Raw genomic sequence first — 243793 nt, 5'->3', positions numbered from 1 at the left:
TTTTATTCCTGAACACGAAAATGTCTCTTTCTTGTCAAGCCTATGTGCAATGATAGTAATAAAGGAAAGTTCTGACCTTATTCTGAAGAGCAGGATACTGTGATCTGTAGGTTGCTGGGACAAATATCAGTCTTAAAGGAGACGTGTCTTTCTTGATCTGATGCTCTATTCTGACTTGCGATGCTTTGTGCTGACTTGCGATGCTTTGTGCTGACTTGCGATGCTTTGTGCTGACGTGTGATACTTTGTGCTGACTTGTGATGCTTTGTGCTGACTTGCGATGCTTTGTGCTGTAGGCTTTGGGCCTAGAGGTGGGAAACTAGCTGACTGCAGTACGTGACCTCTTCATGCGTAGCGGTGTAGGCGCTCTAGCTCTGGACTTTGGTCTCCCACCATGCGTCTCTTTCTCTCTCTAGGGATCGCAAGAGGGTTGGCACTCTTTCTGTAACTATCTGCCACTTTAAGAATCGGCTGCAGATTGACTAAAACACACATTCTATGGCCTCTATGGTAGCTCCGCTGCTCAAATGCGCTCTTTTCTGTGCAAGTTGAGGAGCACTATCACTTTGCCTTCAAAGGCAACTAATAGTTCCACTGTGGCAGGTGCAGCACTATGAAGTGCCTTATGCGCTGTGGCATTAGAAGAATTTTAATCTCTGACCTTTTAGTCCAAACAAGACTATCTCTTACTGTATAATTCCTCTAGCACCGTTCTTTGGAAGCAGTAGGTTTAAAGAGCACACCAAACCTCTATGATATCTTCTTTATTAACTTCAGCTTTTCTTCATATTTAACACTGACAATTTAGCAGCAGGCAGTGCATGTACAAACATGTGTTGAATAAAGTATAACAAAATGGCGGTTGAACTGTTCGATCTTGTCATTTTACATAAAATGGTAGATGTATTTCTCTCTTCAGTATTTGTACTTTCACTTTAAAATACCTTAGACACTTTATGATCTCTCTGAGAGGTATATCTGAGGCTTAAGAAATAGTTTTACTTGTTTGATATTGCAATTTGCAGTTTGCATGCTTGTTTGCTTGTAAGAAACGTTTGCTATGATGTTTGAACGTTTGTTTGCTTGTTTGAACGTTTGTTTGATGTTTGCTTGGTGGAACTACAATGCCCTGTACACACGATCGGACATTGATCGGACATTGATCGGACATTCCGACAACAAAATCCATCGGATTTTTTCCGACGGATTTTGGGCCAAACTTGTCTTGCATACACACGGTCGCACAAAGTTGTCGGAAAATCCGATCGTTCTGAACGCGGTGACATAAAACACGTACGTCGGGACTATAAACAGGGCAGTAGCCAATAGCTTTAGTCTCTTAATTTATTCTGAGCATGCGTGCAACTTTGTGCGTCGGATTTGTATACACACGATCGGAATTTAAACGATCGGATTTTGTTGTCGGAAAATTTTATATCCTGCTCTCAAACTTTGTGTGTTGGACATTGCGACGGAAAAAGTCAGATGGAGCCCACACACAATCGGAATTTCCGACAACACAATCCGATCGCACTTTTTCCATCGGAAAATCCCACCGTGTGTACAGGGCATAAGTGAACACATAACTAGTTCAGTATACAGTTCTAATCACATTATTTAATAGTAGCATATATAACTGTATTATATATCTATTTTGGCCACTTGCTTCCATAATACTGAACTCTGGCTGGATCTGCAATCTGTTCAGATCCACTCTCTCTGATGTAGTTGGATCTAGCAATGTGCTGGGTAATTTCCAGACAAAATAATAGGTGTAAGGCTGGCTGTGATTGGCCAAAACTCCTGAGAGTCACAAAGGCTTAACTTTGAGCTTACCTTTACTGTCATATAATAAATCTTAAAAGGCACATGTTTCTCGTTTGCTTCTGAGAACACAATATACAACTGTTATATGACATTCATATATAAAGTCACAGTAAATAACTCTGCTTTTATCTCTCACATGTGAGCATATAAACTGTATTAAGGTTATTCGCAGGTCTAGCTGTATATGCATGTAAGTCACATTAGCAACCTAGGACAGGTCTTAGCTGGCCAGCTACAGACATCTTGGCTAAGTTCGGGGGTGGTCCGCTGAGGAGAAGAGGATTAATTCCTGCCCTCAGTGCCTTGGACTGCACCAGAAAATTAAGGTCAGTGCATAACAGCTCCACGCCACAGTCAGACTGCCCTGCCATCTGCTGAAAATAATCTGCAGGAGATTACTGATGTAAGAGGGGAGTAGGAACCCTAAGATAAGGGTAATCCATCCATAGTCTCTGATTATCTCCTGTAATCCATCTGCAGTCTCTGGTTATCACCTGTAGTCCGTCCGCAGTCTCTGGTTATCTCCTGTAGTCCATCTGCCGTCTCTGGTTATCACCTGTAATCCATCCGCAGTCTCTGGTTATCTCCTGTAGTCCATCTACAGTCTCTGGGTGTCTTCTGCAGTCCATTCGCAGTCTCTGGTCATCTCCTGTAGTCGAGACAAAGGATCTTCCATTCTATTACTAGAGTAGGACCCACTAATTCGGGGTACTTTGTCGCAATAAGTGGGCTTAGCACTATATGACCTTATAGTGTGACCAAACCCCCGTATTTTTTTTAATATGTTCAGGTGTTTTTAACTAGCCTTGCAGGAAATGTTCTTCTTGAATGTGTGCACTGTAAAATATTTTTTGTACTGTTTGTAGGTCTTATAGCAGCACCATCTTGGATTTAAATGCATTGTAGGGTGTGCCCCCCAAAAATGTTTTTGTATATTGTAATAGAGGTTTTTTGGGCTGGAGCACCCCCCTCCTCCTTACCTCTTATTTAGTTGCCACCAGTGCTTAGGATGTATCTCCTTCAGTTCTCCCACATAGAGGAGTTCAGCTCCCATGGTTGAGACAAAAGATCTTCCATTCTATTAGTAGAGTAGGAACTACTAATTCGGGGTACTCTGTCGCAGTAAGTGGGCTTAGCACTATATGACCTTATAGTGTGACCAAACCCCCGTATTTTTTTGAATATGTTCAGGTGTTTTTAACTAGCCTTGCAGGAAATGTTATTCTTGAATGTGTGCGCTGTAAAATATTTTTTGTATCTCCTGTAGTCCATCTGCAGTCTCTGGTCATCTCCTGTAGTTCATCCGCAGTCTCTCCCCCATGGCCATTGGACCCCTCCCATTATTATGTTTGGCCACACCTACTTTTCGCAGCTCATTATCAACCTGGTATACCCCTCATTCTCAAGTTCAAAAGTTCAGAGGGATGTTCTGTATGTATGGACACTGCACAGTACCACTTCTTTTGTCTGGTATGCTGGGTTAACAAAAAATCAGTGAGTGTGTTGCCTTCTACAAGATGGTTTCACCTGTCCAGTAAGATTGGCTAAAACAGTGCACCTCCCTGTGGGTAAGAGTAGGGATGAGTCGAACACCCTGCTGTTCGCTTTGCAGCAGAACCTGCGAACGGACCGAAAATTTGCGCAAACTTTAGAACCTCATTGAAGACTATGGGACTCAAACATTCAAAATCAAAAGTGCTCATTTTAAAGGCTAATTTGCATGGTATTGTCCTAAAAAGGGTTTGTAGACCCGGGTCCTGCCTCAGGGGACATGTATCAATGCAAAAAAAAGTTTTAAAAACGTCCGTTTTTTCGGGAGCATTGATTTGAATGATGCTTAAAGTGAAAAAAAAAAAAGTGAAATATTCCTTTAAATATCGTACCTGGGGGGTGTCTATAGTATGCCTGTAAAGTGGCGCGTGTTCCCCGTGCTTAGAACAGTCCCTGCACAAAATGACATTTTTAAAGGAATAAAAGTCATTTAAAACTGCTTGCGGCTTTAATGTAATGTCGGGTCCCGGCAATATGGATGAAAATCAGTGAGACAAACGGCATGGGTACCCCCACCCCCCAGTCCATTACCAGGCCCTTTGGGTCTTGTATGGATATTAAGGGGAACCCTGCACCCGAATTAAAAAAAGGAAAGGCGTGGGGCCCCCAGGCCCTATATACTCTGAACAGCAGTATACAGGCGGTGCAAACAAGACAGGGACTGTAGGTTTGTTGTTAAGTAGAATCTGTTTGTAATTTTGAACTGGTACATTTTTAAAGTGTAGCTCCAGCCAAAAAATCTATTTTAAGCTTTTTGGAAAACATAGGGAAGGGTTATCACCCCTGTGACATTTGTTTTGCTGTCTGTGCACCTCTTCAGAAGATTTCACTTCACTTTCTGTCCCAATGACAAATGTTCTTTGACAATTTGGGGTTTTTAGTGAAATAAGGATTGTTAATAAAGCATCAGCAGAGAGGAGACACGTTTTTCCCATATTAACTCTTACAGGAGAGAATTTCCCTTCCTAGGGGTAGATTTCATCTCACTTCCTGTTGTCTCCTTCCATTTGCAAGTAGGAGTCGTTTGTAAGTTGGATGTTTGAATGTAGGGGCCTGCCCTATATACTCTGCAGAAATTGGGGCCTTAGGTGTTGGTGTTGCCACAACACTGTAAGCCCTCACAGTTACTCTTGGTGGGCGCAGGAATGGGCCCTGCTGTGAAATATTAGATCAAGAATTGTAATTACATGCCCCTGTTGAACAGGGTCAGAAAAATTGGTCCTTTGGTGGTGGTGGTGGTGCTGGTGCCATAACACTGTAAGTCCTCACAGTTACTCTTGCTGGGTGCAGAAACGGGCCCTGCTGTGAAATATTAGATCAAGAATTGTAATTACATGCACCTGTTGAACAGTGGCAGAAAAATTGGGCCTTTGGTGGTGGTGCTGGTGCCACAACACTGTAAGTCCTCACAGTTGCTCTTGGTGGGCGCAGAAACGGGCCCTGCTGTGAAATATTAGATCAAGAATTGTATTTACATGTCTCTGTTGAACAAGGGCAGAAAAATTGGGCCTTAGGCACTGGTGCCACAACACTGCAACCCCTCACAGATACTCTAGTTGGAGCGCAGGAATGAGCCCTCCTGCAAAATATTGCATCAAAAATTGTATTTACCCGCCCCTGTTAAACAGGGGCTGAAAAATTGGGCCTTAGGCACTGGTGCTGGTGCCACAACACTGCAACCCCACACAGATATGCCCCGTACACACGGTCGGATTTTCCGATGGAAAATGTCCGATCGGAGCGTGTTGTCGGACATTCCAACCGTGTGTGGGCTCCATCGGACATTTTCCATCGGATTTTCCAACACACAAAGTTTGAGAGCAGGCTATAAAATTTTCCGACAACAAAATCCAATCGCGTCAATTCCGACCGCGTGTGGCCTGTTTCGACGCACAAAGTGCCACACATGCTCAGAAGAAATTCCGACACGGAACAACTCGGTCTGGTAAACTTAGCGTTCGCAATGGATACAGCACTTTCGTCACGGTGCAATGTAAAAAATGGTTTAATACAGCGCACTCTCTTCTTCTTTATAATGTGAGAAGAATGAAGGGGTTTTGCTGCTCATATTCACACAGACTTCTCACAAACTTATTTCTTTACTATTTATTGGGATTCCCTCAATATATTTTGATTTGTCACATCTGACAACATTATTTTGGTGTTGTTTTTTTATTTATTTTTTTGGTTTTAAGGCAGATTAGTTATTTTTGGTTTGTATTTTTTTCAAGGCTGATTTTTGTTTTTTTGGATTTTTATTTGTACTCCAGAAAATGTTTGTGTGTGTTTTTTGTGTCAAGTTACCACAACACCATTGATATGTTGTTATATTTAATCTGTAGGAGATTGTTTGGTGTTGTTGTCCCTTGTTAATTTCACATTTTATGTTAGAAATGTACCTGGATCGTCACCAACAAACTGTCCTTTTTGGATGAAAACACACATAGGAGAGTATAATTTTCCCCAAAAAAAATGTATTAAGGGCTCACAACTAAACAGAGGGAGGCAACGCTGGAGAAACTGCAGAAATGGGTGAAGCCTTGGACCCCCAGGGCACACATCAACTATTTTCAAGCAAAATTGGTGGCCTGAGGAGTCCTTATCTAAGGGAGTGCAGTCTGGTCCATCAGTCCCAGAGATCCGGAAAGCAGCAGATGACATCTATGTCCCCAGGCTGTGGTTATACAAGAGACTGCATCTTTTGTCAGACCAGACTGAACCCAGGGCCATCACTCTCTTGTCTTCCTTCTACGCTTCCTTCCACGCGGTGGCTCTGGTGGTGGAGTTGTGGCAGCAGGAGGAGGAGGAGGATGGTCCAACTCAATCACGTCGGTCTTGGGTGTTAGTTCCCCACTCACCCCCTTACTTAGGACTTTATAAAGCAGGTCCTCACATAGCTTGCGTTGACCCTCCTGCATGCCCTGCAGTTTTGTGGCAGCCATGCAGGCAAAGGCCTCTTCAGGAGTGGGTAAGGCTCGGAGGGACGCAGAAGCCTCCTGAAGGAGCCTGAGCGCTGAATCCTGCATGGGAGTCGCCTCCCTCGCTCTTTTGTATGGAAGGCGGAGGGGAGGAACCTGCGATTCAGTCAGGCTGCGACTGGTCCCAGGCTTCTCCTGGCTGACACTTAGCCCCGCCTCCTCCAGGCTGCCACTAATCCCCGCCTCCTCCTGACTGCCACATTCCACAACCTCCTCCTGGCTAAGGTCTTCCTGTGTATGAAAAAGGAACATAGTTTTAGTTTTTTATTCATCAATCACACACAATTTTCACCTCCTGACTGTTGCAAATTGAATGTTAACAAATATAACAGACTATCCTTCTGAGCCCAGGATTTTTCATTCTTGTCCCAATTTTGGGTGCCCACTACTGTCTATTGATATGTAAAACACTTTTTTCAATCAGCAATTAGTGATCAATAATAACATCTAGTAAACATCATTTCTTTATTGACCAGAAATCTGTAGAAGAATGCTATACCTGACTCCAGCTGGGCTCCTCCACTTCTTCCTGGCTGGAAGGCCCAGGTTGGACATCGGAAGCCTCATCTGGGGTGGAAGGAAGAGTGGAAGGAAGAGTGGAGAGGGATTCCCTGACTTCAGTGTGGTCTGACAGAAATCGCAGTCTCTCATAGTACCACAGCCTGGGGACATAAACGTCATCTGCTGCAGCTCCGGATTTCTGGGAATCCGTGACCTTCTTGCGCTCCCTAAGATAAGTGCTCCTCAGACCACCAATTTTGGTTTTTAAATAGGGGATGGTTGCTGTGAGGACCACCGGCTTCACCAACTCCAGCAGTTTCTCCAGCGCTGCCTGCCTCTTTTGTTTATTATTGTAATGGGGGTGTCTCACCTGCCACAGACAGGGCAGCTCCCTGTATTTTTCTATGAACAGGGGAAGGAAGTTGTGGTCATTGAAGCCATCCATTTTCTCTCTAAGACACAACACAAGACAAACCCTAATGTCAGGCCAAACTCCCCTAATCTTGTTACAATATAGGCTTCCATTTCGAAGCAGTATAGGCCCAAGTTTAGATCTTACCTTCGTTATCATGATCGGCGCCTCCGATGCTCCTTCCTCCGCTCACAGATCGTACGTAATACGCACGCATGTTACGCTTTATACACACTGCGCATGCGTGTAACTCCGCCCGCCCCTGACGTTCTTTCTAGTCTATTCCCCGCCCCTTTTCGTTCGGCGCAGAAGAGCACATGGCGGATATACAGCAGGTGTGTGCTAATTATAGCAACGAGGAGGAGGGGGAGGAAAGCCCGGAGCCGGAAACGTCCCGATCCAGAAGGAGATTTAAGGCCTCAAATATGTCCTTTGGGGAGATGTTGGAGATGGTGGACATCCTGAAGAAGGCCGACTATGATGGAAAGTATGGACCTTACCCCAACCCCAATGTCAGAAAGGCCAAGATAATTGCGAAAGTGGTCAAGAGTCTGCACCGGAATTTCGGGGTACGACGATCGAAAGATCAGCTCAGGAAGCGGTGGTCGGACCTGAAATTACGAGAACATAAGCAGTACAGAAAGATCCGGAGAGTGCTGCAAAAAAGTAAGTAGTTGTCCTGTGTCCCTATTCTTTATGTTTATTACGTTTGTGCTGCTCCATGTGGTTTTCTTACAAGTGTACATTTTTAAATGGCAACTTTCATGTTCATGGGCACATTATTCGTTCGTATCAAATGTTTTTCTTTCGGCCTAAAAAACACCATTGTTTAGGCCATATGCATTTGGCCACAATTTTTACGCCCTACTTGTATGAAACGAATTTGGTTGTGTAGATGGCTTTGTTACTAGAATGAAATGCAAACTAGATCCTGTGTAAGGAGAGGACACTCAGCAGCTGTTTTCACATCTGGACAGTGGAGCACTAGTGTGGGACACCAGAACACCATTTTTATTAGGGGGCCCACACAGGTGCTCCAGTGTATACTATAGGGGGGTCTCCATCTGTGAAGCTTGTACAAAACAGGTAAAGTATTGAAGCTTGACACTGAAAATGCTCCATTTTGGAACTCGGCCAAAATAGACAATTGTACTCCACTTCCAAGCAATGTTTCAGATTTATAGTTCTGCCATCAAATATCTGTGTGCTAAGTATACCATTTTTGTTTTACATAGGGGAGAAAAGACTCGGAGGACACCCCTCATCCGAGGAGACCACAGACCCCCCACCTCTGGAAGAAGGGGAAATCCACCCAACACAAGAAGAGCAGGAGGAGGAGGAAGATGTGGTGGAAATTGTCACCACAACAGGTCTGCGACCACAGGCTCAGGTAAGAGATGGATGCTGGCATATTTTTGATACCTGTTTTTTTTGGTTTCTCTCTTTTTAGGTGATCGTGATGTTGTGGATCCAGATCCTTTCACATCAGAAAGTGCCCAGATCCTGATCAGGGAGATCATGGGGTGTAATTTACAATTGGAGAACCTCAAGAAAAACATCAATGATGTTATTCAAAAAAATAAAAACATCATTGATGTTTTGGGGCGAGTTTAAATCCCCTCTAAATCCCTTTGTTTTTTGGTGTGCTACAATGTTCTAAATGTTTTAGCGATTTTTCAAAAAGCCAAATTTGGAGGATGCACACAGTGTGCCAATATGTGCTATCTGCCATCACGGGAGATCAATGGACGCGTTTTGGGGGTGCGACCCCTTCCTCAATAATAAAGTAGCTGAGAGGAAGGGGTTGCTCCCCCAAAACACGTCCCTTGATCCCCCGTGATGGCAGGTCGCACATGTTGACATTGGTAAATTTGTGTGCATCTTTCCAAATGTGGCTTTTCCTGGGGTGACTTCACCCCATCTGAATGCAATATCAACACAGTTCCTAAATACTCATGTCTGATATTGCCTTCAAATTCTACCAAATGTGAACTTCGTAAGTTCAAGATTTGTTTAGTTCTTGTTGGTTTTACACATGCCTGTTTTAGCTTAAATGGACAATTCTATTTTTTATCATGCTACCCCAAAAATTGTTATACAACAAACAAGTGCAGTTTCTGTGCAGTTTCAAGTGCACTTGTAGTGCAAAGTGTCTTTGCCTTAAGTAAATAACACCCAACAGTGCTTTGTATAAGGTTACACAATCACGCCATTTTCTGGACTCACCACATTTCTGGAGTCATCTAAAACAAACACAAGCAGTAAATGTCAACAAAGATTTTCTTTTTTTTGGTTTTTTATTTGATAAAGGCTTCACAAATTTGCTGGCATATTGATGGCCCCCCTACCCGCAAAGAACTCCAGGTATCGTAACCGAACATCACGGGCACTCAGGGAGCGCAAGCCAGGACGGCCACTTTCAAGCGCCGTCAGTGTTGTTTCATGTATCATTCCAGCCTCAGGCCCAACTGAGCCAGCATAGTTGGCCGAATGTTGGCGTAAAAAGTTATGGAGAATACAGCACGCCAGGATTATATGATTACGTTTATACTCCGCCATATGGATGGGTGTCAGAAATAGGCGGAACCGGCTGGCCAGGATTCCAAATGTGTTCTCCACCACTCTTCTGGCTCTGGCCAGCTGGTAATTAAAAACCCTCTGTTCCGGGGTGAGGGTCCTCATCGGGAATGGCCGCATAAGATGGTCCCCCAGCGCAAATGCTTCATCTGCTACGAAGACGAATGGGAGTCCTTCCGCATTGTCTTCCGGAGGTGGCAAGTCCAAGCTGCCATTCTGGAGACGCCTGTAAAACTCCGTCTGGGCGATGACTCCACCATCGGACATCCGGCCATTCTTCCCCACGTCCACATACAAGAAGTCGTAATTAGCCGACACCACCGCCAACATCACTATACTATTAAACCCCTTGTAATTATAATAGTACGACCCCGAGTTGGGTGGTGGGACGATGTGGATGTGTTTCCCATCAATTGCCCCTCCGCAGTTAGGAAAGTCCCACCGCTGGGCAAAGTGGGAGGCCACAGTCTGCCATTCCTGTGGTGTGGAAGGAAACTGTTGAGGAAAACCAAAAAAATTTAGTATTTTTGCACATAAACATGGAAAGCAGATTAGAGACACAAACATTCTTGGCCAACATCCAGATAACATTTATTAAGGGGAACTTTATACAACACCAAAGTATAAGGTACACCTATCATATTCCCCCTCCCCCCCTCTCATGGGCCATTTCTAAAATTATGGGGGGGGGGGATCTTGGACAGGTAACCCTCTTCACTTCATTGAGGGATGAATGGCTAAATACAGGGTTTTACTTGGAACAGCCCCTCCTTAGTTACACTATTGGCAGACCACTGGACAGGTAAGTGTCATAATACAAAGATATAAATACACACTGTACACATTTGAGCACATTTGGACACTCTGCTATTACCTAGCAAGATAATAATAGGATAGAAAAACTTGAAACAGTACCATTTGAAAGTATACAGGCAGGCCCTTGCACTACATGCTTTGGGGAATTCATCCATAAATCTGAGGACAAAAGAGATGGGTATAGCGTGCATGGGTTTGGCAAAGTCAGCAGATAGATGATTGAGGATAGATAGAGAATTGGGATCAGCTGACTTAGCAGTTGGGGGAGGGAGGGTTAATAAAAATGATTTGGGGACACTACAAAAAAAAGCCTCTGGCCCTCTGCCTGAATTTAAAGCACAAATCACATTTCAAAACATTTTAGGGGGTGTTTGGGGTAAAGCACTACTATGGAGCTGACAAAATATATTGATAAGTGACTACATGAGGTGAATATAGGGCAGGATAGCATGCTGGGGAGGTTAGTGAAGGCAAATACGTATGAAGGACAAAAAAAATAATTACATAAAAATCCAGCATGCATGAGGACAAAGGGGACATTCACAGCATATTACAATCATGGTAATTAGGGAATGAGGAGAGAAATACAATATATTAGCAAACATTATATACAATAAAATGTGATATTAAAGGATAAAAATCTTACCTTCATATACTCCTTCTGCAGGACCTGGATGATGGCAGAACAGGTCTCTGGGATAATGATTCCCAGAGCCTGGGGGGAGATGCCTGTCGAGAACTTCAAGTCCTGCAGACTTCTCCCTTTCGCCAAGTACCGCAGGGTAGCGACGAGCCTCTGCTCCGCAGTGATGCCTTGCCTCATGCAGGTATCCTGCCTGCTGATATAGGGGGTCAGCAAAGCCAGCAGACGGTGAAATACGGGGTCTGTCATCCTGAGAAAGTTCCTGAAATCATCAGGATTATTCTCACGGATCTCACGGAGCAAAGGCATATGAGAGAACTGGTCACGCTGATGCAACCAATTCTTGGTCCATGAACTCCTCCCCACCCTGTTCATGGACTGGACTTGTGTCAAGGTCAGGACCCCAACACCAAGCCCCCGCACAGCACCAACTCTACGAGGAGTACGTATACGCAACATGGCTAGAAAACGGCCGGCTGCTCAGAACGAAGTAACAGAACGCACTGAAGAACAGCAAGGCCTGTGAAGAGCAACCTGAAAAACAGCAACGAGCGGGCAAGATCGCACAGAAAACTCTGATACGAACTTACTGCACGCACTGAAGAGCGGATACAAACCCACAAGCACAAACTGAACCACAGAAAACGATCTGAAAGCCACGAGTCTGAAAAAGCGCGAATCGTCTCTCACCAAACTTTTACTAACACGAGTTTAGCAAAAGGAGCCCAAAGGGTGCCGCTCTTGGTTCTGAACTGGCCTTTTGTAGTCTCGTCGTACGTGGTGTACGTGACCGCGTGGTTGGCGATCGGAAATTCCGTCAACTTTGTGCGACCGTGTGTACGCAAAACAAGTTTGAGCCAACATCCGTTGGAAAAAATCCATGGATTTTGTTGTCGGAATGTCCGATCAATGCCCAATCGTGTGTACGGGGCATTACTCTAGTTGGAGCGCAGGAACAAGCCCTGCTGCAAATTATTGCATCAAAAATTGTAATTACATGCCCCTATTAAACAGGGGCTCAAAAATTGGGCCTTAGGCACTGGTGCTGGTGCCACAACACTGCAACCCCTCACAGATACTCTAGTTGGAGCGCAGGAACAAACCCTCCTTGCAAAATATTGCATCAAAAATTGTAATTACACGCCCCTGTTAAACAGGGGCTGAAAAATTGGGCCTTAGCCACTGGTGGTGCCCAGAACCAAAAATATTCTTACAAACTATCAGCATGATCATTGAGGAGGAAGAGGATAGTCACTCAGCATAACAGGATAGTCACTCAGCATCAGCATAGGCAGTCTTGAAGGGATCTGACATTTAAAAAAAAATATTCGGTTACATCAGCATCAGGTGCTTGGTAGCTGGTGGTGATCCAAGACTGATTCATTTTTATGAAGGTCAGTCGATCGACCGAGTCGGTGGACAGGCGCACCCTGTGATCGGTTACAAAGCCTCCAGCAGCACTGAATGTGCGTTCCGAAAGAACGTTGGATGCAGGACAGGCCAGTAGCTCAATTGCATACTGTGAAAGCTCTGGCCAGTGATCCATCCTCAAGACCCAGTAACCCAGAGGATTTTCGGTGGGGAAGGTATCCAAGTCAGATCTTGCCCCTAGGTATTCCTGTACCATGTAAAACAGACGCTGGCGATGGTTGCTGGAACCGATCATACCTTGGAGCTACGGACTAAAAAATTGTCTGAACGCATCGGTCAGACGGCCACCTTCTCCACTGCTCCTTCTTTGACTGACCGAAGCCTAAGCAACACGTTGTCCAGGAACAGGAGTTTGTAACCTCCCAGTCTCTGGGAACGCGTTGCACAGACCTTTCTGCAAGGCCTCCCAGAAGAGGTTTCATCCTCTGTTCCCTCTGCAACGGCAAGATAAGGTCCGCAACCTTACCCTTGTAACGTGGATCAAGGAGGGTTGCCAGCCAGTAACGATCCCTCTCCTTGATACCACGAATACGAGGATCCTTCCGCAGGCTTTGCAGGATCAGGGAGGCCATGCAGCGTAAGTTTGCTGAGGCATTCGGTCCGGAGTCCTCTGGGTCACTAAGGATGACATGATCCGCAGCCAGCTCCTCCCAGTCACGTACAAGTCCATGGGTTTCTTGGGACTGTAAATGATCCCTTGAAGACTGCTACTGATGCTGAGTGCCAGGCTCCACCTCCATGCTGACACAATCCTCCTCCTCGTCCTCTTCCTGTGTGATTGGCGGGCACACAGGAACACTGTCTGGTTAAAGGGGGCCTTAAAGGGTAAGGAAGTCCTCCTCTTCCTGCCTCTGTTCTGCCTCAAGTGCCCTGTCTATTATTCCATGCAGCGTGTGCTCCAACAGGTGGACAAGGGGGACATTGTCACTGATGCATGCACCGTCACTGCTCACCATCCTTGTGGCCTCCTCAAATGGTGACAGGACAGTGCATGCATCCCTGATCATGGACCACTGGCGTGGGGAAAAAAAAACAAGGTCCCCTGACCCTGCTGGTGCCATAGTCGCACAGGTACTCATTGATGGCCCTCTGCTGCGTGTGCAGCCGCTGCAGCATGGCCAACGTTGAGTTCCACCTGGTGGGCATGTCACAGATTAGGCGGTTCTTGGGCAGGTTAAATTCCTTTTGGAGGTCAGCCAGCCGAGCACTTGCATTATATGACCGGCGGAAATGCACACAGACTTTCCTGGTCTGCCTCAGGACATCCTGTAAGCCCGGGTACCTGCCCAAGAACCGCTGCACCACCAAGTTAAGGATGTGAGCCAAACAGGGCACATGGGTCAGTTGTCCCTGTCGGAGGGCGGAGAGGAGGTTGGTGCCAATGTCGTAAACCACCATTCCTGGCTGAAGCTGGCGTGGGGTCAACCACCTCTGAGCCTGCCCCTGCAGAGCTGACAGAATCTCTGCCCCAGTGTGGCTCCTGTCCCCCAAGCACACCAGCTCGAGCACCGCATGGCATCTTTTTGCCTGCGTACTTGCGTAGCCCCTTGAACGCCTACAAGCACCGCTGGTTCCGAGGACAAAACACAGGAAGAGGCCATGGAGGAAGAAGAAGAGGAGGGTGGAGGAGAGAGGTGTGTCAGAATCACCAGTTGGAGGCGTGGTGGCGGAACAACCTCCAACACTACTGCACCTTGTCCTGCATCCTTCCCAACTGCCAGCAGAGTCACCCAATGCGCCGTGAAAGATAGGTAACGTCCCTGTCCATGCCTGCTGGACCATGAGTCAGCGGTAATATGCACCTTACCGCTGACCGCCCTGTCCAGCGAGGCCAAGACATTGCCTTCCACATGCCGGTAGAGAGCCAGAATTGCCTTCCGTGAGAAAAAGTGGCGTTTGGGAACCTGCCACTGAGGAACCACACATTCCACAAACTCACGAAAGGGGGCAGAGTCTACCAACTGAAAAGGCAGCAGTTGAAGTGCTAGCAATTTAGCCAAGCTAGCATTCAACCGCTGGGCATGTGGATGGCTGGGAGCGAACTTCTTTCGGCGGTGCAGCAGCTGGGGCAGGGAAATTTGCCTGGTACAATCTGACGTCGGTGTACCGATAGCAGATTGCCCGCAAGTAATTGCCTGTGACACACCTAATTCGACACCTTCATTCCTCTCAGTGCAGGTCTCAGAGAGGACTGAAGGTATAGTGGGGATGGAGATCCCAGCTGATGAGGAGCAAGGAGAGGTCCTCTTTATTTTTTGGTGTGGGTCTTTTAGGTACGCTTGCCAACAAACTTAATGGCAGGTCAACATATGGCAGGTCAACATATGTCTGGTCAAGCATGTGGTGCCCAAGCGGTGATGTTTTGGCCACGCGAGATACGCTTGAGACATATGTTGCAAATAGCAGTGTTGGGATCTGATGCACTCATCTCAAAAAAGGCCCACACCAAAGAACTTTTGGAATAACGCACAGAGACAGCAGTGCCCTGCACATGTGGAGCTCTGCGGTGTGATGCAGTCGGTGTGCTGCCCCTAAGCTGGCCCCTGGAGGGCATCCTGCCTCGTTGGTGATGTGCCTCCTCCTTCTCCTCCTCTCTCCTATCAGGCACCCACGTGGAGTCAGTGACCTCATCATCCCCTCCCTCCTCATCACTGGACCAAAGCTGCCGAAAAACATGGCCAGCTGCCGAAAAAAAGGACAAGCGTGTCCCATGGCCATGTGCTTATGAGGATGCACAGTGTCCACGACCAGCACTGTTGCCACTAGACACAGAGCCTGCTTGCCCTCTTTTATTGGCTTGTGACTGTCTACCTCTCCTTGTTGGCCTTCCAGACATACTAATGGCCTGCACTGCAGTGAGATGTAGCTGCACAAAACTGGGATGTATATATATACTGATTATACAGCAGCTAGCAGAATGCCTGCCTGTGGTATTAATAGGATCAGAAGAAGCACACCAGCACTTGTCTTCAGGTAGCTATAGGTGCAACTGTGCAGGGTACACAGGACACTAACTTTAAATACTTCAAGCTGCCTGCCTGTAGTATTAATAGGATCAGAAGAACACCAGTACTTGTCTTCAGGTAGCTATACTGTAAGTTCAACTGTGCAGGGTACACAGTACACTAACTGTAAATACTTCAAGAGCCTGCCTGTGCTATTAATAGGATCAGAAGAAGCACACAAACACTTGACTTCAGGTAGCTAAAGGTGCAACTGTGCAGGGTAAACAGGACACTAACTGTAAATACTTCAAGAGCCTGCCTGTGCTATTAATAGGATCAGAAGAAGAACACAAGCACTTGTCTTCAGGTAGCTATACTGTAGGTGCAACTGTGCAGGATACACAGTACACTAACTGTAAATACTCCAAGAGCCTGCCTGTGCTATTAATAGGATCAGAAGAAGCACACATGCACTTGTCTTCAGGTAGCTATAGGTGCAACTGTGCAGGGTACACAGTACACTAACTGTAATCACTTCAAGAGCCTGCCTGTGCTATTAATATGATCAGAAGAACACAAACACTTGTCTTCAGGTAGCTATACTGTAAGTTCAACTGTGCAGGGTACACAGTACACTAACTGTAAATACTTCAAGAGCCTGCCTGTGCTATTAATAGGATCAGAAGAAGCACACAAACACTTGACTTCAGGTAGCTAAAGGTGCAACTGTGCAGGGTAAACAGGACACTAACTGTAAATACTTCAAGAGCCTGCCTGTGCTATTAATAGGATCAGAAGAAGAACACAAGCACTTGTCTTCAGGTAGCTATACTGTAGGTGCAACTGTGCAGGATACACAGTACACTAACTGTAAATACTCCAAGAGCCTGCCTGTGCTATTAATAGGATCAGAAGAAGCACACATGCACTTGTCTTCAGGTAGCTATAGGTGCAACTGTGCAGGGTACACAGTACACTAACTGTAATCACTTCAAGAGCCTGCCTGTGCTATTAATATGATCAGAAGAACACAAACACTTGTCTTCAGGTAGCAATACTGTAGGTGCAACTGTGCAGGGTACACAGTACACTAACTGTAAATACTTCAAGAGCCTGCCTGTGCTATTAATAGGATCAGAAGAAGAACACAAGCACTTGTCTTCAGGTAGCAATACTGTAGGTGGAACTGTGCAGGGTACATAGTACACTAACTGTAAATACTTCAAGAGCCTGCCTGTTCTATTAATAGGATCAGAAGATGCACACAAGCACTTGTCTTCAGGTAGCTATACTGTAGGTGATGGAAAGGATAAGTACAGCGCTGTGCTGAAAAAAGGGGGGAGAGCACCGGAGCAGCAGCCAACACACCCGTAGACTCAGGGTAAGAAAACAACAAAAAATTAAAAGTGTAGCGCTATAAGCTCAATAAATGTGTACGATAAATAAATCTATCAAAATGAAAAATGAAAAACCTTATACAATTAATGCAACTACTAAATGAAACTGTAGTGCACTAGATACACAAATATAACAGTGACTGTTATAAAAAAGCAATAACACATATGTGTATATAACACCCCGCCCGCAGACCCCAACAACCATATGGCAAGGGTTGTGGGGATGAGGCCCTTGTCCCCATCAACATGGGGACAAGATGCTTTGGGGTCTATCCCAAAGCACCCTCCCCATGTTGAGGGCATGTGGCCTGGTACGGTTCAAACAATTATACAAGTAAAAAAGGCGCAGTACAAAGTACCTCAGTCAACTGTTCCTATAAGTACAAGGGCAGAATCCACATAAACATATATAAATCATATATATAAGTGGAAGGTCAGTCTATCAAGGCAGCCACCAAAAGGACCGGAAGCCAAGTCCAATGTACTGGAAGAAAACACAAAGAAAAAGGGTGCCACTGAGTATGTATCAAACACAATTTATTGATAAAAATCAATATCCACTCACATGCAGAGCTGAAATGTTGAGTTCAGGTACATCTCCAGCAGGAGAAAGAGGGGACTACAGGTAGCAGCAAATCCGTGTGTACTGACATCACATCTTGTCCACTGGTGGTGGGCTGCAGTAAGCTGACATGGTAGTCCAAAAACACACCAAAAAGAGAAGATCACAGGGGAGCCGTCAGAAATGGTGTGGGTTCCGGGAAAGGGGAGATCAAGGCGTCAGAACCGGTCTTCAGCTGTGTAGCAGTGTAGAGCAGAGCCTCGTCCAGCATCCGTGATAGGAAGATGACACGGCCGTGTGATCAGAGCTAAAGCGAGGCTTGAATGGCAAACACAGTGGCGCCGGGCTGTGACGTCACTACTGTGCGACGCGTTTCTGACTTAGCTCGCTATCGATGGAAGGAATAGCGGCACTCCTTTGTCAAGCATGGGGGAGCAATGCTGGGCAGTGACATTTTATAATCAATCAAGGGGCGGGGCCAAAAGGAGGAATAATAAACACACATAGGTAAAAATAATGGCACTCAGAAGGACGGAACACTACATAACATGTTATGGGGAATGTAACTGAACCAATCCAGATACGTTATTCTATAGGTGCATGGCTAAAACAGGCAATAACATATCATGAATGTGGAATGTATAAAAAAATAAAAAGGGAGATAAACAAGATTATACAATTAGATCAATAAAACATGCATTAGCCACAGATAAAATGTGCATTGGCCACAAATGAAACATGGATGGGCAAAAGAGGTCACATATAAGATATATATATGTGTGTAGGTGTAATAATTGTGGAGCATGATAATGTTATAATATAAATATCAATACATTGGGAATGAATAAGATTGTTAAAATGGTAGTTAAAAGTAATAAAAAGTGGATATATGGCATATTATCATCAAAAACAGTATGTCCAAACGCATGTGGGAGGATGCGAACCACATGTGCAAAGGCCGCCAAGACAAGCATAATACATGTGGGGAAGGAAAGGTGGGGGGGAAGAAAAAGAAAAAAAGAGAAGGGGGTAGGGGAAAGGGGGGGGGGTAGGGGGGAAAGAAGAAAAAGGAGGGGGGAACAAAGAAAAGGAGGGGGGAAGGAAAGGAAATGGGCAAAGGGGAAGGAATAGTAATACTTACAGGGTAGCGAACCCGCCGCCCCCACACATAAATGTAAAGGGACAATCTACATATATCCGCACATACACATATACACACATATGTGAGGAACCTGTGGTGAAGACAATAATTGAATAGTTAAAAAATGTAGTGGAAAATGTAGTAAATGATAAGGGATTAAGGGATGATATATATATATATATATATATATATATATATATAGATATCGAGAGTCAAGGAAACATCTGATCAGTGAGAACTTATAAAACAGTAGCTATCTCTATACTCTTGTTAAGGCCACCATGCGAAAGAACATCGAGAGTATAGATCCAAAACGTCTCCCTAGCGCAAAGTTTTTTAAAACGTTCCGCTGCAGTAAAAGATTTGGGGATTTGTTCAATAACCCAAACCCGGAGAACCGTGGTGGATTTTTTATGGAATTCCGCAAAATGTCACGGAACGCTGTGCATGTCCTTACCACCCTCTATTAATCTGCGGTGTTGGCCAAAACGCTGTCTAAGAGGGCAGATCGTTCAGCCAACATAAATGAGACCGCAGGAGCAAGTAAGGCCATACACCACAAAATCAGAAGAGCAATTGTAAAATTGGTCCAACTGATTGCCCTTAGATTAGAAGGACTTTTGTCCATGTATGATAAAGGAACAGGTTTTACACAATGTCTTTTTGCATTGATACATGCCAACTTGAGGTATAAGAGTGGTAGGATGGTCTGTAGTATGGATAGATGGTGTAGTTGATAATTTACTAGGGGCAATTTTGTTTTTTAAGTTCGGAGCTTTGCGGTAGGTAACTCTTAGTTTCGTAGGGAGAATAGTTTTGAGGAGAGGATCCTGTAGTTAAATACTCCAGTGCTTACTCATTATATTTTCCATCTTTCTGTTTTGGAAATGGAAGGTGGTGATAAATCGGGTAGAATGATCAATCTCATTTTTTTCTGTTCTAGCGGGTTTACCTTTGAAATATAGGGCACATGCTTCATCTACTAAAACTTTGGAAGCAACATATAAAATGTCCAGCGCTCAGGCTATTGTTGGAAAACAAAATACAACAAGTATAAAAGTTTATGGTTTTTAATGAACCAATAATGAGCCAGTGGTTAGCAATAGTCCAAAGTAACAATATTTACTGCAAAAAAACCAGGTTCAGAGGCTAGGCAGGTAAGAGGGCTCAGAGCTGCCTCATATGGTGAAGACCTTGGCGCCATGAGGAATAACCGGGCTGAAGTAGAAGTGAAGTGGCCGCCGTGTGGAGATGTGTAGCTCCGCCGTGCGGAGAACAGCCTGGCCGGAGCTGTGTGTCGATGGAGGATGACGTCAGCACAGGGGAGCCGCTGTAGCGTCTGAGAAGTAAAACGGAACCGCTGCTAGGCTGGGACGTGTCTCCACAGAGGTGAAGTCTCATCAGTGAGACCTGGTGACACTGCGCTGAGGTCGGAACTGACACTGAGAGGCCCTCTGACGGGGGAATTGGTGGCGGCAGGCTGATGGAGCTCACATCAGCCTGACCTGCCTGGGGAGATGGCCAACAGTCATATGAAAAAATGGATATTGCAATGGGTAAAAAAATATAATAAAAATAAAATAATTGAATCAATGGATGTAAAAGCGAAGCTGCCCCACCCAGATGGGGTAGTGAAGATGGTGAATTTGCAGGAAATGCTTGCTGGTGAAAAAAGCGGCTTCACAAAAAAAAAAAAAATGTGAATGGATGAAAAATCGCAGTGAAGAACTCAAGCTGGGGCCTCTGCCATGTAGGGGGGGGAGAGAGGTTGCCTTGACGACGCGTTTCGCGCATGAGCGCTTTGTCATAGTCCTATTCACATTTTTTTTTTTTTTGTGAAGCTGCTTTTTTCACCAGCAAGCATTTCCTGCAAATTCACCATCTTCACTACCCCATCTGGGTGGGGCAGCTTCGCTTTTACATCCATTGATTCAATTATTTTATTTTTATTATATTTTTTTACCCATTGCAATATCCATTTTTTCATATGACTGTTGGCCATCTCCCCAGGCAGGTCAGGCTGATGTGAGCTCCATCAGCCTGCCGCCACCAATTCCCCCGTCAGAGGGCCTCTCAGTGTCAGTTCCGACCTCAGCGCAGTGTCACCAGGTCTCACTGATGAGACTTCACCTCTGTGGAGACACGTCCCAGCCTAGCAGCGGTTCCGTTTTACTTCTCAGACGCTACAGCGGCTCCCCTGTGCTGACGTCATCCTCCATCGACACACAGCTCCGGCCAGGCTGTTCTCCGCACGGCGGAGCTACACATCTCCACACGGCGGCCACTTCACTTCTACTTCAGCCCGGTTATTCCTCATGGCGCCAAGGTCTTCACCATATGAGGCAGCTCTGAGCCCTCTTACTTGCCTAGCCTCTGAACCTGTTTTTTTTGCAGTAAATATTGTTACTTTGGACTATTGCTAACCACTGGCTCATTATTGGTTCATTAAAAACCATAAACTTTTATACTTGTTGTATTTTGTTTTCCAACAATAGCCTGAGCGCTGGACATTTTATATGTTGCTTCCTGGTATGATCTGTTTTCACCAATTACAGTTTGTCTAGCAGCACGGGATATTACTATTATGTTTATTGTAGTTTCTAGTTTCCTGTTTCATCCCTGTATATGCATTAATAATTTTTGAATGGATGGTACAGGCTATACATCTATTTTATATGTTTGTTACATTCTCTGGGTGACCTACCACTGGCGCTAGGTTACTCTTCTCTGTGTTTTACTAAAACTTTGGGATATTGTTTGTCTGCAAATTTCTTTTTAATTTTGGTTCGGGGTTCCCCTTAATATTCATACCAGACCCAAAGGGCCTGGTAAAGGACTGGGGGGGATCCCATGCTCTTTTTTTCAATGAATTTTATCTATAGCGCAGAGAACCGACAATTCATTACAGCCGCGATCAGTTTTAAATGCCAATTTTTCCTTTAGAAATGTCATTTTGCTGTGGTACTGTTCTAAACACGGGAAAAATGCGCCAGTTTACAGGCATACTATAGACAACCCCCAGGCAAAATATTTACAGGAATATTTAATTGTTATTGTTTCACTTTAAGCATTAAAAAAAATCACTGCTCCTGAAAAAACGTCAGTTTTAAAGAAAATTTTGCATTGATACATGTCCCCTGGGACAGGACCCGGGTCCACAAACACTTTTATGACAATAACTTGCATATAAGCCTTTAAAATGAGCACTTTTGATTTTTCATGTTTGTGTCCCATAGACTTTAACGGTGTTCCGGCAGCTTTCGAATTTGCCACGAACTCCACATATTGTTCGCTGTTCGGCGAACACCCGATGTTCGAGTCGAACTTACGTTCGACTTGAACATTGGGCTCATCCCTAGCTAAGAGCACTGACTGCTGTGTTCTGGTGGGGGGATCGATGTACTAACACTGCTTGTGTTAGTACAGTGATCTGTCAGGTTTTTTCATTCAGCCCAGCGGGCAGTGTGTACCAGGCCTTAGACTGGACAATAACCAACCTCACTAGTCAATATTCATAAAAACTGGAAGAAGGCAAAACTGAAATCAGGTTAAATTTTCAAGAGGATCTGAGAAAATAGAATTAAGGATGTCATTGCTTACTATGAGCAATGCATGGCTTTTCCTTTTTCCAATCTTTATGCATTTGATGCAATTTGTTTTATTTACAAAGACTTTTACTTAGTACCTGCTGCTGAACCCCCTCAGAACAACATTATCTACGGCCCTGGGTCAGTGGTAGGTGGAGTAAGTTCATTGGCCAGCAATGGTGGGGCTCTTGAAGTACAGTAATATCAACAGTCCCAATAGGAATGTTAGTCACCTTGACCAGTGAGGAGAGAGACTGTATAGCGGTTTCAAATAGTCTTTATTCACTAGTCATATTTTGCTAGATAGGAAATTACAGGTATTTAGCCAATTTTCGCTTTAGGCAAATCTATTGTTTTGCCTGTTGGTGCATTACCAATTGTTTTCTCTCAGGCTGTTTTTTTCCAAATAAATTCTTTGAAGTACCCCAAGGTTTGTTGGTAAGTCCTGGGCAAGCAAGGTGTGTCATTTCCAGGTATACGGAGACATTTTATGCAGTGGCTCCTTCTGGGTAGGGCTATAATATACTTTCCTATCTAGTTACTAAAGCTAGTAGCTTTGTAGTCTTTTTTGTGGTACACTGATTCTTGTTTATAGAGCTAGACAATTATTAACATTTGCCTCTGTTTGTTATCTAATCAGTACTTACAACAGCACCATGTTTTTGGGGGGTTTTACTCTATTCACAAAGTCACATTCATTTTTATTGAATTTGCATCAGATACTGACTATGGGAAAATTGTCCTTGATGATATTAATTAAATAATATTTACTTGTATCTTGAATACTTTCAACTGGCACACAAAGCCACAGCTGATAGACTGCTACTTTTGAACATTTATATATTTAAGCAATTAACCTAAAATTAACTTAAAATATTCCACCTAAATTAATGGGCACACATTTGCTGGGAAATAATAAAAAGTCTTATGCATGTGATAATGCTGTTTTTCTATAGCAGAGAGTCATACAAAAATATAGTGCAGTATAAATACATAAAAGAATGCATAAATTGCTTATATGTTATTTTTATTTATTTTTTTATTTTTATGTTTTTTTATCAGAAATACAATCAATTTACACTCTTAATAGTCTGATTAAAGTTTTTCTGCTGTAATAATTATTAAAAGTAACATTGTTTGATTCAGAATGCTTTGACAAATGTTGTCCAGTTTGGATTTAATTTTCAGTAGTCCTGTATGTCTCCAGCACAGATGGCAAGAAGGGCTTTTTCATAGTGTCCTGATGCATAATGCTAAAAAATAAAAACGTTTAAGAACAGTTATGATTATCACAGTATTTTTCATATTTTTATATTTGTATTTATTCCCCTATAAATAAAGATTGAGGGCATCCTTTGAGTTACTAACAGTGCCCTGAACACACATACAATGATGCAGAGAGCAGCACTGACATCTAAAGAGGACCCTGCATCTCTGAAGACATTTCAAAAGGTAAGTGTGTATGTGTGTATATATATATATATATATATATATATATATATATATATATATATATATATATATACACATATACACACACATACACACACACACACACATACATACACACTCACAGTATATCTTACAATATTTTTGTAAATATTTTATTATATATTTACATGGGACAAATGACACTTTGCTACAATGTAAAGTGGTGAGTGTACAGCATGTACAGTGTAACTTTGCTGTCCCCTCAAAATAACTCAACACACAGCCATTATTTGTCTAAACCGCCGTCAGACATCAAGAGTGGCTCCTGCTTTCCAATGCTCAGTGGATGTCAGCACTAGCTGCTGCAGACACTCTGGGGGTGGTTTGAATCCCCCTATCCTCCCCTTATCTACGCCCCTGTGGACTACAAGTGCCATGACATCATCACACTTGTGCTTAATTGAGAACTACAGTCCCTCTGCTACAATGGCAGCTGGGACATTTTTTCATTCATGAATGCCTGTGAATGAATATTGTAGCCGTGTGTCATATATGACTGGAGCCAGCAGGGAGAAGAGCCGCACAATCCTTTAAGTGTGCGAACCAGTTTGGGGGTGGGGGGGCTGTGCATGTTGACCATGTTTTATGTTACATTGTAAATACGGGTGTAATAGGAAACATGGTCTGAATGGTGGAGTTAGCGTTGAAGTTATTTACAGATGGTGTTTCCCTCTACTGTGTTTGTAATAAATTCTTAACTAACTGCATACTTTTTTTTTTTTTCAATTTCTGTTTATTAATGTTTTTCTCCATTACAAACACATCGTGAAACACACATAAAAAAAGAAATTCCAGAATACATACAATAACATATTACATTCTATACAAAAAAAAACTCCCTAATATATATAAAAACTGCGTACTTTGAATAGAAAAACTGTACCCTTGAAAAAACATGTACTGTACACAAAGTCTTGTATTCACTTATATCTTTTTATATGTCCTTCTTTCTCAGATATTACACTACCAAAATGCAGACATTGCTTGATGTGGCATGCACTTACACAATTAGATATCTCCAACCTGTATGGCAGTTTTGCTTCACTAAATCTGTAGGTAGTGTTTAAACAACTTTTTGGAGGGACAGAAATGGCCCTAAACACATGCTCACAATCAGTCCAGCCACATCTGGATTACTAATGACACTCTTCCTTTAATGTGTACGTAGAGATAAAACTTTTTTCCTGACAGACTCCATGGCAGCCTACGTGTGGGTTAACCCCGCCTCCTCTCCAATGCTATAGGACCCCATACCCTATAAGATTGAGCTCACCTGAATAGACTGTGTTCCTTTTTTGTCCTCCTCCAATGGACCTACACACACGATTGTTCCTGTTCACGTCCGGTTGGATATTTCTGGGATTTGGCATACCACTTCGCGGTGCAGCTCAGGACCCAGCCACGGGCGGGCGAGAAGCTTTTAAGGCACTAGATACCCCACTGGTGGAGGGGAGGTTGCCTCTGTATGCCTGAACATGGACGCATCAACGGCTGGCAAGGTCTGCGACTCTATTTTTCTTCCTATATTCATGGCAGTCGTTTCTATGTGTTTTTTGTTTGTAGTCCCTGTTTTCACTTTTACCAGTGCCTTTCCGTATCCCCAGCTACCCCTCATGGCGATTGGAACGCTTCTGTGTTCCAGCTCGCCGCAGCGCTTCCGAGTCATGGCCGCCACCGTCATTGCGCAGGCGCCGGAGCCTCAGCGCGAGGCTTGGCTCGCGCATGCGCAGATTGACGGGCACCCCGGCGGCCGTGCGGGCGCCATTCGGCTACCTCCCCACAGCGCAGGCGCGAGGTGGGGGGGCGGTGATGTCACAGGCGGGGGATTTGAAAACGGCTGCTAGCTCCTGTCAAATGGGATCTCCCCAGGCAGTGAGCAGTAGCAGCTCCAGCCCCTCCAGCCTTGGTCTTTCCTGATGAATGCCTCAGAGTGCCTAGTCCTTCTCCCTCAAGGGGAAACGTTTTTCTTAAAAAAAAAAAAAAATAAATAATAAATAAAAATAATGAAATAAAAATAAAAATAAAATAAGTGTATTTCAAAAAAAAAAAGAGAAAAAAGAGATGGAAGTAATGTATAAGTATATTTCTTTACTATTAAAAAAAAAAAAAAAGAAAAAAAAAAAGGGGGTAAGCAAGATTATATAATCTTTTGCTCTTTTTGGCTGGCTCTGGTACATTTTGGCATTTTCAGGTCTTTTGCAGACCGTCCGTCTCTTGACGTTTTGTCCAAAGGTTATGGACAAGTCTCCGCCTTCGTGTGGCCAGCCCTCACGCACATGGTACGTGCAGGTGAGGGGAGGGGTTGAGCTTACGGTTGCAAAGTATTGGCGTATTAAATTCATGTCTCGCCTTCCCCCTCCCCACATTTTATTTTTCAGCCTTCTCAGGTCGTGATCCAGAACGACAGAGACCTTGCCAGGCCACAACATTATAACAGCAGGGGAGATGTTCCCATTCCTCTTCCAACTAGAGGAGATGTTACCATTCCTCCTCCAACTAACTAGAGGAGATGTTCCCATTCCTCCTCCAACTAGAGGAGATGTTCCCATTCCTCCTCCAACTAGAGGAGATGTTCCCATTCCTCCTCCAACTAGAGGAGATGTTCCCATTCCTCCTCCAACTAGAGGAGATGTTCCCATTCCTCCTCCAACTAGAGGAGATGTTCCCATTCCTCCTTCAACTAGAGGAGACGTTCCCATTCCTCCTCCAGTCACTGCACCCACCGCCATGACAGCTGCTCGGATAACAGAGTCTGCTGGAGATATGGGACACGAGTTCCCGAGGGTAAGTCTTTATGTGACCGGTGTTATGCCTGGGCAGTTTTGGGAATAAGAGACAGATAACAATGGTGCGGAGTCTCTTGTGAAATGTGTGATGCAGCAGTCCCTAAGAAAATGGGATACATCTCACACATTGAGCCAGTTGTATATTCTACCTGGCTCCTTGGCTGACGTGGCCCAAAGGATCTGGGTCCTTCCCATCCTTACGCTGCTTCTCCAGATTCCTTGGTTGGCGATTTAGGGGGGGACGAATATGTCGGAAGCCTTGACGTCTCTCGGGTTCCTCCACGAGTCAAAGCGATTATGGAAGCCCTTAAGTAGGTAGATCCTTCCACCCCCAGCTAAGCAAACCAATTCTTTAAGCGCCTGGAGAAAGAACACTCTCTCTCTCTCTCTGTTTTCTTTACGGAGTTAAAGAATGGGTAGTGGGGCAAGATGGACAAGAGAACTTCTATGTCATTCAAAACCTCCAGATTGTATCCCTTCAAGGTAAAAGAGCGAAGTATCTGGAAAACACTCCCCTCATTGATGCAGCATTGTTGCGTCTGGAAAAACAGGTTACTCTACCTTAAAAGATGCTGTGTCCTTTTGGACAGGCTTGAGAGAAATGTATCAAGACCTCAAGAAGGACGTAGGAGTATGCCAATATGACTTGTAAACCTGCCCTGGCTCTAGCAGCTATGTCTAGGGCTACGGAAACCAGGACAGAGAACGTGGTTTTGTTCTCAAATGGAGTTTCAGAACACATAAGTGCAGCGGTTAGGGAGCTGGAGCTGGCGTCAATCCGATCCCCCTGTTGGCTTGGACTAAAGGGTCCTCAGTTGCGGTTCAACGGGCCTTATGGTTACGCCTTTCCCACGAGAGGCACCGTCTCGGTCTGAAGAGTCCCCAGTACAGAAGGTGCCGAACGCTTGAGAGAAGCTTGCTGTAAAGGCCTGCCGGGGCTTCTGTAAGAATTGGAGTAGAGGGCAAGTGCCCTTCCGAAAAACCCACCAACAACCAGGCGTCCGGTAGTGGTGAACCGGCTAATTCTTTTAGGTTACGCCCGCCCAGACAGTTCGGGCAGGGGGGCTTGTCTGCTCCTCTTCCGGCACGCCTGGGTGGCCTCAATCACGACGGGTCGTCAAAATGGTTGTTCAAGCAACGAATGGTCCTTCACTGTTACTCCTCCACCCAGATTTATTCCACTCTGCTAAGCTCGGTCGGAAGAGAAGAAGCAGACGTTACTGTCCTACGTGGACTCACTATGGTCTCAGGGAGCAGTGGTACATGTCCCAAGGGACGAAAAACTCCAGGAGGTATACCTTCCCCTCTTCGTTATACAGTGCTAAACGATTTATGGCATCTAGTGCTAGATCTAAGTAACATCTAAGTAACAAGTATATAAATTCAGAAGATCCAAATATAGGCTCTGTCGACCATCTGTACGGACAGGCGATTGGCTAATCTCATTTGACTTAAAGATGCTTTCCTCCGTGTTTCTCAATACCTCCGGCTCCAAGTTGTCAAGACCATCGACAGTTCTTCTACCTCCCTTTCGGGCTGATAACCTCACCTGAGTCTTCGCAAAATTCCTCTGGCCATAATGGCCCTCATCAGAAGGAGAGGGGTACGTCTTTATCACTATTCCTAGGTCCTCCTGTTGCTGTCCTAAGACAAAGTCCAGCTGCTGGTTCACAGGAAACAGTTAATCTCCACCTTGACCAGCTTCGGTTGGCTCCTAAATCTAGGAAAAAGACACCTATCCAGCGCCAGATGTTCTTTGGGGCCCAGTTTGCTACAGGCTCCATCTCTCTCCCAGTGGGGAAGATCACTGTCATCCAGGAGAGAATTTTGTGGTCTCTAATCCCTTCAGGGCTATAGTGCAAGAATCTATCGGCTCGTCGGTTTCCGCGACCTCTATGGTAAAGTGGTCCTTGCGGAGGTTATTCCCTTTCCAGTCAGGTTTTCTGCAGTAATAGAAATCAGGAGGCAACAGTCAACCTATTCATCAATGATGAGGAGCAGCCTCTTCTGGTGGCTTCAGCGCAAAACCTGCCCAATTGCCACTCTGTTGCCCCACCTTACGTGTCAAGGTCATGTCCGATGCCAGCGGTACCAGTTGGGGAGCCCTCTGCAGATCGGATCTTGCTCAAGGGTACGTGTTCTCTCAACCCGGGCCAGTATATTATGGAATTTCGGCAAGCCTAGTGTGCCCTTCAGTACTTCTCCCATCTCCAGAAGGGAGAATCAGTATTATTAAGAATGGACGACACCCCAGTGCTGTGGTAGATGTACTGGTGTTTATCTGTTTGTATGTCTTATACTCGACAAAAGAGATTTAAAAAAAAAAAAAGGATGAAGATGGAAAACACAATGGCAATCTCCTATGTGAGGAGTCATAGAGGCACTCAAAGCTCCACACTATTCTGGGAGGTCGAGCCCTTCAGGTTTTGGGCCTAGACAACATTTCATCGGCCTACTTCCCCAGGGTCCAGAGCGTCCGAGCGAATTTCTTATGGCGCATTCGGTTAAGACATTAACGAGTGGTCTCTTCGCAGGCAGGCATTCAAGTGGATTCTGTCCTTGGGAGTCAATCCTGAAGTGGATCTATTCTCTTCCCAGGTAACTTCAAGCTGGTGAAGTGTTACACTCGGGGTCGTGGCAGCTAGGCCTCCAGAATGGATGCCCTGACAGATCAATTGAGTTTCAAGAGGGCATACACCTTTCCACAGCTCCTAATAATCCTCAGGTCCTTTCGAGACCTCATGCGTAAGCAGTCAAAATGGTAGCAGTAGCCCCTTACTGGCGGAAGCAAACCTTGGTTTCCCCTCTTGTGCCAGCTCAGCTTTCGGGACCCGTTGCATCTCCCTCTCGGGCCGGACTTTCCTTCTCAAGTGGCAGTCCTGCACCCTTGTCCGATTCGGGTGCAGGTCAAGGATGATTTCCACTCTCATGAGCTCTACGGGGATGAGCACGAGTTAGGTCTATAGAAGAAGATGGGCCAAATCGGTCAAGTTATCATATTCTTCGGGCAGATCAGGAAGAAATCCAAGGCTCAGGATATCTCCGGCTTTCTTTATTTGTCTCTATCCATCAGCTCTCTAAGAGTCCGAGTCTCAGCTTTGTCGGCCTTCTCCGGTGCTTCGTGGACTGTTCACCCTTTTATCCAGCAGTGATTCCGTAGGGAGTTAAAACTCAGCCCTCAAACTAAACCAAGGCTCCCCAATTGGGATCTTCCTCTTGTCCACAACTCACTGACTGAACTCAGTAAATACGGGGCCTTCCCCGCTTTTCTATTTGGAGACCTTTTGGCTAAAATAACTTTCCTTGTAGCTGTTACCTTGGCCAAGAGGGTCTCGGAGGTCGCGCCACTAAATTACAAAGAACCTCTTCTGTCCTTCGTTCCGATCCGGATGGTCCTTATTCCTAGACTCAGCTCAAATACAAAAATTACCTCAAAGTTCCATAAGGACCAAGAGATCATCCTTACAACATTCAGGACCAGGAGTCCGCTGAAGTTCATCCTCTGGACATGGGCAAAATTCTGTCGGTATACCTGCAAGCTGCTTCTTCCCTTTTTAGACACTCAGCCGACCTGCACTTTGGCAGTAACAAACTGAATTGGGCTTCAGCTAGAACAACTGCGGCCTATATCATCTAGTTCATCCATCAGTCTTTTAGAACTAGGGGCCTGGATCTTCTGGAAGCAGTGATGGCACGTTCAACCAGGGGTATAGCGACTTCATGGGCAGCAGCCCGGCATGTGGCTCCAGACATGATCTACAAAGCGGCCTCATGGGCCTCTATTAAAACTTTATTGTCACATTACGATATTGAGCATGCTTTGCTATCTTCTGTGGACTTTGGTTATAATTCCTGTCGGTTGACGGGTCAAATTGAAATTTATTGCTGTTTAGCATGCCCACCCGTGTGGATTGGCTAGTTATTTCCCACACGTAGGCTGCCATGGAGTCTGTCAGGAAAAAGGAAAATTTATTATCAAATACTTACTGTAATTTTCCTTTCCTGATGGACTCCATGGCAGACGGAGTCCCCACCCATCGGTCAAAGAGTAGGCTAGTTAAGGAACACAGTCTATTCAGGTGAGCTCAATCTTATAGGGTATGGGGTCCTATAGCATTGGAGAGGAGGCGGGGTTAACCCACACGTAGGCTGCCATGGAGTCCATCAGGAAAGGAAAATTACGGTAAGTATTTGATAATAAATTTTTCTTTTTTCAGTTTTGTATCAAGTAGGGAAGAGTTAAGGCTAAAAACCTGGAAAAAGAAATATCCTCCTTTGCAGTGGGGCAATCCCTGCACTGCAAGGATTAAATGCTCCTTTATGTCTAGGGTACCAGTAAAAATCACTTTAACTTACCTAATTCCTCGCTCCTGCTAGCTGCCTCCACACTTTGCTACCAGTCCCTGCAACCTCTTTTCCAAGGCACTCCAGCAGTTGTAGGCACTCTGATGTTGTCATGTACATTGTAGGGCAAAAAACCCTGCATTGTATGTGCAGATGCTGGGGAATTGCGCAAAGCCTGACTATCAGAGAGAAGAACTGAGAGCTGGAAGCTGGAGAGTGGAGATTAGGTAAGCTAAAGTCCTTACTGATACCCTAGGCATAAATGAGCATTTAAACCTTGTAGTGTGGGGGGAGCCTCATTGCGAGGGAGGATTTTTCTTTTCCCCAGAGTTCAGCTTAAGGCCTCATGCACACTGGGCATTATAAAAAATTCCAGTAGTATTAGGTGTAGAAAGCTGTAGCTGTAGAATGAGTTTTGTAGCATTTTTTCAGAAGCTTTTTTTAGCATTTGCATTTTTTTAGCTTTTTTTTACCAAAACTATACTCCCACAAAAGCTCCTGTCTCAAAAACGCTGATAAACGCTGAATAGCCACATTTTTCTGTGTTTTTGCAGCTGAAAAAACTCCTCTCAAAACCCACTAGTTCTGGGGGTTTTTTCCAGCCAGAAAACGCCTCTGCCAAAAAACGCTGATAACAGCCTATGTGTGCATGGACACATAGGATAACATGCTGGGGAGTTTACTGGCTGCAGAAAAAAAACGCCTAAAGCCAAAATAGCAGCTGTAAAAACGTCCAGTGTGCATGAGGCCTTAGACCACTAATTTTTTTTCTGTCTTAGTAAACTTCCCTTGCCTTCCTGTCCCACAAAGTTAGAGGCAACTTCCCAAACTAAAACAATGGAAGGAATTCTCCTCTTTGACTGTAATCCTCTTACAGGTATCCCCATGTAAAGATTTCCCTTTACTTCGGTGAACAACGCAGCAATTTTGGATTTCTCCCTATTTGCTTTCTCATCGGCAATGGTCATCTGTACAGATAGAGGAGTGCGTTTCCCCAGTGAGGACATAAAATACATGTCAAAAAAATTGACAGAAGGTCTAACCCTTCCCCATTCTATCATACATTTTTTTAAAAGTTTTCCCTTAGATACACTTCAGGGCTTGATCATATGTAAACTGTTTAGATCAGTTGTGCACTGGATAGTTGCATCTGAGAACAGAACCATTCATTCAGAGATCCATAGCTCCCAACTGTCCCTGATTTTGAGGGACTGTCCCTGATTTGGAACAATGTCCCTCTGTCCCTCTTTCCTCCTCCTGCTTTTGGTCCTATCTATATAGTTGTATATAAAATGCACTTTTTATTATTCCAAAAGTGTTTCCCAGTGCTAAACCTTTTGTCCAATTTCTTAACTGATGCATTTGTAAATTTCAAAAGCCAGTATAAAGGAATCGTAGTGGTAAAAAAAAGTACTTGTGGGTTTAACTAACCATTTTTGTTGTTATAATTCTACTTTAAGGGCAGGGGGTGTGTCCTATGTCTACATACTTTTGCTAATAGGTGTCCCCTGTTCCCATTTCAGAAAGTTGGGAGGTATGGCTATCTGTAGTTGCATGTTGTGCATTCCCACACTCATGTCTGTAGGACTTTCAGTGTGGTGATAGGTATCCTTAGAGTGCACCTTATTACTGCACTCATAATAAACTATATGCACTCAGATATAAATGTCTGCAGAATTGTCAAGTCCGTTTCCTCTTTTAGTATTTGTGTCACAATGTTTGGCAAATCTACAATCGCTAATGCAGATTGTCATAAATGGCAGAGGCTTATATATTTCTTTATCTACCCCATTCGAGAAATAACAGATCAACCCAGAACAAAGTCATAAGAACAACAAAACAAATATGAATAAACCTATATAAGCCTCAGGGCTGGCACTCCCGCTAGGCGAACTAGGCAGCCACCTAGGGTGCATGCTGCCTAGGGGCGCAGCCCCGGCCGCTGACTTCCCTACTAGCCTGGCTGGGGAACAGGGCCTGGAGCGCTGACTGACTCTCTGTTGGCCAATCCAGAGAAAGCAGCAGCCATGGAGGACATCCGTCATGGCTGCTGTGGAGGAGGTCAGCTGCAGCTCAGCCCATGAGGAGGGCGACACCAAGCCGACTCCCTGGAGTCAGAGGACAGCTGGGGTGGTGAAGGAGGCGGGCACCATGACTCAGGATGGAGGAGAAGCTGCCCCGGGTGAGTGAGCAGCCCGTGTGCGTGTGTTATTTGTCCCCCCAGAGTTGTGCTCTGTGATCTCTGGGCTGTACAGGAGTTGTCTGTTTGTGTGATCACTCTGCCACAGTGAGAGTCTGCACCTGGCTGTAGGTACCTGCGCCCTGGGTGGTGGTAGTCTTGCCTGGGGCGTGCAATAGTGAAGCACCGCCCCTGATAAGTCTATATCCCAAAATAATAAATAAATGACAGATAAAATCACTAATGGGGGCAAACAGAGGGTCCCCTCTGTGTTTTCTTTCATTATGGATTTCATCAGTAAGTACAGTGATGTTTTTTGAAATAAAAACATTTTTTTCTGTAATTTATTTATTATTTTGGGATTTAGGCTTATATAGGTTTTCTCAAATTTGTTTTTGTGTTTTTAGAGTGTCAATACATCTGTTCCTCTTGTTTCCCCTTCTGCAGCCCACAATTTGTTTCCTCCCTGTGGAACTGGGTGGTGGGGGAGCCTGCTACTGTGGGGATATTATGGGTGTCTTTTAGCCTATCCTGGGAGGGCATCGCATGTAAGCCTGGCCTAGTACACATATAATACAATCATTTAAAATGTGTCATATTTTTTGGTGTCCTAATATGTCATTATTAGCTCTAATATATTTTCTACTATGATACAGTGAGGTAGATTTACTAAAACTGAAGATTGCAAAATCTGATGCAGTTCTTCATAGTAACCAATCAGCTTCCAGATTTTCTTGTCAAAGCTTTAAGTGATTGTAAAGGCAGAAGTTTTTTTATCTTAATGCATTTTATGCATTAAGATAAAAAAAACCTTCTGTGTGCAGCAGCCCCTCTCAGCCCCCCTAATTCTTACCTGAGCCAATCCAGAGATGTTGCACGAGAAACTCGGCTGCCCGGGACTCAGAGGGCAGGGCCGGGCTGCGGCTCCATGTCTGAATGGACACAGGGAGCTGCGGCTCAGCTTGGGTGCCCCCATAGCAAGCTGCTTGGGTAATTTTGTTGTTCCCCAGTGTCCCCCTATCAGCCCTCTATGGCCATGCCAAATTGACCCCCTTGGATCCGGTCTTTTGGGGCCTAGTCAGGGGCTCGGCCAGGTGGTTCATGGGTGCAAACAATGTATAGGGTAAGTGTCCAGTCCTTCTAGGCAACTAGGTTCATATTTAAATCAAATACTTTGCATGTATTATTTTATTGCATTGTTACAGACTGTTGTTACAACTTTGTTTCTTTTTATCCACTCAGTGGTCTCAGTAAAATAAATCTTTTGCACATCCCTGAGGAAGCTAAAGTAGCGAAACATGTCGGGCTAGTGTGCAATATCTCCTGCTGCGATTTATTACTCACCTGTATACGATTTTGACCACTAAATGTTTATAACTTCATACTGTCCTGTAACAGTATGTTCTTTTTAACTATGTTATGTGAATAAAAATTATGTTTTATATATAGTAAGTTAATTGTGTATCTTTATATTTGACACCGTAAAAATCCCCTATCCCCCCTCTTCTGATGTATCTGCCTTTATTGGGATGAGGTGTCTATAGCAAGGGTGTTGTTTTCACCAACCGGACCAAAACATTACAATATTTGTTAACCACTTGCCGACCAGCTCACGCACATATACTGCAGCAGGTTGGCAGCGCTGCGCAAATCGCCGTATCTGTACAGTGGCTCCTGCAGTTGCGGGCGGGCCCGCTGCACACTGCGGGAGTGTGCCCACGGGTCGGGTGGACTTGATGTCCGCCGGCGACCCGCAATCGCCTATTGCAGAGGCAGAAAAGGGAACTGCCTTTGTAAACAAGGCGAATCCCCGTTATGACAGGGGACATATCAGAGATCTACTGACACAGTGGTGTAGTGGGTAGCACTTTCACCTAGCACTAAGGGTTGCTGGTTCGAATCCCAACCACAACACTACCTGCCTGGATTTTGCATGTTCTCCCTGTGCCTGTGTGGGTTTCCTCTGGGTACTCCGGTTTCCTCCCACACTCCAAAGACATGCTGGTAGGTTAATTGGATCCTGTCTAAATTGTCCCTAGTATATGTATGAATGTGAATTAGGGACCTTAGAGCGTAAGCTCCTTGAGGGTAGGGACTGATGTGAATGTATAATGTATATGTAAAGCGCTGCGTAAATTGACGGCGCTATATAATGTACCTGAAATAAATAAAATTAAAAAATAAATACTGCTCCCAGTGATCGGGAACAGTGATCTCTGTCATGTCCCTGGCAGCCCATTCCCCCTACAGTTAGAACACACTGAGGGAACACAGTTAACCCCTTGATCGTCCCCTAGTGTTAACCCCTTCCCTGCCAGTGTCATTTTTTACATTGATCTGTGCATTTTTATAGTACTGATCAATGTAATAATGCCACTGGTCCCCAAAAATGTCATTTGGGTTCAAATTTGTCAGCTGCAATGTCGCAGTCCCGCTAAAAATCGCAGATTGCTGCCATTACTAGTAAAAACAATATGACTGAAAGAAAAGGTTGGGACTTTGTATGAAACATGCACCTGAAAGGTGATACTGGACAGTGGGTGTCTGACCAATTAATTGTATATTGTAACTGTAACATACTGGATCTCAATGTCCAGCACACAAGACAATATATGCATATATAAAACGTCAGGCACGTTAATCCAAATATCACATAACAGATACAGTATATAAGAAATCATGATTGTTCTAACATAATACAATGAAAACATGGTAAAAATTATGAAATGATCCCATATAGTGTGTATAATAGTAGCATCAGAATAGCGCAATGCGTTTCATGGAACTCGCCACTCATCAGGAGCAGATGCTGGTAAATATCTGAAATTGATAAGGTTTAACTATTGGTAAGGGAAACTCTGCTCAGGTGATGGCGCCTCCCCTCCTCCGTTCCTCCAGCGTGACGTTGGCGGTTACCCTAGATAACACTTGAGTATTTATACTCCCCTCAGCTTGACTGATGCCCCTTGTGGTTGTTGGCTCCCGTGGACCTGAGGCACCATCATGGACCATATGGGTTGGCTCAGAAGCCCAAGGTAGCCCATGTTAGATTTTGTCACAATTTTTTCACATGTTTGTCTTAATTTTTTCTAGATTTTATCCCTCACTTGTATTCATCAATCTCTATGATTGGGACACCACTTTCACTATCACCCCTTCACGTCCCACTCTGTTATGGGGTATTCCCATCCCATCACTTCCCCTTCCCACCCATCCTTTGGGGTCATCTTAGGCTCTCCCTTTCCTTTTTAATTCTAGCATAGACACCTTATATTGCATCTAACAATACACTCTATTTTACACTTATTTCAGATGACTTACGGTCATGCCACCCACTTCCATTTGACCATCCATGGGACACCTTACTCCCAGGGACATTTGTCCCCTGAGGGTCTATTTCAACACAATATCTTGGGATATACCGCCTCAGCTCCCGGGGCTGATGACTTGTCCAGCCAGCATGTGGCCCCCATCGCTTTCAACCATACCCATAGGTGATCTGTAAGTTTGGGTGGCTATTTTTCGCCCCATAATGTGTTATGTACCTTTCTTTTTCTTTATTTCCCCCTCACTCTCCTGTTATTCGAGACCCCTTACCAATAGTTAAACCTTATCAGTTTCAGATATTTACCAGCATCTGCTCCTGATGAGTGGAGAGTTCCATGAAATGCGTTGAGCTATTCTGATGCTACTATTATACACACTATATGGGATCATTTCATAATTTTTACTTTATTTTATTTGTTTTTATTGTATTATTGTCCCAGATTAGCTGCGGTGCTAATCTGTGTCTTACCTTTTACTGCTGTAGGTCGGCTGGTTCCTGTGGTTCCACAAGCCTGTGTTCAGCTCTTGCTGCATTCAGCAGTTATGGGTGTCGCCGGCTTCACCTGTTGCCTTTTATATACTTCCTTCCTGCTACTTCCTGTCCAGCCTCCCATGTGCTTCTCTATTTAAATTCCACTCAGACCAGTTTCTGGTTGCTTGAGCAACACTTGTTCCTGAGCGCCCTTCGTGTAACCTGCTTACCTGACTTCTCGTGAACCCTTCTCTTGTGTACCGACTCGGCTAGTTCTCCTGATTACGTTATCTGCTGCCCGCCCTGACCTTGGCTCGCTATCTTGCTCTCCTTTGCTTCATCCATCCATCCATGTCTGACTGTGTCTTCTGGTACTCTCCTTGCGAGCGGGGTGAACCTGGGAGTCGTGACCTGGGGTCAGCACGCAGCTAAACCCAATCCCTCGTGAGGGGGTCCCTGGCAGAATACCGGCTGGCCCTTAGATTCCACGCCCTGGGGGATCCCGTGTCACCTGCTCGCCTGTGGGCTCACATCAGTAGCACCGTGACAATTATGCTGTAACAATCATGATTTCTTATACAGCATATCTATTATGTGATATTTGGATTAATGTGCCTGACATTTTATAATGTTACTACCATTTAATGCTTTAAGTAATACATGTATTATATATGAAATAAATACTATTTCTATGCATATATTGTCTTGTGTGCTGGACATCAAGATACAGTATGTACAGTTACAATATACAATTCATTGGTCAGACACCCACTGTCCAGTATCACCTTTCAGTTACATATTTCATACAAAGTCCCAACCTTTTCTTTCAGTCATATTGACAAACAGAGATATATATATTCTTATGCCTCATACAGGTATAAAGTCCCAAATTTCTTACTTCTCCCCTCCCTCCCATTTCATAGTAAAAACAAAATAAAAGTCCCTAAATCTATCCCGTAGTTTGTAGACGCAATTACTTTTGCGCAAACCAATCAATACTTGCCTATTGCATTTTTTTTTTTACCAAAAATATTTAGTAGAATATATATTGGACTAAACTGATAGATAAATTAGTTTTTTATATATATTTTTTTGGACATGTATTATAGCAGAAAGTAAGAAAATCTTTTCTTTTTTTTTAATTGTTACTCTTTTTGTTTATAGAGCAAAAAATAAAAACTGTAGAGGTGATCAATTACTACCAATAGAAAGCTCTATTTGTGGGTAAAAAGGGACATCAATTTTGTTTGGGTAGAGCATCACAGGACCGCGCAATTGTTAAAGTGACACAGTGCGGTATCGCAAAAAAGGGCCTGGTCATCAAGGGGGCAAATCCTTCCGGTCCTTAAGTGGTTAATTTTAACAAAAAAAAAAAAACAAGACTTAAGACCCCATTCACACAGGGGCAACACGACTTGCAGGTCGCCTCAGCGAGGCGACCTGCAAACGACTGCCCGGGCGACTTGCAAAACGACTTCTGCATAGAAGTCTATGCAAGTCGCCCCAAGTTGCCCCCGAAGTCGTACAGGAACCTTTTTCTAAGTCGGAGCGACTTGCGTCGCTCCCCTTAGAACGGCTCCATAGTACAGAACGGGAGGCGACTTGTCAGGCGACTAGGTCGCCTGACAAGTCGTCCCTGTGTGAATGGGGTCTTAGTATCACTTTAATTGAGCAAGCTGAAGTTAGAAGCGGATTAGCTATCATGCACAGCTGCACCAGATTCTGAGTGCTCCAGTTTTAGTAAATCTCCCTCAGTAGTATATCTTCCAGCTAATTCATTAACCACTTGTCGCCCGCCCACCTTCAAATGACGGCTAGCCGGTGCGGCTCTTGTTCTGCGTGGATGTCATATGATGGCCATCCAGAACAACCGCTCTCACATGCCCGTAGGGACGCGCATCTTATCGATCGCGTTTGCGAAGTGTTGCTAGGACATGGTGCGACCCCAATCTCTGTAAAGAACCGCGGTCGCGGTTCTTTAACCATGTGATCGGCTGTGTCCGGTCACATGTAAACACGTAGTGCCCTGATTACAATTAAGTGCCCACCAGTTCCAGCAATCAGTGCCCACCACTGCCAGCAATCAGTGCCCACCAGTGCCCACCAGAAGTGCCAGCAATCAGTGGCCATTAGTGATGCCAGGCAGAGCTGGCTATCACTGCTGCCCATCAATGCCACCCATCAATGCACATCAGTGCCCATCAGTGCCGCCTATCCGTGCTGCCTATCTGTGCCCACAAGTGCCGCCTATCTGTGCTCATCAGTGCCACACATCAGTGCCACTAATCAGTGCCCATAGGTGCCGCTTCATCAGTGCCCATAAGTGCCACCACATCAGTGCCCATCAGTGAAGGAGAAAAATTATTTATTTACAAAATTTACTAACAGAAACTAAGAAAAACTTTTTTTCTTTCAAAATTTTTGGTCTTTTTTTTAGGAAAAAATAAAAAACCCAGAAGTGAAGAATATTATAAAAAACATAGTTACAGTGTAGCATGACCGCGCAATTGTCATTCAAAGTGTGAGAGCGCTGAAAGCTTAAAAATGGCTTGGGCAGGAAGGGGGTGTAAGTGCATGGTATTGCGGTACATAATTTTGTTGAATGTTGGTTTTTAATATGATCCATGTAATAAAATAATTCATTTTAATTGTTATCCTATTTGTATTTTGTGGCACCCAAAAAGTCCCACAACTTTACTCAACGTATTTGAATGTCTTTGATAAAATAAATGATTCACCATTTGAAAGAGGTCAACGCTTGAAAACAAGCTGTGATGTCAAATATTGCTAAGAACGGAATCTTCCATTGAAGAATTGGGGAATTGGTGAATGGGAATCTATTACGTAAACAAGTGGAGACATTGGCAAATTATTCCATGAATTGATTATTTTCTAAATTATAAGTAAGCTAACCCGTCTAAGAAAAATTAAGTTGGCCTGTGATTCATCTTGTTGTCTTTGGAGTAATGACCCTTTAAGCAATAACCTGCTGTCTTTTTTTCAGCCACTGTGGTTCTTTTTCATCCACATCTAAGGCTGGGTTCACACCTATGCGAATTGGATGCGGATCCAATTCGCATAGCAGGAGAATATGACCGGCTCTCTATGGAGCCGGTTCACGTCTCCGGGGCGGCTGCGGAGAGCACCGCACAGAAACGCTGTGCGTCTTTGCCTCCGAATGAGGGCCGAATTCAGGCAAAGATTCTGCCCTGATTTGTCCCTGAAAAGGAGAACAGGGACGGACATCGTTGCTGTGTGATCCACGGGCGGTTTAGGTGTGAACCGAGCCTAAATGTCTGTTGGAGGACTTTCAGAGGATAACAGATCTAGAGACAAATATGTGAACAGATATATTGCAAACACACATTAGAGGTGCCATAGTCATTCAGATTAAATTAGCAGCGCTCTGCCATATGCACTGTAGATTTTTATATCCTTTGTATTATATCTTTCTATATAAAAAGTCATGAAAGACATTTGGGTGCGATGTTTGCTGCAAAATCTCACTAAATCTGATAGAAATACAAAAGTGATATTTGATGTGATAAAAGCATTTGACATTTCACATTATCTAAAGAGTTGCAAATCATCAAAATGGTCATATAGTATTACCCCTTCTGGCTAAAATTTACCATAACTGAATAGTTTAAAGTAGGAAATGACACAAAAAGAAACCTATATTTTTTATGTGACTTCAATATCTGAAATGCACCATATGGTATCTAAAGCGCTGGTGGTAAACAATGCAGACACTCTTCGAAAGCAATGCATAAGAAAATCATGCCTTTCTATTGTCCTTCAAACTTAAATGTGAATTTTTTAACATGGGTCTATATAGGTAAAATAAGGTAAACGGAGGTAATGTAATGCTCTTTAAATACAAAGACCATAAATAGCTTTAAAGTGTTTGCAAACCTCAGACATAAAACACGGAACAAAGCATATCTCTCTACAGTGTGTATTTGTCTCAATTAGGAGCAGTAAGTGTCATTTCTGTCTGCTGCCCCGTACTTCTGCTATCAGCATGACTCACTTCTGACAAGTTTTCCTGACACCAAGAGAAAAAAGGTGACAGGGGAGGGAGCTGCAGCACACAGCATGTGATTGGCAGCCTCAGCTCCGTTGCTGTGAGAAGGGGGTGTATGTCCCTTCCCTTCAATCAGCTGTCAGAGCTCTCTTCACTGAGTTATGCAGAGTGTAATTTCAGCTCTCCGTCCCCTTATTTCTAATCGCTCAGACAAGCTTTATAAATTTCGGGCTTTGATCTGCTGTAGCGAAGAGAAGACAGCAGATAAACAGGTACAGCTTATGTAGGAGAATTGTTTCATCCATTTATCACCTGAGGCCAGTCACTTCACAAGGTGTATATATAAGGTTATGCAACCACTTTAAATAAACTCTGTTAGGCAATGTGCTGTGTAGTCTAATGTGGAAGGGGTATTAGACTCTAAGCAACTTCAGAGGCTAGGTTTAGTCTGCAAGGCACTGGGTAAATCAATAGAGAGAAATAAATGAAAGATGGTAGAAGAACACTCTGTGCAGCAGCTTTGTAATTCCCCTTGGAGGCCCAACATCATATATAGAACATTCTGTACTCCACATAATAAACATGACATCATATCTGGGAGTGTTGAATCCTCATTCCAGGGATGGCTTGCAATACAGCAGCAATTGGCAGCATGGGCAGCAGGAGAAAAAATGTATTAAATATATTTTTCTTATTTTTATTTGAGGAATACTGTTGCTTTAACAGTAGAGTCCACACTTGCTATGTCACAGAAGTTCTAGAGATTCTGCACAGCTTCCTGAAGGTACAACTAAAGGCAATTTTTAGGTTAAAGTCTAGGGGGAGTGGAACACCTGTCAGGTTTCTTTTATTGCTGTCTGTGCCCCATTTAATGCCGTATTAAACCCAAAACCAAAAATAGAATATATTGCAGCGTACCAATCCTTAGATGTGATGGCTGCATCTCTTTTGTAGGCTTTTATTTTCTTTTTTGTTTCCCTTTTGGGATAAAGGATTTACATAAATAAATAAAAGCTGATCATTGGAAGCACCACTGCTTTGTTAAATGGTTAGTCCCATCCTTGTAAACTGATACATCTGGAAGAGAGTGTTCTTTTGAAAAACAACAGACTTCCTGGCAGGATCACCAAGTGAAAATAGAGGAAAGACAGCCTAAAAAAAACAAATGCAGCCATCACATCTAAGAATTGGTAAGCTGCAATATAATACACATTTGCTTTTGGGTTTAATGCTTATTTAGGGATATTCACCCTATTTGTCCTGTTTACCATTATCACTGAAAGTGAAAGAAAATGCCAAATTTTGGGTTTTCCCCAGAACAAAAATAAAGGGGAAATCTTCTTATGGGGGCACTCGTTCTAGTGACCCTGGTGACAACCAGGGATTCCCCCACTTTTGAGGGACAGGAAGTCAAGGGAAATCTCCCCAATGGGACACAGATGGGGAAACAACCTGACAGGGGTTATAACTCTCCCTTATTCTAACCAACAAAAAAAGAGGGTTGCCTAATTTAAATGGAAAATGTTATAGTTCTGGGAGTTCAAAGACCAGGTGTTAAAAGAGGACTGAAGATATTGTGAGAATAAAGTGGGACTGAAGATTTGTTTTGCTATAGGGAACATCTGTTTAAGCACTACCCTGAAAATGTACCTTTTTGTCTTTGATTCCTCCAGAAAAATAGCAGGACATTTCCCTATATGTTATGGTGCCTATGCACTCCTGTACCTGAATCATTTTAAATGTATCTATGCAGTGTGAATCTTAGTCACTGCTGCCTCCATAAAGTTTAGCGTGAGATCTGATGATGCAATTAGTAGCTGCTGTAAATAAGGCTTGCTGCCGAAACGCGCTAGCCATTACTTTTAACATGGCCATGTTACATTAAAGACTTCAGATGGAATCTCCAGAGTTGCCGACCTTTCTGTTTGTGCATTTTAAGTAGCTGCTCACTATTCTCTTTGCTGAAGGCTCAGTCATGAGTAAGCAAAGCCCTTTGCTTCTACCATGGTGGCCTCCTCCACTCAGAGAGACAGTGCAGAACAAGATATGGCAAGCCAGTAGTTGTGAAATGATTAGCTGCAAGGAGGCCACAGGCAATAGTGATGACCAGTGCTTTGCTCCACCTGCCTTTTTTGGCCACAGTTCCTACTAGAGTTGCACCGATACAGGTATCGATATTAGTGCCTATGCTAAGCATTTGTACTTGTACTTGTACTTGTGCAAATGCTCCAATACCTGAAATGGATACCTTTGGTGTGCTATTTGAACCCATACAAAATGAATGGGCTCAAATCGTACTGCAAAGAATCACATGATTTGAACAGGAATGCGGTGCGATTGCTGTCTGAATCGCATATGGTTTCCCCCACCGCTCCGGTGTAAACCCAGGCTTGTCATAGTGACTTCAGCCTGGGTTCACACAGGAGCGGTGTGGGAAACCGCATGTGATTCAGACAGGAATCGCACCTCATTCCTGTTCAAATAGGATGTGGTTCTTTGCATTTGAGAACAATCCTTTTTGTATGGCCTCAAATTGCACTGCAAAGGTACATGGTATCGGCAAGTACTTCACTGAAAGTATCAGTACTCATCATTGTCGGTGCAACCCTAGTTTCTACAGTTCAATCCCAATTTAACACCTCCATCTAGAGATCTTGAGAAAAAAACATCTCATATGTTAATGGAATACATAACAATGAGTTTGTATGATTTTACCTTAATGTCGTGGTAGAGGGATTTTCCATATCTCTCCTTGTACTTTTGCCTGATAGTCATCAAATCTATTTCACTTCTAGCTATGAGAGTCCTTATAACTGTCTTGTTGTGAAAACCAAACTCCTAAAAAGAACAAGAATAAAACCACTGTTAGAGAATTTCATATCAAGTAAAATGTATAACCAAGGTATAATCGGTACACAAACCCTCAAAAATGTTTATCAATAATGTATACACATTATTATCCAGATTATAACAAATATACATAAATCAATAAATAAAGTAAGCGCAAAAGGTAGCGTTCAACCCTCAACCCTTTAGGGTTGAGCACTACCTTTTGCACTTACTTTATTTAGAGATGAGCTGAACCCCCCTGGTTCTGTTCGCACCAGAACATGCGAACAGACAAGAAATTTGTGGGAAAATGCGAACACCATTAAAGTCTATGGGACACGAATGTGAAAAATCAAGTGTGTTAATTTTAAAGGCTTATATGCAAGTTATTGCCATAAAAAGTGTTTGGGGACCCAGGTACTGCCCCAGGGGACATGTAACAATGCAAAAAAAAGTTTTTAAAATGGCCATTTTTTCAGGAGCAGTGATTATAATAATGCTTAAAGTGAAACAATAAAAATGAAATATTCGTTTAAATATCGTGCCTGGGGGTTCCCTTAGTCTGCCTGTAAAGTAGCGCATCTTTCCCATGTTTATAACAGTACCGCATAAAAATTACATTTCTAAAGGAAAAAATGTAATTTAAAATTGCTCGAGAATGTAATGTACATTGCGGATGTAATGTATTGCCGGAACAATATGCATTAAAAAAAAAAAAAGTTGTGGGTCCCACCCCTCCCCCCCCACAGTCCATTACCAGGCCCTTTGGGTCTGGTATGGATATTAAGGGGAACTTCACGCCAAAATTTTTTTTTAAATGGCGTAGGAGTCCCCCCCAAAATCCATACCAGGCCCTTCAGGTCTGGTATGGATTTTAAGGGGAACCTCGTGCCAAAATGAAAAAAAAAAAAATGATGTCCATACCAGACCCTTATCTGAGCATGCAACCGGGCAGGCCGCAGGAAAAGGGAGGGGGATGAGAGAGCGCCCCCCCCTCCTGAACCACATCAGGCCACATGCCCTAAACATGGGGAGGGTGCTTTGGCCTCATCCCCACAACCCTTGCCTGGTGGTTGTGGGAGTCTGCGGGCGGGGGGGCTAGGCACCCTGCCTTTGGCCAATTATGGCTCTCTCAGCAGAGCGTGCTGTGATTGGCCAAAGCATGCAGTCAGGTGCATGCTTTGGCCAATCATCATACAGCAATGCACTGCGGTCTCGCAGTGCATTATGGGGCATTTTGCAGCGCTCGAATTTCCCACTGTTGCCCCATATTTGTACAGTTTGTTTTATAACAAAGGAACACCCGATGTTTGAGCCGAACTTAGGTTTGACTCAAACTGCGGGCTCATCCCTACTTTATTTATTGATTTATGTATATTTGCTATAATATGGAAGATTATGTGTGTACATTATTGATAAGACATTTTTGAAGGTTTGCACACCATTTTCACCTTGGTTTTAATTCATTTTTTTTTCGGGACCATTTGTGTGCTACACTCTGTTGATATACACTATATTGCCAAAAGTATTGTGACGCCTGCCTTTACTAGCATCCTAGTCTTCATCTGTAGGGTTCAATATTAAGTTGGCCCACCCTTTGCAGCTATAACAGCTTCAACTCTTCTGGGAAGGCTGTCCACAAAGTTTAGGAGTGTGTTTATGGGAATATTTAACCATTCTTCCAGAAGCACATTTGCGAGAGTTGGACGAGAAGGCCTGGCTCGCATTCTCTGTTCTAGTTCATCCCAAAGGTGTTGTATCAGGATGGGGTCAGGACTCTGTGCGGGCCAGGAAAGTTCCTCCACCCCCAACTCGCTCATCCACACTATTTTGCCAAAAGAATCGGGCCACCCCTCAAAATCACTTGGTGGAGGGGGGATTATGGTGTGGGGCTGTTTTTCAGGGGTTGGGCTTGGCCCCTTAGTTTCCAGTGAAGGGAATTCTTAAGGCATCAGCATGCCAAGACATTTTGGACAATTTCATGAACCCAATTTGGGGATGGCCCCTTCCTGTTCCAACATGACTGCGCACCATTGCACAAGGTCCATAAAGACATGGATGAGCGAGTTTGGGGGGGAGGAACTTGACAGCCTGCACAGAGTCCTGACCTCACCCGGATAGAACACCTTCGGGATAAATTAGAGCGGATACTGTGAGCCAGGCCTTCACATCCTACATCAGTGCCTGACCCCACAAATGCGCTTTGTACAATGTAATTGTATGCAACTATATTATTGACCTTAACATTGGATATCTTGTTGTTACTTGTAGGGATAAACATGTATTTTTTTAATATTTTCCTCATATGCCGTCCAAGCTGTTCAGTAAAAGAAACAGTTGCCAGGGGTATTTGAGACGTTGCAGCTACATTTTTGCAGCCAAATGCAAAAACATCATCACAAGGGATATCATTTACAGTGAATAGGATATGTCCCTTGTGTTGATTCCTCTTCTTTTAGTAATACTCCTCCTCTGTTCTGAACTACCTACCCCACTCTCTCCGCCATAAACTTTAGGTGTGGCAGGGGTTAATACAACTAGGGGCTGTCACAAGTTCTCATCAAGTAGCACGACTATGCCTGCTTATTTCTCCTAGCTACTCCGTTCAAAGAATCTGTACTACAGCTGCATAATAGCCACAGGGGGCCACCTGCTTGGCACCATTCACAGAACACCTCTCCATAAAGGTGGGTGGGGTTTGATCTCCAACCCGTCCAATTATTCATTGAAAAAATTCCAAATAGTTCTGTGAATGACATCATGTAGAGTGAGCAACCCCCTGTCACTATGCAATAAGACACCAAAGACAGCTGCGACTACTACAGGGATTTCACGTTTCCAGAGGAATCCCACAGATAATGAAGCTGGAATAAATAAAATCCACAGCTGGAATTTAGCCTTAACTACTTGGCGACTGCCCTATAGCAGTTTTAATGCTACAGGGCGGCCGCTGTGCGCAGGATCACACACATATACATATATATATATATATATATATATATATATATATATATATATATATATATATATATATATATATATATATAATGTGATCCTGCACTTCCGGGTAGGGGTGTGAATGCACACTGCTGGCGGCTCGCTCCTGCTGTGATTATACACAGTGGGAGCCGCTCAGTGGGTACTAGAGCTGCACGATTCTCGCTAAAATGAGAATCACAATTTTTTTGCTTAGAATAAAGATCACGATTCTCTCATGATTCTCGCGGCATAACATCATCTTTCACATTATACAAAAAAATTGGGCTAACTTTATTGTTTAGTTTTTTTTTAATTCATTGAAGTGTATTTTTTCCCCAAAAATTGCGTTTGAAAGACCGCTGCGCATATACAGTGTGACATAAAATATTGCAACAATCGCCATTTTCGCCATGGGAGCGGAGGTCGCTGCCACTTTGGTGCACTTGGAGAGGAGAGCTGCAGCCTGGTGGTAGTGAGTGAATATCCTTACTTCCTACCATCATCCCTAAAGATTCCAGGTTGAGTTCTAAGTCATCTGCGTTTAAAGCTTGCGAGTTGGTAACACACTCTACAGCTACGGTGGTCGGGTCATCGCTTTTGTTTTATGTGCACATTAGGGTGTTTGCTGCAACTAAGTGTCCATATGTGATACCCAGATATACTACACTATGGCCAGTTCTCTTGTTCTTTCTATCTTTTTGGTATATATGTATTGAGGGAACGGTGATCGGAGCCGGGAAAGAGCGGAAGTATTCACTACACTCAAAAGGCCTGGGCTGGGTTGTAAGCCATCTGCTCATACTGCTTGCTGTTTGGTAAGCGCAATTTACAGCCACGGTGGTCGGGCACCTCATCATATATTGTTTTCACATTATGGTGTTTAGGAGATCCTTAGCGCCTCTGTTTGATGCCTACTGAAAAATCGTTTGGACACTTATTTTCTTTTAGCGCAGTTTTTTATTTTTAATCGCCATTTTATGCCCTAGGGCAGGGGTGTCCAAACTTTTTTCAAAGAGGGTCAGATTTGATGAAGTGAACATGCGCAAGGGCCGATCATTTTGCCTGACATTCTTTGAACCATTAAAATTTGGTCTAAGTGTGTTCGTTCGAGCACGTATACACTGCCCAACAAGAATTCTCTTGCCTTTGTCACGCTCGTTCCCGACACACAGATGAATGCTCTGCTCTTTAGGGGTATCGTTAATTCTTAATGGTACCCCACACATTGGAAAACGTGGGGTGCTTTTGGTGCAGTGCAATTTAAAAAAAGAAAAAGGTCAGGGACTTCTTTCCCTGCATTTTTGTGGGTAGGGAAGCCCATTGAAATGAATGGGCTGCCCTGCACACAGCACACAGCCACACAGATGTGAACCAAGGGCTTGTTCACATGTCAGGTTGGAGGGGCAGTAAAACCACATGGTTAAGCCGTTTTTACCACCCCCAACTTCTCCCCCTTTAGCTGCAGAGGGAGCAGCTGGGGGTGTACACATGCTGTGGCTGCAGCTGGAGGTATACCCAGGCTGAATGGAGCTGCACTGCAACTACCCGGCAACTGTGTGCATTGCACGGTTGTGGTATAGTGATGCTGCACAGGTGGTGAGGAGGCAACATAATGTCTCTTTACCGCCTGTCAAATGCCTCTGAAAAGTGATCTGTGCATGGATTGCTTTTCAGAGGAGCAGCAGTCCTGGTTGCTTTTACAAACAAGCCCTACAAAAGCAGTTCTGATGGTACAGGAATGGGGGGGGGGGTGTTAAAAGTAACATACCCACATACATACACACAGACACATGCACACACATACACACACATACAGACACATGCACACACATACAGACACATGTGTACACACACATGCACAGACACATGAATAAAGCCCTTTTAAAACGAATCTAGCTTCTAGCACAGTACAGTACCTTTCCAGTTTCCTTATTCAGCTGGGTACTGCACTGTAGGGGAAAGCAGAGAGCACAGCAGACTCCCCTTCACTTTACTTTCACTTTTGAGGCTGACGGAGCTTCTCACAGTGCCGATGTACAGTTCGGCAGGGGATCGGGCTCATCTGACAGCCCTGATCCTGCGGCACACTGGTTGAGAAAGGCTGGTTTAGATAACCAGGTGGGCCATTCAAAACCGGACCGCGGGCCGGACTTTGGACATGCCTGACCTAGGGTCTCTGCTAAAAATATGTATTTAATGTTTGGGGGTTCCAAGTAATTTTCTAGCAAAAAATACTGATTTTAACTTTGTAAGAAACAAGTGTCAGAAAAAAGGTTTAGTCTTTAAGTTGTTAAACTTCCCTCATTTACACATCAAAGTTCATTCCTTTGATCTAAGAACGAAAAGTTACAATGTTTATAGTTATCTACCAGTAGACAATGTTGTGAAAAACTTGTCAGACTGTTTTTTTTCTTTTGACAGCTGAGTGAGCAGAGAACTTTCTACACTTGTTACATGAATGAATTGGGAAATCAAATTGTAGCTCTAGCAGGTACCTCCCAATCATCCTGCAGAGAGGCATAATGGCAGTTTGCCTATGTAGACAAGGCAAATTGCCATTCTGACAGAAGGGAAGGCATGGATCCTGTGTCTCTGCAAAGTAGGGACAGTGATTCATGTCTTCTCCTAGTAAAAGCACCTACCACACTGTACAGAAACACAGGATAGGCACATATTTACCCCTTTGATCACTCCTGATGTTAAAGCGTTTGTTACCCTAAAAAATATATTTTTATGATCCTGTTCCCTTAACCGCTTCCGGACTGCCCCATGTACGTTTACTGCAGCAGGGCGGCTGCGCAAAATCACGTACCTGTGCGTGATTTAATGCACACAATATTGGGGGGGGGGTGGGGTGGTGACGACACGCCGATCTCTCAGAAGAGAACCGGAGCAGCGGTGTGCCGATGTAAACAAAGCACACAACTCACGATCTCTATTTTCCTCCAGTGAATCCACCCCCCCCCCCACAGTTAGAAAGCACCTCCCAGGGAACACACTTAAACCTTTGATCACCCCTGGTGTTAACCCCTTCCCTGCCAGTGTCATTTATACATTAATCAGTGCATTTTTTTTTAGCACTGATCACTGTATTGGTGTCACTGGTCCCAAAAAAAATGTCACTTAGGGTCAGTTTTGTCACAATGTCTCAGTCCTGCTAAAAATCGCAGATCGCCGCCATTACCAGTAAAAAAATTGAATAAATAAATAAAAGTTCATAAATCTATCCTGTAGTTTGTAGAGGCTATAACTTTTGCACAAACCAATCAATATACACTTATTGAGATTTTTTTTGTTACCAAAAATATGTAGCAGGATACATATTGGCCTAAATTGATGAAGAAATTCATTTTTTAAATTTTTTTTTTGGATATGCATTATAGCAGAAAGTAAAAAATATAGTTATTTTTTTGAAATTGTTGGTCTTTTTTTTGTTTATAGCGCAAAAAAATAAAAACCTCGGAGGTGATAATATGCCACCAAAAGAAAGCTCTATTTGTGGGAAAAAAAAGGACATACATTTTATTTGTGTACAACGTCGCAGGACCGCGCAATTTTCAGTTAAAGTGATGCAGTGCCGTATCGCAAAAAATGGTCTTGTCAGGAAGTGGGTAAAACCTTCCGGGGCTGAAGTGGTTAAAGTATGAATAACAGTACAGTGCTCGTGCTGTGTAATTTGTCCCCTTGTATAATATAAAATACCTGGCTGATCCTGCCTGGTTCTGTCCTCCCCCCTGTAAACTGGCCACCGTTCATCATGGCTGCTTAGCCCAGACACCGTGGTCAGTGTACGTGTCTCCGTCATCCACAGCTCTCCTCTGTCCTCCTCTTCCCCATCCTCAACCCCCCTCCTCTCCCTACCTGTCAGCTGTGTCAGTGCCAGCCCCCTCCCCCCACTTCCCTCCTGCAGAAATAACTGTGTAATTTTTTAGGCATTCACCTGTCTTCCTTAATGCTAAGTGCCCCGTGTATGTGTTTTATAAAAAAAAATGCCGTATATTTCAGAGCGCCGCTTGGTGCTCACGTGACCACCTGCTGCTCCCTCCCCCAACCTGACAGCTACAGCGGGCAGTCAGGTGAGCACCAAGCGGCGCTGTGATATAAGGTATACAATGGCATTTTTTTAATAAAACACATACACGGGGCACTTAGCATTAAGGAAGACAGGTGAGTGCCTGAAAATTGCCAAGTGGGGTTACAACCACTTTAACCCCATCCCTGCCAGTGTCATTAGTATAGTGGCAGTGCATATTTTTAGCACTGATTACTGTATTAATGTCACTGGTTCCCAAAAAAGTGTCAGTGTCCGATTTTCTGCCGCAGTATCACAGTCCTGCTATAAATCACTGATCGCCACCATTACTAGTAAAAATCAATATACACTTATTGGGATTTTTTTTTTTTACCAGAAATATATTGGTCTAAATTGATGAAGATTTTTAATATTTTTTATTGGATATGTTTTATAGCAGAAAGTAAAAAAATGTTGCTTTCTCAAAATTGTCGTGGTTTTTGTTTATAGCGCTAAAAAAAAACAAACACAGAGGTGATCAAATACCACCAAAAAGTGCTATTTGTGGGAAAAAAAGGACATCAATTTTATTTGGGTACGGCGTCACATGACTGCACAATTGTCAGTTAAAGAAACACAGCGCCATATAGCAAAAAATGGCCTCGTCAATGAGGGGAGGTAAATCTTCTGGAGCTGGTGGTTAAAGCATACCATATTTGATTTGTTTGAGAAGAGTATACATTGTAAGCACTCCAAACAATATTACAACTTGTCCTAAACCCTGACTGGATAGCTATCATGTAAATGTGGAAAAATGTAAATGAATGTTGGGGAAATTGCATATTTCCCTATTATTGGTTCATATTGTGGCTCACTAATGAATTCTAGGCCCCCACGTCCTGGTCAAGGAGCCATAAAAGGACATAAGCATAGCTTTACCATATACCAAAGGAATGTTATTGTTAACTGGTCAAGTCCTTAAGAGGTCATATTGCCAGGGGAGTTGGCTGAGGGAGGTCTTTTCAAGTTCTATATTACCACAGCCAAATCCTATACGAGGCTAGTTTCACCCAGAACGGCCATGAGGCAAGTGTCTGGTCCTGGTCACCTGTGCCATGTTGTGAAACAGCAAATGAGACTCCATGGTGGGAAAGAGCACCTTTAGTTAAGTATTCTTGATATTTTCTTTATCTGTATCTGTCATTATTTTTAATAAATGTTATACTTTTAAGTATTTGCGTGATCTCTCTTTGCACATATCGAATAAAAACCCTAAAAGAACTTAAAATAGCACATGACTGTGATTAAACAATGAATGCATATGAAACATAAGATTTCATACACTGAATGCTATCATTGCCTGTATTAGCCACATACAGTTGTCATAATACAATATTTTTTCCAATAGTTTTCCTTTAAGCTTGATTTCACGATAACAGTGCTGTTCCATTTTTCTGAGATTTATAAGTAAACTTACTCATGACCCTAGTACAGAATGACCTTAATGAAGACTGCAATTATTAAAGTAGAACTATGGATAGAGCAAAGGATGGTTATAGCCCCTGTCAGATTTTTTTTTGTCATATGTGACAGATTGTGGATATTTCCCTTAATTTCTTGTCCCATAGCCAAACAAGAAGAAGGAAGAAGAAATCACTGCAAATTAAAAGAATATCTTGGGGACCCTCCATTACCATTCTGGGGACAACCCAAAATTTGGGATTTTCTTTTACTTCCACTTTCCGTGATAATGTTAAACAGAACAAATAGAGAGGGTGATCTTCTTAATGGGAGTACAGACAGCAAAAAAAAAAAAAAAAAACTGACAGGAGTTCTAATCCCTCTCGACTCCATCCAAAACGAAAAAAAAAAAGTTTTGCTTCTTGTATTCGAATCTCTTTGATAACTGTTGAAACACTTTATATTATGTATTTTACCACTAGGTGTCAGCAAAGTACACGTAAAAATAGTCTACTGTACCATAGAAATAGTAGAGCTAAAGGTAAAGACAAAACTTTTTTTCATATTGGATAGAGTACAGGTGATACTCGAAAAATTAGAATATCGTGCAAAAGTTCATTTGAGAAAGACTCATTACATGCAAAGCAAGATAGTTTAAGCCGTGATTTGTCATAATTGTGATCAGGGGCATTGCTAAGTAGCAAAAAGACCAAAAGACCAGGGGCTTCAGCCCAAAGTCAGAGCGTCAGAGCCCAGCACCGGGGGGGGGGGTGATGGTGCGGCAGATGGTGGGGTTGTATGGAGGGGAGTGTTACCTACCTGACATTCACTGACATACCTGACATGCACTGACCTACCTGACATGCACTGACCTACCTATCTGACATACACTGACCTACCTACATGACATACACTGACCTACCTGACACACACTGACCTGCCTGGCTGACATACACTGACCTACATGACATACCTGACACGCACTAATCTACCTGATACGCACTGACCTACCTATCTGACACACACTGACCTACTTGATACACTGACCTACCTAACTGACCTACCTATCTGACATACACTGACACACACTGACCTACCTATCTGACATACACTGACCCACACTGACCTACCTGACATGCACTGACCTACCTGCCCTTGCCCCCTTAAAGCCTAAGTTTATTTATTTAAAATTAGCCAAGGGGCAGTCAAATCATCAATTGCAGCCACTGTGCCCCGTGAAATGAAGCCACTGTGCCCGTCAAAAGAGAGAAGAGAGAGAATAGACAGAGAAGAAGAGAGAGAGAAGGAAAGAAGGGAGAAAGAGAAAGCGAGAGAGAGAAGGAGAGCGAGAAACACAATGAGAGAGTGACACCTTTTTTTTTTTAAATCTTCTTTCTGTCCCACTCCCAGCCACCATGGCCGTTATTCAGCATGACTCTGGAGGTTGAGGGAGAAGGAGGCGTCGCGTTCTCCTGATCTCCTTCTGCTTTCCTCAGGCCAGGCGGCATATCACTCCGCCTGTCAGTCAGTGCAGTGGGTGGCGCTGCAACGGCCGAATCACACAGGTAAGTTGCGGCTGCCGCCGCTGTCTAACCTATTTTCTCTCCCTTTCTCTTCACTGCAGGATAGGGTTGCCCCCTTTTCTTTAAGCCAAACCTGAACACTTTAGAGGTGCATGGCAAAAAATTTTGGAAAAAAAACTGCATGGCAAATATTAGCACAACACATTTTGGAATGGATTTACACCTCTATTCATACATTATTATATGTGTATGGCGACTGCACAGTATGTTTAAATAAGATTGGAGTGTATTAATACTTTATCCTTTGCGGTTTCCACCATCATTCACAATTCTTTTTTCACATTTAAATTAATATACACTATAGGATTGTAAAGACCTGGGACACCTTTGGGTGCACTAAGGAGAGCAATAATGCAGGACGCTTTATTGGTGAGTGTTACCCCCATAATACAGGGGTCAGTGTTACCCCCATATAATTTAGGGGCCCCCCATAGAGGACCCCCATTAGATCTGAGTCCCCTTATATCAGTGCTCCTCTTAGAGACCTAAAAAAATTAAAATGGAAAAAATGCAGCACAACCTCCCCCTATAATTATATTAATATATGAAAAAATAGTTGTAAATGATGGTGGAAACCCCCATGGATAATCCAAGTACTAATACACTCCAATCTTATTTAAACATATACTGTGCAATCTCCACACACATATAATAATGTATGAATAGAGGTGTAAACCTCCAATTCATTCCAAAATGTGCTAATACCAAATTTGCTTTTTCGGATATTAGCAAAACACATTTTGGAATGGATTTACACCTCTATTCATACACTATTATGTGTGTGGCGATTGCACAGTATATGTTTAAATAAGATTGGAGTGTATTAATACTTGGATTACCCTTGGGGGTTTCCACCATCATTCACAATTATTTGTTCACATTTAAATTAATTATTTTAAATCAATTATAATTATAGGGGGAAGTTGCACTGCATTTTAATTTATTTTTGCATAGTTTTTTCGAGGAGTTTTAGTTTTATTCTAGGTGTTTTTTATTTGTTTTTTTAGATCAGAGTCCCCTATATCTGATCCTCTTTAGAGACAAACCATCAGTCTCTAAGGGGGGTGCTGATATAAGGGGACTGTAATATAATGGGTTTCTCTGAGCAGAGGGAGGGGGAGGTAATATAAGGACAAACTGATCTAATGTGGGTGTTGATATAAGGAGAGTTTCCGTTATTTAGTAGAGGTCTCTAGGGAGGGGGGGGTGGGGGTGCTGATCTAATGGCGGGTGCTGACTGTTGATCTAATAGGTCACCAGCAGTCCGCACCCCCTCTACATTAGCTCAGAGTCCCCTTATATCAGCACCCCCCTTAGATATCTCTAATAGATCGGTGACCCCCCCCCCCCACCATCAGTGTCCCCTGCCCCTAAAGACCCCCATTAGACTGCCTTACCGAGAGACGTTTAGAGTGAGGAAGTGTGGGAGCCGGAGTTTGGGGGCAGAGCGAAGCTGCTCTTCTGTAGTGCCATTTTCCTGCCTTCCATTTTGTGGGGGGGCTTGGAGAGAAGGCATAGTAGAGGCAGATGCTGCATCGCTGTGACCACTGTGTAGGCAGGACACATTTGAACTGGTACACTCACTCACAGGAATGCTGTTAGGAATCATTAGGGGGGAAAAGAGGTGGGGGGAGGGAGGTGAGAGAGGGGGTGCTGACACAGAGGAGGGTGGTGCTGACAGAGGGGGAGGGTTGACAGAGAGGGGGGGGCGATGACAGAGAGGGGGGGGCGCTGACAGAGAGGGGGGGGGCGCTGACAGAGAGGGGGGGGGCGCTGACAGAAAGGGGCGGGATGACAGACGGGGGTGGCTTACAGAGAGGGGCACGCTGACAGACTGGAGGAAGGGCAGATAACAGACCTCAGTAAAGAGGAGACACATCGCGCGCCAGGCAGGGAGGCAGGACTCCGGGCGGCCAAGATCACCCACAGTCCAGCCCAGCCTCCACATGTAACCATTTACCACCTCCACCGGGCCAATCACAGACATGTCCGCCGCCTGCACAGCCAATCACAGAGCGCCTGCTGCCCAGCCCTTGTATGTGACAGAGTGTAACACAGATGTCAGTGGACACGGGAATGGGGATGCGCCGCTCTCGATCTTGCGGCCAGGGCCACTGGTCACAGGATAGCGGAGACATGTCTGTATGCAGCCGCTGCATAACTAAGCAGGGAAAAGAGGTGAGGGAGGTGGCGGTCCGATGGCTCAGTGCCTGCTCGTCTCTCCTCCAACTCCAATGCCGCCCACCGCAGCCGCGACCCGCCCGCTAGTTTCTCCTCAACACCCGCCGCTGAGACTCGGGGCTATGGGCTCCACATTCGGGGCTCCAGCCTCGATAGCCACCCCCTGGCGACACCTCTGATTGTGATGATTATGGCTTACAGCTCATGAAAACCCCAAATCCACAATCTCAGAAAATTAGAATATTACATGCAAACAATAAAACAAGGATTGTACATAGAACAATATCAGACCTCTGAAAAGTATAAGCATGCATATGTACTCAGTACTTGGTTTGGGCCCCTTTTGCAGCAATTACTGCCTCAATGCTGCGTGGCATAGAAGCTATCAGCCTGTGGCACTGCTGAGGTGTTATGGAGGACCAGGATGCTTCAATAGCGGCCTTCAGCTCTTCTGCATTGTTCGGTCTCATGTCTCTAATCTTTCTCTTGGCAATGCCCCATAGATTCTCTATGGGGTTCAGGTCAGGCGAGTTTGCTGGCCAATCAAGCACAGTAATCCCACGGTCATTGAACCAGGTTTTGGTGCTTTTGGCAGTGTGGACAGGTGCCAAGTCCTGCTGGAAAATGAAGTCAGCATCCCCATAGAGCTAGTCTGTGGAAGGAAGCATGAAGTGCTCCAAAATCTCCTGGTAGATGGCTGCATTAACCCTGGACTTAATGAAGCACAGTGGACTAACACCAGCAGATGACATAGCTCCCCAAATCAACACAGACTGTGGAAACTTCACACTAGACTTCAAGCATCTTGCAGTGTGTGCCTCTCCATTCTTCCTCCATACTCTGGGTCCTTGATTTCCAAATGAGATGCAAAAGATGTCTATGGAACACTGAGCAACAGACCAGGTCTGTTTTTCTTTAGCCCAGGTAAGACGCTTCTGACGTTGTTTGTTGTTCAGGAGTAAGAGGAAGAGGAATACAACATTTGAAGCCCATGTCCAGGATCCATCTGTGTGTGGTGGCTCTTGATGCACTGACTCCAGCCTCAGTCCACTCCTTGTGAAAGTCCCCAACACTTTTGAATGGCCTTTTCCTGACAATCCTCTCCAGGCTGCAGTCCTCCCTGCTGCTTGTGCACCTTTTTCTTCCACACTTTTCCCTTCCACATAATTTTCTATTAATGTGCTTTGATACAGCACTTTGGGAACATCCAACTTCTTTTGCAATTACCTTTTGAGGCTTTCCCTCCTTATGGAGGGTGTCAATGATGGTTTTCTGCACAACTGTCAGGTCAGCAGTCTTTCCCATGATTGTGATTCCTACTGAACCAGACTGAGAGACCACTTAAAGGCTCAGGAACCCTTTGCAGGTGTTATGGCTTAATTAGCTGATTAGAGTGTGACACTCTGAGCCTAGAATATTGCATCTTTTCACAATATTCTAATTTTCTGAGCTTGTGGATTTGGGGTTTTCATGAGCTATAAGCCATAATCATCACAATTATGACAAATCACAGCTTGAACTATATTGCTTTGCATGTAATGAGTCTATCTCATATACAAGTTTCACCTTTTAAGTTGCATTAGTGAAATAAATGAACATTTGCACGATATTCTAATTTTTTGAGTATCACCTGTAAGAGCCCTTTCACACTGGGATGGTGGGGGTGATAGCGGTAAAGCTTTACCGCTGTTATAGCTGCGCTTTGGCGCCGATATTGAGGTAGGAGTGGGGCGCTTTTAACCCCTTAGAAGGGGTTAAAAGCTCCCATGAAGCTCCACTACTGAAGCGATTTGCAGGCGCTTCAGCAGCGCTGCCCATGCATTCCAATGAGCAGGGGCAGTTTGCGAGTGGTGTATACACCGCTCGCAAACTGCCCCAAAGAGGCTGCTTGCAGGACTTTTTCTAACGTCCTGCAAGCGCACCGCTCCAGTGTGAAAGCCTGCAGGCTTTCACACAGGGACTGCAGATGAGGGATTTTTCAGGCACTTTACAGGCGCTATTTTTAGCGCTAAAGCGCCTGAAAAACTTCCCAGAGAGAAAGGGGTCTTAGTCTAGGTTCAGCTTTTTATGCGGGTTTTTGTGCTGCATGGTACTGTGGCACCATGTGGTTTCCCACATTCAAAATATGCTCCATTTTCAAATGCATAGGGGTGCAATTAAGAATTAATGCCCCCCCCCCGCATCAGATGTGTAAACCTAGCTTAAGGGAGGGATTTTTTGCCCTATGTGTCACACTGGAGAGATTTCCCTTCACTTCCTGTCTCTTAGCCAAAGCGGGAAGTGCGAGGAAATCCCACAAAAGTGAGGGAATCCCTGGTTGTTACCAGGGTCACCAAAACTAGTGTCCCCAAAGGAAGATTTCCTCTCTGTTCTTGTTTGGGTGACAACTCAAAGTATGAGACTTTCTTTTAATTTGTGTTCATGGGCGTCCACAGAACTTTTTTCAGGGGGGTCAACATTTTAAAGGTGTTGTAAAGGCAGAAGGTTTTTTTTGTTGTTATCTTAATGCATTCTATGCAATAAGATAAAAAACCTTCTGTGTGTAACAGCCTCCCCAGCACCCCCTAATTACTTACCTGAGCCCCTTCTCTCTCCAGCGATGTCGACGAGTGTCTGGGACACTCCTCCTGATTGGCTGAGACACAACAGCCATGTCATTGGCTCCCACGGTTGTCAATCAAAGTCAGTCAGCCAATCAGGGGAGAAAGGGGGCAGGGACAGGTTGGGGCTCCGTGTCTGAATGGACACACGGAAATCTGACTCGACTCGGGTGCCCCCATAGAAAACTACTGGCTGAGGGGGCACTCGATAGGAGGGAGAAACCAGGAGCAGCAAAGAGGGACCCGAGAAGAAGAGGATCCGGGCTGCTCTGTGCAAAGCCAATTGCACAGAGGAGGTAAGTATAACATATTTGTTATTTTTGTTTTTTAAACGAGACTTTATGATCACTTTAAGGTCACCCATGCTCCTCCCCTTTTTGACATGAAGGGGAGGGGCTAAGTCATTATTACATAAAGCACAGGCATGCAAAGGTTTGAGAAACCATTGTCTGATTAGCAATTTCTAATCTGTTTTTATGTTTACAGAGGTTTCCACTACTGACTTTTCTTTTTGAAAATGCCAGCAATCTGTTGTTCCAATATTTAGCTTCATTAACCCGGAGGAGGTATGCAGATAAGAATTTTTAACTTTCCTTAAACTTTTCTGATGTGCATACAGGCTCTGACTTAGAAAGCATTCAGACCCATGGGTCAGCATTACAGCCAGATAAAGAGCATTTTTAGAAGGTTAGCAATGATATCTCCCTCATATCTATTATTAAATAATTAATTTAACACCTTGAGCGCAATTATACAAGTAGTGCTGTTAGATGATCTCCAGAACATGAACACAGGCTGCCTCACCTCGGGCAGGTGCTGGTGGGCACCTCACACTCAGCTCTTCAAGCGTGCTCCCTTCCTTCCCTCAGGCTCTGAGCCACGCTGCCAGAAGATGGAGGAGGTGGGTGGAGCCAAAATTGACCAGGCATGAAGAAGGAAGAAGTTCCTCCTCCGCTCTGAATGCTGGGGCCTCGTCTTGGCCTCATGACGTGACGTCACTGGTTACTGGTTACAGTGGGCAACAGAGAGGTCAGCGGACAGTGCAATAAGAGAGTCTAAGGAATTGGGGTGGCGCTGCTGCTGAATGTAACAATGAGTGACTGCCACAGCTTCTGCGCCCCCCCTTTGCCGCAGCTTGAAGTGCACCCTGGGCACCCGCCCAGGATTGGCCCTGAGTGTCCGTGTGCCCCCAAATGCGGACACCCATGTTTGTGTTACATAATGGTAAAGGAAATTTAGAGATGTACTTTGCTGACACCTAGTGGTAAACTACATAATATAAAATGTTTCAATAGTTATCAGAGAGGAATACAAGAAGGATGACTAATGGCAAAACTTTGTTTTTTAATGGGGGCAAAGCCAGCATTAAAAATGTCAAATGTGTTCTAATCTCTCCCAGCTCTATCCAAAAAAAAACCTTTAGTTAAACTTGAAAAAAAAAGCATTGGTTTACCAAACAGGGTACATTTGTAACAGAGAGTAGACATTACTACAGATAAAATGTATGAAAATAACGCTCCTGATGAAGTTGCTGGAGCCGCCATACATGTAGAGCTATCTGCCACCAGTACTCATGTTATTCAGCATTGATCTGGGATACACCACTTTTATATTTTTGCAATTTTAGTATTTTTCTATTTCTATTTTTACATTTCTATTTCTTTTTTGTTGGCTCTTTGATTTTAGATTTTTATGTGTTTTTGGATTTTTTCCACATTTTTATTTTCCCAATATGTTTGGGTGGTGTTGGCTATTGGTGTTACAAAATGTCCTATGATTGTACTTTGCAACATATACATTTATCCACATATTTTGTTTTGTATATGCTTATACTGTATGTACATTTTAAATTGCAACACATATGGTATGTATATAGTTTACTGAGCCGGGTCAGTGTCATTCAGAACTTTATTTAGTTTCCAGATGGATGATAAAACTATATAGGGAGAGGCTAAAGTACTGACAGTTTTTGATGGGGGCAAGATTTGCACATTTCTTGATGTTTTAAATCTGTGGGTTATATCTGTGAAGCATAGGGGGTTATTTACCAAAGGCAAATCCACTTTGCACTACAAGTGCACTTGGAAGTGCAGTTGCTTTAAATCTGAGGGGAAGATCTGAAATGAGGGGAAGCTCTGCTGATTTTATCATCCAATCATGTGCAAGCTAAAATGCTGTTTTTTATTTTCCTTGCATGTCCCCCTCAGAGCTACAGCGACTGAACTTCCAAGTGCACTTTCAGTGCAAAGTGGATTTGCCTTTAGTAAATAACCCCCATAGTGTTGCAATATTTATAATAACGTTTTTTTTCATACAATTTTTGTGGTGTGAACATTTGTTTCAGGGAGTACTTTTCATGTGGCTTTTGTGTTCTATTATGGTTCCCTTTTCTGCAAAGTTGGTTGGGCTGGTTTGTGTTTTAAAGTCAGAAAAGTGAGGCTGCAATGTATAGCTAGCAGAGCACCAGGGATTTAAATGTTTCTCAAAAGAAAGCTCAAGTTTGAAATGTTATTAAATCAGTAAAGCTGAATTCTGGTAAGAATAAAAATTGACCTTCGCTGTTGGTCTCCCACTTACTGGATGGATTAAATGCTAATTCTCCATAAGGGGAACAGAAAAAGCAGGCTTTTTTTTTTCTATATTCCTCACTCCCACAGACCTTGTCCCAGCTGCACTACTGATCTCCAAAAGTCTCTTCTCTTCACTACTTCATCAGTCGCAGGCACTCTGACATCATCAAGTATAATGCAGGACAAGGCAGTCCTGCATTGTGAGGACACTGTAGGCCCACCCAAAACCCTTAGCGTTGAAGAGCGCCTGAGAGATGAAGAGCGCCGGCTATTGGAGGAGTGAGGATTAACTACTTTTCCTGTTCCCTCAAGATAAACATGGGCATTTAACCTTTCTCATACACGAGGAAGCCCGCTGTGAAGGGTTCATTTTTATCTTACTTGAAATTTAGCTTTGATGAAATATAATAATGTCATCTACATTCTGCCTACTAGCGTATATACAGTGTGTACTGCGTTCAAGGTACGCCTCTGGTGAGAACTGTCACAGTTGCCAGTATGCATAGGTCAGCTCTCAAACAAACTTTCAAGCCCTAAATGGCTGGTGCCATAGCTGATCAGTAACATTGCAACTGCAGATCTAAACAGAGGTAAAGATGAAATTGTCCTTGGCAGACAGGAAGATTTATATCTGCTGTAATGAAGCAGAGAAAGCTCCAAGATTGTAGGCAAGACAGTCATGTTGCTTTGATTGGTGATGTGACATGCTGTCCGCTTAGCTTTTTTTTTTTATTTAACAAAACTTTCATTCAGTTCTGTCGTGCTGCTGCATCGCTGTGCTTGTGTGCAACGCTCCTTTTGTCCTTTTTTTTTGTGTATTTACCACGGCAGGATGACCACTTTTTTAATAAGCCCCTTAGGCTGATGGCACATTGGGGATTCCATCTCAGGTGACATAATAAAGTGATTGTAAATGATCAACTTTTAAAACATTTGTATAGATATAAAAAAACATTTTTTCCCTTTTTTATATGTGATCACATTCCCTCTGTTCTAAGCTGCATAAGGCTGGGTTCCCACTTATGCCGGATGTGGCTCGCAGAAGGGTTCCGGTGCATCCCTGTTTTCCGTTTCTGGAGGAATCAGGCCCAAATTTTTGCCTGAATTCTGACCTAAAACAGAGCCAAAGACACACAGGACCCCTGCGCAATATGCTCCGCAGCCGCTCCGGAGATGTGTGAACTAGCTTCATTGAGAGTCGGTCACAATCTCCTGTCATGCAGATTGGATGCGGGGAAAGCCGCATCCAATTTACATTAGTGTGAACCCAGCCTAAGAGTTGTTGGGAGGAGAAACAACTTTACACTGAGCTTCCCAGTGAAAGGCTGTGCAGGGGGGGTGTCAGGACAAGTTTGATCATTGGAAGAGAGTAGGCTGAGTGCCCAGCATAGCTAGAGAACTGACCACGGTGTGTTCTCCTGCTTAGTGTAGTCAGTTTTTAATAGGAAAGCAGAGGGACTGACCGGAACACCAGGGATTTCACACAAGGGAAGCAGTACAAAGAGAACAGGATACTTTTTCATATAAGTACATTGTACAGCAGGCACATATCAGGATTATGAAATGTTGGGGTAAAAAAACGCTTTAACTGCCACCCATCCCAGCTCTTGGTGTGACTTATGACCTTTCCTCCCAACTGACAGTGCTGATGCTTGGTGATTGGTGGTTAGGCACCCAGCATTGTCACATGGTGCAGGAAAAAGAGTCCCCATTTCTGTGTTAAGTCCAAGTTATGGGTCAAGCTTCCCATCTTCACTCCATTCAGCCAGTGGAGATGCGAGAGAGCAAAAAAAAGGGGAGCATGTGCACCTGGGGTAGGTGAAGCTGAGTGAACCTGTTACTTTGCCCTGCATGGCCAAAGTACAGGTTCACTTTAAGTACCACATCCAGTCCAGCCAATTTTCATATCTTTGGTATGTTAAATCTACAAAAATCTAGTATGCAGCATGCAGGAAATGATTAAAACATACAATTACTTACATGAATTGCTGAGTAAAGCCTGTATGCAAAATATAATGGTTTGTCTCGAACACAGGACACTGCAGAATAAATCAGTAGTTTTATCAAATCTTTTTATAAATAGGAGCAAGTTTCATTTATAATTACTATATTTCTGATATCCAGGAAATACAAATGTATAGAAAAGAAAAGATACAACCAACTAACCAATAGGTATTATACCTTACTAATTATTTTGAAAGCAAAAGACAAAACTTTACATTTTTTTTCAGTAGTATTCTATTAGTAATTAAAGGGGAACTTTATTTTACCCTGCTCATTTTTCTTTTTTAATCTCCTCTTACCTGTCATGCTGTGGTGTTCTCAGCATACTCACCTGCCCAGCGAGTCCAGCATGGTCTTGCTGTAGCCCACCACTCGCTGGTTCTATCTTCCCCCCTGATGTCATCAGGGAGCCAGCTTTCTCATTTGGGTTCTGCATCTGGCCCCCTGATGAAGTAGCAACCAGGAATGCCCTTCTGCTGCTGTTGAATGGATACTGCTTCCTCCTAGGTTGTCTGATGTAGATATCTCAGGAGGCTGCAGCAGTAGCTCACTTCTGGAGGTAGGGAGTGGGTAGAGGCTGATTTTTTAATTAAAAAAAAAAAAGCAAACAAACGAAAAAAAATTGTCGGCATAAGAAATTTACAAGTGCGTTAGCACAAACATAAGTTTTGGCGTGAAAGTCTACTTTGTAGTAATTTGAATCATTTCATAATATGACTTGAAAGCATAGCAATTGCTTGGGTGAAAACAAATAAACATGCAAATATGCCCTACTGGTTTATCTACTTCTGAATTGAGGCTTGAATATGGGGTCTACTTTTCATTTTAAGGAAAAAAAAGCATGTAAATAGAAAATGAATTTCATGTACATCAAAGGAGTCTATACTGCAATTAGCGGACCTCCAGCTGTTGCAGAACTACAAATCCTATGAGGCATAGCAAGTCTCTGACAGCCACAAGCATGACACCCAGAGGTAGAGGCATAATGGGACTTTTTTGCAACATCTGGAGGTCCGCTAATTGCATATCCCTGCTATACTGTAACATGTTCAAAAACTATATGCAATTCTATATTTTATATGCACAGAGAGGGAGAGTAAATGATAATAATATATACTAAAATTGTAAATTTGCCATTAGGAAAGTGAGCTTTGAATGTACCACCCGTCCAAGTCATGGGCCATTAGTTTGCATAATAAAGCAATTTTAAAAGCTGAAATTCAAACAAGCAGTGAAATACAACAGACACCCCTGCCCAAAAGCACTGCCAGATCCTTGGCTTCTATAGCAGCAGCAGTAGCAGTAGCTCAACTAGGTCAAGACAACTAATAATCACACTGCCTGGGATTACATGAAGAGACAGAAGCATTTGAGGTAGCCTACGTCCTTATAAGATCTGTGGTTAGCTCTCCAAGATGTTTTATTGAATCAGTTCTTGAATGGTGTGATGTTTTTACCAATATAATAGAGGGCGCACAGACATCAGAGCAGGTAAATGACAAAGTCATGAGGTACATGTTAGGCGATATTTAATTGCAATGCGTTTTCCAGAATGGGGGTGTAAGAACATTTGGCCAGTTGTCGTGATGACAGGTGCTTCATTCAGGGCATTGAAAACATCTAGCAGGTGAAGCCACAACCGCAGTAAAGGAACAGGGGCGATACTGGTCCAGACCAACATATCCCTAAAACTGCACCCCCTGTGGTAACTCATAGTAGGTATGAGAGCATTAGACATAGGAAAGCTAGAGTCACTTGAGATAAAGGGCCACAGAGAGGATGCCATCCTTCCCCATAGAAGAAAAAAAGAACTGATTCTGATGTAGCATTCTACCTGAGAAGTTAGTACTCTATGATAGAATGATGGCTCATCTCTGAGTGCAGAGAAAGTACTATAGAATATCCCCTATCAGAAAAGTGTGCAATCATTTCATTTGCTGCAGTTGGGTGGTCTGTGGGTTTGAGTGGCTCCTGAGTACCCTTGAAATGGCCATACATTATACAATTCTCTTGTTCAATTTCCTTTAGATTTAACTTCACCTATGTAGTACAAGGACTTATCTGGTTTTAGACAAATTAAAAGTGTCTAGGTTAGACCTCATATTATATGGTTTTGGTAAATCTAAAGGAAAATTGTGCAAGAAAATTGTATAATGTATGGGCAGCCTTAAGCCTTGTATGCACGGTACGATTGTTGGCAGGGGATTGTCTGTTGACAGACTGTTGTCCTAAAATCTTACCATTAGTACGCTCCTTTTACACAAATCCGTCGCACAAAAGTCGAAATTACAAACACGCATTCTCGGAATCAATGCTCACCAAACACGAAATTAGCAGAAGGGGCCCAAAGGGTTGCGCTCAAGAGCTGAAATTCCGTCACTACGTTTATGTTTGTGGCACGACAATTGTCTAACGTCAGTATGCAAGACAAGATCCTGGCACATGCCCTTAAGACAAAAATCAGACGCTTGTTTGGCCAACAATCGTACTGTGTGTACGAGGCTTAAGGCTGGCCATACATTATACAATTATCTTACAACTTTCTGTACAATTTTCTTTAGATTTACCTTCAACTATGTAGTGCAAGGGCCTGCCTAATTGAATATAATTGAAAGTGTTGTTTAGTTTTGACCTCATATTATATGGTTTTTTGTAAATCTAAAAGAAAGTTGAACATGTATGGCCAGCCTTAGCATCTGAGATTGATTTATAATAGAATTTCCCATCCTGTATTCAAGGGAGTAGAAAGGAGGCAGAGAAATTCCAATCTACAGGCTGGTTATCAGAGATTTTCTGTTCTAAACATCTTAGAACTGTTTTCCCATAGTAATGTAAAGTACATTTGTCTTATTATGGAAGGGAGTATATAACCCATGACTTATTATTAATTGCCATATTTTACAATGTTATTTATTACAGTATTATGGTATGTAAGTAGAACACATAACACCTATTTACCTATTGCCAAGAGGAGCTGTTGGAAGTAGCCATCATAACATTCTTCAATAGTTGCGGCTATGTCTTGTCCAGAGAGATTTTGGAATTCTTGGAAAACTTAAAAAGCAGAACAACAGAGAATATTTCTTCACTTATCTCAAGTACCTTTTATATTCCTAATGATTCCTATGTATGATGTTTTTCAAAGCTGTCACATAACCATCATACACTACATGCTGCATGGTCATTTTTTATCACTTACAGTATAATCCTGCAATGTAAAAGAATGTCCTCCTGTCTAATTATTCATTAATTGAAAGTTCTGTCTAAAGTATACATGTTTGCTAAATAATCGTACAGCACTGATATACAGTAGGTATCAAAACCTATGCATATTTGCTCTTCCTGTATTCAGTATGAATATTAGTAAGCTAGTAAGCTATTGCATGACCCCTTTTGAGATGTGTGTGTGTGTGTGTGTGTATGTATGTATATATATATATAACCTGTTTATAACCTGTTTCCCCGAAAATAAGACCTAGCCCGATTGTCGGTGATGGCTGCAATATAAGACCTAGTTAAAGTCCTTGTAGGTCTTATTTTCAGGGTAGGGCTTATTTTCAGGGAAACAGGGTAGGACTTATTTGGGGGGTAGGGCTTATATTGCAGCCATCACTGAAAATCATGCTAGGTCTTATTTTGGGGGAAACAGGGTATATACACTGTATATAGACATTCTTTTTGAAATTCAAGATAAATAGAAGAAAATAATTAAATAAAACATTGAGAATTAAATTCATTTTTGGCTATTCTTCTGCTTAATATAGAAACAACAATACATTACAAAATTAAGACCCCAAATTTAGTTAAAAAAAGGGTATAAAAATATTTTGGAATTCAAAACCTTTAAAATGTTTTTTTCTTTTCCATGAACTGATGAATACCAAAACTTTATTTAATATTTGATCTGTTCACAAAGGTTTTTAATAATTACTCCTGGACATGAATGGGGTACAATGGGCAAGAAGTTCCACTTTTGCAATAAATTCAGAGAGTGTAGTTATCTATGTTTTACACAGTGTTTATCACTGGTGTACTATCTATAGTACTATTTTGTAAGTTTAAACATCAAAGTATTGCAAATATGTACCCATCCATAATTGTTGGTGGCTTTTGTTACATAGAATCATTTGCATCAAATTCTTGTGTTCGCCTGTTCTCCTTTGGCAAGCCTCCCATAGAACCTAGAATATAGCAGAATACAAAATGTTTTTGCAGTTCCTTAAATTTTTCAGTATATTATACTAGCAGCATTAGGCACATAATAAGTATGCCTGTGTGGGCAGCATAGCCTCCATTATGTTGGTTATCGTGAAAACTCAAAATTAGTTGCATGCTATACATATCATTCAATAAATGTCTAATTATGTACATGGGCAGTGTCACAACATTAGTTTTGCTTAAATAGAACCAGACCAAGAATGAATCCTCTGTTGGTTGTTTACTGATGCCTGTGGTCCTAGTAGGAGCTCCTCATCCTATTTCTTTAGGTTAAAGAGGAGCTCCAGTAACTTTTGTGTTTAATAAAAGTCAGCAGCTACAAAAACTGTAGCTGCTGACTTTTAATATACAGACACTCACCTGTCCCAGGATCCAGCGATGTGCTCAGCTGAGTTGTCCCTTCACTTGGTCTTCTGTTCTCGGTGTCGCATGTCAACTGTGGGCACCAAGCTGTGACAGCTTGCAGCTTCACAGCCGGGTGCCCACTGTGCATGCGCAAGCCACGCTGCACATTGTGAATTGTCCTTCAGTCTTCTGGGACCTGTGATGTGTCCCAGATGACTGCAGGAAGGGAGGAGAAGAGAACTTCTGCTTGGATCATCTAGGTGACAGACAGATGCTGACAGGCTGACAGATGCTGTGGCTGTACATGTATAACCTTACATTCTGGACTCAAATTGGGCCACTCATACATCCCTATACTTATGCAATCACTCGAATGTGAATACACATGTGCATTACAAACATGACGGTAATGCACAGGTCTATTCACAGCGGCAGGCACACATTATAGAGTGCATAAACTGCGTGTGCTGGTGTGAGTTCTGCACAAGTGCTGCAAAGCATTGTTACAATTCACCACAGTGCTTGATTTTTTTCTTTTTTTTTTTTTTTTTTTTTTTTAATAGAATTTATTAGTTGACAAACATGGTATAAAGGTCAGAGTGAAATAACAAGGAAAGAATTTTCACAACATTAAATGTACTTTGCACAGTAAAAATATTCTGTAAACAGGGAATGGGATTAATGGATTACAATTTGTCATGCGTCACATTTTACATAGGGGGGAGCAAGAAACAAGGTAAGAACTGGATGGATCTAAACAGTGATTCGGAAAAAGATTTTTTTCTTTTTTAAAATTACATTAATTCAACTCTATGTGCAGCAGCATGTTGCGAAGCATTGTAACACACTGTATTACAAAAAAATGTATGGCTACATCATTTTACCGCAGCCCACACCAATGCAGCGCACACATGGCACTGCAGACTGGGCATTACTACAACACAGTGGTGGCCCGTCCATTAGGGGTGCACGGGTGTCGCCCCCCCATCCAGACCGACCCAGCAGCCGCCATGATGGATGGCTCACCCGCAGAGGCTCCACTCCCCAGCTCAGACAGGGGGGGGGGGTAGCATTGGTTTGCTGAATTATTGAGCACCACTGCTGCAACACATCCCTTTTAGCTTAATGACAGTTTTGAACACCTTTGATTTTCACCATTTCGCAAAAAAACAACAATTTATTAACTTTATCCATTTTCAGCTTTTAGTGGGATTTTAGTTAGAATGTATGGCTGTTATGGTAAATTACGTTGTGTTTGTGAGCACTAATAATGATTTTAGTGTATTTTTATCATTCACAGAAAATGTATATTTTGGGGGGTGGCTTTTACAAACTCTTAAAGCTTTAAGTAAAAAATGAAAAAAGTGAAAAATTGCAAAAGTGATCTAGCCACCTGGATTTAAAGTTGGAGCGCAAGGCTTGACAGTGAAAGGGTTAAACTCTTGAAGCCATGCTGCAGGTGTGGTTATTGGTTACAACCCTTAATTTTGCACCGTGTTGCTTAGTTTCCAAGGTTATTAAATGTTGTGTGTGTAGCTCTCTGGTTCTAAAATATGGGGCTATATTGTAAATTTAGTTTTTGGCTGAGCTGTAACCAGCTCAGATTTGATTGTACATAGTTTATTGGATCTGTTCTAATCTTGACTGTGTTGTGCATTTCCCACTGTTGCCAGTAGCTGTCACTGGTACCACAGGACAGTGTGAGAATAACAACAAGGTTAAGCTGTAATACATATTCTTTTTCCAGAAACAGCCCAGTAGGAGGTTCCTAGCCACTGTGCATTCTGGGAGGGGGTATTTATGGGAAATATGCCATGTGCTTTATTCAGTCCTGACCTCGTGGCCCTCCAGGCCTGGAGGCTACACTGCTGCAAACTGTGCAAGTAGGCCCAGAAGCCTGCCTGGGGCCTACTACTACTTCTGAGGTGGTCCTTAGGCTGCCTTGCCTGTTTGGAAGAAGCCGAGCCAAGCTGAGGAGTTCCAGGGGAGGACTCTTGCTAGAGAGAGCCAGGATGAAGGCTGGTCTCTCAGAAGGGCCTGGTGACTTACTTGGAGGATGCACCTACATCTAACCTACCCTCACAGTACTGCCGGGTCGGCTTAAAGGTTCTGTTACTGTGAAGAAGCTGTTCTACATCTAAACTATCCTTACAGTACTGCCGGGTCGGCTTAAAGGTTCTGGTACTGGAAGCTGTTCTACAATCCAATCAAGGTAACTAACTCCTGGCTGCTAAGTTTGTGAGAGAGACTTATCCAGGCATCTGCTGGCTGCTAAGTCTGTGAGAGAGGCTTATCCAGACATCGTACTGGTTGCTAGGTCTGTGGCAGAGATCTACCTAGCTATACAAGATCTGCTAAGAGAAAGCTGTGTTTTGTCCTTTATTCTGAAGAGTCTGTAAGTGATCTGCTACAAAAAGTTATCTGCAACTTCCCTTCAACCTCTTTACTACTACTTCTTTCAAGTTCTTCATTAAAGCATTGAAAACTACCTAAAGTGACTGGTACCTGTATTGTTCTAACATCCCATTATGGCCATGGACTCAGCCCTGGGGTGAATGTAAGTCCGCTCCCTGAATCCGGAGGTACCCTCTTTGCGCCCAGTATACCCAGGGGGGTGCTACATGTGCAACCTGGGTTATGCAATAAGTTACAAAACAAAAAGGGATGGTTTATCAAGAGATTATTTTGCTGCCAGCGACTTGCACCCACAACCCTTTTCTAATGCACTAGCACTTTTCCATGCTTCGTGGAGACTCTGGCTCTGTTCCCTCCCACTGCTTACCTTGATGAGATTCTCCACAACACAATACACAATACATTGAGATTTCAGGCCAAGGCTGGCCATACATTATACAATTTTCTCATACAAATTTCCTTAAGTTTACCAAAACCATACAATATGAGGTCAAACCTAAACACTTTCAATTTGTATGCAATCAGGCGGGCCCTTGGACTACATAGCTGAAGGTAAATTGTATAATGTATGGCCAGCCTTAGAGCTGTCATAATGTTTTTGGTCCAGCCTGGGAACTCAAATACAAAGGCCTGACAGTTTTCTTTCCTCTACTTTTTAAAACCCTGTGTTCTGTAAAAAAGCTATGTAACATATATAATGGGAGGTAAGTGTTCTTTTTATGTACCATTGCATCTTGAGCCGCTAATCCAGGGTCTGCATAGCCTTCCTCTCTTACAGCCTGTAATGAAAAGCATTATTCAGTCAAATTATTTATCCCATGAATAATCTAAATACTTAGGTAGCATTGCAATCTATATTAATCTATCAAGCCATCTGACTTTCAAGGATAGTGGGGAACAAAAAGAATGCCAAAATATTAGGGATGTAATCTATAATGTCTACAGTTTCATATAGATTATTTAACATGCCAAATGCTGGCCATGTGATGTGTGGACTATGGAGATCTAACAAGGCGCTTCCAAAAACACCAGGCCATATTTGCTTTCCATATATTTATTATTTTTTTATTGTATGTTTTTTAAATGTTTTCCAAAAAGAGAATACAAAGTTTGCATTTTTGGAAAAAAAAAGAAGAACGTTGCAAAAGAAACAATAGTGCACAAAGCAGAACATTAAATCCAATGAATGGAATAACACATATATGAACACTGAATAGAACAATCACATATATGGCGCATATAGATATCAATACTTAAAACTAGAAAACTAAAAATGAATTAGAAATATACACCAGGGGTTCCGGGTCAGTAAAAAGGAGATATGGAAAGGTGAGGGTTTATTATCAGGCAATGCCGACAAAGACCAGGCGCAATTAAGACGGGGGGTGGGGAGCGGGGGGTCCATACTCAGATTGGTCCTAAGGATCCCAGATCTTGTTGAACCAGGTCACAGCATCGCCCACCAGAGCAGTCACATATTCCATTCTCTGAATCTCTGAGATATTGTGTAGGAGTTGGGATTGAGTAGGGGGCTGTAGAGGATAACCAATGGATAGCTCTCTTAGCTGCTAATAAAATATATGAGGCCAGTCTATTTAGACATTTTACTATGTCAGGGAATCCATATATTTTAAGCTTCTAGATCAATAACTCTTGCTTTATTAAGTATGATACCTTAGCAACATTTTTTAAATTTTTTAAAAACAGTTCAAATTTTTGTATTGTTAAAAAAATCATAAAGCAGTGTATGGGAAAAAAAACATACAGTATATTGTTTCTTTGTGACTGATTTTAAAGAAGAAGTTTGGAGTTGTTAAAAAACCAAACATACATACTTACCTCCGTGCTGCACCATCGGTCTTCAGCAGCTGTACCCCTCTGGCTCTAAGCCCGAGAGCTGAGCAATTACATGATTGCTGATTGCTCAGTTCTAGGTCAGCTCTGAGCAGAGAACAGTGACTGTCAGTCACCGCTATTTGCTCTGCTCCTCCAACACTCACTGGAGTGGCGAGCTGGAGAAAGGGCAGGCACAGCTGAGTGCCGGAGCCAGCTGTCACAGGAGTCACAGAAGTAAGTGCACTCAGGTATGTGCACTCATGTGACCCACAAGATCTTTGGCCATACTTCTCTTTTAATGGAAGTGGAAACTTTCAAACAGCCTTTTCTGAATGTTTCCTTATCCCATTATGTCTCGCTGTGCTGATCTAACCCACTCTCCTCCTCCTACATTGGTGTTCTGTTGTTATATGTACATGCGGCTGACCTATTCTCTTCTTTATAAAGTCTGTGCGCGCAAAGTAGAACCACATAGGTGTTACAGTCTCATGGCCCATAGAAATGTATGGAGTTCTACTGCTAATGCACAGGCAGCAGGGCCCACACCCAGCATTTAGTGACAGTGCTGCTTATCTTGCAGTGACCCCTACACATACCAGTGTTCAGCTTCCCAGATAGCAAGCAATTGTGCTGCAAGTTTGTTGCACAATTGCAGCAAATCTGCATTGTATGACTCCAGATCAACTTTCTTTGCAAACATTCTGCAAGTCTGCTGCAAGTTCTGGTTCAGATATGTTGTGCAAAAGTCATCTCACCACAGGGGGCACTGTGATTGAGCTCTTGCTGTAGACTCACCACTGCAACTTTACTCTTGCCACGCAAATTTGCTACAAATTGGGAAAGTGTCAACTAGAACTTGTGCTTCAAGTGTTCTGCAAGTGAACAACTTGCCACTGAAAATGTGCAGCAAGTTAACAGACCTACAATTCAACACTGGCACAAATTTGTGGCAAGTTATACTTGCAATCTGGGTTCTGGCACAGAAGGCCTTCCATCGCTAATAAGTTATTGTTGGCTCTACAGTAGATAATGTGACCACAAATAAGTTATTAGTAATGGGAGACTTTCTGTGCTGGTAGCTGACTTCAGCATCTGTGGAAATCACTGCAGGATAGAGGAGATTAGCAGCACTGTCACTAAAAGTTGGGTCCGCCTTAGGGGTAATGGCTTACACAGGCCCTGTAATTTCTAGCTTTGCAGCTTAGGGCACTGCATGCAGGTGCGTTTTGCTATTGCACCTGCAGCTGCCCTGTTGTAGTGAATGCAGATGCAGTGGTTGCACAGACACAGCTGCATGTCAAAGGTTGACACATGGGCAGGAGCAGATGCACGTATCCAAACACAGTGTGCATTCAGGTCCGTGCACTCACCCCTGCTGACATGTCACATTTTGACATGCGATCGTGTCTGTGCAGCTGATACAATTGCATTCACCTCTCTCCTGCGTGCAGCCTTAGGTGCATGCAGGTGCAATAACAAGGGGAGCCTGCACGCAGCCATTATAACAAACCAGCTGCCAGCTTCTGGAGTTACAGCTGACAACTGAATAGTAGAGTCACCACTGTGTCTGCAAACCATCAATTGCGATTGCAATGTTTTGCATACACTTTAGCATTCTCAAATGCAAAATAAATTCACATTTTTTTCCAGTGGGTGCATTTATTTTTATTTTTTTTCAAAAGGTGGAAAATGCCTAAAAGTGATTTATTGCCAGCAACTAATAATGTGGCAGGAATTCGCTTACCTCCCTTATGCTAGCCAGTTAATTGGCTGCCATCATTGTTGGTGCCCTTGGGTCTAAAACCACGTGACCTGACCTGGCTTCGGCTAGGAAAGGAAAAACACATATAATGGTATCTGGGTCCGGAACTGTAGGTGTATTTCTGGCTTATTAATAAATGTGCAAGGCCCCAATTGGAAGTAAAGTTTTGCTTTGCCCATGCAGGGAAAAGTAAAGGAATCACTTAGCTGCAACCCTCCCATGCACCCTGCTCCTCACCACTTCATATAGCTTTTAGGACCGGGGGGAAGAAAACTCTGCATAACAGACTTAAACTGGCCACCTGGGTAGAATTTTGAATGAAAATTCATTGTAAAAGAATATTCATTTTTCTAATCATCAGTGGGTCAAATTGATGTTGATTTTAAACTGCAGCGATGAGAAAATTTGAAGGAAATGGATGGACAATTTGTCTCCAACGAGCAAATTTCTTACAGCATACAATATCTCACAAAAGTGAGTATACCCCTCACATTTTTGTAAATATTTTATTATATCTTTTCATATGACAACACTGAAGAAATGACACTTTGCTACAATGTAAAGTAGTGAGTGTACAGCTTGTATAACAGTGTACATTTTCTGTCCCCTCAAAATAACTCAACACACAGCCATTAATGTCTAAACGGCTGGCAACAAAGGTGAGTACACCCCTAAGTGAAAATGTCCAAATTGGGCCCAATTCGCAATTTTCCCTCCCCGGTGTCATGTGACTAGTTAGTGTAACAAGGTCTCAGGTGGGAATGGAGAGCAGGTGTGTTAGATTTAGTGTTATCGCTCTCGCGCTCTCATACTGGTCATTGGAAGTTCAACATGGCACCTCATGGCAAAGAACACTCTGAGGATCTAAAAAAAAAGAATTGTTGCTCTACAAAAAAATGGCCTAGGCTATAAGAAGATTGCCAAGACCCTGAAACTGAGCTGCAGCACGGTGGCCAAGACCATACAGTGGTTTAACAAGACAGGTTCCACTCAGAACAGGCCTCGCCATGGTCGACCAAAGAAGTTGAGTGCACGTGCTCAGCATCATATGCAGAGGTTGTCTTTGGGAAATAGACTGCCAGTGCTGCCAGCATTGCTGCAGAGGTTGAAGGGGTGGGGGGTCAGCCTGTCAGTGCTCAGACCATACGCTACACACTGCATTAAATTGGTCTGCATGGCTTTCATCCCAGAAGGAAGCTTCTTCTAAAGATGATGCACAAGAAAGCCTGCAAACAGTTTGCTGAAGACAAGCAGACTAAGGCCATGGATTACTAGAACCATGTCCTGTGGTCTGATGAGACCAAGATAAACTTATTTGGTTCAGATGATGTCAAGCGTGTGTGGCGACAACCAGGTGAGGAGTACAAAGACAAGTTTGTCTTGCCCGCAGTCAAGCATGGTGGTGGGAGTGTCATGATCTGGGGCTGCTTAAGTGCTGCCGGGACTGGGGTGCTACAGTTCATTGAGGGAACCATGAATGCCAACATGTACTGTGACATACTGAAGCAGAGCATGATCCCCTCTCTTCAGAGACTGGGCTGCAGGGCAGTATTCCAATATGATAACGACCCCAAACACACCTCCAAGACGACCAGTGCCTTGCTAATGAAGCAGGATGTAAAGGTGATGGACTGGCCAAGCATGTCTCCAGACCTAAACTCTATTGAGCATCTGTGGGGCATCCTCAAACGGAAGGTGGTGGAGTGCAAGGTCTCTAACATCCACCAGCTCCATGATGTCGCCATGCAGGAGTGGAAGAGGACTCCAGTGGCAACCTGTGAAGCTCTGGTGAACTACATGCCCAAGAGGGTTAAGAAAATGTACACTGTTATACAAGCTATACACTCACTACTTTACATTGTAGCAAAGTGTCATTTCTTCAGTGTTGTCACATGAATAGATATAATAAAATATTTACAAAAATGTGAGGGGTGTACTCACTTTTGTGAGATACTGTATGTGTTTTGCTCAGTAAAGTCCATTCATTCCAAAAACAAAGTTAAAAGCAAACAAAATTTTTTGTATGGCATTAGAATGTTCTGAGAATGATCAGCTTTATCCCAGAAGAAAAAAATGTTTACTGTAACTGCTTATAAAGTTTTAGCTGGAGGTCAGCTTCAGTTTGTTATTGTGTCTAAAACGGGCCATACATAGATCGAAGTTTGGTCAGTTCAGCAGGGACCGGCTGAATTTCAATCCATGTATGGGCACTGTGGTTGAACAGAAGTTGAAGTTGACACTTCTGTACAGCCACCCTGTCCAATTTTTGGCACTTGACCAGCAGCTCAAGTAGCATAGTGTATTCAGGCAGCGGGGAAGTCTCCCTAATGTTACAGTACAATAGCTCAGGGAGGAGGATTCCCCTATCCACCTTGAATGTGTGGATGGGGAAATCAGGTCATTGTTTTGTTCAACCCACTGGCTGAACAAAAAAAAAACTGACTATTGTATGGGCACCTTAAATCTGCTTGTACGTCTAACACTTCCCTCCCCCCAGATTAACAATGTTGCTGTCTAAAGGTGCTCCTGTGCTCCTTCATCTTGAGTGTAGGAACTCTAATACAGTAGGTGTGTTACTGGCCAGATTACCAGGTGGAAACAGAGGGAAAAAAGCCTAAAAAGGAGTGCAACATATTACATTTTGGGTTTAAAGTGTTACTAAAGGTAAATATTTTTATTAAAATAATACACATTATACTCACCTGCTCTCCTCTGGTCCCCCGCCGGCAATCATGGCTCCTCGTCTACTTTGTGTGCCTCTTTAGCAAGCTGCTTGCTATGGGAGAACACAGTGCATGCTCGCTCCCAAGCTGTGTGTAGCTATGAAGCCACACTCCACAGACAAACACCACGGGGCTTAGCCTGCCCCCACTTCCTCCTCACTGAATTTGATTTACAGTAGCAGGAGCCAATGGCTCCTGCTGCTGCTGAGTCCCTGTGTGAAGAGGAAGAGAGGGGAGAAGAGATGCAGCTGTGAACAGCACTGGTTCTCTTCTCCCCTCTATTCCCCTTCACACAGGGAAACCACTTTAATACGTCTTTAAAGTCCAGGAAAAACTGTAGGTTATTTAAAGTGTTGGGCCTTGTCTGTTATTAACAATGCTCACCCAGATAGCAATAATAACTTGCCAAACATTTGTGGCAGTCTTGAATTTTAAGTCTTGTTAACTTGCTGCACATTTTCACTGGGAAGTTGTACACTTGCAGAGCACTTGAAGCACAAGTTCTAGTTGACACTTTTCCAATTTGTAGCAAATTTGCATGGCAAGTCTCTAACAAGAGCAAAGTTGCAGTGGTGAGTCTACAGCAAGAGCTCAGCAAGTCACAGTGACCCCTGTGGTAGGATGACTATTGCACAACATAACTGAACCTGAACTTGCAGCAGACTTGCAGAATGTTTGCAAAGAAAGTTGATCTGGAGTCATGCAATGTGGACTTGCGGCAATTGTGCAACAGACATGTGAAGCCTGGCAAGTCTAGCAATAGCTTAGCAAGTCATTTTCAAACTTGCAGCTCAATTACTTGCTATCTGGGAAGATGTACTGGTTCTAATAGGCAGTACTGCCAAAGAAAACTTTTCAGTTTCTTCGCTTTGCTTGACTCTCCTGTGGAAGTTAATGAGCTCATGGTTCTGAATCACAGCTTCTGTCAGTGAACAAGTGAAAGAAGTAAAACTCGCTTTTTTTTTTTTTATTTGAGTCAAACAGTGCACACAGGTTGATTAGGAGCATTATGTCAGTTATATAGTCTGTTTTTTTTCTTATGAGATGACCTGTATTCTCAGATTTGGCTATGTCCATGCATTTTTGTGTGATCTATAAAGAATGATGTATTTCATAAGCACTCGAAATTTATACAGTTCAAAAATGTTATTCTCAATAGAGAGGAATAGAGAGGCAAGATAATAAAAGAATCAGAGTATTATGAGAGTAATGTAGCTTTGAATGTATTTATTATTCAAACCATCCAGAGTACAATACCTGGGCCAGATTTATTAAACAATCTCTAAAATGTCCTGAAGTTTCAGAGTAAAGGTCTTGGTCCAGACTGCATCCATATTCTGCAAGAGAAACAATTTTTTGCCCATTCTCTATACATCACACATGGGTTTCATTAAATGCATGCAAATACTTTAATGAAACATTGAAAGCAATTACATTTTCATCCCTCTAACTTAAAAACAGTTAATAACTTTCTAAATAAATATCTGGTGAAAATCATTTTAATATCGTATCACACAAAATACCTTACACATAGAACTATAGGCAAATTTTTTTATTTACATTTTGGATAGAGTAATGCCCCGTACACACGGTCGGATTTTCCGATGGAAAATGTCCGATCGGAGCGTGTTGTCGGAAATTCTGACCGTGTGTGGGCTCCATCGGACATTTTCCATCGGATTTTCCGACACACAAAGTTTGAGAGCAGGATATAAAATTTTCCGACAACAAAATCCGTTGTCGGAAATTCCGATCGTGTGTACACAAATCCGGCGCACAAAGTGCCACGCATGCTCAGAATAAATAAAGAGATGAAAGCTATTGGCCACTGCCCCGTTTATACTCCCGACGTACGTGTTTTACGTCACCGCGTTCAGGATGATCGGATTTTCCGACAACTTTGTGTGACCGTGTGTATGCAAGACAAGTTTGAGCCAACATCCGCCGGAAAAAATCCTAGGATTTTGTTGTCGGAATGTTCGAACAAAGTCCGACCGTGTGTACGGGGCATAAGGGAGTATTATAACCCATGTTAGTTTTTTTTTTTTTTTTTTGCCATCTGTGTCCCATTGGGGAGATTTACTTTAATTTTTTGTCCCATAGCCAAAGCAGAAAGTGAGAGGAAATCCCTGCAAATTAAGGAATCTCTTGGGGCCCCCAGGTCACCAGAATTAGTGTCCCCATTAAAAGATTTCCCCTCTATTACTTTTCTGGGGACGACTCAAAAAGCATGACTTTCTCATTCCCCCTAAAGAAGTCACATGTCCTGGTGACAAAAAGCATTGTGGTGGAGCCTTTGGATGAAAGCACGCAGTACGGAACCCAAAAGTGCGGTATCTTGTTAGGCATTTAGAATACCGGCAGTGTTGCTTTGTGGCTGTCATTTAGTAGTGCGCTTATGCACTTTTAAATGTGAGTGCATTGTTTGTAAAGTGGGTTATAATAAAAGTGTTTTTAGAAGGTAAAGCACAATGTAGCTTTTGTCTTTGTCTTAATATTATCTTGGAGAAACAGCAGAGATAAGCAGACTGCTGGATGATAGAGGGTTGCATTTAAAGGGACCTGACACCTCTTGCAGTGGTGAAGGAAATAAGTAGGGAGTAGACGTGTATCCCCGGCGATGCACTGTATTCTGGGAGGGCGGCGCACTGTATTCTGGGAGGGTGGCGCACTGTCTCCTAGGAGCTAAGTTTCATCATTCCCAGGAGTCAGGAGCCGCCCTTTGTGATGGCAACCTCAGTGTTAACAGCGATCCGCGCCGTTAACACTGAGCATGCGCGGGAACGAGTGGTGAATGCTGGTAGCTCAGAATTCACCACATCCAGGAAGTAAATGCTTGTGGGCTTCACATGCCCGCAAGCAAGATGGAACCAGCCGTGCACAATCTTTTTCATTCGAAAACGGACATCGGGGACATAGCTCACCGAACAAGTGAGTGTAACATTGTTAATATGGCTGTGTCTGCATGGTTAAAATTAAAAAAAAAAATGATTGGTCGGCGGACCTCCGCTTTAAACAACATAGAAATGGCAGAGCAACATCCTCATTAGAATGATAAAGTAATTTAATCCATAAAAACAAATAACAAACAAATACATTTTTATCGATTAAATTACTTAATCATTCTAACGAGGATCTCACGCATCCATTTCTTTATCAAAGGAGCTTCCATATTTTGATAAGCCCTCTGGGCATAGACCCGCACAGCCAATGACCCAGGATTATTGGAAGAGGCCCATGTCCTCATCAACATGGCGAAAAGGTGCTTTGGCGGGGGGCAGAAATGCCCCTGCCCCAAAAACACCCCCCCCATGTTGAGGGCATGTGGCCTGGTATGGTTTAGAAGCTCATACCCACCCTTTTGCTGGCCTGCCAGGCTGCATGCTTGGATAAGGGTCTGGTATGGATTTTGGCTGGGACCCCACACAATTTTTTTAAAAATATTGTCATGGGGTTCCCCCTTAAAATCAGTACGAGACCCAAAAGGGCCTCGTATGGATTGGGACGTGACCCTGAAGCTGATTATTTCTAAAAAAAATTTGCCGTCATAAGTTGTGTTTACATTTACCCCGGCATGCTGGCCTGCTCTTCCCCATAACCCTGGCCCGGTGGTTGTGGGGGGGTGAGAGGGTTACTTATCGGAATCTGGAAGCCCCCTTTAACAAGAGATTCTGCCCCCCATGTGAATGAGTACGTGGTACATTGTACATTAATCCCTGCTGACAGCTGATGAGTCATCCGTTGTTAAGGACGCAGCGGCCGGCTTCCCGGCTCTCTCATCAACAGCCATCTATTCACTGATAGTTAAGGATGTCGGCGGCCGCCCAATCCTTATCAAAAACACTAATGCCCCGTACACACGGTCGGATTTTCCGATGGAAAATGTCCGATCGGAGCGTGTTGTCAGAAATTCCGACCATGTGTAGGCTCCATCGGACATTTTCCATCGGATTTTCCGACACACAAAGTTTGAGAGCAGGCTATAAAATTTTCCGACAACAAAATCCGTTGTCGGAAATTCCGATCGTGTGTACACAAATCCAACGGACAAAGTGCCACACATGCTCAGAATAAATAAAGAGATGAAAGCTATTGGCCACTTCCCCGTTTATAGTCCCTACGTACGTGTTTTACGTCACCGCGTTTAGAACGATCGGATTTTCCGACAACTTTGTGTGACCGTGTGTATGCAAGACAAGTTTGAGCCAACATCTGTTGGAAAAAATCCTAGGATTTTGTTGTCGGAATGTCCGAACAAAGTCCGACCGTGTGTACGCCCTATAACACTCCTTAACTCTGTTGAAAACACTCCTAAACACTGCAAAAACACTGGCAAAAAAAATGCTAAATATTTGTATTCTTTGTCCAGATTTTTTTTTTTAGCGGTTTTTGAGTGTCCAGTGTGCATGGAGCCTAATCCTGTGAACAATAATTATGTTGCATAAATCACATTGAAAGAATACTCACGCATTAAATAAACTTCCTTTAACTGAAATATATCTGGTGTTGTTCTTGTTGCTAAAATATCAATGAGGCAGTTTTCATCTGTGCCAGCTCCCTGTAAACACGGGGATAATATCATAAAAAAAGCTACCAAAAACTTTTTACAAGACAGAGTGCAGCGTTTTGTTTAAAACATCTTAGTCTACCTTACATTATAAAATGCTTGTCTTTAAATGTACATTTTTAAGAGCACTGACCCACAGCAACCAATCAGTTTTACACTGCTTAATTCAGAGCCATACAAAAGGTATTCTGATTGGATGCTATTGCAGAAAAAAACAATGACTGCTTCTGGCTGAACAAAAAAACTGAACCGATTTCCTCATCCTAACATTGAAGGTGGATAGGGAAATCCTCTTTACTGTGTCTTTGTATTCAGACAGCGGGACTGATCAACGCTGAAACCCATGGTCCGCATGCACTGATCAAATGCTCATTTTTCAGCAGGACCATTTGACAGAAGCCAGTCATTAAACAGAGAGGATTACACATGGATCTAAATTTGGCGGTTCCTGCTAAACCTGCCAAATCTCAATCCATGCATGGCCAGCTTTAGGCCCCATTCACACCTGTGTATTGCGGAAATGCAGGGGTTTTTTGGCACAATTTTTATGCAACAGTATCGGGGCAGCCTGTTCACTTGCATGGGCTGCCCTACGTATGACCTTTTCGAATGGTGAGCGTTGTGCACTCTTTGATGCATGTGTCGTCATGTGACAAAACACACATTTCCTAGCTGGGTTTGTGGTGCCTTTAACAGTTACTGGTACTGCAAGCATGATGTGCTTTTTTCATCCATTTTTCGCATGTTCCCAGTACAGGTGTAAATATGGCCTTAGTTTTGACATAACAAGATAGAAAGGCGTTTTAGAAATCAGGAGAGCAGCAGAGTAGGAGTTGATTGTTAACTAGTAAATTAGATTACACAGCTGGGCACTTAGCAGTATTGATCTGGCAATACCAGAATTTAGCTCTGGTTGCTGGGTCATTAATGGAATGGCTACATCTTTGGAATTTCTATTCTAGAGATGTAAGGATAGCACAGTGTGCATTATGTAATTTTTCTGAGTTACGAATGCTTTAACTTGTATTTACCAGCTGCCTGGAGAGGAAGAGGAAGGGGATGAGGAAGAAAAGTTGTCTGGTGGACAAGGCGGGGTGAGCTGCTGCCCCTATTGGTTTTATGCACGCAGGAGTGGGGACATGGGGAAATAAAGAGGACACCAGAGAAGTGTTTGTGTATGTATGTTGTATGCATGTGTGTATGCATGTTGTATGCATCTGTACCGTATGCAGTGTGTATATATGTTGCATGTATGGATATGTAGCACCCTCTAGTGTGTGAGAGTAGGCAAACTATACTCTGACTCATGCTTAGCTTGTGAGTCTGTAATTGGGTCAAGGTTATTAGAGGTTAGGCTAGATGACTCCATATATATAATAGGTGCAGCGCTAATAGAAATGTCCATAAATCCTCTGGTCATCAGTGTGGATAATAATCACATAATCCAGGATAGCCACCACCGACACCCAGACACACTGCCTCTTACCCTCCTCTTTGGACCCTTATTACAGGGGTCAAATAGGCATAAAATAGGAAAGGAATCCTTCAATAAGCAACGATCGATCATGCACTAGCAGGTATAACAGGATGAAAGCAGGATGGATACCAATCTCCATGCTTGATACCCGTAATCACAATGTTAGATCCCCACACTAGGTAAGCCAATCATGAGCTGTGATGGCTGCATGAGTTATCTTTTTTTAGTGTTCTCACTTAGTGATGTGGTCAGTAACACACTTCAGGATGGAGATGTGATGGATAGTCCTCTGTGTGTAGTAGTAACGTCCCAATGAAAGACATGCCCGGCGCTGCTCCAAAGAGGCTCCAAAGATGTGTCACAAACCGCGGTGTCACAGGGAAGAAAGCCGGCAGAATCCGTGTGGTCCCGGGTAGGATCAATGGATGGCAGCGTAGAGCGCAGCATCGGAGACTCATACAGACAACCCTCTGGTGCCCCTCTGGATCCAGAAAGTTGGAGAACATTCTAGATACTAGTGGGCGGAGGTAAGGAGGGGCTGTTCCACATATTTGGGGCCCTTGGCTAATCCCTAGGAGTGGGCCTGGCAAGGAACTAAGGAGTCCTTAAATAGACATGGGCCATGCCAGCAGGGGAGTTGGGTGGAAGATGGAGAAGCAGTGCTCAGGGAGTCTGTTGGTGGCTCTCGAGGGACCCCTGCCAGGGGGTCCTGCTTTTCCTGCTTTACCTCAGGCTGGAGCTCGAGAGGCTGGCCTGGAAGAATCCTACCACAGAAGTTAGAGGAAAACTTTCCGGAGAGGCAGCGGAAGCAAAGAGAGACAGAGTGAGTAGATTAGCATGGTGCAGGGACAGACAAGGGGAGAGACTGCCAGCTGTAGCGGGTCTCTCTTGAAGACAGTGGTGTGCCAAGTCTTCATCTAACCTTGCCCTGGGAAGTCTATAGTGTGCTTTTCAGTCGGGTAGAGTAGGAATGAGAAGCAACCAGGTGGGCTGGCGAAATGGCAGCCAGGTGGGTTAGCATTTCTGTGGGAAGTAGAGCTGGGACCAGTGTTTACAGGAAAGCAGAAAGTGATGCAGGATGCAGTTCACTCCAGATGTGCTATTTTCCACAAGGGACAGAGAGTCCCTAGCCTGTAATGAGCTGTTGCTGAGCTAATGAGAGACTGTTAGTTCCCAAGGGATAAACCCAGCAAAGAAGCAAGATTTGTGCAGGTGGAACAAGTGGAAGCTGTAAATAGGGAGGAAGTTGTCCCTGGATTTTTCTGTTACTGTTAAGTTGGGCGTCCCATAATCCCTAACCCCATCCAAGTTATCATCCCCTATAACAAAACCAAAGCTCAAGGACTGTTTTTCTGTGTCTGGATGCAAGTTGAAAATGCTGATTGACTGGCTGTGCAGCAGTGGTGAACCCTGACATTTGCAGCTCCTACGGGGTAGTGCTACACATATGTAGTGTGTATGTATATTGGATGTATGCAGTGGCGAAGCTAGACACTCTTTCACCCAGGGCAAAGAATCAGTTCAGCGCACCCCCGTAACAGGAGAAGATTAGGCAGGAAAGTGAGAAACTCCCAGGCTATAGCTGTTGAGTCAGCTGTCCGTCCTCTCTCAGCCTGCTCCTCTGTTCCCTCCTGCTCCTCTGGTCCCCCCGTGCTCCTCTCCTCCCCCACATACTCCTCTGCCCCCCATGCTTATCTGTACCCCCATGCTCTTCTGGTCCCCCACATGCTCCTCTGGTCCCCCATGCTCCTCTCCTCTCCCACATGCTTCTCTGTTTTCCCCTGTTCCTCTATTCCCCCCATGCTTCTCTGGTCCCCCCTACTCCTCTGTACCCCCGTGCTCCTCTTGTACCCCCCTGCTCCTCTGGTACCACACATGCTCCTCTGGTCCCCCACATGCTTCACTGGTACCCCGTGCTCTTCTGTACCCCCGTGCTCCTCTGGTCCCTCCCTGCTCCTCTGGTACCATTCATGCTCCTCTTCCCCCCATGCTTCTCTGGTCCCCCACATGCTCCTCTGGTCTCCCCTACACCTCTGTACCCCAGTGTTCCTCTGGTACCCTCCTGCTCCTCTGGTACCACACATGCTCCTCTGGTGCCCCAGTGCACCTCTGGTCCCCCCATGCTCTTTTGTACCCCCGTGCTCCTCTGGTCCCCCATGCTCTTCTGTACCCCTGTGCTCCTCTAGTCCCTCCATGCTCCTCTGGTCCCCTGTGCTCCTCTGGTTCACCACATGCTCCTCTGGTCCCCCCTGTGCCCCTCTGGTCCCCTACATGCTCCTCTGGTCCCCCCATGCTCCTCTGGTCCCCCCTGCTCCTCTGGTCTCTACCATGCTCCTTTGGCCCCCCACATGCTTCTCTGATCCTCCACATACTAATCTATTCCCCCCATGCTCCTCTGGTCCCCCACATGCTCTTCTGGTCCCCCCCTGCGCTCCTCTGTTCCCCCACATGCTCCTTTGTTCCCCCCATGCTCCTCTGGTCCCCCTGCTCCTCTGTTCCCCCATGCTCCTCTGGTCCCCCACATGCTCCTTTGGTCCCCCGTTCTCCTCTGTTCCCCCACATGCTCCTCTGGTTCCCCACATGCTCCTCTAGTCCCCCCTGCTCCTCTGTTCCCTCCCATGCTCCTCTGGTCCCCCACATGCTCCTTTGGTCACCCACATGTTCCTTTAGTCCCCCACATGCTCCTCTGGTCCCCCCTGGTCACCCACATGCTCCTCTGTTCCCCCAAATGCTCCTCTATCCCTCGTGCTCCTCTGGTCCCCCACATGCTCTTCTGGTCCCCCCTGTGCTCCTTTGCTCTCCCACATGCTCCTCTGTCCCCCCCATGCGCCTCTGCTCCCTCACATGCTCCTCTGGTCCCAAACATCCTCCTCTGGTACACCCTGTGCTCCTCTATACCCCTGTGCTTCTCTGGTCTCTTACATGCTCCTCTGTTTCCCCCATGCTCCTCTGGTCCCCCATGCTTCTCTGTCCCCCCATGCTCCTCTGGTCCCCACATGCTCCTCTGGTCCCCCACATGCTCCTCTGTTCTCCCACATGCTCCTCTGGTCCCCCACATGTTTTTCTGGTCCCCCACATGCTCCTTGTGTTCATCTGTCCTACACATGCTCCCCTGGTCCCCCTGCTTCTCTGTTCCCCCTTCTACTTTGGTCCCCCATGCTCCTCTGGTCCTCCTTGAGCTTCTCTTGTCCCCTTGCTCCTCTGTACACCCATGCTCTTCTGTACCCCCATGCTCCTCTGGTCCCCCACATGCTCCTTTGGTCCTCTGTGCTACTCTGGTCCCCCACATGCTCCTCTGGTCCCCTGAATGCTCCTCTGGTCCCCCCTGTGCTCCTCTGGTCCCCTACATGCTCGTCTGGTCCCCTGCATGCTCCTCTGGTCCCCCCTGTGCTCCTATGGTCCCCCTGTGCTCCTCTGGTCCCCCACATGCTCGTCTGGTCCCCTGCATGCTCCTCTGGTCCCCCCTGTGTTCCTCTGGTCCCCCACATGCTCCTCTGGTCCCCCACATGCTCCTCTGGTCCCCCTGTGCTCCTCTGGTCCCCCTGTGCTCCTCTGGTACCCCACATGCTCCTCTGGTCCCCCACATGCTCCTCTGTTCCCCCTTCTCCTCTGGTCCCCCTGCTCCTCTGCCCCACCCCACTTCTCGGGTCCACGCAGCGCTCACCTCCTTTCCCTGGATAGCTGTGCAGTAAGCAGGCGGGCTGAATAAAGACATCATCATCATATCATATGATCATATGAGAAGCTCATAATATGATCCGGAAAGACAGGCAGCCACAGATCGTTATAACATAACCTTCCTCGGCACTTGTTCTCCTGCTCTTTCCTTCCCCCTCTCTCCATCCTGTCTGCTGCCGCAGAGAATCTAGATGGAGAGCGGGGGAAGTACAGAGCAGGAGAACATTAGTGGGAGGTAGAGGTGGGGAAGCAGATGCCGCAGGATTGGTACCAGCTGTGGCTCCCCCCTCAATGCCGTGCCCAGGGCATTTACCCCCCTGCCCCCTAGTTTTGGCCCTGGGTGTATGTGTATGCAGTGTGCATGCATGTGTATGTATGTTCTATGCAGGGTGTATGCTCTACATATTCTATGAATGTGTATGCAGTGTGTATATAAGCTCATTCAGAAGGACGATTAAGCCTGTGCTTTGTGCAGAGCCACTGGCAGTTAAGTATGCATCCGCCTTGGAGCTGTGTGCAGGCAGCCCATAGAAGTGAATGCACACAGCAGCTGCACAGACACAATTGCATGTCAGTCTGACATGCAAGAAGGAGCGGTTGCACCGATCCAAATGCTAAGCCTCTGAATTTGGATCTGTGCATCCACTCCTGTCCGTAAGTCCAACTTTGACATGTGTATATGACATATATATATAGTCCAACTTTGATTGTGTATATGCAGTCACTGCGTGTGCATCCACTTCTATGGGCTGCCTGCATGCTTAATCGCACCTCTGAATGAGCCCTCTATGTTGCATGCGCAGAATGTGTATGCAGTGTGTATGTACTGTATGTTGTATATGATTGTATGCATGGTGTATACTATATATGTTACATGTATGTGTATGCAGTGTGAATATACAGTATGTACATAGATGGTACTGCTGTGCTAAGTATAAGAGGGACATAGTGAAAAGAATCAAAGGGGGTGCTGCATACTGGGCTGTACATACTTCTGTTACATACACCTGACTTCTGCACTTTGACCCGACACTTTTTACATAACACAACTGATCCCACATTATGTATGTTACCCACCCCAGACCCCTGCAATATGTATTTTACCCAGCCTGGACCCCTGTACAATATACTTTACCCACCCCCGCGCTGCTTCACTTCATACGCCGCCAAAACTTGGCCCCTGCACTTTTTACTATAGCTAGTCAAGACCCCTGTATTATACATGTTGCATACTTCTGATTCCTTCACAATGTATGCTGACTCAGGTTTTAAGCCTCTGCCACCGTTAGCCACACCCTCCCCTCTGTTCCCATTCTCAGCAATTCTGATTTTCAAAAGATCCCATGTATGGAAGTATATGACTGTATATGATTATTTTGTATTGTAATATTAAGTCCATGGGTCATTTTCACATATTTCCCTTTATCTCCCTAACTGGTTTGTTGAAGAAAAGCAGAACCCAACAGGAAATTTTCACACACAGGAGAATAAATGAGAGCAATTATATATTAAATGGTTGAAAAAGGGCATATCAAGCCCTATAATAAAACTAAAACCCTTGGATCCTCAGAGTGCTAGAGCCACAGTTCCACAGGAAGCCAAAACAATATTATGATTCTGTTTGCTCCAGCAGGGAAAACAGATATTACCCACTGGATCAAAAATCATCAGTATTAATTAAAAAAAAAATAGCTAATAATATTTTGTGCATTATAAACACATAAGCCCTTTTTTTCTACTAAGTTGGCTATAACTACCCCTTTTGAAGAAAGTTTTACATTTTCACAGCTGATGCTGTAAAAACTTATGGGGAAAGTGTAGGTGCCAAGAGTGTCTTTGTCAAAAAGAGTAAAACAAAGATACTGTACTGTATATACACAATGTATATGCCAACATTTTCAGCTTACCAGATGCACACAATTTAAATATAAACCATTCCTGAATCATCCCAGTTACATCTAAATGATGTGATTTGAAGTGGAACTTTTCCTGAAGGAAGTTTATTTATTTGTGGAACTCCAATGTCATAGAGTATACTCAAGGGTACTGTCCATGATCAAGACTGCATGCTTCTGTATCCTCCAGCTGACTTTGAGAAGATTGTCTCCTAAGGGGACATGTGCCTGGCAGTACAGTTGGTTTTACCAATGCAGGTAGTATGTGAACAATGCAAAGATTGTGATTAGAATAACTAATCTCCCTAAGTTTAGAAAATGCCGCTGATATGTGTGTATATAATGTCTGTGGTCAATTTACTGTATGTAATTGTGCACACATTATGTCTATATCTGGTGCCCTCTGCCTTTTTGTGTGCCAGATACTTTCTGTTAAGTTCTCTGAGTATCATTTGACTAAAACGCAGAGGGCTGTAGAAGAGGATTGGTAGGGGTGGTGTGTTTTTTACATCTATAACAAGAGATCGGATGGGGGAGATCTGGACTCATCGTTGCATGTTTACCAAGCTATCATTGATGTCTGTGTTTAAAAAAACAAGTTGTTATTACAGGGAAGCTGTGTAGCTGAAGCTCACATTACACACACAGCTGAACAAGTCATATGTGTGACTGACATGTTAAAATTTCAATTTAGGTAAAATCCAGCAGCAGAACTGAAGGGGGAAATAGTGGATTGCAGGGCTCGTTAGATGACTCTCTGTAGTTCAGGGAGCCTGAAGGTACATTCCCTATATAGCGGGGCATGCAGTCAGGGGAGGCAGGTGAGGCAGAGCCATGAACATAAAAAAAAAAGTTAGGGGCTATGGTTCCGGAGATACAGGGCTCCTTGCGCAGCCTGTCAGAAACTACATACAGCACGGACAGTTTAAATACAAGCTGGCACACGCTGTTTGCAGCAGACTGAGAGGTTGAACTTACACTGCCTCTGACTTCTTGTCAGAGGCACTGAGCTCAATGGACAGCTTGGAGCCTTGGACCAATGGTAAAGCACCATTGGTCCAAGCTGTCCAATAAAAATGCTGTAATGGAGACTCTCCTCTCACTTCAGTGTCATAGAAGGGGGTATGTGTCCCTTCCAGCCCAGCCCTCTTAACTACAAGGAAAAAACGTGGGTTTATAGGTATAAGGTTTACACATAATCCTATGTTTTTCTCACACAGTTAAGAGGGAGAATCTGCTGCTGCTGCTGAAAAGGTATTTTAATCAAGCTAAATAATATATTAATATGCTAAATGTTATAACATAATCATTTATTATTTATCTATTTATTGTAAAATTACTGGTTGGAAGTTATAACTTCAAACTTCAGTAATTTGTCCGATGGCCACCTGCTTGAGTACAGTTGAAAATATAGTAAATTACCTTAAACACAATATATAATAATTATTTATATATTACTTATGTTAATTAACCCCTTGCCACCCAGGCCAATTCTGACACTTCTCTCCTACATGTAAAAATCATATTTTTTTTGCTAGAAAATTGCTCAGAACCCCCAAACATTACATCTTAAAGGGACAACGTTTGTAAATATTTTTGTTAGCTGTACGTCGGTCCTTTAAGCGGAGATAGCAGGCGCATGCGTGCCCGCTGCACTGTGGGGGTGCCGAATCGCGATTACCGCCGGCCACATGTGGTCGCGGGCACGAGAGCCAGAACAGGGACGTGTGTGTAAACACACAAATCCCTGTTGTGTGAGGAGAGGAGAGACAGATTGTGTGTTCCTACTAGCTAGGAACAACGATCTGTCAACTCCTCTAGTCAGTCCCATTCCCCTACAGTTAGAACACACACGAGGGAACACAGTTAACCCCTTGATCGCCCCCTAGTGTTAACCTTTTCCCTGCCAGTGACATTTACACAGTAATCAGTGCGTTTTTATAGCACTGTTCGCTGTTAAATTTGTCAATGGTACCAAAAATGTGTCAAAAGTGTCTGATCTGTCCGCCATAATTTCGCAGTCCCGATAATCGCTGATCACCGCCATTAATAGTAGAAAAAAAAATTATAATAAAAATGCCATAAATCTTTCCCCTATTTTGTAGACGCTATAACTTTTGTGCAAACCAATCAATATACGCTTATTGCGATTTTTATTACCAAAAATATGTAGAAGAATACATATCAGCCTAAACTGAGGAAAAAATAGCTTTTTTTAAAAAAAATTGGGGATATTTATTGTAGCAAAAAGTACAAAATATAGTTTTTTTCAAAATTGTCGCTCTTTTTTTGTTTATAGCGCAAAAAATAAAAACCGCAAATGCCACCAAAAGAAAGCTCTATTTGTGGGAAAAAAAGGATGTCAATTTTGTTTGGGTACAGCATCACACGACGTGCAATTGTCAGTTAAAGCGACGCAGTGCCGTATCGTAAAAAATGGCCTGGTCATTGAGCAGCCAAATCTTCTGGGGCTGAAGTGGTTAAAATATAAACCGTTTAATCATATAAATACAAAAGTTACCTTCATAGCATGCCAAAGTTCATGCGCGTCATAGGCTGGAGGAGAGTACATCAGTCCTACCATGACCTCCTTAAAGTGCCCATCAAGATTTTCTCTCAAGTCATTAGCTAGATCCTTAAAGAAATATACACAGAATGTCATAGATAAGTCATTTTTCTTTTTCACATCATTAGTTACTGTATATTCAAACATGCATTCCACATCAATACTGGCACATGTTTTGCAACACAGTTAAGGTCATTGCTTTTAACTTTATTGGTAATGTTAATGAGACACCAAAGCAGAATGTATGCCAACAGGATAGAAAGACACTGGCTAGGGATGAGCCAAAGGTTCAGTCCAAGCCTAGGTTCTGACCAAACTCTGGCTGTTTGGGAGTTCAGCACCCTGTTCAGCAGGAACCGAACATCATGTATGGAAGTGGTATTTCTACCACACATGATAGTTTTCAGCTGTCAAAGATTTCTTTGGAAAGGACGGGTGCTGGCAGATGTCACGTCCCTAACAACTGCTGAGATCACCAGCACCATTAACTAACATAGAGAGTAATTCCTGGCCATGTAAACAAAAAGGTGAGAATAGGGGTGACATCACTGCCCACATATGGCCACTGGCCATATGTGGGCAGTGATGTTACCATTATCCCCACCCTTATATAGCTGATGACAACTTCAGGGAGTGATGGGATCGGTCATGTGCTCTGGATCCATTGGGTTTTTCCTTTGGCGAGTCGATGTGCAGCAGGCATCATGATTGATAATAGATTTACAACAAGATACTTTTTGGAGGATTTTTTTAATCAATGGACTTGTGAAATGTTTGGATGTATTTATTTCTAGGTTCCATTTTTTTTTCTGTAAATGAGTATGGGTACCATATACTCCTTATTTATTCACATGGGAAGAGTGGCAGTTTCTGGGGGCCTCTTAGTTTTAAGACCCCTTCCTGCAGACACCCACAACCTTCAGGCCAGGGTTGTGGGGAAGAAGCCCTTGCCCTCATCAACATGGGGACAAAGTGATTTACCAGGGGGGCCCCTAGCAAGGCACCCCCCATGTTGAGGGAATGTGGCCTGATATGATTCAGAAGGGGGTGCACATTCTACCCCCCCCACACCCCCAGCTAGGCTGCATACTCTGATTAATTGAATGCTATGAATATTTAGGGGGACCCCCATGTTTTTTTTAATTTGTGTGATAACAAAATATTGTATGGATTTCCTATTTTTTTGCAAGAGATCACCCGCTAAAATACATACCAGACTCAAAGGGAGAGGTTTACTAAAACTGGTGCACAAAGAATCTGGTGCAGCTGTGTATAGTAACCAGCTTTTAAGTTTTATTGTCAAAGCTTAAGGCCCGTTTTAAGGATCCGTATTTCTCAGCAGGGGATATGTCCGCTGAACCCCTGCTGAGCTGAGCGGAACAGGCGGATGACAGGTCCATGTCCTATGCAGAGTGGATGCACACAGCCCACTTTGCTCTGGGGAGTCAGATGTAAATGGAACAGCTGTCCATTTACACCTGACTTTCCTCTGATCCGATCTGGTCTGTTTGTTTTTGCCGGATAGGATTGGAGGTAGGTTGGTGTAAAGGGACACAGGTCCCTTTACATCCACCACTCCATAGAGGAGAATAGAGGAACCGCTTGTTTGAAAGGGGCCTGATTGAACAAGCTGAAGTCAGAAGTTGATTGGTTACTGGGGGGGGGGGGGGGGGTGCTGCACAATTTATTCTTGTCGCTCTTTCATTCTTGCTGTATGATGTGCTACAGAAAAAGTGACACTTTATTGCCAGCTTCTTTATAAAAAATAACAAAAACACAGGCCTCTCCAAATTTCCTCCAAAGTACATAGAAGACCATGGGGATTATTTACAAAAGGCAAATCCACTTTGCACTACAAGTGCAAACTACAAGTGCAAAATGCACTTGAAATTGCACTGAAAGTGCACTTGGAAGTGCAGTCTCGAGGGGGACATGCAAGGAAAATTAGCTTGCACATGATTGGATAATAAAATCAGCAGAGCTTCCCCTCATTTCAGATCTACCCCTCAGATTTACAGCGACTGCACTTCCAAGTGCACTTTCAGTGCAATTTCAAGTGCACTTTGCACTTGTAGTTTGCACTTGTAGTGCAAAGTAGATTTGCCTTTCGTAAATAACCCCCATTATGTCTTCTATGTATTTTTGGGACCTTTGGAGGGGTCTGTGTGATTTTTTATTTTTTTTTAAAGAAGCGGAAATGTAATTTTCCAGCATTTTAAAACACTTTTTTCCTTGGTAAATATCAAAGGCAGATTAGGGCACCCCCTGGCATGTTATTTAAAGGAAAATAGCATTTTTGATTTTATTACATAAGCATTAAAAAAAATCACTGCTCCTGTCTAAATGGAATTTAAAAAATTTGCATTGGTACATTTTTCCCAGGGCAGTGCCCACCCCTCATGCTATTTTGTGAAAACCCCTTGCCTATTAACCTCCAAAATAGACATTTTGATTTGACAGATGCAGCTCCCATTAATTTCAGTGAGGTTCAGCATCTTCCTTAAAGTTCGTCGAACTCTGCTGGAACTGAACCCAGGGCACTTAAAGTGTTTGTGAAGTAAGGATAATAAAAAAAACTTGCATCCCCTCTGTTTTAGCATGCTTTAAAGTACTATGGGGGCTATTTACTAAAGGCAAATCCACTTTGCACTACAAGTGCAAACTACAAGTACAAAGTGCACTTAAATTTGCACTGAGATTTACAGAGACTGCACTTTCAAGTGCACTTTCAGTGCAATTTCAAGTGCACTTTGCACTTGTAGTTTGCACTTGTAGTGCAAAGTGGATTTGCCTTTCATAAATAGCCCCCATAGTACTTTAAATCAGCCTTTCATAAATAACCCCCTATGTGTCTTTTTAAAAAAAATTCTAATCCTAAATATCTTATCTCACAGCACTGATGTACAGTTACAGGACATTCCTCTGCTCTGCTTCCCCAATGTAAGGAATGCAGAGGGAGGGGCTGAGATTACATCAGCCAGCAGAGAAATATCACGTGACTGCTGTGAGATAAAGAATTTAGGATTAGAATTAAAAAAAAAATGGACACCTACTACTTTAGATCTTGATAAAAGAGGGGATGCAAGTTACTTTTTAATAATATTTGCAAGCCGCTGGGAAAAGCAGTAGGAGGGGAGGGGCTGGGAGGAGGCATCGGAACTGACAGGCAGGGAGGGAGGGGGAGAGGGAGAGACAGAGAGGAGAGATAGCGTGATGATGGAGGCACATAAACTGACCACGGTATCAGGGATCAGCAGCCATGATTACCGTGGTCAGCAGAGACAGGGGGACACAGGATCAGCCAGGTATATCACTTCATACAATGGGACAAATTACACAGAACAAGCACTGTGCAGTTTAGCATGCTTTAAAGGAGCAGGGTATCAATTTTTTTTTTTTTTAGGGTTACAAATGCTTTAAGATCATCATTAATACTAACAACAATAAAACTTGACAGATGACCTAATCTTTCCCTGTAGTACAGGGTTGGGAATATTTGGACTAAACACAACTAAGTGGCCCTTTCATATGAGGGAAAAATGTATATTCCAGCATCAACTTACTTTGCAGCTCTCAAACATTCAGTCACTTGGCATCCCAAAGCAACAAAGGTGGTTGGTGCAAAAAAGATTTCCTTCCACCAGGCACTGTGATGGCAAGTCTGAACATGGAGCAGATAACTATCCAATGTTTAGCTTCTGTAAAGGTTCTTCAGGTACATTCAGGGTAATGCTTACCTCCCTCTGAAAAGTATTCCATAGCTGACAAGCACTCAGGAGACTGTTTTTATACCTTTTTAAATTGCAGAATAGCAATTTTTCATTGCAAAACTGTTCCACAGATGCAAGCCAATCGTTTGGGTTGTGGTTGCAGGGCGACCCCATTGATCCAAGTGGACAAGTTTGACAGGCAGTGGCACCTGCCAAACTCTGCAGCTCAAGTTAAATTTTCCATGGTCGTGGCATTTATACAGCCTTGTCAGGCTGTAATGTTAAAATTCAAGCCCCCAAGTTAGTTCCTGCCCCCTCTACACCCCCTCCCCCAACCCGTACTTGTGACAATGTCACCTTATAGTGGCTGTATAGCTCAATGTCTCCTGCTGCTGCCAAGTGTGAGAATAGGGAAAGGGGAGAAGAGCTGCTGCAAATGTGCACAGTGCTGTATTGAGATTGAGCTCAGGTAAAGCAGCTTTTGAAAGGTGTTTATGTTTACCTTAATGCAGATAATGCATTAAGATAAAAAACCTTTTGCCTTTATAACCACTTTAAGACTAGTGTAGGTAGTGTGGGGCCTACTATCAAGCCTAGCATCAGTAAAGTGCAGACAAAAATGCTGATTTGCTAAAGGATTTAGTAATGTTGATGCAATCAATTCTGTGGAGATTGAGGTTATTTATACAATAGTGAAAAAACTCAGTTTGCTTATTTCATATGTGCATGACTGGGTAATTTAAGTGAATTATTCACACAGTTTTTTGCGTGAGCATTCTCAAATACTTTAGTAGATCCTGTAACTGTTTGGAATTGAACCCTGGAAACTGTCCTTAAAAAAGGCAAGTAAAGAATAAAGCTGGCCATACATGGATGGAAATTTGATCGGTTCAGCAGGAACTGTGTGTAACAATCAATTGATCGTCATGTTCCTATAGTTGCATAAAAAATTTTAAAAGAAATAAAAGAGGGTAGGGTTGCTGGCCCTTTTCTTTCCCCCCTTTTAACAATTTTAGAATTTCCCCTTTGGGTATTATACCCAAGAAAGAGCCAAATTCATTCAGGATGATACATCATCTTTCCTATCCTTTTGGATCTTCCCTGAATGATGACATAGATGCAGCACTTTGCAGTGTCTCTTATTCTTCTTTTGATGATGCATTACTAAAAAGCAGTAACTTGGGACATAGAGCATTATCGGCGAAAGCGGATATTAGGCTTTAACCCATTCATCCCTCAGCGTTTAACTCATTGGGGTTTTGCTTTAATAATGCCTATTATTTTGACAAATGCCTTCCTATGGGCTGCTCACTATCTTGCGCTATTTTGAAATGTTTTCATCGTTTTTAGAATGGGTTGTCTCTTATCAATCTGGTTCAGACAATTTATTACATTATTTAGACGATTTTATTTTTATGGGTTCTGCCGATTCTGATAAATGTATGTATCTTTTTACAGAATTTGTCGACTTTTTGGTGTCCCTCTTGCTCATGAAAAATCTTTCCTTCCTACTACTTGTTTGGATTTTTTGGGTGTAACTATAGATACAGACTTAATGCAATTTCGCTTGCCTTCACAGAAGATTGCAAAACTTCTTTTTCTAGTTGATTTTGTTATCTCTAGACAAAAAGTAGTTTTGCGAACGTTGCAGTTATTATTAGGTTTATTGGCCTTCGCTTCCAGAGTCATTCCTATGGGCAGGGTGTTTTCTAATCGATTATATCGGTCCATTTCGGGCATTAGGTCTTCTTATCATTTTGTTAGGGTTACTGCTTCTTTACATGCAGATTTGTTCGTTTGGAAATGATTCTTATCTTTTAATGGTTGTTCTTTTTGGCAAGAACCTTTTTGTTCTTCAGTGGCCCTTGATCTATTTACAGATGCTGCTGGCTCCATTGGCTATGGTGTCTATTGGCAAGGTCATTGGTCAGCTGGTGCATGGCCTCGTTCTTGGATTGACAATGGTTTAATGGCTAACATTACCCTTTTGGAAATATTTCCAGTATTGATTTCCCTTGAACTTTGGGGTTCTTATTTTGCGAATCGCTGTCGTCTATGCTGTTAATTGTTTATCGTCCAAATCTTTACCAGTTGTTATCAGTTCTTCGTCAATTAGTTTTGAAATGCTTAGAATTGAACATTTGGTTGACAGCTAAATATTTTCCCGGAATTGATAATTCTGCTGATTCCTTGTCCCGTCTACAGTTGGAACGTTTTGGAATGTTGGTTCCGGAGGCAGACATGTACGGACTGCAATGCCCTTCTTGGCTATGAGATCTGGTTTCTTGAGAGTTGGTTTGGCCATCAGTAAATCGTTAGCCCCTTCCACGTGGGTGGAGTATAAGGCCGTGTGGAATTCCTGGTGTACTTACCTGGATGCAAATGGTCAGGTTGGCACTATTATTTCTGAAAAATTAATATTGTCTTTTTTAGAAAATTTAATGATTAAAAATTATTCTTATTCGCATATATTGAAACAATTGGCTGGAATTTCCATTTTTGCCAAATTGCATGGGCTTCCCATCTTGTATGAGTTTCTTTTCAGTGAAACAAGTCTTGAAAGGTTATCGTAGATCATCTGTTAAGCATGATTTGCGTTTGCCTATTTCCGTTGCTCTTTTAGAAAAACTCTGTGCTTCCACTAAAATGGTCTGCTTTTCTATTTATTATTTCAATTAGCCTTTTGTTTATGTTTCTTTGGAGCTTTTCGAATTTCTGAACTTCTACCTCACAATGTTCAAGGTTATTCTGGGATTTCTTTTTCTGATTTGGTTTTAGGTGATAATTTTATCCAGCCTAAGATTAAAAGAAGTAAAATGGATTAGTTGGGTCATGGGCGATGGGTAGCTTTACATCGTCTCGAATCTTCTCCAATTTGTCCAATTTTATTGATTCGTCAATATTTGAACATCCACCCAATTGGTTCGGGTTGTCTTTTCATCCATTGTTCTGGCCTACCCCTCACGCGTTATCAATTGTATTCAGTTTTAAAGAAGTGTTTAGCTCATTTAGGTTTAAGTCACCTACCTATTACTTCCCATTCTTTCTGGATTGGTGCTGCTACCACTGCTGCCAACTTGGGTTTATCTGATGATATTGTTAAGAATATTGGTAGATGGAGATCGAGTTGCTACCATTCTTACATTTGCCCTAATTTTTCTGTTTAAATTTCAGGTAACCTGTGTAACGTCTGGATCGTCGGACATTCATACATATATTGGGCATTTCGTAGAGCTATGGTTAGGTCATATGGTGTTAATTTAGGTTTTCGATTTGAGTCTTTTCAATTGTGGTGGCATGCTTTGCGTGGTATGAGACTAATTGATTTGCGTCAGACTTTATCGTCACTGTATGCCTCTTGGCCTCCTCCTCGAATAGTTATACTTCATATTTCCGGAAATTATATAGGTAAACGTCATACTTTAGACATTATTTCACAATTAAAATTTACCTAATTCTATTCTTGTATTTTCAGAAATTGTTCCACGTTTGACTTAGTTAATTACCCCCGAGCTTCGGCATTGCGATAAAATTTGTAAATAAAACAATAGAGCCATGACAAAATTTATGCCTTACGTCAATGGCTTGTCTTACAGACATATTAATCTGGAAGGAGGTTTAGTTGTTTTTTATAGGCCTGATGCTGTTTATTTGTCGGTTATTGCTTTGGATGTGTTTAATGTAGGCATTTAGAACAGTATTGAATTGGCCGCGGGGCGGGTGGGGTGCCAGGCTCCTCTTTGATAAGCCTGGCGTATGGGTCAGTTATACAAGTATTGAACATGTCAGAGTATTAACTCGAGCTGTTATGGCTGTGTTAAAATGATAGTTTATGGTAAAAAGTTAATGAGTGCTGTGTTATATAAAATGGACATGTTTATTATTATAAGTTGGTAATTAAATATAAAAACAATAATAAAGGACCCCGGCCATTTAAATCCATTGTAATGTATTGTTCTATTATTTATTATTTATTTGTAAATGTAATTATTCTGCATACGGTCCCATGGGAAAAGGGAGGAGCAAAAGAATTTGCTCCGCCCACCTATGGGGCCGGAACAGACTATCTGTTAAAAGTGACAGTTATTTGTAAAAAGTTTTGAATAAAAATTTTTAAATATTATTGGCTAAAAGACATGTCACGTGGTAATTTGGCACGAGCTAGCTCATATATAAAGAAATAAACTGCGTAGGAGCGGCAGCCAGCGGTAGATCAGCGAAGAAGAAGGAGCATCCCACTTTTTATTTGTAAATGTAATTGTTCTGCATACGGTACCATTAGCACAGGTCCGCAATACTCTACAGCATGGAATGTAGTCCTCAATAGAATGCTAAATATATTTCTAATCATGTATCTTCTATGTAAATATGCAAAGTAAACTAATATGTGTATTTATATATATTGCCATGGAGTGTGTAATGAGCGAGGGGAAAGAAGGAAAAATGCTTCTCAGGGCGGAATATAGTTCACACAGGCATTTAATATAAGCAATTATAATTTCCACTCACATATTTCAAGTGCCCGCCTGGCACTAAGGATAACACGCTCAGCTCAGATGATCATTGTGTGCTCTGGTTATTCACTCCATGAAGATGTCAATCAGACTTAAAGTACATCGAGTGAGACAGGGACGCTGACGATATAGCATGGTGAATAGTCGGAGCCCGTGTTATGTGATATAACCGGAGCACACAACGATCACCTGAGCTGAGCATGTTATCTTTAATGCCAGACAGGCACTTGAAATATGTGAGTGGAAATTATAATTGCTTTTATTAAATGCCTGTGTGAACTATATTATGCTATGAGAAGCATTTTTCCTTCTTTCCCCTCGCTCATTACACACTCCATGGCAAGATGTGTCTATGATTGAGATAATACAAAATTACTGTATAAAAATAAACATAGACAAATTTTACCCTGCTGTACAAACTCCCATAGGCTTCTGCAATCATAATTCGTTGTGCACTAGATCTTTGGGTAAGAATATCAATCAAAACATCCTTGTCACAGCCTGGATATAAAGAAGACAAAGTATATTTATTAGTTAAAGAGGAACTGCAGTCTGCTCACATAATTTGTAATAAAAACATCTTTGCCATTCTGAAGCTTCACTCCAACCACTTTGCATATTGTTTTACATATACTGTCATTCTGTACCAATTATGCTGCAGAAATCTCTCTCCATGGAGTCTGGCTGCAATCATCTTAACTGGGGCAGCTGAAGCTGCCTGTTAACTTCCTGGATTTACACAGACACACAGAGGCACATCTCCAGCTCTGCAGCACTCATTGGCCCTCCCTTCCGGGCAAACTCTCGCGAGAGTGAGAGAGATGGAGCTGTGCATGATGTCATAGGCCTAGGCTTTTTTCCAGACAAGAAACAAGAAGTGGGTTGCATAAGGTATTTACTGGCAGAAAAAAAAATGGTTTACTATCCAAAGTTAAAACAACAAGGGCAGAAGATTTAATAGATGGAAAGATGAAAAAAATGACTGAAGTTCTGCTTTAATACCCTCTTGATACAATTTTAGTACTTAGAAAATATAAACTTTTTTTAACCACTTAACGACCGCTGTCATTATAGGGTGGCTGTTTAAAGGGGAATACCGTTGTTATGGCAGCAGCTAGCTGCCATAAACCCAGTATCCTCTTCAACAGCGGGCAGTCGGCTTTCAGATAAAAGTGGTCTCAGCGGCAGATTCGCCACAAGATCACTTTTATGGGGGGCGTCTCCATTCATCTCTGCTGCTTACCGGAGCCGTCGGTAGCAGCAGAGACGATCGTGTCCTCTTCCCTCACAGGCTGGATGCCGAATGAGGGAAAGATGGCCTCCACCCCATGGTCTTAAAATATAAACATTTTATTTATTTATTTATTTATTTATTTATTTATTTTATTGCATTTTAGTGTAAATGTGAGATCTGAGGCCTTCTTGATCTTACATTTAAAGCACCCGTCCCGCTGAGCTCGTGCGCAGAAGTGAATGCATATGTAAGCCCGCATATGAAAATTGTGTTCAAACCACACGTGAGGTATTGCCACGATCGTTAGAGCGAGAGCAATAATTCTAGCACTAGACCTCCTCTGTAACTCAAAACATGCAACCTGTAGATATTTTCACTGTCACTTATGTAGATTTTTAAGGGTCAAAGTTTGACGCCATTCCACGAGCGGGCACAATTTTGAAGCGTGACATGTTGGGTGTCAATTTACTCAGCGTAACATTATATTTCACAATATGAAAAAAATTGGGCTAACTTTACTGTTCTCTTATATTTTAATTAAAAAAAAATATTTTTTTAAAAAAAAGATTGCGCTTGTGAGACTACTGCGCAAATACGGTGTGACATGAAGTATTGCAACAACCACAATTTTATTCTCTATGGTGTTTGAAAAAAAAATATATTTAATGTTTGGGGGTTCTAGGTAATTTTCAAGCAAAAAAAAATGATTTTAACATGTAAACACCAAATCTCAAAAAGAGGCCTGGTCCTTAAGTGGTTAAATAACAGATATCATGCATGGTTGCAAACTACTCATAGCCCTAGTAAGTGTAAATAAGGGTTAGTAAGTTTTAAGCTGGCTTCCATCTATGTGTTGTGGTAATGCATAGCAGAATACACATTTTACCACTTTACCGCAACACATGATAGTGCATTGTATTTTTGTCAGCCTATAAAAAAACAGAGTAGGGTTTTTATTAAAACATTGTCCTTTAAATGTTCCAATAAAAAAAAAAAAAAAAGTTAAAAATGCCCAAGCATGCAAATTAGCTATATGGATATGGGCAAGTTATCGCTGACACTACTAATTTTGGCCTAGGTAGGCCTGAAGCCTGAGGCCCAACCATGTGCTCAAGGTTCTGCAGAAGCATGCCTACTCACTACTCAGAAGCATGAAGGAAAGGATGGAGACCTGAGATGAAGTACCAGAGGTGACTCGTGCATGGACCAGGGACCCATGGAGAGCCTGGGAAAGCGCCAAGATGGAATCATCCATAGAATTCCTACACCTTCCGTGAGTTAAGTTCAGTTGCCATAGGAGACAGCCTATTCTACAAAGTACAGATGTGCTGGTTCAGCTTAAAGGCTCTTTTTCTGTACTGCTGTCTACCTTATCTCATTATTTTTGTCTAAGAAGTCTGCCAATCTGCCTATTTGCTGATCATTACTATTTTTGACTAAGGGTGTCCTTTGCCCTATCCCCTCTCTCCCACATTTTTCCTGTTGTGAGAAATAAACTTCTCTTTGTTTAAGCATAAAAGTGACTGGCGTCCAAATTCTATCTTGTTCATTACCCACCATGCCTAGTAACCTGCACCTTGAGGAAATATGTCAGCCCTCCCTGCCTCTGAGGGTCACCAGCAGGCTCCCGGAAAATTGGGGTAGGCGCTACAATTATTTTCAGGCTGGTGGGATTGGAGACTCTCAAGAGATGGCCCTTTTATCGCTATCAAAAATAGCTATGCAGACCTGGTCAGCTTAGACAGAGTATTGCTCTAAAGAATGCAAACAAAGCCAAGGCCATTGGAAGGCTGGGACCATCACATTGTGGTATGTCTGAGAACTGCATAAGTTATAACTAGATTCAGTAAAGTGCGAGACAGTGGAATAAGGTATTTATTGTTAAGTGCACTTGTTCTTTAAATTCACTGCATATGAATAGTCTTTCTAAATTAACTTATGTGACCATTCCACACAACTTCTTCAAAGTGTGGTTGATTGAACTCTGCATCTCTGCTTAGTGGTAGTCAGTTTAAACTTTAAAAGATTATAAAAGGTAATATGTGTCTTCATGTCTCTTGATCATTTGATGCTCGCCTACATAAACAACAAATCAGGACTGGCTATCTGAAAAATAAATTGGTAGTGTAAACTGATTGATTGTTATGTTTTTGTTTTGTTTGTTTTTTTACACATTTTTTCACATAATCAGACATAAATACCTATAAATGTAACTTAGCAATCCAAACCATGTATACAGTAAGCACCATGCAAATTTAAATGTGAAGATGAATTAGATAAATACTAACCAAAGCCTTGGAGAGCTCCACCAATCATTTGTGCATCCATAATCGGATTGCAGTTCGCATTTGGGAATATTGTTCCCTGGACCTGCTGCATTTAATAGAGTTAAAAATAATCAGTAAACCATATTGATATAACGACTCACAGAACAACATGTACTGTATATTATTTTGAAAAACTGTTTCTTAAAAAATTATACAACTCCACAGTTTTCATTTTGATTAATTTGAGATCAAGCCAAATACATCAGTAAGCAAAATGATAAAAAGGACATTGAAACACATTGTAAGGATATTGGATAGCCCATGTGCATAATCATTATTATACTGTATGCATTAGGAAAAATTTGAAACATTTCCCAAACCCAGGATTTCCTCAACAAATCACATTTCTGTAAATAGAAATGGTCAAACTACCAACAGTAACAACAAAAAGAAGAAAGGCCTCCAGCAATGATTGGAAAACATAATGAATAACTATCCGATAATCCAAATCTCAAATATTCTGAATTTTACAGCTGTTCTTATAATGATGGTATGCATCTTCCCTGAGGTCACATTAAAGAACAGGTAATATAGTTTCACATTTAAAATTGTTATGAAGCAAAAGATTTGCCTGTCTTGTGTAGTGGCCACTTCTACCCTAGACTTGAGCTAAGCATTAAGAAAAAAACGAAAACGAAAAAAAAAAAAAGTAAGATGAAATTTGCTCATTTATCATGGTAAAATTGGAATGGCAGACAGTGATAGAGGTGTGCTGTCACAATGGGTCATGGAGTGGAAAGATTTTTAATACCATCGTATGACCAGAGTCTTTCTTTTTTTCACCGCTGATTATCTTGGACACCACTGAATAGGAACCATAGCTCAACAATATTTCTGACAGGGCCTTGTCAAGACCCTGCATGCAAGGTTCAAGCTGTAAGCAGGACCTACCAAAAGTCAGCACTAAGCCTCATAGTGCTAAGTTTAACCCCCTGTCAGTCAGCAGTCTACTGCCAGATCCCCAGTTGCAGTTACCAGTGGAGGCTCTGGCATTTGATTTATGAACACCAGACATGGGTTTTAACATGAGATAGAATGGTTGTGTGCAGACTTGGGCTATTGTTTAGGTGATATACACAGCTTGGATCTCTGATTAGGAGGTTGCAACAGGAGAAATATAGAAATATAAAGTCTAAAAACAAAAAGTCTAAAGCAACAGCAAAAGTTTTCTTAAATGCAGTTTGAGCACTGACACATTTCATTTAACTGTTTACAGTGGTTCTGTTGCTAAAATAAAACTTCCAGAAATGTTTCCCTGCAAAGGATGTAGTAAATGCTTACCTTTCCAACTCCCCATGTGACCGATCCTTGCTATATTATGCTTTTAGAGTCTAAACTGCTTTTAGACTCTGGGAGTGTTGATTTCCTGGTCCCCTGCCACATTCTCTGGTTCCCTTGATAGACCCTTAAATGACACAAAGGTGAATTGGTGGTATGAACCATTAGGCAGGGCAAGGGACCACAAATCTGCACTCCCAGAATTATTAGTTTTGGAAGAGCCTTTGGATTGCCATGCCTCCCAACTGTCCTTCATTTGGAGGTCTCTTTTTTGGAACCAAATCTCCCTGTCTCTCTTTCCTCCTCAGTTGTCCCTCTTTTTGGACAGATGTATAGACCTCTATATATATAATAAAAAGTGTTACATTACAATAAACCTTTTACACTGACCTTTTTATTATCACATTATTATTTTAAAAGTCCAGAACAAAGGAAACCTAGTGATGAAAAAAACTATTTGCCTATTAATTATTCTTGGTCCATGTAACTGGGGGCATGGCAGGGGATATGTCCTTTTTACACTGTCCCTGATTGCCTCCATACCAGTACAGTGTCACCAGACCAATGTAAGAGAACTGGAGTAGGAGGAAAAGTCATAAACTAAGGAGCTATAGCTAAAGTTGCAACACATGCTGACCTCAGATCATCAGTAGTGGGTATCCTCAATATAGTACGAGATTCACAAACAACCTTTCTGATAAAAATTGACTGGGCACATAGGATCAATGCCCCAGGTGGACTGCACAGATCGTTTCCCAGTGATGTACTCTGCCGAGTCCACTTCTTTATCTTCAAGGAAGAAAAAAAACATAGACAAAGGGCCCTGTCTCCTTTGATAGGAATGACCTCATTTTCATTTTATAGGACATTTCTCGCAGGACCCTGACTATGCAGAGACGGCTAACATGCCTAGTTGATGAAATGTGCCAAGCTGGGGAAACTTACACCTGGGGTTACCCCTTCTGTCTCCAAGTCCGTTTATGCAAAGAACAATATACCCTACAATGCCCAGACCAACTACTGGTCTGACTTCGACTACTTGATACTGACACACTCGAGTTGCCAGACTGAACTTTCATGGAATAATTTTTTGCTCCAAAACCCGCTGCCTCAATGTACCAGATGAACACCACAATATCACTCGAGAATCTGTTCAACTCCCTGGGATCTGGTCTACAATGAGATCTGATGATACATGAGAAACATAATGTAACCATGTGCACTGACCTCATACCTGTTTCTTCTTTTAATGCTACATCATTGACTTATGTATTGGGCACTGTTCCTGGAATCGCTTATGGGGCAGTGGAAGTTGAATGACTTGGCACTGCAGATCGACTAAGCCCTATGTATTGAACAACTCCTCGCTCAACAGGGTAAACCACAACACAGAGATAATACCTACTTATCTCTGTGCTTACATTGATTCAAAACAATTGTATTGCTTTTTTCCCTATTGATAAAACTGTTGTGTTTTATTAGTTAAGATGCTCATATTTCTAGACTGAATTTTTCTTTTGTAAGGGAGGGGGGACCTAGAGTCCGGAAACCCAATCAAGACAAACCTTTTTACCCATTGTTGACTGAATACAGGATAAGCAGAAGCCTAAACGACCAGCTGTGAGCTATCTAATGCAGTCTCTCCGGTCACCCAGTGAAGCTGAGCTCTCAAGGTGTGTTTCAACACTCATACTTGTTGGTTATAATATAAATCCCCAGATTTAGCCCCCCTCTCCATACCAACCTTCTGTGCATAGTATGCACATACAGTATATACCTTGAGTTGCTCTGGACAATGCAATCACTTTAACTGTTGATTGGTGTTGAATCACCCTAAAGTGGATGTAAACCCAATTCATGAAATGTGAGCTGGGCACATCTATCTGTAGTGTATTCTTATCTCTCTCCAAAGCACTAAGTCCCTTGGTTTTCTCCTGCTCCTTAGCTCTGTTATCAGCCTGATAACTTCTGACAAGTTCTCCAACACAGGAGATAAAAGCAGCCTAAATTTGTGTCATGGGAGGTTGCTATAAATAGATTAGCAGACAGCTTGACTTGTCAGAGGAAAGCTCTGCACATTCCTTTCTTAATTTGCCTCTGTGGAGTGAGGATGCGTGCCTTTCCTTCAATCAGCTGTATTGGCTGTATGCCCAGACTTCACACTCAGTGTTGAACAGTGTCGCCTTATCTGTGCCCATCAGTGCAGCCCATCAGTGTCCATCAGTGCAGCCCATCAGTGCAGCCTCATCAGTGAATATCAATGAAGGAGAAAAATTACCCGTTTGCAAAATTTTATAACAAACTATGAAACATGTTTTTTTTTTAAATGTCTGTCTTTTTTTGTTTGTTTAGCAAACAATAAAAGCTCCAGTGGTGAATGAATACCACCAAAAGAAAGCTCAATTTGTGTGAAAAAAAATGATAAAACTTTAATTTCGGTACAGTGTTGTATGACCATGCAATTGTCATTCAAAGTGTGAGAGCGCTGAAAGCTGAACATTGGTCTGGGCAAGAGGGGGGTTTAAGTGCCAAGTAAGCAAGAGGTTAATGGCTGTGTGTTGAGTTATTTTGAGGGGACAGCAAATTTACGCTGTTATACAAGCTGTACACTCACTACTTTACATTTTAGCGAAGTGTAATTTCTTCAGTATTGTCACATGAAAAGATATATAATAAAATATTTACAAAAATGTGAGGAGTGTACTCACTTTTGTGAGATACTGTACATGTAAAACTACTGTAGGGAGATTTGTTTCATCTCTGTGTGTCACCTGAGGCTTTTCACTTCACTGGGTATATGTGAGGGTTTACATCCACTTTAAGTTAAGTTGAGATTACAATATTGTTATATCTGTGCAGACTGCACATACTACACAGACTGCTATATATATGCTTAATGTAATTCTGTCTGTCTGGCCTGCACTGTACTCTTGTTGCCTCCCTGTGGCTATTGAATTTATTCGTCCACATGTCGAATGTGTAGTCTATAATCTGGAAGCTATGTTGTTTAAAAAAGTTTACTTTTTATTAAGTGTTAATATCCCATATTACAAGTTTATATATTAGGAGAACACCGCTTAAATTCTGTGAGATTCTGATAACCCTGTTATCTTGTACCCTATTACTCCCTGCTTACACACATGCAGCTCTTCTCAAGCAGATCATATCAGAATCCGGGTGCATCTTGGGTTTTTTTCTGCTGTAGCTAACCTTTCCCACAGTACCTGCTTGACCTCCAGTCTAATAAGGGGTGATTCGCTTTCTGTAGGCTATATTTAGCCAATACTCCATCAAGTACTTTGCCCTTATCTCTCCCCTTACCTCCTTTTTTACCTCCCTTTCCTCCCAAGCCAGTCTCCACTAATGCTTTTTAGCTGGCTATCCTTCGCTAATGCCTAGCAATGACAAAAATGTCATTTTGTTTCCCTGAACATGAAACATTCAACATTCTCGAGAAAAGGACACGTACGCTGGGGATCTACATTAACTAAGGCTAATGTTACATCCCCACAATATCTTATTGTATACTTTTTGTGTATGCTGCACTTCTTTTCTTGTACTTATATTTTCTCTACATATACCATAGCATATCCCTAGACTCAAAATCCATGGTAGTCACAATCCTTATAGATAGATCAGTAAACTGGCAATTTAAGGATATATGGTCATATGATGCAGGGTGATTTCATTTTCCTAAAAGGACAATAAATGGGCAGAAAGTCACCTTAGTTAATCTCTAATCCCTTGCATTTTCAATGCAAGGGATAGTTTAAGGATAGTGGGTGATGACCTAAATGTGGCTTTGGACCCTTTTCCAGAGGTACCACCACCTCTCGCTTATGTTCTTCAGCAGAATTAAGCATAGACTTGCCATGGACAGACTGCTTGATGTCTGGTGTATTTCACACCCTGACTGTGAAGATTATACATTTTATTCCTCTGCATGTTCTTCTTATTCATGAAGTGACTATATCTTTATGCAACACCACAAACTTCACAGGGTATCTGCCTCCTCTAGGTAACATCTATAGGTAAGATCACATGCCAATTTCTTTCTCCTTACACCTTGGGGAAACATACCCTAAAACAGGTGCAGGCAACCTTAACCTCCCTGGCGGTATGATTATTTCAGATTTTAGGTGCTGAAAGCGGTACCATTATTTTTGCATGGAAATGTGGCGTTTTATATTGTAGGCCTGTAATTCTTAGGAATAACTCACTGAAATCTGTCCAAACAAGAGTCTAGTAGACATCCTGGGTATGATAAAGTTTGAAACACAAAATCATAAATTATAATATAATAAATAACTATAAATAATAACAAATAATAATATAATAGTAATAATACTTTTTATTCAATAAATTTTAGTAAATAATATAAATCAAAAACACTGACATTTTTTTTGTCCAAACAAGAGTGCAATATTAGTAGTCATATTGCTTTTAGTAAACGTCTCGGGTATGGTAAATTTTAAAACAGGGTACAGCGCAAAGTCCGACGTCACAGTCAGGACAGTAGAACCGGGTTTCTTTTCTGGCTTTCCTTCCTGTGTCGTCACGTTTAGAGCAGCAAACCACACACATCCTTGTGGGTGCTGCCTTCTTTTCTGTTGGTGGAATGTGGTCCACAAAGTGTCGACCTGTCAGACGTTCCGGGTTCACAACGCCAGCAGCACGATGTCCAGATCGATTTACAGTGGTCGGTGTTTGGTGCTTCAGAAATATGAGTTCTGCAACTTTCCAAACGAAGTCTGCATGAATCACAGGCCTGTCACTCTTTTTTTTTAGAAGAATGAAAGCGTTCCACAGGCACTGTTCAAGAAGATGCCTGAAGATTTTTTTATAATATTTTTTTTGTTGCTTTCTCATAGCAGGGTAAAAAGTCATGGCCTGGTCAGCTCTGTCAACACCTCCCATTGTGTTGTTGTAGTCCATTACGACTTGAGGTTTCATAACATCTTTTCCAACTTTTGTACGTACCATGACAGTAGAGGTGTTGTGAATGGTACTCATTAGGCACACATCTTTTTTATCTCGCCATCTTAGTGCCATCATTTTGCCTTTTTGCCAGGCAACTATTTCTCCTGCAGTGAGCTTTTTTTTGGCAAAGGTTGGCGGCATGTCACGCCGGTTAGCTCTAACAGTCCCGTAAGCATCTGTCTTGTGTTGTATAAGGAACTCATAGAGTTCTGGAGAAGTATAAAAATTATCTGTGGTTACACAGTACCCCTGATTCAACAGTGGCTCAATCAAAGTGAGAACAGAAGCGGTTGCCATTCCATATTGACTGAATCTGTCGTTGAATTTCGTCCCTTTCCCGGTGTAAAGGACCGAATTCCATATATAACCAGTGCTGGCTTCACAGAGCATAAATGATTTTATGCCGAATCGCGCTCTCTTAGACGCGATGTACTGTATCCAGCTAAGTCTTCCTTTGTAGGCCATAAGACTTTCGTCAATACTGACGTCTCTGTCTGGTATATAGGTCTGCTGGAAATTTTTCTGAATAATTTGATATAAGTCCCAAATTTTTTTCAGTTTTGGAGCTGGATGAGAAGTCTCATCAAATTCGTCATTGTTTTGAAAATGCAGATATTTCATTATGAGTGAAAATTTGTATTCCGACATTATGGTGCCAAAAAAAGGAGTGGCTAATATTTTGTTGGTTGTCCAGTACCACTTTTGCAGGGGTTTGCCCACCACTCCCTGGAGAATAATTAGGCCCAGAAACTTCCAGATGTCCTCCTTGGTCACTGGTTCCCATTTTCTGCTCCTTGAAAACCTCTGCGGTATAGCAGCTTGTTGTTCCTGGTACCGATTGGTCTCTGTAACAATTATTTCTATGACCTCATCAGTCAAAAAGAGTTGGAGGTATCCCAAGGGGCTGTCATCTTCAACCTCCACTTTTATACCAGGCGCTCCGGTAAACGGGAATCTTGGGGGCGCTGCGTGCTCTGTACCGCAATCAATCGAGCACCAAGTCCGCACATCGCTGGGCAAAGTCGCAGGATCATCGCTGAAATCGCTTTCCGTGCCTGATGACGAACTTCCCCATGATTCGCTATCACTCACATCTGCAAGCGATTCTGTCTCGCTGTCGCTGTTTTCCAGCAGGTCATATGTCGCTTTTGATGTTGAAGCGCGCTTTTTGGATGCCATGGTCGCTTTGCAGTTTCCAGACACAAAGTACAGTAAAACTGCAGGCAGGGGCACTGGACAAAGCACTGGGGGGCAATCTGAGGTTAATTTTTTAATATGTATTATATTTTGTAATGTAATCCAATAGGATTACAATGTGTCAGTTTGTTTGTGCTTTATACATTTTGAATTTGCCGCCGGTTCCACCCCCTGCGTCGCTACGCTCGCAGGGAACGGAAGCCAGGGCACACAGTGGATCGGGCGGAAGATCCGGCCGCCGAACACAGCGGGAGAACATCGCGGGATCCCGGAGACAAGGTGAGTCGCGTCTTCCAGGATCCAGCGATGCGATCCCGAGTCTGGCTCGGGGTTACCGCTTTTGGTACTAAAATCTCACCCCGAGCCAGACTCGGGAATACCGCCAGGGGGGTTAAAGAGGTGGAGATCTACCTGAACAACATGGAAGAAGTCGAAGATGACCGAGAACAGTGTCACCTCCTCACGCCTGATTTAAACCTCCAATTGCTACCGTGTTACAATCGTGCAGGATATATTAGAAGTTCATGGCTAAGCACAGCAAACCCGAAGGAAAGCTGCAGGTACACTGCACTGCACCCGCGGTGTGGGTAAAACGGAGCACATCAGTGTGAAAGCAGACCTATACTATTATGCCCAGTGTATTGCTTCACACTGACCTGAAGATCTCCTCTTTCCTGCTCCTCACTTGCCAGGATAAAAGGGTGGAGTACAGTTGTTATCACTCGGCATGGGACAGGAGCCAGCACTACAGAGGAGGGATCGACTTATGTGGCTCCTGCTCCCTATTACAGCTCCAACTTTACAAGCAGTCCCTCTGCATTGCACTCTGATGCTCTGGAATGGCGGGTCAGCAAGCCAAACCATGATCTACCAGTCACCTGTCTGTGATCTACTGGTAGATCTTGATCTACAGGTTGCTGACCCCTACCGTAATATATAATGCAATGCATACTGCTATGGCATCCTAATGATTCGTTTCAATCGCAGCCCACTTATGTGACTTCTTTAACATAATTTCTACACCATATCCTTCCCCATGACAGTCTGGAAGTGTGATTCAAGGGGAATACAATACCATCCAAGGCAACATCTCTTGGAAAATACTCCTTCCACTGTTATTCAGTGATACTGAAAAAGCATTTCAAGGGGTGAGCTGAAGGGTTCATGAATTGTACTCTTAAATATACTGGTCTGGTCCCGAACATGCATCGCAGGGTCAAAGCCAGTGGCGGCCCATCCATAGGGGGTGAAAGGGCTCCGCCCTCCCTCCAGGCAGCCACAAAAAAATGTAAAAAAAAAAATAAAAAAATTTTTTTAATACCAGCCCTTTAAAAAAAAATGAAAAAAGGGTCCTTAAGTGCACTGTGTTAGGACGCCAGACACAGTGCGACGCCAGACACAGTGCACTTATGGGAAGCGCCACTTCTATGCAATCACGAGATTGCAGATGTGGCGCTGCATTTGTGGGCGCTTAGCCCGCCTTGTGGTGTTTTCTGAAGTGCCGAGTAGCTTCCGCCCGGCCATAGTAATATATACTACAGGCGCCGGGCGGAAGATACTCGGCGCTTCAGATTTGATTGACATCTGACCTGAGTTAGATGTCACTTCCTGTTTCTTTCTCCCATTGCGCCCTAGAGAGGAAACAGGAAGTATGCCACTCAATCGCCGCTGCCAGTGGAAGGAGACACTGCAGGAGAGGACAACAGCAAGGTAAGTACCGCTGTGCGGAGAACGGGACAGGGGGGTTTGAAGTGACAGAGGCTGCATTTAATGGGACACAGGCATGCTGAATTTAATGGGACACAGGCATGCTGCATTTGGGGGAACAGAGGCTGCATTGGGGGGGGGGGGCAGAGGCTGCATTAGGGGGGGACAGAGGCTGCATTTGGGGGGGCAGAGGCTGCATTTGTTGGAACAGAAGCTGCATTTGGGGGGGACAGAGGCTGCATTTGGGGGAACAGAGGCTGCATTTCGGGGGGGCAGAGGCTGCATTTGGGGGGGGGACAGAGGCTGCATTTGGGGAAACTGAGGCTGCATTTGGGGAGGGACAGAGGCTGCATTTGGGGGGACAGAGACTGCATTGGGGGGGACAGAGGCTGCATTTGGGGGAACAGAGGCTGCATTTGGACAGAGGCTGCATTTGGGGGACAGAGGCTGCATTTGGGGGGACAGAGATGGCATTTGGTAGGACAGAGGCTGCATTTGGGAGGACAGAGGCTGCATTTGGGGGGACAGAGGCTGCATTTTATGTGACAAAGGCTGCATTTGATGTAACACAGGCTGATTTGATGTGACACAGGTTGCATGAAAGGAGGGACTCCGCTGGGGGCACCTGATGTAGGATTGGACTCTGCTGGGGATGCCTGATGGCATCTGGTTGTAGGCGACATGGCTAGTGACACGCTCAGGGCTCCCACTGATTCTGCATTATGGTGAGTTGAATGATTTAATTTTATATTACAATGTAATAATAGAAGGGGGGACAGAGGCTGCATTTGGGGGGGACAGAGGCTGCATTTGGGGGAACAGAGGCTGCATTGGGGGGACAGAGGCTGCATTTGGGGGAACAGAGGCTGCATTTGGGGGGGACAGAGGCTGCATTTGGGGAAACAGAGGCTGCATTTGGGAGGACAGAGGCTGCATTTGGGGGGACAGAGGCTGCATTTTATGTGACAAAGGCTGCATTTGATGTGACACAGGCTGCATTTGATGTGACACAGGCTGCATTTGATGTGACACAGGTTACATGTAAGGAGGGACTCCGCTGGGGGCACCTGATGTAAGGACGGACTCTGCTGGGGACGCCTGATGGCATCTGGTTATAGGCGACGTGGCTAGTGACACGCTCAGGGCTCCCACTGATTCTGCATTATGCTGAGTTGAATGATTTAATTTTATATTACAATGTAATAATAGAAATAATGTGCTTCAATCATCCTGATACCATAACAACCATGGTGCCGGGATGATTGAAGTGCTAACACCAGGTGTTTGGAGTATCTTTATCTGCTGATTATTAAACTTTCTAGAATACACATATTTCTATTGTTGTGTAGGATCTGGGCCCACTGTCCTTCCATCCCTCTCTCCCTCTCCCTCCATCCCTCGTTCATCTCAGATGCTAACCACAGCACCTTAGAGCCACGCCCACTATTTTGCTGAAACCAAGCCCATTTTCACCAAGTGTGAGGGGTCAAAAATGAAGGGCGGTGTCTGGCGCCCCCCATCCTAAAACTTCACCAGCCGCCACTGGTCAAAGCCATCTTTTCTCATATAGCTGTGATAGTCTGAGCAAATGAAGCCCTATTAGACTTATTTTCCCTGCAAAACAGAACCTGACAGGTCTTTATGTTATCCCTCTTGATTTTCATTTTTACACTCGAACCCCTGTTACTACATATATGCAACAATCCCAATATGAAAGGATTTTCCTCCAGTCAGGGACAAGATAAACTAGTCACCTATGTGAAACATTTGTTCTTTTTTTCTACATCCCCGAAAACAGCCATACTGAATCTAATGTACAGTAGGAACTTTCAAGAATATATGATACCTTCACCAATTTCAAAATTAATATTAGGAAATCACAAGCCATGAACATTTTGTTGTCCACACAGCTCCTTACAATTCTACACCAATCTTTTAAATGGACAGCCAAAGCCAATACATGTTTGGGGACACGTTACACCTGTTACACCTCCTACAATAGTTGGGAATTCCTGCTTTACCCCGTGCTTTAAGGATCATTCCTTCGCTGCCCTGATCTCTAATGAATGGTTTAGACACTGCCACTTTACTAAAGGAAAAAGCTTTAAATGTATGCCTAAAATTCTGAACAAGAATGATGAGAAAAAAAGGGAGGAAGTCTCGGTGTCTGATTCCATTTCAAAATATGAACCTGTGGAAAACTGCCTGTGGAATGACCACCTCTGATTCAGAGGATGAAAAGATTCCTGCTAAAAGTCAAGTATGCTGGATCTCCCACTGAATGGCATCAAGCAAGCATCAGTACAGTACATCCTAGTAAAGTGACAAGCATCAGTAGTGCAGTTAATCCTGGTAAAGTGGCAAGCACTGGTAGTGCAGCATATCATGGTGAAATGGCAAGCAAAGCAAAAGGGTGGGGTGTTACATCATCAGCCACAAAAAAATAGGGCTAATTCTAGTAACCGAGAGATGCTTTCAAATCCTTTGTGGCTACCCTCTACTTCAGCAGTGCATATCATTTACGCATTTACATCCCAACCAGGCATTCAGGTAGAACATTTTACACCCATTATGTTTCTTTGTATTTTCTTTTCACTGAAGAATTAAAGATTCAATCAATAATTAATCAATTTAAATGTGGACCAATGTAATCTATATGGCCAACAGTACATTCAGTAGTCCTAACTCCTTTCATGCCATACCATTTGAGTGGAGGTCTATCACAGTGGACAAACTTAAAATCTTTCTTACCCTAAACATGAGAATCCCAAAAAAATGAACTGCATTCCTATTAGTTTGCACTCCCCATTCAACATATGCCACTGTATTCCTCAGTTGGAACCAGAATATGCTATAAAATGATTATGAGATTCGCACATTTTAATCACAATTTCCCATGCCCTCCCTGAAGTCACCACACATAAGATACGTTTTACGAACTTAGGCAACTTATCACTTATTTTTTCAAAAAATGTTCTGAAATTTATATTCCCAACAAAAAAATATATGCATTGATGAGTCCCTAATACATTTTACAAGCAGAGTGAGCATCACACACTATCTCCCTAGTAAATGTGCCAGATATGGGGTGAAGTCTTATAAACTTTGTGAGAGGACCACAGGGTACACATATGACTGCATTTACGAAGGTAGAGAAAGCCATCTGGAGCCCCCTGGAGGTTCAACTTATATCGGCAACAGTGGAAAAATAATGCCATCCTTATTTCATCAGGGATACCTTCTCTATGTGGACATTTTCTATATCAGTGTGCCTTTTTCTGCAGCAAACTGTAGATTGGTCACCACAAAGCTGAAAAGGGGGGATGCGCAACTTTGCATAATAAGGAACTTTTGACAATAAATTGAACGGATAAGCAAGATGTCTATGTCCTTTCTTTCACCCGCCAAGGCACCTGAGTAGGAATTCAGGGAAGGTCAAATCTCGGGCAAAAACCTTTTATTATTCATGAATATAATCTATACATGGGACAAGTAGATTTCATTGATCAAATGATGAAGCCCTACCTATTTACAACATCTCTGCCTGCTGCCTGAACTGACCCTGGCCTATTAATCGACTATGTTTCTGCCTACCGCCTGGATTTTTCTTTTGCATGCATACTGACCACATCTCTGCCTGCCGCCTAAACTGACCCTAGTCTGTTTATTGACCACTTTATGCCTGCCACCTGGACTGATCCTTTGCTTGCATACTGACTACCTGAACTGATCCTGGCCCATTAATTGACAATGTTTCTACCTGCAGCCTGGAGTGATCTTTTGCAAGCTACTAACAATGACTCTTTCTGCTGCCTGAACTGACCCTAGCCTGTTAATCAACTATGTTTCTGCCTGCCACCCAGACTGACCTTTTGCCTGAATACTGTACATGTCTCTGCCTGCTGCTTGAACTGACCCTGTCCTGTTTATCAACCACATTTCTGCCTGTCGCCTGGACTGATTCTGTGCTTGCCTATCGACCATGTCTCTGTTTGTTACCTGGACCTATCCTTTGCCTGTTTGCTAGCCACATCTCTGCCTGCCAACAGTACTGATCCATCTGCACGTCCCACCGACTAGGTTCCTACAAGACACCAGTCCCACCTATCCTTTGTGACAACTGCATTACTAGTAGCACAGGTGCTCTTTTGTTCACCCTTTATTCAGCTTCCTGTATTTCCAGGCGGGTGAACATTGAATTGTGCTATGGGGCAGCTACCTAGCAGTAGATTAGGCCTGCTTGGCTTTTAGGAGCAGGCACTGCTGTAGGTGAAGCTACACTAAACTGTATTCCTTGACCACTTGTACAGAGGCGACGATTACCGTACACTGTTTTCTATACAGTGTTGGTTGATTTTTGTGGTACACAAGCTGCAATATTGGTACATAAATAATTCAAACATTGTAAAGGTTCTACATATGTGGTATGCCCACACTTGAGTAACAGAATGAGTTTTGGGAGTGTAATTCGAAGTATGTCTGTGTTGTGGGATATAAATACCTTAATAATTGACAACCTTTTGTTAAAAAATGCATTTGCAAAGTTCACAATACTATAACAAGTATATTGCGCATTGGCAGCTGAAGTAGTTCTACTTCTTTGATGTTCTGATTGCATGTTTGATTGTTGCAATTAGTACTTCAGAATAATATATAAACCTACTTAGAACTCACTATGCCTGTTAGAAAGTACATTGGGGTGTTTGCTTTCCATATTGTGGTCATTTTGTGGGTGTTTCCACTGTCCTAGCACTCACCATGCCTCTTACTTAATACCATGGACTGTCTCCTTTTGAAAAATGGGTAATTTGAGGGATATTTGTACTGTTCTGGCATTTTAGGGCCTCAAGAAATGAGATAGGCAGTTAGAACATCAGGACTGATCAATTTTCAAACTCTATATATAGCATGGTTTGTAGACTCTATACCGTTCACACAGCCTAAATAATATACAGATATTTGTTTTGTTTTTTTCACCAAAGAAATACAGCAGAATACATTTTGCCTTACATTTATGAAGAAAGATTATTTATTTGCAAAGTTTTTTGGCAAAAAAACAACAACCCAGTGGTGATTAAATCCCACCAAACTACAGCTCAATCTGTTCTTTAAAGTAGAAGTCCATGCAAAAACTAAAATCCCTGTATCTAAAGCCACCAACATTCTAAAACTAACCTATCCAGCCCTATAAAGAAAAAATCTGTATACATACCTTTTCTGCAGGTGATCTGACCCAATCTCCAGCGGCGGAAGCTCTGATCCCATGCTTCGCTGTGAGCCTCGGCTTCGCTGTGTGGGCGGGTGTAGAGGACACATTCGTCAACAGAAGCCCCATAGTAACTCTATGGGTGACGTCAGTTCCCATTCATTTCACAGCCGTTGTCGGACATGTACTCAGCAGAGCTTCTGCCGCTAAAGATCGGGTCGGATCACCTGCTGAAAAGGAATGTATACTGAGTTTTTCTTTACAGGGCTAGAGAGGTTAGTGTTAGAATGTTGGTGGCTATAGATGCAGGGATTTTAGTTTTTGCGTGGACTTCCACTTTAAGTGTTTAAAAAGGGAGTTTTCTGTTTTTTGCATGCCTTTTCTTGGTTTCATTATAATAACTATGACCTTGCCTGATATTTTAATTGAAAATTGTAAAATTGATTGGTTTGGTTGTGACCCTCCACTCGACTGATGAATACAAATGTGGCCTTTGGGTCCTTTTAAGTTGGACACCACTGTGTTAGGGTTTAGATGTATTGTAATACTGTAAGTATTATAGAAGCTCACAAAGTCAGCTAAAAAAAATCTCTAAAAGTTTGCCTGCAGCTTCCTTCAGAAGCAGCTGTCTATATTAACATTTCTCAAAGCTAAAATATCTTGAAAAAATCTTGATTCCATATAGTTACACATACTGTACTTTCATTTGAAATAGGACATAGCTTATCACAAAGTCAACTTCTGGTTAGTGACCAATCCCTTATGTAAGTAATGAACTTATCTCACTTGTACTACAATGTGACTATTAGTCACTTAATGAAAAAGAATGAGTGGCATGAAAAAAACCTGAATAGAAATCCAAAGCTTTTAAAACATTTAAAATATTTCCTGTAACCTCTGGTGTGTTCTGACACAACTTTTGTGTAAGCGATCATACAACTTGTGTGCATGAAACTAGGCTTACACTGTATTACACTGTATTTTTTGTCTTTTTAAGCTTTTAAAGTGCAACTAAAGGCAAAACTTTTTTTTTTGATTGAGTAAGGGAGGGTTAAAACCCTTTTTTTGCCATCTGTGTCCCGTTGGGGAGATTTCCGTTCACTTCCTGTCCCATAGCCAAAACGGGAAGTGAAAGGAAATTCCTACAAATTGAGGTAATCCCCATGCGTCAACAGGGTCACCAGAACTAGTGTCCCCAGTGGAATATTTCCCCACTATTCTGATGCCAACCCAAGATTTGGGATTTCCTTTTTTTTCGAAAATAAAGGTACACAGGACAAATAGAGAGGGTGACTCTCCCTAATGGGGCAGGCATGGGTAGCAATATAAACTGACAGGTATACTAATCCCTTTCCACTCTATCTGATGCTGCGTACACTTGAGCGGACCGAATCCGGCAGGCAATCTGACCGTGTGTGGGCTTCATCGGACCTTTTGCGGACTTTTTCTGTTGAAAGTCTGATGGACTTTAGATTTGGAACATGCTTCTTTAAGTTGTAACTCCATTGGACCCAGTTCCTATCGAAAAATCCGCTCGTCTGTATGCTAGTCCAACGGACAAAAAACGACGCATGCTCAGAAGCAAATACGAGACGGAAGCGCTCGATCTGGTAAAACTAGTGTTCGTATTGTAGCTAGCACATTCCTCACGCTGCAAATTCTGTGATCGTTGAATGCAGCGCCTTAATTGTCTTCTTTATAATGCTAGAAGAAGGAAGTTGTTTTGCTGCTCACAAACTGATTTCTGCATTATTTCTCTTGATCTCATGAATGATATTGTATTATTTAAAAGCCCGATCTCCATACTATAATGTGTACACATTTGTTTTTTGTAGTCATCTTTTATTATTTTTTATTTCATCAAGATCATTTTTTAGGATTGTTACAAAAATATTTTCTAGTGATCTCCATTACCACAAGAACCTTTTTTTAATTTAATTTTTTATTTTTTTTTGGTGTAAAGTTACCACAAGAACATTAGATAATTTTATTTGTTTTGAACCTCAAGGAGGTTGTTGTCCCTTGTTAATTTGACATTGTCTTTTAAAAATGTATTTTAATAATAAAAACATAGGCACGTTTTTTCAGAAAATAAAATATCCATTTATTCTGGTTAACAAAACAAAATAAAGATGAAGTCAACACTGGAGAAACTTTAGGAATTTGTGAAGCCTTTTGGCACACATCAAGTCTGTGGAAAAAAAAAAATGTGATCTTGAGGAGTCCATATAATATAGGTTGCACAATCTGGTCCATGAATCCCAGAGATCAAGAGCAGCAGCAGATGACATATATGTCCCCAGGCTGTGGTACTACACCAGCCTGTGTCTTCTGTCAGACCAGACTGAACCCAGGCCATCACTTTCTTCTCTTCGTTGCAGCCTTCCCTCCACGCTGCCCTGCAGCCTTCCCTGCAGCCTTCCCTCCACGCTGCCCTGCAGCCTTCCTTGGAGGCTTTGGCTCTGGTGGTTGACTTGTGGCAGGAGGAGGAGGAGGAGGGGCTTGCTCATTTATTTGGGTGTTGACATTAGCTCGCCCTTCAGTCCCTTGTGAATGACATCTGAAAAAGATTTTCACTGAGGAGGCATTGGCCCTTCTCCATTTCGAGCAACCCTCTGACTAAATAACAGCCATAGGCCTCTACAAGTTTGGGGGGGGCTCTTGAGAAAATTTGTAGCTTCTCTCATTGTAGTTATCGGGTATATGTATTGGGTGGATAGTGGTATCGTGGGTATGATAATTAATTAGTAAGTACTCTTCCGCAGCAACCCAATTCTTCCAGAGAGATGCACTTTATTGACTTCCAACACAGAACAAAGTCCAAAGTCCACAGATGACAGAAAAATCCGACAGAGTAGATATAATTCAGAACCCCATGTTCCTAGGTCTGTGTGCATACACAGACAAGCCTCACTAAAACTATAGACTGAACACCATGTTATATTCACTAAATATTGAATGGCTGAGCAATTTGATTGGCCGTCTCCATTCAGGTCTTTTATATACTCTAGTCTTTCAGACAGACAACTCCCAGCCATGAACAGCTGTAGTCATAAACCGCCCCAATTTGCACTCCCGCATATCAACATCAACAAGTCCTTAGATATGTGTAATTAGATTAACAGATACCACCTGAACACCCTTTTGAAATGTTCAAATAGACTTGCATAAGATTAACACATCAAAGGGTCTTCAGCTGTCCCCTTGCTATGTTAAAATTCAGTTGGACAATTCAACTGAATTTCTGGTCAGCATGGCACTCCAATACAATATTATACATAAATTGGCCAACATATTACAACACTCATGAGGCGCAGTGATGCCTCCTCTGTCACCGTCCCCTTCCTAGGCCTTTTTGTATGTAGGTGGAGGGGAGGCACCTGTGATTGTGTGCTGCTCCTACTGGGCCCGGCCACCTCCTGGCTGACACTAACCCCTGCCTCCTCCTGGCTGACACCACTCCTGCCCACCTCCTTTCTGTCACTGGGCCAGGCCTCCTCCTGCCTGCCACTTTCCACACCTTCCTCCTGGCTGAGCTCATCCTGTGTATAAAAAAGGGACATAGTTTTAGTTTTTGGTTCATCAATCACACACAATTTTCAGGTCATGACTTGCAAATTCAATGTGGATTTTATCCAAAAAATGTTGTCTACATATCAATTGACATTAGTGGCCAAAAATTTTTGTCACTGGCTAGAAAAAATGCTGGTGTCAGAATGATACTCTTTTATATGTAATAGAACATCTAGTTAACATCATTAATATTAGGACACTAAATATGTCTAAAAATAATATACCTGGCTCCAGATGGTCACATCCGGTTCTTCCAGGATGGAAGTCCCAGGTTGGTCCTCATCAGCCTCTGCTGGGGTGGAGGGAAGGGTGGAGGGAAGGGTCGAAAGAGATTCCCTGGCTTCAGTCTGGTCATCAAGAAAACGTAGTTTATCTTAGTACCACAGCCTGGGTCTATATACATCATCTGCTGATGCTCTTGATCTCAGGGAAGTCTGGATCTTGTTATGCTCCCCCCTGTACATATTCCACAAGATCCAAATTTTCCTATCCACAATCTCCATGGTTGCTTCTGGGATGAAAGTCTGCACAAATGCCAGAAGTCTCTCCAGCGTTGACTTCCTTACTGTTTTAATGTAATATTGAGGGTGTTTGACCTCCCACAGATACCTCATCTCCCTGTAATTCTCAATAAATTGTGTGAGAAATTCAGGGTCCTTAAATTTATTATTCATTTTTTCTGTAAAAGACAATAAACACTAATGTTAGGCTAAACTCTCATAATCTTTTCCCAACATAGGCCTCAATCTTTAAGCAGTATAGGGCGCTACAAAGTTAATAAAATTTATCTTCGTCTTTGACGCTCGCAACTTCAGTTCTGCTCTCCTCCGCGCACCGAACGTACGTACGGCACATGCGTGATAGCTTTATACACACTGCGCATGCGTGAAACTCTGCCTGCGTCGCCAGCCCCTGATGTTCATTTTGAATGAATATTCTCCACCCCCTTCTCTACACACAGAACGTACATACGGCACATGCGTGTTAGCTTTATACACACTGCGTGAAACTCCACCTGCGTCGCCCCGCCCATGACATTCTTTTTTAACGAATATTCTCCACCCCCTTCTCTCTACGGTGCACAGTAGAAGCAACAATGGCGGAGACACAGCAGGTGTGTACTAATGCTTCAAGTAACGAGGAAAGCCCGGAGCTCGGAACGTCCCGATCTGGGAAGAGGAGATTTAAGGCCTCCAATATGGCCTTTGAAGAGATGGTGGAGATGGTAGCTATTTTGCTAAAAAAAGATTACGATGGGAAGCATGGACCGTACACCCTGTGAAAGTGGAAACTCCTGCGCTGTCGGGGGGGGGGGGGGGGCTACGCTAAAAGGACACCTAAGTACTGATCCAAGGCAGGACAAATAAGACAAAAGTGGGGGAAGATGGTAGTTGTGCTGTGATGAAGGGGGGGGAAGCTACAAAGATGACTACAGTGGCAAAGTGAACTAAAAAAGCAGAAACGGGCCAATGCATGAATGGATCCTACATGCTAAAAGAACATGGTGGGGATGCAGTGCAGTGCAACGTAGCTGATCAACATGACTATAATGTTGCGGGCAGACAAAGCCTAATATATAAAGGTAATTGTGAAACAGTGACTGCTTGAATATAGCAAAGCAAAAATGCATATACTAACACAAATAGGATGAATAATGACACAATGCAAAAAAAAAAATATATATATATATGTGGGCTAGTGCCCCATTAGCAAAAACGTGCCAAATCCTGGTGAACTACAAGTGATAAATCCCTAGGACAAACATGAATATTAGTTCTATCATCCAGTCCAAAAAACAAAAACTCGTGATGAGAGACGCAAAACAATTCCAATCGTGAAGGGAAGGGGGATCTTCAGTGAGGACACCTCCGTGTTTGCAAGCCGCTTACCTTACAGCTGTTGCAAATGACCCACAGGTGTAGACGTTCCGTGTATAAGGTAGTGACAATGATGAACGTGCCAAGCGAAATATAAAAAATAAAAAGTATACAGCATGTAAAATAACTCTGCGACGACCACAGTGGAGGGGGGGCAAGACACACACAGGGGGAGGTTGCACTCACTTTCATGAAGTGAGTGTGGGCATCAATCCACGAGCGCCGAGCTCGTATGCCTCCAGGGGTATCACCAATCTGGAATCTGTCCCCGTGCCTGGAAACTGGAATATGTCCCCGTGCCTCTCTCCTCAGTGTTCGTCAGGTAGAGTAGTGATGTACAGTGTGAGGGGGAAAGAGACGCACATAGCGTGATCCCATATAAAAGGTATATTTATTTAATAAAACAAGTCCAATCAACTTACATTTAAAACAATGCTGCAGTGTGTAGTAACTACGAGCGCCGAGCTCGTCTCCTGTTGTTTGTCTGGACCGTACACCCAGCCTAATTTAAGAAAGGCAAAAATAATGTTGAAAGTGGTGAAGACCCTACATAATCATTTTGGGGTACGGCGCTCTAAAGATCAGCTGAGGAAACGATGGTCCGACCTAAAACTTATGGAGCCGGATCAGTACAGATGGATCCAGAAGGTGCTGAAAAAAAGTAAGTACTTGTGTGTTCCTATTCTGATTATTACTTTGCATGCTGCTCCATGTGCTTTTCTGTACTATACAATTTGAAATCTTTAAACGTTCGTAGGAAACATTGTTCATAGTAAACATCGATTGAAAAATATATACGATGTATTTAGTTGATACAGGGTTTAAAATACATTTTGGTCTTGGTAATTTGTCTTATTAAGAGAAGTTTAGGACATTGTTGTCTAGATGTCTTTGAAACTAGAATGAATAGCAAACTTCATTCAGTGGAATGTAAGGAGAGGACACTCAGCAGCTGTTTTCATATCTGGACTTAGGAGCACTAGTGTGGAACACCAGGATACTTTTTTTGGGTAACCCACACAGGTGCTCCAGTGGATACTTGTTGGGGTGTCTCTATCTGTGAAACGTGGCCAAAAAAAGGTAAGTATTCCAGCTTGTTTCCAAGAGGATTTTAATCATGTCTTCAACTTGGAGCTCTGCCCAAACAGAGTACACCACTTCAATACACTGTTTCATATTCCTATTCCTGGACTCAAATATCTGTATTATAAGTATACCTTTTGTTTTATTCTCATAGGGGAGAAAAGACTCAGACAACCTGATCCCAGGGATCCCTGACCTCACCTCGGGAAATCAGCCCAAGCCCCACCGAGGAGATGGAGGTAGTGGGCGACTTGGGCACCCCACCAGGTGCGTGTCTGACACCCCAGCTTATGGTAATCTATGTATGCCTGCATATTTGTAAATACATCTTTTTTTCATCTAATTTAGGTGATCTGGTTGTGGAAGGGGAAGAAGCGGTGGAAGCATGTCCAAGTACCAGCGCCCCCCGAGGATGTGGAGGAAGAGGTGGAGGAAGTGGGCGACATGTGCACCCCACCAGGTGAGTGTCTGACACCCCAGCTTATGGTAATCTATGTATGTCTGCATATTTCTAAATACATCTTTTTTTATCAATTTAAGGTGATGTGGAAGGGGAACCATTTAGCACAGACAGTGCACAAAGATTAATTGGACAGATCATCGCCTGGAATGGGGATAATGATGCCATGCGCACTAGCCTGGACCTAATGCGTAATCGGCTGGACAATATGCAGCAGGAAATTAGGAACATGATCAATGTTTTGGGGAGAATCTAATCCCTTTTTCACAAAAAAAAACATTGATCATGTTCTTCATTTCCTTTTTTGCTGACCCCATTCTGGGCTTTGACTTTGAAGAATTGTATGCCTGTTTGTTAAAAAACAAACTACAAAATAATTTTTAAAAACAAAATAATTATATTGTTTTTATAAAAAAATATATATTTTAAAAACAAAAATTTTAAGAAACGCACATGTGAATGTGCACAGATTAAAAATTCTTCAACAGTATGTGTGACTTCTTCTTTCAATGCTCAATACCGGTTTTGTAAGTTAGTTGGTGTTTACAGTGGCAATGGGGCTTATTTACTAAAGGAAAATACACTTGGCACTACAAGTGCACTAGGATAACCTAGGAGACAGCCAAAAACAAAGGCAAGCAATAAATAGATTTCTAGATTTTTTCTAATCATTATTTTTTATTAAAACAAATTATAGATTGTCTGGCATTGCAACGCCCCCCCTACCCGTAAAAAAATAATTGTGTAAATAATTGTGCAGGATGCAGCATGCTAGGACAAGGTGTTTTAGTTCGCCATGTGGATAGCTGTCTGAAACAGGCGGAAGCGGGTGACCATTATCCCAAAAGCATTCTCCACAACTCTTCTCACTCTGGCCAGCCGGTAGTTAAAAACCCTCCTCTCCGGGGTGAGGGTCCTTTGGGGGAATGGCCTCATTATGTGCTCGCCCAGACCGAAGGCTTCATCTGCAATGAAGACAAATGGGAGTCCTTCCACGTTATCTGCATCAGGTGGCAATCCCAGACCACCACTCTGGAGACGTTGGTAGGACTCCGTCTGGGCAAAGACTCCTCCATCCGGCCATTCTTCCCCACGTCCACATACAGAAATTCATATTGTGCCGAAACCACCGCCATTAAGACAATACTATGAAACCCCTTATGATTAAAATAGTATTGTCCCCTAATGGGGTGGTGGCACGATGTGGACGTGTTTCCCATCTATAGCCCCTCCACAGTTGGGAAAGTCCCAACGGGTGACAAAATGTGATGCCACAGTCTGCCATTCCTGTGGCGTTGAAGGAAACTGGGGAGTCAAACAAGAAAAAAAATATAAGTACTTTTGCACATAACATTGCAAGCACATTACACAAAAACATTTTTGCCCAGCATCAGTATAACATTAATTGTAAGTATTATTTAAATAAAGACTAAAATATTAAGGCCCACAGATTCATCACCCCCTCTGATGGCCCATTGATAAATTTTAGGGGGGAGGGAGGGGATTCTAAATCAATTTAAGGACACACAGACCATTTAGAGACATTTTGGGGAGGGATTCTAAATCAATTTAAGGACACACAGACCATTTGGAGACATTTTAGGGGGAGGGGATTTTAAAGCAATTTAAGGACACACAGACCATTTGGAGACATTTGGGGGGGGGATTCTAAATCAATTTAAGGACACCCAGACCGTTTGGAGACATTTTTGGGGGGGGTTCTAAAGCAATTTAAGGACACACAGACCATTTGGACACATTTTGGGGGGGGGGGATTCTAAATCAATTTAAGGACACACAGACCATTTGGAGACATTTTAGGGGGGAGGGGATTCTAAAGCAATTTAAGGACACACAGACCATTTGGAGACATTTTAGGGTAAAGCACTACAATGGAGCTGACAAAATACATTGTTAAGTGACTAGATTAGGTGGATATGGGCCCAGCATAGCATGCTGGGGAGGTTAGTGAATGCAAATATGCATGCAGTACAAAAAAGAGCATTAAAAAATTACAGCATGCATGAGGACAAAGGGGACATTCACACTATATTGCAATCATGGTAATTAGTGCTTGAGTAAAAAAATACATTACATTAGCAAACATTAAATACAATAAAATGTGATGTTAAAGGATAAAATTCTTACCTTAATATAGTCCTTCTGCAGGACCTGGATGATGGCAGAACAGGTTTCTGGGATAATGATCCCCAGAGCCTGGGGGGAGATGCCTGTCGAGAACGTAAGGTCCAGCAGGCTTCTCCCCATTGCCAAGTACCGACGTGGCGACTAGCCTCTGCTCCGCAGTGATGGCTTGCCTCATGCAGGTATCCTGCCTGCTGATATAAGGGGTCAGCAAAGCCAACCAACGGTCAAAAACGGGGTCCGTCATCCGGAGAAAATTCCTGAAATCCTCAGGGTTATTCTCATGGATCTCACAGAGCAAAGGCATGTGAGAGAATTGGTCACGCTGGAGCAACCAATTCTTTGTCCATGAACTCCTCCTCGCCCTGTTCATGGACTGGGCTTGGGCTGAAGAATGAACTACAGCACCAAGCACATACAATGCACAAGCTCTACGGCGAGTACATACACGTAACATGGCTTCAAAATGGTCGGTTGGTCAGAACGCACTTAACAGAACACACTGAAGAACAGCAAGGCCTGTGAAGAACGAGCTGAAAATCAGCAATGAGCGGACAATAATACACTGATAAATCAATGCGAACTGACTACACGCACTGAAAAGCAGATACAAACCTCACAAGCACAAACTGAACAACAGTTAAACGTTCTGAGAAATACGAGTCTCACAAGCGCGAATCATCTCTCACTAAACTTCTACTAACACGAGATAAACACGAGATTAGCAGAAGGGGCCCAATGAGTGGCGCACGAGCTATTGAACTTCCCTTTTATAGTCTCGTCGGACCTGGTGTACGTCACCGCGTACTAGACAGTTGGACTTTGGTGTGAGCATGTGTGTGTAAGTCCGTTAGTTCGAAAGTCCGTCGGAAGTCTGTCAAAAATCCGATGAAAGTCCGCCGGAATGACCGCTTATGTGTACACGGCATGAGACTAAAAAAAAAGTTGCACATTCAGGAATCAAGAATACTTCCTCATACTTTGACAATTACTCATTCATGCAACACTGTACTCAAATTAATTTTAAATATATATATATATACAGTGAGGACGGAAAGTATTCAGACCCCCTTAAATTTTTCACTCTTTGTTATATTGCAGCCATTTGCTAAAATCATATAAGTTCATTTTTTTCCTCATTAATGTACACACAGCACCCCATATTGACAGAAAAACACAGAATTGTTGACATTTTTGCAGATTTATTAAAAAAGAAAGACTGAAATATCACATGGTCCTAAGTATTCAGACCCTTTGCTGTGACACTCATATATGTAACTCAGGTGCTGTCCATTTCTTCTGATCATCCTTGAGATGGTTCTACACTTTCATTTGAGTCCAGCTGTGTTTGATTATACTGATTGGACTTGATTAGGAAAGCCACACACCTGTCTATATAAGACCTCACAGCTCACAATGCACGTCAGAGCAAATGAGAATCATAAGGTCAAAGGAACTGCCTGAAGAGCTCAGAGACAGAATTGTGGCAAGGCACAGATCTGGCCAAGATTACAAAAAAAATTCTGCTGCACTTAAGGTTCCTAAGAGCACACTGGAGAAAACCAGGCACTGCTCATCCCCTGTCCAATACAGTCCCCACAGTGAAGCATGGTGGTGGCAGCATCATGCTGTGGGTGTGTTTTTCAGCTGCAGGGACAGGACGACTGGTTGTATTTGAGGGAAAGATGAATGCGGCCAAGTACAGGTATATCCTGGACAAAAACCTTCTCCAGAGTGCTCAGGACCTCAGACTGGGCCGAAGGTTTACCTTCCAACAAGACAATGACCCCAAGCACACAGCTAAAATAACGAAGGAGTGGCTTCACAACAACTCCGTGACTGTTCTTGAATGGCACAGCCAGAGCCCTGACTTAAACCCAATTGAGCATCTCTGGAGAGACCTAAAAATGGCTATCCACCAACGTTTACCATCCAACCTGACAGAACTGGAGAGGTTCTGCAAGGAGGAATGGCAGAGGATCCCCAAATCCAGGTGTGAAAAACTTGTTGCATCTTTCCCAAAAAGACTCATGGCTGTATTAGATCAAAAGGGTGCTTCTACTAAATACTGAGCAAAGGGTCTGAATACTTAGGACCATGTGATATTTCAGTTTTTCTTTTTTAATAAATCTGGAAAAATTTCAACAATTCTGTGTTCTTCTGTCAATATGGGGTGCTGTGTGTACATTAATGAGGAAAAAAAATGAACTTAAATGATTTTAGCAAATGGCTGCAATATAACAGAGTGAAAAATTTAAGGGATTCTGAATACTTTCCATCCCCACTGTATATATATATATATATATATATATATATATATATATATATATATATATTTATTTATTTATTTATTTTTTGCGGCAGATAGAGCTTTCTTTAAGGGGCATTTAATCACCACTGGGTTTTTACATTTTTATGTACAAGAAAAAAGACCGAACATTTTGAAAAAAAAAACAAACATTTTTTCTTAGTTTCTGATATAAAACTTTGCAAATAAATACTCTTTCATCATACGGTGCCTTGAAAAAGTATTCATACCCCATGAAATGTTCCACATTTTGTCATGTTACAGCCAAAAAAATTTAATTTATTTTATTGGGATTTTATGTGATAGACCAACACAAAGTGGCACATATATGTGAAGTGGAAGGAAATTATACATTTTCAAAGTTTTTCAAATTTTTTACAAATAAATATGTGAAATAACATGTGTGAGACTTTTTTGCTGTTTTGATGCATATAGGGGCATAAAATCCAAGGAGCACCGTCAGGCTTTTAAGCAGCATAAATTAAGCATCTTATTTTTGAATACCTATTACATTTGCGGAGGCCCTGAAATGTCAGAACAGTAAAAACATCCACAAAATGACCACATTTTGGAAAGCAGAACTTCTACCTTATTTATTAAGTGACATAGGGAGTCTTTTTAAGATCACATTTTTGCCACAAGTTTTTGGAAAATGAAAGAAAGAAAAGAAAATATAAATTTATTTTTCGCACAACAATGTAAACTAAGGAGCAATTTCAGACTTTCAAGGGACATCTAATTTCTTCACTACCTGTTACACTTTTGGAGGCCCTGTAGTGTTAGGACAGTAGAAACACCAACAGAATGGCCACATTTTGGAAAGCAGACACTCCACTGTATTTTGTAAGAAGCAGTGAGTGTCTTTTAAACATTTATTTTTTGCCACAAGTTTTTGTGACGTGAAAGAAAATGAAAAATGTATTTTCTTTACACATGGTTGTCTAGTAATAAGATATTTTTTAACACCCAGCATGGGTATACTTAGAATTACACCACAAAACACATTCTGACACTTCTTCCAAGTATGGGGATACAGCATACTGCATGTGAGGCCTTTTTGCTGCTTAGCAGCATAGAGTGAACCAAAATCCAAAGAGCAGTTTCAGGCAAGGGGCATACATTACACATCTAATTTGCTGACTACCTATTACCTGTTACTTCTATCCAAAATCTGCGAAAGAGACTCCAGACTATCTAAAAAGAAAATTGTTAATCTTGGCCTGTGCGTACTATAATTGGGCTTCTTCACACAAGGCTTGCTCACTGTGGTGCAAATATGTTATTTCCATCCAAAGTCTGACAAAGAGACACCAAAGAAGTGAGTTGGCTCAGTTATATGATGTATATAACCTACTACAGTAAAGCTGACATTTACAAAGAAAAAAGTGTGTTTAAATTGTGGGCAAAATGACAGCTCCTACCTGTTTTCTTCTGTTTGTAAACAAAGTAGCTAGGAATTCCATTCATCCCTACAAAAGTCTTATCCTAGATGAGGGTCTAATATATAGGTTTCCCCTTTAATTCATATCAGACCCTTCTGGTTTGGGGGGGGGGGGGGGGAGGAGTGTGTGGGCGAACCTTTGTTTGGACTGAATCAGGAGCTTGCAACTTTTCAGAAAGGAAATCCAAAATGTTGAATTGTTACCACTACAGACATAGAGGGGATGTTTTTTGTGTCAGTGTGTTTTTATTAAACATTTTTTTTAGAGGAACTCTAACCTGAAGTTAGAAAGGCTTGTTGCCAGTGCACATAACACTGGAAATAAAATACCGTCTGTAGCTTTACTTTTGGGAATGAAAGCAGAACCACATATTAAGCTTTACTTTTGGGAATGAAAGCAGAACCGCATATTAAGACAATTTAATCACTTAATAAGGTCTGTAGACAAGATAGTTGATGGCTTGGGTGTGATCTAATAAATTGACTTGTGGCTTACAACAGTTGTGATGTGCATGGTTATGTGGTTCCTTAAACCTTTAGTAGCATGGTCATAAGTTGGGAGAACATGTAGTTGTGGTAGGTTCAATGATGTCACCACTTTCCCCTTCCCTTCCCTTTCATAGCTGATGACAGCTTGGGGAGATTAAATTTGGTGAGGAGTAATGTCAGGATTGGCCATGAGAAATGGATGGGGACATGAGGATGAGCATGTGTCCCCACTCCTGAACCATACCATGCCACATGCCCTCAACATGGGGGCTGCCCTGTTGATGGAAAAAATGATACGGTTTAAATTGCCGACAAATGACAATTCATTGCCAGCTTCCTAAAAAAACACACACAGTATCCTCCAAAGGTCCCCCAATTTGCATAGCAGACCCTATGTCTACTATGAATTTTGGGGTACCTTTAGAAGGGTCTGTGTCACATTAAAAAAAAAGAAAAGAAACACAGAAAAATGTTATTTCTTGTCAAGTTAAAACACATTTTTTTGCGATGTAAATGTCAAAATATTAAAATTTTCTATAAACTACATAGATGCACCCCTTCACAGGCAGCATTAAGGCACCCCCCTCCTCATAGTTAACCACCTCAGCCCTGGAAGATTTTACCCACTTCCTAACCAGGCCATTTTTTGCAATACGGCACTGTGTTGCTTTAACTGACAATTGCGTGGTCGTGCTATCATGTCCTTTTTTTTCTCACAAATAGAGCTTTCCTTTGGTGGTATTTGATCACCTCTGCGGTTTTTATTTTTGCGCTATAAACAAAAAAAAAAAATGACAATTTTGAAAAAAAACTATATTTTTTACTTTCTGCTATAATACATATCCAAAATAAAAATATGTAAAATAACAAATTTCTTCATCAATTTAGGCCAATATGTATTCTGCTACATATTTTTGGTAAAAAAAAATCCCATACACGTATATTGATTGGTTTGCGCAAAACTTATAGCGTCTACAAACTACAGGATAGATTTAGGGACTTTTATTATTATAATTTTTAATGGCAGTGATCTACAATTTTAAGCAGGACTGCGACATTGCGGCAGACACATCTGACCCTAAGTGACACATTTTGGTGACCAGTGAAACACGATCTCTCACTTTTCCTCCCTGAAAATGTCCGCCTTTAATCGCTTGCTGACCAGCCTCTGCAGTTTTACTGTGGTAGAATGGCACGGCTGGGCGAAATGACATTACCTTGTGTCGCCTCGCCTTTTGGCCACTAGGGGCACGCTTGCGTGCCCACAGCATGTGCCCGGAGGGAGAGGAGACAAATCGTGTGTTCATACAATGTATGAACACCAATCTCTCTCTCCTCCTAGACAGTCCCATTCCCACTTAGAAACACACATAGGGAACACAGTTAACCCCTTGATTGCCCCCTAGTGTTAACCTCTTCCCTGCCAGTGACATTTACACAGTAATTAATGCATTTTATAGCACTGATCACTGTATAATTGTCAATGGTTTCAAAAATGTGTCAAAAGTGTCTGATGTGTCCACCATAATGTATCGCAGTCCCGATAAAAATCGCAGATCGCCGCCATATATCTATTCCCTATTTAGTAGACACTATTACTTTTGTGCAAACCAATCAATATACGCTTATTGCGATTTTTTTTTACCAAAAATATGTAGAATACATATCGGCCTAAACTGAGGAAAAAATGTGTTTTTTTGATAAAAAATGTGAGATATTTATTATAGCAAAAAGTAAGATATTGTGTTGTTTTCAAAATTGTCACTGTTCTTTTGTTTATAGCTCAAAAAATAAAAACCGCAGAGGCGATAAAATACCACCAAAAGAAAGCTCTATTTGTGGGGAAAAAAAGGACATCAATAATGTTTGGGTACAGTGTTGCACAACCGCGCTATTGTCACTTAAAGTGATGCAGTGCCGAATCGCAAAAAATGGTCTGGTCATTGAGCAGCCAAATCTTCCAGGGCTGTAGCGGTTAATATTTTAAATATAGCTCTGTTCAAAAAATAGTATGACTAAAAAAATCACTAAAATACTTTCTTAATCTATTCAAAACCAAATGATAAAATAATTTTATACCCAAGTGAAACAATGGACCCAGGAGATAGCTAATATAAAACACATTGCTTGGATCAGTCATCCCAGACAAACCTTACAACTTAAAAATCTAAATCTATTATGAACTGATACTACTAACTACTAGCTGGACCCTTGTGAATAAAATCATGTATTATAATTAAAAGACAGTTACAACAGAAAAGAAACAACACTATCCAAAACTAGAATTTTATTTTGTGAGGGTTATTCATAAAATTTGTGGAAGGTTATTTTGTTGTTCAGTAAGGACAGTTCTTAACCTCTGACACCTTTGCAATAAGCCACATAGACACTGTATACAGTTAGGAACAACCTGTGCTGCTCAATCCAGGCACTGACAGATTTAGAATAAAAATATTAAATTGAATGTGATTATATTAATCAGCCCTGTGACAAATTCCCTTTAATGGAGAATTCCAAGGCCATCTAGACATACATTTAGTTATGGATCTACTGACTCTTGTAAATGTCCTAAAATTTGCATATTTTTTAAAAGGAATGACTTACTTTCATCCTGTTTACATATGCTTTAAAATCTGACTCCTTTTTTAAAAAATATGCATGCAAAATATGCCCCAGGAAACATGATATTGATTATCTCTGTTGTTTAAAGTTTTCGTGTACACATTTCACACAGAATCACTTAAATATGTAAATATGTGCTTATATATCACAAATTATCTTTATCATTTATTAAGATTTTCAAACATGCTGTAAGATCTTTGTGTGATTTGTGCAAGGAGAAACATTTGAAAGATAATTTTAACTTGCAGCTTCTGCAGTTGTAAAAATTGGGGTGGATGTTAGATAGATCACTGAATTTTATGTATGGCTGTCCTATTATTTAAGGTTCACAAAATAATTAGGTAATGCTTCAAAAATATTAGAAAAAAAATAAACTTACATATTGTCCTCCGAACATTGTAGAGTAGGTTTTCTCACGCAGCACGGCAGCAAACTAGTAAAGAGGACTGCAAACCAAGCAGTAGTAGAGAATGCTCAACTCCACCCAATCTGATAATGAAAGGCACACACTAATCATATTCAGTTTGCTTAAAACAAAGAAAAGCACTTCTTGGTACCAGGTTTGTGTGCCAAACCATCAGTCATGTATCAAGTAACAAATTCATTTTGTAATACAAATAAACTTAATCTTTGCTTTACCTGTAACAGATATGGAGACAACCAATCAGCTCACAGAGTTCCTAAAAAGACTCTTGTTAATCATTAATACTGTGACACATTATATTGTCCATATGCATTAAGATATTTTTTTTTCAGTGTAACACACAGTGATAGTGATTGGTAAATATGATAATAATGTATAGTTCTAGAACAAAATAAAACATAACTTGCTGTTTCGGAAAATAAAATGTGTTTTTCATTTTTTGAGGCAGTCACAGATTGATGTACACAAATTAAATAACATTCAGTTTAATTTGTAATAAGATACCTCTCAGATTTAAAAAAAAATATATTAATTGGGAATATTAATATTTACAACCTACCATTGTTATTTGAGTTTCTATGATTGTAAGAATGTGATTGTAATAAATGTGTATTTAGCCCATAGCAGCCCAATTTTAAATAAAGCCCAAGCTCTTATCAGTAAGCTCTACTCCTCTCAACTTTGGTTCTAGAAGTTGGATCAAAGAAGAGATTTCTGTTAACTGTCCTGTAACTGTCCTGTAACCCAAATGTTCTGGTGCACAGTTGCTCAGCGGAATGAAGGAATGATTTGCACGTCTCTGCTCACTATCCTGAAATAAGATATAAACCCTTTATTTTTGAGATTTGTGATGGAAGTGAGATATGCATATACCTTCTGTTTTAGAGCCTAACTCTCAGATTAAATTTAACTTTAAATAGTTTGTTTGAACCAAGCTGGTCCAAATAAACTATTTCCTTCACTAAGGCCCCTTTCACACTGCAGCGGTTTTCAGGCGGTATTGCGCTAAAAATACCGCCTGAAACCCGCCCCTAAACAGCCTCCGCTGTTTGTTCAGTGTGAAAGCCCGAGGGCTTTCACACTGAAGCGGTGCGCTCGCAGGATGGTAAAAAAAGTCCTGCGAGCCGCTTCTTTGGAGCGGGGAAGGAGCGGTGTATTCAGCGCTCCTAAACCGCTCCTGCCCATTGAAATCAATGGGACAGCACGGCTATACTGCGGTAATACCGCGGCTATAGCCGCGCTGTACGAGCGGATTTAACCCTTTTTCGGCCGCCAGCGGGGGTTAAAACCGAACCGCTAGCGGCCGAATACCGCTGCAAGAACGACGGTACAGCAGCGCTAAAAATAGCGCTGTTGTACCGCCGACGCCCCCACCGCCCCAGTGTGAAAGGGGCCTAATACATTCACCTGCTGTCAAAACTTAAAGTGGTTGTAAACATCACAAAATATGAAAAAAGGGTATCCTATAATCTATAATGTATGCTTATCTGAATTAGGAGTACTAAGTGTCATTTCTATCTGCTTCTTCATTCCTCTGCTAAATAAATCACTTTTGACAAATATTTCTGACATCAAGAGAAAAATGGTGACAGGGGAGGGATCTTCCGCTGATTGACAACCTCAGCTCTGTTTCTGTGTGCTGTGCAAAGGGAGGGGGTGTCCTTCCCCTCAATCAGCTCTCAAACAAAATATCAAATAAATCTTACATGGTGCTGAGCAGTAATTCCAAGCAGTGATGGGAAGTTAGCAGGCAGAGAGCAGATGTAGTGTGACAATTTCCAGTCAAACATCCAACATGGACAGGAAGATAGATGGCTACCGTCCATGGCCGGGAAACTCCAAGGGACTCTAACCAGGAAGTGATGTCACCAGAAACTGGAAGTTCTTGGCCGCTGACCCAGAACAAACTGAAGGGGCACCAAGAAACAGTACAATGAGCCAGTTTGTGGGGAGTATATGAGAAAGTAGGGTATGCCCCAAAACATGTCATCCTGGTTAGTGGCTTAGTGTACTGTTCCTTGGTGTCCCTTCAGATACTGAAAGAAATATCTGAAGAAAAAAAGGAACCTCTCTAGGAGAAGAGACTCATCACCTAAGGCTTATCACAAAAAACTGGAGTCTCACATAGTTGGTGGGGTGACCCTAAGGGTGGCCCTAGCAAAGTTTTTGCCAGTGTTCTATCACCTGAATTAGCCTGCGTATATCCCATTGTCTCAAAAAACAAGCCATGCATTCTGTACTGTAAAATTAGGTTAATACATTTTCATTCTCTTTTTTCCAAAAAAAGGCTAAATACAACATCTTGAAAAGACTCACAAGGCCTTTTGAAAAATACCATTCAGTGTCTGCTTTCAAAATAGTCATTTTGTGGGTGTTTCTACTGTCCTGGTACTCCAGGGCCTCCAAAAATGTAATACTTAATCAAAATAACAGATGTATAATTTATGTCCTTTAGCCTGAAGATACTCTTTGGATTTTGGGCTCTTCTATGCAGTTAGACTACAAAAAAGTTTCACATATTTCACATTTTTGGTATCTTATTCATTCTCAAAAAACATGTGGCAAAAAATGTGATCTTTAAAAGACTAACCATTCCTCTTACTAAATACATAGGAGGGTCTGATTTGTAAAACTGGTAATTTTGTGGGAGTTTCCCCTGTTCTGGCACTTCAGGGTCTCAAGAAATGTGTCATGGGTGATTTGGTAATTTAAGCCCCTTGAAAGCCTTGAGGTACTCCTTGGATTTTTGGTCCTCTGTTTGTCTGGACAGGGAAAAAGTCTCCTACATGCTATCCCAATACTTGGAAAGAGTAGAAGAATATAGGTGGTAATTGTAAGTATGCCTATGCAGTGTGTGAGAAAAAAATCAAAGTGAATTCATTTCTTCAATTACCAAAAATTGCGACAAAAGTATTCAACTCCAAAAAATGTATTCTTTTCTCTAACTGTCTACTTTCCAAAAGAGGGCAATTTGTGGGTGTTTGCGCTATCCTGACAATTTAGGGCCTCAAGGAATGACATAGGCGTACGGAATATTAGGTTGATCAGTTTCAAATTTATTTACCATCGTTCATTGGCTGTATACATTTCACACAGTCTGAAAAATATACACTTTTTTTTGTAGCAGAATAAATTTTTGCCTAAATTTTTTCAAGAAAACAAATGTTTGTTTGCACAGCTTTATAACAGAAAATTGGGGGAACTGTTTTCTTCTCAAAATTTTCAGTGTTCCTTTGTAAAATGAAAAATAAAAAAATACATACAATCGTAAGTACAACCATACAACCATAAATACAACCATAAACAAAGCTCTTTGGGGTTTATTTACTAGCAATGGAGAGTGCAAAATCTGGTGCAGCTGTGCAAGGTAGCCAATCAGCCTGCATCAGACTTTGCACTCTGCAGTTTTAGTAAATCAACCTCTAAGGCCTCGTACACATGACGAAAATCAGAAGGGAAAATTCATAAGACGAGCTGTCTGCGGATTTTCGGATCAGTAGTACGATGCTTTCGACATCCGATTTGACTTTTTCGTCAGACAAAAGCTGGATGAGCGGACTAGTAAATTTTTGGCGAACAACAGTTCAACGTCTGATTTTTGGATGGTCAGTACATAAATCCGTCACATAAAAGTCGAAAATACAAACATGCATAATCGGAATCAAGGAACGAAGTGGAAGAGTTCGGTCTTGTAAACTACCATTCGTAATCGAGAATTAACATTTGTGATGCGGCAAATGATTTAATGTCAAAATGCAGCGCACATTCTCATCTTCTTTAATGGGATAATAATGAAGCTGCTTTGCTGGTGATACGTATGTAGTTATGGCAAACGTATTTTAAAAGGCATTTGTTTTGTAGTGATATAAATAATATTAATATTATGGTTGTTATGGTTTTTATTGTGCAGAAAAAAAACAACACAAATTAAATTAGAGATGCTATCTGCCATCCAAATAAAAATAACTTAACAAAAAAGTGCAAATCAACGCTCACCAAACTTCTACTAACATGAACTTAGCAGAAGGGGCCCAAACGGAGCTTGAGAAATTAACTTCCTCTTTATACTATATGTGGAACGACAATTCATGGATAGTTAGTATCCCTTTCATGCCTAAGCCTATTTCTGACATTTGTTGCTTACAAGTTAAAATCCGTATTTTTTGCTCGAAAATTACTTAGAACCCCCAAACATTATATATATTTTGTTTAGCAGAGAATCTAGAGAATAAAATGGCGATCATTGAAATATTTTATGTCACACTGTATTTGTGCAGCAGTCTTTCAAGCGCAATTTTTGGGAAAAAAGACAATTTCATGAATAAAAAAGAACTAAACAATAGCCCAATTTTTTTGTTTAATGTGAAAGATACGCCAAGTAAATAGATACCTAACATGTCATGCTTTGAAATTGTGCACAATTCCACTCGTGGAATGGCGACAAACTACGGTACCTAAAAATCTCCATAGGCAGCGCTTTAAAAAAAAATAATGGTTACCAGGTTAGAGTTACAAAGGAGGTCTAGTGCTAGAATTTATGCTCTCACTCTGACGATCACGGCAATACCTCACATGTGTGATTTGAACACCGTTTACAGGCGTTGCTTATGTGTGTGAGCTTGCAGGGACTGGGGCGCTTTCAAAAAAAAATAAAAAATTCTTATTTATTTATTTTTTAAAATTTTTTTACATTGTCACTTTAAAATCCAAATCCATCCTTTGCACTTCAAAGTATTCAGATCGCCAAAAACAACGATTCTGAATACTGTAATTTAAAAAAAAACTGCACCATTGGTAACCGAGTAAACAGGAATTGACGTCGTGCTTACACAAAGGAGACTGGATCAAAGCCATTTCTGGCTTCCTTCCAGTCACACTCTAGCCGGCGGAATTGCCGGATCCCGGATCGGGTCTCCCAGTGGGACGGGAGGCCCGGGAAGAGCGGCGGAAGGCAGCTGGAGGGGTGACGTCCCCTCTCACTCCTTCGGGATAACAGCCGAGCGGCTTTTAGCCGCTTTGGTTGTTATCCCCGAAGAGCCGACGGCCCGCTCTAAAAAAACGGTACTGGGATGATGCCTGCAGCTGCAGGCATCATCCCGGTATAACCCCTTAAAGCTGAGGTGTTAATGATACCCGCAGCGGTTTGCACAAGGCAGTGTGAACTGCCTGTGGGAGAGGAGCGATGTGGGAACCGGCGATGGAATTGCGCTGGTTCCCGCATTGAACTAGTGTGAACCTAGGGTCAAGCTGGAAGGATCCCTGTTGCCTATGACTTGATCCTGAAAAAAATAAACTGAAAAAAATATATAAATAACGTAGTGCTCCGTGGTATTATTACCACGTAATAATACTATTGATGTGATATGATACAAGCACTCTAAAATGTTATTATTAAATCAGTGCAAAATATGCATATAAACAAATGCTACTGTAACATCAATACAAAATATAAAAAACAAACAGATGTCAGTAGCATATATAACTAAATCAATAGATACAAAGTGCCATGTGCAGTGAATCTACAGCGGTAGATATAATGTGTGCCACAAATAAGTGCCAAGTGCCACACAATAGTGAAATATAACAATATTAAAAGTAATGATGAATGATCCGTGTTCAATAATATAGGTGTATAAAAAATGTCCATAAAAAATCCAGCATGCTCCAGGTAATTTGTGCTCAGTAAACCATGCTCCAGTGTACATCCAGTGACCCCCCAGGGAAAGCCGCTCACCTTAGAGCGTGTGACTCAGTTGTGACACTAAGTCAAAACACGCTTTGGAGCCATCCCACGGCTTAGTAATGGTATCCAGGTGTACAGCGTAGGTAATGGTTCCACAGTATAAGAGAATGAGAAGAAAAAAATGGATTATGTAATAACGTTTTTTAAAGGTTTATTTAAGTAAAAACATTCCCCACAATGGGGTACTCACAAGTTCAGGGTGCGTCAGTGCACCAGCCTAACAGTAGCCTCCAAGATAGGAGTGTCAAATAAGGTAAAGTGTGCATTGCATCACAACAGAGAAGACTCCGTGCTCCATCCTGGCCCCTCCCCTACGCGTGTTCGACACAGGGTCATGTGTCTTCATCCCCCCGATGAAGACACGTGACCCTGTGTCGAACACGCATAGGCCGAGCCTAGCCAAGTACACTTGGCTATGTACGTATATCGGTGGCCGGCACTCGCTCCGCTCACAATCAGCGGGGGGATCGGCGTATAACACGCACCCACGATTTCCCCCTGATTTTAAGGGAAAAAAAGTGCGTGTTATACGCCGATAAATACGGTATATATATATATATATATATATATATATATATATATAATGTAAATATTTTATTCTATCTTTTCATGTGACAACACTGAAGAAATAATGACATTTTGCTACAATGTAAAGTAGTGAGTGTACAGCTTGTATAACAGTGTAAATTTGCTGTCCCCTTAAAATAACTCAACACACAGCCATTAATGTCTAAACCACTGGCAAGAAAAGTGAGTACACCCCTAAGTGAAAACATCCAAATTGGGCCAAATTAGCCATTTTTCCTACCCGGTGTCCTGTGACTCGTTAGTGTTTCAAGGTCTCAGGTGTAAATGGGGAGCAGGTGTGGTAAATATGGTGTTATCGCTCTCACTCTCTCATACTGGTCACTGGAAGCTCAACATGGCACCTCTTGGCAGAGAACTCTCTGAGGATCTCAAAAAAAGAATTGTTGCTCTACATAAAGATGGCCTAGGCTATAAGAAGATTGCCAAGACCCTGAAACTGAGCTGCAGCATGGTGGCCAAGACCATACAGCGGTTTAACAGGACAGGTTGCACTCAGAACAGGCCTCTCCATGGTCGACCAAAGAAAATTAGTGAACGTGCTCAGCATCAAATCCAGAGGTTGTCTTTGGGAAATAAACATATGAGTGATGCCAGCATTGCTGCAGAGGTTGAAGGGGAGGGGGGTCAGCCTGTCAGTGCTCAGACCAAATGCCGCACACTGCATCAATTTGGTCTGCATGGCTGTTGTCCCAGAAGGAAGCCTCTTCTAAAAATGATGCACAAGAAAGCCCACAAACAGTTTGCTGAAGACAAGCAGACTAAGGACATGGATTACTGGAATCATGCCCTGTGGTCTGAGGAGACCAAGATAAACTTATTTGATTCAGATGGTGTCACCAGGTGAGGAGTACAAAGACAAGTGTGTCTTGCCTACAGTCAAGCATGGTGGTGGGAGTGTCATGGTCTGGGGCTGCATGACTGCTGCCGTCACTGGGGAGCTACAGTTCATTGAGGGAACCATGAATGCCAACATGTACTGTGACATACTGAAGCAGAGCATGATCCCCTCCCTTCAGAGACTGGGGCGCAGGGCAGTATTCCAACATGATAACGACCCCAAACACACCTCCAATACGTCCACTGCCTTGCTAAAGAAGCTGAGGGTAAAGGTAATGGATTGGCCAAGCATGTCTCTACACCTAATCCCTATTGCGCATCTGTGGGGCATCCTCAAATGGAAGGTGGAGGAGCACAAGGTCTCTAACATCCACCAGCTCCGTGATGTCGTCATGGAAGAGTGGAAGAGGACTCCAGTGGCAACCTGTGAAGCTCGGGTGAACTCCATGCCCAAGAGGGTTAAGGCAGTGCTGGAAAATAATGGTGGCTACACAAAATATTGACACTTTGGGCCCAATTTGGACATTTTCACTTAAGGGTGTACTCACTTTTGTTGCCAGCGGTTTATAGATTAATGGCTGCGTGTTGAGTTATTTTGAGGGGACAGCAAGTTTACACTGTTATACAAGCTGCACACTCACTACTTTACATTGTAGCAAAGTGTAATTTCTTCAGTGTTGTCACATGAAAAGATAGAATAAAATATTTACAAAAATGTGAGGGGTGTACTCACTTTTGTGATATACTGTATATGTATTTTTATATATATATATATATATATATATCAGGTAAAGTAAGTATTGAGCATGTTCCCGTTTATTTGTAGGTAAATATATTTCTAAAGGTGCTATTGACATGAAATTTTCACCACATGTCAGTAACAACCCACGCAATTCATACATACAAATAAACCAAAACAAATAAGTTCATAAATAAAGTTATGTGTAACAAAATGGAATGACAAAGTATTGAACGCGCTAACTGAAATTTATTTAATACTTCGTTCAAAATCTCTTTGTCGGTAATGACAGTTTTAAAATGCCTCCTGTATGGAGAAACTAGTCACATGCATTGCTCAGGTGTGATTTTGGCCCCTTCTTCCACACAGTCTTAAAATTTTGAAGGTTCCTGGGTCTCTTCTTTGAACTCTGATCTTTAGTTCTTTCCTTAGATTTTTTATTGGATTCAAGTCAGGTGATTGGGCCATTCTAGCAGCTTTATTTTCTTTCTTTGAAACCATCCGAGAGTTTCCTTGTCTTTGTGTTTGGAATCATTGTCTTGCTGAAATGTCCACCCTCATTTCATCTTCATCATCCTAGTAGATGACAGCAGATTTGTCCTGGCGGTATGATTATTTTGGATTTTAGGTGCTGAAAGCGGTACCATTATTTTGCATGGAAATTTGGCGTTTTATATTGTAGGTCTGTAAATCTTAACAATAACACACTTAAATCTGTCCAAACCAGAGTCTAGTAGATATCCCGGGTATGATAAAGTTTGAAACACAAAAACATAAATTATAATATAATAAATAAAAATAAATAATTAAAAAAAATTTAAAAAAATAGTAATAAAATAAATGTCCCCACAATTCACTATCGCTCAATTCTGCAAGTGTTCTAATTTACTATCGCTGTTTTCTAGCTGGTCTAAAGCCACTTTTGACGTAAAGGGACACTTTTTGGTTGCTATGGACAATCTCCAGTTTCCAGGCAGAAAGAACAGTGTATATCATGTAAAACTGCATGCAGGGCATGGGCCAGAGCACTGGGGACAAAAGGGATGTGAAATCATTTCATACAGTACTGTAATCTGTAAGATTACAGTACTGTATGTGTTATGATTTTGACAGTTTTTTGAATTTGCCGCCAGGCTCCGCCCCCGTGCGTCGCGCCGCTCGCAGGGAACGGAGCCTGGCACGGAGAGGCTTCGGAGGAGGACGGAGCCCTCGGACACTGCGGGGGACATCGCAGGATGCCGGGGACAAGGTAAGTAACGCCGCCCCAGGATCCTGCAATGCGATCCCGAGTGTGGCTCGGGGTTACCGCTAATGGTACTGAATTTTAATCCCGAGCCACACTCGGGAATACCGCCAGGGAGGCTACGAGTGTCTTGTTACCTGTCTGCATTCATCCTTCCTTCAATGATATGAAGTTTGTCAGTGCCATATGCTGAAAAACACCCCCAAACCATGATATTCCCACCTCCAAATTTAACTGTGGGTATGGTGTTTTTGGGGTGATGTGCAGTGCCATTTGACCTCCAAACATGGTGTGTATTATGGCATCCAAAGAGTTAAATTTTGGTCTCACCTGACTAGACTATATTCTCCCAGTATTCTCCTTCCTAACTAGACCAATTTTCAGCTTTTGGTGCTCTCACATTTTGAATGAAATTACTCGGTCATGCAACACTGTACCCATATTAAATTGTTGTCCTTTTTTTACCCACAAATAGAGCTTTCTTTTGGTGGTATTTAATCACCGCTGGGTTTTTTATTTTTTGCGCTATAAAAGAAAAAAACTGAAAATTCTGTAAAAAACGCATTTTTCTTTGTTTCTGTTATAAAATTTTGCAAATCAGTAATTTTTCTTCATAAATTTTGGCCAAAATTTATAATGCTACATATCTTTGGTAAAAATAACCCAAATTGGTGTATATTATTTGGTCTTTGTTAAGGATGGGCTCGGGCGTGTTCGCAGACTTCACGTGCCGAGTCAGCCAGGAAGTCGGCACGGCGCTGCGCTAATCACAGGCAGTGAGACATTTCCCGATCTCTGCAGCCACACATTGGGAAAATGTCTCACTGCCTGTGATTACCGCAGCGCCGTGCCGACTTCCTGGCGGGCTCTGCACGTGGGCTGTGCGAACACGCAGGAGCTCATCCTTAGTCTTTGTGAAAGATATAGAGTCCACAAGCTATGGTACCAATCTCTGAAAATTGATCACACCTGAAGTACTGACGGCCTCTCATTTCTTGAGACCCTACATGCCAGGAAAGTACAAATACCCCCAAACGACCCCTTTTTGGAAAGTAGACATTCCAAGGTATTTAAAACGGGGCATGGTGAGTTTTTTGAAGTTGTCATTTTTCTCACAATTCATTTCAAATTCAAGATTTTGTTTTCTTTTTTTTTTCATAGTAGCAGGTTATTTCTCACACACAGCATATGCATACCACAAGTTACACCCCAAAACACATTCTGCTATTCCTCCCGAGTATGGCGATACCACATGTGTGAGACTTTTACACAGTATGGCCACATATAGAGGACCCTACATGCAGGGAGCACCATCAGGTGTTCTGGAGCATAAACTACACATCTAATTTCCTGACTACCTCTTGTGCCCTGTACACACGGTCGGATTTTCCGACGGAAATAGGATGGGACTTTGTTGTCGGAAATTCCGACCGTGTGTGGGCTCCATCACACATTTTCCATCGGAATTTCCGACACACAAAGTTTGAGAGCTTGCTATAAAATTTTCCGACAACAAAATCCGTTGTCGGAAATTCCGATCGTGTGTACACAAATCCAACGCACAAAGTGCCACGCATGCTCAGAATAAATTAAGAGACGAAAGCTATTGGCTACTGCCCCGTTTATAGTCCCGACGTACGTGTTTTACGTCACCGCATTTAGAACGATCGGATTTTCCGACAACTTTGTGTGACCGTGTGTATGCAAGACAAGTTTGAGCCAACATCCGTCGGAAAAAATCCATGGATTTTGTTGTCGGAATGTCCGATCAATGTCCGACTGTGTGTACAGGGCATTACACTTTTGAAGGCCCTGGAGCACCAGGACAATGGAAACGCCCAAAACAAATGACCCCATTTTTGAAAGTAAACACCCCAACGTATAATCTATGAGGCATAATGAGTCTTTTGAACATGTCATTTTTTTCTACAAATTTTTGGAAAATGTGGAAAGAAAATCAAAACGCATTTTTTTAAACACAAAGTTGTCTATTTATACAATATTTCTAACACATAGCATGTACGGCCATACCACATGTGATAGACTTCCACAGCTTGGCCACATACAAAGGCCGAGTACAGCTGGGTATGGCTGAGCACGGGTGGGTATGGCTGAGCATGGCTGGGTACGGCTGGGTATGGCTGAGTATGGCTGGGTATGGCTGAGCCTGGCTGAGTATGGCTGGGTACAGTTCGGTACGGCTGAGTATGGTTGGTATGGCTGAGTATGGCTGGGTACGGTTGGGTATGGCTGAGTATGGCTGGATAACCCCGAGTATGGTTGAGCATGGCTGGGTACAGCTTGGTATGGCTGAGTATGGCTGGGTATGGCTGAGTAGAGCTGGGTATGGCTGGGTATGGCTGGGTATGACTGGGTACGGCTGAGTATGGCTGGGTATGGCTGGGTATGGCTGAGTATGGCTGAGGGTGGATGGGATGGCTGAGCATGGATGGATGGATGAGTATTGCTGAGTATGGATGACTGAGCATGGATGGGTGGATAAGTATGACAGAGGGATGGCTAAGCATGGATGGATAAGTATGAATGGCGGGATGGCTGAGCGTGGAAGGCGGGATGGCTGAGCGTGGATGCCAGGATGGCTGAGCATGGATGGCTGAGCGTGGATGGCGGGATGGCTGAGCGTGGATGGCGGGATGGCTGAACGTGGATGGTGGGATGGTTGAACGTGGATGGCGGGATTGGCTGAGCGTGGATGGCGGGAAGGATGAGCATAGATGGCGGGATGGCTGAGTGTGGATGGTGGGATGGCTGAGTGTGAATGGCGGGATGGATAAGCGTGGATGGCAGGATGGCTGAGCGTGGATGGCGGGATGGAGGAGTGTGGATGGCAGGATGGCTGAGCGTGGATGGCGGGATGGATGAGCGTGGATGGCGGGATGGATGAGCGTGGATGGCGGGATGGCTGAGCGTGGATGGCGGGATGGCTGAGCGTGGATGGCGGGATGGCTGACCGTGGATGGCTTATGCAGAGGGATGGATGAGTGCTGGATTTGTCACTGAGCAGCGCTGTGGGCACTACACAACATCCAGCCGACAGCGCTGCTGCATCCGATCTCTCCCCCCTCCGCTCACACTGTACGGAGAGGGGAGAGAGAAACCAGATATCACGCAGGTTTGTTTACATGTGATTGCTCCGTTATTTAATGGAGCAATCATAAGGTAAACGGCCGCTGTCAGCAGCCATTTACCGTGATCCGTGATGCGCTGGATCCTGTGGTCACGGATGCTCCCAGGTGCATGCCCCAGGGGGTGCGCGGGAGCACGATTCTGGGAGGACGTCATAGTAAGCCCTCCCAGAGTTATCGAGCCGCCCTGTAGCCATCATTCGGCTATGGGCCGGTTGTTAAGTGGTTAAACAAGCTTCAACATGTTTTTTCTTCAGCAATGGAATCTTGCGTGGTGAGCGTGCATACAGGCCATGGCAGTTGAGTGCATTACTTATTCTTTTCTTTGAAACACCTGCTAATTCTAGGTCTTTTTAGGAGGCTCTGTACAGGTGGTCCTTGGCTCTTGGAGAACTCTTCTGATAATTCTTTTCACTCCTTTGTCAGAATTCTTGTGAGGAGCACCTGGTTGTGGCCGGTTTATGGTGAAATTATGTTCTTTCCACATCCGGATTATGGCCTCAACAGTGTTCACTGGAACATTCAGAAGTTTAGAAATCCTTCTGTAACAAATGCCATCAGTTAATTTTGCAACAATAAGGTTGCGTAGGTCTTGAGAGAGCTCTTTGCTTTTACCCATCATGAGAGGTTTCTTGTGTGACACCTTGATAATGAGACACCTTTTTATAAGCCATCATTTGAGACTGAACCAGCTGATATTAATTTGAACTGACAAGGGGCAGGATTGCTTTCTAATTGCTGACAGATTTCAGCTGGTGTCTTGGCTTTCCATGCCTTTTTGCATCTCCCTTTTTCATGTGTTCAACGCTTTTTTTCCCTGTCTCCTGTCTCATTCCATTTTATTACACATAACTTAATTTATGAGCTTATTTGTTTTAGTCTCATTGTATGTATGGATTGTTTGGGTTGTTACAGACATGTGGTGAAAATTTCATGTCAATAGCACCTTTAAAAATAAATTTACATGAAGAAAAATGGTGACGTGTTCAATACTTATTTTACCCACTGTGTATATGTGTGTGTGTTTATGTATGTAGGTATGTATGTGTGTATATATATATATATATATATATATATATATATATATATATATATATATATATATATATATATATATATATATATATATATAGAGAGAGAGAGAGAGAGAGAGAGAGAGAGAGAGAGAGAGAGAGAGAGAGAGAGAGATATAGATAGAGAGATATATATTGTAAGGGGTTCACTGCAAGTTTAGAGCTTTAAGGATGTCACCACTCACTTTTCCTTCGTTTGGGGGCTGGTTTTGCTCATATTTATTCAAAAGAGAGTTCAACAAATTCAGTAGATTCCCTCAGCATTCCAGTTCTGCTACAGAAATAAACAACATTCAGCGTGCTTGACTAATAACCACAGCTCTCCCGCTCAGGCCTTACACTTTAGGCTTTGGTCTGTCTCCCGCAGACCGGACACTCAGCAATTCTGTGCTTGTCGCTTGCAGCCTTGTGCTACACTGGCCCCCACCTCTCATCTAGATAGACTTCCTATCAGCTGGGTTGGAGCTCAGAACCTTGGTCTGGTCATAGTTTTTGTTTTTGTGTTAATTTTATATGTATATCAGGCCTATCAGTTTTATCAGTATTTGGATTTTTACATTTTTTTTTTTTTAGGCACACAAGAACAAATAAGAATTTGATTATGTCCTTGTCTTTTTTCCAAAGTTCCTAAATGAAGAGCCCTGGGCATGACAAAGCCAGTTAAGACTCCACCATCTTATTTCCAACAACTGTAGTTGGACTTTCATATGTGAACAAATAACTGATTTTCTTTTTACCATGTATCATCTTGCCTCCCCAAATACTCATGGGGGTTGATTCACTACAACTGGAGAGAGAAAAATCTGGTGCAGCTGTGCATGGTAGCCAATCAGCTTCTAACTTCAGCTTGTTCAATTAGGCTTTGAAGAAAAATCCTGGAAGCTGATTGGTTTTAATGCAAAGCATTAGATTTTGCACTCTCCAGTTTTAGTAAATCAACCCCCTTAAATCGTTCTTTCTAACCTGAGTGGTCTACTTGCCTTTCCTTTGGTATTCTGTTCTGCTCTATATATCAAAAAGTAGGTTTGCAGGCAGTTCTATAAAGCTGAATATTAGCTTTGTGGTCATTGGGAAGAATTACCCCCTTACAGATAGCTAAGAAGATCAATGGTGTCAGTACCAGAGGCGGAAATAACTCATTGCTGAAGGCACTCCTAGCAACCCCTGGAGGAACGGCAGGGTTTCATGGATTCCTGGTTGAGAAACCCTGGTGTAGATCCCTCTTTACTTGAGGTATACATAGCATAGGGTAGGATTGCCTTTAAGGGTGCTCTGGAAAATAACAGTATGGCCTAACCACTGCTTTAAAAAATATATCTAGTGCAATTTTAACCTCTTCCTGCATTTGGTACGCACATATGCAGCCTTATGGCGAGTGGGCTTTAATGCCGAGAGGCCGAAAATATATGCAGCCCTATGCTAGCACTTTTCTGTACTGAGAGCACACGCCCTGCATGCTCCCAGCATTGTCACCGGCAGGGACCAGAAAGCTCCTGATGCATACTTGCGATCGGGAGCTTGCCGATCATGTGACCACTGTGACAGCCAATCACAGGTCAAATGACATGAATGGCCGCCTCCGGCTCCCGGTATTTAGATACTCTTAAAGGCCTGGGAGGCAGCAGGGAGAAGGGGTTAAAGCACACCTGTACATTTTACAAATGCGCTTGCTTTGGGACTCTGAAGCATGCAAACCTCATTCAATGTACTGAAAGGGGAAAAAGTGCTGCAAGAAGGATAGGTTATGCCATAAGGCCCTCCTCCTATCTTGGAGTGTTCTCTGCAGTAAACACTCCAAAACACACTTCAGACTCTGGACACTGTGCTCTGCATTTTATGAATAAAATTACTGCAAAGTCCCGAGGAGAGCAATATCTGCTTTCAGTTACTTGCCTCATCAGACTATTTTAGTAAAAAAAAAAGATGCCAAGTGTAGGAACCTATAGCTATCTAATCAGATTTTATCTAATTTTAGTCATTGACTTTAGTGTTGACTAATTGTTGTACTGTTGATATAAAATACAGGGCATGGGGAACCACTACAAAATTTTTGAACCAGATTCACACTGCGAACAAGAAAGAGGCTCTGCTGGGAGGTCAACAGAATAGTGCAATTTTAAACTCATTTACCTTTAACTGACTCAGAGTAATCTAAATAAATGAAAAGCATCCAAAGGTGTGGTAAAGGGAGTGAGTATGAATCATTAGGGCTTTAAAACAAATTACTTTTATAATCGAGAAAGCATTGCCAAGAAAGAGTAATATATTAACTAGTTAATTCAGAAGCTAAAATTGTATGTACCGCACATAAATAAGCCGACTCTAGGAAAAATATGAGCATGACAAAGTGAACTAAAAGGCTTATGTATTCCACTAAATTCTGAAATTGCAATTTGTGTGATCTATAATTAGGCATTTCATGTTAATGTGACTGTTTTGAAAACAGAAAAATCGCATTTACTTACCTGAAAATTAAATAAGGTAACTAGCCAGCAATGTCCTGTGGCATTCAGTCTGGCTTCGATTAGGACATACTGTACGTCAAAGAGTTATTTTCCGTTCTTACTTCAAATGTAGCTCAATCATGTAACTGAATTGGGTGCAGAGGAGCTCCTACAGCCCACATATACCATTAACCACAAATATATCGACTCACAGCAGTATCTGAAGAATATTAGCTTTATGTATGAAAAATGTCCACATATACCTGGGTATATACAGTTACTAATAGAGATACCTTGAGGATCATGATGTCGCATCTGTCTTTGTGTTGGAGACCTGAAGACAAGATCAGTGATGATGGGGAGATCTTCCAACTGTTGTCCAACCATTCTGCAACACAGCTTCTCACATGCTGAAACTGTGGTGTGCACTGGAACTCAAAGTCAGCCTATTTACTTTGTGCTTTAGTCCCTCTCTAGTAGTTTCTAATCTGACATGCAAACAGACCTCTAACTACCAAAATTGGCTGCTGGATGCCTAATCTGGCTCTAGCTTATGTGGGTTATTAATCCCTGAACTAAAATTAGTTATAGAATTCCGGACCAGAAAGGACAGGGTTAACTAAAAAAAACAGTAGCTGCATATTGTTCTATTGCAATAAACAGGTTCACTTGCTAATGTACTATAAGGTGACCACTACAGATCTTGTTTGATCAGCTACTCCCCTGGCTGTAATGGCCAGGGAATGACAGCCCTAAAAGCTAAAGTGATGAAATCCTTGTTCCTTCCAGCTTCATTTGCCAGAGAGGAGATGGGGTTCCTTGTCTTTCATCTCCCCTCTCCTTTTATCTGGACCTTCACCCTTCCCCCTTTCTTCTCCTGCTTACCCTTTTTTTTTTCTTCTACTTCTTTATCTTCCTGTATTTTCTTTGTATCTCACCCATGCTGAGTTGGAGTATTGATATTTTACTTTATATACATGGATATTGCTGATATGTGTCCGAAGCCCTTTGCAGATATTTTACATGTATTATTTCTTTTGTATGCTCTGCTGACATATAGACCTGTCTATACAGGATTGGGAGAATATATTAACATCTTTGACATACATTGCTACTCTACTTGCCTGTATGTCTACTGTGTACTTCTCAAAAAACCTTTTCACTAGTTAAAAAGTGGTCATGTCCGTCGTGGTTCAGCAGATAGTATTCCATAAAAATGAATCTCTTACCAAGACTGTTGTATTTGTTTAGAACTCTTCCGATAGCTATCAACAAACCCGACCTTAAGGTTCTTCAGAATAAGATGATGAAGTTTATCTGGGGGGATAAAAGACCTAGGGTGAATAAGCGAACCCTTTATACTCCCAAAACGAGAGGAGGTCTGGGGGTCCCGGACCTGGTCAAATATTTTGAGGCAGCTCAGCTTAATTCTCTCTCACTCCTTGCAAACTCAACCATCCTGGATGAAAATGGAATCATCCCCCTATCCCACAAAACCGATTAGTCACTTGTTGTGGAAAGGCAGATCAACTATAATGTGCCCTACACTATCTTTTTCATTGAGTTTATGGGAAAGATTGCAAAAGCATTTAGCTTTTCGTTCCAATCTTTCTCTCTTAGCCCTGTTAATGGGTAACCCAGATTTTACCCCAGGTCTTAATCCTTACATGTTTTCATGGTGGACCAACAAGGGTCTGATGCGTATAGCTGATATGTGTGACCATAGAGGTATCTTATCGAAACAAACCCTAATAGAGAAATATCAATTACCCAATACAGAATTTTATCATTACCTTCAAATAGTGCACTATTTGAAGACTTTATAGCGTAGGTTTGATATCACGACTTCCACCCCAATGGAATATCTGTGCAGGTCCTTCGATAAGCATACAGGCCACATATCAAAAATATATAGTATCTTGACCTCTAGGACTAAAAAATGATTTTATATGCAAAAGTGGGAACAGGATATAGAGGTAACGATGGAAATGGATTCATGGATTAAAATGGCACAATTTGCTTCAAAAGCTTATATAAATACCTCACTAATAGAGGCGAATTATAAAGTCCTATTACGGTGGTACATGGTTCCGGCGAGAATAGCGACATACGTGCCTGTTACCTCCCCACTATGTTTCAGGGGCTGTGGTAAGGAAGGCACAATATATCATACATGGTGGACATGCTCTAAAGTCAGACAATTTTGGATACGCATTTATAATTTTATCTACTCACTTACCCAAGTGAACCTAACCAAATCTCCACAACAGGCGCTATTGGGGGGCCAAGTGGAAAGAGTGCCTGGGCATACAAAAAAACTCATATCTTTTATTTTCACGGCATCTAGGATAGCAGTTGCTAGATCTTGGAGAAAGCCCTTGATCCCCTTTGACTTGACGAAAGCGAAGTAGACATTGATCATGAATAATGAACGCCTCTCAGCGATTTTATTGGATAAACAGCCAGCTTTTTATAAGATCTGGGAACCGTGGTTGTCGTATCTGTCTACAGGATTATGAATAGTTATTAGTCCCTAACGGAGATCTACAGGGGTGCACTCAATCCCTCCTCCGCCCTCTCTCTTCCCTCTCTCTTTTTTTTCTTCTCTCTTCTCCTTTCCTTCTCTTTGCAGGTTTTCCTGTTTATTGTTGTTATCCTAGTACTTTATGTGAAAGACCAAGGTGTGGCAAAAGGCTTAATGGTCATAAGGCGGGGAGGGGTGCGGTTGGGGCTCTCCCATCCACAGTGAGATCCCAAAGGGGGTGGCTGGTTAAGACCCTTGCCTATCAACTTCTCTCAAACAAGTACATAAGTGATGTGGAGATTATTCTAGGGACAACGAATATATACAGCTAAACAGCTATAACTCCAAATTTATGACATTCTATATGTTGCTTAAATCTGTATGCGAGTGAAAGTGGGCAGAATCGGAAGAGAGCAACCAGACAACAGAGTTCACTTCATGCAGAGATAGCGGAGATAATATTTTCTATTTGTATAATTTCCGCAGGCCATGCTGGCCGAGATATGTTTCTACTTCTCAATACTTATGGAATGTATATTGTATTTTTCTATCTTTTAAATTCAATAAACACCATTGGAAAAGAAAGAAAAAGTGGTCATGTATTTAATGTCTAATACAGCATGTGCCTGTCAAACATAGATTGATTAACATTGTCTATTAAGTAAAAGCAAAATAAATTAGTAATACAATATACCTTTGGCATATAATCATTAATTAGAAGAAACAGAACTTCTGCCTATGTTACAATGCCTAGGCACACTCTATATTTGTAGCCTTTCAAAAGTCAGACATTTGATAAGAATTCATTGGCAACTCCTGCCTTTGATTATTGGATTACATTGATAGTGTTATCAGGTGGTGAGTCTAGGAACAGGGCTCAGAAACACTGCCATAGAAATAAAAAATGGTTCTAGGCAATGAATCAGCATCAAAATGCCTACTGTAGTGCAACACACACCTCCTGCACAGAGGTTAGTCTTTCCCTTGTGTATCCTTTCTCAGGCACACACATTATTCTTTCCCCTGTATCCTTTCTCCAGCACACACATTGGTCTTTCCCCTGTATCCTTTCTCCAACACAGACATTATTCTTTCCCCTGTATCCCTTCTACAGCACACACATTATTCTTTCCCCTGTATCCCTTCTCCAACACACACACACTGGTCTTTCCCCTGTATCCCTTCTCCAGCACACACACACACACATTATTCTTTCCCCTGTATCCCTTCTCCAGCACACACACACATTATTCTTTCCCCTGTATCCCTTCTCCAGCACACACACATTATTCTTTCCCCTGTATCCCTTCTCCAGCACACACACATTTGTCTTTCCCTGTATCGCATCTCCAGCACACACATTGGTTTTTCTCCTGTATACAGGGGCGTACCTAGAGCATTTGGCACCCGGGGCGGATTCTATATCTGGCACCCCCCACACGTTAAAATGTAAAAACACCCCACTGTGCCCCCTGCATACCTCTGCATCCCCCAATATCTCTTTGTCACTGTGTATCCCCTCTCCACAACTGCATCTCTAGACCCCTTTACATTACACAGCACCCTGCACCTCTGGATCCCTTTACACAGCACCCTGCACCTCTGGACCCCTTTACACAGCACCCTGCACCTCTGGACCCCTTTACATGACACAGAATCCTGCACCTCTGGACCCCTCCGCACAGTACCCTGGACCTATTTACATTACACAGCACCTCTGGACCCCTTTACATTACACAACACCCTGCACCTCTGGACCCCTTTACCTAACACAGCACCCTGCACCTCTGGACCCCTTAACACAGCACCCTGTACCTCTGGACCCCTTTACATTACACAGGACCCTGCACCTCTGGACCCTCTTTACATTACACAGCACCCTGGACCTCTGGACCCCTTTACATTACACAGCACCCTGCACCTCTGGACCCCTTTACATTACACAGCACCCTGCACCTCTAGACCTCTTTACATAACACAGCACCCTGCATCTCTGGACCCCTTTACATTACACAGCACCCTGCACCTCTGGATCCCTTTACATTACACAGCACCCTGCAACTCTGGACCCCTTTACATTACACAGCACCCTGTACCTCTGGACCCTTTCACACAACACCCTGCACCTCTGGAACCCTTCACACAGCACCCTGCACCTCTGGACCCTTTTACACAGCACTCTACGCCTCTGGACCCCTTTACACAGCACCCTGCGCCTCTGGACCCCTTTACACTGCACCCTGCACCTCTGGTCCCCTTTACATTACACTGCACCCTGCACCTCTGGTCCCCTTTACATTACACTGCACCCTGCACCTCTGGACCCCTTTACATTACACAGCACCCTGCACCTCTGGACCCCTTTACATTACACAGCATACCGCACCTCTGGACACTTTTACATTACACAGCACCCTGCACCTCTGGACCCCTTCACACAGCACCCTGTACCTCTAGACCCCTTTACATTACACAGGACCCTACACCTCTGGACCCTCTGATTGGACTTGATTAGGAAAGCCACACACCTGTCTATATAAGACCCTACAGCTCACAGTGCATGTCAGAGCAAATGAGAATCATGAGGTCAAAGGAACTGCCTGAAGAGCTCAGAGACAGAATTGTGACAAGGCACAGATCTGGCCAAGGTTACAAAAAAATTTCTGCTGCACTTAAGGTTCCTAAGAGCACAGTGGCCTCCATAATCCTAAAATGGAAGACGTTTGGGATGACCAGAACCATTCTTAGAGCTGGCTGTCCAGCCAAATTGAGCTATCGGGGCAGAAGAGCCTTGGTGAGAGAGGTAAAGAAGAACCCAAAGATCACTGTGGCTGAGCTCTAGAGATGCAGTCGGGAGATGGGAGAAAGTTGTAGAAAGTCAACCATCACTGCAGCCCTCCACCAGTCGGGGCTTTATGACAGCATGGCCCGATGGAAGCCTTTCCTCAGTGCAAGACACATGAAAGCCCGCATGGAGTTTGCTAAAAAAACACCTGAAGGACTCCAAGGTGGTGAGAAATACGATTCTTTGGTCTTATGAGACCAAGATAGAACGTTTTGGCCTTAATTCTAAGCTGTATGTGTGGAGAAAACCAGGCACTGCTCATCACCTGTCCAATACAGTCCCAACAGTGAAGCATGGTGGTGGCAGCATCATGCTGTGGGGGTGTTTTTCAGCTGCAGGGACAGGATGACTGGTTGTATTTGAGGGAAAGATGAATGCGGCCAAGTACAGGTATATCCTGGACAAAAACCTTCTCCAAAGTGCTCAGGACCTCAGACTGGGCCGAAGGTTTACCTTCCAACAAGACAATGACCCTAAGCACACAGCTAAAATAACGAAGGAGTGGCTTCACAACAACTCCGTGACTGTTCTAGAATGGCCCAGCCAGAGCCCTGACTTAAACCCAATTGAGCATCTCTGAAGAGACCTAAAAATGGCTGTCCACCAATGTTTACCATCCAACCTGACAGAACTGGAGAGGATCTGCAAGGAGGAATGGCAGAGGATCCCCAAATCCAGGTATGAAAAACTTGTTGCATCTTTGCCAAAAAGACTCATGGTTGTATTAGATCAAAAGGGTGCTTCTACTAAATACTGAGCAAAGGGTCTGAATACTTAGGACCATGTGATATTTCAGTTTTTCTTTTTTAATAAATCTGGAAAAACAATTCTCAACAATTCTGTGTTTTTCTGTCAATATTGGGTGCTGTGTGTACATTAATGAGGAAAAAAAATGAACTTAAATGATTTTAGCAAATGGCTGCAATATAACAAAGAGTGAAAAATGTAAGGGGGTCTGAATACTTTCTGTCCCCACTGTATATATATATATATATATATATATATATATATATATATATATATATATATATATATGTGTGTGTATTTCTTACTCCCTCGTGTCTATCACCTTTTTCCCCCCTCTCTCCCTTCCCCATCCTTCCTCTATGGTACATTGCTCTAATTCATCTTATATACATAATAAATACATATACATATAGATGCCCTAATAATAACATATACAAAAGATACACTAGTTTATACCCATCAATTATCCATACACTAACTGACTTTAATTAATTTTTTCCTATCTTTATTCTTCCATTTCCCAGTGTTTATTTTAACCATCCTCCTTATTCTAATTTAATCTAATTCTTCTTTACTTATATTATATATATATTTTTCCACACTTCAATTAATCAATCAATAAACCTATCTATTTCCTGCCAATCTGTCGATCGTTTCCACTGATCGACCGATCTTCCAGAAATAATAATATATACTTCCTTCTTCCCTTCCCTACATAACTCCCCCTCTTCAAATCCCCCCCCCTTTTTCAGCCTGTTTTGATCGATGTATTCGATCGACATACCTTTTACATATCATATAGTCTTTTTTCTCTCCAGATAGGGTTGCCACCTATCTCATTATTCATCAGGGCACAATAGTGTTTATAAATGTGTTTATGATCATTATTGTTGCTCTGTCAATTTATTTGTCAATTTATTTGTAATCTTATCTCATTTTTATCATTGTTATTTTAAGTGGTTTCACATTTTGCATATTGCGTATTGTGTCTTTTAACACACCCCTATTTGTGTATTTTTAGCTGTCATGTCCCCATTAGTTTATTTCATCATTATATCCCCTTTTAGTGTTTAATTGGCCGCTGTGCATTCTGCACCATATATTCACTAATTAAAGTGCTGTTCCCTGCCCCGGCCACTCCCCCTTGTCCATGCTATATGCCTAGTCCTCAAACACCAACCACTAGCTTGATGAAGGAGCACGGCTGCCTCGACATCTCAGCCTGTATGCTCGTGAAACCAGTCGCTTATAAGTGACGTCATGACCCTCCGCCTGCATGACATTTGCGCCTCAGACCTCGCTCTGCATCCAGCTCCACTGCGGCCGGCCTTTTTCCATCCTAAACCAGTTCTCAGGACCCAGCAGCAACAGCGCTTCAACTAGCAGGAGGATGTGGCATATCTGATGACCATCCCCACGTTTGGAACTACCCTTTACTCAAGGCTTATCTATCACTTCCAAATGTGAGTTGCCTGTACACATTATTCTGTGATTAAATTCTTTTCACTTCTACACCCAGAGGCGCCTCTTTCCTTGTTTTTTCCTGCAGGATATCAGCAACAGCAGAGTAACTGTGAAGAGTTAGGAGAGTTAGACAGCTGAGCAGCCAGCTCAGAGAAGGAACGGCTGAGCCCAGCCCTGACAGTACCCCCTTCTCAACAACCCCTCCCCCTCGGAGGACCACCAGGCTTGAGGGAAAAACATCTATGGAAATCACGGAGGAGGACATGGGCATGTATGTCCGAGGATGAGACCCAAGACTGCACCCTTTCTAATGCACCAGGTACTGTATGTGCCCACGAAACCTACGGGAGTCAACAATAGACTGTACTTCATACTCCTCATTGTTCTCAACCTGTACAGGGTGAGGACGTGGCACGAGGTGGTAAAGCAGTTGCAGACCAAAGGTTTGGTCTAATGCGTAAGCCACTGGGTTAAACCTGCGAAGAATACAGAAAACCCCAATAAACCGAGGTGCGAACTGCAGTGAGGGAACACGAAATCGGAGGTTGCGAGATGTATATTTCAAGCATGTTTTCCTTCTACAAAATAAGGCATAATAGTTGTATATTAACTTTTTGAAAGCTTTAATTATTATGTGATTTATGAATATCCTTCTGCAATAATCAATCAATCAACAATCAATAGGAAAATTATTTTTAGAAACCTCTTCTTATTTTGGGGATGTAAAGGTTACAATTCATTTGAATAAGCATATTATTTTTTTTCAAAATTGCAGAGACTTAAAAGGTGATCTGGATTTACACAGTACAAATTGCATATATCTCCACTGGACAGTAATTGTGTTAGCAGCACACGAGCTAATATCCTGTTTGCTTGAAATATACATTATACTGCATTAAATATTGCTATTTCCATTCTTGAATAGACAATTTTAAACTTTGACATTTTGTATTCTTCCTTGAGGAACATAACTTCGTTTTCAGTAAAATAATAAAGAAGAGTGTAAACATATTTTGGATTGTACTCTAAACTCAATTTAAATATAATTTAAATAACTCTGGGGCTCTATTACATCTCTGAAATTTTCATTACATATCTTTGTTTTAGGCTTCCCTCAAATGCTTCATTTTGCCCAGCAGCGCCGTCTAATTTGATTTAGTTACCAAAACATATTTTTTTCTCCCATCAGTAAAAATTGAACAAGGTATGGTGACATCAGCTTGTTGTTTTCATGCTGAAGTAAACTGGGCAATACTAAACAGGGTGTGTGATGTGGTCTGTAGTGTGCATATGCATTATTTGATGATATTTCATTCTATATCCGCTCTTTTCCTAAGAGACCAGGTCATCTTTTAAAATTACTTTATGTGAAATGATCACAGAAAATCAGATATTTGACTTCCATGCAACTGTTACATAAATTAGACTGACTCACAGAATATACTTTTAGACAATCCTGTGGGCATGAAATACTTCCATCATTTACAGACAAAATATATTAGAGGAACTTTTCTCCAAATAGTCTGCAGGGTACCTCTTCTGTTTTATAACCACTGGCTCCATTTTTCCTTCCTTAGCCTTCCCTGGTCTGCCATGGAGCTAAAAGAAGAGAGGTCTGTGTTGACTTGGCATGCTTTATTATTTCCAATAGCCTTTGATTGTAAAAAGGCAGCATAGTGAAGGGAGAACCTGCCTGAGTTCGATCTGCTGAATCTGGATCGAAGTTCAGCAAGTCCAATTCAAATCTGGGGGAAGAGGTGGCCATTTTATAGGCTAAAAAGCAAACTATGGTAAAAAAATGTCATTAGAATCATTTGTCATGGAAGGCATTTCACAAGGAAAAAGCATTTTTTAAATACTGTAGAGCGGGGAGTGGTTCCCTTCAACCACTTCAGCCAATAAGTGTATATTGATTTGTGTAATACAGGGGGTCCCCTAGTTACAAACATCCGACTTACAAACGACTCCTACTTACAAACGGAGGGAGACAACAGGAAGTGAGAGGAAATCTACCCCTAGGAAGGGAAATTCACTCCTGTAAGAGCTATTATGAGGAAAAGGTACCTCCACTGATGCTTTATCACCAAGGGTTGTTTCCACAACAACCCAAAATTTTCAAAATTCAATTGTTATTGGGACAGAAAGTGAGGTGAAATCTTCTGAACAGAGGCACAGGCAGCAAAACAAACATTACAGGAGTGTTAACCCTTCCCTATGCTATCCAAAAAGCTTAAAAATAGTTTTTTTGGCTGGAGCTACACTTAAAAAATGTACCTGTTCCGACTTACAAACAGATTCAACTTAAGAACAAACCTACAGTCCCTAACTTGTTTGTAACCCGGGGACCCCCTGTACTGGGAAAAAAATGATATTAATGCAGATGGGACATGAGAACAATATGGCTTTTACGACATAGCTTTGAAAGGACTTTGATGTGAGGCAAATGACAGTGTCCACAGCCAGCCTGTAGTAAACAGGGCTAGAGCAATGCACAAGGTCATTTTCATCCAACCGGTGGGACTCCTGAGGATATCTAACTGCCCCCTCATACATGGGCAGCATGGTGCCTGAAGAGTGATGAATGTGGATGGACATCCTGTGTGATTATTTGCTCAAAGGAACTGAAAGTTGAACCTGGGAGAGGAACAAACTTTTAATGACTTTTGGTTCAATTATCTTCAATGACTGTGATTACCAACCCCCCAGCTGGGGTGTGGGGCTCAAGTCTGGTTAAAAAGGATCCTGACCTGAGAGCTTCAGTGAGGATGTGTGTATAATAGATGGAACCCCCCCTTCCTTTTCCCTGTACCATCTCCCTCTTCCCCATTAGGGATGGGCTATCTGTTCGAGTCAAACATGAGTTTGCCGAACAGCGAACAATTTTGGGTGTTCGAGGCAAATTCGAAAAGCCGCGGAACACCCTTTAAAAGTATATGGGAGAAATCTAAAGTGCTAATTTTAAAGGTTAATATGCAAGTTATTGTCATAAAAAGTGTTTGGGGACCTGGGTCTTGCCCCAGGGGACATGTATCAATGCAAAAAAAAGTTTTAAAAACTTTTTTTGGGAGCAGTGATTTTAATAATGCTTAAAGTGAAACAATAAAAGTGAAATATTCCTTTAAATTTCGTACCTGGGGGGTGTCTATAGTATGCCTGTAAAGAAACGCATGTTTCCCATGTTTATAACAGTCCAAGAGCAAAATGACATTTCTAAAGGAAAAAAAGTCATTTAAAAGTACTAGCGCTAGTGCCGGTTATTAATGAATTGTCGGTCCCGACAATACACATAAAAGTCATTGAAAAAAAAAAATGCGTGGGGGTCCCCCAAAATTCCATTACCAGGCCCTTCAGGTCTGGTATGGATATTAAGGGGAACTCCGCGCATGTCCGAGCATGCAACCTGGCAGGCCGCAGGAAAAGAGGGGGGACGAGAGAGCGCCCCCCCCCTGAACCATACCAGGCCACATGCCCTCAACATGGGGAGGATGTCCCCCAGAGGATGCCTTATTATGATGACGTTGGGACGGGCTCTGTTGGTGCCACTGCATTACTTTGATTTTATCCATATGCTTTTATTATCTTCTCAAATGTGAGTGACCATTTATCATTTTTCAATAAATGTTTTACATTTAAAATGGAATCACACTATGTGGCCCAATCTTTTCTCCTTTTACCATATGTCATATTGAGAGGAACCGCTCACGAATTCCGGTCACTATATCTTCGGTGGATACCCACTGATGTCAATATTGTCACGGATCCCTACCAGATCTGGTATCATATTGGAAGTCGTGGTTGCTGTACCTCCTCGGGTGTGTTACACCAAAAGCTTGGTTGACTCCAGTAGGCATACGCCTAATTGAGTTCAATCTGTCTAGTAAGCCTCTTTCCTCATGGTGGTGGATTATCTGCAGACAACCAGTTTACACAGATTCACTCACCTTAACCACTTCAGCCCCGGAAGATTTTACCCCCTTCCTGACCAGAGCACTTTTTACAATTTGGCACTGCGTCGCTTTAACTGCTAATTGCGCGGTCATGCAATGCTGTACCCAAACGAAATTTGCGTCCTTTTCTTCCCACAAATAGAGCTTTCTTTTGATGGTATTTGATCACCTCTGCCGTTTTTATTTTTTGCGCTATACACAGAAAAAGACCGAAAATTTTGAAAAAAATTGATATTTTCTACTTTTTGTTCTAAACAAAATCCAATAAACTCAATTTTAGTCATACATTTAGGCCAAAATGTATTCGGCCACATGTCTTTGGTAAAAAAATGTCAATAAGTGTATATTTATTGGTTTGCGCAAAAGTTATAGCGCCTACAAACTAGGGTACATTTTCTGGAATTTACACAGCCTTTAATTTATGACTGCCTATGTCGTTTCTTGAGGTGCTAAAATGGCAGGGCAGTACAAAACCCCCACAAATTACCCCATTTTGGAAAGTAGACACCCCAAGGAAATTGCTGAGAGGCATGTTGAGCCCATTGAATATTATTTTTTTTTGTCCCAAGTGATTGAATAATGACAAAAAAAAAAAAAAAAAATTACAAAAAGTTGTCACTAAATGATATATTGCTCACACAGGCCATGGGCATATGTGGAATTGCACCCCAAAATACATTTAGCTGCTTCTCCTGAGTATGGGGATACCACATGTGTGGGACTTTTTGGGAGCCTAGCCGCGTACGGGGCCCCGAAAACCAATCACTGCCTTCAGGATTTCTAAGGGCGTACATTTTTGATTTTACTCCTCACTACCTATCACAGTTTTGAATGCCATAAAATGCCCAGATGGCATAACCCCCCCCCAAATGACCACATTTTGGAAAGTAGACACCCCAAGCTATTTGCTTTGAGGCATGTTGAGTCCATAGAATGTTTTATATTTTGACACAAGTTGCGGGAAAGTGACAAATTTTTTTTTTTTTTTTTTTTGCACAAAGTTGTCACTAAATGATATATTGCTCACACAGGTCATGGGCATATGTGGAATTGCACCCCAAAATACATTTAGCTGCTTCTCCTGAGTATGGGGATACCACATGTGTGGGACTTTTTAGGAGCCTAGCCGCGTACGGGGCCCCGAAAACCAATCACCGCCTTCAGGATTTCTAGGGGCGTGAATTTTTGATTTCACTCTTCACTGCCTATCACAGTTTCGGAGGCCATGGAATGCCCAGGTGGCATTCCCCCAAATGACCCCATTTTGGAAAGTAGACACCCCAAGCTATTTGCTGATAGGCATGGTGAGTATTTTGCAGCTCTCATTTGTTTTTGAAAATAAAGAAAGACAAGAAAAAAAATTTTTTTTTCTTTTTTCAATTTTCAAAACTTTGTGACAAAAAGTGAGGTCTGCAAAATACTCACTATACCCCTCAGCAAATAGCTTGGGATGTCTACTTTCCAAAATGGGGTCATTTGGGGGGGGGGGTTGCCACCTGGGCATTCCATGGCCTCCGAAACTGTGATAGGCAGTGAAGAGTGAAATCAAAAATTCACGCCCTTAGAAAGCCTGAAGGCGGTGCTTGGTTTTCGGGGTCCCGTACGCGGCTAGGCTCCCAAAAAGTCCCACACATGTGGTATCCCCGTACTCAGGAGAAGCAACAGAATGTATTTTGGGATGTAATTTTACATATTCCCATGGCATGTTTGAGCAATATATCATTTAGTGACAACTTTGTGCAAAAAAAAAAAAAAAAAATTGTCTCTTTTCCGCAACTTGTGTCACAATATAAAATATTCCATGGACTCGACATGCCTCTCAGCAAATAGCTTGGGGTGTCTACTTTCCAAAATGGGGTCATTTGGGGGGGTTTTGAACTGTCCTGGCATTTTATGCACAACATTTAGAAGCTTATGTCACACATAACCCACTCTTCTAACCACTTGAATACAAAGCCCTTTCTGACACTTTTTGATTACATGAAAAAATTATTTTTTTTTGCAAGAAAATTACTTTGAACCCCCACACATTATATATTTTTTTAAAGCAAATGCCCTACAGATTAAAATGGTGGGTGTTTCTTTTTTTTTTTTCACACAGTATTTGCGCAGCGATTTTTCAAACCCATTTTTTGGGGAAAAAACACACTTTTTTAAATTTTAATGCACTAAAACACACTATATTGCCCAAATGTTTGATGAAATAAAAAAGATGATCTTAGGCCGAGTACATGGATACCAAACATGACATGCTTTAAAATTGCGCACAAACGTGCAGTGGCGACAAACTAAATACATTTTTAAAAGCCTTTAAAAGCCTTTACAGGTTACCACTTTAGATTTACAGAGGAGGTCTACTACTAAAATTACTGCCCTCGATCTGACCTTTGCGGTGATACCTCACATGCATGGTGCAATTGCTGTTTACATTTGACGCCAGACCGACGCTTGCGTTCGCCTTAGCGCGAGAGCAGGGGGGACAGGGGTGCTTTTTTTTTTTTTTTTTTTTTCTTTATTATTTTTTTGCTTTTTTATCTTATTTTTAAACTGTTCCTTTCATATATTTTTTTTTTAAATCATTTTTATTGTTATCTCAGGGAATGTAAATATCCCCTATCATAGCAATAGGTGGTGACAGGTACTCTTTTTTGAAAAAATTGGGGTCTATTAGACCCTAGATTTCTCCTCTGCCCTCAAAGCATCTGACCACACCAAGATCGGTGTGATAAAATGCTTTCCCAATTTCCCAATGGCGCTGTTTACATCCGGCAAAATCTAAGTCATAAAATGCTCGTAGCTTCCGGTTTCTTAGGCCATAGAGATGTTTGGAGCCACTCTGGTCTCTGATCAGCTCTATGGTCAGCTGGCTGAATCACCGGCTGCATTCTCAGGTTCCCTGTTGAGACAGGAGAGCCAGAGAAAAACACGGAAGACGGTGGGGGGGCATTCCCTCCCACTGCTTGTAAAAGCAGTCTAGAGGCTAATTAGCCGCTAGGATTGCTTTTACATGAAAGCCGACCGATGGCTGAAAAGAATGATACCAAGATGATACCTAAACCTGCAGGCATCATTCTGGTATAACCACTCAAAGTCATGAATGGCGTACCTGAAGACAAAAAAATGGTTAACAATAAAGCACAGTAAACGGTAAAGTATAAAAAATTGCAGACCTGAAAAACAAACATGATAAAACATAATAACAATAAAACATTGCAGAATAGAATACAGTAAAAAAGAGCAGAACAATAGAGAGAGAATAGAGAGAGAGAATAGAGAGAGAGAGAGAACAATAAAACGACAACTATTTTTTTTTATTTTATATTTTTGTATGTTTTTTTTTTTTTTACACTTTTTTTTGTAACTAACTTTTATAACTGTAACCGGTTCCAGGTTCGGGTCTCTCAAAATGTGATGGCATCTTGGGAGACCCTGTGAAAGTGTGCCTAGTCTGTGCAATGCTGTACCCTACGCTAATACTCAACTAGTGAATGGTAGCGTTCAAAACATTCACCAATGCAAAGACCAGGATTGTCAGGACAGGAGGGACAATAATAGTGGGTGTCACGCCTATATCCGCGCTTGCTGCAGACACAATATCTTTTTTGGGGGGGCTCGTTGGGTAGGGGTACTCGGGAGGACATAAAGAAAATGCCTCTCATGCAGCCGACTGCATTTGGTTGGGGATATGAATGGGGGAAGTATGGGCGCTGCAGAAGTGGTGGGTTCCCAATTAGGATTGGCGAATGCAGCAGGAAGGGCATTATGGGCACGACGGGCCTGTGTTTGTCTTCTTAATGGCAGTGGGACACTACTTGTGCTTGCCACCTCACCAGCTTGAACTGCACTTATGGGACTCGCCACGTCACCAAGTGTTACTGCAGTGCTGGTTTGACTATGACCGGGGTGTACTAGGCCGCTGGTGCTTGCCAGTTCACCAAAACGCTACCAAAAAAACTGTTAGCGATCGCAGGGATCAGGCCTGACTCTGCGAACGCTGCAGTTATGCGTTTAGTGTTTTGTAAGTGACAGTGATCGATCGATACTGCACTTGGGTGGGCTGGGCTGGGCCGGGCGGAGGGGCAAAACGCAGGTGCTAGCAGGTATCTGGGCTGATCCCACTAACACTGCGTTTTTGGGAACCCTAAACTGCTGGGGACGCTAGTATAGATCTGATCGGATCAGGTATTGATCTGATCAGATACTATACCACTAAGGGAGGTGTACGGTGCGTGCGTGGGTGTTAGCGGTACTGGCGCTAATCTGACGCTGCCTGGGGCTGGTGCTTGCCAGTTCACCAAAACGCTACCAAAAAAACTGTTAGCAATCGCAGGGATCAGGCCTGACTCTGCGAACGCTGCAGTTATGTGTTTAGTGTTTTGTAAGTGACAGTGATCGATCGATACTGCACTTGGGTGGGCTGGGCTGGGTGGAGGGGCAAAACGCAGGTGCTAGCAGGTATCTGGGCTGATCCCGCTAACACTGCGTTTTTGGGAACCCTAAACTGCTGGGGACGCTAGTATAGATCTGATCGGATCAGATATTGATGCGTTCAGATACTATACCACTAAGGAAGGTGTACGGTGCGTGCGTGGGTGTTAGCGCGACTGGCGCTAACCTGACGCTGCCTGGGGCTGGTGCTTGCCAGTTCACCAAAATGCTACCAAAAAAACTGTTAGCGATCGCAGGGATCAGGCCTGACTCTGCGAACGCTGCAGTTATGCGTTTAGCGTTTTGTAAGTGACAGTGATCGATCGATACTGCACTTGGGTGGGCTGGGCTGGGCCGGGCGGAGGGGCAAAACGCAGGTGCTAGCAGGTATCTGGGCTGATCCCGCTAACACTGCGTGTTTGGGAACCCTAAACTGCTGGGGACGCTAGTATAGATCTGATCGGATCAGATATTGATGCGTTCAGATACTATACCACTAAGGGAGGCGTATGCTGCGTGCGTGGGTGTTAGCGGTACTGGCGCTAATCTGATGCTACCTGGGGCGACGCATATCGCCGCCGGGCGATCAGGGGGCTAAACCTTTATTCGGTAATAAACGGCGGGTGCCCTGACACTATGAAAAATAAACCAACTAACCAGCGTCACCCGTAACGGTTATACGGTGATCAGTGGTGAAAGGGTTAACTAGGGGGCAATCAAGGGGTTAAAACATTTATTAGATAGTATATGGGGGTCCCTGTCGCTATAAAATGCTGACGGCGAACCTAAATATTTACGTTCCTAACTAGCGTCACCAACGACACTAATACAGTGATCAGAAAAATGATCGCTTAGTGACACTGGTGACAGGGGGTGATCAAGGGGTTAAAACTTTATTAGGGGGGGTTAGGGGGATACCCTAGACCTAAAGGGGGGTAACACTCACTGTCCTACCACAGTAACTGTCACTAACTGACACCCTGCAGTAATCAGAAAAAAAAAAAAAATACTGCTTGGTGTCAGTGTTACAGGGAGGGGGGAGGGGTGATTGGGGGGGGATCGGGGGGCGATCGGGGGGGATCGGGGGTGTTTTGTGTGCCTGGCATGTTCTACTGTGTGTGCGTGTGTGTGTTGGTGCACTTACATGTCTTCTCTCCTCGGCGCTAGAACGAAAACTGCCGAGCCGAGGAGAGATGACATCACATCCTCTGCCTGTGTGTACTATACACAGGCAGGGGATGTTCCTCATTGGCTGGGAGCGATCGCGAGGGGGGGGCCACGATCGGATGGTCTCCCCCTCGTCTCTCATCACTCCCAGCCAAATGCCGACCGCCGCTGGCACCGGGGGGGGGGTCCGATAGGACCTCCCGCCCGCGGGAAGGCAATCACGTATGGGTACGTGATTTTGCCTGCCCGTGCCATTCTGCTCACGTATATATGCGTGAGGCGGTCGGCAAGTGGTTAATGATTGCCATATATGGACTATATGCACTTTATATGCACTAACAGTATTGATCATGCAACTCTATCACTACTGTTGTGTTATCTTATATTGTTCTGTACGCATGATTTGCACATTTTTATACCATATTAATTTTCTATTGGTATAACTTTATTGTTCATTTGATCTTTATTAGCGCTGCACTATATTATTTTATTTGTTTTTTAACATTTTGTGAAATGGTATGGGTACAATGTACCCCTTACCAATTCACATGGGGGGGGGGGACAGGATCTGGGTATCCCCTTTGTTAAAGGGAGCTTCCAGATTCCGATAAGACCCCTACAACCACTGGGCAAGGGTTGTGGGGATGAGGCCCATGTTGAGGGCATGTGGCCTGGTACAGTTCAGGAGGGGGGGCGCTCTCTCGTCCCCCCCCTTTTCCTGCGGCCTGCCAGGTTGCGTGCTCGGATGAGGGTCTGGGTGGATTTTTGGAAGAAACCCACGCCGTTTTTTTTAAATTTTGGCGCAGAGTTCCTCTTAATATCCATACCAGACCTGAAGGGCCTGGTAATGGAATTTTGGGGGACCCCCACACATTTTTTTTTTTTTTTTCAATGACTTTCAATGACTTTTATGTGTATTGTCGGGACCAACAATTCATTAATAGCCGGCACTAGCGCTAGTACTTTTAAAGCACTTTTATTTAAGAATTAGTCATCCTTCAGTGGAATCCAGACACCCCAAACTGAGCACATTTTACAATTGGTTTGGGCAACAGTTATAGCGTCTACAAACTAGGGGATATTTTTATGGAATTTTTATTTATTTTTACTAGTAATGGCGGTGATCAGTGATTTTTAGTGGGACTGCGACATTGCAGCGGATAAATCGGACACCTAACTGACACTTTTAACACTTTTTGGGGACCAGTGACACTAATACAGTGATCAGTGCTAAATAATATGCACTGTCACTGTACTAATGACACTGGCAGGAAAGGGGTTAACATCAGGGGCAATCAAGTGGTTAAGTGTGCTCCTAGGGAGTGCTTTCTAACTGGGGGGGAATGCTGTGACTTCAGAAACACAAGATCTCCATCTACCTACCTCACAGAACGGTGGTGGTTAATATACAGTGGGGACGGAAAGTATTCGGACCACCTTAAATTTTTCACTCTTTGAATCAGAATCATCATTTCATGACATACAGTAGTTTATAATATTTCACGATTATAATACTACCATAATTTACAAGCCAACAAGCCAACACAAAACAAACAAACAAACAAATAAAGAATGAAACATGTATGCTAATGTATGCTCAGCAAATGTGTAGATACATCCCTTTTACACTGGGGCCGAGGCCGTGTTAGCGCTAAAGCACCGCTCATTTAAGTGGCACTTTTCACCCGTTAGCAGGGAGCTTTTAACCCCAAAGAAGCTTCCAACACGCTTTTCAGGCGCTTCAGAAGCGCTGCCCATTCATTCCAATGAGCAGGACCTTTTGGGAGTACTAAATACAGCACTCCCAAACTGCCCCAAAGATGCTGCTTACAGGACTTTTCTGAACGTCCCGAAAGCGCACCGCCCCAGTGTGAAAAGTCACACTTGAATGAATGGGAGGTGGTTTTCAGGCACTTAGCACAGGCTATTTCCAGCACGAAAGCGCCTGAAAACTGCCCCAATGTGAAAGGGGTCTGAGAATAATCAATTGCTGCAGCTCCAAATGGGACAAGAGGAACACCAAAATTCAGAGTCGGCTATACACCTCATTTAATTAAATTAGTTAACTTCATTTAATTTGTTTTTGGAATTCATTTCAATTATTCAAATTTGATTTGAATTTTCCAAATTCGGTCGACTTGAACTTAATTTGACCAAATTCAGAAAATTCAAATGGAATTTATTCTATTCAAAATTTTAATTTTGGAATATGGTATATTCTTTCTGTTTCAATCTATTCTATTTTATTATTTTTTTTCTTTCCTATTCTATTCTTTTCTATTGTATTCCAATTCAAATGTATTCTATTTGAAAGTTGAATTTTAGAGATGGTTATATTCTTTCTAATCGATTCTATTGTTTTTTTCTATTCTATTCTATTTTAATTAATTTTATTAGAATTTATTCTATTCGAAATTCAAATTTCAAAAGAAGGTATATTCTTTCTATTTTATTCCATTCTATTGTTTATTATTATTCTATCCTATTCTTTTCTATTCTAATCTATTCTTTTTTTTATTTTCTATTCTATTCTATTCTTTTCTATTCAAATTTTTTCGATTCGAAATTCAAATTTTGGAAGATGGTTATATTCTTTCTGTTCTATTATTTTTTCTATTCTATTCTTTTCTATTCTGTTCTATTCTTATTTATTCTTGTATTTTCTATTCTATTCTAATCTATTCTTTTCTATTCTATTTCAGTTCAAACTTATTGTAAAATTTTGGAAAATAGTTATATTATTTCTATTCTAGTCTATTTGATTTTATTCTATTGTTTTTTCTATTCACTCTAGTCTTTTCTATTCTTTTCTATTGTATTCCAATTTGAATTTATTCTATTTGAAATTCGAATTTCAGAAGATGGTTATATTCTTTCTATTTTATACTATTTTTTCTTTTCTATACCTTTATTTTCTATTCTATTTTATTCTGCCCTTTTATTTAACTTTCTATTCTTTTTTTTTATTCTATTCTATTCTATTCTATTCTTTATTTTCTATTCTATTTTATTCTATTCAGATATTCTAATTCAAATTGATTTTGAAAATGATTTAAACTAAATTCAAAATCGTTTCAAATTTGATTCAAATTGAATTCGACATTCGTCCGAAATTTCGTTTTGATATTTCAGATTTGTTGAAATTAGTTTAAATTAGTTTGTAATCTTTTTTCTTTAAATTTTGTTTGTGTTTACATCCGAATTTCCGAATAAGGAAAAATTTGTCTGAATTTCGATTCAGGACGAAGCGAACTGTACATGTCTACCTGTAAAATACATGCTTTGGAGATGTCTTTAACCGCTTGCCGACCAGCCATCGCAGTTATACTGCGGCAGGTTGGCTCGGCTGTGCGAATCGCTGTAAGTGCACGTTGGGCTAGTACACGGCTTTCTGTAGGCGCGCGCGCGCCCATTGGCCAGCAGGGGAGCCAATCAGTGGGTCCGGGGAACTCGATGTCTGCTGGCCGCCCATGATCGTTCCTCGCAGAGACAGAATGGGGACCTACAAAAGTAAACAAGGCAGATCTCCGTTCTGTCAGGGGATGACACAGAGATCCTGTCTTTCTATACAGGAAGACGGATCCGTGTGTTGTCCCAGGCACCCTATCCCCCATACAGTTAGTAAACGCAGCCAGGGAACACATTTAACCCCTTGATCGCCCCTGATGTTAACCCCTTCTCTGCCAGTGTCATTAGTACAATGTCAGTGCATATTTTTAGCACTGATCACTGTAATAATGTCACTGGTTCCCAAAAAAGTGTCAAAAATGTCAGCTAGGTGTCCGATCTGTCCGTCGCAATATCGCAGTCCCGCTAAAAAAACGCAGATCACCGCCATTGCTAGTAAATAAAAATTTAAAAAATGCCATAAATCTATCCCCTATTTTGTAAACGTTATAACTTTTGCATTTTTTTTTACCAAAAATATGTAGCAGAATACAAATTGGCCTAAATTGATGAAGAATTTAGATTTTAAATTTTTTTATTGGGTATGTTTTATAGCAGAAAATAAAAAAATATTGTTTTTTTTTTCACAATTGTCGGTCTTTTTTTGTTTATAGCGCAAAAAATAAAAACCGCAGAGGTGATCAAATACAACCAAAATAAAGCTCTATTTGTGGGAAAAAATTACATTGTATTCTGGCATCACATATTTTGGGTGTATACGATAATTGATTTTTCACCTTTAATGCCTCATGCACACTGGGCATGATAACGTTATAAAAATGCCATTAGCTTTGCAGTGGGTATTTTAATGTTTTTCAGCGTTTTTGCAATAGTTTTTTTTTTTAGCGTTAGCGTTTTTCAGCAATTTTTTTTTTTCAATGGGATCAAAAACATTAAAAAATGCTGGTGAGCCGCGTTTTTGATCGGTTATCCACGTTTTTTGATGTTAGAGTGTTTTTAAAGCTGAAAAACTCCTCTCAGAACCCAGTAGTTTTGGGGGTTTTTTACAACCAAAAAATGCCCCAGGCAAAAACAGTTGATAACAGCCTATGTGTGCATGGACAATAGGATAATATGCTGGAGAGTTTATTGACTGTAGAAAAAAAGTCTGAAGCCAAAAACAGCAGCTGTAAAAATGTCCAAAAACGTCCAGTTTGCATGAGGCCTAAATACAGCAGCAGCACTCCAATCTGATTCATTTCACTGTAAAAAAAAAAAAGTTTTTTTCTGTGGTTTTGTCTGTGACACCTGATTATTTTATCAAGTGGGAATAAGCCTGGATTTACCAGCGTTAGACCCCATACACACTATTAGATTTTCTGCAGATTTTTGTCTTCAGATTTACCAAAACCATATAATATGAGGTCAAACCTTAAGAGTTTCAATTTGTATGCAATCAGGCAGGCCCTTGCACTACATGGTTTTGGTAAATCTGAAGACAAAAATCTGCAGAAAATCTAATAGTGAGTATGGGGTCTAAAGCCTCGTACACACGATACTTTAGTTGGCCAACCGAGCGTCTGATTTTTGTATTAAGGGCGTGTGCCAGGATCTTGTCTTGCATACCTTACACAACTGTTGTGCAACAAACACGAACGTAGTGACGTAGTACAAGGAATTTCAGCTCTTGAGCGCCACCCTTTGGGCCCCTTCTGCTAATTTCGTGTTTGGTGAGCATTGATTCTGAGCATGCGTGTTTTTACTTTGGACTTTTGTGTGACGGATTTGTGTACTGACCATATGAAAACCTGACGTCAAACCGTTGAAAATTTACTAGTCTGCCATTCAACATTTGTTGGCCGAAAGTTGGACAACAATTGTCAAAAGGAGCGTACTTACGGTAAGATTTTAGGACAACAGTCTGTCAACAGACAATCCCCTGCCAACAATCGTGCGTATGAGACTTTAGTCGCAGTGACAACAGATTTTAAATCTATAGGCAAGTTTCAAAGAGTTTAGATTCTGAGATTAATATTTCACTGTACCACAATACATTGTCTTAAAAGTTTCATAAAATGTCCAAATAGAGTGCACAAAAAAGCGTCAAAAGTCACAACCACAAAACCTATGAACCCCCTCCTATCCCCATATCCCAAATTATTCCCCAAATATTCAATTTGGTAGAAAATTGCCAGCATTTGGACAGTACATGAGCATTTGAATAGATAGCAAAAAAATAGAAAAGGCAACAATAAGGGTACTTTCACGCTGGGGCGGGGGTGCGTTATACACCGCTCCCAAACCGCCCCAAAGATGCTGTTTGCAGGACTTTTTTTCCCGTCCCGCAAGCGCACCGCCCCAGTGTGAAAACACTCAGACTTTCACACTGGGGAAGCATGGGAGGCGCTTTTCAGGCGCTTTACAGGTGTTATTTTTAGAGCTAAAACGCCTGAAAAGTGCCTCAGTGTAAAAGGGGTCTTAGGGGTCTTATTATTATCTGCAAGACTATAGTCACAGGTATTGTACAGTGGCTTGACAAATATGCATGCAGCTTGGTTAAGTCATAATTATTGGAGTTTCCAAATAGAGAAAGGGCATACAGCTCCAAGCACAATAGCCAGAGGTAAATTCAAGCTGACAAAGAAAAGAAAGCCCATCAAAAGGCCCAGCCAGGGTTTCTCTGCAACATTCCTCTGCTCCAAAGAGGTGCTCCCCAGCGTAGTGAGCAGGGAGTATCATAGATAGCAAGGAAATTCCAGGCCTGACTCTGCCAGTGTGGGGCACCCTGGGTGGAGAGCTGAGTCAGGTGGGAGTTGCCATGTGGTCATGGAAATCAGTGAATAGATTACGACAGCAAAAGATGCAATCTTTTCAGCATTTAGCTTCTGGGAGCTAACTCTTATGGGGGGGGGGGGGGGATAAAAAAATGAAGGGTGGCAAAGGATCGGACTACTCACATCTCTTGAGGGGCCATAGAGGGATTGTTTTTTTTGGTCAGTCAGCTGGCTGGTCAAAAAGAAAAAATAAACTGATTCCCTCATCTAGAGATTCAAGGTAGATCCAGGGGTGCTCCCTGCTATGCTACTGTATGAATTTGCAAATTAAAATATTTCCATTTGCATTTAAGAGATGACAATCATTAGATCCAGAGATGGATTCAAATTCAGTTGCTTCATCAGGGAATTTCAATCAATCTGTAGTCAGCAGTCACCTAAAGGTATGGACTGCTCCTCGGCTCTGCTCTCTGGCTGTTATCTGTTTGCAACTGAAGGATTGTGCTGTCACTATCTAAGATGAATGCATGTAATTATGTAGTTAACTGGGTTCCAGTAAAGCAGTTAAAAGACTGTCGTTGTATGGACTCATTCTTCTGCAAACCTCTAATGGGAATATTTTCAGGAAACGCAACTTGTACTAGAAGGACTGCTGGTGAGGTCCACAGCTGTAAGGCCTTAGGAAGGTATGGAACATGTCAGACTGAGGGCCTCTCAGGGGATGCCTCTGTCCTTGAGCCTAGGGGAGGATCCCATGCCCATTGCACCTCAGTGAGCCTGGGGGCCAGCCTATTCAGGCAGGATTGGGTTCAAGAGTGCAGGTATTCCCTTGGCCCAGCCTGGCCACACAACACAACTTTTTAGCAGCGAAAGAGCAAATTTAATATGAGTTGTTTTTTTTTAGTGTTTTAAAGTTTGAGAAATTCATCCATCATTTCTCATTTTCTTCTCAACAGAAGTGTTCATAAGCATAATCACATTCTTCTTTGTTGTATAAAGCCAGAGGCCACAAACAGATTTATCCTAGTTTGCATTAACTCACACCTCTGCAAAATGTATATGCAAGAGAGCACATGTCAACATTGTGTATTGTATGTGCACACAAAACTGCACATTTTCTCGAGCTGCTTTAGTGTTTATACATTTTCTGTTAAGACTTTTTTTTTATGATAAAAAATATATATAAACAATCAACATATTTTTCTATTTTGATTCATTAATTAACTTATTTGAAATTCTCTTGGATGCTATAATGCTCTCTTTCAGGCTGAATTCAAACAGAGATTGGCATATTATTCACTTACTGCATTTCAGTTATTTAGTAATGATGGACTCAGATTTCAGTACTGTAGTACACAGTATTGTAGGTTATTTATGGCAGCCTTTAATGAAAAAAAACAAAAATATACATGAAGCTGGAAGAGGTGGTTATTAGTAGCAAGTATACCCAAAGATCCTGTATACAGTAGTTCTAGATTGTAAGCTCTAACGAGCAGGGCCTTCTGATCCCTCCTGTATTCATTTGTATTGTAAGTGTACTGTCTGCCCTCATGTTGTAAAGCGCTGCGCAAACTGTTGGCGCTATAAAATCCTGTATAATAATAATAATACAGAAGAAAAATCCAGCTGCATGGATGTATTCCCTAACCCGCATTAAAAAATGACAAATGGAATTTGATTGATTGGAAGCTTTACATTTTTTTTAGGGCTTTAGCACAACAAAATATTTTAATATAAATAATAATTATAGACTTGTTTAATCTTATCTTATCAATTTTGTATTAAGGCAGGTACTAGGAAGCAATGCCAGGAAAAAGTCATGCAGTGTCCAGGGTGAACATGACAAACTGCCCAGCTCTCCCCCCTATCCTGTGTTTTGCATGACCAATCATCTTACACACATGCCTGATAACCACACCTGATCATTGTACCTATGTATAGAGTGCAGAGGTCAGGATTAGATCAATTACAAAGTGCAAGGGTCAGGAGCAAAACGAATGTACAGAGTGCAGAGAGAGACCAGGAGCATATATATAGCAGTACCGCCTATGAGGACTTTCACACCTACATTTATATACACACACATACAGTACATACAAACACTCAACGCTTTATCCTGGCCTAGGCCGACAAGGCCCAGGCCTAGGGCAGCACTTTGCGGGGGGGCACGGGAAAGAGTCCCTGCCGGCTTGCGCTACACTGTTAGTGTAGCGCCAGTCTCATGGGGAGGACTGGGCTGAGAGGCAAATTAGTCTAGCATCCCCCATAAAGCGGCCGCACCACTTCCAGTATGCGGGTGGTCGGCATTCCACAACTGAGGGGGGGGGGCGCCGCTTCTAATTTTGACTGTCCTCTCATCCTGGACCACAAACCTTCCTCACTGTGCTATATGTTTTCTCCTGCACCATTGGCATGGTTATATTTTCGTAGTACCCTCCATGAAATTATCAGAAATTTGTGCTTAAAGTAGAACTATAGGCAACACTTTTTTTTTCATTTTGGATAGAATAAGGGAGGGTTATAGCCCCTGTCAGTTTTTTTTTTACCATCCCCGTCCCACTGCAGAGATTTCCCTTCACTTCCTGCCCCATAGCCAAACAGGAAGTGAGAGGAAATCTATGCAAATTAAGGGAATCCATTGCCCCCCCCCCCCCCCAGGCCCTCAGAACTAGTGTCCCCACTCGAAAATTTCAGTGCGGGTCTTAAACAGCAAGGGGTGTGGCCATGAGAGGAAGGGGTGGGTCATATTTAAATTAGGGGGTGCACGAGTTTAATCAGGCCTAGGGCAGCACAAAACCTAAATACACTATTGCAAACACTTACAGTATATACATAAAACGACACATTTATGTACCTGCCTGACCCAAGTGTCTTCTCTGAATTTCTTTTTCATAATAAAGGTTTAAATCCCAACACCAGGAAAATAAAGAAATACCCTGTACCTGGATGGATTAAATGGTCATTTAGTCTAGTTAGTAGGTGTATGGGGTAAATCCGCGCAATGAATTGAATGTTTTAGTTATGGATATGGCTGCTGCCTCTACACATACAATACCACCTAAGTGGAAAGTATTAAAAAATGGTAAAAAAAGCAGGAGTAGTATGGCGCTGCCCTTATGGAGACAAAATTTTTTTTATTTTTTTTTTTTTATTTATTTATTTATTTTTTTTTTCTTTCTTTGTAGTGAATGTATTGCCTAGTATCCTTATAGAATTGCTTCTAAAACCTGTATATGTTCAAAAATTGAATAAAACTGACTGGTGGTGAATATTTCTATTCAAAATGAAAATACAACAACTGGTGCTCCAATTGTTCAACAAAGGTGCATTGTGCCCTTTAAGTTAAGTAATAAAGTATTTGTGGATATAGATGTAATATCATCTAGGTGGAAAGTGTTAAAAAAAAAAAAAAGAAAAGGAAAACAGGAATAGTATGGCGCTGCCCTTATGGAGACAAAAAAAAACAAAAAAAAAAAAAACCTCTCTTTAAAATGACTTTATAATTCCTAAAGTGTGTGTGCCAAAAATGAATAAATATGTGACTGGTGCCAAGTCCTTACTGTTAAAGGTACAATTGCAACATAAGGTGCTTCAATTATTCAACAAAAGTGCATAAAGCAGCATCACTAAAGTGACCAGTGTTAAATCATACAAATCCATACAACATTGTGCAAAATATCCATCATAAATAGTGACTCTTGTGCTGTGACCAGTATTGGTTGGATAGGAAAAGTTCCGTTTATGAAAAAAACAAGTTCTTTTTGGAGTATTTTGTAGTGTTCAATCTTTGAGGGTCAAATATCTGTAGGAAAGCTTCTTATCCAGGTGCTGGTTTCTTTAATTAGTGCCTTGTCTGCATGCTCTGACAATGCTTGCACTCACCGGATTCTCCTTTCCCCTGCAGGGGTATGCGCGGTCACAGTGTCTGTCACTGTGTAGCAATCAAGGATATCCCCCAAACTTTACTTGCGTATTGTGGTGTAGTAATTACATGTAAAGGAAAGAAGGTATGCCCATCGCGTAAAACCATAGGAGAACTTTTATTAAAACTTAATAGACAAATGTACTCACATTTCAAATGAACAAATCAAGCATGCCAAAAGTTAGCGAATTCCCTTTGTTAGAGGTGCTGCAAGACGTTCGTAACCCGCCCTACGCACGTTTCGTCGTCAGACTTCTACTGGGGTGTAGAAGTCTGACGACGAAACGTGCGTAGGGCGGGTTACGAACATCTTGCAGCACCTCTAACAAAGGGAATTCGCTAACTTTTGGCATGCTTGATTTGTTCATTTGAAATGTGAGTACATTTGTCTATTAAGTTTTAATAAAAGTTCTCCTATGGTTTTACGCGATGGGCATACCTTCTTTCCTTTACATGTAATTACTACACCACAATACGCAAGTAAAGTTTGGGGGATATCCTTGATTGCTACACAGTGGCAGACACTGTGACCGCGCATACCCCTGCAGGGGAAAGGAGAATCCGGTGAGTGCAAGCATTGTCAGAGCATGCAGACAAGGCACTAATTAAAGAAACCAGCACCTGGATAAGAAGCTTTCCTACAGATATTTGACCCTCAAAGATTGAACACTACAAAATACTCCAAAAAGAACTTGTTTTTTTTCATAAACGGAACTTTTCCTATCCAACCAATACTGGTCACAGCACAAGAGTCACTATTTATGATGGATATTTTGCACAATGTTGTATGGATTTGTATGATTTAACACTGGTCACTTTAGTGATGCTGCACTATGCACTTTTGTTGAATAATTGAAGAACTTTATGTTGCAATTGTACCTTTAACAGTAAGGACTTGGCACCAGTCACATATTTATTCATTTTTGGCACACACACTTTAGGAATTATAAAGTCATTTTAAAGAGAGGTTTTTTTTTTTGTCTCCATAAGGGCAGCGCCATACTATTCCTGTTTTCCTTTTCTTTTTTTTTTTTTTTTTTAACACTTTCCACCTAGATGATATTACATCTATATCCACAACTACTTTATTACTTAACTTAAAGGGCACAATGCACCTTTGTTGAACAATTGGAGCACCAGTTGTTGTATTTTCATTTTGAATAGAAATATTCACCACCAGTCAGTTTTATTCAATTTTTGAACATATACAGGTTTTAGAAGCAATTCTATAAGGATACTAGGCAATACATTCACTACAAAGAAAGGAAAAAATAAATAAATAAATAAAAAAAAAAAAAAAAAAAAAAAATTTTGTCTCCATAAGGGCAGCGCCATACTACTTCTGCTTTTTTACCATTTAGTCTAGTTGCAGAGGATTAAGGTATACATACTTAAATACACATGCATAGTTTTTTGGGGGGGTGGGGAGTTAGCCAGCAGGCTGAATAAAAAAAAAAAAAAAAAAAACAGATTCCTGTATCCACCTCACAAGTGGGGTGGATGCAGAAATGTCCTCTGCTGGGACATTGTATGCTCACAGTGGGCACACTCCACTGTCAGAACACAATAATCAGCACTACAGCTGATTGCCTGCAAATCGATGAGCAAACAAGGTTTTCCAGCAGTCCCATTCGATAAAAAAGCCGATCTAACAATAGGTTTCTGTATAACAAGGAGGGCTTCACACAGATCTAAATTAGACCGGTCTCTGCTGAACCTGATTAATTTCGATCTGTGTGTACCTAGCTTTACCTTATGCCTTGCTCCAGCAGGCTCTCTCCAGTGCTGTGACTTGTCCCCCCACAGCTTCTGTGTAAGTTGTGACTGGCTGTGGTCACACTCCAGCTTTACTAGGTGCTACATAGATGTATTCCACAAATACATCATATCTTATTAAAAAGAACGATTTTTAATAAGGTATAATGTGTATGTGGATTACATCTACACTTTATTACCTAAAGTATTGGGACACCTTTACACACATGAACTTTAATGGCATCCCAGTCTTTTTTTTTTTTAACAACAAGGTTGGTCTTTATTGGAGAAGACATCATTGTACAGTTAACATTTACAATCAAGCTCTCATATACAATTCAAAAGTAAAAGGATCAAAATACAAAAAGATTCATTTGTAAAACAACATAAAATGCAGAGTCAGATATAGGAAGGAAAAACAGTGCTAACCATTGCAGGTATCTCTGATATAGCTATCCACGTGCATAGGATCTAGACTGTCGGGTTTAAAATATTACTTATCTGGTGGGGGGAGATATTACACCATCTTATGTTAATACCCCAGAATCTTCCCACATGTCTCACTGATCACACCATGGGGCACTAGAACTGTTCGGTCCAGGGCAGCCATATTCGATCAAACTTCTGCGGACATCCTCTATTGGTGTAAGTCATCTTATATAGAGGTAGCACCGCATTGATAGCGGAGTCCCACGCCTCCACCCTGGGGGGAGGACGGTGACGCCCACTTCTTAAGAATTTCCTTCTTGGCATAAAACAGCAGTAAGGAGATCAGTATTTTTGTGTATTTAGGCCTCTGGTCATCATCCTGGATGCCCAAGAGGGCCAGCTCGGGGGATACCGGCAACGTTAACTGTAGGCGGATATTAATGCTTTAAAAAACGGCTGCCCAGAACTTCGCAACAAGAGGGCAGGTCCAGAACATATGTAAATATGTGCTGTCTGGGGATTGACATCTATTGCAGTTTGGTGCTCTATTAGGGTAGATCTGGTGCAGTCTCTGTGGGGTGTAAAAATTTTGTATGTAGCAACCTATCTCTAGATGAGATCATTAACTTGGACCCATCTTCAAAGCATTCTTCCCAAGTCTCCCTGTCCAGGCTGGGAATATCAGTCTGCCATTTGGTCCATAGTGAGTGCATCTTAGGCGAGTCAGTTTCAAGCAGAGCAAGGTACAGAGTGGAAAGGGTCTTTTTAAGAATTTCTTGAGCTAGTGTTTCCTCAATAGGGTCTGGTTTAAGGTGTATAGGAGTGGGAAATTGAGCTCTAGCTGCATGCCTCAGCTGATAGTATCTGAATATCATTCTACTAGGGAGCCCAAATTTCCCTGCTAAGTCCTGAAATGAGAGTAATGCCCCTGAGTAAATTATGTCCTTGAGGACCTTAATTCCAAATCTGGCCCATAGTTGTGGGTCAGGTATGGATCTAAAGTGAGGGAGGGACGGGTTCCCCCAAAGTGGTGTAAAGGGGGAGTACTGACATGGGCGCAAGAACCTCCTTCTAGCCACTGCCCATACCTTTAGGGTCGCCCTGGTGGGCCCTGGGAGCAGAGAGTAAGCCGAGGGACCCCTATAAATGGCATCCCAGTCTGTAGGGTTCAATATTGAGTTGGCCCACCCTTTGGTGCTTTAACAGCTTCAACTCTTCTGGGAAGGCGGTCCACAAGGTTTAGGAGTGTGTCTATAAGAATTTTTGACCATTCTTCCAGAAGCACCTATGTATCGTCAGGCACTGATGTGGATGAGAAGGCCTGACTCACAGTCTCCACTCTAATTCATCCCAAAGATGTTCTATCGGGTTGAGGTCAGGCCCGTCAAGTTCCTCTACCCCAAATTTGCTCATCCATGTCCAGTGGTGGCCACTCATGCAGGGTGCAGGGGAGGGGAGCGCCCCCCCTAATCCATTCGTTCGGCCCCTAATCTACATGCAGGGCGCCGGACACATTGATTCCAATGTGTTTTTTTTTTTTCTTTTTTTAGAAGCACATAATTAGAGCCAGAGGCTCTAATTGGCTTAAAAAAGGGTGGGCTCGGGGTACACCCAGTTGTGTGACATTAGCGAATATTCACTAATGTCTTCCTGTTTCTCCTCCAAGCCAATCAGATCTCAGGACCCACTTCCTAAGTCCAGATTGGCCGCGGGTCCTAAGTCCTGATTGGCCGGGAAGAGAAGTGACTGCCAGGACTGGATGGGGTAAGTGCAGGGGCCGGCGGAGGGCCTGGGGGGGTGTGGCTGGCTGGCTGTGGAGGCTGTGGGCCACCCTCCCCCAAGAAAATTTAGCACCAACCACCACTGTCCATGTCTTTATGGACCTTGCTTTGTGTACTGGTATGCAGTCATATTGATACAGGAAGGGGCCATCCCCAAACTGTTCCCACAAAGTTGGGAGCATGAAATTGTCCAAAATGTTTTGGTATGCTGACGCCTTAAGAGTTCCCTTCACTGGAACTAAGGAGCCAAGTCCAACCCCCTGAAAAACAACTCAGCAAGGTCCATAAAGATATCAATGAGTGAGTTTGGGATGGAGGAACTTGACTGGCCTGCACAGAGTCCTGACCTCAACCCGAGAGGAACATCTTTGGGATGAATTAGAGCGGAGACTGTGAGCCAGGCCTTCTCGTCCACATCAATGCCTGACCATAAATATGCGCTTCTGGAAGAATGATCAAACATTCCCATAGACATACTCCTAAACCTTGTGTACAGCCTTCCCAGAAGAGTTGAAGCTGTTATAGCTGCAAAGGGTTGGGCAACTCAATATTGAACCCTACGGACTAAGACTGGGATGCCATTAAAGTTCATATGTGTGTAAAGGCAGGCCTCCCAATATTTTTGGTAATATAGTTTATGTAGCACCTAAAAACTCCCAACAATTCCTAACCTATTCAATATTTTATTTTCTCTTTCAGTAAACTTGCACTGCAAGGTGCAGGGCAGGGTAATTGCACAACATGGTACAATTTGGAAAGCAGAACAAGTCCCACCTTCCCGATACTTCATTCTGACATAGGTTGGGAAGCAGTGGTCAGTGCTGCAATGGAATGTTCTCTTCTTCATCCCCCCCACCTGTAGTGCTGCTTTTACTGTGATAGCCTTCATTCAGTGAGAGAGCAGGAGAGAGGAGGCAGGCAATGGGTACAAGTGCATCCTCTGCTCCATTCTGGGCAGGCTGTAGGGGCAATAGAGGTTGGGGCATAGGGTGCTGCATGCTTGCAATACGGCGCCCCTCCCACACTGAGCCTGGGGAAATTGCCCCCCCCTTAGTATTAGAATTAGTAGGAGTAACATGAATTAGTAGGAGTAACATGTATATTTGCTAATTCACATGGGGGGGCAGTATTGGGGTTCCCCCCATATTGTTGGCATCATCATACCTCAATTATTATTCATTCTCTTTTATCTCATTCTATTTTCTTAGACACCAGCATTTCAGGCTCCTGAAGACAGAAATAATAGCATTTTTTGTAATTTGCTGGACATAAGACCCCCATATACTGTATATCTTTCAACTTTTAACTATAGCTACATTTTAAATGTATTACCCTAAAATTTATTCTAGTATTAAAATGCACAAAAGTGCTATTCTTTGAAACATGAGTGAAAAATGATAACTTCAGATTTTCCTATCAACAAGGCAATGATATTGCTATAAAAAAACAGAAGCACACAAAAAGACACCGATTTTATCTGAGTAAGGAGCAGAATTACCACATTAGTAGTTCACGTGGGGGCATTTATATTCATTATCACTGTAAATGGCATTTTATTAGTGGGGCATGTCACTTTTACTGGTCACCAATGACTTTTCTTGGGGGTGGTTGGGTGGAATTTACACTGACCTTCAATGAAAAAAGGGCAAAAATAAGACACTATCAGAAAGCAAACAGCATCCTGTTATTAGGGGTGTAAAGTGCAAGGTGCTACAGGGATTTCATGGGAAGGAAGAGCAAGTAGTGTTTGTGTATGGGTAGGTTGTGCAAGAACCATTAATATTTTGCTATGAGATTTTGTGATTTGTAGTTAAGTCACTAGGTCCCATTCAATAAGATGTTTTATTGGTTTGCAAGCAAAGATGACAAAATATAACAGTTTAATGCTCTTTAATAGTCTTGTGCATCTCAGATTGAAAATGTAATGAGGGACTTCAAATGCGAAAGCAAGAAGACCTAAAGTGAATCTGAATTGCCATTCCACAAGTATTTGGGATGGAAACTCAGTTAGAGATGTATTAATCCACACATTCACAGTTTCAGTGTATTTTGTAGGATGACTCTGCACCATAAATCAGGACTACGTTTACTGTTCCTCCCTCCCTCCTTTCCATCCAAATCTCATCCACTGAGATCTGTCTACTAAGCATCTTAGCAGAACATTTAGAAGCAATGTGAAAATTATGTATAGCTAAACTGAAAAATAGATATACTCGTAACTCTTTCTATAGCTAGATTTGAAAGCTGTACAATTTTTTTTTTATAAAGGAATATATTTATTGTATATTTGATTTTTTAATATACTGCATTTATATACCAACAACATAATTTAAATGTAATTAACTTTATCATTTTTATTATTCACTATTTATTACCCAAATTGCACAGAATATCTTTTACGCGATCACGTGTATTGCTCTGACTACCAAGCCCATTCCTGTAATAAGAAAATAACTCTGAACACTTTATAAAAACAGATGTTTGTACAAATTTATAAATGTATATTACTGTTTATGGGGCATAACATCTTTTGCATATAGGCTTATATACGTACATGCATCTTCAGTGCATTGGTCATCTTTTAATATTGATTGTTTGCAATAACATTTATTCATATTACTGCATTCTGCAAGACATTTGGTTGATTTTGCTACTGTTTACAATCTATTCTTATATTTATTTATTACACTCAAAAATATAAAGCCATGAAATCAAAGTCAGTATGGCAATTTTCACGTGTCATTTTTTTCAGTCAATCCAGCTTTCTTTTGACTACGCAGAAACCAGTGACATACAAGAAAAGAACAAGAAAACAAGCTGATACAAATAATTTAAAAGCTGATAGCTTTTATGGCTGCAATTAACGGGAATTCAATACTCTTTAAGTCACTGACTAATTTCCGACAACAAAAATTTGAGAGCTGGTTCTTAAATTTTCCAAAAACAAAATCCGTTGTCGGTAATTCCGAGCGTGTGCACACAATACCAACGCACAAAATTCCACGCACGCTCGGAATCAAGCAGAAGAGCCGCACTGGCTATTGAACTTAATTTTTCTTGGCTCAACGTACGTGTTGTACATCACCACATTCTTGACGTTTCGAAATTTCCAACAACATTTGTGTGACCGTGTGTATGCAAGACAAGTTTGAGCTAACATCCATCGGAAATAAATCCAGGATTTTGTTGTCGAAATGTCCGATCGTGTGTACGCGGCAATAGTCAAATTTATAAAGTGTAAAAATGGGAAGAAGTACTGTAAAGTGTAAATCATTCTAGGCTAGATTTACTCATCCTTTTCAGTTCCATTTAAATCTTATGTATGAAACACCTTTGTACATATACTGTACATACACATCAGCTCAATATAAATCATTTTGAGCATCATCTTTATTGATTCTATAGCTTTATTGGTGCTGCATTTTATTTTTGTAAAATGTTATTTTAAGTGTATACATTTAATATATTGGACCTACGTAGTCATTATAGAAACCCAGTGTTCCTGTATCAGCTGTATCAGGTGTTTGAAGTCCAAATGAGGAGAGCAGTCTAGGGTGACAATGCTGCATCTCTATAGTGCATATACAGTACAATGACTGAGTGTTGTGATGCTAGGGTAGGAACGCATTATTCGTAGAATCAGCAGATAAAAATAAATGAAAAATAAATAAAAAAGGAAACTAGTGCAGCCACCACATCTAAGTAATACATTAGTGTGTAGCTGGCCTTGAAAAACACAAGGGTGGAATGACTGCTTTTCTGACAATCCAGACACATAGCAGATGACTTTTTACTTTGTTCTGCTTCTCCCCTCTGTTTAAACATGTTTTGTTTTAGCTTCGCATTGGAGTTGTTTTAATAAAAAAACAATCTGGGTAGCTACAAACTTGCAAAAAAACTTCTGAGATACCAGTATTATTTGTCTATGTGAAGGCTCTTATTTATTTAGGCCATGCTAAAGCTAGTAGGGGGTTGTCAAATTTAATTGGACTTTTTAATGTTTGCAGTTTATCCCTATCACTTATATCACTTTTTCATGTTTAATGAGCGTCAGGAACATACCCCGGTGTTTATATCCACACAGGTAACAGTCACATTAATCTCCATGGAATGTGTCAAGGCAGATGGTGAATGTCCAATAACAAGATGAGAGGTGTGAAAGTTGTAAAACCACCTTATTTTAGTTACATAACCCCAAACCCCTGGTATCAGAAAGTCTGCATAAGTGTTAATCCTTCAATTTACATGGCTGAAGGTATGCTATTTTGTTAAATTGCTGGAACAGAGATGCTAAAATGGCATTTTATGTGTAAGGCTGATGGTGTTGAAGGCTCCAACCCTGTTATGGTTGTTCCAGACTGACAAAAACTGACTCAATGAGACACGAACTTGGGATTTTTAGAACTCTGCCAAACTACGCTGAAATGATAACAAACACTGAGCGTAAAAATAAAGAGCACAGATTTCTTAACAGTGCTTTGAAAGTTTGTGGCTATCTGGACTGGGTTTTTTCATCAAAACATTCACAAGGAGGGGTTTTTTGCAGGTGTGAAATAAATTCACCACACAGAAGATCACAGGAAAATTAAGTCCCATGGCTTACATTTATTGTTCATACTTGGTAAGCATCCTGACTATAAAGTTATTTATCCACTTTCCTTACGTCCCACATCTCCTGTTCTAGGGTGTTTCTCCATCATCCTTTATCCAGGTTAACCACAGCACTTTCTCACAATCCTTCTTTGAATCATTTAGATGTTCATTGGCAAGCTTCAGACGTGCCTGTACATGTGCCCTTTTGAGGAGGGAGACCTTGAGGACGCTTCAGGATTTTAATCCATGGCAGCGTATTGTGTTACCATTGGTTTGTTTGGTGACTGTGGTCCCAATTGCCTTGAGATCATTCACAAGCTCCTCCTGTGTAGTTCTAGGCTGATCCCTCACTTTTCTCATGATCATCCTTACCCCATGAGTCCAAATCTTGAATGGAGTTCCAGACCGAGGGCAATTTATGGTTCGTTTGTATTTCTTCCATTTGTGAATAATCACTCCAACTGTTCTTGCTGATGGTCTTGTAGTCCATTCCAGCCTTGTGCAGGTCTACAATCTTGTCCCTGAGGTCATTTGACAGCTCTTTGGTCTTGCCCATGATGGTGGGTTTGAATGGAAGAAAGATTCTGTGGACAGGTGTCTTTTATGCACATAACGACAAGTGGTCGTTAGGAGCACCCTCTTAAATTAACAGGACTAATCTGTGCACCACGTGAGCACATACTGTAGCCAGTCTGTGGGAGCCAGAATTATTGGTTGATCAAGTACTTATTTTACTCACTGAACCACAACTCAGTTTATAACATTTTTATATCTCTGTCATTTAAAATACACCTCACCTATGATAAAAATTATAGACCTTTCATTTCTTTGTAAGTGGGCAGGGGGTCAAATAATTATTTTCCCTACTGTAACTACCAGGGGAGATAGTCATCCTAGTTGGCCTGTGTATGGAAAGAATCAGGAGGACTTGTGCTGTTATGTAATTGTTATTATATTGCCCCTTGGTGGGAACTCGGTCAGGGTTCCAGGAATTGGACTTTAGTTCTTGAAATGGAATTGATCTAACCAAAGTATGGTTACTATGGGGACCACAGGGAAGGGGGATTAGGGACACTGGGGCAATGTCACTGGCTGATGAGAATATAAAGACATATCATGCTGTTACATGTAAACAATTTTTTCATTAAAATAATTTAGTTGGTGAAGAGCTTTGCCTGGTCCAAGTTTACTCAAGAATGCATAGTGGTGTGTGCAAAGTATATTAAGCAGCATCGTCTGGGGAGAGAGATCACACAAAACATCTTGGCTTGGAGAAGAATATCTATACACAAATGTGAGGCTGAGTTAAGCCTTATGGAGGTGTCACAGCTAGAGAACATTTGTGGGTTAGAGATGCAGACAATATAGGAGCCAGCTGACCGACAGATGAGTGAATTTGCGAGGGTGATGGAGGTCCACATATTGAAGGGATCAGTACACCTGGATTCCTTTCCTAGTGGTCAACTTGGGTCCAGCTACGGTATGGGGCTTCCTAGGGACCTGGCCTGGGAGTCATGGGGTAAGAGGCCTCGAGCAGAAGAAGCACAGTGCTAAGGTTTCTGGGACATAATAGTGGAATAAATGTGTGTATACAGAGTCACCAAGGAGAGTGACAGGCTGTAAGCTGGTGGAGTGCTCCAGCTCAGAAATGCTACTGGAGCTTATGGTGGGCAGAGAAGGGGATGCCCGCTCATGATGACAATAGGAGAGTGCTGCCAGTGAGAAGTAGTGTGATTTATTTAAAATATTATAATATCTGCAAGTATATTACTTACATTATATGCAGCAAGCATGCACCTAAACTTTTGAAATGCAAAATTAACAAAGTAAAATCCTCATATTGTGTGTATTTGTCTAAACCTCTAGCATCTAGTGTGAATCCTGGCTGCTCTCTCCTTCCCCTTCTTCTCCAATCTTTTTTTTAGGGAGTGTCCATTCCCTCCACTCAGGTATAAAATTAGGCTCAGCTCTGCCCTGTGCTGTACAGTATGTGATGTCAGTGTCAGAAGCGTGTAAATGCTCCTGTCCTTTGACAGCTGCTGGTCTCAGCAGCCTGGTTTAGGCTATGATGCATCCCTGTCTGTCTGTCCACCTGCAAGGTGATTGATGTGGCCAGTCTCTGGGTGGAGACCAAACCTGATTTAAGCCATCCAAGCCTGCAGTCGCATGCTTGTGATATTGCGTTTGTTACATGTATTCGATGCTCCCTGTTTGTCTGCCCTGCTCTGCTAGATTGGATTCCCTCATTGATGACCTCGGAGTGGATATCGACTACTCTCTGAACTCTGCCTACCTTTTAACTTTGGATTTGACCCGGACTATTCTGAACCTTGCCTACCTTCTACCTGGACTGTCATTGAACCACTCTGTCTGTCTGCTGACTGCAAGTACCTGTTTGCTGTGCTCAGTTTGCGTCTTCCCTGATGTGGTAGGCAGGCACTATAGCATTGTGTATAAGTCCTGGGGGCAACCAAGTAACCAAGTACTGGTAGGCATGCTTGCCTTATGGGAAAGGGAGCTGCTATAGATGAAAAACACAGAAGCCAGCTTTAGTGTCTGGCCACTTCTGTTAGGGGTAAGCGTGACAGTCAGATCTCCACCTGCCTTTTGGAAGCTCAGAAATAGGACCGAATCTGTGTACTTTAGAGTGCTCTGGAACAGGGAGGACTGCATATAAAAAGGTACAGCTTATGTGAGAGGATTTGATTCATTGTTTGCGACCTGAGGCAGTCATTAAAGTTTTATGTAAGGGTTTTGTAATGGACTACCTGGCACCCCACCTGGATGCCTCCGCCAAAGAGCTGCCTCCTTGATGCTGGAACACAGGGACAAGGTATTATAGCTGAGAATTGCACCCAAGAATAGATAACACTAACTTAGGTGCAAACAGGAACTAACTTTATTATAAATTCACACAGAATTTGTACCACACAAAATTAGATAAGAGCTTGATCACATTATCCTAAACAATTCAACTAATACATAACCTCCAATCTCCCACGTGTTTTTATGCAAAATAATTGTGCAAAAATGTAAATGAAATCAATAATCCAAAGTTCATAGAATCCATTAGTAGTTCAGAAGAAGTTCATGTACTTATCTGAACTGAAAGCTTCAAGCACAGGGCCAACCCTGGGTGGTTGGACAGGGTGCACCGTGCCCAGGCACTGTGAGCTGAGGCGGGGGGTGCCGAAGCTCAAGTGGCACTCACTTAGTGGCCCCTGCTACATATGTCACCTGCAGTCCTGTCCCTTCCGCCGATTGCACTTACACTAATCCACTGACAGGCTCCGAGTGAGAGCGAGCCTGTCAGCTCCTGCGGAAGATTTCCCCCTCCCTCCCTCTCCTCCTCACACTGCAATGTGTACGAGCGCCCTTGGCAGAGCCTGGCTGCCCGCTCTGTTCCCTCCCCTGTTTCTTCATTAGCAGGGGAGGGAGAACATCACCAGCCAGGACTCCAGCAGCTGCAAAGCATCGTGGGCTATGTAGTTCCTATCACTAGCGGCCCTATAGCAATCCCTGAGACTACACTCCCCAGCCTGCCCACAGGAGGGTGGTAGACAAGTGGCTGCAGGGGAGAGGACAGGAAAAATGTAAGTGTTTGATGGAGGTTTTTTTAATAAAGAAAAAAAAAGGTTTTACACTATGAAGACTTCTTTCTTCCTTCTCATTGTTTCATGCTGTTGTTTCATGTTATTATTAAAGTGGATGTAAACTAATTCTGTAGGTTTGTACCTACAGGTAAGCCTATAATAAGGCTTACCTGTAGGTACTATGAATATCTCCTAAACTTTCATGGTTTAGGAGATATTCACACTTCATGCAGCCAGTGATATAACCGGCGCATGCGCTCTGAAGGGACAGTTTACCCGTCGTCCCTTCAGAGCTCCATGCTGTGGTCCATGACTCCCGTGCGCATGCATGGGAGTGACGTCTTCGCAGCGTGGCCAGACAGCCAGAGGACACGAACCCGAAAGAAAGACCGGGTGAAGATGGACGCATCTGTCAGAGCTCACAGTGCGACGGTGCAGGGCTTCGTTCTAAGGTAAGTATTTCATAACCTGCTAGTATGAGATGCATAGTAGCACATTATGCCTTTACTTTGCATGGGTTTTTTTTTAAAAAAAAAGAAAAATTGGTGTGGTTTACTTCCACTTTAATGAGCCAAGTAATGCTGCTGTTTGTTGCCAAAAAAGGGGACCCAGCCATATACAGTGCCTTGATAAAGTATTCAAACCCCTTGAAATTTTCCACATTTTGTCATGTTACAACAAAAAACGTAAATGTATTTTATTTGGATTTTGATTGTGATAGACCAACACAAAGTGGCACATAATTGTGAAGTGGGAGGAAAATGATAAATGGTTTTTAAAATTTTTTACAAATAAATATCTGAAAAGTGTGCCGTGTATTTGTATTTAACCCCTTTACTCTGATACCCCTAACTAAAATCTAGTGGAACCAATTGTCTTTAGAAGTCACCTAATTAGTTAATAGAATCCACCTGTGTGTAATTTAATCTCATTAAAAATACAGCTGTTCTGTGAAGCCCTCAATGGTTTGATAGAGAACCTTAGTGAACAAACAGAATCATGAAGGCCAAGGACCACACCAGACAGGTCAGAGATAAACTTGTGGAGAAGTTTAACCACTTGCCGACCGCCGCACGACTATATACGTCGGCAGAATGGCACGGGCAGGCAAAAGGACGTATATGTACGTCCTTGCCTGCCCGCGGGTGGGGGGTCCGATCGGACCCCCCCCCCGGTGCCTGCGGCGGTCGGCAAATCTCCCCCGGCGATCGGAGGTGAGGGGGAGGCCATCCATTCATGGCCCCCCCCTCGCGATCGCTCTCAGCCAATGGGATCATTTCCCTGCCTCTGTATTGTACACAGAGGCAGAGGAAATGATGTCATCTCTCCTCGGCTCGGTATTTTCCGTTCCGGGCCGAGGAGAGAAGACTGTAATGTAAGTGCACCAACACACTACACACAGTAGAACATGCCAGGCACACTAAACACCCCGATCCCCCCCCCGATTGCCCCCCGATCCCCCCCCAATCACCCCCCCCCCCTGTCACAAACTGACACCAAGCAGGTTTTTTTATTTTTTTTTTCTGATTACTGTATTGGTGTCAGTTTGTGACAGTTACAGTGTCAGGGCAGTGAGTGTTAGGCCCCCTGTAGGTCTAGGGTACCCCCCTAACCCCCCTAATAAAGTTTTAACCCCTTGATCACCCCCTGTCACCAGTGTCGCTAAGCGATCATTTTTCTGATCGCTGTATTAGTGTCGCTGGTGACGCTAGTTAGGGACGTAAATATTTAGGTTCGCCGTCAGCGTTTTATAGCGACAGGGACCCCCATATACTACCTAATAAATGTTTTAACCCCTTGATTGCCCCCTAGTTAACCCTTTCACCACTGATCACTGTATAACCGTTACGGGTGACGCTGGTTAGTTTGTTTATTTTTTATAGTGTCAGGGCACCCGCCGTTTATTACCGAATAAAGATTTAGCCCCCTGATCGCCCGGCGGTGATATGCGTCGCCCCAGGCAGCGTCAGATTAGCGCCAGTACCGCTAACACCCACGCACGCAGCATACGCCTCCCTTAGTGGTATAGTATCTGTACAGATCAATATCTGATCCGATCAGATCTATACTAGCGTCCCCAGCAGTTTAGGGTTCCCAAAAACACAGTGTTAGCGGGATCAGCCCAGATACCTGCTAGCACCTGCATTTTGCCCCTCGGCCCAGCCCACCCAAGTGCAGTATCGATCGATCACTGTCACTTACAAAACACTAAACGCATAACTGCAGCGTTCGCAGAGTCAGGCCTGATCCCTGCGATCGCTAACAGTTTTTTTGGTAGCATTTTGGTGAAATGGCAAGCACCAGCCCCAGGCAGCGTCAGGTTAGTGCCAGTACCGCTAACACCCACGCACCGTACACCTCCCTTAGTGGTATAGTATCTGAACGCATCAATATCTGATCCGATCAGATCTATACTAGCGTCCCCAGCAGTTTAGGGTTCCCAAAAACGCAGTGTTAGCGGGATCAACCCAGATACCTACTAGCAACTGCGTTTTACCCCTCCGCCCGGCCCAGCCCAGCCCACCCAAGTGCAGTATCGATCGATCACTGTCACTTACAAAACACTAAACGCATAACTGCAGCGTTCGCAGAGTCAGGCCTGATCCCTGCGATCGCTAACAGTTTTTTTTGTAGCGTTTTGGTGAACTGGCAAGCACCAGCCCCAGGCAGCGTCAGGTTAGTGCCAGTAGCGCTAACACCCACGCACGCACCGTACACCTCCCTTAGTGGTATAGTATCTGAACTGATCAATATCTGATCCGATCAGATCTATACTGGCGTCCCCAGCAGTTTAGGGTTCCCAAAAACGCAGTGTTAGCGGGATCAGCCCAGATACCTGCTAGCACCTGCGTTTTGCCCCTCCGCCCGGCCCAGCCCAGCCCACCCAAGTGCAGTATCGATCGATCACTGTCACTTACAAAACACTAAATGCATAACTGCAGCGTTCGCAGAGTCAGGCCTGATCCCTGCAATCGTTAACAGTTTTTTTGGTAGCGTTTTGGTGAACTGGCAAGCGCCAGCGGCCTAGTACACCCCGGTCGTAGTCAAACCAGCACTGCAGTAACACTTGGTGACGTGGCGAGTCCCATAAGTGCAGTTCAAGCTGGTGAGGTGGCAAGCACAAATAGTGTCCCGCTGCCACCAAGAAGACAAACACAGGCCCGTCATGCCCATAGTGCCCTTCCTGCTGCATTCGCCAATCCTAATTGGGAACCCACCACTTCTGCAGCGCCCGTACTTCCCCCATTCACATCCCCAACCAAATGCAGTCGGCTGCATGAGAGGCATTTTTATGTCCTCCCGAGTACCCCTACCCAACGAACCCCCCCAAAAAAGATGTTGTGTCTGCAGCAAGCGCGGATATAGGCGTGACACCCGCTATTATTGTCCCTCCTGTCCTGACAATCCTGGTCTTTGCATTGGTGAATGTTTTGAACGCTACCATTCACTAGTTGAGTATTAGCGTAGGGTACAGCATTGCACAGACTAGGACACACTTTCACAGGGTCTCCCAAGATGCCATCGCATTTTGAGAGACCCGAACCTGGAACCGGTTACAGTTATAAAAGTTACAGTTACAAAAAAAGTGTAAAAAAAAAAAAAAAAAAAACACAAACAAAAATATAAAATAAAAAATAATAGTTGTCGTTTTATTGTTCTCTCTCTATTCTCTCTCTCTCTATTCTCTCTATTGTTCTGCTCTTTTTTACTGTATTCTATTCTGCAATGTTTTATTGTTATTATGTTTTATCATGTTTGCTTTTCAGGTCTGCAATTTTTTATACTTTACCGTTTACTGTGCTTTATTGTTAACCATATTTTTGTCTTCAGGTACAGCATTCACGACTTTGAGTGGTTATACCAGAATTATGCTTGCAGGTTTAGGTATCATCTTGGTATCATTCTTTTCAGCCAGCGGTCGGCTTTCATGTAGAAGCAATCCTAGCGGCTAATTAGCCTCTAGACTGCTTTTACAAGCAGTGGGAGAGAATGCCCCCCCCCCCACCGTCTTCCGTGTTTTTCTCTGGCTCTCCTGTCTCAACAGGGAACCTGAGAATGCAGCCGGTGATTCAGCCAGCTGACCATAGAGCTGATCAGAGACCAGAGTGGCTCCAAACATCTCTATGGCCTAAGAAACCGGAAGCTACGAGCATTTTATGACTTAGATTTCGCTGGATGTAAATAGCGCCATTGGGAAATTGGGAAAGCATTTTATCATACCGATCTTGGTGTGGTCAGATGCTTTGAGGGCAGAGGAGAAATCTAGGGTCTAATAGACCCCAATTTTTTCAAAAAAGAGTACCTGTCACTACCTATTGCTATCATAGGGGATATTTACATTCCCTGAGATAACAATAAAAATGATTAAAAAAAAAAAAAATGAAAGGAACAGTTTTAAAATAAGATAAAAAAGCAAAAAAATAATAAAGAAAAAAAAAAAAAAAAAAAAAAAAAAAAAGCACCCCTGTCCCCCCTGCTCTCGCGCTAAGGCGAATGCAAGCGTCGGTCTGGCGTCAAATGTAAACAGCAATTGCACCATGCATGTGAGGTATCACCGTGACGGTCAGATCGAGGGCAGTAATTTTAGCAGTAGACCTCCTCTGTAAATCTAAAGTGGTAACCTGTAAAGGCTTTTAAAGGCTTTTAAAAATGTATTTATTTTGTTGTCACTGCACGTTTGTGCGCAATTGTAAAGCATGTCATGTTTGGTATCCATGCACTCGGCCTAAGATCATCTTTTTTATTTCATCAAACATTTGGGCAATATAGTGTGTTTTAGTGCATTAAAATGTAAAAAAGTGTGTTTTTTCCCCAAAAAATGCGTTTGAAAAATCGCTGCGCAAATACTGTGTGAAAAAAAAAAATTAAACACCCACCATTTTAATCTGTAGGGCATTTGCTTTAAAAAAATATATAATGTGTGGGGGTTCAAAGTAATTTTCTTGCAAAAAAAAATAATTTTTTCATGTAATCAAAAAGTGTCAGAAAGGGCTTTGTCTTCAAGTGGTTAGAAGAGTGGGTGATGTGTGACATAAGCTTCTAAATGTTGTGCATAAAATGCCAGGACAGTTCAAACCCCCCCAAATGACCCCATTTTGGAAAGTAGACACCCCAAGCTATTTGCTGAGAGGCATGTCGAGTCCATGGAATATTTTATATTGTGACACAAGTTGCGGGAAAGAGACAAATTATTATTTTTTTTTTTTTTTTGCACAAAGTTGTCACTAAATTATATATTGCTCAAACATGCCATGGGAATATGTGAAATTACACCCCAAAATACATTCTGTTGCTTCTCCTGAGTACGGGGATACCACATGTGTGAGACTTTTTGGGAGCCTAGCCACGTATGGGACCCTGAAAACCAAGCACCGCCTTCAGGCTTTCTAAGGGCGTAAATTTTTGATTTCACTCTTCACTGCCTATCACAGTCTCGGAGGCCATGGAATGCCCAGGTGGCACAAACCCCCCCCAAATGACCCCATTTTGGAAAGTAGACACCCCAAGCTATTTGCTGAGAGGTATAGTGAGTATTTTGCAGACCTCACTTTTTGTCACAAAGTTTTGAAAATTAAAAAAAGAAAAAAAAAATTTTTTTTTTGTCTTTCTTCATTTTCAAAAACAAATGAGAGCTGCAAAATACTCACCATGCCTCTCAGCAAATAGCTTGGGGTGTCTACTTTCCAAAATGGGGTCATTTGGGGGGGGTTTGTGCCACCTGGGCATTCCATGGCCTCCGAAACTGTGATAGGCAGTGAAGAGTGAAATCAAAAATGTACACCCTTAGAAATCCTGAAGGCGGTGATTGGTTTTCGGGGTCCCGTACGCGGCTAGGCTCCTAAAAAGTCCCACACATGTGGTATCCCCGTACTCAAGAGAAGCAGCAGAATGTATTTTGGGGTGCAATTCCACATATGCCCATGACCTGTGTGAGCAATATATCATTTAGTGACAACTTTGTGCAAAAAAAAATAAATAAATAAATAAATTGTCACTTTCCCGCAACTTGTGTCAAAATATAAAATATTCCATGGACTCAACATGCCTCTCAGCAAATAGCTTGGGGTGTCTACTTTCCAAAATGGGGTCATTTGGGGGGGGTTTGTGCCATCTGGGCATTTTATGGCCTTCAAAACTGTGATAGGTAGTGAGGAGTAAAATCAAAAATGTACGCCCTTAGAAATCCTGAAGGCAGTGATTGGTTTTCGGGGCCCCGTATGCGGCTAGGCTCCCAAAAAGTCCCACACATGTGGTATCCCCATACTCAGGAGAAGCAGCTAAATGTATTTTGGGGTGCAATTCCACATATGCCCATGGCCTGTGTGAGCAATATATCATTTAGTGACAACTTTTTGTAATTTTTTTTTTTTTTTTTTTCATTATTCAATCACTTGGGACAAAAAAAATGAATATTCAATGGGCTCAACATGCCTCTCAGCAATTTCCTTGGGGTGTCTACTTTCCAAAATGGGGTCATTTGTGGGGGTTTTGTACTGCCCTGTCATTTTAGCACCTCAAGAAATGACATAGGCAGTCATAAATTAAAGACTGTGTAAATTCCAGAAAATGTACCCTAGTTTGTAGGCGCTATAACTTTTGCGCAAACCAATAAATATACACTTATTGACATTTTTTTTACCAAAGACATGTGGCCAAATACATTTTGGCCTAAATGTATGACTAAAATTGAGTTTATTGGATTTTTTTTAGAACAAAAAGTAGAAAATATCATTTTTTTTCAAAATTTTCGGTCTTTTTCCGTGTATAGCGCAAAAAATAAAAACGGCAGAGGTGATCAAATACCGTCAAAAGAAAGCTCTATTTGTGGGAAGAAAAGGACGCAAATTTCGTTTGGTTACAGCATTGCATGACCGCGCAATTAGCAGTTAAAGCAACGCAGTGCCAAATTGTAAAAAGTGCTCTGGTCAGGAAGGGGGTAAATCCTTCCGGGGCTGAAGTGGTTAAAGCAGGATTAGGTTATATAAAAAAAAATATCCCAAGAACATCTCACGGAGCACTGTTCAATCTATCATCCGAAAATGGAAAGAGTATGGCACAACTGCAAACTTACCAAGACATGGCCGTCCACCTAAAATGACAGGCCGGGCAAAGAGAGCATTAATCAGAGAAGCAGCCAAGAGGCCCATGGTAACTGAGGAGGAGCTGCAGAGATCCATAGCTCAGGTGGGAGAATCTGTCCACAGGACAACTATTTGTTGTGCACAAATCTGGCCTTTATGGAAGAGTGGCAAGAAGAAAGCCATTGTTGAAAGAAAGCCATAATAAGTCCTTTTTGCAGTTTGCAAAATGCCACGTGACACAGCAAACATGTGGAAGAAGGTGCTCTGGTCAGATAAGACCAGAATCAAACTTTTTGGCCTAAAAGCAAAATGCTTTGTGTGGCGGAAAACTAACACTGCACATCACCCTGAACACACCATCCCCACCGTGAAACATGGTCATGGTAAAATTATGTTGTGGGGATTCTTTTCTTCAGCAGGGACAGGAAAGCTGGTCAGAGTTGATTAGAAGATAGATGGAGCCAAATACAGGGCAATCTTAGAAAAAAAAACTGGGGTGGAGGTTCACCTTCCAGCAGGACAATGACCCTAAACATACATCCAGAGCTACAATGGAATGGTTTAGATCAAAGCATATTCACGTGTTAGAATGACCCAGTCAAAGTCCAGGCCTAAATACAACTGAGAATCTGTGGCAAGACTGGAAAATTGCTGTTCACAGATGCTCTCCATGTAATCTGACAAACCTTGAGCTATTTTGCAAAGAAGAATAGGCAAAAATAACACTCTCTAGATGTGCAAAGCTGGTAGAGACATACCCAAATAGACTTGCAACTGTAATTGCAGTGAAAGGTGGTTCTACAAAATATTAACTCAGGGAGCTGAATACAAATGCACGCCACACTTTCACCTATGTATTTGTAAAACAATTTGAAAACCATTTATCATATTCCTTCCACTTCACAATTATGTGCCACTTTGTGTTGGTCTATCACATAAAATCCCAGTAAAATACATTTACGCTTTTGGTTGTAACATGCCAAAAAGTGGAAAATTTCAAGAGGTTTGAATACTTTTTCAAGGCACTGTATAAAACAGCTCTAAAAAGCCACATGTATCCGAAAATTGAGTCATTGCCATAGAAACATTTGTAAAGGGGAGGAGTTAGTAAGTTGACCACGCCCATGTGGGGGCGTCAGAAATATTTCTGCACCCAGGCGTCTGTGACCCTAGGATTGTCCCTGCTCAAGCTCAGGTGTGAACAGGCACTTATAATTTAAAGTGTTCAAATGTGAAATCTCCAAGTCCAGTCTGTTATTTTGCTGGGGCAAAATGGGCAAATGCTGCATTATGCAGCTCTTGAGATCCAGCCGGGCAAGATAAGAAATATGCTCAAGGAGAGTTCTGTATCCATGGCTGTTGAAGGTGTGTCTGCACAATCTATCTGATACAATGTTCCCGCAGACACTCCACTTCCTAGCCACATAATTCTGGTAGATACTCCTGGCTAGTCAAAGAGTTTCCACACTCGGCTCTTTCCTATGCTCTGACCGGGAGAAGAAGACAAAATCTCCAGTCTCCTCCAGGGCCATAATCAGTGGGTAGGAGGTTAGCTCCTAGTCCCCTCCAAAAGCCTGTGTCCCTGTGTTACCACTTTAACTTGAAATGTATTTCTGGGGCTAGGTCCACTTAATTGTAGCTACATGGCTGGTGGTGTGGAACTTCCAGTGATAAGGTTAAGTGATAAGTGATAAGTGATAAGGATAAGTGATAAGGCTCTTGAGCTCAGACACCTTCTTGTTTAAATTAGAGTGGTCATTTTTTGTTCCTCCTTTTCAACAATATGGTTTTTGCAGCTAGAGCATTGACCTGTCTGCATTAGTCACTGGATGGAGTTTTGTAAGCATTTTTAAGAGCAATGTTTGAACTACAGACATTTAAAGGACACGTTCACCTTTTGTAACATGTTACTGTGCAGCAGTCAACCTTTCCCCCTTTCCTTGTGACGGGGGTTGTGGATTCTTCAACCCACACACGTGGTCATATTTTTAAAACAGTGCCGCTGTGTAGAGTGCCACCCACATAGCCATGTCATTGATTCACAGCAATCTGTGGATGAATAGGTAGACAGCTGTACTGAGTATCTGCAGGAGCCTGACAGTTCACTCCCAACCCACTAATTGTGGGTGGAATGCTTTGCAGACTGCAGTGTAAAAAGTATTAAATGCATTTTTTTTACCTGCAAAATCATGTGCATATATTATTTTATTTTTACAAAAGTTGAACTTAGCCTTTAAAGTATCTATATAGAAACTTGTTGGACAAAGCATACCAGTAAATGTGCCACACTATTCAAATTTGAAAGCATTTCTAGAGTAATGCTTTGTCTCCACCTCCTGGTCAAAGTAATATTTGCATTCATGGTGCTTACACTTTGTCAGACAGTGATATACTGTATTGTATAGTATGGTGTTTTTTATGTTTCCTTTCTGATACTGTATATCAATGTCTTACTTGTGTGACACTGCAGTTGTTTGTAAAAAGAACAAACATCTGTATTTCTGTCTTCATGAAACAATAACAAGAAATTGTATAATAGGCACTTTGCAAGTCAATAAAAAATGCTTATGGAAAGGCAAAGTGCTGCAAGTAAGCATTTACAATATTCGATTATTCTGAGCATTTACCTGACAATTTTAAGTTGATGATCGGGTCTCTTTAATTTAATAAATCTCAATTAACTTTGCCTCTATGTAGATATAAACTGTTACCCAAAAGTAACCAAGAAGTATCTTATGCCCCGTACACACGGTCGGATTTTCCGATGGAAAATGTCCGATCGGAACGTGTTGTCGGAAATTCCGACCATGTGTGGGCTCCATCGGACATTTTCCATCGGATTTTCCGACACACAAAGTTGGAGAGCAGGAGATAAAATTTTCCGACAACAAAATCCGTTGTCGGAAATTCCGATCGTGTGTACACAAATCCGACTGACAAAGTGCCACGCATGCTCAGAATAAATAAAGAGATGAAAGCTATTGGCCACTGCCCCGTTTATAGTTCCGACGTAGGTGTTTTACGTCACCGCGTTTAGAACGATTGGATTTTCCGACAACGTTGTGTGACCGTGTGTATGCAAGACAAGTTTGAGCCAACATCCGTCGGAAAAAAATCCTAGGATTTTGTTGTCGGAATGTCCGAACAAAGTCCGACCGTGTGTACGGGGCATTAGAATTTGGAAACATAGGGGGAAATGCAATGCAGCCCAAGGGTATTGGGGGTCTAGGTTAGCTAATTGGTCAAGAGTCTATGAAATGGTTAAATATTCAGTCACATTTTGCTCTCCATATCATTCCCATTTCTATTGTAAAATAGATTTCCGGGCACAGTGTCGCCTCCTCACACCTGATTTAAACCTCTGATTGCCGTACTACTGTGCCACGATCGCATGCATTGCTTGGCAATCATGGGTTTAAATCAGGTGGTAAGGAGGCAACATCTCGCCTCCTCACCATCTGTCAAACAACACTTGCAAAAAGTGCACCAAACCCGCAGGATATAATAGAAATCTATGGATAAACGCAGCAAACCCACAGGAAAGCTGCAGGTACACTGTACTGCACCTGTGGTGTAGGTAATCATCAGCACATCAGTGTGAAAGAAGCCTCATACTATTATGCCCAGTGTATTGTTTTACGCTGACCTGAAGATCTCTTCTTTCCTGCTGCTGGCTAGGGATGAGCCTGATATTCGAGCCAAACATAAGTTTGACTCGAACAGCCGGTGTTTTCTCTGTTCGCCGAATAGCGAACAATTTGGGGTGTTCGCTGCAAATTCAAAAGTCTATGGGAGAAATCAAAAGTGCTAATTTTAAAGCCTAATATGCATGGTATGGTCATAAACAGTGTTTGGGGACCTGGGTCCTGCCCCAGGGAACATGTATGAATGCAAAAAATGTTTTAAAAACTGACGTTTTTTTGGGAGCAGTGATTTTAATAATGCTTAAAGTGAAACAATAAAAGTGAAATATTCCTTTAAATTTCGTACCTGGGGGATGTCTATAGTATGCCTGTAAAGTGGCGCATGTTTCCCGTGTTTACAACAGTCCATGCACAAAATGACACTTCTAAAGGAAAAAAATCATTTAAAAGTACTCAAGCAGAAAAAAAGAGCAGCGCCGCTCTAAGGGTAGTAGTGTGTATAAAAGACTTTATTAATGTTTAAAATATGCACTCACATTTAAGCTGATAAAAACAGGCATGAAGTGTTACTCTTTAACATCATGAGATCACATCCAGTGGACCGCTGGGCTGTGGAGGAGTCATTCCCCGTCCGCTTCCGGTGGCGTCCGAGGCTCAGAGGTATGTAGTTCCGTCAGACAGTGCGTCAGCTGGTCCGTGGGTGGAGATGACAGATGCTGGAGAGCCGGGGGGCGTGGCCGTAGCGCTCGCGTTCGGAGCATGCGTGCTCCTTCATCAGGCGTGTGTGACGGCCATGACAAGTCCTGATTATATAGGGAAAAGGGGAGGGGGAAGGGCGGGGTGCAGAGTTGGATTGATGCAAGATTGTCAAGCAGTGTTAATGTGTGTGTCAGACACACGCAGGCTGGTGCAAATCATAGTAAGGCAAAGGGAGTTGTAATGAGGTAGACAAATGGAATGATCATGTGGCTCGCAAGGGAGTGTAAAAGAGGATTGTATGGCAGGATGGTTGTGCAAATAAATAAAAAATAAAAAATTGTGAAAAAAATAGATAAAAGATATAAAAAATTAATAAGAAAAAAAAATTATTAAAAAATGTATTAGAAAATATGAAAAAAATATAGAAAAAATAGGATTAAAAAAGTATTAAAAAGTAAAAAATGCAAAAATAAAAAATAAAATAATAATTAAAAAAAAAAATAATAATAATAATAAAAACAGGAATATATATATAAAAAAGGTGTAAAAAAAAAAAAAGTTTATGTGCAGTGGGAGATAATGGAAAAAATGAAATAGTTAATAGATTATAGGTGACAGATGAGTGAAAAATATGAATGAGTGGAAGGAATAAATGATAAATGCATGGAGGGAATATTATGGGGAAATAAATATGGTAAGGAATATAAATGGCAAGGATGATGAGAATGAAGTGAGAAATGGGGAGAGGTATAAAGCATGAGGGAACACATGCAGCAAGCGTCAAAAACGCACGGATGCAAGCACATATGCATGTGCACACGAATGCATGCACATATGCAGCGGATTAATTATAGAGTATAGTGAAGAAGTACGGGGGCAGGTGGTAATTAGACTATGATATCGTCGGAGGGCAATGTTAAGGGTAGGGTAACTTTGGGGAAAGAAGGTTGTGTGTATGGTGTTTACAATGGGGGGGGGGTTGGGGGGGTTTAAAGGTGATGTGGCCGTGGGAGAATGCGGATGATACGGAAGTATCTAGGGAGTTTATAGAATGGAATGGGTTTTGATCTCTTCGTTAAGGCCTCCTGGCTTTAGGCAGTCTAGGGTGTATATCCAGAAGGTCTTTGATGCGTTCAGCTCGAGGGAGATTGTTCGGGATGGCTTGTATAATCCAGACCCGCAGCCCATTGGTGGAGCCTTGGTGGAACTCCGTGAAATGTCTGGGGATCGTTAAGTTCTTGTTATCTTCAATGAATCGTCTGTGTTCTCCAAATCTCTTGCGTAATGTCCTGGTGGTGCGGCCTACATAAAGTAGGTTGCATGGGCACGATGTAAAAGTACTCGTGGCTATGATGAATTGTCGGTCCCAGAAATACACGTCATTGAAAAGTCATTGAAAAAAATGGCATGGGATTCCCCCACAGTCCATTACCAGGCCCTTTGGGTCTGGTATGAATATTAAGGGGAACCCCGAACCAAGATTAAAAAAAAAGATTGCGTGAGGGTCCCCCCAAATTCCATACCAGGCCCTTCAGATCTGGTATGGATATTAAGGGGAACCCGCACCAAAATTTAAAAATAAAATTGATTATGGGTTCCCCAAAAATCCATACCAGACCCTTATCCGAGCACACAACCTGGCAGGCCGCAGGAAAAGAGGGGGGACGAGAGAGCGCCCCCCCTCCTGAACCGTACCAGGCCACATGCCCTCAGCATGGGGAGGGTGCTTTGGGGTAGCCCCCCAAAGCACCGTGTCCCCATGTTGATGGGGACAAGGGCCTCATCCCCACAACCCTTGCCCAGTGGTTGTGGGGGTCTGCGGGCGGGGGGCTTATTGGAATCTGGAAGCCCCCTTTAACAAAGGGACCCCCAGATCCCATCCTCCCCCTGTGTGAAATGGTAATGGGGTACAAATGTACCCCTACCATTTCACAAAAGAAATGTGAATATGGTAAAAATGACATGACATGGCTTGGGGACAAGTCCTTTATTAAAAAATAAAAAAGTCCCACAAAGTCCATTCATCTTCTTCTTCTCTCGCTCCGACGGACCGAAAAAGAAAAAAAAAACAGCACGCCGCCACCGATCCGCCTCCATGGGAGGCACCCGCTGTAATGACCATCCTCTCAGGTGACAGTTCTTTTATAACTGAGGGTGGGGCCACACGGTGATGTCGCCGGTTGACCCTGCCCCCCTCTGACGCACGGGGACATCCCTATGGCTTCTCCATAGCGTCAGAGAGGGCGGGGTCACCCGGCGACGTCACTGTGTGGCCCACCCTCAGTTATAAAAGAACTGTCACCTGAGAGGACAGTCATTACAGCGGGTGCCTCCCATGGAGGCGGTTTGGTGGCGGCGTGTGGGTTTTTTTTCTTTTTCGGTTTGTCGGAGCGAGAGAAGAAGAAGATGAATGGACTTCGTGAGACATTTTAATTTTTTTATTTTTTAATAAAGGTCTTGTCCCCAAGCCATGTCATGTCATTTTTACCATCTTCATACTTTTTTATGAAATGGTAGGGGTACATTTGTACCCCGTTACCATTTCACACGGGGGAGGCCGGAATCTGGGGGTCCCCTTGTTAAAGGGGGCTTCCAGATTTCGATAAGTTCCCTGCCCGCAGCCCCCATAACCACCAGGCAAGGGTTGTGGGGATGAGGAGCTTGTTTTCCATCAACATGGGGACACGGTACTTTGGGGGCTACCCCAAAGCACCCTCCCCATGTTAAGGGCATGTGGCCTCGTACGGTTCAGGAGAGGGGCGCTCTCTCATCCTCCCTCTTTTCCTGGGGCCTGCCAGGTTGCGTGCTCGGATAAGGGTCTGGTATGGATTTTTGGGGGGACCCCACGCTATTTTTTTAAAATATTGGCGTGATGTTCCCCTTAAAATCCAGGTCTGGTATGGATTTGAGGGGGACCCCATACCATTTTTTTTTATTTTGGCGCGGGGTTCCCCTTAATATCCATACCAGACCTGAAGGGCCATGTATGGAATTTGGGGGGACCCCCACGCAATTTTTTTTTTAAATTTTGGTTCCGGGTTCCCCTTAATATTCATACCAGACCCAAAGGACCGGGGAATGGACTGTGGGGGAATCCCATGCCATTTTTTTCAATGACTTTTATGTGTATTGCCAGGACCGACAATGACTTTTAAATTACTTTTTTTCCTTTAGAAATGTCATTTTGTGCAGGGACTGTTGTAAACACGGGAAACATGCGCCACTTTACAGGCATACTATAGACACCCCCCAGGTACAAAATTTAAAGGAATATTTCACTTTTATTATTTCACTTTAAGCATTGTTAAAATCACTGCTCCCAAAAAAAGTCAGTTTTTAAAACTTTTTTTGCATTGATACATGTCCCTTGGGGCAGGACCCAGGTCCCCAAACACTTTTTATGACAATAACTTGCATATAAGCCTTTAAAATTAGCACTTTTGATTATTCATGTTCGTGTCCCATAGACTTTAACGGTGTTCGAACAAATTTTTTGCCTGTTCGCATGTTCTGCTGCGAGCCAAACTGGGGGGTGTTCGGGTCATACCTACTGCTGGAACCACTCTGGAGACTGCTCACTCCACGTGGGACAGGAGCCAGCACTACAGAGGAGGCATCAGCTTATGCGGCTCTTGCTCCCCACTACAGCTCCAACTTTTACAAGTAGTCCTTTTGCATTGCACTCTGTTTCATGCTCTGGGATGGTGGGCCAGCAAGCCCAGACCACAATCTACCAGTCACCTGTCAGCGATCTAGTGGTTGCTGACCCAGCTTTATACTACACTATGCTTGTTAATAAGCATTTATCTTCTTTTTATTAAATTCATGGACATTGCAATAACTGTACATAATTATGTAGCCAGCACTGGCAGAATGACTGTCATAGCAGTCTAAACAACTGTTTTGGGCCCCTGACCTAGAGTGGACCTGGTCAGAACCCCAGGGTTGAGGAGGAGTAAGTGCTTCTTTAGGTAAATCTTTCCCAATTCACACCTCAATCAGCATGGATCTCAGGTGATTGCTGCTGTCATATGTAAGCAAACAGCCAGCAGAGAAAAGCTTCCACTACTTGCTTCCTCTGCCTGCTAATTGTTTACAGTGATTCTCTAAGCTGTCACTGCATCTGCAGGATCAGACTGATGGAAATCAGAATGGGGAGTGATTTAACAATAGAGACACCCACTAATCCTCTTCCCTGGGGCTGGATGTTACACCATGCAGCCTCTGCCCACCTTGCAACCTGTGTCCACCATGCAGCCTGTGTCCACCATGCAGCCTCTGCCCACCATGCAGCCTCCCTGTGCAGGGGAGTAGAGGAACAGGAGAGCTGCCCGGATGATCAGAGTGCAGGGAACCCAGCGATAACTGCTTTCATTTAAATTGCTGTGTTCCCACCGCTCAATGTCACATACAGCCCCACCCCCTGGCCAGGGGAACTTTGATTGACAGATTGCTCATCCCGGGATTGGACGGGTGATCTGTCTATCAAATTCAAGGACCAGGAGGAGGGGCTGTATGTGACAGCGAGAGGCGGGGAACATGGCAATGTGAAAATAAAGCTGTTATCGCTGTGTTAACTGTACTATGACCAATTGGGCGGCTCCCTTCTCTCTTCCCCTCCCCGATCGCTGAGAGAAGGACTGCTATTCAACCCAGGCTGCCGGCGGTGCTCGCCCACCCACTCCAAGGCATCCATAGTTCACCAGCCCCCAAAATCCATCGCAAAATGCGAGCAGGCGAGTGGAATTTTTTAGGGCTGGCTTATTATATACTGTATGCCATGTTGTACGTTGCCTATGCTGCCTTTAACTGTATGCCATGATGTACATTCCCTACTCCATAACTCCTCATTCCATATACCTTGCTATAGTGAGATACTGGAGATAATCTCCACTGAATCCCCAGATAAAAAAGAAGAATGGACTATCTCGGTACCCAAACACTTACCAAATACATGATAAAAAGTAGATTTTTAGTAATATAAAGTTTAAAAATCAAGTATCCAGATACATAGGTAAAAACACCAAATGGACATTTAAAACGTATGTGGGGGAACACATTGAAGCAAAATACGCTAATGATATACTACCCTCAAAGAGTCCGCTACATGTTTTGCAGACAATTCCGCTTCTTCAGGAATAGTAATAGATATGATCTGTAACAGAGACATAATAACAGTAAATTGAGAATACAGAATTGATCAAAATTGCTAGAGTAACAGCAATCCAGAAGAAAGAGGTCCTAAGTTGCTAAGTGGTGTGGTTGTGGTGATCTGGATCTAGACCATGGTCTGCCATTTAGTGATGCCTGTTGTAGAAGCTCTCAATGGAAAACTGGTCACATTGTATTAGATATATTACTTCATATGCAGCTAGCTCAATGCTGGCAATGCAGTGAAAAGTGTCTAGATCTTTCAAAGAGAAAGTCATTTACACTGTACCACATAATGTTATCAATATTAGCAACTTAATAGACAATAAATATAAAGCATTGTAACTTGATCACAAAATATTTGGAACATATGGCCCCCAACAAGTGCCGGCTGGTGCTAAAAGAATTTTGGGGGGCGCAAAAGTCCATATATATACACACACTCCTCTACTTCACAGTGTACACTCAAAAGATGTGTTCATATGAGAATGGTTGAACAAAAAAGGCATCTCATAGTGTGAATCCGTTTGTAGAAATTTTCTTTTATAAAACCTAAAAACTCTCTTACATGGATGTAGAAGAACAATTGCATGCAATACGCAGCATGCCTGGGCCACCTTGCATTCCACGGAACGAGAAGCCAGAAACCAGAAGTAACGGGATAAAGCCCAAAGCCGAGCCCTACACGTAGAGAACTGTCCAATCACATGAGACCAAAAATATAACAACAATATTGAAATCAAAAGTGAGGGGGTTTGGGGTACACTGCGGAAACAAGCTAATTAGAGCTCAGCCTCAATTTACATGTTTTTCAAAAGTTTAAGGACCTAATAGCCCCCCATGAATCTGGCGCCCCGCACACACTTCATGAATGAAATACATTTTTTTTTGTTTTTTTTTTAAATAAATGATAATATATATGACTAACAGTTTTTAACCTTTTCCCCCTTATTGACCTGCGGTCACTGCTCCCTACAGCATAGAGCACACAAGTAGCATATAGTAGCTTGAAGTTGGTGAATACTTTCACACATTTGGAGCATTGTGGAATGCTCCAAATGTGTGCTACTGCATACTCCTTGTGTACCTCACTACATAAGGAGTCATTGGCTCCAAATGTATAAGGACTGATTGTTACTACTAGCAATTAATCTCTACTGATTTTAATAGCATGCCCATGTATTCCTAGCCTACTCTTTAATCAAACAAATTATTTAACATTAAAAAAATAAATGTTTAAAAGAGAGTGTCAGTGGCAAATGTTGCTGTGATTTGAATTTCACTTAGAAGAATGGGGGTAGTAGTGAATATGACTCAATCGAGTGACTATACAGATAAAATAATAAGCCCCCAGTCCCTGGATTCCTTGAAAAATAAAAGACTTTATAGGAATGATCCTAAACAAAATACACTGCTTATTCTTAGCGCAGCACTTGCTCATTTAACACCACTTCAGAAATGTTATATAATGTGCAGTCATTCAGATGAAATTACCAACACTCTGCCATATGCATTGTAGATTTTAATATCCTTTGTAGCATATCTTTCTATATAAAAAGTCATAAAGGCATTTGGATGCCCTGTTTGACGTAAAATCTCACCAAATCAGATGAAAAACAAAAGTGAAATCTGCTGTTTTCATAGCACTTGACATTGAACATTATCTGAAGAGTTGCAAATCAGCAAAATGGCCATATAGCATTATTACCCCTTCTGGCTAAAATTTACCATAACTGAATAGTTTATAGTGGAGAAAGACACAAAAGGAAATCTATAAATCTTTATATGACTTTAGTGTCTGAAATGTGCCATATGGTATCTGAAGCACTGATAATAAACAATGCAGACACTCTTAGAGCTTGAAAACCATGTGTTTCTATTTTGCCCTTGGAGTTCTATTTTTTTTTCTTTGGTCACATAGAGAAATAGAGGTAATGTAGTGCTCTCTAAATATAAGGTAAGTAGTTCTAATTAATACTGCTAAAAGAGCTTTTCAAAATGACAGGGATTTTCTTTTTTGTATTAGTAAAGCGTATGCACTCTTGCTTTGCAATGTATATGGCAGCAAACATATAGCTTTTTGGCCATGCCCTACTCCATAGAAATCATGCTTTTCATACAGTGCACTAATGATGGATAAAATGCCTGAAACAGCTGTATACAGTTTGAAATAAATGGCTCTAAAATATTAGGCTATAATTGGACTATACATCAGAGTGGTTCATGATGTGCATCTGGCTGATGGGTCATAATGAAATTATTTGCAAGGCTCTGCCCACTACTCGTAAATAGAAAAAATCCTCTTATTTTTGGTACAGTATATGTGAAGGAATGAGATATTAGAATAACTTCTGTTCTAAGAAGGATTTACTGGGATGTGCACTAATTCAGGTTGGAGGGTTTTCTGAATCCTTCATGCCCTTCTCACCATAACCTTAATGGTTGTGCTGTTGGGTTCCAAGCCCTACACCACAGAAGTCATGGTTCCATATACTGCATTGATGGTGGCAAAAAAAGCCTGAAACAGCTATATACAGTTTGGATTTGATGACTCTATAATATTAGGCTTCACTTGCACTATACATAAGCAGTTCTGGGTGTGTTCAAATATAAGCAATGTCTCCATGCATTGGACTTCCTCGCAGCCAGCCAGTTCAAATCACTTCAGTGAATACCTTACAACTCAAAATCTAAAACTACCGGCACTGGATAACCCTTATAATAAAAATCCTTAAAAAATAACTTAAAAGTTACTGAGGGTACCTATCCCTCCTAAACTCGAGATTAAAACTACAGTAATACCTTGGTTTGTGAGCATAATTTGTTCCAGAAGCATGCTTGTAATCCAAAGCACCCATATCAAAGCAAATTTTCCCATAAGAAATTATGCAAACTCAGATAATATGTTCCACAACCATGTATTCATATAAAAATGATCAAAATATGAGCAAAAGCTAATATTAATACTGTACAGTACTGTAGTAGGAATACTGTACTGTACCTCTGTACTGTACCTCTGTGTTGAAAAAAAAAAAAGAAGAATCACAGTTTTAATGTAAAAAAAAAAAAAAATACACTCACAATGTTAAGGAGTCTGGAGCTCATCCATGTAAAGCCACTGTGTATATTACAGTAAAGTCACTGGTGTACAGTATACAGCGCTATATGTGGCCAGAGGTTCAGGGGTGATGGTGGCTCCCAGTGCTTCATAGAGAACTTGGAGACACTCAGGAACTGTTGACATCACTTCTGGGTGCTTTGAACGCACGTTACACCCGCCCACCCAGCTGGGAGTGTCCTTGGGTGTCTTCGACAGCTTTACTGTACATATACACAGCGGCCAGTGTAATTCTTTTGTTTTTACAGTAAAACTACTGCTCGTATATCAAGACAGAACTTGTATATATCAAGACAAAATAAAAAAAAAAAAATGTTGCTCATTTTTCAAAATGCTTGTATACCACGTTACTCATAATCCAAGGTATTGCTGTATTAGGAAAGGGTCATAAATTATCAAGGAAAATAGAAACACATATGTAAAGCATAACTAGCAATTCTTCTCTCAGTCCATTAAGCCTAGATTCAGACTAGTGCGATGCGGGAACCAGCACAATTCCAGCGCCTGTTCCCTCATTGCTTCTCTCTCGCAGGCAGTTCACACTGCCCTCTGTGAACCACTGCGGGTGTCAATACAATGATAATGACACCCCCAGAACGGTTCACAGATCGCAGTGCGAACTGTGGATTTGTACAGGAATCGGATCGCATGGGTGAGAACACCCATGCGATCCAACTCTAGCGCAGGGAAAAACAAGTCCCTGCACCTTTTTCTGTGTGAATCCAATCCATCAACTGTATGGCTGCTCAGACATCGAATGTGATTGGAACCTGCGGTGCTGGTGCGAATCACATGCTATGTCTGAGATTGCACTAGTCTCAACCTAGGCTAAAAAAGTTTGGATTTATAAAAAAAATAAACACTTATACTAACCTAGGTGGATGCAGCATCAATCTGATGCTGCATCTATCCCCCATTGGTTCTGCACTGTGAACTGAGGGATCAAACACCGCTGATCACTCAGTTCTCCCCTCTGCTCTGGGTGGATCCTGATTGTAAATTCAAGATTGATCCAGAGCCTGAATCGGCTGAGTGACATTTGTCACCAGGAGTGCAGAATGGTCTGCACTCCTGTGATCCAAAGGAGAAATAGGGCCAAAAAAGCTTTGGCTACACTTCTCCTTTAAAAGTATTGTTCTGACAAGCCATTTACTGTACTTCTATAATAAAAAAAGTTCTTAAAAGTTCTTAAAACCAGTCTTCAATAGTTCTGGGTGCGCATCTGACTGATGCAGCACAAAAGGAATGATTTCCATGGCTCCACTAACTGTCCTGAAATAGGGAATAATTATTTTAATGTTGAGATATGTGATGGAATGGGACATGTAAATACCTACATTCTAAGATGTGTGTGGGTGGGGGGCTTTTTGTTTTTTGTTTAGGGCTAGCACCATTCATTCTTCATAGAACATTTGACAGGCGGTTAGGAGACATTGTATCACCTCCTCACTGCCTGCTCTAAGCCTTATTTGTCAGCTATGGCTTCTGAAAAGCATATACGCTTAGCAGACTGAGAATGTTTTGAGATGGCACTGCACACACCTTTAAGAGTTTACATATGAGTGTATATTTGCTACTTTTTGATCATTAAAAAGTTTACCAGATTAACACCCATCCTGAGCTCTCTGCGTTTTACATTCTTGTGCCATTAACCCCCCCCGAGAATACTGACACTATACCTCCTAACTTTCTGAGATGTCAATGAGGGACACCTATTAGCAAATGTATGTAGGCATAGGACACACCCCTGCCACGTCCCCCTTAAAGGAGAATTGTAAAAAAATTATAATTGCTTAAACCCACAAGTACTTTTTTACCGCTACCATCTCTTTATATTGGCTTTTGGTATTTACAGATGCAGCAATTTAGAAATTGGATAAAAGATTGAAGGTGAAAAACTTTTTGATAGCTAAGTAGTGCATTTTTTATCCAACTATATAGATCAGACCGAAATGAGGGACAAATGAGGAGGAAAGAGGGACTTTGTTCCAAATGTGGCACAGTCCCTCAAAATTAGGGACAGTTGGGAGCTATGCTCACACATCTGTCTATGCGTTGGCTTCCACTGCCCAGATGGCCGGGTTTGCACCAGTATCACACCCTCCATTCCCCAGGTATTAGCTCCTTCTTCCATTAAATATTAACGCAGAGGCTTGCAGTAAACAATAAACTTATTTTACTTTTTTGATCAGGAGATGAAGCAGAATAGTCCATTTTATGGCATGATTACACTCCAAATACTGGCTTGAAGTCAAAAGGCATGTGCTCGTTCCCTTGTGGCACTCAGCAGTTGTTACTTGTCCTACCTCACTCACTTCCCAGCTGCAAGCTCCATTAGGCTCCCTTAGGCTCTTGGACACCTGTGCTCCAGGGAAGGAAAAAGCAGTGTTAAAAACAGGCTGAAAGCCTCATTAAGACCCCTTTCACACTGGGGCGGTTTGCAGGCCTTATTGCGCTAAAAATACCGCCTGCAAATCGCCCCTAAACAGCCTCCGCTGTTTGTTCAGTGTGAAAGCCCGAGGGCTTTCACACTGAAGCGGTGCGCTGGCAGGACGGTAAAAAAAGTCCTGTGAGCCGCATCTTTGGAGCGGTGAAGGAGCGGTGTGTTCACCGCTCCTAAACCGCTCCTGCCCATTGAAATCAATGGGACAGCGCGGCTATACCGCGGCAATACCGCGGCTATAGGCGTGCTGTACGAGCGGTTTTAACCCTTTTTCGGCCGCCAGCGGGGGTTAAAACCGCACCGCTAGTGGCCGAATACAGCCGCAAAAACGACGGTAGAACAGCGCTAAAAATAGCGCTGTTTTACCGCCGACGCCCCCACCACCCCAGTGTGAGAGGGGCCTTAGAAGTGTTTAGGCACGTCAAGCATTTGAGTATTCATTCATTCCACTAGCCAGAATATTTATTGGCCTACTTCTTACACATGTTTAAGTGCGTTAAGTGCCTCTAAAAGCTCCTGCCTCTAAACCCCCGTAAACGCCTACATGTGTGAGGACACAAAGGTTAACATAGGGGGGGCTGAAAAAAAAATGTTAAACACACTTGAAAGTGCCATTTTTAAGTGAGCGCGAGTGAAGCCATATAGGGCGTACACACGGTCGGACTTTGTTCGGACATTCCGACAACAAAATCCTAGGATTTTTTCCGACGGATGTTGGCTCAAACTTGTTTTGTCTACACACGGTCGCACAAAGTTGTCGGAAAATCCGATCGTTCTAAACGCGGTGACGTAAAACACGTACGTCGGGACTATAAACGGGGCAGTGGCCAATAGCTTTCATCTCTTTATTTATTCTGAGCATGCGTGGCACTTTGTCCGTCGGATTTGTGTACACACGATCGGAATTTCCGACAACGGATTTTGTTGTCGGAAAATTTTATCTCCTGCTCTCCAACTTTGTGTGTCAGAAAATCTGATGGAAAATGTCCGATGGAGCCCACACACGGTCGGAATTTCCGACAACACACTCCGATCGGACATTTTCCATCGGAAAATCCGACCATGTGTACGGGGCATTAGATTTTAGCAGTCAGGCAGGCCCTTGCACTACATGGTTTTGGTAAATCTGAAGACAAAAATCTGCAGAAAATCTAATGGGGCGTACACACGGTCGAACTTTTCGGCTACAAAAGTCAGACGGACGCCGAAGGACCAAATCCGGCGGACAATCCGATCGTGTGTGGGCTTCCCCGGACTTTCAGCGGACTTTTCCAGTCGCAAATCTGACGGACTTTAGATTTGGAACTTGCTTCAAATCTTTACGTCGTAACCCCCTGGACCCAGAAATCCGCTCGTCTGTATGCTAGTCCGACGAACAAAAACTGACGCTAGGGCAGCTATTGGCTACTGGCTATCAACTTCCTTATTTTAGTCCGGTGTACGTCATCACGTACGAATCTGTTGGACTTTGGTGTGATCGTGTGTAGGCAAGTCCAGTCGTTAGAAAGTCCACCAAAAGTCCGTCAAAAGTCAGTCGAAAGTCTGTCGAACGTCTGTCGAACGTCTGTCGAAAGTCTGTCGAACGTCTGTCGGACAGGCTGTCGGACAGGCTGTCGGACTTTTGTCCGACCGTGTGTACGCCCCATAATAGTGTGTATGGGGTCTTAGAAGTTGTACAACAGCTTCCATGAATGGAAAGTAATCTATGAATGTAGGATAATCAGTAGCTATACCTTATCCATTTATAGATTGTGTTCCATTCATAGAAGCTGTAGTACAGCTTTTATGAATGGCAGATCTAGGTGGAAATGGCCTTCATATCCAAGCTCTCTTGTTTTCTCTCTTCCTGTTGTGACATTCAGGAAAGAACAACCTTTGCTCAATACTATTGCATTATTATTTTTGTTAAGTACCATACTTACAATAGATAAAGGTAGGAGAAAATATCCTAAGATTCTGCATTTCATTTATTATACTTATTATGTATTACACAGTCAATATCAGTTGATTCAGATATTAAAAGTTAAGTGTAACACATATATCAGTACACAAGATCCAAACAATAGTTGTCATTTTTGTGAGCTATGAAGATGAGCTTACATGTTATTCTGTACTGCAGATTTGATTGAATAAACAAACTTTTGTCATGACAAGAAAACCTAAAGGAATTTTTGTGAAGACTGCAAAATGAATTATTAATTCCCTTTGTAATTATGCATTGGAACTGTTGAAATGTTTTTAAAATGTAGTTATTTACCACCAGGTGTCAGCAAAGCACATGTAAAATCTTTCCTTACGCTAAAGTGCAGTACTATGGATGAGCTTTTGACTCCAGTGGAAAGACTTTGATTTCCAGACCTGGACATCTGTTATGGCCCTAACAAAGGATTTCCTGCTCTCTATGTTAGATTTTTATGTGTTTTATATTATGGAGAATGCAAAAAAGTGGTGGAAAAAAGGAAAACAACTCAGGGCCAGTTCACACTGCCCCATGCCCTAAATCACAGTGATTTCGTTTGTGGGCAGTGATCCATTCTGGCTCTGGTTAGCTGGCTGTAGGGCGTGGTGTGATGCCCTTTTGACACTAACCACTGCCCTACTGGTACTGTCCACTGGCCTATGACTGACACTGTCTGTTGCTCTACTGACTGACACCATCCACTGCCCTACTGAGACCATCTCCTGCCCTACTGGCACCCTCCACTGCACTATCGACACTGCTCACACACTGTCTACTGCCCTACTGACAATGTCCACTGCTCTATTGACTGACACTGTCCATTTTTAAGGTAGGCTAAGTATATAATTTTACAGTAACATTTGTTTTATTATATTTATCCAAATTTTCCTTAATATTTAGTTAGGCCTTGCTAGTTTTTATTTTTTGCTTTTTTTAATCAAATACTTTTTATTTTATTTTTTTGTTATAATACATATAAACAAGATATATCAAATTAATCCATAAGATATTTTTGTTGTAATACATATAAACAAATAATATATCAAATTCGTCCAAAGGTATTATAAAGTAAGAAAGCACACAAAACAAACAAACCTTGCACCTCTCTGACTATAATAATATAAAAAGGGAAACATAATAGAAACATGAATACATTCTGCACAACATCTTAGACTCCTCCAATATCGATCATCAGTCTATGGCGACTTCCTCAAAGTGTGTTCAATTTATCTTTTCCCATCATTCTTCTACTTCTCGCCCTTCTATCCCAGCCCTTTACGCTCATCTATCTCCTCTACCTTCACTCCTCTCCACTAGGTAAATCATCATTTAATACATTACTAGATTCTATCCAACGTGCCCATATTTTACCAAACCTTTGGGGTACACCTCTATGCTTATATGTTAATTTTTCTCTTTTAAGTATATAATTAAGTTTCTCAACCCATTGTTTATGGGTTGGGGGAGCGGCGGATGTCCATTTTTGTAGAATAACTTTACGTGCTAAATATAGGGATCTTATCCACATAATATGCATATCTGCTGGTAGTGCTCCATCAGGTATTATACTCAGTAGTGCAAGTTTAGATGTCCCTATTATCTCAGTGGAGCTTAATGAATTCAGAATTGTAAATACTTTGTTCCAATAACGATGAAGCTTTGGACATCGCCAAAGCACGTGGCTAAGCAAACCATTAAATAAAGAGCATCTAGGGCATAGCGGTGTTACATATTTTCCCCAAGTATAAAGTTTTTGTGGAGTGTAATGAGCCCTATGTATAATAAAAAGCTGAGATAACCTTTGAGAGGGCCAGAGAGATGTCATAAGAAGTATTTCCAAGGCACGTGTCCAGTCCTGCTCATCTAAATCCTTAATGTCTCCTTGCCACCGAGCAAAACTATTTTTATGTTTTTCAGTGATCTCCATTTTTTGTAAGTTAGAATAATGATCTCCCATTAATCCTTGTTTCGTACAGGCAACCGATGTTGCCATTGTTAATATTTTTGAATATTCATACTGTAATTTAATTTTTGACATTTGGATTTGTAATGCTTGACGTATTTGAAGGTATTGGTAAAATGTTTTATTTGTTAACTGATATCGATCTTTTAATATATTAAAATGGAGTAAAACATCCCCTTCATATAACTGGTACAGAAATATTATACCCACTTTTTTCCAGTTTGAAAATTCTGAAAGTTTGTTTAATTCATAAAGGCAATAATTATTCCATATGGGCATCTGGTTCGTATATCCCTTATGTTGAGCAATATTTCGCACTGCTTCCCATATTCTATGAATCAAGAGGAAGGTAGGAAATAGAGGTGAGCCGAACACCCCCTGGTTCGGTTCGCAGCACAACATGCAAACATGCAAAAAGTTTGTTCAAACACGTGAACACCGTTAAAGTCTATGGGACACGAACGTGAAAAATCAAAAGTGCTAATTTTAAAGGCTTATATGCAAGTTATTGCCATAGAAAGTGTTTGGTGACCCGGGTCCTGCCCCAGTATCAATGCAAAAAAAGTTTTAAAAACAGCCGTGATTTTACAAATTTTATGAAACAAAAAAATGAAATATTCCTTTAAATATCGTGCCTGGGGGGTGTCTATAGTATGCCTGTAAAGTGGCACAGTTTTCCCATTTTTAGAAAAATACCACAGCAAAATTACATTTCTAAAGGAAAAAAGTAATTTAACACTGCTTGGGGCTGTAATGTATTGTCGGGTCCCGGCAATATAGATGAAAATCGTTGAGGAAAATGGCATGGGTGCCCCCCCCAGCGCATTACCAGGCTCTTGAGTCTGGTATGGATATTAAGGGGAAGCCAGCACCCAAATTTAAAAAAAAATGGCGAGGGGGGCCCCCAGGCACTATATACTCTGAAAAGAAGTATATATACTATACGGCCTGCCCTATATGCCCTGCAGAAAATGGGCCTTGGGTGGTAGTGGTGGTGGTGCCACAACACTGTAACCTCTCACAAATACTCTTGTTGGGCGCGGGAACGGGACCTGCTGTGAAATATTAGATCAAAAATTGTAATTACATGCCCCTGTTAAACGGGGCAGAAGACTTGGGCCTTGGGTGGTGTCAGTGATGCCACAACACTGTAATCCCTCACAGATACTCTTGTTGTGCACAGGAATGGGCCCTGCTGTGAAATATTTGATCAAAAATTGTAATTGCATGCCCCTGTTAAACAGGGGCAGAAAAATTGGGCCTTAGGCAGTGGTGGCGGTGCCCTAAACCAAAAATATTGTTGGAAGCTAGCATCATCAAGATTGAGGAAGAATAGGATAGTCACTCAACATAGGCAGTCTTCAAGGGATCCCACATCCATAGAAAAATCAATTAGTTACATAAGCATCAGGTGCTTGATAGCTGCTGATCCAAGACTGATTCATTTTTATGAATGTGAGCCCATCAACGGAGTCTGTGGACAGACGCACTCTATAATCGATTACAAACCCTCGAGCAGCACTAAATGTGCGTTCAGAAAGAATGCTGGGTGCAGGACAGGCCAGTTCTATCCTCAAGACCCAGTAACCCAGTGGATGGTCTGTTGGAAAGGTCTCCAAGTCTGCAGCATTGCCAACATTGAGCTCCACCTGGTGGGCATGTCACAAATGAGGCAGTTGGTGGGCAGGTTGCATTCCCTTTGAATGTCAGCCAGCTGAGCACTTGCATTGTATGAAATGACCACAGACTTAAAGGGGGCCTTGAGAGGTAAGGAAGTCCTCCTCTTCCTCCTGCTGTTCTGCCTCAAGTGCCCTGTCCATTATTCCATGAAGCATGTGCTCCAACAGGAAGACAAGAGGGACAGTATCACTGATGCATGCATTGTCGTTGCTCACCATCCTCATGGCCTCCTCAAATGGTGACAGGACAGGGCATGCATCCTTGATCAGTAGCCACTGGCATGGTGAAAAGAAGCAAAGCTCCCCTGAACCTGTCCTGGTGCCATACTCACATAGGTACTCATTGATGGTCCTCTGCTGCATGTGCAGCCACTGCAGCATTGCCAACATTGAGTTCCACCTGGTGGGCATGTCACAAATGAGGCAGTTGGTGGGCAGGTTGCATTCCCTTTGAATGTCAGCCAGCCGAGCATTTGCATTGTATGACTGGCGGAAATGACCACAGATTTTTCCGGTCTGCCTCAGGAGATCCTGTAAGCCTGGGTACCTGCTGAACTGCCAAATTCAGGACGTGTGCCAAACATGGAACATGGGTCAAGTGGTAATATGCACCTTACTGCTGACCACCCTGTCCAACGAAGCCAAAACACTGCCTTCCACATGCCGGTAGAGAGCCGAAATGGCCTTTCGTGAAAAGAAATGGCGTTTTGGAACCTGCCACTGAGGTACAGCACATTCCACAAATTCATGAAAGGGGGCAGAGTCTACCAGCTGAAAAGGGAGTAGTTGCAGTGCTAGCAATTTGGCCAAGTTAGCATTCAGATGCTGAGCATGTGGATGACTGGGACCGAATTTATTTTTACGGTTTAGCAACTGGGGTAGGGAAATTTGCCTGCTGAAATCAGATGGTGGTGTACAGATAGCAGATTGGCTGCAAGTACTTGGGACACCTATTGCTATACCTTCATTCCTCTCAGTGCAGGTTTTTGAGAGGACTGGAGGTATAGTGGGGTAGGAGATCCCAGATGAGGAGCAAGGATAAGTCAGCCTTTTTCTTTATTTTTCTTTATTTATTATATATATCAATACACCGCCTGAATTAGATTAGAAATAGTACACCACGGAATGCACTGTAGATATAGGCTACACTGGATGCAGAGTATATATATATATATATATATATATATACACAGTGGGGACGGAAACTATTCAGACCCCCTTAAATTTTTCACTGTTTGTTATATTGCAGCCATTTGCTAAAATCATTTAAGTTCATTTTTTTCCTCATTAATGTACACACAGCACCCAATATTGACAGAAAAACACATAATTGTTGAAATTTTTGCAGATTTATTAAAAAAGAAAAACTGAAATATCACATGGTCCCAAGTATTCAGACCCTTTGCTGTGACACTCATATATTTAACTCAGGTGCTGTCCATTTCTTCTGATCATCCTTGAGATGGTTCTACACCTTCATTTGAGTCCAGCTGTGTTTGATTATACTGATTGGACTTGATTAGGAAAGCCACACACCTGTCTATATAAGACCTTACAGCTCACAGTGTATGTCAGCGCAAATGAGAATCATGAGATCAAAGGAACTGCCTGTAGAGCTCAGAGACAGAATTGTGGCAAGGCACAGATCTGGCCAAGGTTACAAAAAAATTTCTGCTGCACTTAAGGTTCCTAAGAGAACAGTGGCCTCCATAATCCTTAAATGAAAGACGTTTGGGACGACCAGAACCCTTCCTAGAGCTGGCCGTCCAGCCAAACTGAGCTATCGGGGGAGAAGAGCCTTGGTGAGAGAGGTAAAGAAGAACCCAAAGATCACTGTGGCTGAGCTCCAGAGATGCAGTCGGGAGATGGGAGAAAGTTGTAGAAAGTCAACCATCACTGCAGCCCTCCAGTGCAAGACACATGAAAGCCCGCATGGAGTTTGCTAAAAAAAACGCCTGAAGGACCACAAGATGGTGAGAAATAAGATTCTCTGGTCGGATGAGACCAAGATAGAACTTTTTGGCCTTAATTCTAAGCGGTATGTGTGGAGAAACCAGGCACTGCTCATCACCTGTCCAATACAGTCCCAACAGTGAAGCATGGGGGTGGCAGCATCATGCTGTGGGGGTGTTTTTCAACTGCAGGGACAGGACGACTGGTAGCAATTGAGGGAAAGATGAATGCGGCCAAGTACAGGGATATCGTGGACGAAAACCTTCTCCAGAGTGCTCAGGACTTCAGACTGGGTGAAGGTTTACCTTCCAACAAGACAATGACCCTAAGCACACAGCTAAAATAACGAAGGAATGGCTTCACAACAACTCCGTGACTGTTCTTGAATGACCCAGCCACAGCCCTGACTTAAACCCAATTCTCTGGAGAGACCTAAAAATGGCTGTCCACCAACATTTACAATCCAACCTGACAGAACTGGAGAGGATCTGCACGGAGGAATGGCAGATGATCCCCAAATCCAGGTGTAAAAAACTTGTTGCATCTTTCCCAAGAAGACTCATGGCTGTATTAGATCAAAAGGGTGCTTCTACTAAATACTGAGCAAAGGGTCTGAATACTTAGGACCATGTGATATTTCAGTTTTTCTTTTTTAATAAATCTGCAAAAATGTCAACAATTCTATGGTTTTCTGTCAATATGGGGTGCTGTGTGTACATTATCGAGGAAAAAAATGAACTTAAATGATTTTAGCAAAAAGCTGCAGTGAAAAATTTAAGGGGGTCTGAATACTTTCAGTCCCCACTGTATATATATATATATATATATATATATATATATATATATATATAATTTATATTTATACACACATATAGTGGGGACTGAAAGTATTCAGACCCCCTTACATTTTTCACTACTTGTAATAATGCAGATTATATATATATATATATATATATATATATATACACACTAGATATATATATATATATATATATATATATATATATATATATATATATATTAATTAGATATTAGACTGACTGTATATCTATATCAAATACGCTGCCACTAACTGAATAACCTAAATCAAGCTATCTCTCCATCCACACCAACAACACTACACAGTGCCGCCATGTAGGCAGCCTTTTATAGTGTGGGGCGTGGACCCTGCCTTTGGCCAATTATGGCTCTCTTAGCAGAGGGCGCTGGGATTGGCCAAAGCATGCAGGTCAGGTGCATGCTTTGGCCAATCATCATACAGCAATGCACTGCAATCCGGCAGTGCATTATGGGGTGTTCTGCGGCGCTCAAATTTGCTGCAAAGCCCCATAATGTTAGTTTCTCGGCGAATGGGCGAACGCCCAATGTTCGAGTTGAACTTATGTTCGACCCGAACATCCAGCTCATTCCTAGTAGATAACCTTTTTTTTTATTATGGAAATGGTGAGATACTATTAGTTGGACTAAAGGGTATTTTTTAAAGTGAGATGCTATTATCTTTTGTGTAGGGTCCTCCACGTTCGCTACCTCCCAACCATGCCAATGTGTAATTGTGAAGCAATAAAATATAATCTTGCATTAGGTATTGCAATTCCCCCCTTATCAATAGGCTGTTGTAGTATTTCAAATCAAATTCTAGGTTTTCCTCCCCTCCACACAAAATCCCTAAACACTGAATTGATGGTTCTAAATAGTGGTAACGTCAGCCACATGGGGCAATTATGTAGTACATATAACATCTGGAAACAAAAAAATTTGCCCGTGGGACTTTAGATGAAGTGTCCATGGTGATCCCATATAAATAGAGAGAATATTGAAATAACAAAATTTATTGAAATAAATATCATCCAGTACAAGTCATAAGCATGGGTGACAATTACATAGGAACAGCAACATGATAAAATGGTCCTAAAACATAACCATCATGACATAACATCAAAGTATAAAAAGTACAGATATACATGATACATCTCTAACCCGACGCATTTCGCGAGCTCTCCTCGATTCATCAGGGGCTGATGTGTATATCTGATGTCTGTAATAACAAGTAAAAATGTATTGAAGTATAGCTCGTAATTGGACAACAACATGAAGCCTGAAGCTAGTAATCCGATACCTACTTGTCAGGCACTTGACCCCAAAGAGGGCGGCCCCAGGCATATAACATCTGGGGCATCCACACCATCTTCACCAGATTTGCCCTCCCTACCATAGATAATGGAAGTTTACTCCATGTTTTACCCAGGTGATTAAGTTTAACAATAAGAGGAAGTATATTCCTATCTGTATATTCTAAAACATTCTGTGTAATTACCACTCCCAAATATTTAAACAATGTAACCAGGGCCATGTGATAAATCTGGCCCGGGTGTCCCCTATGAACAGAGTCCACAAGCAGTAACTACAGATTTATCCCAGTTAATATTAAATCCCGAGAAGGATCCATACAAGTCTATCAAGGACATGACTGCTGACTTAGATGGATCCGTATCCCCTAAAAACACTAAAGCATCACCTGCATGGAGTGCTATCTTATCTTCACCTGTAGATCTATGAAATCCCACAATATTTGTAGACGAGGGAATAGCCTCAGCTAATGGTTCGATGGCCAGAGCAAAAAGAAGTGGGGATAAAGGACATCCTTGCCTCGTCCCCCTGGTCATAGAAAAAGGGGGCGATACACATCCATTCACCTGTACCCTTGCATTTGGGGAGTCATATAAAAGTTGTATCCATCTAATAAATCTGGGACCAAACCCGTATAGTTTTAAACAATTCCACAAAAAGACCCACTCTATACTGTCAAATGACATTATAGCTCTATTTCCCATGTTATCTGTTGGGATTTGTAAATTTAAGAATAACCGTCTAATATTATTTGCTGTAGATCTATTAGGAATAAAACCTGATTGATCACAATGGATTCGTTTGGAGATGTATCTTGATAATCTAGTCGCCAATACCTTTGCCAGCAGCTTAATATCTGAATTTAGTAGAGATATTGGGTGATATGAGTCAGGGTTACTTGGATCCTTATCGGGTTTCAATAAGACAATGATTATTGCTGTATTCATAAAGGGGGTAATGTACCCACCTCCATGGCATAATTAAAAACATCAAGCAATTCAGGTAATAACACATCCCGTATTTTTTATATATTTTCCCTGGAAAACCATCCGGTCCTGATGCTTTATTATTGGGTACACCAACTGCTGCTATTCTTAACTCATCCAATGTTAATGGGCCCTTCAAAGGCTCCCTTTCATCCTTTGAAATGTTTGGTAATTCAATAGTATCAAAGAATCTATTGATTCAATGATTCCTCCGAGTAGGATACCCTGCTCTTATATAATGCCTGATAATTTTCCCTAAATACTCACAATATCTCTGCAGTGGCGTCTCCAGCTTTCAAATTTAGGGGGGGCACATGGGGGGACAGGGACAAAAGTAGGGGGGCAACTATAAAATGCATATATATATATATATATATATATATATATATATATATATATCCTGGGGCCCTTTACTACGACCCCACAACGGGCCCTTTCACATGTTCTGCAGTGAGCTCCCTTCCTACTGTATTGGGGTCCCCCAGGGTGGCAGAAAACAAGAGATATATGTCACCAGCATATCAAGAAAATATAAGGATCCAAAGCAGTGGGAGAACTATCAGGGTTGCAAAGGTTGTGTTGCCTCCGGGCCCTGGTGTTCTGCCACTGTGGGGTTCCCCAGCCTCCTCTTGCTGTCCTGCCCCTGCTATTGACAGCTCTGGTCTGGCATCTCTTGGAATTTACAGACTGGTCCTCCTGTCCTAAGGACGGGAGAAATCAGTCTGTTTTTTCAGTAACTGAAAGTCCTGGTGGAGTCCTTCCTGCAACTCGCTCTTCTCCCTGCCAATGAGGATGCAGGTGAAGGAGCAGGTCAGGCGGCCGTGGTTGTGTGCAGTGTCAGCGAGCAGGGGAGGGGGGAGGAATCACCCGCAGGAGCTGACTGGGGACTCTCTCCCTCTTAGACATTGATTTTTTGTAAAAAAAAAATTTTTTTTTTGGGGGGGCACATGGTGGGGCACAGCATAATGTTGGGGGGGTCAGGGCCCCCTCTGGCCCCCCCCTAGGGTCGCCATTGTATCTCTGGGGTAGTATCAACCCTCTTATTTGAAGATGATTGTATTTCAGTTATATATGATGACGACCGCTGAGCTTTTACAATAGTTGCCAATAGATGTCCTGTCCCCTTACCTTCCTCAAAATATGGTTGTTGTAGAAAAAATCTCTTATTTTCTGCCTTCTTCTTAGCCACTGCTGCATAATGTAGTTGGCTATGAAGCCTTTCTTTTTTTGTATCTTAATTTGGATTAGTTATAAATAAACAGCTAGAGTTTTTTCCCATTGCCTAGAATGTTTCTTAATTTTTGAGATTTGCGTAATAAGGAGACCTCAAAGATACGCTTTCATTGCATCCCAATATATTAAAAGTGGAACTGAAGTTCTATTTATATTCTGGTAAGTAATTAATTCATTCATAATTCTTTCAGACGAAGGAAAAAGTGACAACTGATATGGGTTCACCTTACATAGAATACATCCTAGATAAGTCCTAAAAGAGAAATTTAATATTATAGGGCAATGACCTGAGATATCCCTAGCTTCATATTTAATATCACGAAGAAATGGTAGCATAGAATATGTTCCCAACACTAAATCTATTCTAGAAAGGGTTTTATAGCTACTTGAAAAGCAAGAAAATTGCCTATTTGTTGGATTATGCTGTCCCCGGGAGAGCTATCAATCCCAATTCCATTAAATATCTCGCAAAGACCGTAGATCTCCCTAATGAAGTAAACACCCCGCTTAGAGGGGCTACTAAGACCCCTTACATTTCATGAAATTAATACTTCATTTAAAGGAGCCATGTCAGGTTAATCTCAAATAAACTAGTGGAAATAAACAAACTAAATATAACAAACACAAAGTTTTTCATTCCAACCCATGTCACCCTACTTCCCTCCCCCCGAAGTCCGCCATCCCCATCACCCAACCACTCACAAGTATCTCCCATGAAAAGGGGGGATAGGCACAAACAGTGGGGGGAGGCAAAGGCGAGACAGTAGTATACTCCGAGAGGTGCACATGAACCAACAAACAAGACAAACAAATATAAACGTGTATGACATAAAACAAAAACATAAACAAATACGTACACATAAAAACATAATCAACATAAGAAAACACAAACATGGGGCTATGTAATCGAGAGGGCTAAAAAAGAAAAAATTGTGCTCTCTCCGCCCTTCTCCCCTTCCCAAAATGTCCAATCATACCCCCAAAAATAGGAGAGAGAGAAAAAAAACGAGGGACATTTTTTTTCCTTTAGGGAAGTTAATTTGACCATTTATAATTGTCCAGCCACTGGGTCGCTAATTCTGGAGATGCAAAAAAATGTGTGATACCCTGTGCAGTTACTTTGGGTCTGGCTGTGAAGAGTATAGAGTAGGATAAATCCAATTGCCTCAGTCGCTGCTTCACCTTACTAAATCCTGCCCTTTGGTGCTGCACTGCTGCTGAGAAGTCAGGAAAAAAACGTATTTTTGAACCATTTATCCTTATATCTGAAAGTTGTTTAGCTCTCTGCAGGATAATGTCCCTATCTTTATAGTTCATCATTTTCAAAATCAGAGTCCTGGGAATGCCCACTGCAGATGGTACTCTAGTAGGGACTCTATGAGCTTTTTCCACTGCAAAAAAGATGAAAAATGTTCTGGGCCCATCATAGATAAAAGCCATTTTTCTATATATTCAGTGGGGATATTTCCCTCTACCCGTTCAGGGAGGCCTACTATTCTTATATTATTCCGACAGAGACGGCTCTCCATATCTTCCAATCGAGAGTCGTGTATGGACAATTGTTGCATAACCTTTTTATTAGAATTCACAAATATATTTAAAGGATCTGCCACTGTGCTTATTTTCTCCTCGGCAGCTGTCATTCTTTCTTTAAAAATTTGCATATCTTATTTAATTGAAGTTAAATCCTCCCTCATTCCTTCCAAATTACAGGAGAGAATATTCACAGAGCTGTTGCATTTGGTGATATCTTTCAGTATATCTGTGAGCGTAATTACGTGCTCTGTCTATAAAGTATTCATTATATTTAAGGATTTGGCAGACTTGTCACGTAAAGCATTTTCTGGGGTTCCATTCCTCATTATTTCTTCCGGGTGTTCCTGTTGGATTTTTGGTCCTTCTCCATCCATAACCTGGGATTTATCTTTGCCATCAAGTGTTCCCTGTATACTTGCTCCCTGCTGTGAGGTAGAAACTGCAGACACGGTTTCTTCTTTACCTGTCTTTACCTGTGCAAATTTCTGGAGATGAGAAACAATGTCTTGCGGTTTATCCTTCACGGTATTCTGTGTTTTCTTTTCTATACTGTTTTGTGCAATACTTTCAGATATGGACTGGTCCCCAAAATGATCCACATTCCCCAGATCGTTCTTAGTCCTACGTGTCATCCTCAAGAAGAAATAAAAAAGTTTATAGTAGGCCCCCACTCAGCAATTAGCTTGAAATGTAGCTATAGGCAGGTTTAGAAAAATAACAAAAAAATGGCGCAGAACCCCAGCGATCTTTGATCTCTTTCACATTGTCCAGGTAGATCTCCAACTTTAAAAGGGTGCCTACCCCTGCTCCAGGGTATTCAAAAACATTTTGGAGAGGTATATCATAATGTGAACAGTTTCTCCAAAATCTTTTGAATGACACTATTTAAATAAAGAACTGAATAACTCTTTAGCCTCTTGGAGAATCTTGCCGAGTGGTGGGAGTATCTTGGCACGCAGTGAAAGTGGCAGGGGGTAGTGGGGGGTCCCAGATCAATTTTTGCATCTGAACCCACAAGCTTCAAGCTATGCCTTTGTCCTAGGAGTCTTTAAATTGAATCAATTTTAGCTTTTGGTATTAGAATGGTATATAGATTGGTTTTGACACTTACAATTGATAATTTTCTGAAAATACTACCTAGAGAATAATACTGCAGAATACATAATTACTGATTATACTGATGTATAGGAAGTAAAACGATATAAGTAAACAAAACACAACTACAGTGTGTTTTAAAAAGAATGCCCCAATTTCAAATAGTTATATTTAATAATAAAAATGGAGTAGAAACCGACAAACTTGGTTGCCAATGTGGTGGTGCTCCATCTTGCTGCAAAATGAAACCTTCATAGTCTTCATTAAGTTGTGGGAAAAGACAGTACTTTAGCCTTTCAAGATAGGTATGTCATATAACAGTGTTTCCCTCAAAAAAGAAAGGGCCATAAATCTTTGTAAACAAAACTGCACAAAACACATTTATTTTTGGTGAATCTCGCTTATGCTATACATGTTTGTGTGGCTTTTCAAGTCCCCATATGCGAAACTTAACTGCTTTGCATCCGACTTTGAGATGAGTGCGACTTGTCCTTTGACTAATGAAAACAATATCGGTTGTGACCTAAATTCATTTTCTTGCTGCTGTAATCCCTCTTCCTTTTGCCTGGGTGTTGTCAGCCATTATGTCCTCTCTGGCATATGCAGTGTCAGCCTTCATCACATCAGGTGTGTCAGTGTTGATGGAAGCACAACAGGAGGAAGAGAGGAGTAGGAAGAAGAGGCGTCAATACTGGGTCCATCCCATCATAGCAAACAGAGAACAAAGTGGACAGTTCTGGGTTATCTATGAGGACCTCAGTGCACATAAGGACAAGTTCTTAAATTATGCACGCATGTCCAAAGCTAGGTGAGAGCATGTGAGATGTTGAATTTGATTCTTAAAAAATACAGTGTGGGAGGCCCCCCAATCTATACCAGGCCCTTTTAGGTCTGGTATGGATTTTAAGAGGAACCCCATGCCATTTTCTTTTATTTTGGCGTGGGATTCCTCTTAAAATTCATATCAGACATAGGGAAAACCCTGCGAGCCACACTGATCTTATGTCCAAAAGAATATCCCCACCAAGCTGCATGCGTAGATCACGTCTCATAAACCGCACACTCAATCCAATGTAGAAAAATTACGCTGCGCTAAAGTGTATTGTGACAATCAATAAGTAAAAATGCCATGCCTACTATGTTAAATAACCCTATTCGGGTAAATTATTAATAATGCATCACCACTTAACAATCCATTAGTGGATACAAATATGGATAACAAATACACAGTAAAGTGCATAAACAATAATGTAAATCTATATACAAATATATTAAAGTGCATATAAACTCAAAAAGTGCTCAGTGTCCAGCATATAGTGTTATCATCAATCATTTAAAATGCCGTAGAGTGATCAGTGCAATCCTGTAAATCAAATCACATAAGTGTATATGATAAGTGTCCCAAGATGCAGATCCAGAATGCTTAAAGTGTTCCTTTGTGCTGCAAATTCATGCTCCAGTGCTCTGCAGTGACCCCCCAGGAATTGCGCTCACCTCAGAGCGTGTTACCCAGCTATTACACTAAGCCAAAACACGCTTTTTAGCCTTCCCACGGCTCCAATGCAGCTCCACAAACGTAATATGTGATAAAGAGAGAACTCCATAGCGTCATAACGCTTAAAAAGTTTATTGAATAAAAACACTCCCCGCAAAGGGGTACCCACAATTCAAAGGTGCGTCAGTGCACCAATCTATACATAGACCTCAGACAATACAGCGGTAGCAGGGGTAAGGTATGCGTCTCATCCCAAGTAGAACTCACAGCTCCTTGCTCCGTTCTGGCTCCTCCCCTACGTGTGTTCGACACAGGGATCACGTGTCACATCTGATGAAGACACGTGATCCCTGTGTCGAACACGCGTAGGGGAGGGGCCAGGACGGAGCAAGGAGCTGTGATTTCTACTCGGGATGGGACGCATACCTTACCCTAGCAACCGCTGTATTGTCTGAGGTCTATGTATAGATTGTATAGATTGGTGCACTGATGCACCTTTGAATTGTGAGTACCCCTTTGCGGGGAGTGTTTTTATTCAATAAACCTTTTAAAGGTTATCACACTATTGAGTTCTCTCTTTATCACATATTACGTTTGTGGAGCTGCATTGGAGCCGTGCATCAGCTGATCAGCATTGAGCCGTGGGAAGGCTCGAAAGCGTGTTTTGGCTTAGTGTAATAGCTGGGTCACACGCTCTGGGGTGAGCGCAATTCCTGGGGGGTCACTGCAGAGCACTGGAGCATGAATTTGCAGCACAAAGGAACACTTTAAGCATGCTGGATCTGCACTTACCATATACACTTATGTTATTTGATTTACAGGATTGCACTGATCACTCTGCGGCATTTTAAATGATTGATGATCACACTATATGCTGGACACTGAGCACTTTTTGAGTTTATATGCACTTTAATATATTTGTATATAGATTTACATTATTGTTTATGCACTTTACTGTGTATTTGTTATCCATATTTGTATACACTAATGGATTGTTTAGTGGTGATGCATTATTAATAATTTACCCAAATAGGGTTATTTAACATAGTAGGCACGGCATTTTTCTGCCTTATTATCTCTTTATGATATTTTGTTATATTTTTGTATATATATATATATTTTTTTTTTTGTTTTTTATTTTTTATTTACTTATTGATTGTCACAATACATTTTAGTGCGGAGTCATTTTTCTACATTAAAATTCATGTCAAACCTGAAAAGTCCACCCAAATCCAGATCAGATTCTTTTTCTCATATGGATTTTTAGGGAAAAATGGTGCTGGTACCCCCCAAAATCCTTACCAGACCCTTATCCATGCAGCCTGGCCAGCCAGCAAAAGGGGGGGGGCGAGTGTATGTTCCCCCCTCCTGAACCATACTAGGCCACATGCCCCCAACATGGGGGGTGCTTTGGGGCAGGGGGCTGTGTCAAAAACTGTGTGTGTTTTTATTTATTTTTGACACTTTTTTGGGGGAATGAGTAGGGGTGCTATGTACCCCATACTTATTCTCATGGGGGGCGGGATCTGGTGGCCCTCTTGTTAAAGGGGGCTTCCAGATTCCAGAAAGCCCCCCGCCTGTAGACCCCCACCCAGAGCCCCCCCATGCCCCAAAAGCACCCCTCCCATGTTGAGGGCATGTGGCCTGGTATGGTTCAAGAGGAGGGGCGCTCACTCGTCTCCTCCCTTTCCTGACCTGTGAAGATGCATGTTCAGATAAAGGGCCTGATATGGATTTGGGGGGGGGCCCACTTCGTTTTTTCCCCATAAATTTTGTGTTGCTAACACTGCAACACAAAAATATGAAAGAATGGGAATCCCGTCAGGATAGGAATATAGTAGTACTCACCACATATATTAAAGGGGGTGTGATCAAAAAACTATATATGAATAGGAAAAATAAAAATAAAAAACTAAATGACCAAGGCACACCAAACAGAGTAAACTACAAAAAGGTTTATTAAGCTATGCAAAGCTGAACACAGAAAAAATGTACACAACCACCCCTAAAAGACAGGTATGGTGGGAATACCGGTAGGGGATCCCACCAATCTATCTGTACCCTCCCTGTAAACAGTATATAATCCCTCCTAAAAAAGCAGGAAGCCTGCAAGTGAGGGAGGTTCCTCCCTACCCCAATAGATAGCACACCCCTATAGCACCTATGAAACCCCCTACTACCTGAAATGGCAGGCTGAACCATACAGTTCCTGAAGGGACAGCGTGATAATGCAAATGCACTAAATATTCACGCTGTTCCTAGACACAAACAGCTCAATGGCTAGCTATGGTATCTGCAGTCAGTCAGTCAAAAGAAAAAATGGGTGGTAAAAAATTGGAACAACTTGGACAGAAACAAAAAACATTGGAAGGACAAGAAATATATATGATAAAGTACTGTAATATAGGATGAAACAAAGGGTCCTGATTCCGCCTGGTAGAAATTTATATCCTGAGATGTAAGTCCATCCAAAAGTATTTTCCTGTGTTATTAAAAACAGGGATATAACAAGTGTCCAATGTAGTAATTGCCGCTGGATATAAAGGTGGTGTGTAACCACATGAATGGGGAGTAAATGGATATGCACTATACCCATATGCTGAGGAGTCTAATGCCTTGTTTCCACTGAGCGGATCGGTTCGGTATGGTACGCTATTTTGGGTGTTTCCATTATGAAAGCGGCCCATACAACCGAACCGAACCGTTCCATTCAGGGTCCTGCTTCAGATGTGGGGCCATAGAAAATGGAACGGTTCGGTTAGGGCGGAGCTACAATACATTCCACTGATTGGCTGACAGAAAACCCTCTGCTGTGCTATGCTGAGGCATTTTTTCTAAACCCTGTATGGCCCCTCGTGGTCTCACTTGCAGTGGAAACGCTCACCAGAATAGACCGGACCATTCTAGGCCATTCAAACTGTACCGAACCGAATCGATCCGCTCAGCGGAAACGAGGCATAATAAGACCAAATATCTTCACGGGTGAATAGCTGAATGAATGCTAAATGAGGACACAATTCCAATACACAATTGGTAGCTGTATGTCCTCCTTATATTGTAGCAAGCTTAAATGCACAAAAGGGTATATTCAAAAAGGCCAGGGTTACTCACGGATGGTAGATAAATATGGATGTTCCTCAAAGATAGATGACCTGGATGCAGATCTGTATGGTATGTATATCCAGACAATGTTCCAATATGTCCATATTTAAACCCAAAGCATTGGTGCCTCTTCACCTGGGCTGCTTAGCTGATCAGCAGGGCTGTGCTCCATTCCTTAGCACCTGCTGCTGGTCTGATCCATGGCAATTAGTATGAAAAAAGGGGATAGATTGGTATCCAAGTAAATGAGTCAGGTAGTGGTTCAGTACCCCAATTCCATAAGTCAGTGTAGGCTGGGGGGGGGGGTGCATGGCGGGGGGCTCTCCCAGCATAAAACAGCTTACATGTTTCATTCCCTTACTTCCTGGAACTTCTTAACACTGCAACACACACAGCAAAGAGTTTTAAAAATTAAAAAGAAAAACATACATTTATCATCACGCACTCTGACAAAGAATGCCAGTCCTCATGATAAATTTTTACAGATGTAAATCCACGCCCTCTCTTTCTTGTACTGGTCATTATATTTGGCATTCTTAGTATCTTATAGCACTGGATATGCCCACACCAGTCAAATCAGCTCCTCATTATCCAGCCTAGTTTGACTACCCTATTTCCTTCTGGGTGCCATTTGTCAAAAAAAATAAGTACAGGTCTGGATAAAAATGATAGGTCACAGTAGATCTTTTCCTCCTCCTCAGCACAACACACAACAGGAGGGGCTACAGGAGCAGGCGGTCTTCTGGGAAATTTGACCTCTGAGCACATGTCGTTTGTCAAATGCCGGATCAGTTAAGATGATGATCTGACTTGGATGCGACTTCCATTGAATTCTATGGGCTGAAATTGCACCCAAGTCAGAACAAAGTTATGCAGGAACCTTTTCTAAAGTCGGACCAACTTGTGTCAGAGCAGTTAAGACAACTCCCATAGGGAAAAATTGAATTGGAAATGTTGTGCGAGTTGGGCTCTCAGAGTTGGAGCTCATGTCGCACCAGTGTGAACCAGGCCTAAATGAATAGGGATGTCTTACAAATTAGCAAGGACAGAAATAGTACACAATGGGGTAGATTTACTAAAGTTGGAGAGTGCAAAATCTGTTGCAGCTCTGTATAGAAATCAATCAGCTTCCATTTTTTTCTTTGTCAAAGCTTATTTGAACAAGCTGAAGTTAGAAGCTGATTGGCTACCATGCACAGCTGCACCAGCTTTTGCACTTTCCAGTATAAGTAAATCAACCTCTTATGGTCTAGTAAAAACAATGAGGCTTGTCACTTTTTTGAATCCTAAACTGATAAGATAGTAACCAGACATGCGCAGAATGAAAAAATTAGTTTAGTCTCGTTTCGATTTGTTATTTAAATAAATTCATTTAGTTAAATTCGTTTCATTTGTTTCATTCATTTTCGGAATTAGTTTTCATTCAAATTTTTTAAATTCGGATAGATTCAAAAAGTTTTCAAATCAATATTGAATAGTTTTCGAATGCAAATAGTTTTCCAATTCGAAAAGTTTTTGCACTTGAATAGTTTTTCAATTTCCAAAGAGAATAAAAGAGTAGAAAATAAAGGAATAGAATAGAAAAAACTGAAAAACTGAAAATAATATAACCATTTTCCAAAATTCAAATAGAATCAATTCAAATTTGAATAGAATAGAAAAGAACAGAGTAGAATAGAATAGAAAATAACACAATACTATAGAAAAAAACAACAGAATAGAATAGAATGAATATGATCCCTTCCCTATTCTAATCTATTCTTTTCTATTCTATTCAAATTTGAATTGATTCTATTTGAATTTTGGAAAATGGTTATATTATTTCTATTCTAATCTATTCTATTCTATTGTTTTTTTAATTAAATTCTTTTTTTTTTGTTTATTCAATTCTATTATTTTCTATTCTATTATTTTATTTTCTATTCTATTCTATTCTTTTCTATTTAAATATATTCTATTCGAATTTTGAATTTCGGAAGATGGTTAGGTTCTTTCTCTTTTATTCTATTCTATTCTGTTGTTTTTCTCTATACTATTCTGTTATTTTCTATTCTATTCTTTTCTATTCTATTCAAATTCAAATTGATTCTATTTGAATTTTGGGAAATGGTTATAGCTTGTCTATTCTATAGTTTTTTTAATTCTATTTTTTTCTATTCTATTCTCTTCTATTCTATTATTTTCTTATGTATTCAAATTCAAATTTATTCGAGTTTCAGAAGATGGTTATATTCTTCCTATGTTATTCTATTCTATTTGTTTCTATTATATTATATACTATATTATATATTATATTATATACCATATATAGTCTATTCTGTTGCTTTTTTTCTATTCTATTTTGTTCTGTTTTGCTCGAAATCCCTTCTAATTTTTTTTTATTTCAGATTCATTTAAATTCGGTACTATTGTAATTTGGACACGTGGATACATCCAAATTTCTGAAAAACTAAAATTCATCCGAATTTTAATTCGAAACGAAACAAACCGCACATGTCTAATAGTAACTGAGCAAGAGAGTAAATATCCAGTATCGAATCAGAAATTCACAGAGCTGAAACAAACGAAAAAAAAATTTGCACCTGAAATGAAGGGAATCTCTGCTGATTTTATCATCCAATCATGTACAAGCAAACATGCTATTTTTTATTTTCCTTGCATATCCCCCCCAGATCTACAGCAACTGCACTTCCAAGTGCACTTGCAGTGCACTTGGAAGTGCACAGTAGATTTGCCTTTAGTAAATAACCCGCACTGCCTCGCCAAGGTTCCTCTGTAAAGTTCAGTCCTAGTTGGAGCATATATAGCAGCTGATAAATTAGGGCAGGTATGCTTGGAGGGAGCTCCCTAAAGGTGCAGGGACACATTAGAAGCCCAGCAAGAGCACAATGGCAGCTGAAGTTATCCAGTGTGTCCCCAAAACAAAATAAATGCGCAAGCTATAAAAAATGGCAAACCTCAAAATGTATAACTAGCTTTTGAAATAAGCTGCAAATAGAAGGACATTGCACAGCTCAAACAAACAAAAGATTTCCTAGCACACTTACTAGCTAGCCTGCAACAAAACAAAATGGCACTTTCTAACAATTTACGTTAAAACTGCACAGATTTTATATATGAGATCAGTGGCGGTCGGTCCATAAGGGGCGCCAACCCCACCAAAGTTTTGCCAAATAGGAAAGCTAATTATAGAACAATTTATTTTTAAATAAATAATAAAATGACTAACATTGTTTAACATCTTAAAGTTAAAAAATGTTAGCCAGGGGGAGATGGGCGGAGCCTAGCGGAGCAGACATGCATTGTTAGAGCTCCACACCGCTGAGGAGAGAAGAGAAGGACAAAGCGGAGCCTGCAGGCTCAAAAGGTATCCATTTGAACCTTTTTGCCCCTGGGAACAAACTGTGAAAGTTTGGGCAGGAAATATGGTACTGGGAGGAAACCGTGGCAGAAATAAAAATCACCTCACAAAGAGCTCACAGGCACTCACTGCAGCTGAAGCAGCTCCAGTCACCTCACAAGATACAGCATCAGGGCGCTCTCACAGACAGAAAATGTCACAGCAAGACTCTCCATTTGAGTCAGATACAGAACAAATCCTCTCACAAACTTCTCAACAAGCCTCCTCAGCATCCCCAGTAATATTATTACAATTTGAAAAGATGCTTCATAAGGCTTTAAAACAAACCTCAGACCAAATAACAAAAAGCCTAACCAAAGAAATAAGAGAGCTGGGAAACCGCACCGCAGCCTTAGAAATAAAAATGGATGAAATTGAAATTACAACCCAAGAAAATATAACAGAATTGGAACAATTAAAAAAAGAGAATTTAATACTTCAAACTAAGCTCGAAGATTACGAAAATAGAGCCAGACGTTCAAACTTGCGCATAAGGGGAATACCTGAAACTGTGACAGACCTGCAATCTACTATTACTGCTCTATTACAAGAACTAAAGCCAGATATCCCTATTGAACGTTTAGAACTGGACAGAGTACACAGAGCCCTCACAGCCAAAAAGAAAGATGGACCCCCACATGATATAATCACAAAATTTCATTATTACAGAACGAAAGAACAAATACTAATTGCTGCAAGAGAAAAAAAGGAACTTAATTTTCAAGGACACAATTATCAAATTTTTGCTGACCTATCCCAACTCACTATTACTAAAAGACGATCCATGAAACCCCACCTAATGGAACTGTAACGCCACAACATTATGTATCAATGGGGCTTCCCCTTTTCAGTCAGATTTAACCACCAAGGTACAATTTACAGAAGCAGATCAGCAGATGAACTACAACAAACCCTTTTAAAATTAAATCTGACAGAACCCACAAGCAGCAACTCTCCCACACGCAGAAGAATGGCATCATCTTCACCTTCAGGCAGCACCAAGAAAACTCCAGAACAAAATGGGAATCATCATTCTCACAAAAGAGGCCGTTATGCCACATCATCCATGGACCAAGAAGATTCAATGGACTGACATCCTAATTCCTGATATCTCTTCATTTATTATACTAAGAGATGGTTCTCTATAAAAAACCTGTATTTATAACTGAATGTAACTGCATTCTGATAGTCACACACTGTGTGGGATCATGTTACATTCCAGTTATATTTCTTATTGCTTCTGATTCATATAGCCTTAGAATATATAAGTGAAATAAGGAAATTCTTGTTCAGTTATATATTAACAGGTAATAACAATAGATTTATTACTTTTTAGGACAAATATGTTCAATAATCCAGAAGTAATGGAAGCTTTTTCTTTTTTTTTCTTAAAACAAATATATTATTACCTAACTAGTTCCTAGAATTATGTTTTTGTTTATTCTAATCTGAAGCAATACAACCTCAATTTTATGAGTTAACATATCTAAACAGTTACATATGAATAAAATATGTAATTGTTTACTCTAAAAGGGTTAAAATCCCAAAATAATTCAAACTATCTTCATCAATACCAAAGTTATTAACAGTACCTTTCTAACTGAATTATTTAGCCTAGGGCAAGACTAACCATATACAACCACCCTGGAATAAATAATTTCAACAAAAACTATATTCTGCACTCCAATTAATGAAACATCATTTTGATGTCTTTTGACATAGCACTTCTCTCCTGTAAGCGGAAGATCCGTGTACCCCCATGAGCCCTCCTCATTCTCCCAACCATATTATGTGGGAGTGTGACGAAGGCACTTATTCCCCTGAGAGAGATATTTATTCTCTTTCACGGGTAAATTGTGATTACTTGCAAAAAATAATTTATACAATGTATCATCTAATCTCATATGTTTTTTGTTTACTCTTTACTCCAGAATTCACTGGTTTCTTTTCTATCTTTTCATCTCTTCAGTCCACACAGGTTGATCTGCGCAGTCAGCTCTGCATAACAAAAAGTAAGTCAAAACTATTTGATCTGTTGCCATGGCACCACTGAATATACTTTCCCTGAATGTTCAGGGAATAAATGTCCCTCAAAAAAGGACCAAAACCTTCCGTACTTTCCATAACAAGAAGGCTCACATAGTATGCCTCCAAGAAACACACTTCACCAAAGATTCTACTCCAAAATATATTTCTCCTTTTTATCAACAAATTTACACGGCTTCTGCCTGTACCAAGCAAAGGGGAACTCTAATTGCATTTCACCGATCCACACCATTCACCTTATCATCAGAAATTAAAGACCCAGAAGGTAGATACCTGATATATACATTATATATGGGTTATATAATGGATACAGCAATCACGGTGATTTCCTACTATGCTCCTAACAAACAACCTACACCATTCCTCTCACATATATTACAAGTGATTAATACACACAGGACATAGGAACAGTGATAATGTGTGGGGATTCGAACCAGGTCCTCCTCCCATTTCTAGATAAATCACCTTTTACACCATCCAAAATAACCTCTAGATTACCTTTTTCTCAACTTCTTTCCAAATACAATCTGGTAGATTCGTGGAGAGAAAGTAACCCAATGAAAAAGAAATTCACTTATTTCTCGCACCCTCATCAAACCTTCACCAGAATAGATCATATTTTTCTAACAATAGGAATGTTACCAGAAATTATTGCATCAGATATAATTCCGATTCCGTGGTCTGACCATAATGCAGTATACACTACTATAGCCTCAGCCATACCAAAAGCGCATGACCCAAAGTGGTACTTACCGGACATAATGCTCAAACACCCACTACATCAGATGGTCATTGAACAAGCTTTAAAGGAATACATATCAATTAATAATACAACAGACATCTCCCCAATAACACTGTGGGAAGCTCATAAGCCTGTCTTGCGTGGTACAATACAAAGACAAATGGCACTATTTAAACGGGAACGCAAAAATCTAGCAAAAAAACTAGAACTCAATTTTAATGCAGCCTACATATCATTCCAAGATAATCCATCTCAGAGTACAAAATCTCATCTGGAAAAATCTAGATTGGAATACGATCTATTTCTCACTGAGTCAGTTGATAAATCCCTCAAACGCTCCAAACACAATTTCTACATGAATACAAACAAACCAGGTACATATTTGGCTCGGGCATTAAATTCAACTAACAAATCTTTCAAACCAATACGTTTGAAATTATCAAAAAAATTTTATACTTGTAATCCAGTTAAAATAGTCCATAAATTTCACTCACATCTCGCAACTTTATACAAGACAAACAATGAATTTAATCCTACAGAGGCTGAATCCTTCTTCTCAAAAATAACATTACCTGAGTTATCTCAGAATCAAAAAAGCAGTTTGGATGAGCCTATAACTATAGATGAAGTTGCTAACGCCATAAAAGACCTAAAACTTAACAAAAGACCAGGCCCAGATGGCTACTCGGCTTTATACTATAAAACATTCTCAGAAATACTCTCTCCCATTCTCACTGAAACTTTTAACAAACTTCTAGATGGATATTCTTTTCGGCAAGAAACACTAATGGCAATTGTTTGTATGATCCCAAAACCCCTTTCTGATGATACTTCCTGTGTGAATTATCGGCCTATCTCTCTGTTAAACCTCGATATTAAATTATTAGCAAAAATAATAGCAAAACGCCTCAATAGCATTATAGGAAAATTAATACATAGAGATCAAGTAGGCTTCATGCCAAATAGACAGGCAGGTGATAATATACGCAGGGCAGTGTTATTGGCACATATTGCTAAAAAACGGAAAATCCCTTTATGTTTTCTATCTCTCGATATTAAGAGGGCATTTGACACAGTATCCTGGCAATATATGCAATATTCATTACAAAAATGGGGTTTTGGACCCCACTTTTTAACATGGATCAAAGCATTATATAATAAACCCAAAGCCTATATAAAATATGCTGGATACAAATCTGATGCCTTTAATATCGAAAGAGGTACCCGACAGGGTTGCCCATTATCTCCCTTATTATTTGCCCTTATACTCGAACCCATGGCCCAATACATCAGAACAAACCAAACTATAACTGGCATTGAAGTAGGAGGTATTACACACAAATTATGTATATTTGCAGACGATATATTACTTTTTCTATCATCACCACAGGTCTCTGGTCCTAACTTAATACCAGCTCTTGATGGATTTGCAGCCCTATCCGGCCTTATGATTAATCCTAAGAAATGCCTAGTGCTTAATATTTCACTCACAAACATGGAATTGATCCCGGCTAGGGCTGCACTCCCATTCACATGGGCAGAAAAATCAATCCCATATCTTGGAATTCATTTAACAGCATCTCATTCTGACTTATTCTCAACCAATTATCCTCCTGTATTAAGACAGATCACAAATCTAATAAAACAATGGTCGCAACTTCCTTTATCCTGGATAGGGAAGATTAATGCAATCAAAATGACTATTCTACCCAAATTGCTTTATCTATTCAGAGTCCTCCCTATTCCAATTCCTTCCTATTTTTTGAGAATAGTACAAAAAAGAGCAACTTCGTTTATATGGAGCTCTTCTAAACCACGTATACCTATACACACACTACATCTTCCCAAAAATAAAGGAGGCCTGGGATACCCTAATTTTACTAACTACTACAGAGCAGCACATTTGGCCAGTCTGTCCAAATACCATGCAAAACAGGAAATCCCATTATGGGTATTTATAGAGGCTTCAGAAAATGACCATCTATTAATATCAAACTTATTATGGCTTGATCCTAAAGACCGCTTTAAAATTCATAATCCCATAACTAAACACTTCTTATCTCTCTGGGATAAACTAAAAACCAAATATCAGTTACAATCTCCACACAATCCTCTCCACAGAAATCCGGCCTTTTATCTGGCATGGATCTACCCAAATTCTTTTAAAGCTTGGACAACATCAGGCATTCAGACACTAAATGACTTCATAGCATCTAAATCATTCCTTTCATTCCCATCGCTTAGAGAAAAATATGATCTACCAAACTCTGAGATATTTAGATATCTCCAAATCAAAAATTTCTATACACCATTCCTAAAGGGGGATACACCATTATCCCAATTATCCATTTTTGAATCAATCTGTACAAAAGATCCATTTGCTAAAGGTACAATTTCATCACTTTATAATCAATTATATGGAGTAGCAAATCTTAATAGACCCTCTTACGTTCAGAGGTGGGAGGAGGACCTGGGACGAACTTTAGAAGACACGGACTGGTCTAACATATGGTTCACATCTAAGTCATCTTCACCCAACATCTTAGCACTGGAGACAAATTATAAAGTCCTAACTCGCTGGTACCTTGTACCCGCTAGAGTGGCAAAATATTCACCTAATACCTCAGCTCTTTGTTTTCGAGGATGCCCAGAAATAGGCACACATTTACACATATGGTGGACGTGCCCAGTAATCCAAACCTTCTGGAAGGAAGTCTTCGTGATTGCATCTAAAATATTTAAAAAAATAATACAACCAGATCCATATATAACTTTACTTAATCTAAAACCGGAATGGTTAACACTCTCTCAATTCAAACTTATGATCCAACTAATAACGGCTGCAAAACAAACAGTGGCCAAGGCATGGAAATCTCCTACATTGGTACTAGCAGAAACAATTCACAGAATGAATAATACAATGTCCCATGCTAAGATGGTAGCCATCGATCAAAATCAAATTCCAAAATTTGAAAAACTTTGGCATCCTTGGATAAAACAACAGTTCCTGTCAAACTTCAATGACTCTGTCCTGTTGCCATGGTAACAGATTAAATGACTTACAGAGACACCCATTCTAAGGCTTCAAAGAGAACTAAAAAGAATAATAAACTGACGAGTGGGACAACCTTGTGGACCATACCTCTACCTTTCTACCCTTTTTCTTCTTTCTCTTTCCTTTTCTCCACCTTACGATTAAAGCTCATTATCAGAATTTATTTGACCTATATACACTCTACCTGTAAACAATATGTATAGTAGGTATAAATCATTTAAATACCTACAAAAGTAACTAAGGAAATGATATATATCTTTAATTTAGGTTTACGTGAACCCAATGTTTAATATTTGAAATTTCATGATATTTACCTATATAAACCCTACTGTAAAACAATGAGCTTACTTTATAGATCCTTGTAAACTTACTTTATGTATCTTTATAATATTGTATACTCAATAAACTTCTTTTGACAAGGAAAAAATGTTAGCCATGTTATCATTTATTTAAAAATAAATCGTTCTATGTGTGTGCACTGTGCGGGGTGCCGGACTAATGGCTGTCTATTAGGTCCATCAATTTTGACAAGCATGTGATTTGAGCCTGAGGCTCTAATTGGCTTGTCTTAGGTGGTCCTCGGGGCGCAGAGCACTGCGCCCAAACCCTCCCACTTTTGATTTTAGCAAATCAATATTCTCCATTGCGTCACTTCCGGTTTCCGGTTCCCGGCTTCTCGTCCTGGCCAATAAGAAGGCTGCAGATTTGGAACCCGGAAAGAAGATCAGGTTAACACGGAAGCCACCAGGTATCAGAGGAGCTGTGACAGCTCTGGTGAGTGCGGACCTGGAGGGGTTTGTTTGCTTCACAAAGCTGAAATATTATAGCAACATAACATGTTTTGTCACAAATAATTGCATATAGGAGTATCAGTCTGTGTAAAGACTCTTATTTAGGGGACCTAGATAGCAGTAGGTTCAGTTTCTGTAGGTTGTGAAACCCTCCTCCTTTTGCTACACTGGGAGCTTTTCAAGTGAAGATATCATTTGATTTACATGAAGCTATCTGATGAAGCTATTTCTCTAGTCCCTCTGTCTGTCTGTCTGTCTGTCTGTCAGCATAATCATTGCCGTCATGCGCAAGCTACAAAGTCTAATTGGCTTGTAATCCTTCCCTGCTTTTAAAATATATTGATATGTTTTGATTTAACATTTTATATATTTAATTGATTTTTATGCCAACTGCATTTATACATTTATGTTTTTACATCTGCTTAGAATATGTAGTGATGTAATAAATCCTAGTTGAGCAGCTAACAATTTAATATTTATTGAACTGGAGATGTTATTAGTCAGTTCAAATAAATGAGGTTAGCACACTGGAGGTAGTATACTATTGCCTTCCATCAGAAACGTTTCTTAAAAAAAAAAAACATTTTTCTTTGACTTTTAAATAACTAACCAATGTGCATAAATATATACTGTATATATATATATTTCTCTCCATGGTAACACTGCGGACAATAAGCAGCTCAAAAGAAGATAAAACTGCTGTAGAACAGAAGCAGTAGCATTTATGTACAATGTCTTTTTTACAGTAATACATTCACCCTCAAGCAACTTGCAGAATAATAGAGTATATCATAATCCCAAGAGGAAATTGCATTTATATAACAGAATCTTCTATGTACAGATACACAATATTATTCTGAAAGTCATTTCAATGTACTGTTCACATAGCTGCAGAGTCGTGGGCACCTATATATGTTTAGGCATATGTGCATGTATTTGTATACATGTCTAGAGGCAAATGTGAGGGTCACTAAAATTATATTTCCATAAATATAAATGATATATTTATATAAATTAATTTGTTTTATTAATGCTTATAAAAGTAAGCAATTAATGCTTATAAACTTGGTAGGAGACAAAGAAGATCTTCTGTAAATCTTACACTCTAAAATATGAATGATGCTTGCATATTACATATATATTCACAACAAACAAGCAAATCAGCAGTGTACTTGAGATATCTTGTTCTAAACTTCGGCACATGGCGGGTTGTTAGTGTAAGGCGATGGAAGAGGAATTCCCTTACTGTCTTCTGTGATCTGTTCAGATCCTGCATCCCCCAATAGAGTCAGGTACCGCAATAGTTCTGTAATAACTATTGTTACCTTTTTTCTTTTGTAATATGTAAGGTTGTGTTTCCATGAATAAATAAAAACTTTTCATTTATGTGCATTACCTTGTGTTACCATATTTTTAATATGGTACTGTATATGTACGACACATAACAGCTGTTTACCAATGACTAGGAGCTGCTGGAAGTAGCCAGTATAACACTAGGCGACAAAGGGATTTATTTACTAAAGGCAAACAGACTGTTCGCTTTGCAAGGGAAATTGCACTTTGCAAGGGAATTTTCCCCAAAGCTTAGTGAGTGAAGTGAAGCTCTGCTGACTTCCATCATCTATTCATGTGAAAGCAAAAACACAGTTTTTTTAAAAATCTTCCTTGCATGTGATTGGATTTTGTTTGCAAAGTGAAATTATACAACATTTACAAGCTCTAGCAAAATGGACTTGCAAAATACAACATTCATTGCAAAATGAACAGCTTATTTACCTTTAGTAAATAAAACGTCTGCACATGAATTAAATACCCTGTGCAAAGGTCTACCCGCTAGGTATATCTAGGGTACACAATCAATCAATCATGTAACAACAGCACAAACTTAAAAAAAGCATTTTACATTTTTTTTATTACAAATCTCCAGCTTGGGAAAGTGTATTCCATTCAGGTCTGTTAATTATGTTTTCAAACTAAAACATACAGTAATTTGTATTTATGAGATGTATACCATCCTGATAATTACTGCTATCAATCTTCTGCTAGAAAAGCAACCAGTTACATACAAACCCAGTTTCAAAAGATGGACCCCTACTACTTAGCTGGTGAATTTTTAGAAGCCATAGACAATACATTCTGCACTGCTGTCATAAATCTGATGTTCCAATGCTGTGCTGTTAAGTCGTATTAGTAACAGCCATATAGAGCTTCAAGTAACACTTCATAAAGGTGTCTATTTAGGTTTCTGTGAGTTAGCACAGTCTTGGCAAATTTGTAACAGCAATAGCAAATAAGGGCCTTTGTGTTATATTTTCTATGAAGGTTAGTTCAACTAACTACATTTCTGGTTGCCATTTTCCTCATTGGGATACTAATAAAACTGGGAATGGGGAACGTCTCCATTCACTCCTAAAGCCTGTGGGTTCCTCTCATTTCATTACTCACATATACGATAATGAGTTATGGTTGGAATATTTGTGAGGTACTACAGATTATAGCAATCACAATAAGACTGATCTCTTAGAAAAACAAAACGAAAACTATTGCCCATGTTTATTTTTGTGGCTTATGTCCTATTGCTTCTTTAAATTAACCTCTTCCTGCGCATTCCAGTGTCCCTTTAGGTGGGCTATTGCGCCCGCCGCGGGTATGGGGGTGTCTCCCTAATATTGTGACCACTGTGATTGTCTGTAACAGTGGTCAGTTGATTAGTAGCCGGGGTCCCACCAGTTCCTGATCATTAATACAGACCGAGAGTTGTCTTTGATAGCTTGGTCCCTGTGCTTGGAGCATGTAGTGAGCGCACTTTTAGCACACTACATGCATTATGTTGGTGACAAGAAGTTAAAGGTTGATTTATGAATGCTTGATGTGCATGAGGATACCTACTCTCAAAGTGTATGATATACAGCATGGCTGAGAACTCAGACATCACTTTACTCCCCTGTAAAAGTCATGGAACTTAGGACTGCAAATCACCCAGGGTAAAGGACATTGATATAAACACACACTATGCTGTTCAGTACATTATATACTTAACAATTATCCATGCACTGCTGTGCATTACACACCTTACAATGGTCCACTCTGTATGCTGTGCTACACATTAAATACTTTGCTTCTTTTAACTCCACACTGACTGTTAAATATTTTATATTCCACAGACTGCACTTCTCTGTTACCTGTGCAGCATATTATAGATATTCCACATAGCTCCAATCTGTCTGCGATGCTGTACGTTACATTCTACACATGGCTCAAAACTGTACACTGTATTGTAGGTTATATACACTCTGATTCTTGTACACAGTTTGTGAATACTCTGCACTGCTCCACTCAACACTGTGCTGTTCATTATATACATTACACCCCTCCACTATGTACACTATGCTTTGCAGTAGATTATAGACTTCACACTGCTCCACTATGGTCACTGTATTGTACATTATTTACTTTACACTGTACTGTACATTATAACCCTTTCATGACTAAGCCTATTTTTGAAATTTGGTGTTTACAAGTTAAAATCTGTATTTTTTGCTAGAAAATTACTTAGAACCCCCAAACATTATATATATTTTTTTAGCAGAGAATCTAGAGAATAAAATGGCGATTGTTGCAATATTTTTTATCACACGGTATTTGTGCAGCGGTGTTTTAAACACAAATTTTTGGAAAAGTGACACTTTCATGAATTTTAAAAAATCCAAACAGTAAAGTTACCCCAATTTTATTGTATAATGTGAAAGATGATGTTACGCCGAGTAAATAGATACCAAACATGTCACCCTTTATAATTGCACGCACTCGTGGAATGGCGACGAACTACGGTACCTTTGAATTTCCATAGGCGACGCTTTAAAAAATTTTTACGGTTACCAGGTTTGAGCTACAGAGGAGGTCTAGGGCTAGAATTATTGCTCTCGCTCTGACGATCGCGGCGATACCTCACATGTGTGGTTTGAACACCGTTTACATATGCAGGCGCAACTTCCGTATGCATTTTCTTCGCTGCGCGAGCTCGCGGGGACAGGGGCACTTTAAAAAATTTTTT

General features: G+C 41.9%; 1 protein-coding gene across 1 annotated transcript; it reads right to left on the bottom strand.

Moving 5' to 3' along the window:
• Positions 1-23378: 23378 nt before the first annotated feature.
• ANXA10 (annexin A10) lies at positions 23379-133354 on the bottom strand. Its single transcript, XM_073606111.1, has 12 exons — positions 133226-133354; positions 102442-102526; positions 99326-99420; positions 90651-90764; positions 80980-81070; positions 77770-77849; positions 70917-70970; positions 67301-67394; positions 66172-66267; positions 63190-63248; positions 43710-43832; positions 23379-23621 (listed from the first exon to the last, which is right to left on the bottom strand). The coding sequence occupies exons 1-12, from the start codon at positions 133241-133243 to the stop codon at positions 23553-23555; spliced, it is 978 nt and encodes a 325-aa protein (XP_073462212.1). The 5' UTR covers positions 133244-133354; the 3' UTR covers positions 23379-23552.
• Positions 133355-243793: the final 110439 nt, after the last annotated feature.

This window comes from Aquarana catesbeiana, linkage group LG01, assembly GCF_042186555.1.
Source record: "Aquarana catesbeiana isolate 2022-GZ linkage group LG01, ASM4218655v1, whole genome shotgun sequence".
NCBI lineage: Eukaryota > Metazoa > Chordata > Amphibia > Anura > Ranidae > Aquarana > Aquarana catesbeiana.
The sequence above is the reverse complement of the archived record's forward strand: the minus strand, read 5'-3'. Positions and strand labels throughout refer to the sequence as shown.

What these genes read in the sequence shown, in the direction of transcription:
- ANXA10 (XM_073606111.1), bottom strand. An exon ending in GTTTAATAAATCTGGCCCAG is followed by an intron (nt 70,971 to 77,769) that starts GTATTGTACTCT and finishes TTTTCATTACAG; the next exon opens with GCTGTAAGAGAGGAAGGCTA. An exon ending in TAGCGGCTCAAGATGCAATG is followed by an intron (nt 67,395 to 70,916) that starts GTACATAAAAAG and finishes GCTATATTCTAG; the next exon opens with GTTCTATGGGAGGCTTGCCA.